General features: G+C 41.8%; 13 protein-coding genes across 20 annotated transcripts; 5 read left to right on the top strand and 8 right to left on the bottom strand.

The window, feature by feature from the left end:
* The first annotated feature begins 26,040 nt into the window (after positions 1 to 26,040).
* Positions 26,041 to 45,439, top strand: ptprc (protein tyrosine phosphatase receptor type C). 3 transcript variants are annotated; one of them, XM_041934856.1, is made up of 32 exons: positions 26,041 to 26,197; positions 26,302 to 26,422; positions 29,594 to 29,608; positions 31,139 to 31,351; positions 31,517 to 31,654; positions 31,878 to 31,904; positions 32,151 to 32,408; positions 32,519 to 32,743; positions 32,840 to 32,953; positions 33,263 to 33,391; positions 33,517 to 33,678; positions 34,135 to 34,284; positions 35,381 to 35,598; positions 35,700 to 35,760; positions 35,906 to 36,014; positions 36,218 to 36,255; positions 36,574 to 36,683; positions 36,915 to 37,005; positions 37,106 to 37,182; positions 37,401 to 37,437; positions 37,545 to 37,642; positions 38,043 to 38,168; positions 38,415 to 38,572; positions 38,692 to 38,827; positions 40,045 to 40,194; positions 40,548 to 40,638; positions 40,784 to 40,920; positions 41,194 to 41,328; positions 41,427 to 41,546; positions 41,676 to 41,836; positions 43,047 to 43,182; positions 44,651 to 45,439. In XM_041934856.1, exons 2-32 carry the CDS (start codon positions 26,359 to 26,361, stop codon positions 44,957 to 44,959), a joined length of 3,993 nt encoding a protein of 1,330 aa, XP_041790790.1. In that variant the 5' UTR covers positions 26,041 to 26,197; positions 26,302 to 26,358; the 3' UTR covers positions 44,960 to 45,439. The 3 variants fall into 3 exon arrangements, with proteins under 3 accessions (XP_041790790.1, XP_041790791.1, XP_041790792.1); XM_041934857.1 differs by lacking the exon at positions 31,139 to 31,351; XM_041934858.1 differs by lacking the exons at positions 31,139 to 31,351; positions 31,517 to 31,654.
* Positions 45,440 to 48,262: 2,823 nt separating this feature from the next.
* Positions 48,263 to 51,649, bottom strand: abhd8b (abhydrolase domain containing 8b). Its single transcript, XM_041935300.1, has 4 exons — positions 50,856 to 51,649; positions 50,106 to 50,276; positions 49,369 to 49,585; positions 48,263 to 48,547 (listed from the first exon to the last, which is right to left on the bottom strand). The coding sequence occupies exons 1-4, from the start codon at positions 51,647 to 51,649 to the stop codon at positions 48,263 to 48,265; spliced, it is 1,467 nt and encodes a 488-aa protein (XP_041791234.1).
* Positions 51,650 to 57,048: 5,399 nt separating this feature from the next.
* Positions 57,049 to 60,670, top strand: LOC121605657 (DET1- and DDB1-associated protein 1). 2 transcript variants are annotated; one of them, XM_041935661.1, is made up of 5 exons: positions 57,049 to 57,366; positions 58,006 to 58,086; positions 58,252 to 58,303; positions 58,517 to 58,578; positions 58,688 to 60,670. In XM_041935661.1, exons 1-5 carry the CDS (start codon positions 57,358 to 57,360, stop codon positions 58,790 to 58,792), a joined length of 309 nt encoding a protein of 102 aa, XP_041791595.1. In that variant the 5' UTR covers positions 57,049 to 57,357; the 3' UTR covers positions 58,793 to 60,670. The 2 variants fall into 2 exon arrangements, with proteins under 2 accessions (XP_041791595.1, XP_041791596.1); XM_041935662.1 differs by lacking the exon at positions 57,049 to 57,366 and adding an exon at positions 57,719 to 57,845.
* Positions 60,671 to 60,809: 139 nt separating this feature from the next.
* On the bottom strand, positions 60,810 to 97,815 carry ano8b (anoctamin 8b). The gene is made up of 19 exons (XM_041935111.1): positions 97,501 to 97,815; positions 79,568 to 79,678; positions 78,532 to 78,664; positions 73,765 to 73,903; positions 73,561 to 73,657; positions 73,176 to 73,292; positions 72,968 to 73,095; positions 72,694 to 72,855; positions 72,451 to 72,603; positions 72,238 to 72,364; positions 71,971 to 72,026; positions 71,789 to 71,863; positions 68,827 to 69,074; positions 68,247 to 68,406; positions 67,699 to 68,094; positions 66,558 to 66,749; positions 66,152 to 66,283; positions 65,281 to 65,391; positions 60,810 to 64,818 (listed from the first exon to the last, which is right to left on the bottom strand). The coding sequence occupies exons 1-19, from the start codon at positions 97,664 to 97,666 to the stop codon at positions 64,081 to 64,083; spliced, it is 3,441 nt and encodes a 1,146-aa protein (XP_041791045.1). The 5' UTR covers positions 97,667 to 97,815; the 3' UTR covers positions 60,810 to 64,080.
* Positions 97,816 to 100,591: 2,776 nt separating this feature from the next.
* On the top strand, positions 100,592 to 115,589 carry gtpbp3 (GTP binding protein 3, mitochondrial). Of its 2 annotated transcripts, none has more exons than XM_041935863.1 (11): positions 100,592 to 100,885; positions 101,494 to 101,765; positions 102,452 to 102,538; positions 103,364 to 103,446; positions 104,138 to 104,257; positions 108,071 to 108,143; positions 109,237 to 109,380; positions 111,334 to 111,499; positions 113,589 to 113,719; positions 114,002 to 114,176; positions 114,530 to 115,589. In XM_041935863.1, the coding sequence occupies exons 1-11, from the start codon at positions 100,827 to 100,829 to the stop codon at positions 114,759 to 114,761; spliced, it is 1,542 nt and encodes a 513-aa protein (XP_041791797.1). In that variant the 5' UTR covers positions 100,592 to 100,826; the 3' UTR covers positions 114,762 to 115,589. The 2 variants fall into 2 exon arrangements, with proteins under 2 accessions (XP_041791797.1, XP_041791796.1); XM_041935862.1 differs by having other exon boundaries at positions 113,990 to 114,176.
* A 2,426-nt stretch (positions 115,590 to 118,015) lies between these two features.
* Positions 118,016 to 124,881, bottom strand: plvapb (plasmalemma vesicle associated protein b). Its single transcript, XM_041935717.1, has 9 exons — positions 124,415 to 124,881; positions 123,940 to 124,116; positions 123,315 to 123,408; positions 122,421 to 122,622; positions 122,105 to 122,324; positions 120,180 to 120,329; positions 119,794 to 119,916; positions 119,197 to 119,298; positions 118,016 to 118,490 (listed from the first exon to the last, which is right to left on the bottom strand). The coding sequence occupies exons 1-9, from the start codon at positions 124,616 to 124,618 to the stop codon at positions 118,482 to 118,484; spliced, it is 1,281 nt and encodes a 426-aa protein (XP_041791651.1). The 5' UTR covers positions 124,619 to 124,881; the 3' UTR covers positions 118,016 to 118,481.
* Positions 124,882 to 127,017: 2,136 nt separating this feature from the next.
* On the bottom strand, positions 127,018 to 132,627 carry babam1 (BRISC and BRCA1 A complex member 1). 2 transcript variants are annotated; one of them, XM_041935614.1, is made up of 9 exons: positions 132,503 to 132,627; positions 131,398 to 131,846; positions 131,239 to 131,297; positions 131,032 to 131,152; positions 130,850 to 130,928; positions 130,712 to 130,736; positions 130,479 to 130,608; positions 130,252 to 130,335; positions 127,018 to 129,067 (listed from the first exon to the last, which is right to left on the bottom strand). In XM_041935614.1, the coding sequence occupies exons 1-9, from the start codon at positions 132,549 to 132,551 to the stop codon at positions 128,867 to 128,869; spliced, it is 1,197 nt and encodes a 398-aa protein (XP_041791548.1). In that variant the 5' UTR covers positions 132,552 to 132,627; the 3' UTR covers positions 127,018 to 128,866. The 2 variants fall into 2 exon arrangements, with proteins under 2 accessions (XP_041791548.1, XP_041791547.1); XM_041935613.1 differs by having other exon boundaries at positions 127,019 to 129,067; positions 130,252 to 130,338.
* A 652-nt stretch (positions 132,628 to 133,279) lies between these two features.
* ushbp1 (Usher syndrome 1C binding protein 1) lies at positions 133,280 to 146,839 on the top strand. 2 transcript variants are annotated; one of them, XR_006006793.1, is made up of 15 exons: positions 133,280 to 133,436; positions 134,319 to 134,542; positions 134,743 to 134,879; positions 135,100 to 135,263; positions 135,577 to 135,765; positions 135,939 to 136,186; positions 136,560 to 136,700; positions 136,884 to 136,972; positions 137,117 to 137,252; positions 137,544 to 137,778; positions 138,741 to 138,899; positions 139,891 to 139,982; positions 141,850 to 141,972; positions 142,123 to 144,979; positions 146,788 to 146,839. XR_006006793.1 is itself a non-coding variant. In XM_041935202.1 (14 exons), exons 1-14 carry the CDS (start codon positions 133,431 to 133,433, stop codon positions 142,286 to 142,288), a joined length of 2,109 nt encoding a protein of 702 aa, XP_041791136.1. In that variant the 5' UTR covers positions 133,280 to 133,430; the 3' UTR covers positions 142,289 to 145,947. The 2 variants fall into 2 exon arrangements, 1 of the variants encoding a protein (XP_041791136.1); XM_041935202.1 differs by lacking the exon at positions 146,788 to 146,839 and having other exon boundaries at positions 142,123 to 145,947.
* Positions 146,840 to 154,386: 7,547 nt separating this feature from the next.
* LOC121605553 (nuclear receptor subfamily 2 group F member 6-like) lies at positions 154,387 to 165,646 on the top strand. Its single transcript, XM_041935508.1, has 5 exons — positions 154,387 to 156,163; positions 157,174 to 157,268; positions 161,300 to 161,634; positions 162,400 to 162,646; positions 163,445 to 165,646. The coding sequence occupies exons 1-5, from the start codon at positions 155,895 to 155,897 to the stop codon at positions 163,717 to 163,719; spliced, it is 1,221 nt and encodes a 406-aa protein (XP_041791442.1). The 5' UTR covers positions 154,387 to 155,894; the 3' UTR covers positions 163,720 to 165,646.
* A 1,503-nt stretch (positions 165,647 to 167,149) lies between these two features.
* si:ch73-61d6.3 (occludin) lies at positions 167,150 to 185,085 on the bottom strand. Its single transcript, XM_041935634.1, has 9 exons — positions 184,918 to 185,085; positions 180,484 to 181,081; positions 178,613 to 178,804; positions 177,628 to 177,795; positions 172,695 to 172,858; positions 170,801 to 171,019; positions 169,932 to 170,103; positions 168,934 to 168,975; positions 167,150 to 168,600 (listed from the first exon to the last, which is right to left on the bottom strand). The coding sequence occupies exons 2-9, from the start codon at positions 181,060 to 181,062 to the stop codon at positions 168,499 to 168,501; spliced, it is 1,638 nt and encodes a 545-aa protein (XP_041791568.1). The 5' UTR covers positions 181,063 to 181,081; positions 184,918 to 185,085; the 3' UTR covers positions 167,150 to 168,498.
* A 1,916-nt stretch (positions 185,086 to 187,001) lies between these two features.
* Positions 187,002 to 194,041, bottom strand: mfsd12b (major facilitator superfamily domain containing 12b). Its single transcript, XM_041935703.1, has 9 exons — positions 193,771 to 194,041; positions 193,024 to 193,234; positions 191,853 to 191,985; positions 191,592 to 191,777; positions 190,997 to 191,089; positions 190,790 to 190,882; positions 190,466 to 190,639; positions 188,748 to 188,842; positions 187,002 to 187,871 (listed from the first exon to the last, which is right to left on the bottom strand). The coding sequence occupies exons 1-9, from the start codon at positions 194,039 to 194,041 to the stop codon at positions 187,736 to 187,738; spliced, it is 1,392 nt and encodes a 463-aa protein (XP_041791637.1). The 3' UTR covers positions 187,002 to 187,735.
* Positions 194,042 to 196,419: 2,378 nt separating this feature from the next.
* On the bottom strand, positions 196,420 to 232,033 carry csnk1g2b (casein kinase 1, gamma 2b). Of its 2 annotated transcripts, none has more exons than XM_041935027.1 (11): positions 231,900 to 232,033; positions 227,494 to 228,304; positions 213,795 to 213,864; positions 206,015 to 206,163; positions 205,488 to 205,722; positions 204,929 to 205,014; positions 202,990 to 203,074; positions 202,741 to 202,889; positions 202,390 to 202,473; positions 198,380 to 198,486; positions 196,420 to 197,559 (listed from the first exon to the last, which is right to left on the bottom strand). In XM_041935027.1, the coding sequence occupies exons 2-11, from the start codon at positions 227,719 to 227,721 to the stop codon at positions 197,505 to 197,507; spliced, it is 1,248 nt and encodes a 415-aa protein (XP_041790961.1). In that variant the 5' UTR covers positions 227,722 to 228,304; positions 231,900 to 232,033; the 3' UTR covers positions 196,420 to 197,504. The 2 variants fall into 2 exon arrangements, with proteins under 2 accessions (XP_041790961.1, XP_041790962.1); XM_041935028.1 differs by having other exon boundaries at positions 202,741 to 202,886.
* A 1,314-nt stretch (positions 232,034 to 233,347) lies between these two features.
* On the bottom strand, positions 233,348 to 235,649 carry zgc:101100 (uncharacterized protein LOC445169 homolog). Its single transcript, XM_041935299.1, has 3 exons — positions 235,484 to 235,649; positions 234,294 to 234,469; positions 233,348 to 233,851 (listed from the first exon to the last, which is right to left on the bottom strand). The coding sequence occupies exons 1-3, from the start codon at positions 235,647 to 235,649 to the stop codon at positions 233,348 to 233,350; spliced, it is 846 nt and encodes a 281-aa protein (XP_041791233.1).
* Between the last annotated feature and the right edge of the window lie 1,143 nt (positions 235,650 to 236,792).

Here is a 236,792-nt window from a genome sequence, read left to right as displayed (position 1 = left end):
GGCAGCAGCGAGCTGTGGGAGGTAACTCCGGTCAATCACTCAGCTTGTCTGGGTTCGGGTTTGGGTTTATTTCTGCTGGCAAACTGACTATTTTTGCTTGCTTCCTGGGATCATGTAGAGGAGTTTTTGTTGAGGTAAGAATTGTAGGTAGTTGAACTGTGGGTTTTGTTTTGAGCACAGACTGCCTCCCTGATGGAGGTCTGAAAGCATTTTCTAGTTGAGTATCTGGTTATTATAATGGATTTTATTATGGAGTCTGTTCACAGTGATCAATTCTAATAATAACATTCATTTTGTGAGAAAGTGAAACTATTAAGCAATAATAGACGAATAATGCCTAATTTATTTAAGTCCAGCACCCAGAGTACCTGCTTGTGGCCCTTGGACAAATGTCTTGAGGACCCCTGATCTGTGCCAAACGTTACCAAGCCTGGCCAGTATGATTCACTTGCAGAGCTGTAGCAACAGCAGTTTCCTTCCTGTGATTCTGCACCAGTTGTGTCATTTGTAAGGAAGGACTGAACTTCAGACACCAGAATGAGCCGGTCCTTCATCATACCTACAAGGTGTGAATATCAGTGGAAGAGGGGGAGTCCTTCCACGCGTATTCATAAATATGAGCTGGGACATTTCACTGTGATGCACATACAGGCAAATGATACTAGCTTAATGGTAAGTATATTCATGCGAATTCTGCAATGCTCTGTGACAAACAACACACCACAGACTGATACTAGAGTTTTTGTCTGGATGCTATTAGTCACATCCTGCAGTGACTTTTTCCTGGCCTAGATGTTCATGTGATACACAGGACCTTCCAGGGATAGAAGGCTATCTGAACACAACACCCACTAAAAGTGATGTCCTGTGATATTTTCTGACTTATGAAGTTCATGAGGTTGGCCTGAATGCACCATTTAGTAATAGACAATGCAATAGATTATGGGATGCAACTAGCAACGTGGGATAACCCAGACATCCTCCAGATCTCGGCAAAAGTAGGCTGCATTTCTCATCATGGAGGAAAACTAGAACAATTTTATAATTTAACTTTACACTTGGTTGTTATTGAAATCATTTCCCTGTCAAATAGTTGATTCTGAAACAGTATTTCTCTGGACAGTTAAAACTTGGGTTCACTTCACATGTTTTTTTTTTTTTTTAATGATTAAATCTAATGTTTGCAGTTTACAGCTAAATAGCATTCAGTTTTTAGTATTCAGTATCCAGCAGAGGCCAGTCTGATGCGATGTTTCATGTTTTATGCCATTATGATGGGTAATAATAGGTCAGACAAATATTAAAGGTAATACCTCAAAAACACACATCCAGAAAACAACCGCTGCAAAGAAGAACAACTAACCTCAAATACTTCAAACTCCATCCTGAACATTCATTGCCTGCAGGTGGTGGAAATATCAAAATTTCATCTTTCCTTGCCTGAAGGAGGAGAAATGTCTGCATCTGCAGTCAGCAGCTGCTGCTATCTCTTTCCTGTTCTCTAGGTGCTGTTGTTTGGCTCGTGTACAGCTGGTCAGACTGGTCATGAACTCAGAAACACAGAATACAAGTGGGCAATATGATGAAATGATCACAAGAATAACCGTTACAGCCATAACCCCAAACGCTTGCTCCACTGTTGACTTGACCATAGGTGATGAGAGATGGTTAAAGACTCTTTTATGGTTTCTCCTCTGCTTTGTAATGTAAAGTTGTTGTTGAGTTGTGTCACTGAAATTTTAATTCTGATGACATGAGATGATGAGACAGACAACAAAAAGTATTATCCAAGAAAGTTGCTTTAAAACTACAAGTTGTCACCATTTGCAGTAGTTATACTGTTGTGCTCCAATACAGAATTCAGCTAAAACGCCATTAAACATCACAATGATGAAGAGGATGGACGACAAGTGAGAGCTTGAGATTCATTGTCTGTGAAATGAGGCTTCTAACAGAAGAATATCAAATGTTTCAGATACAATGAATAGGAGGAGAGCTGAGTACTGTCTGTCGAAGCAGAACGTGTCAAACTGACTCTGAGTTGAGCAGTTTATGGTGTTAATTAAAGCAGCTCATACAGAGTGTCAGCATCTTCTATCTTGGGCTTGCGCACAAGTTTTCCAGTGAAAACAATCACCTGAATAGACGGCACATCCCTTTATGAGTAGTTATGGCGCTCGCTGAAACATGAGCAGTAAACTGCGTATATAACCATGACATCACCTCTTTGCACGCTGCAGGATATCAAAGATCTTTGAATTCAAAACCTTGCTTTCGGTGAGGTTAAAGGAAGAGTTCCCAGTTTCCTGATGTGAAGTTTGTCATCAAATCTGAGCAAATGTCATCGTAACCAGGTTTGATGCAGAAGGTTTTATTGTCACATGGCTCAGCGGGAATGTTCTTTACGGTTGATGGTGAAGAGCTGATGTCAAACAAACACTTCCAGGGATGCAGCTGCCATCTTTAATGTCATCTGTACCTGAAATACACAAGTGATGCACAAATGTCTTCCTGTCTTACGCGCAGTCTCATTTCTGACATTAAGAGAAAATAAGATGCGATTCAACAGTAGGAATTATTTTTACTCGCTCATTTCAGCTGCTCTAGTTCTACTCGCAGTGTTTCTTGTCGGCACAATCGATAAATGCCACGTCATGCTCATAGAAAGTACAACCAGCATGCTTAAATGTGAATCTAATTCACTTCACCGGCTCTGTATCCAGCTGTGAGTGCTGCCTTAATGCCTCTAGTCCACGCTAATACTGGGGCTGAACACATCCCAGTGACCCTGACTGAAGCTGCTGCTGTTCATCTGCTGCTTTTGCTATGCAGCCTGTATAGACAGGATGTAATCCCAAAACACTGCATTTATATGTGACGGACGCCTTCAGTGAGGCTGAAGGAAAAGTTCCACTGTTTCCCAAAGAGATGCTGGTAAGTCAGGTAAGGTTTGATGCTGTGGAGGAGTCAGAGCCCAGCTCTCCTGGTGGTGGGGCCTGTTGTATTCAGAGATGTACAGTAACCCACCATCCTCTGCACTGTCTCGGAGTCGTTCTGCTTCACTCCTGCAGATCTGAGCTTTGATTGATTGAGGAAATATCCGCTGTGGTCAGTGGTGATCTACTGCTGGTCTCACTGCGTTACCGCTGACACACAGTGTTTACAAGATGCATGTAAAGCACCTGGATTTCTAATCATCCAGTCATGCAGTCAATGTGACCTCAGCTGATGTGAATCATGTGAAAAATGATGCTCGTAATGAAGGTAGTGATGTTCCTATAGACACGCTGACTTACCGTCTGGTTGGTGGATTGTGGGAATGTTTCCTTGAATGTGCAGAGAATCTGTGGTCATTAGACTGACGGCCACATGATTTTCACTCAGCAAAAATTAGATGAGGATGGATGCTGCCTCTCCTCCTGCACATTAGTATTATTATTAAGCTGATAACTCAATGAGTCTAGTAACAAAGATACTGTCTCCAGGGATGCAGTTGTGCATAATGTTGCACAAGTGTTTCTCGTGTTTCTGAAATTACAAGAAGGAGTTTCTTCGGCAGCGCACGGCTCCAGGTGTGTGATTTCGTGTGAAGAAGTTTGAGCTGAGTGCTGAAAGATGTCATATTTGCCAGTTTCATGATGGCCTTCTTCATCAATCTCCATGGTGTGTTTAGCAGCAATGGAGATTGTGATGTGGAGCTGAAATTCAGAATTGCTCGCTGTAAGAACTGGTACGGAAAAAAAAAAGGAATCGTTTGTCTCTTGGTGACATCAGCCTTGATGCATGATGTGCACAATATCAGGTGAGCTGCCGGGAATCACCACAACACACTGTTTTTTTATGATTTAATGCAAGTGAAAGGTTACTGTTACTTAAAATAAACTCATGTCCTTATAGCATTCAGAATGATACACTACACTTACAGTGTTCAGGAATAAACATGGTAGAAATGCATTATTTTATCATGCAGTTCCTGTTAATACAAATATAATGTTTTGCATTTTTCTCACCTGTAATGAAACAAATAAGATTGTTGTTTGTGCCTTATTTATTTCTGATTCCCTAAAATGTTCTCTTTTAAATCATGGAGAGGAGGCCACTGACAGTTATTAATGGTGAGTAAAATAACTTATTTTTTCCTGCAGACTGGAGCTTTCATAGCTTTCATAGAGACATCGCATGTTGCCTTCAAAACGACGAAGTGTCACAATATGCAACAGCTGTGTTACATTATTTCTTATGCACCAAAAAATTAATTCGTTGAATAGGCCACTTCGAACCTAAACACTGTAAACAGACTGACATGACTTCACAAAAGAACTTTTCGTTTCTACAGTCCCTTTATTTAAAAAAAAAAAAAAAAGTTGAGTGTGGTTACTTACAGTCGGCCAAACCTTTGATTCCAGCGCGGAGCAGCAGGATGTTGAGACCACAGAGACCTGAGGTATTCTGCTGTTAGGGTGCATACTCACCCATCTTTAAAGGAGTTGAATTTCCTCTTCTTATCATTGATTAGAGTCTTAAGATGCAGCTTTGCCACAAATAATCATAAGTCAGTAAGTAAAGCTTTATTTATATAGCACTTTTTAAAACACTCAGATACAAAGTGCTTCACACACAAAAAAAGGAATATAAAAAGATGAATAATCAAATAAGGTAAAAATACATTCCACTAGAAAGCAGCACAACGAGAGACGGACCAGACGAAGACAGGGATGATCATCTATAACAAGGCTTGACTGGAAAGATGAGTTTTTAGAAGCAGTGCAAAGATTCAGTAAATGTGATGATCTGTTGGGGAAGATGACTGTAAAGCAGCAGGCGTGATCGGCTTTGGTTTTGCAGTTAGAGCAGGGGGAAGGCTGGGATTCGAGGGTCAGAGTGCTCGAGAAGTGGCCTCTCATATAAACCTCACATCTGATTTGTGTGTGAAAACCGTATAAATGAAGAGGAACGTGGCCTTTGAGAACCTCGCTGCTGGTCCCTTGTCTTCTAGACACGTGCTCAGTTCACTGCTGGTTTAAAAACTCTGTTGGATCTCAGATTAAGAGGAGAGCTTCAGGTTTGCTCATCTTTACACATGATAGTGAGCCTCTTGTATGTGAATTTTTGTTCTGAGATTGAACCAGACATGAAACATGGAGCGAGCACAGAGCAGATATTTTCTTGCTCTCCCTGTCTTTCACAGACTTCCTCCTGGCTTTAGGCTTACAGGCCAACAGTATTACAGCCTGGCCATGTTCTCAAAAACACACGAGGAACTGCCGAAAGATGCCGTCCCTTCTCCCAGCCTAAAACCATTTACTCCAGGAGCGAACGTCTTCTTTTGTGCCGTTCCATTAACGTCCTCTGTGTTGTTAGTGTGTTTGAGGTCATTAGCCGAGTGTTTACCGTCTCTTTCCTTCTTGCCTCCCTCGAGTACCCCCCTCCCGCCACACCCTCACTCTCCCCTGTAGGTTCCCTTCCACTCCACCCTCCAAACTAACCCATCCCTCTGGGTCCTCCAATTCCCTCTTGGCCAAGGAGCAGTGGGGGTGGGCACTGGCTCGCTCCCTGTAATGAACTCCACAGGGACTGCTGTTCAATTTCATCACAGCAAAAATTGCTCCCATGGAGCCCAGAACACAGTGAAAACAAACAAAAGTAAATATCTGGAATTAATACACGAGTTGTTGGGCTGTGGCCCCACCCTCATGGACTCCTCTGCCTATAGAGAGTATAGAGATATTTATACATTGCTAGAAATGGGCGCATTTTAGGCTTAATGATGAAAAACATTTTTTGAAAAAGTTAGTCAGCAAGCTGGGGTTTTTTTTTCCCTGTTTGCCATCTATCCCAAATCCATGCACTCCTAAGTCCATCTTGTGGCGAAAAGCCTTCACTGCAGTTTGCTTTAAAATAACAGAAATATGCGATGCAGCAGACAAGAGTCTTGTTAAATGTATACTCACGTTATTGACATTATTTAATGTTGTATCGAAATATATAAATATCCCACCTTTTTTTTAAATCCAAATTTATGTAATTAAGTATGAGATGCAGAAACTAAAGTATGAAAAAAAAGACAAAAAAAAAAAAAGCATCGTGTACAGATCATTTGGTTAAGTCCAACTGTGAAAGCGGATTCGGCTGCAGAAGGGGTCTGTGGACACTCAGGAAGGCCTGCACTGGGCTTGAGCTGACAGACTTCCTGATTTTAAGGCACTTTATTTAGCGTGGTGTATTTGTGTGTTTATGTGTAGATTAAATAAAGAGCGTGGAAGAAATGGCAAAATAATCTCTCAGCTCATCATTTGTCCCAAGTGATGTCTGAGTGTTCTGAGGCAGAAAAGTGGGGCCGTTCCAGAGGACATTGACTTGGATTTTTTTTTTTTTTTCCCCCTTTTGTTTGTTTTGTTTTTAGAAGCCTGGAATATCAATATTTTTTGCACATTTGAAATAGCTTGTGGCGCATGCTTGGCAATGGCAGCCTGAGCTTCAAACATATTAGTTTGCTGGGAGAGGAGAATCACCAGGGACGGTCTCCAAACACAAGCGGGAACAGCAGCACAGTCCTGTTCATCATTTGAAAGCTTCTATTGTTTGAACTTGAGTAACTTTAAACAGGTTAAACTCATATTTAGAATGAAACGGTTGTCTTGTAGGCCTGCTCGGTTTTTAGGTTAGAATATTTGTCAGCAGCTGCTCTCCAGGGAGGCTGTGGTGAGGTTCAGGTAAAGAAAGAGGGTCCCTGCAGTCATTTATCAGTTGGAAACTACACCCAGCAGGCCGCAACTGGCGTCACTCATCAGCACTGTTCCTGACGCACTAGCATATGTGAAGGCAGGCACACACACACACACACACAATAAACACCACACATAATAAGCATGTGTACGCTGGTGTAATGACTGACTCTTGCTCTGCATGTCCTTAATCTGCAACCACCAGGCCAGCACAGAGGGGGCACAGTGAAGTACAAGCAGCCTGCAGTGAGCTGAGCCAAAATAAAAAGCCAAGTGGCTCACTAAAGCCGTCAGGGGCTCTTAAAAGGCACGCACTGCTTCTCCCTCGTCTGTCCTGCAGCCTTACAGGAGGTTTATAAAACGCCGCCCTGCAAAACTAAACCGGGAAGCATCGGTCCAGCCTTCCGGAACGGCCGTTTTCACAAACTGTAAACTATTGGAAACAAATGCCGTCTTAAACCTGTTCAAAAGAAACCTGATCCTCAGAGACACTTTACAGGTGGCCGGGGGTGTGTCAGATGTAGACAGCCCAGCGCATGCACACACACACACACCACTGCTGGTTTTTGCTTCCTATGTGAGACTTTAGTCACCCCACTTCCTCCCCTCCATGTTGACCAGACTGCAGCCTGTAAATGTAAGGTCCGGTCTGTGTGTGTGTGTGTGTGTGTGCACAATTGTTAAACATCCTAATGTACAAATTTGATATTACAAACATGTATTAGAACATAAAGCTGATAAAAAGTTTAAGATGTTATGTGGCTCAATGTCAATAATGTGCTTTTGTGTCTCCATTAAAATATTACTTGGTAACAATTCTCAGCTCCTAGTAGCATCCATTAAATCCAAAAAAACCCATTTGCGTCTTTAAATTAAGTAGAAAAGTCCACTCTGTGGAGTGCGGACCTCCACCAGGTGTGTCTGGGGGAAAACTGAGGCCGTGGATCACCTGCAGCACCTACCGGCTGGTTCACAGGAGTGAGGAGTCAGCAGTCGATGGAGAAACAGAGCAGGCAGTAAAAAAGGACTTTTGTGAATCACTGCAACCACGAGCATACAGTCATAAATGTGCACAATAAATTAAGTTGAAGGGTCCAGTAGTATGAAGGATTAGCTGCACACACACACACCCAAACGCTCTGCCCGGCAGAGATAGTTGATTCTGTGCTCAAGGAGTTAATTTGCATGACGCAGATTTGAAACATTTAAGTGCGAATCAAATACTTGAATACTGCCAACAACAGGCTGAACTAAAAGCCTGCTTTGTTTTCAGGTGAACGCCGTTTCATTCAAACTTTATCGCCCTGCGTTCTTGGACAAAGCTCCCTGAGATCCTTTCGCTGATAAGCATTTGGGGTTTTACGTCCTCTTAAGTCTCCTGCATTTCAACCGTATGCCAGACTTCCGAAAGGATTTCCCTCACTGTCACAAGCACATGTGCTCGGCTCTAGTAAAATAAGCGCTGTGGCCATAAACTTGCCAATGAGCTGTCCCCAAATAACCACATCTGTCAGCTCGACTTAAACAGGCCCTAAAGAGCCACTTTTAAAGATGAAGGGACCTCGCCGGCTGCACGTAGACCCCGTCGGAGGAAGTTCTTTATCTGTGCCATGAAACGCGGAAAAGAAGCCATCGTGAGAAACGCTGCTCAAGCCTGGAACGCTGATTCTTCCAATATTGAAAACTAGAAGATAGATTTAAAAGAAAAACACCCCTGACCCCAGTGCTACTGAGCTCGTGGTGCTGTCCAAATCAATTCATCGTGTTTTAATTGTCAAACCGTGCACTCATGCAACATTATGTAATACTGCAGTTCCTCTCTAATTACCGTCGTACCAGAGCTGACTGTTTTTATCACCGGCCAAGTTAAATTTAAACCATCGCACACTTGCACACGACTCGAGCTCACAGGCAGCCCCGCATCTCACCTCGTAACAGTAAAGCCCGGGACAATAAACTGATGGCTGCTCTCAAATTTAGGCCACGCAGTCAGCGTCTCAGGAGCGATTCAAACGCAGCCGCCGTGGGACGAGCCGAGGGAGAGGAGCTTTGTGCGAGTGCGAAGGGGTGTTTTACCTGGCCGTGCTGTGTTCCCTTGTTCCCACGGTCCTCTCTGTGCTGCAGCCAACCCCTCCGCCCAGTACACCGACTGTACCGCCTCTGAAACTCTAAACAAAATGTCCTCCTAAAACGACGGTTTAAAGGTTGCCGAGGAGGGAGGAGAGGAAGGATGAAAGAGCACGCGGGGAGCTGGGCCTGCTGTCAGCACATCCGAGATACGCTTTGGACGTCGACTGTAAGAAGGAGCTTGAAAACGAGGCTGCAGACGAGGCATTGTCTGGTGAAATAACGGTGGTCTGTGTATTACTAGCTGCACCTGAAAGACAGGCGAGGAGCCAGACGCACTTTTTCATGGTTCAAAAAAAAAAAAAGAGGGAAAAAAAGAGGATAAAATAAAAACTTGGATCATCGTGAAATGCCGTCTGTTCTGGATATAATCAATAGCTAAAGAAGGATCCAGTTCAGGGCTGTCTCTCATATTTCAATCCCTGCTCTTGTGTGATCAATAAAAGTGAGCTGAAATCAAAGCGGGCCCTCTTTACTATTGTCTATTCAACGTTAGCAGACAAAGACTGAGGAGCCTTTGATCGCCCTGTCTGCAGGGCCCACAGCTAAACACAGACCCCATCCTCCCACTCCCACCCACCACCTCCAGGTGAGCTGTGTGTGTGTCTGTGTGTCTGTGTGTGCAGGCTAACCAAAATGTTTTTTGCACACACACACACACAAAGCAAAAGCACTTTTTATAGGAATCAGAGTGGGAAGCTCTGAGGTTGTGTTGTCAGCTGGCAGGTCATCACACAAGCTGCTGGCCACTGTGTTAGTGTGTGTTAGTGTGTGATCCTGCGTGTCACTGTGTGTTCCTGTGTGTTGCTGTGTGTGACAGTGTGTTTTGTTGTGCTAATCTGTTCTCCACACACACAGTAGTGTGTTGTGCGCTTCATGGCTGCACTGTTCTAATATTTGCTGCTAACTTTTGTCGCGCTGTATTCGGTGGACAGTTGCGGCCTCTCTGTCGTTTATTACGTTTATTTGTACGTTTCATACTGTGTGTCTCATCAGCGTTAAAGCGATGTAGTCCAGATTACTGGTACCTGCGTATGAGCTGGGCTTCTCATCAGGAGGATGGGATAGTGATGGTTTTTAGCCAAAACATGATCTGTTCCCAAATCTGACCAGACTACAGCTGAAAACTGAAATGTAAAGAATCATGAAGTGTGAAACTATCTGTGGTTTGTCCTCTGGATTGATCGTGTTACATTGTGTCCTCCTCTGTCACGTCCTCCTCTATTTTATTCCTTTTTGTCCCCTGTGCTTTGTCTTACTGATGGGAATCTCAGCTCTTTTTAGCGAGCCAGATCATTTGGCTCAGCTCAGAAACAAGAGCTGGCTCAGATCGTCATCTAGTGCCACTTCTGGCTTCTATAATCCAGACACATTTAGTGTTGTTTTGACCTGTGATTGCTTTGTGTGCACACATATCGCTTCAATCATTAAATGTAGTTACATTAGACCTTAGAATTTACATTACGTTTGGTGTAAAAACCTTACATTTTTACACTATAACTCTACATGTGTATTGAGCATTTTGTTTATAGTGAGTAAAGTGTATGTTACAGAAGTGTCACCACGCTTGGCTCTTGGTGTTTTTACCAAAGTGAGACGTTTCTGGACCGTATTTAACAAACAGGATCCTCATATTGTTCTGTATTAATTCACACACCAACAAAAGGCCTGAAACGACTCCCACTGTCCACAATACATCTCTAGTTTGTCTTCTTCTGTCTTCATCTTCTTCTGATTTGTCTAAATTTTGTTCTTCCCTGCTTTGATTTAACCTCTTCTTTCCTGTGCCGTCTTCCTCTGGTCTGTCTTCTTCTGTCCCGTTCCACACCATGTGTTCTCTTCTGTTGTGTCTTCTTCTGGTTTGTCTTCTGGTGTTTTCTGTCCTGTCTTCGTAGGATTTCTCTTTTTTCTGTCCCGTCCCTTTCTGTTTTGTTGCCATCTCTCCTGCTTACCTGAGATTTGTCTTTTTTTCTGTCCTGTCTCCTGATGTTTTGTCCACTCCTGACTTCCTCTCCCCTGTCTTTTTGTCACCTCGTTCCTGTCATGTTGTCCTCTGTTTTGACCCATTCTGTCATGTCCCCCACTGATTTGTCTGTCCTGTCTTGTTCCCTTGAGTTTTGTTCTCTTCATGTCCATTTTGTCTCCTTTTTGTTCTGTCCTGTCTTCTTTCCATTAGTTTTCTGTCTTTCTTTCCTCTTGTCTTTTAACTCATTCTCTCCTGTCCTCTTGGTTCTGTTGTCTTCTGTCCTCTCCTGTCTGTCCTCCTCTGTCCTGTCCTGCTGCCTCCTTCTACTCCTCTTGTCCGCTTCAGTTTTTGTTCCCATTCGTCCTTTTTCAGTCTGTCTTCTTTTGCCTCATCCTGTTCAGTTCTCTGTCATCTTTTTCTGGCCTGTCTGTCCTCTTCTTTATTACTCAGGAAATGAGTGATGGGCATTTTAAAGATCTGATATAGTATAGATCATTAACTGAGAGACTAATCTGCAGATGAATATGAACAGTGAATATAGGCATGTCCTTCTGCTCTGTCTCCTTACTTCTGTCCTGTCCTCTTCCATTCGTCCCCCTCTTTCCTGCTTCCTCCTGTTTTGTCCCTGTGTTCATGTCATTCCCCCATCTGTTTCCCTCTTTGTCCCTTCCTCTCCTGATGTGTCTTCTCATGCCTCGTGTTGGCCTCTTCCTTCTTTTCCAGTCTTGCCCTCATCTCGTCACCGCGGCACTGCTGTGTTGCATGTTCTCTGACAGCTCAGAGGAGACACCAAAGCAGCAGGACCCTTCGACTCTCGACATGCACCTTGTTTACGAGTCCTAAACGACAGGCGGCCCCGCCGGATCCTCCCGTGTCAGAGGAGGGGCGCGGAGGATCTACTCGGGTTCAACACTAACACGGTCCTCTGATGACAGCCCACATGAGCGCACTCGAGATGAGCTTATTATATCGGGCGCAGCAGCGCACGCACATGCAGATTAGAGCTGACGCCCTCTCCGTCTGGCCACATGGGCGCATCACCACAGAGTAAAGGCGCACCACATGTGTCGACACAAACACACAACCTGAGCGATTAAAAGCCCGCTGACTGTGTTCAGTTAGAGGTGAGGCACAGAGAAGGCTAGGAGTCCATGTATATGTGTGTTTCTGTCAGCGGTGGAACAAGTACTTCTACTCTTGTAGCAGTTTTAACTACTGTATGTACGGTTAGGTCTTTTTGTCCTGCGGATCTCCAACCTGGTGGCCAGGGAGCCACAAATGCACTACTTTGGTTTCACCTTAATCTTTTCTTTCTTGTGAAATATTAGGTAATCATCACGTCCTTGAGGCCTCAAATAGTAATTTAAATGAATGTAAGCAGTCTAAAAATCTATATTTGATGAAACTGCTCTGAATTCATAGACATCTTTGAGGGGCCCAACCACACACTGTTGCAAGGCCAAAAGATCAGGAACCGTTGGCTTGATCTTGAATAATATGTTGTATTTTATAAGCTTATCTATTTAAAGTCTTACTCTGAAAAGTGACTGGTAACTACAGCTGTAGTTAAAGTGCTACATCTCTGCAGTGTAGTGAAGTACCTCTACTCCACCACATTTAGCAGAACATGGAAATAGTATGCTACAATAAAAGTGCACTGCAGTAAAAGTACAGCCCTTTCATACATATACTCAGTCACTTTCCACCACAGCTTTTTTGTATCAATTTATGTTTACATGCGTGTGTACTGTTGCGCTCCAAACCACATGGCATGCATTTACCCAGACCTCTTAATTAACACCCTTATCTCTGCTCCGTCACTGTCACCAGACAAGGTAACTCTGCCACCTCTCTCACCAGAATTTTCTCACCAGTCTGCCTGCTTGTTTGCCACTTGTTCTCCAACTTGCTCGTCTGCCACGTTCCCGTGCGTGTGTTGGTGGGAACCCACAGTGCACGGTATCGCACGGTGTTTGCTCGTTCTGCATGCTTGTTAAACGCTCTGTCAGTGAGGAGTTGAGAACACAAATGGACAGAAAGCCAAATTAAAACTGTGCACATCTCTCGCAGCCTGCCACCAAAAAGGTGGAATCGAGTGACGTTTTTATTTTTGAAGAAAAGTTCTGAACAGGAATGTTTAGAAAGTCACGTCCACAACGTGAGGGGGGACTATTTTATTCATTATTTATGAAGGGTGCAGCCAGGCCCAATAAACACTGAGATGTTATTCAGATGCCTCAAAATTAATAGACGTCGTGAACTTTGTAACATTCCTCTGTCGCGTTCTTGTGTAAGTCAGGGTAGATGTTCGGCACGGAATGAGAATCATATGCATTTATGCAAGTGAACAAACATGAGGCTGGAAGTGTGTTTTGTGAATTTGCTTAAAGGCCAATATTAGCATACAGCGACAGACAGGAGTCTCCATTCAAAATCCCCGGTCCGCGCTGATTTCTCCAGTGCCAGTCAATCAGCCCACACCTCTGGAACTGAAGCCAGGCACACATGACGCGCACCTTTCAAACCAGGGTGAAAGGCTGCAACCTTTGAGCCAGTGGCTCCTCCTGCACTGTGGAGGCGGAGGGGCGCTGGTGAGCACAAAAGGGAAATAAGAGAATAAGAAAAGTTAGGAACTCTGAGGCAGAGCAAGTTTTCCTCTCTCTACACGCCTAACCTTTAAGCCGAGTGCCCCCCCGTGACTCCTGGATTCCTGATTAGTTTACAGTATACTCCCAAATCAGCATAATAAAGCGTGTGATGAGGCTGATGAGATCTAACAGCCTGCTCTTGTTTACCCCGCCGCAGCACCAGCTCCTTCTCGGCATGTGTGTGTGTGTCTGACCCCGAGGCACCGAGTCACTTGATGCGTCTTGCATCTCTCCCTAACACACATTTACGCGCCCGCACACACACACACATGCACGCACACACCCACACAACCCCCCCACTGGTAGAAATCCTAGTTGTGCTGCCGGATCTCAGCGGAGGCCGGGAATCCACATCCCCTTTAGGCTAGTCCTGGGGTGCATTTACTCCACACACACTCACACACACACACACACGCACAAAAATAAACACAAGCCCATAAATACATGCATGTGCACATACACAGACACAAGCTGTATCTTAATGAGAGAAGGAGACGGTACTATGAAGGCGACAGCAGAATGAAACCTACTCACCAAGGACTGACCTGTGGTTCAGGGGCGGCAGCAGCTCGGCGGGGAGCTCCTCTCCCAGCGCTGATCAGAGGGCTGCAACGCTGAGGCTGCTCACGCTGACGGCGCTGCAAAAACCAACTGATTAAACGCCACTGTCGCCTCAGCTCAGCTGCTATATGGAAAGAAAGCTTCCCCTCTTTTATATATTTTTTTTTCACTCGGTGTTTGTTTGTCAGTCTCCTTTGTTTTCTTTGTCCTCTGCCGAGACAGCGGTGCCGGTGGATTGGAGCTGTGAGCGTGAGGGATTTGTGCGTAATTAGCTGAAACGCTCACCCAAGCGAGCACAAAAAGTTAAATTTTCAACTTTTTGAACTATACTGTTTTTTTTTTTTTTTTAGCGGTATTTCACTGACACTCTGCTTCACTTCCAAGATCAAAACCTTGCTTCATGGTAGAAATATATTTTATTTGAGTCTTTGGAGTACGTGGACAGCAAAACAGCGCTGCCAACTTGCAAGTCCCATTAACAAGTTGTGCAAACTTAAAATTGTGCAAAGCCCGTGCATGAAAAAAGTCACGACTGTGAGAATATATGAATATATTGATGAAATGTAAACAGAGTGATGGACAGAATAATTGGATCCGCTGACCACTGTTGTAGAATTGTGTAATCCCAGCCTGGCCATTATTTATTATATTACTATATTACTGTTTGATTGTAGGTTTAATGGAGAAGCTCGGTGACTCCACTGAAACAAAATGTTCTAATCTGTGTCTGCATTTGTGAAGAGTTTGGGCCACATTAGGACTTCAGCAGTATTGTTTCACTTAGTTAGACTTCAAAAGCAAATTTGCAAAGCAATACTTTTTTAAAAAACAAATGCTGATATTACTTGAAAATGATTAAATTTGTTGGAGCTTCCAGCAGCTGACCAATAGAGCAAGCCAGTTTATAATTTAAAAAAAAGCTCAGGTAAAAGGGTCATCAGACACGAGAGGCGGTCCACAGGAGACATAGAAGACGATCGAGCTTTGGGTCAGAGGTTGAGGGCGGCCTGCCTACCGCACCTCTCCGTCAGTAGCCAATTCACAGTTCTCTGGACCACAGAATAGTGATTGTGAGTCTGTGTTTGACCATATAAGGTGTGAATGTGACATTGTTGAATGTGGAGACATTCTGGCACAAATGAAGGGTTAGAAGACTCTGCCCATTATCTGTGCCCTCTGGCCTAGTTGGGCGAGTCATCCAAGGATGGGCAGCGACTCTGCCAGCCCGGGGCCAGACTTCGCTGACTGCCAGCCCCCTCGTGCCACATGTACAATGTCAGCAAGCCTTTGTTGGTTGGTCTCAGCAAAGCTGTTGAAACAATTGAGCCTTTCTTGCGATAAAAACATCATATTTAAACACCATTATTAATTAATTAGGAAAAAAAAGTTTAAAAAGTATGAAATATTGAGGTGTGACTCGAGTGCAATGGTTTGCTGAGGCCAGTCTCAGTCAGCTGCCCTCCACTCTACTGTACCTCTCGCCCTTGACTGCCACAGTTTGGCCGGGGGCTTCTCTGGCCAGAGTCGACAGATCATGGAAGGGCTGGAAGAAAGACAGGACCGGGGCAAACAAAGGAGGAAGCTCACTGCCATGCCCTTGAATGAGAGCCGCTCTAACAGACAATAGCCACCTTGCAAATCCAGCCAAGTCAACTTTTCGCTTCTCGTCCCCAGTTTTGTCCGCCTTTTTTCTAAATTGAAAGTTAGCCGTTCTCGTTTCAAAGTCACTGTCCACCCTTTCCCCCCCGCTGTGACGTCCAGGAGAGCAGTGAATATCTCTAGGCAAGAGAGAAAGAGATCTGCGCCCACCGGCAGCAGAAGGAAGGAAGGGAAGAATAAGGAAGGGAAGAATAAGGAAGGTGAAGAAAAAAAAAACGAGCGGGCAGGGGCAAATTCGGCAGAGAAGGGAAGCAATGGCTGGCAGCACAAAGAATGGTTCTCCTTCTGTTTTTCTGCTCCATTAATATCTGAGCTCCAGCCTGCATATACTCTCATTCATTATTCATGAAGCGACCAGGAAAGAACGCAAGCGGGGAGGAAGGTGGGAAAGCAAAGGCCAGAGATAGTTCCAATCAGTCCTGGTTTAAATGACACTGAGTGACAGAGCCTGGGGTTTTATGGCTCGCTGTTCCAATGAGACACTGCACCGTGATAAAAGGTCCACATCGACCTGCCGTTAATGACCAGCAGGACATATTAGAAGGCGGCGCCACTCGTAAAGCTGGCCACCTCACTGGGTAGCAAATTTGCCCAAACTAACTTATCATGGTTCTACACAGCAGCACTGTGTGAACACGACCGCATGCTTTACTCACCTGAACATGACCTGAGCTAAAGAGCAACCGGATACACTTTGAAGGCCTGCAACAATGCAAACGGGTTTTTGATTTCTGCAGTTTTCTCTTATTAGACCGTTCAAGCTATTTGAAAATATTTGCATGCATTTTGTTTTTTTTACAACAAGCATACTGTACACGACACAACCGCACTTCATGTCACACTGTTGTAGTTAAAGAAGAAGTCTGATTACATCAAGACAATAAAAAAATGACCAAATTGACAATGAATTGATCCCACTAGCAGGTATTGTGTTCCCAAAGCTACACCTCTAGACCTCTATTGTTGTCCACAGACTATTAAAACCACATCAATGAGCCACACTGTTTGTCCATTACAATAGAACAGCTGATGCCACAAACACATCCTGCTCCCAGAAAGACTGACTAGAGTACCAAATGTGTGTTAGTCCCCAACAAATGCACTATTTACTGTGCATTTGTTGGTGTGTCCAACTGTGTCCAGCTGTTTTAGGAAATTGAATTAATTAATTACATTAATTTTGAATAAAATTGTGAAAGTACTAAGAAATGAATTTTGTTTGGTTTTGGTATTTTCATTGCATTCATTGACAATAACAAAAATGCATATCACAGGCCTTTAATATTCATGTTGGTCCTGAAGTCCCCAAACTACCCCTGAACTACATTATTAATATTACCATCAACCGTACAAACTGTTCTGTTCTTTGGGAAGAAAGGCTGATAAGTGAAACACTCCGTTGAGTTTCAGTATTCTGTATTAAACCTTCAATCTTTTGTGTGATTATGTATTTTCTGCACTTAATATTAATACAATTTCTTGTTGCCCTTGTGTGCTTAAACATTCTTGAATTGAACTGGATTTGATGCTTAGTCAGATCAGTGAAACCACTGTCCCTCAGGCACTGATGTCACTTTAAAAATGCCACACGCCTCCCATCATTGTTCAGAGATTAGTGAACAAAAATGAAAACAGGCCTTCAATGAATATGTTACAGTGAAAGGGAATTTTTAAGCAGAATGTATAGTAAGCATTTTGCAAAAGACTCAAAAATATTTTATCATCTCATGGGGCATCTGGTGAGTATGCCTTCACTGTCTGTGTGTGTGTGTGTGTGTGTGTGTGTGTGTGTGTGTGTGTGTGTTTTCCTGAAGTCTCAGAAATGGTAATGCCCTTAACCCCAATGCAGGGAAGACTTAACAGTTGGTATTGACTTTGTGAACATTTACCATTGAGGATTCAGACTATTCAATTCTATTTCAACTGAGGGCTGCAGACGGAGAGGGAGGAAGTCCCTAGGCTCCATGTTGCTCACACACAAACACACACACACACACACAGCTGCACACACACTCTGACTGCGTGTTGAATGTGTTATTCTCCAGTGATATCGACTCAATCGGATTTTAACCCCTCTCTGCTGGAGCCGCACAGAGACAAACGCTCTCAACATAACAAAGGCTGTGTGTGTGTGTGTGTGTGTGTGTGCGTGCGTGTGTGTGTGTGTGTGCGTGTGTGTGTGTGCACGTGCATGCATGCCAGCCTTTATGTGTGTACTTTCTGCATTGTTGTTTCAGATGTGTAGCCCTTTAAATAGCCGTCACACACGGGAGTACAAATGTGCCACTTGCGTCAATGTAAATCAAGATAAAACTATAATCTACATATTTGCACACTGAAATCCGCTTGTTCCTCAAAGGAATGGCTCAACATTTTTGAAGGATGTGTTTCATGAGGAGATTGATACCACTGTCACATTTGTCTGTTAAATACCTGTCTACAGCCAGCAGCGGGAGCGGCTGGAAACAGGTGAAACAGCCAGCCTGGGTCTGCTGGACAATTTCCCAGGCGGGAGAAGAAACTTCCTGGAGTTTTCTGCTGGCTGTCTTGCAACTGGTCTGGGCCAAGAAATAGTCTGGGACATAACTGAATGAATTTTTACACTTTAAGTGCTTCCTTAACCAATCTTTGTTTATTTTTTTGCTATTTTTTGGTTTTCTGTCCCCAACCATTTTTCAGTCTCTGGCCTGATCTTAAACACCACCCATGCTCTCTCTGAGGACTGACTCCACACAGCCACACATCCTACCAGGACACCCCCCTAAAACCACCCACCCACCCACATCATTTATATATGTGAGCATTAGGACTTGTCACAGCCTTTCAGTCAGGCCCTTTATCGGTCCAGGCCATAGATTCTCATTAAACGGGTGAATCCCCTGTCCCTGACACTTTGGCCATCACACGTCCACTCTGCCGTCTCTCCACCACTCACCATTTGTCCGATCCAACTGGACAGATAGCCGCGGAACGACCGTGCCATTGTTTGCCTCTCTCAGTGCTAGGTGACGTTTCTTCACTGCTGTATCATATAGTACTGGCAAGCGAGCACGCACTTTTAAGCTGCTGCACGCATACACAAAGAGATACCTCACATTCCGCAATGAGTCAAAAATCCCATCCGCAGCCAAAAAAAGTGGATTGCATGTGCGTCAGTGTATCTCTGCTTACTGTAACTTGACTGGATGATTGGCTAATCAGTTTAACCAGTGGTCAAACACGGTCAGGCGATAGCCAGCGCTGTGTGGTCACTAGATAAGAGGCGCTACTCCTTGAAGGCCAGGCTAGCTGCCTCGTTAGTGCTGGGTCAGTGAACTGCCGTCCAGATTTCTAAATGGCCACTCAAAGCCCAGGACTGGATTTGTGTGTCTGTGCGTGTGTGTGTGTGTGTGTGTGTGTGTGACTGGTGTTACTGTTGTCTCTCTGGACTTTCTCACTGAAGGCTCACTGTTTACTGCAGTTAACCAAGTCCCCTCAGCATGTCTTCACAGGGGGGAAGTGTTTAATAGGGACGTTTGTATACCTGTGCTGTTGCTGACTTGCGATTAGAGTCGAGCTGCAGTTTTTGGTTGTTTTTTTTTTCAGCTTCTGCTGGTGATGCTCACACACTCCTGATGGGCTTTGTTGTAATATTGAAGCAGGTAAATATCAGAGGCATACAGTATTTAGTAGGCCTGAATAAAGGACTCCTCACAATCTTCCAGACCCTTGACCCTGTGTCTCTCATTGCACACACACACACACACACACACACACACGCACACATATACATCTCCAGCCCCTGACCCCCACAACAGAGAGGCAGTGAGGTCTGTGCTGAGCTGCTGCTGGATTGACTGGCAGTTCATCTGTCCGGAGAGACAGAGCCAGAGTGTGTGTGTGTGCGTGTGTGTACGTGTGTGTGTGTGTGTGTGTGTGTGTGTGTGTGCGTGCGTGCGCGTGTGTACGTGTGTGTGTGCAGGCCCAGTCTGGCAGCAGAAAGCAGGATCTCCAGGGAGGGCCGGATGTTGGGTCAGGAAGAGAGGAAAACAAGAGCGGAGGAAGAGAAGAGGGGTTGGAGAGAGAGATATACATAGAGGACAAGACTTTGTCTAAATGTGCATGTGTGTGTGTGTGTGTGTGTACATGAAATGTAAAAAATGGATGCATCCTCCGCATCCACCACCTCCTGCTGCATCAGGTATTTGTTTGGCATATGGGAATGCCTCTCACAGTTACATACAACATATGTATGTGAGGTGAATTTGCAGTAGATTTTGATTTATATATTCATCTTTAGGCAGTAAATATATATATATATATACTGCACTGCTCCCGCCCTCCTGCTGCCATTAAATCTTGATGTATAACATCAAAAAAAGAATATATATATATATATATATATATATATATATATATATATATATATATATATAAATGTGTGTGTATATACTTTTTTTTATATATTATACATCAACATTTAATGGCAGCAGGAGGGCGGGAGCCACCACATTTTTTCACCTCTGTTTGAATGCACCAGATCTGTCACTACATGGGGGGTAGAGAGAATGTCATGGAGGAGGTATGTCTTTCTTCATCGTATCCATCCACATAGTATTTTAATTGGGTCCTCTCTCCTCCGCAGAAAAAAAGAGAGGGAACAGAGGTGAGAGGAGGAATGAATCATGAAGGGGTGGAGGGCGGAGTAACGTGCTGCTCTGGGTTTCCATCTTCACCTCCTCGGCTATGCCGTCTCACCATTGTGGCCCTCACAATGACTACACATCAACACACACACACGTGTGTACATGCACTCCGGCGGGCCCTGTGTTGTGTGGCGTTGTAATGTGTTTGTATTGAGCCTTACTGAACAATGGCGCAGCAGACATTCCTGCTGTGTTGGATGAGACTGCCTCATAGAAACATAATAATAATGCTAAACCCAAACCGTCTCCCAGTGACTGTCAAACAGTCCCTGAGCAATGGACAAACTGATAGGGCCTGGGAAATGGGACAGAGAATGTCTGCACAGAGAGACCGAGAGAGTGTTTGTGTGTTTGTGTGGATGATATGTGTGTGTGTAAATATGGGAGTGAGCGTGCATGTTTGTGAGAGCGTGTGTATGCGTGCGTGCGTTGTATGTTGATGGTTGATGTACAGGCCTGGAGGGCAAACGCTCTAGGCTTCTCTCGTTAAGAACCTGTCAGTCATCGGCAGAGAGGAACCAAAAGGAGTCCAAATCGCAACACTGAGCGCGCGTGTATGTGTGTGTACACGTGTTTGTGTGTGTATGAAATGCATTCAGCCACTTGGCTATTCCCAAAAAAAAAAACAAGGCGAGGAGAGAAGAAAGTGTGAGAAGGGGAACGGCTGCAGCTCAACGTGAAGCCACACTGCCCTCCAGTGGTTTTCAGTTGCTCCACCACCACAGAGGACGCACACGTGTTGTGAAGCTCTGGAGGCGGAGGCTGACCTTGCTGATTGAACATGAGGTCCTACTTGTTAACTGTGGAGATTTGAGAATTGGAATACATTTTTAATATTCATCCTAGACTTAACAGAAAGGCAGGGCTTCATGTAAACAGTCTAAAGAGGATGCACGCCGCCATGCACAGCGACGCTATGCACTAAAGAGTGCAGACAGGAAGGAAAAAGCGGAAGTGTAAAAGAGGTTGTTCTGACTCTAATCTTTAACTCTCTTGGCCGCCCTTCTGATGCATGCAAGCTGTATGTCTCCATTTAGTTCAACTGAAAATCTTGTATAGCAGAGGTCAAAGGCTTGTCTGTAGATTTTTCTGTTATACTGGAAGGTATTTATGATGTATTTCATCTTCTTTTGTTTAAGCGAGATCAGCATTTTCAGGCTGCACTTGTGCTGTGTATGTTTTAAGTCAATAAGATCAGCCGGATATTCTGTGATACCATCAGCATCATGTACAAGCTTTAACAAGACTCAAGTCAGAGCCTACCGGGTTTATATTTCCACATACATTTCAATATCTTTATCTTTCTATGGCTACATCTGCAACAGACACACAGCACTATAATACATATATCATATAGATATATCATCTTTGACCCAGCCTGAACTTTATCTAAAACAAACACAACAGAAAAGTGATGATTCAGTTATTGCAAAAGTTAAAAAAACAAGCTTTTTCATGTCTGTCTGCTAAAGCCTAAAGATTTGAACTCTCTTTTTCAAGTTTACTCAAAACTTGTTTTCTTTATTATGATAAAAGATTGTATTTTAAGTGAAACACAGCAGAAGGGCAATTGAATAATTTACTGTTAATGGTTTGCATACACTTGCGTCACAGCTGACATCTTTATAAATCCCCAAAAAAGCATCTTTAAACAGCATCTGAGGTGTTTCAAACATCTGTTGAGAAAACAACAGGCTCCTGCGAAAATATGTGAAACTCTTAACCCACATACAATGTGTAGGTGCACTGTGCAAAGAGTGGAGGAAAATCTGCATGCATCAGGGTGTAACGCGCGCGCACACACACACACACACACACACACACACGCATCGCTTGCAATCCATTTTTATCACACCTCCCTGTGGTCGCAGCTGTGACTGCACAGAGGAACTAGCAGCACTAAATTCAACTGGTTCAGTCTGCGGCCTCCCTCCTCCTCCTCTGTCCTCGCTGTCATTGGAGCTTCAGACATTTACAGCGGTGAGGAGAGAAGAGGAGAGGACGTGAGAGGAGAGGATACAAGAGGAGGAGGTAAGCGAGGAAGCGAGAAAAAACTTTTGAGCAACGACCAAAGACTGAAAAAAAAAAAGAAATTGGGGAAGCTGTGACATAGTTTCTCATCCAAACCACACCTCCTTCCTCAACCCCTACATAAACATCCAGAAATGAAAATAGAGGCCAGAGAAACTTTTACTTTTACCAACAATCATGTTCACTCTCATCAACCCAGCACCTGGAAATCAATGAAAACTGCCTGCCCTCACTTGTTTACTCTCTCTGCCTGTGACACTTGAGCTGATAATAAAAGAAGTTTCACAGTTATACTTTTGCACTGATACTTTTCACTTCTTTACACACTGCAGCATTGGGAATGTACCTCATCTCAGGTAAAATCAGTATTTCCCCTTCATTTCTTACCAAAGAAAGGAAGTTCTGTCATGTGGGAGGAAAGACATGTCTAGTTTCCCTTCACCTTCAGCTTCACAGGTTTCTCTCTGATGGATGTGAAACAGGGAGTTGCTACAAAAGAGCTCAGCGAGCCTAGCCCGGCTTAATGAAGGTTAAATACAAAATAACAGTGTGAATACAATACTAATGTAAGCTTAAGCTTAAGCTGTGATTCCTTTAGTGTACCACTACATGGGTTTTTACCATCTGCACACTGAACAGAAATACGCTGTATCATAGTTTCAGGACTGAAATAATGTGCGATTAATTACGGGGGATTCAATGCACAGTTTGTGCTGCAGGATCATTATTCGGTTGTGTGTGAAGACAAACAAAACATTTGCAATTATCAGATCAGTCGAACAGTTTTTTTTATTAACTTTCAAATAAAAAGTATTTGCATGTTCCCAGAATCTGGACTTTTCAAAGAAGGAGAACGAGAAGACGTCATTTTAAGAACTTTTAACTTGGTATTTAAACTTTTTTAGTGGGAAAACAATATCAGATACAAATTGTGATTCAGAGAGGAATATTATTTACATCTGAAAACGTCTCTGGAGGGGAAATTTGAATTACTTTTATCCGAACAGAGACTACTGGTCACCAAAGCTGGGAAATGTGTGTTCAAGCCATGCTGGGAGGAGGAACGTGATGGAAGGTCTTGGTCAGATTTAGGAAAAGATAGTTACATAAACACAAGTTTGCGCTGATCATGGGGGATTGTGGTTATTGTTGAATAATAAAAATGTCAAAAGTGACTAATAGCATGAGACAGAATTTAAACTGCAGCTACAAGTGTTGAAGCCAGTTGTTCAGACGCCCAAAGTGTAACACTGAACTTCATATTTGAACATCCCACCCCATCACATCCCACTGCCACTGAACACAGTTATTAAATTTAGATGTTTGCTCAGGCAGAATAACCGTATATGAATGTTATTTACAGAAAGCCTGTGGGAGGAAATAAGCTAAAAAATAACTTTGATGTTGTTGATAAAATGTGTTAACGCAATGCGAAGGAGTGGATACTGCTGACGTACAGGTTCCAACTAAAGCATATTTAACTCTTGCTCAAGCAAAATAATCCTAGAATTGATTTAAGCTCAGCCCAGTAATTATGACAGCGCTGCGGAGAGAAACAGCGGTTAGCTGACACTGTCCAGTGAGTCATTTGTCAGGCCATGTGACTTATGTTTTCAAGTGGTGGTTGGTTTGTGGAAAGACAGGGCGAAGCTCAAATGGGTGCAAAAAGTGTGTCATTTAATTGTGTGATTCAGACCAAAGAAAAAGTCTTTCATTCACTGTCAGCGAGTGTATGTTGAGGGAATAATACGGAAAAATATCAATCATACATCAGTGGAACTAAAACCTTGTTTTAGGGGATAAAAATCCAGAAAAAACAAAACAAAAAGAGATATCAGTGTGTCATGGGGTGATGACCAGTTTCTCCGTCTGTCAGTGGCACGTTTGTGTTCACTTCAGTTCCCTCCTGACACTGAATCCAGAACCACAGCTCTTCATTTTCTGGCAGGTCCCTTTTTGTCAGGATATTTAAGTTGGACTTACAAAACCAGCTTCCTACAGACTTAATCGACAATGTTTCAAAGAGACGGCCGCCATCGGAAGACATTTTTGGTTGCATCATACCACCACGAAGCACTTTTGTGCTTGTATTCTTCTCACTGCAATACATGCAGTCAAAGGCACAACCGCGCTGCGTCCTCCATTTCTAAATATACTGTAAAACACTACAGGTATAGCCGACTGTATTCTCTCTGCATTAAGGTGCTCCTCTCTTGGTTAAATGTCTGTGTGGTTCTTGAGGTTTCAGTGTAAGTCGTAACTTTTTGCAGCAAGGCACCACATCGGCAGTGCTGATCTATACTTATTACAGTGTCAGATCAGGCAACTTGACCATGCTAACAGACAGTTACATGGTTGCGTGACTTGCGCTGAGGGACTCACACACATCAGACAAAACCAAAAAAAAAAAAAGTTTCATTTTCATTGCATTACTCGGTGCTGCTTGCTTAAGAGCCACTTCCTGATTGCAAGAATCTATACTTTCAGAAGTGGAAATAGCCAAATACCATGTGTTTCATCGGTCTTGGAGGAAATCCATATTTAGATCTTCATACTAAAAATGTGAGCTTGTTGTAGGAAACACAGTACGTTCCTATTGGGTTTCAGGTTTAAACTTATTTCCACTTGAATATGTGATGACGTAGGGAGAAAGCAACCATTCCATTATCACTTTCTTCAGAATTAACCCAAATTAAAAGGTCACGACGCAGACTTAAAGCTTCATCCACCGTATAACTGCTGTCAGTGGAAGCCTCTCCCAGCTCAATTTCCTGCTGTCCAAACTCAGTAAATGCCTCTGCTTAGTTGCATGTACTATTTTCATATAACTGTGTGAAATAGCTGACTGTGTTTCATCCAGATTCACATCAGCTCACCACTCTGTGTGTGAGTCTCGCTCCCCAGAGAGTTTCTCTGCTCCTCTCCTTCCTCTTTTATCCCCTATTTTCTTGTGTATGTAAACAGAAGTAAAGCATTTTTGGGCTCCAAGGCAGAGCATGATGATCAAACACCACGCACGATCAATGACTTTGAAGAGATCTAACATCCCTTATAAATGTATTTCACACAGAAGGAACAGCAGAAATGAAGAAATTCACTTCTGGAGCCAATGGCCACATGTTTTCTCTCTTTAGACTGAGAGAAGAAAAAAAAACACTGAGAACAAAGTTGAGGAATAAGGAAAGATTTTCTTGCACATTGCAGCCCTGGCTCCTCGTGCGTTTTTGATTACATGGCCAAGCGACTGGAGGCCTGTAAGCTTAAGAGCAGGGAGGAGTCAGTGAAAGAGAAGAGGAGCTCTAAGAAGTTTCATTAGATTTTGTCTGATGGTGATTTGTCTGATTTCAAACAGTCTAGCAGAAGCCAATCAGACAGAAGACGACAACCTGTAAGCCTCAGTGTTTGTTAGCATCATTTCCTTAATTTCTGTCTCTGTTAATACAAAGTTAAACTATCAATTTGAAAACAGTGGTGTATTAAGCATGTGTCTAAAAGCCTAATATGTCAAAACATAAACTTTGAGTTGAAAAAAAAGGCTTCAAACTGAGGCTAAACTTCAGTCCTTCTTTCACAAGTCAGAGGGTTTTCACACTTGAGCAAAAGCAAGATCAGATGAGAAGACTTCCTGTTCTCGCTAGTGTCGCTGAAATAAAGCTTCCTGCCACCAAATGTTAAGGTAAAGGCAGGCTCTTTTGGTGTGACATCACTCCAACTTGCTTGACTTGAAACCAGAGGCGAGGTCTAGGGTTTGGGGAACAAGTCCAGGAAGCTGCGTCAACTGATAAGACAGACAACGTATGTAGCTTAAAATAAGACATCGTTTTAACTTGTCATTATTATTAGTTGATTTCAGAATTGGAAATACAGCTTCGATTTGGCTTGTGAATTTCTGCCCGTAGGTCCCCATCAGGACTATACTGTATGGTGTGTGTCGGTACACACCCTAACTCCTGGACATGGCAGGTCTTTGTGGTCTGAAGATTCTGCTGCTCTGGGCTGGAATCATCACTTTGGCCAACTGTAAGTAACCAACTCAGTCTTCTTACTGAGGGATTGTGGAAAGTAAATGAGTCCTGTGAAGCTGTGTGCTTGAGTCTGTCATCTGAAAGTTTTCTTCATCTGACAAAAAAATGTGCAAATGATGCAAAACATGAACGATAGCCAGCTGTAAGCGATGAGGTCTCCTATCCTACACTCCTAACTCGGCGGTGTCTGAAGTTGCAGCATATGGCTGCTGAGCATGTGATCGTGTTTGTGAGAAAAGGTGAAACACTTTCCATGCCTGAGATGAAGACATGAATCTGTCAGCGCGCTTGACAGTTAGCGTTCTCTCTAAAAACAAAATGGAAAACATCACCGCACAAAATGTAATCATTTAAAGTATAAACTGAGGGCAGGGATGACAAGCTACAGTATATCGTGTCTTTGAGTTGTGCCTCCGTTTGTGCTACTTCACGTTTCTTAAACTTTCCAAACCCAAGAACACAAGACAGTACAACACACACTTGTGATGTGCGGAGCTGAAGTAGTGACAGGTTTGTGAGCCCCTTTGGCAAAAGAATAAACAGTTATGTTCAATCAAAGACTGCTGTTAATAAGAAGACTCTCTTTAAAACGTGTTCTTTCATTTGGTACAAAGCTGTGGGAATTTTTGCAATCATGTTTCTGTTCTGCTTTGACATCGTGTGTATGATTGTGTGTGTGTGTGTGTGTGTGTGTGTGTGTGTGCGTGTGCGTGTGTGTGTGTGGGGGGGGTATGTCTGTCAGAGATGAGAGAATTTTTTCGGGGTGTGTCCCTGCAAAGTCTTCACTTCAACCCTAGTGACTGTGGGTGCATATGATACACATCTGAGTGTGTGTGTGTGTGTGTGTGTGTTTGTGTGTGTGTGCGTGCGTGCGTGCATGCATATGTTTGCGTGTTAAGTCAGACCCACCTTACTGCCTCTTGCATCACTCAGAGTTCTGCTGCTGTGCAGCGCATCAAATCATTTCTGCTATTTTCGGCTGAGACGTCTGTACACACGAGCTGAAATAAAGCCTTCACTCAGTTTATTTCACTCTGCTGTCTGTAATGTCTGTCAGGGTCAGTATTTGTCATTTTTTCTTTGGTACAGTTTGACTCAGCTAGAGTGGGAGGTGAGTCATCACGGTACACCGCATCGACAAACGTTTCTTATTTTATACGTCTTCACTTTTCCATTGATCGAGCATCGCTTTTCATAATATTAGCTGTTCCAAAAGTAGCAGAATTTCACAGTGTAATAACAATTAGGCTCTGTTTTAAGTGATGGAGTATCAATTTACTTTCTTAACATTAATAGTACACTTACTGTGCTCAAGTACTTCAGCACCATTCTGATGTACTTAAAGGTATTTCACACTTACCGAATACAAAGCATTGTGATACAGTAAAATAAACCACGTATAAAACTATAGGAATACATGTAAATGCCTCAGTAATAATGATCCAATAATGTAGTATATTATATAAATCTCTGACAGAGCTCCTTTTGCCTGAGAAGTTGGTACCTTTAACTTAAGCTAAATATTACACATGATACTTATACTGAAGTACAGTTTTGACTGTACTACTGTTAATTGTTAGGAAGCATTGTTGCTGAAGAATTAGATCAGAAATGTAAGGCCAGATCAAACCTAAAGGCCAAAAATCATGCAAGCACCAGTTTCATTCAGTAAAACCAACTGCGTGAGAGCAGCTGCACGCCACAACCTGCTAATTTCCAAGCTTTCTTTAGCCTTAGCTCTACAGAGTTGTGTGACCAAAAAGTTGACCACTTCCGTGTTCCATTCTGAGCTGCGTTCATTTCCTGCCAGAGCAGCGCAGCGCAGGCAGACAGACACAGAGCAAAAGTAATTGAGCTGAGAATTCATGAAACAAAAAAAAAAGGGGAAGCGCAGTGTCTGAAATGAAGAAGTGAGGTCAGAAATATGAAGAATGCTGCACGATTAGAGCCGTGCTGCAGGGAGGAGGGTGTTGAGATGGTGCTCCGTGCCGCATGCAAAATACCAGAAGAAAGAAGAGGCAGAGAAAAAAGGCTGATACATGAGAGATACACGAGAGACGCTGTATCAGTTTCTTTACTAAATGACAGACAAGTAAACAGATTCAGGAACAGGCGTCTGGGGGCATTTGAGCTCCGATTGTCACTAAACTATAACGGCTGTCAGCTTTGCCCAGTTGATATCTTCTCTGTGGTGGCCCTGTCTCCCTTCCTCTACCTCTGCCTTCCTCTTCTTCTGCTTCTTTTCTGTGACACGTGGGGAAAAAGCTTGTGACCTCAAACAGGTGTATATATGAATATCGCACCTTTAGTTTACACTCAGCACTGATAAAGAAAGTACCCAAAACAGCGAGGAGGCTTCACTTAAAACCAGTTGGCCCAATCTCAAAACAACTTAAAAACTCAACAAACTCACTGTTGATCAAAATTAGGGTTCGGATAAAGTTTTCTCATCAGAAAATATTAATAGAGCACAACATCACAGTTCGAATCAGTCACCACACAGCGTAAGGCGGTGAAATGTCAGTGCAGAGAGCATGCATCTCTGCTCGATGTAGTGAAACAAGAATGCACCCAACCACATCCTGAGACTCATTGTTTGACTGGCCCCCATCGCCTCAATGTTCATCGCTCATAGCTGTTATTATAAAGAACAAATGGGAAAGCGGCTAAGATGGGTTACAAGCCTCGTTTTGTGGCGAATTTCATAATACTAAGTTGGTAAAACTATTGCGATATCAGAGTTTGAAAAGGCAGAAAAGGAGGCATTTATGAAGATATAGGTGATTTTTTTGTTTACGCTGAGGGCATTTAAGGCATCTTAAGCATACGTACGATTAAAACAACATGTGGCCGCTTGTTTAGGTGATCAAGTAATCTGTACTAACGGAAGCTAATTCTGTAAGTATAGGGAGGCTCTAGCTTTCAGTGCAAAGCAGGAAATAGCGGTTATAGCTTGTGTGGCTCTTTGCAGCATTGTCATAGCAACCAGGTTGTACTGCGTCACCTCATGCGGAGCTTCAGGTGTAAACAGCCGTTTTTTCCCGCTTTTTTGGTTTTATCAGTCCAGAAGAAGTGGATGCTTTAATAAAGCCATACTGAACTGTTTTATGACAACAAAAAAAATACTGTAAAAATTCACACATTTTTTTCTCTTCTGTATTTCCAGGTAACAATGAAACAGGTGAGTGGCAATACACCAACTTACAAAACATTTAACTGTTATTGTAATGATATTAGCGCTTCATGGCCACGGCAGCACCAAAGCCAGCAGAATGATATGAGATGAGCATGCTCTGGAATGGAAATTAGAGTAGCAGAAGTATATTTTTACACTCTCTTGAAGCACTTTTGTCGATGCTGTCCTCCATTTTAGTTAGCTACATGATCAACGGGGGAAAATTCTTTGGTGAAGGAATGTGGGGCTCAGTTACCTGCAAACACTTATTTATGGACAAAACATTGCATTCCAGTTTGTGCTCATTTCAGTTGATTTCGCTTTGCTAAAGCAGAATGAAACACTTACGTTCATACAGTACGCAGTCTGCACTGGTGATGTTTAAATAGTGAGTGGAAGAGAAACGGTTGAACTTGGCTCGCAGGTTTCTCTTTCATTTCTGATTGGCTTGCTTTTAAGCTGAGCTGAGGCAAATTCACAATAGCTTGCTGCATAACATCTATACCATGATTTACATTTCTTAAACCATCAAGCTACATACTGTTTGGATCCACTGATTTTTCACACAATGAAATGTACGTTCCTGCTTCTTGTCTAATCTTAAGTGACAGCAAAGTGAGTGAAGTTAAGAACAAGCCAGGCTATTTGTCAAGTCATACTGTATCTGAGATCAGTTGTAATGATATTTAGATGTATTTCATCTCATTTCGGGTCTGGATAATGAACACAATGAGGGTTAGAATTAGAAAAGGGCAGCAGGTCTGTGTGAAGCATTGCTGCGACTTGGATGAGTCAAACTTTGTGACGGCTTAGCGTGGTACGGGCGCAACGCTTTCCCTCATAGGAAAAAAATAAGTCGCTGTTAATGCAGCCAGTGAAATTGAACATTTCCTGATAGCGGGTACTCTGCAATCATCAGTGACAGGGGAAAAAAATCTGTTTGAACCTGATACTGTCTACTGTCTGAGACTGTTTTCCATCTCAAGCACTGATCCAGGCCTTATAGAAGTAAACTGTGGGAGTTTATCCTACTTCTTCTTCACTGCATGAATGAATGAATTATATATTTATGTGTTTTTTCCTATTGTTTAGTCAATGATTAGCTTATATGTTGATTAACAAGCTAACAACAAGCTATCTGTGCAGCGTCCGGCCAGCACTGTGCCGCTGTTGACACAGTCCTGTTAAGTTTGCCGAACTGGAGGCACCATGTTTGTGTTTTGCCACAGGAAGACAACGTTAAATCCAAAAACAGGAAGTATTTGAACTCAGAGCTACCAGCAATGCTCAACCTCGTTCCATTTCCGCTATTTTAGCTGTGGAGTCCCACCAAACACATCCAGCTGAGCTCTGTCGGTCCTCCTATAAACAGTATAAATTTGCTTTTTCCTAATGCACCATTATTTTTTCTTACCGTCTCTGTTTTCTTGTTAAGTGAGTACTAGAATTAAATGAGGGGAAGCATTGACAAGGTGCAACAGCCGCTTTGTAATAAGGGGAAACAGCATCGTGATCCAGTGTTGACTTTTGTTTCAGCCCCCATGCTTCCACGCAACACCACAACAGAACAACTCACCACTCCAGCTTCAGTAACCAGCCAATCAGTCGTCTCCTCACCTGCACGCACCATGACAGCAGCGGCTGTCATGCCTTCAGACACTCCAGTAAACGGCCCCAAACCTACACTCACCTCGCCAGACCTCACCACAAACTCCTCAATCCAGGCACCCAGTTCAACTGCCGTGTCTGGTAACGTATTCAGCCTCAGTTTACGGTTTTGCTGGAAGCATTAGCGTCACGTTCAGCTTGAATGCATTCTCCTGAAATAGTGGCTAGGCCTTGTATCAGGTAAGACTGTTGGCAGTAAAGTATTCCTACCTGAGGGTGACCTCCAGCATGCTCTCCATCCTACAGTCACTACTACGCCTGCAAACACCCCACGCTCACCCACCTCAACCAGCAAGGAAACAGACTCTCAGTCACATTCCACTCAAACGCAGACCTCACCTCCAATCACCATGTCCACCATCACAGTGACTACCGCCACCAAAGGTTGGAATTTTCTCGTCTACAGCTGCACCCCATGTGTTCTTGTACAGGACTGTGATAACACTGTGTTATTCGTGGAAGTGTAGACAAGCACTGCTAAAGTTCATACAAGTTCATAAGATTCAGACACTTGCATCACTTGCAAGTTGCTTTGGAAGAGTATTTGTAATCATATATTAATATTTGTCTGTTTGCTTTTCTCATCTCATTTGAATGCATTCTGCAGCCACACAAGTCCCTCTGCCTCTAGAGTGTGAGTATCAGCATTGCTCTTCAAGATATAACACGTGACATGTTTACAGCGATCTGAACAGACGCATGTTCTGATTAAGTCAGTATGTCTCTCCAGTGGTCCTCTTGTACTTTGCAATGAATGCAGTTAAAGCAGATTTGTGTGTGCAGAGTTCATTTTGTTTCAGCTCAGGACCAAGACAAAAAATGCCATCAGGGGGTTTATGTTAACAAAGAGATTTCAGTATTCTGTTGATTTTGTATGCAGGTTCGTACACTGTCAAAGTCGACAAGTCTATGGTGGAGATTGCCATTACAAGATCTACCGCAGCAGACTGCACCATAGACATTAAAGAGGAGGGCAAACCTTGGACCGTAAGGAAATTCAGCTCCAGTGGAAACTCATCACTTAAAATCGACCACCTGAAGCCTTGTACTTACTATGAGCATAATGTGACATGTGATGCTTTTAACAAAAAAGCAAGCTGTAGCCACAATGGAAGTACAATTAGAACAGCTGAAATGAGTGAGTAAAAATAATTCCTGCTGTTGAATCGCATCTTACTTACTCTTAATGTCAGAAATGATACTGTGTGTAAAACAGGAAGACATTTGTGCATCACTTGTGTATTTCAGGTAAACATGACATTGAAAATGTTGACCGCGACCATGAATATGTTTGTTACCGGAGCGAATGGGACATCAGCTCTTCAATATCAACCATTCCCGTCAAGACACGTGCCAATAAAACCTTCTGTATCAAACCTAGTTACGATGACATTTGCTCAAATTTGACGACAACCTTCACCTCAGAAAACTGTAGGAACTCTTCCTTTAGCCTCACCAAAAGCATCGGCGTTGGTACGTCCTGTAGAGTCCTCCTGTATTTTGAATTGCATGTGGTGTGGACATGGCTTCCTCATGTTTAACGTATGTGCTGTTTCCTTTTTTCCACAGAATTCTTAAAGCCAGGTGAAATAGATCTGACATTTTCAGATAAACTTCCTACAGAAATAGTAGCACACTTACCAAGCAAATGTGTCAATCCCACCACCCATTACACCTGCACGGGTAAGTAAAGAGACTTTGTCTGCCGTCAACATTATGAATGGATTTGCACGGACATAGGGAGAGGCAGTGTGCACCATTAGACGCTCACACTGTCGTAAGACTCACAGAAATGACGATGAAAAACAGTTTGACTTGCAGCTGAATTGATGAATTGTGAATTATCTTTTGGTGTGAAAGGAAGTGGAGGGATTGCTTTGTGCACTCTGTGAATCAGTTCTGGGCAGAAGATTTGTGTATTGTGAATGTCTCAGGCACTGAGGTTTAAATAGCAGTCGTTGAAGAAGTGGTGTCATTCTTGTGTCTCCTCAGGAGAACACGGCGAGCACAAGAACTTGTCAGAGCTGGAGCCCTACACAGACTACACGTGTAAGGGTCATATCGAGTACAACAATACGGTCATACCAGATACCAAGAATGTCTTCGTCAGGGTTGACTGTGGTATGTTAATATTCACATTAACTCAGTGCAATGATGAGGACAAGAAGCTTGTATAGAGAGATATCTGTGGATAAAAGGACAACAACAAATACTCAGTGTTATTGACTTCTAATGTGTTCTAACAGATCTTAAAATAACAAACACAAACACGAGCCCAAGCGATACCTCCATGGTTCTGAGTTGGGACACGACCAGTCAGAAGTGTCAGAAACTTGAAGAACTGAAGAATCTTTCTTATGAATGCGAGTGTCATCTCGTGCCACCTCACTCAAAATGCAGAGCCCGTCGTAAGTAAAATTATTTAGATGAACTCTTTCGAGATTCTTTTACTGGTCATTTTGCCTAAATTGTGACATGTATTGTGGATATTTGAACCATCCATAGACCTGCTACACGCCGTGCTTCAGCATGCTGAGTGATAGTCGATGAAGAAGATGTGACGTGAGACAGAAATAACATTGAAAGAAATAATAATAATAATGCACAGCAAATGATGAGCTGCTTGTATTGGAAACAATTCCAGAACAACTCAAATGAGTTGTACACACACACACACACACACACACACACACACAAATAAGCTTAAAATTTCACATGTGGATACTGATTGATTGATTGATTGATTGATTGATAGTGATCCATTTGGTTGTCACTTCATAGGTAAATTGATCAGCAAAACAGTCTGCTGTTGTTCTTTGTTATTAATCAAACACAACAAACCAGCGAATGAAACTATGTTACAGATAATGTTAAAGGCCAAATAAAGGAAAGACGGTGTGAGGTTTCTGGACTGGCGCCACACACTTATTATACCTGCAAAGTCCATCCCACGTACAACAACAAGACAGTCAAGCAATCTTATGAATTCGACAAACAGGAAACTAAAAGTGGAGGTAAGTGTTCAAAAAAGTATATGTCGGAGAAGATTCAACTCCTGTATAATCCAAACTGACTATTTCTTTATCAAGGCAGTGTATTTCTCACATTGTTCAATATCCGGTTAATACTAACGACCATGCAGCAGTAAAAACGTTGCTGTGTGTGGGAGAAAATTGATATTGTGATGTGCTGTGACTCTTGAACCAGAAATGTGGTTACTAAATGCTAAATATTTGACTTGAATATTAACATAATATTTACTGCAATTAATTGATTAGTTAATATTTGAGCTAAATATAGTAATTATATTCTATTGTATTCTAATTCTAAATGCAAGTTACTCTAGTTGTTATAAAATGATTGAATTTATCTCATTCTTTATCCTGTCTGTCCTTTAAAAAGATTACATCATCAGCCTGATATTAATAATGAACATAACAATGTATCTCCAGTCATTCAATACGTACACAATATGTACCAGGAATACACAACAGTTCTAGGCTTTAAATTTCAACAGCGGCACTTATTTTCTGTGTTATTGTCCGTGACTCTACCAGCTTCAGTTACCGTCCATCTGTCTATTTATCACAGCTGTTTTGATGAAAGAGTCTGGAGTGTGGCAACATAAGATCATTATATCATAGTTTTTTTGTGTGTTAAATCGCAATCAATTAGTACAATGCTAATTAAAAAAAAAATCAATTGATTATTGAATTTGCGTTCACTATAAATGCTTAATCTAAAAAAAAAATCAAAGTAAATTTAAACAATTACAGAATATCAAATTGGCAATTTCTTCACGCATTATCTTTACGCAGTTACAATTTTTGACAATTTTATTTTTAAGTTTACTCTTCATTTAAAGACAAATAAGAATATTGAAAAATAACTTTGATATGTTTCTAATTTCCTGATCTTTTTGTGCCTTTCTCCTTTGAGTTAATAGTGAAATTTGCTGTGCACATTTTGTATCACTGCTGACAACCAGCACAACCAACAGAGCAACACGCTAACAAAGCTAAACCTCTGTCACAGGAAGTTCAAAGCTCACTTTAACCTACTATGCTGTGTCTAAAGGAAAAAACGTTGTTTGTCTTCTCTCTCTTACAGTACCAGAAGCTACTGAGGAAGTGACACTGACTCTTCCCGAGCACAATGTGATCAGTGTCACCTGTGCTGATGTAAAATGTTTTAATGGACCTCATCCGAAATACATTGCACGTATTTATGATGGCAACATTCTGAAGGGCGAAAAAGAAACAGCAAGTGGCAATAAATGCAGTTTTGAATTCAGGGATCTCAGTTATTCTACGACCTACAGGGTGGAGGTTTGTATTTGACTAATTTCTGGTGTCGCGAGATTATTCCAACTTTATTCCTCATATTTCTTCAAATGCCTCAGTTCCTGATGAACAGATTTTCTTTCCAGGTGACTGCTTCCAATGGTATTTTCAAGAGCAAGCCCATAGTCAAAGAGACTTCCACTCGCTGTATGTGCACTTTTAATTGATACCACAAATTGTCTCACCATGTTCAGTTTGAGCATTTGACACACAGTTCACACATCCACTTCTATGCGTTGTATCTTTAAGAGAAATGCCACCACTCTGATATTACTTTCCCATCACTTTCCAGATAATGACAGAGCACTGATTGGGTTTCTGGTTTTCCTCATCATCCTCACATCTGTGGCGCTGCTTTTCGTCGTCTACAAGATTTACATTCTGAAGCGCAGAAAGTCCAAGTAAGGATGTCTCTGCGCCGTATCTCCTGCATCAGTCTGACTGTCACATTGCGTAGTGCGTGCACAGGAATATTATTGAACTTGAATTGCACATTAGACAGCTACATCATTGCTGTTAAACGCCACGTGTAGGCCTTCTTTTTCCACTCCATGTCCCTCGTAATTTAAAGTCTTTGAAGCCAATCTTCACTATTTTCTTGCAGTGACTTGAATGAAAACATGATGCTTATTTCGACAGCAAGTGAGTAGTCTTTAGACTTCCTGTTTTCTTCCCCGGATCTTGTCTTGAACTTGATGATTATAGAAGAGCTTCAGTACATAATAAACAACGCTCATGTGCAGCAGCTACTGTTTTAAAACGATTTATGGTATCTGTTTTAATGAGGATACACAGATGTTTTCTTTGGTTCCTTGTTAGATAATGTAAAAGCATGTTTCAGGAGAAAAGAAAAATATTCAAATATTTAGTAGACTGTAGTTTGGGGTAATGGATAGTAATAAATTAGTATTATGACAGCACTATATTGTTTCTCATCTGCTGGCCTGTTTGCTGCTGTAGACGACGAGGAGAACCTGCTGCCCGTTGAGCCGATTTCATCCGAGGCCCTGCTGGAAGCCTACAAGAGGAAGCTCGCTGACGAGGGGAGACTTTTCCTGGCTGAGTTTCAGGTCAGCTTAATATCTGGTTTCTTTTTGGGGCATTATTTTTGGTATTTTGTCTTTATTATGTGGTTTACGGATGGAGTGGCAGAGACGGAGATCCCTGGGCTTGAACCAAGGAGGTTGGATGTGGATGCTTGTAGCCTTGGCTAATTACAGAGTAGAGAGAGTGTGAATGGCACTGTACAACTGCTGCTTGTTGATCTTTGGCAAATGACGTAATGTGTTTCTGCTTTTTAGAGCATCCCCAGAATTTTCTCAAGGTACAACGTGAAAGAGGCCAAAAAGCCCTGCAATGTCCCCAAGAACCGCTACGTGGACATCCTGCCATGTGAGTCAGTCTGTCCAACCACACATGACGCTTTTAAAAAATAAAAGCACTTACCTTACTTACCTGTGTGATATTTTTTCTTCTTGCTGTCTTGAACCAGATGATTATAACCGTGTGGAGCTGACCAGCGGTAACGGAGAGGCAGGATGTGACTACATCAATGCCAGCTTCATAGATGTATGAAATACACCCAGATCATACGACTACTGCTGTTGCTGCCACCGCTGCAGTCATAAGAATGATCAAACATTAGCAAACTGCATAAAAATAATGAGACATATCAAAGGGCTACATTTTGGCCAAACAGCAGATTTTTTTAAGGGCTAAACAGACACAAAGTTGAGTCTTTCTGGCAATACACACCTTATTGAACATAGTTTATTTTTGTGCTGCAGGGGTACAAGGAATCCAAAAAGTACATCGCAGCTCAAGGTAAAGTTCTCTTATTCTCACTCAGTCAGTGCACTTGCGTTACGTCCCGGTTGATACTGCGGTTGCATGCTTGCGTGCACACTGCTTATATTCTGTGTGTGTTGTAGGGCCGAAGGATGAGACTGTGAGCGACTTCTGGAGGATGGTCTGGGAGCAGCAGTCCTCTATCATTGTGATGGTGACACGCTGTGAAGAGGGAAACAGGGTAAGGACAGGAGTTTTAACTTCCTGTTTTTTCTGACTTTGATTATTACGTTACATTGTTCGCTGTATTTCTTTTAAAGTAGCAGTTAAACATTAACTTCTCTTTGAGACGACAAAAAGAGCTTCAATTACTGACTGACTTGAGTCTGTCATACTCACATCATAGCTGCTCTGCTACTGTATCAGCTGTGGACAAGCCCAAAATTCACACTCAAGCCGCACACTGTGGTCTTTGAGAGAGACTGTGGTCTTTTCTGGAGAACCTAATCTGCTTGTTTTATCTGCAGCACTCTGCTTTCAACACGCATCCACTGCATGTTTCACTTTTGGGTTAAAGTGCCCAATCAGCAGTGTTGCTGAGGTGTTACTGACCTGTAAAATGTTGTCACTCACTCCCGCAGCTCAAGTGTGCGCAGTACTGGCCGTCTCCTGACCGAGAGACGGAGATCTTTGCGGAGTTTATAGTGAGGCTGAGCTCAGAGAACCATTGTCCGGATTACACCATCCGCCATCTCAGCCTAATCAATGTGAGTCTGGCATATAGTGAAAGTGTTATTACTGTTATTACTTTAACTTGTGGGTGTATGCATGTGTGTCTGCATGTGAGTGAAGGCCAATGTCTCTGTCCGTCTTTATCACCATACTTGCTTATATAATCAGTCAGTTTATGTGCTACTATATATGTCTCAATATGCTGTATATATGATGATTGTATTTGTATAATCGTGTGTGTGTGTGTGTCTGTTTGTGTGTGTGTGTTTGTGTGTCCGCAGAAAAGGGAGAAGAACTCAGAGAGGGAGGTGACCCACATCCAGTTCATGAGTTGGCCAGACCACGGCGTCCCGGGGGACCCACATCTCCTCCTCAAACTGAGGCGGCGTGTCAATGCTTTCAAGAATTTCTTCAGTGGCCCCATCGTCGTTCACTGCAGGTGAGTCCACACTCAGCTGACAGTAACTCCGGCTTTTACTTGCCACTGATTGACATATATATGATCATGTATTTACACATTTTTTTATTTATACATTTATGTTATTATGCCATGTGTAGCGCGGGAGTCGGCAGGACAGGCACCTACATTGGGATCGATGCCATGATGGAGGGTCTGGAGGCGGAGGGCAGAGTGGACATCTACGGCTACGTGGTCAGACTCCGCAGACAGAGATGCCTAATGGTTCAAGTGGAGGTAGAATATCAATTTGGATCATTTTTCAGAGTGTGTGCGAGTGAGTGCGTGTTACCATGTATTCCTTACGTTGTGGGGACATAAATATGTTTACACAGTCACATTGTGGGGACTCGCCTTCCTTCTGGGGACAAAATGCAGGTCCCTGTTATGTAAATCAGTAAATTTTAGGAGGAAGACTTGGGTTAAGGTTAGCTTAGAGGTTAGGGTAAGACTCCAGGAAATTAATGTAAGTCTATGTAATGTCTTCAAAAATGATGGAAACGCGACTCTCTGTGTGTGTGTGTGTGTGTGTGTGTGTGTGTGTCTGTGTCTGTGTCTGTGTCTCTGTCTGTGTTTGTATGTCTGTGTCTGTGTGTGTGTCATGAGAGTTAAGTTTATTGGTGGGAGAAAACAATGATTGGGGTAGAGTGTGATTGGCAGACACACAAGTAAGAGGAATAATAATTAAAGTTTAAAGGCTTTCATTAATTATTTGATTCCAGTTTCGAATTCAGTTATGAATTCATCAGTTTGAAACAGAATATTGACACTGAATTACTCTGCAAACCCTTTTTACTCAGCGTTTATTGATGTATTGTTTGAAAGCAAAAGCAATTTGCTTTTGCGAAATTGTGAAATCATTTTAGTGACACATTTCAGGGTCCATCTAATCTTTATCTATCGTTAATGTGCAGCTATCACACAAAACATTTTTAATGTGTTACACTATGTTATAGTATGTGAGCATTGCGAGGTCATCTTACAGGAACTGAACTGAGACCTCAGAAGGTGGGTTTAAGTGCTCATGAGTGTGATGGTGTGTGGAGCTGTTCTTGTCAGTGGCTGTCTTGTTGCTCTTTAGCGCCCAGCAGAGGGCAGAAGCTGAAATAGGTTGTGCACAGAGTGTGTACGTGTGTGTGTGTGTGTGTGTGTGTGTGTGGGAGCTTGTGCAGTACATTCATGCGTTTTGAATATTTCCATTTGTTCGTACTTTGAGTGAACAACACTGGTAAAGTTAACAGCATGTATCCAGCATTTTGTGTATTAACTGTAAATCAGAGAGGAGCAGGCAGAGCCAACGAGTCCTGGATGAGTTAGATTTGGGATTTTTAACTTTGGAGAAATCTGAGATGTGGATTGTATAGTTCAACAACAGTTTGTCTTGTGCATATTTGTTCTATCCCCGAACTGTATGTCCCTTGTTTGTTAAGAGAAGTACATTGGTCCTCACACAGGCCCAGTACATCCTGATCCACCAGGCGCTGCTGGAGCACAATCAGTTCGGAGAGACTGAGATCACCCTGCCTGAGCTCCACAGCACGCTGAGCACGCTCAGACAGAGAAACTCCAGCAGTGAACTCACGTTACTGGAGGATGAGTTTGACGTATGGCATTTTACTGTTCTTCGAATTATTTATTAACTATTCATTTATCTGAAAAGCACTGCATTATGGGAGAGCTGAAGGAGCCACTTTCCTATGAATTTGACTCTGTTTTATGAAACTTGAGCTGAAGTTTTGCACCTCTGACTGCATGGCAACATGTGTGAAGTCAGTGGTGTACGAGGAACAGACAATAATGTAACCTTAACAGCACTAAACATCTTTCATGATTGTTAAAAAAATATGCTTCCGATCACTTTAAAACGTATCCATTTCCCTTTGTTTCCCCTTCCTGCCTCTTATTAATATCACTATGAATGACCTAATAATTAATGCGTCTTTGTCTTGCAATTTAGAGACTCCCCACCTACAAGAACTGGAGGACATTCAACACTGGGCTCACAGATGACAACAAGAAGAAGAACCGCTCTTCATCCGTCATCCCATGTGAGTATCACCTCAGCACAGGGACGAGGTCCATCTAACACTGCAGAAAAACAGCTATTTTGTATCAGTGCACATGCATTCATATACCAGAGTAAATACGTCCAGTTTCACTGGTGTCCGAACATTTCAATCCTGCCGCCCGCAGATGACTACAACCGAGTGCTGCTGAAGCTTGATGAGGGACACAGTCGAGAAAGTGACCACGATGAGGATGAAGAGGACGACTCATCAGACGAGGAGGATGAGGAGTCCACAAAGTACATCAATGCCTCCCACATAGACGTACGTTTCTTCACTGACACTTCCAGCGTATTCACTGAGCACAAAACTGACGTAAACCCGGATGCCAGGACAGAAACGACGCTGGCTCGTTTAATTGACGACAAACTGCCTTCCTGTTACTGTTGTAGCAGGTGTTCTCTCATTAACTCTGAACGCATTCCCAGCTTTCGTGCAGCCACTTGAATTTTAAAAACAAGCCTAATTAAATTCATCACATCTTATTTGCTTGGACTGTGTACAACAATAGAGGGATTTGTTTTCTTGCCCACGCAGGGTTACTGGGGCCCGCACACCTTCATCACAGCACAGACTCCGCTGCCAGACACCATGGCTGACTTCTGGTGCATGGTTTACCAGAAGAAAGCATCTACTATTGTCATGCTTTCAGACTGCAGTGAGGGAGATAAGGTACCTTAAATATCAGGCACGTATATGATGCTGTGTGTAAAATACACTCTCCATGCTCTTGGTATATTGTAAATACCCTGTGTGGTTCTCATTCACAGGCTGACTGTGTCTACTGGGATAAAGACCAGAAAACATTTGAGGACTTTGAGGTGGAGGTGGTGAGCACAGACACCTCCCCGACCTTCATCACCCGCAACATGCTGCTCCGTCATGTCAAGGTAATGCAACCACAACCGACTCTGTAGTTGTAGCAAAGTTTGATCTGTTTCCATAGTTATCAGTATCAGGGTGCGAGCTGATTGGTCATTTCAGTGTCACAAGTCGTTTTACCTCACTTGTGTCGACAGAGGAAAGACGGTCGGCCGGTAAAACACTTCCAGTTCCTGAAGTGGGCGAGCGGAGAGGTGCCGGAGAAACCTCAAGATCTGACAGACATGATCAAGGACATCAAGCACAGCTGTGGCAGCAGAAAATCACAGAGGGGCACGCCCATCGTGGTCCACTGCAAGTAAGACGGCCTCACAGAGCATGTCCTCTGGATCCTTACAGAGGCTGCGTGTCTGTGATCATGACGTATTCAGCTTCTGTCATCACTCTCAGAGCTTCCAAAACTCAGTTTCAGGCCTGTAATCTCTTTTGAAAGCAAAAAGCCTCCCCACCTGATTGAGGTTTTGGGTAAACCCAAGTTGTGATTCCTGTGAGGTCATCTTACAGCGATACAGGTCACAGATCGTTTGACACCACTGCAAGCTATACAGAGGCGTATGCTTTTGAAATTAAAGCATGAATAGACATATACTGAGATTTTAATCATAGCAAAACAAATCATCGATCATTTAACAATAATTTTCTACATAAATTAATTATTAATTATTATTATTAATTAAATTAAGTAATGTACTAAAAATATGTTCAATCAGAGTAATGCTCAGTGGTTTGTAGCGTCGCCTCATTACAAGGAAGAAAAGGATGACATGTATATGAGTCACTTGTTTGTGGAGTTGTTTCTTTCTCTCTTTCTCTTTTGTAGTTACCAGAGACTAAATAATCCATAGATTTTAACATGGGCCCATATTTCTCAAACGTCCAAGAATTACACTTAAGAAAGCTCTAAAGAGCCAGTTTAGGAGTAAGAAATGTCTTGGCGCCATGTGAGCAATGAGACACAGAAATGGTACATGACAGCATTTTATACAGCACTTCTATCCAAAGAACTTCACAATATGCCTCTCATTCATTTATTCACACACACACGCACACACACACACACACACACTGATGGCAGCAAGCTACCATACAAGGTGCTGGCCTGACCGTATGCAGCATATTGGTAGTTGAGTGTCTTGCAAAATGTGGACAGGAGGAGCAGGAGATAAAGCTGCCAGGGTGAACCACAGCCGTCCCCAAGAGACATTTATCAAGCTACTCACACCGTAGCGTAAGAGGAACATTTATGAGCAGCTCTGCAGTGATCACATGATTAATCACATGGATGAACAGAGCAGAAAAGCCAAAAAACATATCGATCAGCGTTATGTTAGCAACAGCAGTTATAATGAAACTGATGAAACAGAAACAATATATTTAAATCCTATATGCTATACATGCTTGGATGTTCTGTGGCTCACTATGACCTGGAAAAGGTGTAGTTCAAGGGATGCACTGAATGAAATTGAACAAAAATGACTGTGTGTGATATGTGTGCTCCGTCTCCTCAGTGATGGCTCCACCCGTTCAGGGATTTTCTGCGCTCTGTGGAACTTGCTTGACTGCGCTGAGACTGAGAAGCTGGTGGATGCTTTCCAGGTGGCCAAAACCCTGCGCAAAGAGAGACAGGGCATGCTCTCCAGCCTGGTAAGAAAGACAACCCCAATATCTGTCAGCAGCTCACAGTTTCACAGCTTGAACTTCCTGTAGTGCTCAGAGTGAAAAGTATTGTAGCACTTGGCCAGTCAGTGACTGTCAGTAATGGGCAGATGTTATGTTTTTATGCTCTTCTAGTATCAGTGTGTAGGTCTCCTGTGGCAGTTTTCGCCAAGAGATAAAGGTTAACCATATTCTTTATGTGTTGTTAATGTATTTCACATCACCAAAAATGGCATTTAGCCTTGATCGAGCTCTGTGTGGGTGTTCGGATCATAAAAATCATTCACCTTCCCTTCAGTGTCTTGTTTATAATCCAAAAAGTCAAAAACTAGTATACTTCAGTGCTTGATTTAAAGTATGTTTGACATATACTTCTAAAAAGTGGACTTCTGAAAAGATGCCAATAGGTTCTGCTTAAATGTATTAAAAGTAACATACTAACTCTGCAGTATTTAAAGTTGTATTTCAAATTACTTTAAGAAAGTGTACTCTATCGTAAGTATATTATAAATGGTACTTTAGAGTTCCTAAGTGTATGAGTGTACTAAATTGCAAATACTTTAATACTGGTGAATTGTACCTATGAAAAGTAAACTTATTTTAAAGTTCTTTGTCTTTATTTCCAACACATTGGTCATATAATACAATGTACCACAAGTGTGTTTTGAATTCTCATGAATCATGATTTTCATTGGTGGAGATTGTAAAGAAATTGTCAGCCAATTTAGCTATTAAACTAACTATTGTGTAAATTAACTATTTACACTTCGCATGATTACACTTCAGTACACTTGAAGGTGACAAAATAGCAAAAAGTGTAATTTAAGTATGATGTTTTTCACTGGCGATCTTGTTTTTTAAGACTTAAAGGATCAGACTGATGATATTCATCATGAATTCATATTCATATTCTATTTCTGTTATTGTCAGCAAATCCCATGAATAGTCCAAAACCAAAAAAGCACTAGTTCATTGTCATCACTGCTCAATAATAATAATGAATCAGCTCAGACTTTGGTCATACAGGCCTAAATAGAGCATGTTTTCAGGCCGATTTTCAGCTGTGTGCTTAGCAAGCATTTACAGCAGCAGGATGTGTTCATCTTAATGAATAAACACGTCACCCAGAGAAAAAGTGTGGCTCATTAATGTGTTTTTAATATTTTTGGACAACAATACAAGTCTAAGGCACAGAGAAATCAACTATTGTATCTCAGCCTTTTCCAACACAGACAATAGTTGCTATCTGGATAAATTCTGTGTTGGTTTTGGTACTGTCATGGAATTTGTTGCCAATGATAAAAATAAAGTATATCATCAGATGCGTCATTTAAAGCTGTTTTCTGGAGCTTTTTATTGTGTTGTGTTGTATTTAGAAATGTTTACTCTACAAGTAACCTCCAGCACAGCACCATATCTTTGTGTTTCCGCTCAAATCCACCTGTGTCTCTTACAGGAGCAGTACCAGTTCTTGTACAAAGCACTGGAGATGTTCTTCCCTGTCCAGAACGGGGAAGTGAAAGCCTCTGCAGCCGTCCAAATTGTCAATGAAACCAAAGCGGCCGAGCAGCCAGCTGAGGAAAGGGCGGAGGAGCCTGCTAGCACTACCAGTATCGGCCAGCAGGGGGCCGAGGGTGCTCCTACTGTGGCTGATGGAGAGAAAGAAGAAAAAAAAGAGAAGCCTGAAAAAGTGTCCGGCACCCCCACAGAGACAACACCACTGGAGGACACCAGCAACGGTCCCGGTGTCACTGTGGAGGTCTGAGGGGGCTGGCCGGGCCTTTCGCTTTTGGAAATAAGTGCTTCAACTCAATGCTTTGTTTTAATATACTTCCTGAATGTATAAACATTGTAAAGGTTTAACACAGTGTGGTTTTGGTTGAGATTTGTTAAAGAATTTGATGAAATGTTTTAATGTTTCAATTTCACAAAATACAATTTAAACTAAGTTATAAATATTTTAGCAAGAAAAACACAAAGTTTACTAGATGCTGTCATCAAACTAGCATTTACTGTATAGTTGGAGACATCTAACTACATTTTAAATATACAGTACATAAGATGTTGTTTTATACCCCTTTATATTTGAGTTAGTTTATGTATTCACTTTCTTGCTAAATAAATGGAAGCTATAGTCTACACTTATATATATATATATCTGGTAGAGGTGAACAATTTAGTCCATAAGTTCAAAATTTGTTATGTGACACTGTGACATTTCATTAAAGACTTACAGAGAGAAGGACTTATACAGAGTACTTGCTTATTGACACTGACATCATAGACTACCTTTATTAGGCTGGGTTTACCAAGTCCATAAAGGCCCCAGAAACCCACTTTGTGTACCAGCCACTTAGTATGAGAGATGATAACATTTTCTGCCGTAGTTAGAAGAGATTTGATTATTCTACATATGAGATTTCAGTGCTCTCCTCGCTGGTGAGAGGTGGGTGGGGCTCTGTTGGAAAAACTGTCACATATTTCCATTCACCACTCTGGATTGAGCAATATTTGGAACAAAATCTGAGATGTCGTTAACCAAGTGTCATTCTAGTGCTAATCAAAGATGTGACAGGTGGAGAAACAGTGCCCTGAAGTTTAAAAAGGAGGGTGAGGGTTGCCAGTTTGGTTCCCCGAATACCCAGAAAACTGGGACTTAAGACTCCCAAATACCCACCACTGGAGTGCCCTTGAGCAAAGGATTTAGCCCCAGTCTGCCTACTAGGGGTTTGATTGGGTAGCTCCCTGGTGTGTTTGTGTGCAACAGTGTGAATGTCAAGGAAGCTGTAAGCAAACCAATTCTGGCAGAATAAAGGTTAAAACAAAAAGGCACAAAAGTCACTGAAAAGGTATACAAGTTAAAACATAACAGAATAAAACAGAAACACAGAGGCCAAAACCACAATCATTCACTTTTTGAACATTTTTAAATCAGCAGTTTGTGTAATTATTGTCAAAGGCAGTTACAAACAGTTACAAAATTTAAGACACACAAGATACAACATGGACAGTTTCCTGAAATTCAGGACAATCGTATAAGCAAAGCATCCGTGAGCTCGAGTCTCCGTCGCGGCTCTGAGTAGAGCTGCATCTTCAGTTGATTCAGTGAATTCCTTGCTACAGTTTCTTTTAAATCTCTAAATATCCATCACAAATAAAAGTACAATGTATAAAAAGAATTATCTACGTATAAAAAACATAAAATACTTTGAATCCGAGAGAAGGTTTGTGCTTCACTCACACCGTATGCAAATCGTACGTCTGATCCTTCTGTGTTAGAGGCTCAGTGAAGATTTGTGAACGTTATAAATACCTGAACCACTGCAGCACTGACAACGTGTCAGCTAATGTAAAGACATACACACATTATTGTAGTGGTCAAAAAAACAGTCAGACTACATGATGGAGCGGAGTCACAGGCTCACAACAAACTGTCAAAGAGTTCAGCAGAGTTACAGTGCACTGATGCAGTCAGTGAGGACATTTAACTGTTGGCTCAACAACACTTTGATTGTATTAACATATTAGAGTTTGACTTCACTTTTCCAGGTAAACAACAACAACATTGCAGAGCAGCGTAGTTTCAGTGACAAATAAATCCCTAATATTCATTGAGCAATGAATTAATTTATGCAAACCTTCTAGCACAGATGGGCTTTTGTCCTAAAAAACAAAAACAGGTGTACAAAAAAAGGAAAATACATTCATCAGCTGCATACACATTGCTTTTTGCAGAAAACAGAGGAGCCATTACAACAAATGCTTTCTAATATGTATGGAAGTTGATAATGCAGTATGCAAAAATTAATTATTATTATTAAATATAGTTCGGTGTTTATTTTTATTGCTCTTCACTGATGTATCTCAGTACAAGCTGTTATTGAATTGATTAATTTATTATTGAGTTAACAGCTCATCATGTACATATGATTTGTGCAAAAACTTTGGCCCATTCACACAAGGTTATGAATCATGCTGAGCCTCAACTATTGCTAGATTAATGACCAAAGACGCATTTCCCTGAATTCTAGGAAGCAGCAAATTTACTTTTACTTGTGTCCTCGCCAGCACCTAATCATTCTTCCATTGTTCAGCTTTACATGTCACATCTCACATCCTCAAACCGCAGCAGACAGCAGAAGCAGCTACTGGGCGAGCAGTCAATAAGGCTCCTTCTAAGCTTGTGAACTTCTCATTCATTGTGTAAAAATAATATTCTGGTTTACCTCTTAGAGGTGTCGAAGACGAGGAAATGGCCAAAAAAATACTGATTGTGCATCTTTAATCAAGACATGCCTTCCCACCTCACCTCTACAAGAGGTCTACAATTTTTCATTGCGTGTGATACATAACGTTCCCCCAACATGCACACAGAGAGACATTTGACAAAACTGTGTCAAGATTTGATATTAAACCTCAACTAGGCTAACACATTAGGCTAATTTACCACCTCGCTGGTTTCCATGAGGTTCAGACTCTGCTGCTGCTTTATGTGGGGCAGCAGACAGTCGACCAGGAGCATGTTTCATTTGTTTTGCTTCTCCACATGTTAGGGATGGCAAAAGTCAGACCAGGCAATCAAGTGTTACCCTTTCTAAAAATGGAACTGTCAGTATGGCAGGTGACACTTTCTGATTTGTCCACAAAAGTCAAACGTTATGTCTTCTTCACCCTCATGGCTGTATGTCACAGTCTCCATCTCTTGTTCCACCTTAAATGACATCATCACCACCCTCCACTTCAAGGCACAGCTATATCTTCCCTGCTGTATGTTGATGAGAGGGAGCTGTAAGCTGAAGAACGGACCTCCAGCTTCCAGCATTAGAGCTCTTTGTCCTCTGTCCTTCAGCTCAGCAGCTGGCATAACTGGAAAACCTGAATTCCCTGCATCACGTCACACCTTCACTCGTCCCACCTTTAGCTGGACTGTTTCAGATAAACTGGCTCTTCTGTCTCAGCGTCGGGTCAAACAGCCAAAAACCCAGCTCAGATTATCAGGACCCACAAAGTGCATGGCCAGCCTCGATATGTTGTGACAACCAGGGGAAGCTTCAGCTTTGACCTTCAGTCACTTCTTGTCCTTGCTGCCTGCCTGTTTCTCTGTGCCGCCGTTGGACGAAGCCTGCCTCGCTGTTGCAGGTCGGACCTTGGAAGGGTCAGATGTAGCCTTGGTGTTGTCAGAAAGGGCTTTGGCAGTCTCTGGACGTGTTTTGGACTCTTTCTTCGGTGGTGGAAGGGTGGCCGGCTCCCAGAGGAAGAACTCATGCAGGAGAGTGTTGACAGCCTCGGGACACTCCATCATGATCATGTGACTGCCGTCCTCCAGGACCTTCAGGAAGGCCATTAGAAGGATCTGACAGCGAGTTAAAAGAAAAATAAGAGAAGTTAGATTTTGTAATCACAAACAAAACACTTCCACTTCCACATCTTTTTCATTGACCAGTTTTGGTGGGTGCTGAAAGGAATAGTTAAGCCTTCTAATTTAGTTTTGTGTCTTTTTTCCAAGGGTGATCCTACACATCAGTCCCTAAAGCTCAGGTAGTTGTAGGTAGTTGTAATGTTTAAACTACGATTTCCATATACTTCACACGAATGTTGACCATTGTTGACCTAAGCATACTCACTTTGTGGCGGAAGACAAGCGTTTATTAAGAGTCGTGTTTCTGACCACCTGGTGTCCAACTGGTCTCCTTTTAGCTCAGTTTTGGTCTCCACCAACCCCTGAGGGAAATATCTGGCTCTTTAGCAACTAAATGCTCCTACGTGTGTTCACCAGCTAGTCGCTAAAGTTGTCTGTCTGCTGTTTGGTGCTGGGCAGCTCGCGCTCACTGGGTTTATCACAGCATGTTTGCTGAAAACAGCTGCCGGCTACATCTGGATACAACACTGATGAGAGAGGTGACAGTGATCCAGAATGGGCCATAAAACCAAAAAACTGATCCAACAGATGCTAAAATGCTCCATAAAGCTGAGAGGAACTGCAGAGTAAGGTGATATTTTTTCTGTGGGTTTTCAGTTCAGGTCCCCTGTTTCACATTACATGTAGTTTTGTGATGCATTGCATTAATTTGATTATGGGATGAAATTATGACACTCAGCAGTGTGACAGCAGTGTCTTAGAGGGTCAGCTTCCCTATTTGACTCCTGGGCTGGGGGCTGAAGAGGCCCACTCACCTCCGCCATGCGCTGGTCCTCTTCAACAGGGACAAACTTGTCATGCATGCCGTGAACCAGCAGGATGGGCACGGTGAGTTCAGCGTGGTAGACCTCGTCCCCCTCAGGCCAGTACTGCCCGCTCATCATGGCGCGCAGCACAAAGGACGACACGTTGAAGGCGTTGTTGTCTTTCAGCAGCTGCTTTTCCTTGGCACCCTGCTGAGCAAAGCCAGCCCTGTAGGGGGCAGAGCAGAGGAGATTTACCTTAAATACAAACGGCTTAAAAAGGAAAGGATTCTGATGACATTCACCTGTGGCTGAAATGAACACACACAGTGTCACATGAGGGCAGAATTAGCATAAATATCACACTTTCTAGTAAAACAAATGTGTGGGTTTCTGGTTGAGATGCTTCCTGATAGTTTGATGTGCTGCTATGTAAGTTAAAGATCAGATGTTTGGACTGATGGACAGGACACAGTCATGTTGTCAGACCCCTCCTCATTAGATGGGCACATATTATACTTTCACATATTAAACTTTGACTTGAGAAGAATAGAGAAGAGGGATGCCACTGTCCTCTGGCATGTTCATCATGCTAAATACATGTTGATCAATGAAAAACTGTGCAAAATGCATCACAATTATTTGGCCTGGTGAAATTGCCTGTAGCAACTGTAGCCTTTTTTGTTCACTAACTGTAGACCGATCAACCAAAAGCAAAATTTTCGTCTCTGTCACTGCTGCTGTCTTACTTGAGAAAGCTCCAGGCTAGCAGCGGGGAGAGGCAGTGAAGCACGCAGGTGGGCAGGTTGAAGATGGAGCAGAGGCTGGGCTCCAGAGCTGTGGGACCACCGCCGTTGATCATCACCATCTTGTGGATCTGTTCCGGATACTCGTGGGCCAGGAAGGTGCAGAAGGAGACACTAGGCAAGCGGAACAGAAGGCCCGTCACAAGGCAGGCTAGAAGAATCGGGGCCGTTTGTTTGTTTCGGTTTTAGTAAGAATGTAGACATCTGGAATTCTGTCATTCAAAACAGTTGCACAGCAATATGCAAAGTTTGCTAACACAAGCTAGCATTAGCCACCACAGTAGAATACCAGATCAAGTTTAGCTGTAAAAGCAAAAACATTGAATGTACTGAATTGGGAAAAGTTGCTTTTTAGGGCTTGTGATTTCATTTGTAAAAGGGAGATTGTGTCATTTCTTCTTTTAAACCTTACATACTCTCACTTTAAGACAATACACACACACTCATATAAAACTGACCAAGCAGCAAACGCAGGAGCACTTGAAAAGCTGGAGACAGCGAATGTTTGGCCTTTTTGCTTATTAAACGAATTAAATGACAATGATCAAACCCACTGTAGCTCCATATAATGATTATTTCAACACTATCACACTATGTTGATAATGCTGTACTTGATGTAATTGGGCTTCTCATACTTCATGATATTATGGGCAAGAACAAAAATGTGTGTAACTCGAGTGTTTTTTAATTTACCCATAAGAATGTCCTATGAGAATATTCCTCTTGCGGGCATATCTCTTGAAGATAAGTCTCATATCCTCAGCCAAGGCATAGAAAGTGTATGCAGCAGCTATCTGTGGTGCTGAGCTGGCTCCATGACCTGCCAGGTCCATGGCGATCACCTCATAGCCCAGCCTGGAAAAGAAGTCCAGCTGGCTACCCCAGATGTCCAGCGAGCCTCCCACTCCATGGATGAAGAACAGAGCCACGTCTTGATGTGTCCCTTTGCAGGCCGATATCTTCCTCTCGCAGTCGATCACCACGGTGCGCTTGGGCTTCCGCCTGCGCTTCCTGGGCTGCTGCGACTGGTCGGCCTGTGCGGCAGCAGGTGCCTCTCCTCCTGCTCCTGTTTCAGACGTCCCGTCTTTGACGGCTGTGATGGACTCAGACCTGACCTCAGGGATGTTGACAGGCGCTGATGAGTTACAGTCTGTCAGTTCAACCTCCACAGTGCTGTTTGGCTCTGTATCTCCATTCTGGCAGTTTTTCAGCTCTGCACTCGCTCTGTCACCCAGGTTCTCGATGTATAGCTGTCCATTACGATATACTGTGATCTTTCGTTTGCAGCTGACACTCCCACCCTGCCCAGCAGGTTCCTCCACCACCGGCCGGTCAGGAATGATGTGTCGAACCCGCAGGACGCGGCCTGGTTTCACCTCCACAAACTCGTAGCCATCAGCTGCTTCTGAAGTCTCTACAGGTGCCACAACATTGCCCGACTTTGAGTTCAGGCAGCAGAGAAGACCCTCCATAAAGCTGGTCAGCATGGCTGCCAGTCTGTAGGGGATATTTCATATAAAAACACACGAAGATCAGCACACACATGCAAGCGTGAGTGAAAACCAAAGGTACATAAATTGTAAAAGGAACCAAGTACTCTATTTAACTTAAAGGTACAATATGTAAGAATTGGCCTTCTGTGAAAGGACTCCAAACAAATAGGGGGCAGCATAGCACCAGAGTAACCGCTAACTGCTGCTCACTATACTCTGTGCTGTAGCTATCTACTAGCTGCCGTTAGCTAATTAGCTGCAGGTGTGATAGGAGCGAGAGTAAGGTCTATGTAATATTTGTGATGTTCGTGTGTATTATATCAAACACACACTCTGTATGCCATAAAAAATTAAAGTGTAGTTCAAAAAACATCAGAAAGACATAGCATTATTTTGTGTGTGTTGATTAATTTGCAAAACAATGACTAGATGATGGAATCTGACAATAACATTTTACATTTATATTGTTCATATTGTAATTCTTTGATTTAATCTGGATCTCTACCTCAGATCTGAAACATGTGTATTACATGCACTTATTTTAAGAAAAAGACTTATATTGTTATTAGAATTTTCCCAATATCTGTATAAACATCTGCCCAAGAATTGCTCTACTCTGTTGCTGTACTGCATTATGCCATTTTTAAGAACCATGTCATTATTCTCATTTATCTTCAGGACAACTTTAAATCTCTAAATCAAACAAACTTGTGGGAACCTTAAATGCACCATTCAAACAGGTAAACAAGTTCTTGTGCCCTTACAATCTGGAATCTAAGTACAACTCAAACCCTCGAGACGTGAGCAGCATCTTCCCTCAGCGCAGACTTTGGGGTATTAATAGACGTGGACAGTAATAGCTCCCTGGGTTAAAGCTGTCCACCATGTGATCACTCTGCGCCAGCACACGCTGCCATACTGCCAGTCACAACCACAAAACAACATACATTAATTAATGCTATTTTTTTGACGTATGGCCCAGTACGCTTCTTGAGGCATAATTAACAATAGAGCAGAGTTACATTATTATGTTGGCGTGCTCATATAGAGAACACATGCAGAGTAGCACACTCACACACACACAGACACATATTCAAATGATCTTAGTCATGGCAGTCCTCATGTTATGATAATGTGAAGATATTATTAATGTGCACATCAAAAGGTAAGGATTTTAGTAATTACTCCATATTCCAACCACCTACAACAACAAACTGGCTTCTTTGTGAGCTCCAAACTGCTCATTTTAAAAAAGTGGGAACAATTTGCCATCAGAGAAGTAAATATCCAAAGAATGGATGACGCTATATGTAATGCATGTCTCATACACACTACAGGTACAGTATATACTGCTGCTGGTGGTATTAACCTACCATCCTGCTGCTCCCCTCCCTGCTAGAGGGGATTATAGTCTCTGTGTCTCTGTCTAAGTCCACACAAACACAATCTGTCCGTCTCCTCTCTAGATGAAAACAGTGACACTGTTTGGTAACAATCTTACCCCTCTGAGTGATTTGTTGAATCTTTTTCTCTGCTGGCAACCCACCAGCTACTGCTTTTCATCTGAGGATTATGGACACAATAAAACCAGCATTCCTGCTTTGCTGGCTATCCTCGTGCCCTTTCTGCTTATACTTGCACATCCTTTATCCAAACAGCAGTGTTGTACAGTGCTGCGTGTGAACTGACCGGAGGAGGCTGAGCAAGCCATTTTGATATCACTCAGGGAGACATTCACCTCTAATATTATTCTCACATCAAAAGACATCCATTATCCAGACACAACGTGCGACCTGTGATGTATGCAATTGTTTTTTTTTTTTTTGTTGTTTTTTTTTCGGAAACCTCTTTTGGTGACAAGAAGGTTCTTATTGTCATTAGACATTGACACTTGAATGGATGCATCTTTTACTACTATGCCCTAAACAAATCCAATAAACTTTTCAACCTTTACAGACAAAAAAAAATCTGTTCCTCCACCATGGCCCTCTTTTAAACTGCCTGATTCCCCTCATCCACCTCATATATTAGAATCAACTTTAAAATGCACCGTTGCTTTGTGCCAGTAACCGATACGGACGTGGTGTTGCGTGGGAAAATCCTGCCATAGGCCTCTTTTTCATTGCAGTCTCCCCTTGTCATAGTCCACATATATAATTAATTGGGGCAGAGCACAGATGGTGTTTTTAATAAGGAAAGAACATTAGAAGAAGTATTAGAGGGGAAAACATCAGAGACAATAACTGAGAGTTCTCGCTACTATTACATATCATACTTCATTCAGATTGGTGCAAAACACAGATAGTCTTTAAGACATACCTGTGATGGTAGCAATAAGGCATCATGATTCCAAACCAGACCACATCTGGTACAGCAGTGGGGACTCCATACAGGAGGACACAGCCCCTGTGCTCTTTTTATATATCACTTTGCAAAGTGGCACAAAATCACACCTGGGTGTACACCTGACCAATACTAGCAGTGTTTTTTCAGTTGGCCACTGGAGCAGTCAGGTGTTAACAGCCTTGTTAAAGGGCAATTCATGATTGTAATTAGGTAAGATTGTAAGGGCAGCAATTTCACTTTTACACCAAAATTATCAATGAAAACGTCCCAGTCACGATTCCGCCTCCCTCACCGATTGCTTGGAGAGAAATCACTGTCCTCCTCAATAAAATCCTACTGGTGTGTTTCATAACTGTTTGCCTCACTTTGCTTGGCGTCTTCTATTTGGACTCTAATAGTCATTCCTGTACATGGCTTCTGTTGTCAGCGGCTGCAGGAGGCTGTTATATAACGATTCACGCAGGTCAGACACACTCACAGTGTGGACTGGTGCCAAGAGAAGAGCAGAGACCGTCACGGAGATTAAAAACAACCACAGAGGGTTCATTGCTGATAGACAACAGCTTGTTAGGTGATGTGCCACCAACACTGAATCCTGACCCTTGCACTTGCTTGCTGCTGTCTGCCACAATGTATAGTGCTATCCTGGCCTGAAACATTATCATTTTTGTCTTTATTGGGGACTTCTGCAAAGAAAAATGAAAGGAGCTGCATTGTAGTGCTGTATATTACACACCTTGAGCCAAATGTGCCATCACTGTCTACATGAAAACGCAACTGATGAGAAACTCAATAACTTTGAATGCATGAAAGAAATCAATCAAACAGCATTGACCCACATGTTGGTTAGAAACACTCCGTCCTTGTAAGTGATTAGAGCCACTACTCAGCAGAGAGAAATCTATTCAAAAGTGAACACGTTTGGGGTCATTTGTGCGCCAAATCCAGTTCTTCTGGACCATTATTGTGGCCATTCATCAGAAACACCCAGCTCGCAGGTTCACATCACAAACCAGTGTAACAGTTTGAGCAATAAGAAAAACAACCACTCAAACAGGAACGAATGGTAGCGCTCCGCTACGTACTGAAGTCGCTTTGTTGCTGTCAGTAGAAAACAGCGTGTTTTACCTGGCGCCCTGCGTGAAGCTAATGGTCCCATCTATACACTAATAACAACAAAGCGAGATGACTGGGCCACTCACAGCCGTCTGATGCAGGCAGGTGCCAGAATGTTTCCTGTGCTCTCCTCTATTGCGAAATACAGTTTAATTTTCATAGTTTTATAAACACTCAGTAACCTGTTTGTCTTGGTCAGCTGCAACGCAACTTTATGTGCAGCGGCCTGCCTCTTGGCTGTTGCCAATAATCTGCAGCATAAACCATAACAAATGAATATGAAGTAAACACAGCAATAGGCGGCAGGAAAGGAGAATACTCACCTTTATATTTCCGAAAAGTCGATGTGAAATATGATCAGATTGATGCGTTTTTCTTATGAACCATCGAGGAAGTAGGAGAGCTATAATCTGTTGCAGTCAATCCAATAATCTAATTTATCTGGCTTCTGTTGTCGTGTAGGTAGCCTCCACATGGCGGACAGTGTCAGCCTACTCACAGCGTATCTTTCTGTGGCTCAGAAGTGGATCCAAATGTCTGCGTGCTCCAGCTCTGCGGGTCCGTGCCGGCATGTTGGTGACGGTGCGCTTGGAGACGCGCCGGTGAGCTCAGGATGGTGGCTGTCAGGGTGGTTTTAACCCATCAGCCGTGGATGCGATGCGTCCCGGTTCGGTTTGCGGATGTGAGGAGCTGCCCCCTGCTGCTATGTGACGCGAGACAAGCAGTGGATGTATTCTTAAAGACAAAAAAAGACTTCTGTATTCAGTATAAAAAAAAAAAAAAAAAAAAAAAAAAAAAAAAAAAACACATTCATATAGACATTTTATTACCAGTGGTGAAAAAGTAGCCTCATTCAACTTTGACCTAGGAGCTGTCTTTGAAAACGTAAAATAAAATGAAATAAAATAAAATAAAACAAAATAAAATAATAATCCAGCAACAAACGTAAAAGCAGCTGGTGAGTTATTGTTCTGGCCTCCTTAAAGGCCACGACTAACATGAGGAGGTCAAGTTTTTCGCATAAGTCTGAAGCATTTTCCAAACTATTTTTAATTTCTAAATCTAAATCTAAAATACACAAATAACACAAGTTATACAAATCCCCTCAAGTTACAATGCAAACATATTCCACATTAGCAAAGAATATTCCCTTCATGTTATCAGCATCCCCTCTCCAGCATCTTAAGGAGGTGGTGATGCAGCAGTTGCCATGGCTGTCGTTGCTAGGTAACTATTTGCAAGGAGTCCAGGAGGTAGGTGCCAGTGAGGCGAGAGAAGACCACAGACATCAGGACCCAGCAAACACACCCACTGAGCCAACTGCAATTCAGCCTCCCTCGAAATTAAAATGTTTTCAAAGTTTATCTTAATATGCTGTGATGGTACAATAATATTGTGTTGTTGAATGAGATAGCTGGAAAGAGCACATACCTGGGTATCAGAAAGCATCAAATGAGAGTGTGTGTTGCAGCTTTAAACCAAAAGCTTAAAACTTTTTTCAAGTGATTCTACTATTGTATGTTTTAAATATCAGTGGGTCTTTAGGGAATACCACGCTTTTAACTCTTATTGTCTCTTCATTCATTGACTGCAATGCTCCCTCACAAGATGTCTCACACCCATTTAAAGAACAAAACATGACTTAATGTGGTCAGCTCACCAGATCACTAAACAGAAATAACATGCACTTAAGTCATAGTTGTATAAGTGAGAGCTAAAGACTATTCAAACTGTTGGGTCAGTAGTTAGTGATGTTTCTTATAATGAAGCTCATCGTGTGGGACAGCCAGATAGATGTTTTAGGGAGGAGTTGAGAGTTTTTCTGTTTACTGATTGGCTCCCAGGGCAAGATACTACCACGTGAGAGCAAGGGAAAGCCAATTAGGCACTCTCGTAGGCGTGGCTAAGGAAGCGTCGCTACCATCCAGCCATGCTAGCTGAAGAAGTCCTGTGTAACTAGCTTTGCTAACTCATGCAATGACAACTTGGGTTACTTTTTTTGAGTACAGCTTCGTTTTTTCATAGACACCGGGATCTAGAATGGAAACAAGAATTCGTGTGTGAAGGTCGTTGTTTTCTATACCAAGAGGACGCGATAGGACAGCTATCTCGGTGAACTAGCCAGTGAGCTAGCGCGGCTAACCGTTACATACTCACACTGCCTGCCATCACCACCAGCAGAACAGACACCAACCCAAGTCCAAGTCGGCGTTTTGACGTTGGAAATATCTAGCATTATCATGGAGAAGGTAATTATTCCACATGCACCAGACTGGCAACGTTAGCCTAAGCTGTACTATGGTTGTCAGAGGCAATATGGTAATATTTAGCCAGCTAACTATGGGTAACAGATAGCTGCTAGCCACACCTGCTTCTCCTGTTGGCATTCACCAAGGCCAAACCGGCATCGTTTTGTGCTCTGAGCTGCTCAGCTCCGACCGGCTCATTTGAAAGCACTTGGTGTGCGCACTGCTGTGCACGATCTGATATCTTCACCTTGTTGGGAGGTTACTGGGGACGTTACCGGGAGAGTAGCGGGCCCAGTAGCGTGTATGGGTTATTAAGATGAGGGAACGCCCAGCACCGACTCCGTGACTGGTATCCTGCATCTACAGTCATTTGGACGGACCACTCATCGGTGATTTTTCTAACATCCGTATTAGAAAACTGTTTTCACCTGCACTGTTGTCAACCGATAAATCTGGACTCTTCCTATGAAATGCCACAGGTGAACTAGTTTGTTTGCTAAAAGTAAGATATTTGTGGAAGTCAGATAGGCAGGTGTCTGGGGGCTTGTAGTGTTTAAATTCAGATTAAATGCGAGATGAAAAAAGACTCACTAAATCAGAGCTACAGGGTATAATCATAACTTAAATGTCTTCCCACAGGCGGATTTCTTGAAAGGACTTCCTGTCTACAATAAGAGCAACTTCAGCAGGTTCCATGCAGACTCTGTTTGTAAAGCATCTGTAAGTACCCTACGATGAAATTAATCTTCTCGGACTGTCATTAATCCTCGTGAATATTTGTTATAGAGGATATGGTCACAAATCATGTAGAAATAAAAATGTTGTTATTGTTCCTGAACTGCAGAAGAATGTACATCTGTGATTTGTAATTTGTCCTGTTTACAGAATCGGAGGCCCTCTGTGTACCTTCCAACACGTGAATACCCCTCTGAACAGAGTAAGTAACCCAACTCACAGCTAAGAGCTCAAGGTCAGAACTTGTGGAGAAAAGTCTTACACGTAAACACTTCTTAAACAGTAAATGTCCTATAAATAAATATCCTTAAATGTTCACCAATGATCAACTGGTATCATTTTGTGGAGACTGTGCTCTAAACTGATGAGCTGTTAACATAATTTGTCATTAATATGCTGACTGTTTGCTCTACAGTTATTGTAACAGAGAAAACCAACATCCTCCTGCGTTACCTCCATCAGCAGTGGGACAAAAAGGTGAGCATATGCAGTTCAGTCTGGCTTCACTTCTTGACAACAATTACCTGAGTCTTACCTGAGAAACTGTGTGACTTAACTCACTGCTGTATAATCTTATGTCACACAGAATGCAGCAAAGAAAAGGGAACAGGAGCAAGGTGAGGGTGACAGCCCCGCACCCCCAAGGAAGATCGCCAGGACAGATAGCCAAGAGATGAATGAGGACTCATAATTGTTTGTGTGTGTGTGTGTGTGTGTGTGTGTGTGCGAATGTGTGCGGGTATAGCCAATATAAACTAACAAAGGCAAAGGATAATCCCACCTGAATAAACACTTCTGGCCATTCTGCTCTCTGGCAGGACAGGATGCCTGTCCTGGCATGAAATTAAGAGTCACCCATAGGGAAGTAGGGAAATTCCTGTCAATAAAGCAGCCATTTATGGTGTTAAAGATCGTGTGTGTGAAAATCATGAAACCAGAAAAGATCTCAGAGTCGCTGTTAGTCACTTACACTGTCCGAACTGAGCCGTTGATGGGGAGGGGACTTTATACCCGTGTTTCTTTTATTTATGTTGGCTATTCCCTGTGTGGGTTAGTAAACGCGTATATGTTTGTATGCATGCTGAGCCGTGAGTGAGTGTTGTGTGTTGTGCTGTGCTGTATGTGTGAGGTGAGTGAAGAGTTGAAAAGTGTCAGAGTAGATCAGAGGTGGTCTTGACAGATGAAGTCAGACACTACCCTTAAAAACAGTCTCATAACTGATACATGACTTGTAGCCTTCTGTCACCTGGAGAGACTGCCCTGATTTGTGCAAAGAAATTGTTTTGTTACTGTTTTAATTTTATTATATCTGTTGTTGTTCATGTATGGCAATGAGCTTCCTGCCAGCCACAGTGCCCACCCTCTCAGTTTCACTGCCCACTCTGCAGCCACATGGGGGCACTGCGACATTTCTCCACACTGTTTTAATCAACAGAACCAAGAATGCACTGTGAAGAACAGCACAAAGTAGAAGCAACTCTTCCAGAATCCCCTTAGATGTGTGTTTATGGTGAATATACATATCTTCATTCTATTCTGGGACTTGTGCTTGTCGGATAAATATTGTGTTGGTGTTTCTGAGAAATATTTTTACACCTAGCACCACCTTCTGGCTAATCGAGGCTAGTAAAAATGGCATTTCATCTGAGTTTTAGCTGTTCTTTCATCAAAGGACGTCGAAGTAAAAGAAGGAAAACGTGATGTAAAATGTGATGCTGGATTTCAGTTGCACAACAAGGTAACAGCACAGATAGTGAAGTAAAATATGTATAGTAATATCTGGAAAAGGGAAAAAGAATACATGATGATGTGTGTAAATATTTGCCAGTACCACAATAAGTTTATCCAATGTATCTTTGTGTCTGCCTTTTTGTAAAACAATACATGGATGCGATAGGAAATGACCCATGTAAGTAAAGAGCCCCTGTGCCCAGTGGATGTTACCTTGCCTTGCATGTTGATGGCTGGGTATTATATTCCTGGAGCAGTAATAAAACCTGAGGGATGCTGGAGTCGTGGTGTTATCGTGTGTGACTGTGGAAGGTATTAGCCTATAGGCCTTACAAAATGTCATCATATTAGGACCCTTGTGCTCCCCCAGCTCAGGGCCTGGGGTAGCTGTGCTGTCTGCCCTGTGCTGATGACAGCCCTGGATGGTTTTGGTGTGAGAGCTGGCGTAGGTGAACATGGGGGGCTTAAAGGGGTGTTACATTTTCAGCCATAGAATGCACAATAAGCATGCACAGCAAAGTGCAGTTGCCATCCTGCCTTGTTCCTGGGATTCAGTTTGTATTGGTGTCCTATGCTGTACAACACTGAATAAAGCTTCTTTTTTTTTCTCAATGTTTGTATCACTGCCCAGCAGTCACATCGCAGCCTCCTGTCCTTTTTTTTAATCGATGCTGCAATGTGGGTTGACAGTGTGGTCAGTTATCTCCCTACCTACAGTGTAAATACCGTCTGTTTCTGAGGCGTAAAATCACATTATGCTTCTGCTCAGATAGACTGTTCTACATCACCCTAAGCCTTGCCCCATTTCGTGTGTTAGGTCGGACATGTTCTTTATAGCTTTGCTGAAATAAAACTGGATTGAAGCTGGGTATTTGTCTTGTGGTACTTTAAATAGATAATTTCAAGTCCTTGATTTAAGAACGAGAGAAAAATGTACATTCGTGATTTTGCAGGAACAAGTTGGTCACAACACAAAATGCATTTGAAATAGTTTTATTAACTATTTTTCAGGTCTTACAAAAATATGACAAAATAAATTAAAAGAAATAAATAATCCCATTTCCCAGTATTTCTCTTTAAAAGATCTTTTTTTTTGTACAGTGGTACATTGGAAGAGCATATGATGTTCAGTAAGTGAGGCTTCCATGAAGATGTCATACCCTAAACTCTGAGGTTAGAGTCAGGTTTTAATGTAGCTGTGGTGAGAATCTCACCTTTTCAAATCCACTCTTAAAATCCAGAACAAATCAGTACATTTACTAAATTCAGTCCTTCCTGACTGGTTTCACATTAGACTGATGGTGCTTGTAAAGAGTCTAGATAAGCCCAAACCCTTAAAAAGAACCCCTGTTGCTGTGAGAGTGAATTACAGACCGCTGATGGGTCTCAGCCGTCTGAGCTGCTGTCCTCGTGCGAGGGACGCCTGTGCTTGGCCCGAGAAGACAGTGATGGTGCCGCCTCTGGCATGGGATGCCTCCTGATGAAGCTTTCAGTGATCTGTTCATTTACTTCACCTCCATATTAACCATGTGCAGAATTAGTTGCTGCTGCCAAGAGTGCAAGGATGAAAGAAGTGATACGCTTGTTAATGTTATTGATTTCGATTATATGAAGTTGTACTGTAAGTTTTCCCTGAATAAGGAGGAACTACAAATATGGAGGCATGACCTAAACTCCACTGGGCTGCTCCAGTATCAGCAAATGCCCTTCTCACGTTAGTCACCTCAGCTTTGAAAGCGGTTCCTCATTTTCTGTACAAACTGCCACAGACTTTCAAATGACGATTTATGGACTCTATTGCATCATGGTGTCACTCATCCCTGAACTCCACATGCTGCAGGAATAAAGGTTTTGATGAGACAACGCTCAGTTACGCTCACCATCCTGATCTCTACCCTGTGACTAATACATATATTCGGTTTCTCTCAACCTTGCACTTCACATTTATAATGAACAATGATTTCCAAGTGTAAAAAAAAGAACAACAATAAAATGATAATGTGACCACACAAATTGATGCCCTATTTCCTTATTGCATTTCACGTCAGTAAGATCTTTTTGTCTGTCTGTGGAAGTACGTTTTTGTATTCTCTTTAGTCTTGTGACTGAAAAGTGGATTACACTTAATTGTAAAGTTGTTACCGACACATGAAAGCAGCCACAACATACACAGACGTGTCTGAAGCTCATTGCCATCATCACCCCGACAGTGGACAGATTCTGTAAACACAAAGCAGGCGATGAATGAGATTATTGTTATTATTTTAATTGTGAGTCAGGGGGTATCCGTCGCAGTAGAGATGAGACAGGAGGGAGGTGGGAGAGCCGACAATGAAAACTGAAGGGACACAAAGGAAGGATGCATAGAGTCTGGCTTGGGATAATGTAAGTAGGGTGGGTGCTGTGGGTCAGGTTAGTCTAGACTCTAGTATTACATGTAAGTCTCCAACAACTCAGCGTTATTGCCAAAATCCTTGCCAGAGGTGGTGGTGTGGAAATGCATAGTTAATGTTTCTGTCCCTCAACCTCCAGTGTGATTGCCTCTGAAACTTTTCTCACTGTGTGCTTGTGTATCTATACTGTCACCGTTATGCATTTTTCCTCTCAGACTGCAGCCTGACACTCTAATTTCGCTGCCCCTACTGCATGCTGACGACGAGACACTGATGTTATGGGCGACAAGTCCATAGTAAATCAGAACAAGCGGTTCAGCAACACGTTTAGCTATGCAAATGAAATCTGGCACCACCTTCTGGAGACCTCACAGAAGTGAAATACCGTTTAATGGTAGATGATGGCCTGTCTTACTCAAGTAACACAATGTACGCCATAAACAGCGTTGATGTACATGATTAACAAAACATACATACATCTTGGGTTAACAGCATAATCCGAAAAATACCGCTTTGGTTAAAAAGGAAATTTCCATCATCGGCACTGCGACAAAGCAGTGCAGTAAATGGTGTGTATAAAAAAATCTATGGAGCTCAACATAAATAAGAGCAATTACTGTAAAAAAAAATTGAAACATTTAGGAAATCCCATAGTTGCTGGGAGCAGGAGCAGGTGAGTAGATAGCATGTGCTGCGTGAAAGGAGGAAATCGAAACAATCCAGCTTTTGCATAATGTTATGAGGCAGGCTGGTGTCGGTCCGCTCTCCTGCAGAGGGAGAGACGGTTCTATGCAGGGCGTAGGGGTTTAGTGCAAATGTTACTTCTTTAACTCAATGCCAAGTCTGGTTAGAGTGTGTGGAATGGAGCGCCATCTGTGTTTACAAGGCGCTCTACGGGCTTGGATGGAGAACAGCACGCAACAGGCCTCCATGCTCCATTTTCTCCAAATCGCCTTCATCTACTTCTGCTGTTTACATTTTTTTTTTTTTGCTTTTCTTGTAATTCTCTTCCACTTGCTCTCTTGGGAAAAGTACTGGTATGTGACAGCTCGACTTACTGAAGTCTTTACTTCCTTTTTGAACAGATCTGCTTCTGTCACAGGATGGGAAGAAGTGCGCAAACTCAGATATCACCTCTGCTTTGAAAATAAAGCTGGTGACATCTCGGGGATGTTTATTAAGGGAGGGTTTTGGTGTGATGATTGGGAAGAGTAATTAAAACACTGATCAATATTGCTTCCATTTTCCACTTCAATATAAAAGTGAAGGGCCCAAGAATTCCTCACAGTTAAAAATGAGACAATATCTAATGATCACTTGGGTTGTGACGGCTAAAAACACTCGCAGTAGTAATTTGATGTACAATCTGTGATCCTTTCATACCACTTTATATGTTTTTTAATCTTTTCCCTCCACAACAGGCTGCTGTGTCCGAGTGGGAGGCCAGCGCGATGCTTACAATTTATGACTAGAAGGAATCAAGAAACACAGCTCTCTGCTTTAAAGGCTTAAAAATATTAGAAACGCAGCTCATGCATTTCTTTATGTATTGCAGACAAGGAAGGATTTGTACGTTTGCGTGTGCAAGGGAGTGTGTGTGTTTTTGTGTGTGTTTTTATTCGTCATGACAGGAGGGCTTACGTCTTTCTTATAAAGCCTGTTTTTTTTGTCTCTCAGCAAAAAAGCAAACCAAAAGTCATCTCTCATCAGTTTCGTCTTTTCCTCTCTCTGCTTCAAGTACCTCTACACATAGCCTGTGACAGCACAGAAGGTAGGTCAGGCCTTTCCTCACCGTAAGCACACCACTTCTTCAGCTGAGATGTAACCAACGACAACTTTGATCTCTATGGAGCTACTAGACTTTAGAGCCGGCCGGGTCCAAGTCCGTTGAATGTCCGTTCTCTGACCCTTCCCCTCCAGGCGAGGGGATCTCGTCTGGAACGCCATTCAAGTCAGACCTGGACGGCTGTCTTTCTGACGTCTGCGATGATGATCCTTCCGTGGATCTGGGCGGCGCGGCCCCGTTCACACACGCCCCCCCCTCAGATTTCCCAAAGTTAAACAGTTTCCCAGGGTTGAAGGCTTTGCTGGGTGACTGAGAACGCTCCTGAGAGCTGCTACCTGATGATGAAGATGATGATGCTGTCGCCGTGACATTAGTGGCCGTGGTGGCAGCCGCAGAAGCCGCAGCACCTTCCTTCTTATTCTCAGGTGACTTGAGGAATTTAAAGCTCAGGAACCCGGGCAGCTTTGGCTCACTTCCAGTGGGTGACTGAGGTGAGCGGGCGCCACCCGAGGAGAACTTGCTCTGCAGTGGGATGATCTGTTTCAGCTTCATCACGTTATTGTTGGCCAACAGAGAGCTGGGCCTCTTGGGTTTGTCCGACCCACTGCCCCCTCCGCCTCCACCCCCGGGGCGTGATTTGCCGCTGTGACTTTTGTCGTGGTGGTGATCCCCGGAGGAGTCGCCCTTGCTGTCGTCCCGTTCCCTCTCCCTGCGGGCCATATGCTCCGCCTGCCTCTGCCTCTCCTCCTCCTCCCTCTTCCTCCTCTGCAGCTGCTGGTAATGCTGCTGCGCCTGCCGCTCATGCTTCTGCACAGGTAGGGAAACAGTCCCACAATGTATTTACTAGAATCAGCACTAACCCAGCTAACCATTACAATACTGCAGTGCTACCCATCGAGCAAATGCCTTACTAAGAGTACCGCATTAGTACTGCAGGGACCGCTACAGCCTCATCTCTTTGCTATGTTCTGCAAATTGTGTTTCTCAAAAGCATCATTGCTAAAACATCACCAGAGGTTTAAAACAAGCAAATTATCTCCAAAAAGAAAGCTGCAGTGCAGCAGTACAGCATGCTTGCAGCAGAGTTTGGCAACTCTTATGGCTACTGCTATGGATTTGTATTATATTACAAAACTTTGCACATAATGAGTCTTTTGAGGGCTTGTTCAAACTGCCTAAATAATTCTCGAGCATGAACTCTATCAATCTCTTGCAACTTTGCCACAATAAATAAAAATATTCTTGTTCTCATGCTGCAACATCACTTACCTTAAAGGCCTCCCTGCGCTGATAATCCAGTTTAGCCATCTCCTCCCGGACCCACGTAGGAATGTCAGGGATGGCCACGTGGATGACGTACTTCAGGAGGATGGCAAAGTGCTGCAGATAGACAAGAAATAAATGAAAGCACAAACCCACTCAGATGTAGGGCACAATGCTTCCGAGTACTCTTTAAAGGGTATGTTAGTTGAACTAATTCTTGCGCAACATCATTTGGGCCGTGAAATGCTGCTCCTGATAGGCCTGACTTCATTATCAGGCCAAGACAGAGCTGCAGGCTGTTTACCTTTTTCCAAATATAGGCAGGCACAGAGTGCAGAGCTAAGCATCTAAATATGTTCCAAGTAAGAGGAAAAGGATGAAGAGAGAGTCAATTTATCTGGTCAGGGTTTTCATAAAGACTGGCTCGTTGGAAACCCGGGGACAGCATTTAAGTTGTGCTTCTGTCAGTCACTAGTGTGGAATAAGAGATAACTGTTGCGAGACACCTCTTGGTTTGGGTGTCTGGTCAGACACACAACACAATGTTATGTAAGACATATGTGTATATCGTAGAATTTCCATATATACCACCATATATACATTTACACTATCTATTTTACATCTTTAACTATCAGAGAGGAATTTGTGACACGTTTCTGTGTCGCGTTTGATACGGTGATATATACTGCCGCACATCTCTCTGCAGGTAGACGCATTCACACAGCAGTGAACCTGTCTGCAGCATAAATACCTGGCACACTTTCTGATTACAATACGTTTTGTTGTGCCGGGTCACAAAATGCTGGTGCCCAGGGAAAAGGTGGAGAAGGCACGGCTCTAAGCCTTTCAGACAGACTGGCAGACTGACTGGTGGTACCTCGAGGATGACGATGGAGATGATGGCCATTTCAGGGCTGAGCCACGGGAAGAGACGCTGTAGCTGACCACACTGACCAATCAGGTAACAATTCACGATGATGGCAATCAGGCCCATGGCTTCCATCGCAGTCTGTGAAGGAAAAAATATATACTTTGCTGCTTCTTAACACTGATGCTGGAACTTTGTGCTACACTCTGCACATATGAACCATTTTAGTTTAGCCCATTTTAGTTCTGTTCAGTTATTCTAGCTGACTATTGGTAATTGATCAATCTAATACGATTGCTACACAGTTACATTTACATGACCGTCAACTTCCGAAATAGATTATTACAACATTACTATAATTGTTCAAACTGTCTCTTTGGGTGACAGCAAACCTTTCAAAGAGTGTATTTCTGACCTGCCACTGGCCGATGCTCTCCACTCTGATTCCAAAGGGCCTCTGCAGGCCGGTGCAGAGCTTAAAGGCATCACTGCGGATCTCAATGATGTTGTTGATGAGAGCACACATGGCAGCCAGGGGGAAGGCTGAGGAGAAGAGCACCACGTAGCCAAACTGGACAAACATCTCTTGGTAATCCTGGAAGGTGTCCTGAGAGGGACAAAGTGGACCATTAAACCACAGCGCTAGTGCAGTGAATGCTACTATTTGGTGACTAGAAGGCTCCATTTCTGTAGACCAAATGAGGTTGTTAGCTGTCATATAGTCATGCATGGCCTTTCACAACCCAGTGTTATTCACATCACACTCAGGACACTTCACTGTCATGTAACTGAGAGGGGTGTCCATTGGATTCATGTTGCAGTGCTTCATGTGGGAAACCTGATCTAAGCAAGAGGAGGATGACAGCCAAGTGCTGTTTACCTAATATTATACATCTTTTCTAAATGAAACTAAACCATTTCCAACTGTAAATCATGAGGTTATGTTTTGGCAGATTCTGCGGAGAAACTCATCACATCTTGGGTTCTTAGTTTCATGGAAACCCTTACAAAGAAATCCGTCACCCTGGGTGTTACTCTCATGTTTTAATATATCATGACTAGGGGTAATGATAAAATTCTGCTTGTCCATTGTAGAGATCCGGGAAAACAAAATTCCACCAACAACTGCATCAATGCAAGGAGCACGAGTCACCTACAGCTTTCTAAGGACTTAAATTTATCAGAAATCATGTCAAATTAATGAAAATGAATTTTTGAATCTCAAATGTGGCTAAGATGGCACGGCACATGCAGTTCGTTCCCTGCCACTACACAGGTGGAGGCTGCAGGTGGATGGTAATGGTAAACAATAGTAAAGGATGTGTTTTTTGGAAAGCTGTAGTAACCTCTTTGCCCCAGTCAACGTAATTCTTGCCTGAGTTTGTGCTTGCCAAATCTCTACAGCAGAGGTGTAGAGTGAAGTAGTCCTAATATGAGAATAATAACACCCATGTTGACAAATTCTGGAAATTATCTTACTCAAAGGATGCAAATTGCCATCCTTTAAAAGCCTGCGTAGAGTTTACAGAAATCGTTTAGTACACAGTCCTTCTTACAGAATAAGTCTGCATGCAGCTCTCCATCTCAGCCTGAGTGAGCGTGTTGCTCTCCCTCTCTTCAGGGGGGTCCATCCACGATTCCCTTTTCGTCTTGGGCTCGGGTCTCTCTACGCTCCTGCCCCTTCTTCTCTGTCGCAGCGACGTGCTGCTCTCAGACCCAGAAGGCAGCGGGGCGGCGCTGGCAGCAGCACCGGCAGCAGAACTAATTCCCTCAGCCACACCGGTCCCTCCCCCACCTGACTCCTTCACATCATGGATGCCATTATCATCGTCGTCATCACACATTTCAAACACAGACGCAGGGTCCATTCCTTTTTCCACCATAGTGGGGCTCCCCTCCTCCAGGAAACTGTTGTCCATGGGGGGTCCACTGCAGGCTGGCCTTCTGTCCACCTTAACAACAGCAACAATGCAGTTTACTACTATTACCACTAATAAAAACTGCTGTTACTATAGTTGCACAGACCTTTTTTAATATATGATCAAAGCACTACAGTATAAGCATATTAACACCCCATAAATTTATATTATCACACAGCTGATACCTTCTCTATGAAGCTGACTTTCCTCAGCTTCAAACCGCAGTCGATCACACTCTCCTCCTCCGTCTCCCCTTCACTGAACCTCCCGCTGTCAGCCTCGTCCCTCTCACCTCCCTCCTCCTCATCAGGCACCCCGCATCCTCCGTTCAAACACTTCTTTTCCCTGATAGAGGTTGAGCAGACGGGTAGACGTCAGACAAAATGTGTGGCGTTCACCAGTCACAGTGGCGTTCTGTCTATTTCCTCAGTGTCCGACTGGCATGAATCATAACCGCATGCAGACAGGCAGTGGCAAGTGCGGAGAAACTGGCTTTTTATTTGAACCCAAGTGAGTCTGTTTGTAGTGACTAATAGTTTGAGCGTTGGTGTGAATGACAACTGGTAACACATACATGTCACTGTTCATCACACTGATCTGATGGGAAACCGTCAGTTTCTTTTATTGCCTGTGTCAAATTGCACTGGTGAAGGATTCAGTTCCAATCTTTTTGACATCCCGTGTCAATACTTGAAAAGCTAAAACTGAAATGCACATTTACGAATTTTTTTATAAACTGAATAAGAGTTGAATAGTGAGTTTAACCTTCTTTCTGATGGCCCCAACCCGGGCCTGGTGCCCCTCAGTCCAGGTCCTGGCATGGCCTGGTCAGTAGGAGAGGCCTGGGCTTTTCCAGCTGCCAGCCGGGCGTATTTTAGGAGCACTGAGAGCAGCAGGTCCCACACAGCTCGCAGTGTGAGCTCACCCAGCTTGTGGCGCTCATACAGGTAAGGCTGCAGCACCTCCTTCACATTTTGAAGGAACTGGCGTATGATGAGCAGAGTGGCCAGCATCTGACCAGGACAGAGGGAAACAGTCATAAATCACTAGCTGCCACACTGAGTGAAGATACAGGGAATATACTGTCCAACTAATTAGAGCATTTAAAAGACATGCAGACAGCTTAGGATGCATGAGGTTAGAAATGGCAGGATGGAGAGATAGAAGACCAGCAGGACAGACGAGAGGACATAATAGGCTGAGAAAGCAGTAGGATACACCCTGATGGAACAAATGCAAAAAATCAATCAAAGCACAATTATCTTTATCCACAAGCAAGTCACAATCCGCTGAACGGTTCCCCATACATTAAATATTTCATCTGTTAGTGATTGGAGTGTGTCCGGAGGTGCAACAAAAAGGGGCAGTGCAGCTGCAGTTGTCTGGGCACCGTGATTCACTGTGGATGTGCCCTGTCAATCAATCAATCAATCAATCAAACTTTATTTCTATAGCGCCTTCCAACATCCAAAAGGAGCACAAGGCGCTTAACAAAGAAAATAAAAACAACAAATAAATTAAATAAATTAAAACAAGTAAAAAGAACGAGACAACTGAAACAACACTGAGGCCAGTGGCTGATGAACATGGGCATTCAAGGCCTTTCAGTAATACTCATACCTTGCTGAACAAATGCAAATCACACACAGCAAGCTCAGATCAGAACTAACTAAGTCTCACAGCAACACTTACAAAATAACTGACCAAGGTGGCGGCAGACCAGCAGGCAAAATTACTGATTTTGTCAAAGGAGTCTGGTGGCTTTGAAAAAAACCCTTTAACTTGAAAGATAATTTAAGTTTGTTACAACTTCACTCCATTTCGTGGGGATACGCTTCACTACTATTTGTAATAAGAGTGCACTCAACAAATTGAATAGAGAGATATGAGATCACAGAGAAGTCTGACAGAGCAAGTAGCATATGCATCATGCTCTGCTGCAGTAATGTTGCTTTGATTCCACATCTCAGCAGTTACCCTGGCAAGGAACATACTGTCAAAACTGTTGTAAGTTGTAAGAAACCAGAATCATCCTTCAGCACTCAAAACTCAGCGGTGAATATGTCTTCAGCCCATTAATATACACCCAGAGGGTACACACGTACACACACACACACACACACACACACACACACACACACACACACACACACACACACACACACATACAAAGAACTGCAGCATCACAGCGCTTACTATCCGTTATTGGCTTTAATCTGAAAGAAATTGTTTCCAAGTCAAATAATGCTGACGCACAATATACTATGGCTGCTCGCTGCAGCATGTAATGCAAAGAGGAAACCACAATAAAGTCCTGACAAACACGCAGACAGAATGTTATTTTCAGTGTCAGTGATGGGAAACCTCGGACATGGAGAAGAGGAGATACTGTTTTCCCACTGCTCGCTACAGGGCCGATCAGCACAGATACGTCAGAGTCAGACACTGGCAGAACCAGACAGACAACACCAGATGGTTTTCACTTCAGACGCTGAATGGACGACGCCAGAGTTTCTGCATGTTTTATCCAGGTTTTTCTTACCTTGGAGCAGCTATTGTCGTCTATTAATTTCACTGCAGTGTGAAAAATAACTGAGAAGAATCATGTCTGCCTGTGTTTTTGTTATTTTGCTCTTGCGTTGCAATGCAGTTGTAAGTGGAAAAAAATTAAATATACTGTGACAAATATTTGTAGGACCTGGTTTATAATCAGACTTGGGAAAACTATGAAGCCAGGTGATGTTAACAGACTGTGACAAGCCCAATGAGGTGGCACTCTGGCTGAGAGTGTAACAGAGACTGACAGACAGAGTGAGAAATTGAGGTACGAGTGGTGAGAGTCGTATGAGGAAAACAATTCACGCAAACTGCACGAAAGGAAAAGGCCAATAAAAGGCCAACAAAAACCAGTGTCAGTGTTTCCCTGTGTCAAAGAGGAAAAATGGCAAAACCACTCAACTACTCTAACTAACATGATGCTCACACTGTATGCAGGTGAGGTGGAAGCAAGCTGGAGGGATGAGACGTGAGGTTTCCATCAGTCAGAAATAAAAGCACCAATCATTTAAACAATCAGACATCATCTTTTGACGGCTACAATTTGAATCCTCTGCCACAACAAAACCGCCCATCACTCATGTTGTCTGGAGAAAGCCACGTGTCTACAAAATCAGTTTTTAAGAAGCAAGAAAATCAGGATTATATTTGACATGAAGATATTTTTAAATTACAAACTGGGATGACTGAATCTGTAGTGAGTAAACATGAATAAAACAAAGAAAATGGTTTTGAAGTTGAAGAAAAAGTTTGAAGTTTCAGGGTTTCAGGGTTTTCACCAGACAAGTGCAATGAGAACTACATCACTTTATACAAAGCAGGTTGGTAGTTCAAGTTCACGTCCTGATCGGCACAGAGCATGCACGTTCAACAAGGTCAAAAATGGACCTTTGACCTCTCGCCCAGACAGCGGATGCACAGTGATCATACTTTGGACTTGAGTAAAGCCCTGAAGAACCAGGGAACAGACACCACAAGCATCTGGATCTTGAAGAAGAGGAAAGGCAGCAGATTGACCCGGACCTGCCGCGTCAGACTCCTTAACAGAGACAACACCAGCAGCATCTTCCACAGACGGACAAATGGGTGGATGAGGGGACAGACGGTAATGGAAATCAATGCATGTAAGCAGAGAGAGCAAAGTACGACACGTGACAGAGACGTTTCTCACCTCTTTCAGCCGCTCCATGTCTTTGAGGTAGAATCCAATGTAAAAAAGGCTGAGATAAGAATTTACAAACTGAAACTGCAAGGGAAAGAAAAAGCAGGTGTCATTCAGAAGAAGTCAACGTTTTTAAAAATAAGATTCTTCATCACATGGGCAGTTTAAATACTCGTTAATAAAACACTCACAAGAACCATTTTGATGATGAGATTTTTCTCATAGGCACTCTGGAGTCTATAGTTTTCTGTGGAAAAACAATATAAATCATCTCTCATTGTACCGACTGAACCACCTATAAACAATTTAATTTAGTGTAAAATTAAAGCTTATTCCTAATTAGACTTCACAACAGATTACTGTGGATCCATGAAGAGCAATTTTATGAAGATTATCCTCTATAAGAGATGCTCTGCTCTGAATGCAGATTTGGATGGATCTGGAAGCTGGACTCTCACCCATGTCATTGAGCCAGCAGGCGATTTTCCTGTACACCTCGTCACATGCAGTCACAGTGATAGCTAGCATGATTTTGGGGATGAAGCGAGCTAGCCGAGGCATTTCCTTGATCCCCATCACAAACTCCTGCAGAGACACAATCGAGAGAACATCATCGAGGCTGTGCGAGCAGCTGTGTTCAGCCTTGGACCAACATTTGACAACTGACTGACCTGCAGCTCGAAGCAGATGAGCATGACCAGGAAGACAAAGCAGAGGCAGAGGATACAGATGGGCAGGCTGACCAACCACCTGAACACACGCCTCCGCCACGGAGGATAGTAGAATTCCTCGCATCCTGTTATGGGACTGCAGCGCTTGACTCCCTGCAGAAAGAGAGCGAGTGTGAAAGAGCCTGAAAGAGGAAAGGAGGAGGACGGAAAGATGGAACGAGTCGGAGTTTCAGTGTCTCTCACCCGGAACTGAGGCCGCGGTTCCTCCAGGGATTCAGCAGGCGTGTCCAGCGTTCCCCACTTGTACGCCAGCTCGGCCCCCCTCCTCTTCCACCGCTCCAGAAACAGAGTGGCCCACACCACGTTGAACAGTGCGAACACCACACAGCAGATGTCACGGCTCGTCTGAAACAGCCCGGGCACAAACAGGCAGGCGCTCTTAGACTGCGATAGGTTGATCGGCATTTTTCGGTTGGTGATTTAAGCTGTTTCAGGCTATGATAGCTTCTCTCCTCACCTGATCTGACTCGGTGAGCATCCACAGCACAAAGCCAATCACAGCAGGATATAACATGGAAGTGGTGTAAAATCCCAGCCAGGCAAAATACATGGCAATCTTCACCCCGAAGTAGTCACAGATGTCATCTGTAAAGAGAAAAAAATTCGAAATTGTACTTTTGTGTGCATTAATTTGCATCTGTGCGTGAGTATCTTGATCTTCTGACCTAAGGGCTGTTTCTCACACACAGCCTGGACCCAAGACTTCATCAGCTGACCGAGGATCCTCTGCTCATGGAGAGGAAAAACCTGCTGGATCACACCTCGCGCACTCAGCTCCGGGACTGCAGAGAACGCAAGTTGAGATTACTGTTCACTGAATTTGTTAGCGAGAGAAGCACAGATAGAAGAGTCAATACTGCTAATGAAGATAAAACTAAAACTATCGACAGCCAGTGAACCATCAACTCCATCTCAATTGGCTTCTTATGATTTTAAGCCCAAACCAAGTGAGGGTTTATTTCCAAAGCCTGCCAACGAGCTGCCTTCTGTTTTATAAAGACAAATACCACAGTGTTTCACGACGCTGTGCTGATAAAGGATGCAACTTACTGATTGGCTGGCCCTCCAGGAAGTTGATATTATGAAGCACCTCTCCATGTTTGGCACGTAGATTGTCCATCCAGTATTTAATGATGCTCTGCCTCTCCTGCAGCAAACGAGGAGAAGGAGGAGGGGGTGAATTCAGGTAATGCCTTGACAGCATATTTACTTGCGTGTGCGTGTGTGTGTGTGTGCGAGCGCGCTGACACTGACCTGTGACGTGAAGAAGCACAGCTCGCTCTCGATGTTCTCGTAGATGTAGTCCTCCTCACAGGAGAAGCTTCGTGTTCCTCCGCCAAACTCGGGCTTCACAGCTTTCCTCAGTCCCATCTCCTCAGCACCTCGCAACAAACTGCAGGACAACAAAGAGAGGCCTTAAACCAGAAATCCACCCACTGGCAGGGCTACAGAGCTGTGTGGGCCTCGGTGGCATTGGGATTATTCTCAGTATGACTGTTCAGCGTAAATGGTTATTTTTTACTGTAACCTTTTACGCTGATAGTACCTAAAACCGCACATTTCCTGTTTAATGTTAATATTAATCAGGAACAATATTGATAATTGATTAATCTTTTAACTAACATATTAAGTGAAAAAGCAGAACATACTCTAGTTCCAACTCCTTTCTCTGTTTTAAAACATGAACATAGAAATATAATGATTTTGGCCTTTGGCCTGCTGGCTGGGTGGTTGGTTCTGTAGACTTTAGCTCAAAATTGACTCAAAATAAAGGCGTCCTGGCATCCATAAGGACTTCTTCATTGCAAACAATTCCACTGTATAAAGCTGGGATCTGTACAGCTGGCAGATGCTGACCAAAGCTACTGCTGCTGCGCACATCACTCTCTCAATTTAAAGACAGACACTTGTAATTTCAGCTGCAGTGCAGTGATGCAGGTGTTTAATACACTGTAAGGAAAGAAAGAACGTGACACACAGCCAGCTGTGTAAGACGAATGCAACAACAGTAATGATGTTACTGTGAAATCCAGGATACATTCAGTGACACCTGACAGACATCATTGTAAGATTGAGACATTAATTTAACACGTTTTAGACCTGCCTGTGTCACATTAATACCTGGACATTTAAGTAGATTATATTATTGATGCACCTCTGCTGACTAAAGCCACACAAACTGAGGCTTCTGTGCTTCCTGCAGTTTTTATTAGGACCAACCTCTGTGCTGAAAGGTGGAGAAAATCACTCGAGACAACTCCACTTACTGTAAAAATAGCTTTACTGATCTTATGATAGCTACATTGGCCCTTCCTCTGACGCTCCATGTTAAGTTCCACTCTGTTTTACTAAAACGCCAGCCCTGAGGATCAGAGAAATTTGGGGCTACGCTCAAAACATTCAGGGCTGAGGCAGCACGCTCACGGCGGCCGTGTTCACAGGAGGTTTTTTGTGAATGATGCACACTTTTTGGGGGAATCTGATGTTGTGTCAATTACAAATACTGAGGCAGTCAATTTTCCATGTTTCAAACACCTCATTTCGTTGAACAATACAAGCAATTTGAAGATGCCACTCTGTGCTCATTGTGATGGGAATTGTTTGGACAAAAAATTCGTGAATTTGTCAAAAAAATCATCAAAAATGAAACAATTCTTAGTTGTAGTCATTTTGTGGATAGAAGAACCAATTCTGACAAAACTCTTCAGCTGCGTAGAAACATTTCACAGTAAATTACCACAGTGTGCTTGGCCAGTGTTTCACAGGATTAAGAAAACCAACAGCAATCAACACAATGACCAGAGATGGATTGTCCTTCATCGTGTTAAAGCCATCTGAACTCTCCTCTGATGCCTTAACCTCATCATGCTCTCTCATCTTCTCATTTCCCATCCGCCCCTCCTCTGCATCTCCTCCTTCCTCCAGCCTCTCTGACTCCTTTCCCACTCTTCATCCTTTTATCTCCCAGAGTCCTCTCGTTTGTCTCCTTCTCCCCCCTCCTCCTTCATCCCATCATCCCTTTCTCCTCTCCTTCTGCCCTTCCCAGCGGCTTTGTGCTAAAATGAACAGTAATAATGCAGCACCACACCCTCTGTTACCTCCAGGCTGACAGCTCACCTCGCTCTCTCTCACATGTACATATATATATATAGTTTACACACACACACACACACACACACACAGGAGCACAGCCTAGGTGGCCGGTAACATCCATCCATCATGTGGCTCCAGGCACTTGGAGGAGCAGCACAGAGAGGTTTGTCCAGCACCATGATGGATTACAGCAGAAATGTGAGATGTAAGCTTCTGTATCACCGCTGAATACTGCTTAGCGCGCAGCACCATCACAATAAAGGTCCTTGCCTGAGAAAAGAAAAGCTGTATCTGTTTAAACCAATTGTTTCGTAATGCAGCCAATAACTGCAAGGCCTTTCAGAGGTGTGCGGCTCCTGCTGCTGCCAGGAATCTTAATGAGATTCCCCCTTTCTTATTTAATCAAAAACTTTATTGCCTTTTACACTTTCTATCCCCAAATACAAGGAGTCTTAATTTGGGGACACACTCCATGGGAATGTGTGGACAAAGCTAACCTTGTGAAAGAGTAGAATACTGCTGAGGGAGAGCAGTGCACGTAAGGTTTATGCTAATGTAGCAAATATCCATCAGATGTAATGTAGAAACTCAGCAGAACAGGAAGGCATACTGTAAACTGCCCAGTCAGAGCCGAGGAACGAGCGATGGATGGTACAGTACGCCAGCTATCATGAGAGCAGCACTTTCCTGTGCGTCATGCTGAGTATTTAATTGCCAAAATTGTACTTTCTGTTGTTTTTGGAGGAAATAAAGGGAGCATTCCTGAAAACAGCACAACACAACAGCGCTGAGGCTGTGAGCCCCAGCTGTTTTGAGGTTGATCTCATATTCGCTTTTAAAACAAACATGTAGGAGAAAGAGCAATGTCATTTTTGGTTGACAGGCCAATATGAAACAATATATATGTTAGCAAACACACCCGGAGTCCTCAGCTGGTGCTGTCACAAAGCTGAGGGAAGGATTGAAAGGAAAACTCTCTGCGGTTCAGCCTGCAAAGAGAACGGCTATTCAAGGTGAGTTCTTTCTGGGTTATCTGTTCTATCACGTGAAATGTAGGTCAACCTACGTAGAAGCAGGTGTGTGTGTGTAAGTGTGTGCGTAGAGAGAGAGGAGAGCGTGCTTCGTGTCACACAGCAATCATTTTCCTGGAGCGTTTCATCTAAAACCCACTAGCGCCCTTTCAGAAAGCACTCTCTCAATCCTCCGACCACATCAGCCTCCCTGTTCTTTTCTCTTTCTGCCTCCCTCCTTCTCTCTTGCCTCTATCAGTCTCTCTTTCTCCGCTCCTTCCGGCCATCTGTCCATTCCCATTCCATTTGTGGGTAAAAGGTTTGGTTGAGTTTGGTTGGGTTTGTTTGCTTCTTTTCCCAGAGAGCCGCTGTTCAATGCACAGTCAGCAGAGAGAGCTCAACGGTTTATCAAGAGGTGAAATGCAGTATGGAACAGCGGGTGCCATCCTCGTCCCTTGGATTGTATTTCTCAGTATTTATACACCAAAGTCAACGCTGGGATTAAAATGACCCTGGGCTCATCCTCAATTCCCCCGGGGGCTTTTTTCAAAACAGGAGACTGTGTCTGGGCCGCGTAATCAGAGCAAATACATACCATACTGTTTCGCCTGGCTCTTAACCTTCTGCAGAACTTTAAATAACCTGCAGCAGAGCAGTGGGGCCGATACACTCGGCATCATGGCTGCTTCACTAAAGATTCACTGTGCGTGAGCTAAACTCTGCTGTCTGCTATAGCTGCAGCTAAATATAATATAATAAACAAAGGCACAATTTTACACCGGCACAAAATAGCAGGGATATTTTTGTCTTTAACGTCCCAGCTCCAGTAGTAGCATTTAAAAATAACTAAATCTCAAACTACAAGAGGAGGCAGCGATACAAACTGTATTATTCATCTGGAAGATCGCTCATTTTCAAGTTACTGCTGCAGCATGCCTGCATTTTGTCCAGGGTGATAACATCACACAGCTACACCTACGACAGCAAAGCAGACATCACACAGCGGCTTGTCTTCTGGTGGGATGGTCAGCATGGAAGGAATATTTTTCAAAACAAATAACAAAAAAAATAAGCCAAAATAAAGAAATTGGCTTAATCAATAAAAAGGAATTTCATTATGAATGAATTTCTTGCCGAGAGTTAGATGAGAGGACTTATACCACTCTAATATCGGCACACAGGCAAGAGAGGGTTATCTTAGCTTAGCATAAAGCATAGCTCAACTGGAATTTTTTGGATAGATTAAACAAACGAGATATAACATGCTAACTAGTAGGCAGAGCCAGGCCAGCCATTTCCCTCTGTTTCCAGTCTTTATAGGAAGCTAAGCTAACCGTCTACTGGCTGCAGCTCCATATTTACCCTACAGACATGAGAGCAGTATTGATTTACTCATCTGTCACAGCCACGACCATTCCTCGTGTTATTGCCCTTGTATTTCCTCTGTTTACCTCTCCCGTTTTCCTGTCTGTCTGTGGTGGCACGCCACAGCTCTGTCCTGATTGCGGCTCGTTCACTTCACCTGCCCAGCCTGCACATCTGCCTTCCATCGACAGAGTATCTTCTCCAGTTCTCCATCCACTCATCGCCGGATCACTGTTTCAGCCACTGCAGGATCACTCATCTGTCTGCTCGCCAGTCTGCAACCGACCTCCTACCTCCAGCCAGCTCACGCAATGCTCCCCCATTCATCCACCCTGCCCAGCTGGCCCTGCCATACCTCATTGCCCTCACGCCCTCTGTCTCACCCAGCTATTCCCCCTCTCATTCCACCTCCATTTCCTTAATGTAACAGGAGAATAACAGATTGATCAGTAATCAAAATAAATGCTAGTTGCAGCCATAGGGTCAAGAACGAGCATGTAAGAAACAAGCGACTAATGTGTTGCTAACTATGGACGACCTCTGCAGTCCTTACTTTTCATACGTAGCGGTGACGAAGAATGCGTAGACTCGTGTGTGCTTATGATGTCGGATTTGGATGATGAGCTCTGGGATTCCCAGCCGGATGTGGTTCAGTAGCCATAGCAACGTGTGGTCATCTGTAGTGTCTGTGGAAGGAAATGAAAAATAAAAACCATCAACCGTACCCACGCAGCACCGTACGCGAGAGTCTCGCACAGTCTTGTACTATTTATTGCTGAGCAGCAGCTGGAGGTTAAACGTTGTACTAACAAACACTTGAGAATGACTCATGACTTCTTTTCTGCTTTCTTAGGTTCAGGCTATGGCTACGAAAGTTAAGTGAGGTAGTATCACCAACATCATAGTCATAGCCCTCATCTTTATTATCAGCTGTATATAACTGTAGTCATATCTGCTGCTGCAGCTAAGAAACACTCTCTGCTGCTCAGCGGCAGGTTGGGCTCTTTCAGCTCGGTGAGATATATGTAATGATCTAAAATGAATGTAAATGGGAGAAATTAAAGAAATGAAAGAGTATTACTTTCTTTCTTGCCGGGGCATGGCAAATTTGGAATGAAATTATAGAAAAGGAGCACATTTTTGTGGGGCTGCAGCATTAAAATGAAAGAGTGTTTCATAATGGAACTTTTGTGTAAACTTGCATAATGCAAATGTATCTGAATGTGTGCGCTTTTGTACTTCTATACATGTGCAGACCAATATTTACACCTTAAGAGTGGAGTCGAATGAATTTACAGATTAGACAGAACATTATCTGTCAACTTTTTTCATTCAACTGATGAATTGTGAAAATAAAAGTCACTTTTCAAGCAAAACTGCCATTTGCTGGTTCCAGATCTGGACTTTTTTCAACAATTTTAATCAACTAGCAGATTAAGAGATCACCAAAATAATCGAGGGTAAGGGTTGACCATTAGGTTAGGGGTGCATTATGTCAGCGAGGGTTCCTCCATAGAAACACAAGCATGTGTGTGTGTGTGTGTGTGTGTGTGTGTGTGTGTGTGTGTGTGTGTGTGTGAGTGCCTGACCTGCAAATGTCATGAGGACATCACAGTTCTCTGTGGGCACCGTTTTCATCCAAGACTTATGAGACATGATGTGTCTCCCAGCCTGCAGCAGCCGCTTTCCAAACAACTTATCTGAGAGGGAGAGACAGACAGACAGACAGGCAGACAGAGGGGAGGAGAGACAGGCATGTGGAGAGAAAGAGACCAAGAGTCACCTTTTCAAAGTGAAACATTGTAAGGAGCAATGACATTTTGGCAACCTCCCTCTCCAAAAGTCTTACCCCTGCTGTCCCATCACACACAGACAGACACACACAGAATCATCCTTCTCGATTGGACAGATTTAAATGTCACGCCGCTTTGACAAAGAACACGAGATTGACAGAGCTAATCCTGCCCTGCCAAGACCAGAGGCCACACATTGTCCACACCCTCTGCACTGTCACACACCCACACAGACACTCGGCTCAATCAGCCCAACACATGTAAGTGCAGCTGTTTCTCTGTGTTTTGATGTGTGCTGAGTCTCAGGAAGACCCACAAAAAAAAAGCCTTGAATAATAAAAGAACACTCCTCAAGGTCCGCAGCATTGGGAAATTTCAACTATTCTGAATGTACAGCCAGTGTGAATTCAGCTCCTGTGTAGAATTACCTTGTCTCTATTCCAGAAGTCAACAGCGCACCAAAAATAGCTCTACTGTAGCCACACAGTAATGTCACATCATAACACGGTCGCCCTTATTGCAGCAGTCCGAGGGAAAATGCACAGCACATATTTCTTCTCGGGTGAATACTGCTACGTCATGGAAATATTTGCATTTTTAAAACAGCGGCAGTTTTTGTGTCCAGGCTCAGATGAACTTATCTTCGCTGTGGCACCTCATTCATCAGTCACCGATCCTCCGGGGTCTCACATTCCCACCCATATGTACTCGGACAGGCAGCAGTGCCAGTAGTTTAAACAGGAATAAGTGATCCCGTAACCAGTGTAACCTCAGACCCTGCTCAGCTGTCAGAGGACAGTTTGTGAAAACCATTTCCTGGGTCATGAATAATAATGACAGCAGCCTGGAGAGAATGCCCGCCCCACTGCAGCCTTGTGACCACTGAGGCATGCAGTGTCAGAGGAGCCGGAAAGTGGGGCACTTTCCAGGGATCATGCACTGGCATGTTTGGTATCACAATATTCAATCAAGACTATAGTATTTATTTATTTTTATGTCTCTTAAAACAGTAGAACTGTTTACGTCCTGCTTCCATGGTAACAAAGGTCAAGGCCAACGCAGGCTGTAAATTTAACCATGATATCACCACTACAAGCAGGACACTGTAAATCACACAGAATCTCTGTTCTGTGGATCCAATAAACACCTGTCACATAAAAGCATCATTGCGCTACTGCTGGATGCTGCTCTACTTCCTGGAACAGAGCGGTGACAGAGAGGGACACACAGTAGGGCTTCCCAGGAACAAGCCTGATGGCCCTTTCCTAAGAAAATATTTGTTTAGCTTCCACGTTCACAGTACTGCATATATACACATAACGTGCCACATGCAACACAAAGCTGCTGCACAAACCAAGTCACTGTGCTATTTTCAACATCTGCTGGTAAACGTTTCACTGGCTTATTTTCAGAAAAATTTGGTCTGGTGGCAGAGCCACCAATCAATATTTTTACATAACCAATGAAGGAAATTACTGAGTGTAATTGAAAGGGGTCACAAGAAGACCAAACATAAAATTATCACCCTCCTTCAGCCCTGCTGAGCTTTTTCATCTATTTTGGATGAATGTTTTGGTTTTCTGGCCCGTAATCTCCACTCTCATCCTCATTTCCAGCCACAGCAGGCAGCTGCTTTCAGCTAAAACGCTATAATAAACTCCCTGTGCACTACCTGCCTAGCACCAAGCAGCCGACAGACAAAGTTTAGCGACTCATACAGTGGAGCGTTTAGCAGCTTAAGAGCCAGATATTTTCCTCAGGAGTTTGTGGGGACCAAAAACAGAGCTACAGTGAATGTTGGCAAGACAGACATCTCCAATTACTGTCAGTGTCATTTTATACATCTGCTAAATAGTTTGCTTTTGCTCTGACCTCCAAACTTAATCATAATATTCTAGCATTGTGAAAATATCGTTCTACTACTTCTGTATCTATATCATTTAATAGTCTCTATTATAATCACAATAATATTGCAGGTTTTATCCCCTTGTCTTGTTGCTCTTTTCGCTTCCTTCCTCCTCTCTGGGAAGCACCAATTCTAACCTAAAAAGTTCTATGTACATAAATTGAAGTTTCACCCAGTAAATCCATGGATTCGTCTACCTTTTCTTAAAGTTCATCTTAGTGTATTTGGCTGGAGATGATATTTTACATCAAGATAAATCAAAGTTATAGTGATTATATAAGTGAGTTATAAAGTTGTACCTGCAAACAGAACTTGACTTTGAGGTAGCGTTACCATTTGAAGGATCCATCTTCAGTACTTACAAAGAGGTTGCGACAACTTAATCTGGTTCCACACTGCTCTTCCCCTCTGAAGAACATTTTCAAACATCGCAACAGGCCGAACAGGAAACAGAGCGAGGTATTTTGACTTTTTAATCTTGAGTGGTGCTCCTAGATACTGAAGTCTGACTGGCTGTGCCACTGTGCTTCAGACGAAATGCTGCAGGCAGAGCTGCGACATGACAGCAATTCTAATGAGTCCTGTATTCATCACTGAGGGCAACAGACACACACACAGACACACAGACACACACTCCTGGAACAGTCAGCAGATTGGCTACCACAATGCTTCAATTTATGAACCCCAATACTGAGCATGTGTTCAGATGGCTTGCATGCATTTATGTGTTTGATACTTGGTTGAACATGAACAGTGACTCATACATCGCCCATCAGGGCATCACTGCAGGGACGAGGCCTGTCTGACAGGGTTGTGTGTGGAATGGTGTGTTTTTGCACTACGCAAACAAACCACCTCTCAGCCTTCATGGGAAACGGCACATCTTAGACCATGGCCAGCTGAGCTGAACAAAGGCTGTTTCGCTGCAGGATCATCAGCTCTTTTCAGGGTCACCATTAACTAAAGCATCGACAATCAATAACATGATCAGATTTAAGAAGTAGAATGCGGGATAGTTACAGAACCTCTTGAAGACTGCTTATTGATATGAAGTAAGGAAATTGTTGCATGTGAATTACTACCTTAATAACCCAACTCTAACCATTAATAACCCTATCCCCCAAAATAAGGCACTAATACGTGCTTTATAATGACTAATAAAGAGTGAATATGTACTAATATGCATGCTAATAAGCAACTAGTTCATGATAAATATGTGTACCTGAATGTACAGTGTCACCAAAGTTTAAATGCTTAAAAATTGCATCCAGTTTTCTGAATATTTTTAGAATTTCCCAGTTAGGTGATCTCTGTATACAATATACTAGCAATTACATAGAAAAGTTTATGTTGGCACAATAAGTGAATTTCTGAGCTTGACAGCCCCTTTTGGCCCTGTAACAGAAACCAGGTCGGTGTTGAGCAGGTTGGCCCAGGACTAGCAGTGATACACATGAAGCCTGTATTACTCATGGCCTTCACAGCGAGACGACTGTTCCAGGGCTAATGCTTATCAGACAGCAGCCAGGCAGGCGTAACAAGCAGGGTGTCTCTCTGTGATCTGAGTTGCTCTCTGAAGCATTTCTGTGGGGTGTTTATGTGCGTGTGTGTGAGTGTGTGTACGTCCGCACAGGTATTTGTTTATGTGCCCGTGTGCGAGCATGAGATACAAAATGCCAGATTAATAGGGTGTAAATCAGTTATGAAACTCAGGCGAAGCACTAAAATGAAGGTCACAGACACTTGAGGAAAGACTTGATGATGCATTCGCTGTCTTTGCTGGCTGTTTGATAACTCTCTGGTCTTTACGCTTGGCTGGTGTAGCTTTGGGTCAACTTAGAAGATTTTACGTAGTCTAGTAGGAGTTAATTAAAGTTTCGGGCTCCGCCTTTAAGCAGCTGGAGAAATAGTTTGGATTAGCTTGAAAGAATATGTAAACTGTGTATTTCTAGTTGAAGAAAGTAGACAGTCTGACTTGATATTATTGAAAGCAGACCAAGGAACACAGACAAACAACGACGGTTTATACAGATTTTGTCCCCTTATGTCCACTTAAATTAAATGCTGAACTCATTCATGTATGCAGGATTGAGTCTGAGACCAGTTGTGTCAGCGGTTAACTTGATTATCAAGTGTTTAAAAAGATGGCTTTATTTTGCATTTTCTTTATTATGTTAAAAATAACCATACACGTAGATAATGCTTCGACGGTTTGGAAAGGGGCAGCAGAAGTATAGAAAACCTTAATGACCTTTCTTAGCAAGTTGATAAAAAACTGTAACTAAATACAGCACTTTGCACTAGAACATATAAAACTATTGTCTATTTTTAAGTTCACGTCACATTTCTGAAGATACTGTATGGATAAAGCCGTGGCAACACAAGTAGCCTGTGCAGTATGGTTCTCTACAGAAAGACACTGTGTCAGGTACAGTGATAACCTGCAAGATTCTTGTTTTTCTGGCAGTTACTTAGCAGTAATTGCTTTAGGGTTTTGCATAGGGGCCACTCAATGACACTCACCACAGCTTCATACTGTACATTTCATCCGCCTTATTCTGCTTCAGTAGATATAAAACACATCACTTTCAAAAGAATAGAGGATTTTTTCCAGACAAGATCTTGAACAACACATGTTATTAGCAGTAATATTAAATATTAATAAGATACTAGAGTGTATTATATGTATCTAGTTCTTTATTAAATATTATATGTGTATTGTATGGGAGAAGCCCGTTTGTATAACCAAGTCTCCAGTCATAGGGCAGCGACATGTTTGCTGAGTCACCACCATTGGTCTCTAATTACAGAGGGGCAATCAGGTGATCACTTCACCTGATGAAAACCGTCCTTGTCATTGTATGGACAGCATTAAAGTGAAACAGAAAAGGATTCACACTTAAGAACACAAAAGCAGCATGAGGGCAGAGCAGCAAATGTGGAACTGATTTGTGCTTCAGCTTGGGTTCATATCAGGCGAAAATAAACATATTACTAAAATCCTTTGCTGTGAGTGGTGGGGCAGCTGTTAACAGTGGCACATTAATGCCGACATACAGTTGCCATCATTAGGAGACAAACTGTTCCCCTTTCTGACTGTCTGAGGCCTGCAGTGCAGATTTACTGCACTGATACGATGCTGAGGATTTGCACATTAAAATGCACCTCTAGAAAAAGATGCCTCTCTAAAACATGCCTGGAAACAGGGTGTATTTCCTGGGAGGCTGGAGACTAGAGTAGGATTTATATCTTCTCAGTAGCGAGTCATTTTGAAGCTCTGCTCTTAGAGAGGCAGAGACAGACACAAACACAGATATAATGCAATAAAGGTACAGACTGACAGAACTCCCAGCAGACAGCGAGAGAGCAGAGCTAACAATAAGACAGGCAGAAAGCACTTCCACTGTCACATCTACTGAGTGTGTGAATGAAACAAATGACCCTATTAGAACGATTATGTCAGTAAGTGGGACAGAGAACCTAATCAGGTTCACACACCCAACAATTTCCTTAATTAGAATCATCTCCTTCTCTGACTCTCTACGTCGCCATCCTGCACAGACACGTCCACACCCAGCCATGACGGACCATAAGGCAACACTGCTGACAGACAGTGCTCTTTCAAACCTGTTCTCAACCCCCTAAACACACACAACGCACAGAGGGGCAAATACAGACACACACACAGTAAAACAAACACACACACATGCAGACAGAAACAAGAAATATCACATCACTGCATGCAGACATACAGTATATAGAGGTGTAGCAACAACGTCCATACTGAGTCATCAAATCATACAGCTGAAACGTCTGACATAAACACCAAATCAGGCTGTTCCACCTGTGAAGATTATGTGAATCAAGCTGTGGATTCTGCAACTGCAGCCTACATGTCTTGAGGGGAAAAAAACGCGAGCCTTAACCCACCTCTCCTCTTATCGGCCCCTCTCTTTCTCCCACCTCTCCCTCCCTCCTGCTTTCTGCAACTCCAGGACACCGACTGGCTTTATTGCTTGTCGCAACAGCCACCTCACTGCACCCTCCCAATGCAAAAGGTACACAGTCTGCATACATTTTGGCACCAAATCCACAAACACTCCCCATTCCACATTGCATGTTTCTTTTTAACTGGCAGCTGCACACACAGATGTGCTCTGGATGATATGAAAGCCCCCTCTTCCTGCTGCAGCAGAGCACTCCTCCTGTCTCTTTTCACTTTCTTTCACCTCCAGTCGGCCCCTCTCTTCCACACCATGGACCTCCCTCTGTATATCTTTCTCTTACAACCACCCTTGCCTCTCTCTCTCATCCAAATCCCCTTTCTTAGCCCCCCTGGGCTGAATCTCTCAGTCCCTCCTTCTCTCTATGCTCTCTTTTTATCTCTTTCTCTCTCTGAGCTCTCCTGCCTTCCCTCTCACTCTGTCTCAAGAGGTATTTGTCATCATCGTGTATATGGAGCTTCTATGGATGATGCCTTCAAACTAGGCAGAGGGGGAATGCTTGATACTGACACAAATAAACCTGGGTTAAAAAAGTGCAGACGCTTCACTGGCCAGGCACTAACACAATGCTGTCTTTTGCAGCTATTGGCTGTTGCATTACCAAAAATATCTCTCATCACTCAGTAAATTGAAAGCCAGGGAAAGGACAGAAGATACATAAAGACGATCATGCTGCAAATTTCCACTCAAAGAGAAGTGACAGTACAGATTTTGGAAAAAGCATCAAAACTGGTTTCCTGTAGGTTTCAAAGCTGTAGTGCTATCAGCCTGCAATCAGCCTCTTCTGTTAATTAACAAACTTGTTTCTCCAGCCATTAACATATACTGCTGACATCGTCTTAACATCGCAGGTAACCCAATTATAACAGACACAGGACAGCTTTGGTGTAGTGAAGGAAACAAAACACTATTTTAAAGATAGAACAGTAAAAGAAAGAGAAATCAGCCACGTTAGCAGCTCTGTAAGGTTGTACTTAGGGATGGTGGTGCTTTGAGCTATATGCTAACATCTGCATACAAACACGACCGCAGTGAGAGAACCAAGGACAAGCTGATACGATGGAGGTTAGACTAGACAAAATGCTAATGTAAACAAGGTCCTAATGGTTGGTTCGGTTTAGGAAAAGATCATGTGTTGAAATAAGTACATTACTGTTACATACGTGATGTAATGGAAGTACATTATGTAACTTGAAATGGGGCTACACTGACTTTCAGTTGCACAAAAAGTCTTGTGACAGTCCTGTGTTTGCACCTCATGTTTATCCAAATGCAGATTTTCTTGCTCTTTATGTCACATCACCTGACTTCCTCCGTTGCTCCTATAATAATTACTACAGCCACCAGAGGCCACCGCCTAACAATAGACGTAAACATGTTTTTTTTTTCTGGCGAGGACAGGCTCTGTTTATCATCTTACTTTAGCGTGTCAGCATCCAAACATTCATTAATTAGCAATATTGGCATGACAATAAGAACAGGAAGACGTTCTAATTCGCAGGCATTCATGTATCATTCCAATAGTGGCTGTCTCCACTGCTAGCCTTATAGTCACACCAGGTGAATCTCCTAAATTAGCTTCTTTTGCTGTGTTGCTTGCAGTACTTTGTTACCAAATGAAGCCAGGTACAAAACAGTCTTTAGCTATTTTTAAATTAGCTGAATTATTCTAGTAGATTTGAATGAGATATAAGGGCAGTGGCAGCGATTCTGCAGCCATGTTGCCAGCGGTTTGTCGAAGCATCTGAAGTTAATTTCACCAAGTTTTTCCCACTGAGGCTGATGGGAATGTCATTTGCTTTTGCTCGGTGGCAAAAAGACCAAAGTCAGCAGGTGCCAATGAACGGCAATCCATCAGTATTTGAGATTATTTCAGTCTGGACCATATTGAGACGTGCTGCTAGAGTGGCTAGAAACATGACTAGAAAGACCTATTCTGAGATAAAAGTACCTGTGATGTGGTTGAGATTAGGGCTGTCTCTCTTCAGGAGGGAGATAGGAGATGTCTGTTGATGTCAGAACTCTGGTTTCCTCATTAACAGGCTCAGGTAGTTTAATAGGGCCTCGTCCTTGGCTTCAAAATAACAATGATTACATGTGACACTGGAGCTGGCCGTGGCTGCGGGCCAAGAGAAGGACGAGGCAAGACCATGCAGGAAGAAAAGCTGCTCGCACAGCAGAATAGTTGAGGTATCACTTTTCCCCATCCCATCTTCTTTCTCTCCTTTCCATCACGTTTTGTCTCCGCTCCTCACTTCGTCTCACCAAATACGCCCCCTTCATTTCCCACTCTCTCTTTTTCTGCCAAGTAGGCTAATCAGTGGATCGTTCGAGGTTAGCTGGTTAATTTGGGCGAGCTGCCTCTGTGAAGAAGCAAAGATGCACAGACTGGGCTGTCATATCTGTTATACAGCTGGGGTTAAATGAGGAAAAATGATGCAGTCTACTATTCAGTCAGGTAACAATCATGAACTGAAGCCAGTGCTGAATCCCTTTCATGCCCTGTCGATGCAGACTACTCCTTCAGACAACCACAGACTGGTTATCTAACTGGCTGAATAGAGCATTGTCAAGGGGGAGATTACAAATTATGAATAAGCGAGTGGTGATGATGAATATAGTGGAGTGAATAGCAGCCTTTGTGGAGCAAACAGACCTCGTTGTTGAGTAGTGGGCAACTGCCAAAGTGGAGGAAGGGTTTTCTGATTAACAGAACAAAAGGATTACACACAGCAACAATGCAAACGCTCACAAGTTGTCCTTCCTGTGTTGAGTGGAGCAGTTTTAAGAGTTTAACTGCAGCACCATTTGGCATATTTTTATTTGGATACAACAAGGCCAAAAACCTTGAAATGTTTATTATTATTTTTTTTTAATTAATAATTGATAACATAGACTTAAAGAAATATACTTCCTGTTTTTTTGTCGCTGAGCGTTAGATAAGATTGAAATTTAATAGATTCAAGGCATGCTAGTTGTTACCCCCGTTTCCAGTTTTTATGCTAAGCTAAGCTAACCAGCTGCTGGTTGTAGCTTTATTCTGAACACACCTGCATGGGAGTCGTATCAGTCTTTTCATATAACTCTTGGCAACAAAGCAAATACACAACATCCCAAAATACGCAACTCTTTCTCGAACTTGAAAGTTTTACCTAAAGGCAGGGAGGAGGCCTGATGCACTGCAATGCAAATTTAATCACTACACAAAAGTTTTTCTAATTCAGAGCACACACAGGGTCAAACGTGGGACCAAACAACTCAGGCGTTCAGAGAAAACAGACTCATACATTTTTAAGGAGCTTTAACAGAGGGCATTAGTGTCTAATGTAGGCCTGTTACTGTACAAATGACTGACTGTACCAGACTCTAATCCAGCAACCTCAACCTTTTGTCTGGGAAAGTTGTAGTCGCAGCTGCTGTGTTTAGTGTTTAGTGGAGGTTAATTGGATTAAGGGAAGAAATACAGACATAAGATTGCTTTCATCAAAATGAAGGTGATTCAGCTTGTGCCAGTGCGTCACGAGGTCATTTCTAATTAGAATCATTAAAGGTCTAATCATTAGGGAGTCAGGGACTATAGTATCATGGGACATTCCAGTAAACTTCAGGTCACCTGCGTACTTCTATTCACGTCAGAAATTGCGCTGGGCTCTATGACAATAGAAGAAGAAAAGACAACAGAGGAGTGAATTTAAACTTTAGCAGTGAGTCTGATGGCTGATCAATCTGTTTAATGGTACAATATTCTATTCTTGGGCAGGAAAGATGGGAGGGAGTCAGATCAATACAAGAGCAACCAGTGATTAATGTACATTGCTACACCATTCCTCCCATTTTCCTGCTCGATGACAAGCAGAGGAAGACATCTTTGTTGGTGCCTATCCAGCATTTCATCCTGATTTTTTAGCACAAATCGTACTGTAGAAGCATCAAAAGAATCTGAATACGGTCGTTTTATTAAACCGTATAATAACCTGTTAATCTGAACCAAGGCTATAAGTCAATTCAACCCGACTGGAGCAAATGGTTTACCAGCTGTTCAAAGTCAATTTGGTGAGGCCTCCTCAGTTTCAGAAAAGACCGTCACACAAACAACACGCTGTTGACTCGTACGCCTCAATAAACACAGATCAGGAGCAAAGTGAAAAACCGGCGATATTTCACTCTCAAATGCAAACACGGATGTTACAGCAGTGGCAATGCAGTTTATCTTCCTTGACAGTCGATTTCTTCAGGCATCATCAGAAACGCTGCACAAATGCAGCTTTCTCATAGTACGTTGCTACAGGAAACGACAGGAGTAAAAGCAGCAGCGAGCATAACACAGAGCAACAGAATCACGATTCTCTGAGCGTATGAAAAACGCGTCTACATGTGTGGCCAACAAAAGCATGCTCCTGCACATGACACAGTGCTCTTTCATTGGTGACAGTGTGGATTGAGTGGTAAACAAAAAGGCAAGAAGAAGAGAGAATATAGAGGAGTAAGGCAGAGGAAATATATGAAAAGGAAGCTCAAGTCAACACGCGTACTTTACTGCTGTAGGCTTTCATTAGTCAATATTGACAATGTGCAAATATATGAGCTTGAACAGAATGTCCCCCCTTAGCTGCAGAAAGACTTTCACCACGTTCAATTTCTTATTAAAGCTGGTGGCCAGAATCTGACTGGGCCTTTTGGACAAGGAACAGGCGATGCAGACCAAAACAAAAAGGAGCGTAGTGAAAACGACCTCAGTGCTAATTACACACTCCAATCTCTTTGACCCCTCTGACCACTCAGAAGACGAGTCGGTACAAACTCAGGCTGAGCAGCGAAGCTTTGTTTAAACTAACAAAGCTTTATTTAAAATTCTAGTGGCGATCCCAAAGCTCCCAAAGACACCACAGATGTCAGGCTGAATTACGGGAAACTGTGCATAAAAGGATACACAGGACACTAAGAATATTTCCGTTTGATGGAATGGTGCAGGCATAAAAACATGGAGCCTTGGGTTAAATGAGGCGTTGGAACAAGCTGATACAGAATATATGTGTGAAACTGTTTGAGTGAAATTAGATATTTTTTCCGACCTGACAGCTACTTTAGGGTAAATAGAAAACAGACGTTTTCAGTGAAAAAGCTCTAAAAACTCACTCTTCACTACCTGCTCACCACCAAAACAAGAAGACACAGTTAAGAAGTTTACCATATCAACTTTAAAGTTGATGATATATCACAAATAATGTTGACACTGACATTTCTCAATAACAAATAAATCTGAGGGTACTTTAATAACAGAATATATAACTATAATAATAATATCCATATGATGCTTGGTCCTTGACTCCACAGCTGTTTGTGGAAAGTATGGTTCTGGTATCACAGAATATTTTATAGATATATAAAATAAAAATAAGGCAGTGCCTTGGTGACAGATGTTGCTTCTGGCAAGCATAAAAATGAACATTGAACTTCAACATCAACCAAGAAAACAGATTAAAAAGGAAGGCCAGAAAAGGGAAAACGTGAGATTTAGTGAGGTGAAGTCTCAGGGGGAGACCCTCTGCCAAGCTCTTATCTGTCATCTACAGCTGTGGGCTCTATGCTAATGTATAAAAAGACAGTGTTGTTTTCCATTACAGAGCTGCGCATAAGTTACTGTCTAAACTCTTCAGTCAGAGATAAAGGGGGGAGGCTGATGAGCACCGATTCTGTAATGCACTAAACAGGCCCCCTCCCTGCCCTACACCATTACTAACCGAGATGAAGACACAGAGCCATGCAGGAAAAACAGATGAGCTGAGTTGTGAGGTCTTCAAACGCTGCAGCATTTTTGAGCATCCATTATTTTGAACAAACTGATTTTGCTGCTTTCTGCTAGGGTTTAACTTTGACAATCTGCCTGCTGCACAGGGTGATGAGGAGAAGATGATGAGGATTGAATGCACCTCTCTACCTACCAAACACACGTAAGAGTGCTCTGCAGTGGCTAAACAAAGCAAGTGACTGGCAAACAAGACAAGAGAAGAAACAAGAATGATAGAGGACAAAGAAGACCTACATTATAGTCTTATTGTGCTTCAAAAGTCCCTTGTTTCTCATTGAATGGCTCAAACACTGACATGGATAATATGTCTATTTATTAGCTGCAGGAGAGAGAGCTTTTCTCCCCCATGTGCTGTACGTTACACTTTCATAGCCCTTTAGCCTTCTCTGGGGGCTGCAGAGTGGCTAATGTGGAGCAATTCCCCACAACTGAGGCTAAAAACAGCATTCTTCACCATGGTCATTGTATTTCTCCCGGCTTTGCTTAGCAACTACCAAAAAAAAAAAGAGAGAGAAAGAAATCAAACGCAGGCCGAGTCAGTACAGTCACAGAGGATGAAGGACAAGGTGACCGAATGCACTTCAATCCTACTTTTCCTTCAGGAATGCAATATCAGTTACACACAGGAAGAGACTGGTAATTGACTCTGCTTTGAGCACGGAGAATGAAGCCTAAACTCACCAATATGGTTTCTGTGACATGTCGATGCGTCTACACAAGGCAGGAGACAGGCAACGCCAGCGGCACTCTCTCTATGCTTGCAACGCATTAAGCTCTGGAGTGTGCGTGATCATTTTCTGCTTACGGTTTGATAATCTTCATGGCTTTAAATGGGAAAGTGTACATTTCCACAGAGCATGAATGGGGATTTAGAAGTTGGTTGGCTAGAAGCAAAGAGGCATTATGGGTGATATGATTAAGCCATTAGAAACTTGAGAATCTAGGGCAAGTGAATCACCACTGGCAAGGAAGATGGTTTATCACAACTCAGGGAAAGTGTTTGTAACTTCCTAAATCGTATCCGCATCTAATGGCTCTGGATATAAGCATCTACAGAGCAGTTAGAGAGGATAAATACCATCCCCTAAATGTGCCTGACAGTATGGGGAGACATGTATGGGATCATCTCTACATTTGGAAAACCAAGCCAACAAGACTCAGGTAGCAAAAAGGCGCACCGAGCTGCTGGCTGGAGGGCGCGGCCACACTGATCCGTCACTAAACGGATATAAATTCAACAGAGCGTCCTGTCCTCTTTTTGTTGAAGAATTTATTCGATGTAAAAAAAACATCCTCGAATCTGCTGATTTAACAAATGATGGCAGAAACAAACCAAACATCTCCCTGAAAATGGTCACAAATCTGGCAACTAAGGAAGCATCGTCAGCCCTGTGCAACAGAGCTTCCTCAGAGAAAAACACAAATTAAACAGGCAGAGAAAACAGATCGGCATGGCCGCACCATTTCAGTATCAACCAAGGTCATCTAGCGTTTTTCTGGAAATAAAAATCCACTTTTTTTTCCTCACATCTGTTCCAATGCCACGACTCAGGGTACCTGCAGAGATGCTGTCTTTTACTGAACACCAGACAGAGTGGAACTCATTGGACTCATTTTTAGGGAAGGTGAAATGAGGCCAGGGACTGCTGTGACACTAAAAACTGATTCAATGACCCACTGTGACTGAATGACTGTAACTGACAGCAGAAAAACTGAATTCTGACATTGATGAAACTTTATTTAATGTGGATCTGTCACATCATGATTTGCTTAATAAGGTCAGTATTGGCGTCGATATCAATCCAGCGTACCCGGCCGGTTCATCCCTAATGCTCACAGGAACGTGACGGGATGAATCTGACGTTTCTTGCAGCAGAAAGATGAGTTTGGGCAGCACTAACTGCAGTGTTTACATTCAGCTGACCAGCATCTACTTCAGTGTAATGATCTCGATTTTAAGGCAAGCTGCTCACAGTAAATATGAAGTGTTGCCACAGGAAAGGGCTGTAAAATGTTAAGAGTTAGCCTGATGGTCTGATTAATTCCACCGTGAAATGTCGTCCCCCATCAAGGGGCCGTTCACCAAAGTGATCCGTCACTCGTGTGTGTGACCGATCGTGTAAGGTTAATAAAGCTCCAGCATTACCAGCAGCAAGGTCACCCCACATGGAGACGATTTCCCTCGATTGCTAATTCAGCTAATGTGCAGCTCAGCACTTACTCTCGAAGGGGAGAGAGGGACAGGAAATATATCTCTGTGCAACATGCAATGAATAAGAGTGAGATACGCGAAGAGATGCACAGAGAGACATTTAGATCGGAGTCATTAGGCACAACACGCTGCTGTCATCATATCATGCTGCATTACATTCATCAGCCCCTTCATTTCTGAAGCTGTGGGAGGGCACGAAACCAACGGCTCAGTCAGTCTGCTGCTGGGAAAAACAGCTCTTCTTTTTGGTGTCATGCTTCTTCCTCTCAATACTGCCCTGCCTCGCACTGCTGTATTTAAAGCAACCTGTGTGACACTGAACCTGACTGCTGTCAAAGCTGAGGTATTCTACTTGCTTAAGAAGCAGTGAGAGCGAGAGAGCAGAGCCCTGGCCAAAAGTCTATGGATGAGTGCAGATCCCTGCTTAATACATTTTTCTCATGCATTTTGCAGACTGTGAAGTGAGTGTATTAATGCCAGGCACCAAGGATGGAGTTAAATAAGTTTACATAGCTGGAAATGGACTCTTCAGATCTCGCCACTGCCTCAGAAAAGACCTTCGCCATCAGATCACAACACGGTTGAAAAAAGAGGTTTCAAACTATTGTTTTAGATGGAATTTAGATGGAATTTTCCATATTTTATGAAGTGAAACCCAATATATAGTGTAGCAATTAAGAGCTACTGTAGTGTAATACCTGATGTGAAGGGACATGACTACAATACATTAATTACTGAAGTATTTTGGGCAGCGTCCTGAAAAACTATTCAGTTGTCATTTCCACACCGTCTCATTAAGGCCCGAGTTTTATGTGTTCACAGCAAAAAACACTCACAAAACACTTCAACCTGAAGATAAAATAGAGAATTAAAGTAAAAAGCTCATTCGTGGATTTTAAGGAAAGCGTGCAGAGACTCAAAATTTTGTATCTTTTTCCAAATGAGAATGATTCTCATCTCATCCTGACAAACGTCCTGAACCACTGCGCTGGCTGATTGGGCGACCACAAATTACATGACCTGATTTCCACAACACAGAATCTTATCAGCAGTGGCCTCAGAGGGAAGACAAACTAATTGGTGAGACTTTCACGTCGCTTTTTCTAATGATGGGCGCTTAATTAATCTTTGAAACGCTGGCTTGTGAGTGTTGGAGCTACAAAGGAAGATGGCTGAGAGGATCAAAGTCATTCCAGTCTACTGTGGAGGGATTAGGAAAATGTGGTGGAGGCACGGAGACAATCGAGCATCCGAGCCTCCAGTGAGGAAAATCCTTCCAGCCTGCAACCAAAATCTCAACCGGAGAAATCACCCTGACTCGCTGCTGCGTAGCTGACTGACACTGACACGTGTGAGGGCGGTTATGTGATATCATGCTAATCCCATTGATGTCCCCAAACCCAATCCGTCTCTCTCATGACCCATGCAAGGAAAGCACAGGCAAGTGAGGGCAAGAGGTTTCAGGAGGGCAGGACAGTCACCGATCTTAACATGCCTGATTCACGTCCCACCTTTGATACTTACAACAACAAGCTGTGATGTAGTTTTTTTATTGTCTGCGATGCGTTTAAACATGCCACCATCCCTAAAGCTGTGGTTTATGCGCTCCCTGTCAGTGACAATATTCTCAAATAAACGAATAAATAAATAAAACAGGAAGGAGGCGCCACTTGCATTTGACAGCAATTTAACACAAAGCAGGCGGTCCTGATGTACGTGTTGGCAAATTCTGCCCACAAAACCTGATTCCCCAAGAGAAGCACAGTGGTGAGTTTATTATGAGTTGTCTGTATTTCGGGTGGGGGTTCTTTTAGATGTATAAGTCATGTGCTGTTTCAAGAAAACCTACATGAATATAAGTGTTCATTCGCATTATCTGTGACATGTCATTCATGGGATGAGCACAGGTGCAAAGAGAGTTTATATTACTGTGATTGGTTGACCCTGTAGTCAGTGTGTTTTGGTCTTGTTTGTAATCATGTAGCCACGACAGAAAAGGCTTTTAACAAAGCACTGTGCCTTGACTATTTGTTTCCTTCCCTCTGTTGTGGACATAATATCCCCTAACTCAGTGCTGGGCTAAAACACATTCTCTGAAATGTGTTCATGCCAAAGAAACCCAAGAAGAAACATTTATGTAGGTGCTAGGTGACTATAGCTGCAACAATACCTGAGCTTTCAGCACTGATAGCCAAACCATACCTTATCGATACCTGACATAAAGAAATATAAATGTGCTTTTTCCACACACCCTTACTAACTTTAACAAAAGAAGCCAAATCCTGTTTTCAATGGCTAACACACGCAGCCATACAAGAAATTTCTGATTTGGAAACAAGAGTCTGTGACATTTGATGCCAGCTCACAGGATTTGACTGTTTTAGATGCTTGATGCTACAGATACATTTCAGTCAGCGAAGGAAAACTCCACTCCACACATTTTAATGCTGACCCAGTTTATTAAGGGTTTCAGTAAACTTTTATGTGGATGTGGATGTTTACTATCTGCCTCTACCCTCACAGGTTTACACTCCCAGTCCTTCTCTTTACATCCAGCACAGCTTCCAGCTCATTAAGTAACTGCAAAATTGAACTAATCTTCATTTTACTGAATCGTCCTGTAACCCATTCAAGGGCCCGAGCTGCCACGCTCTCGACAGGATGACATCAGGCTGCTCTTCCAGTCAGCAGCAACCGGCTCAGGTTACCTCGACCAAGTGTGGAAAGGCGCGCTCATCCGCTGACAGCCAGGTGCTCCACTGCATCACTCTGCAGCAGTGCTCACAGGGAGCACAGAGGCTGTGTCTGCACCCCTCACACAGCAAAACAACCCTGGCTCGGCAGCTGAGACTCTCTACCCAGGCTAATATTGTGGTCTGCTCCAAAAATAGCCTTGTTTGCAATTCTTGCAAGGAGACACGGCCTATTCAAATCCGCTATCAGTGCCATGGAGAGTAAACAGAAAGCGTGTTTGTTCTGCTTACCCTGTTCAAAATAGGTAAAATAATACTATGAATGCACACAGCACTGGCATGTAAAACACATGACACGCATACAGTTATAAATAGTGGGAATATGGTTGTGAGAGGTGCAGCCTTTATGGCTTTACCCTCAGTGAAGTGACAAAACACGCACCTGCCCTATCCAATAGCATGGCAACTCAAACTGAGGCAATAACATGGAAACAGACAACAGCAGTCTAGTCAGGCTATAATAGTTTAGAAATGCCTGAATGACATCACAAAGTTAAACATTTGGTTACCTGGAGGACAGAGAGGCAGCTCTCATGGATAACACAGAACTGAGCAGAAACAACATTAATGAAAACAACTAGCAGCCAATCATAGTCTACTAGCTGCCTACAAGGATGCTGTGGGGAAAAAAAAACACTAGCAATTATTACAAGTACCCACGGACTATATGTAGGAACACTGTGGAAATAGGCTTGTCATGACAGGAGGTAGGCTGATATACAATATCGGCCACTAGGATGAGGCAAAATGCAGCCATTTTCCTAATGAGAGGATATCACCTAATATCAATAGGCTAATTTACAAAAAGCCTCTGATAAGCGAACACGCGGTGAGTCAAAGTCATCCCCGTCATCTACAGGCCTGTAGTCTGATCATTTGGTATTTTTGGGACGCCCTCGTGCAGACAATAGAGCGGTGCCGCGAGGTGTGTGGTGATGGTGCGGTGCTCGTCTCGTCTGCCAACATCACGTTCACCTGTCCTCTGTTCCTCCTTACGCGTCCTAAACCGCATCGTCCGAAGCCAAAGAGGAAACACTCGACTCACCCAGCACACCGGAGGAGGCTTGTGGCGGGGCAGCGGCCGGCTCCGGCCTCTCCGCGTCTCCCTGCTGCGCTCGGTGGCGGTGCCGGGAGCTCTCGGTGCCGTCGCCGGCGGTGGTCGCACCGCTGGCGGCCGCCGCGACTGCAGCGCCTGTCCCCGTGTCGGGCATGCTCTCTATCAGCGAGGAGCGACGGAAGATGAAGATATTCTCCGGGAAACCGTGCACTGGTATCGCATCTCAGGGGGAGGGCAAAGCATGGGTGTAGCGCGGCGGTCGGCGGGGGTCCGAGCGAGGGGTTAAATGAGTGTGAAAGTGAAGTGAAGGTTGTCGGTGGCGGTGCAGCGGCAGATCATCCTGGTGCATCTCTGGAGCAGGATGCGCGGATAGATGGAGAGAGCTCCTCCGACGACTACAGAGGAGGGACAAAGAGAGGGAGGGCGGGGGGAGGGGGGGCTGGGTGACACGCACGGACACGAGAGCGCGCGCACACACTCACACACACACACCTTACAACAATTCACTTTAGCAGCCTGATTATTTAGCAGTCCAGATGATTTTATGAGTATTTTTTCCAGATGGTTTCAGCCAGGATTTCATTCATCAGAATTTAAACTGTGAAGTCAGTTTAGGAAGCTGTTATTACAAAGTCACCTCACACAGAGACTGTAAAACCCCACAGACATACTTTAAGAACATAGCAGTGATTCGTCATGTATGCATGTCTGCACGGTCTCGCCATCTTCCAGGAGAAATGTATATTTATCGCCCTACAGTGACCTCTGCCAGCAGTCTGGCTTCAAATTGGTGCCAGAAATAGAATCCACTTGGCTACATTAAGGCAACAAACAAAATGTGTGGCTTACATTACTAACCTGGTCACCAAAATGTTCTTGTGCTCTTTTAGAGATATGGAGACCCTTTCAGCAGCAGGTTCCCAGGCAGGTGCTTTCTGCAGTCCAGCAGGTATTTCTCCTCTGTGAGTCTGACTGCACTACCTTGACCCGGAGGATTAAATAGACTATATGATTTATTTATTAATGCAAAAATATCCTCATAGATTAAATTTTAAGCGACATTCAGGTCCAGGGACAAGTAGGCCTCTTCACTTCAGTCCACCAGACACTCTTACACACTGTGTATTCAGCAGCTGTATAAAATTCATTTTTATTGCATGAAATTCTGCTTTGCCAGTTCATCACTGTATCATCCACATCAACAAACTATACGCATGAAGGCCTTCTTTGCAGACCAAACTGTGTTTTAAAATGGGCAAACAACCAAGTCAAACAAGGCAACCTGTGCCAAAGCGAGCCTACACCCAAACACATCCTTCAAAACAAACACTAGTTTTGCAACTGACCATGCAGTTTATCTTCTACTGGTATTGTGTTATAAAAAAAACAAACATTATGCAGTGTTACAGCCAGTGGAGGAGGTAAACTATGTGTGAGGTGTGCGTGTGTCAGATGGATGGAGGTAATCTGTCAAATCTAACAAAGAGAATTTCATCATCTTTTTTCAGATCCATGATCTGATTAAAGGTCTTTTGGTCCGACAAAGAGGTTTGTATATTGATGTGCTCAACAGCTGTGAGGTGGCAGCTGTCATGCTTTGTGGACACACAAGAGCAGCCAATAAATTATTGAGATCCCAGGTTAAAGATTGCTCCCCGGGACTCAGGCCATGCCTCTTTGACATATACACAATCCATCTCCTTGGCGAGGCCTCCTGGATGCCGTGTTTCACAGTACAGCCATGCAGGCAGGCGGCCCTCCCCCTCGTATCACTGGCAGCTCAGAAGCACCTCGTCTTCAAGCAGAATTCTGCTTACTCACCACCCTCTGGGATGACAGCTACAAGGAGGTGCAATGGAGCAAGCACGCGCATGCACACACACACACACACCAGTGCATATGTAGCCCTTACTCTGTGTTTGTACTATGCATGTAATATGTATGTAAGTATGTAAGCCATGAAGAACTACAGACCACACTACCAGCAAGTATAAGACACAAAAACTCACAACACCACACACACACCAAAACGCTAAGTAATATTTTAACTGTGAAAATTAACACAGTGACAGAGTTCATACTTTACACATAGACTGGCAGTTTATTAGATATACCTAGCCAAAACTTGTGCAACCTATTACACACTTGAAACTTGAAACAGCCCAGCAATAAATCCTACCTTCATGAAGGTTATAATGTTCAGTTGTGTTGAAACTGTTTTAGAGGGAGCTGGTTCAACTCCGTGGTCGTTTTAGGGACTGTGGTGCTGTTAAATTGTTAAACTGAGAGGTGTTTTCTAATATCAAGTCGACTTTTACTGGGATTGTCGAAATGTCAGAAACACCATTGAGTGTTTACTGATCAAAATAAGACTAAAACATAACAACCTTATCAAAATAAACACCTTTTAAACAGATGTTTGTTTTGGGAGAAGCACAATTTGTCATTGTTGTGCCTTTTTTGTTAAAAAATGCTTATTCTTTCATCTACTTTCATTGCAGTTTTCCCAGAGATTCCTTTTCCATGATCTGTCAGAAGGTTTTTTCTCAAATCCCTTTTTTTTGGTAACAATTTGATAATAAAATGAACAGATGTACTATTATGTCAAGGAAGAAACAAGTTGATTATATTGTATTTCACAGTACAGCCAAGGTAAATCAATAAATAACAATTACATAAAAAGCAATGATTGTAAAAACTGAAGTGCCTAACAATAGCGTTAAAAAATGCATTTGTTTGAATACAAAACAAGATAAAAACGTAAACAAAAAATGTTCAGGGGACTCATCAAACAACTCTGGCTTTTAAAAAAAAATCTTATCTTAGATCTTAGATAGATAGATAGATAGATAGATAGATAGTGTCGGTCAGCGATAACGAGTAATGGTAGCTACACGGACTGAATTTAATGGCGCACAGTAGGCGGGACTTAATACAGATTGACAAGTCCTTAACAAATGGCACTGAAGAAGCTGCCGCTGTAGTGGAAAACGCAGACCAATCACAATCAACACAGAGAGCAACACTGTCATCGTGGTAAATGTAAACGGTAGAAGGGTACCGGTGGCGGTAGGACTTTGTTAAAGAAGCTTTTCTAGCAAAAACGAACGGTTATAGATGATGAACAGTCTCCATTTACCAGCTAGTGTTACGTTCACCGGTTACTCCGACACTACCGACAGTGGAGTGGGGGAAATGTAATGATTTTGTCAAGGACAGAGCACGTTTTGCAATGCCAGTTTCTAAAATCATCCACACGAGAAACAGCAAGTACATGAGCCGTTTGGTAACGTTGTTAGATCCTTCTGATAATTATGCTGTCATCCATTTATCATGGGATATGGAGAGCTGCTGTCCACACACTTAGGACAAGGTTTGTTTCCAAATATCGATCTCCCTTTCTATTTTCTGGCCACTAATTCAGAAACTGTCCCGTTTATGTCTTTGCCTCAATAGATAATCTCACAAGACTAAAATCTTGCCATTTAAATTGTTTGAAAAATGATTTCATTTTTGTTGCTGTAGGAGCCCCAAAACCGTCAAATCACTAAAAGAAATCAGAAAGTCAAAAAGTGTAACTGAATACATCAATAATGATACTAGTAGTTGAATGATTCAATTGGAATGTGAAAAGAAATATAAAGCTTTCTGCTCTTCCTTTCATCTTCAATCAGTCGATTAAAAAAAGAGCTTTTTTCAGTTGGTTAAATACATTAAACCTTCATTTATTTTACTTTCTTGCCACACATTTAATCATTAAATCTTCCTTATTTTCTCCATGTACGTATAAAGTAGACCTATATATTTCTTTGTACACTCCCTTTCAGTTATTTAACTAACTATATTTTATTGGCATTTTCAGGATTTTTTTTACTTTTCTGAAAATCTTTAATGAACCTTTTTTCAGTTTTGGTGCTCCAGAATATATATAGCATTTCTGTGTGAGACTTAGTTCCAGTGTTTCTTACCATTTGTCTCCAGCAGAGGAACTCCATCCTGCAGATTCCTCTCCACCTGCGATGAACACCCAGTTGGACTGGCTGATGCTGACACCATCTTTGCATTATCATCAGGCCATGGCAGGTGTGGGGTGGCTGTGGTACGAGCCAGCGGTCCAGCTTCAGTTACAGCTCTGAGGTGTATGGCCGGGCTCACCCGCAGTCTGCCTCCTCCACGTACCGCCCTGTTACGCAGCATCACAGACCCCCAGTCTAAAGAAGTGCTGGACCGCGGACTTGTCCTCTGGTTTCCAGGTCTGTTTTCTTTGACTTCACACACACCACACATTTCATTTCTGTAATTTCTGTGACTTGTAATGTGGATGTTGTCTTTTTTTACACACAGTGGACTGCTTCCTATCTCCTTCTAAGTTTTTATCAATAAATGACAATACAGTCCAGTGTAAGACAATGCTAATGCAGAGGATTCTTTGTGTCATATTAGAATTTGCCTTGGATCAGATATTTAGATGTTAATGTTAAACATTACCTGTCTCAAGCAAGGTTCAAGTGTCTGTGAATTGATTTTTTATGGCTCTCTGAATGTAACAGTAATATAAAGAATGCTTGATTAGGAGTAAATCAGATAAAACAGCAAGAGAGGGAATGAATTCCCCTGCAATCCGTGGTACTGTCAGAGCAAAATACAAACCATCCCAAGAACACGAGCACCTGGCTGCATGTGTGTAAAGTGATCAGAAACCCGCTTGGTTGCTAAATATTAATCATAAGTCCCATCTTTCACGTTCAAAATGTTCAAAATGTACAAGCTAGAGCTGCTCTGTTTATATCTCCACACAGTATTAAGTCTTGTGGGTCTCTTGGTATCACTCAGCTCTAGCAACCCACATGTAATGAAGGTATTCCTAAACATTTTTCTCCTTTAATCACTAAAGGATATTCAGACTGTGGCGTTGTCTCTCCTGTGTTCATGTCATCAGCTCCTCACAGTTTCACCGGAGAGGACAGTGTGGAGTTCCACATCCACGGCGGTCCTGCGGTCATTACTGCCGTCTTACACGCTCTTGGTAACATTTTGAGTATGATACAATGTCTTACAACCTGATATTATGCAGTTCAGAACACAAACATACAGTGCCACTTTCTCAGGGTGTTTATGGTATGTGGGTCTTCATAGTCTTCCCAGGCAGTAATATAAGCCCGCATAAGAAATCTAAACACAGCAGCTGGTGAAATCATGTGGCTGCCCATCACTGTGACTTAAAAGGGAAACCTGACACATGCATTCCTATTTCTAAGGTACTTATGATATGTGTCTTGGCAAGCGTGACAATCCTACTGTGACTGACAAGTAATGTTGTCCTGCAGTTTTCCCATTGGCCTCCCAGAGGGCAGTATTGCATTGTATAAATCAGAAATGCTAATAAACGCTTCATACCTGTTAATGAAAGATTATGACCAGTCTGGAATTGTTAGATAGGAAAAGCGTTACACTTGTGTTCAAGACACTGCTGACTACTTCTTTTTCTAACTAATGAAAAGTAGTGAAAATGTTGGTAAGATGACAACCAGGCAGTGGAATGAGGATGCAGGATATTTTGCTCCAGTTCACAGATCATGACCCCCATTTGCCAAATGGTTTTGCGCTCACTATTGTCTCCTCCTGATGAGACTTGAAAAACGGTTGTGAAAACAAAGAAAATGTCACCTTTTCTTAACCTGCACAGTTGTGCCTGTTTTCATTCCAAGTGAACCCTGAGTGACACATTGACCCTGCGTTTGATCCGCCTCTGCTCGTGTGTGTGTTGTGTGCATGATGCTAACCCACCTCGTGCCTCATACATTTCTTCATGCCTGTATGCTGTGTGTGTCTTTGTGTGTGTGTTTCTCAGGAAGCGTGCCTGGCATGAGGCCCGCTGAAGCCGGAGAGTTCACGCGGAGAGCCTTCCAAGCAGGGAAACTGGGTTTAACAGAGGTAGGTCAAGAGGAGCATAGACAAATGCACAGAGACAGGTCTGCGCACATTTGCATATCAAGAGCTTTTCAGAGTAATTTTGCAGCATAAATGTGGAATAAACAGGGTCAGGAATGAACAGGGATTTCAAGTTCACGAAATGTCAACAGTGAACAATTTCTCTTTTACATATTTTGCCCTTTGAACAATTCTTTCATTGGGTTGTCAAACATGTATGCATGAATAAAGCTAGTGGGCCTCTGCAGATGGGATGGTAAAAGTTTTCATAAAGCAGCCAAATATGCAGCCGTAAGCATTAATAAGAAGCATAGAGTTAGCTAAAAGCTGTATGTATTCATCAACAGACAACGCAAATGTGGTTCACAATTTCTCCTGGAAGTGTTCAAAATGCCTTTTAAAGTTCAATCAAGGGAGCAAAAATATCTTACCCTAGTAATCAATGTGAAAGATATGCTTTAATTGTCCCTGAAAAGATCATAGCTGCATCATAGCTGCAGCAGTAACAATGTAAATGCTGTCTCTACAGTAGCAAGGTACAGAGGCAGCATCATATGCTTCTAAAAGCATATAACCTGTCATCATCAGTCACATCATAGGGTAAAAACGTTTAGTCATAGATTTAGTCAGAATGAAAGCATTTGTGCAAGAAATAGAAATAAAATGTAGACTGCTTGTAAAATGCTTCTTGCAGGTGGAGGGGCTCGGGGATCTGATCCATGCCGAGACAGAGGCTCAGAGGAGACAGGCTCTCAGGCAGATGTCAGGAGAGCTGGGACGCCTTTACCAGAACTGGAGCCACAGACTGAAACAGGTGGGTCAACCAGTGGCACTGGTTTCATGTCTACTATATATGATATAGAAATGTGTATTTTATTGATGTTTGGAGTACCTTTTCCTTAGCACTATATACATTTATTGAATTCAGCGGTACTGTAGAAACCTGTGTGTGTGTGTGTGTGTGTGTGTGTGTGTGTGTGTGTGTGTGTGTGTGTGTGTGTGTGTGTGTGTGTGTGTGTGTGTGGGCATACATCTTTGTTTCTCACATGCTGCGTTTGCTGAAATCAGACTTGTTTTGCTTTGGTCTTCAGCATGACTTGACCTCAACCACGTTTGGACCTCATAGTGACTCAAACCCAACCTGGTCTTTGACCTGACAGGTGCACAGGGGGGCCTTTAGAAATTCCTTCTTTTATATAATTCTGAGTTAGAAATTAACCGAACTCCTGAAGTTCTCCCCAGAGAGACATTGTCCATATTCATGTCTGACATTTCCCAGAAAACAGTGTTTTGGAAAGAACCCGTCTGTACTGTGCTGTAGGTCAGGCCTCAGTCGTTTCACACCCAAACAATGCTTTCTTTTTTTTTTTTCCTTTTTTTTTTGTGACAGCTGCTTTCGCAACACACCATCGATGGATTCATTTATGGGAAGGCTTCCTGTTTTCATGTTGCTGTGGTACGTGCAGTGCACGTGTTTCTGTTGAGAATCAAAATACTAATCTGTATGGCACATGTCGATATTTATCTTACACTGATTGCAGCCAGGATTGGGAAAAAAAGCGGAAACTTATTGTGAAGTTCAGATAACACGTTACTAAATCGTTGACATGTATTTTGCAGGTATATCAATTGATGATATTTATAAAAAGTATTGAACATAAAAACATTTAAAGACTAAAATATAATTTTTGTGACTCTATTATACTCTATTCAACCAAAGTAATAGTAACTAAAGTAATTGATCATTTATTTAGTAAGAGTGTCTGATTCACAGAACTACTGATCTGCTGCAGGATCACATTTCTTAATTTGTGAAAACATGCTGTAATTGCTATTATGTGATCAGGTTGGTGACCACAACGTTTCCTCTGGTCCGCACTGTGACTCTGTGTTCTGTGTACCCCTGCACTGTTTTGGCTCCAGAACAGAGTCGATGCTGCTGAGAGACATCACTGAACTGTTAATGTGGACTTTCCTGTGGAAAGCTGCTAAGAGGCATTTTGGATTTTTGACTTTCTAAGAACAAGAAGTTTTTGGAAAAAAGGACCTTGTTTGTGCTGCTGGTCCATCTTTGCTCCAGTGGATTTCATGTTATTTCCATCTCAGAACATCTGGCTTTGTTTTGTTTTGGATGGATTAACGATGAATTGCACCGAGCACAGCAGCTGTATGTCTGTCCCTTAAGACAGTCGCACAATAAAGACAGTGATATATTCTGTGCAGTAGTATTGTTTGTCTTATCTGTACAGTGTCCTGTGCTGTACACTGTATATATGAATAGGGGTCAGGAAGTGGAGTCAGTCTTGAAGTTAAGATAAATTAGAGTGGAGCGAGAAAGGAACACAGTACGTACTGAACTGCTGAATTGCAAGATTTTTTTGTGTTAGTGTGGCTTTGTTGGTTTAATTTGATAGCAGACATCAAAGATGCAGACAGGAGGGACGGGTATAACATGCAAGAAAGGTTGTTTTTATGTGGAATCCACCTTAACCGTTTGGCTGTAAGTACATCCTGCACTGAAGTGATTAATGTGAACGGTAATGCGACTTTGCTTAAGCAAATTACATAGTCAGTGAATCTTTGTACTGATGAGCATGAAAAGTTTAGCAGATCAGCAGAGTGATTCATCATTTCCACCTCTGCACTGTGTTGTCCTGCACCACTTGATACTTAAGCCACCTCTTCCAAAAGTTTGGAAACTCCATGCAGTTGAAAAATAGCAACGTTTTCACTTTGCTGTCCAGCCCAACGCCAGAATAAATGTTGGCATTGTATGTTTCTGCAAACCACAGATATGTTGAAACTTTCTGTTTTCCACCTTTAAATCTTTAATTTGATTAACTTAATCAATGCTGTGGTTAACGTCAGCTTAGCTTAAGCACAAAAACCACTTGGTTCAGATGCGGAAAAGATCGTGTTTTGGCTTGAAATACCCATCTTAGTCACCAAAAAACTGGAAAGCTGAAGCTGTAAAATGTCCCAATGTCTCGCTAAAAATACCCAGAAACATCGTTATATGAAACATACAAATTTTAATGTATCCACCGCTACAATGTTGTGGTTTAAGGTCCATAAATAAGACTTACAGCTAAACTTAATGCTTCTTACCCTGATATGGTGCCACAAGTGTTCTTACATCTTTTTATACATCTAATCCTGACCGAGGCCGAGTTTTCCTGTCGCTCCTTGTTGAGGCGCTTCAGAGCAGCCGGTCACTGACCGCTGATGACCACTTCAACTTAATGGATGCAAGCCAACCCCTCCTCTGCTGCGAACTGTTTTGAGAATATGGACCAATGATCTGAAAACACTCTGGCACCAGACCTGACCAACCGGTCCAGGTGATCTCCCCTGAGAAACCGTCAAGCAGCTTGCCTACAGCTTTCTGAAGACAATTCCTAGAATCAATTCCAACGGGCCATTATCTCGGACTCCGATTTCTGGGAATCCAGTTAATCAGAAGTATACCATCTGTATGATGTTAGGGGTCAAACTGTCATTTGACACCCAAACAATGCAGTTTTTTTTAATGCTGGCTTCCCACTTTTGTGAATGGATTAAAGTATGGGGATCTGACGCTTCCTGTTTTTGTGCGGCTATACTACTATTGTGTTTATGTTCCGCAGTGTCAATCAAGATACTGATCGGTGCTGTGCTGGAAATACTGAGGTTTTTCCACTGTTTTCTACATTTAGATGGATCCCAAAAATGTGACTCGAAATAACAACAACAATGTAATTTACTGCACCTCATTTAAGAATAGTCCTGGAATGTTGATTATGAACTGATTTTAACCTGTTTATTGTTTTCATTGAGCATTGCTTTAACTTTTTTGTTTTGTTTTGTTTAACTTTTTAACTTTGTAGCACTTTGAGATCCTGCCGATGAAAAGTGCACTAGAAAGTGCACTAGAAATTAAAATTATTATTAGAAATTATTATTATTATTATTAAAAGTTAGTGGGCAGAAAACAATTCAGCACTTTTTGTAATTAAGAAATCATTTGAGCTTTTCTTCAAGGATAAATAGCAGATATTTGCTTTGCTTTTTAAATGGGAGGATCATCTTAAACTGAAAATCTTTGCATTATGTGCTGTTGGACGTCACCTTAAGTGGCATTTTTTACTACTTTTTGACAGATGAGATGATTAAGCAATTAATCTAAATATGTGCTATAAGGGAAATAAAGAATATTACCGAAGCCATTTTAAAAGAAGTTTCAAATGTGAGGACCTTTTTATTATCTTCTGACTAAAAGTGAGGGTGTAGTGTATTTTACTTGTCTGTTAAGTGTTGTAAGAACACTAAAGACACACCTTTGTATACTGTAAATACAGGTATAACAGGTAAAATATGCATGTTAGTAGCAGCAAAAGCAACTAGATATACTGTGCTACCTGTTCACCATCACTTGTGCTTTCTGTGCTGGCTGCTCATATTTCAACATTTCAACATGCAAATAAAAGTTTACAGTATAAATAGAAAACAGTTGTCTTATATTTTCAGACCCCACAACTGTGGATTTTGATATTTTCAGGGGGACAAAGGTGCTAATTAAGTGGTCTAAAGCCGTATTTCACACACTGATTTCTTCCTGTCTCTCCTCTCTGCTTTGTGTGCCGCACAGTGTCTGGCTCATGTTGAGGCCTTCATAGACTTCAGTGAGGATGAGCTCATTGAGGATGGGGTCTTAAGCCAAGGTACGTATACACTTTGTCCTCTGCGCTGGAGAAAAATAACAAACAGTCATTTTAGTCAGTCTAACAGTCATCCCTCAGGCGTTCGGAGGGAGGTGAAGCCGAGGCGTGAGAGGGCTCTGTTTCTCTCTGAGGAGAGAGGAATCCGGCTGCCTTTCCTGTTTGGATCTTCAGCTGTCCATCGTGTGTGTTTGCTGCACCGCAGGGAGAAACTATAGACATCAAACTGCTCAAAAGACAATTTCCTCGAGGAAGTGTGGAGAGAAGGCCAGGGGGACAGTAGAGGCATTCGTCTTACCTTCAAAGCCAACCTGCCACGTCAAAGCCAACCTGCCACGTCGCTCACAGAAATAGTGCAGTCAGCAGCACATACAGTCCAACTGTTCTCTCTGTGCCCAGGTTTCCCATGGCCACAGTGTGTGTGTGTGTGTGTGTGTGTGTGTGTGTGTGTGTGTGTGTGTGTGTGTGTGTGTGTGTGTGTGTGTGTGTGTGTGAGTGTGTGAGTGAGAGAGAGAGAGGGATGTCCCCCCTGAGTCTGTCGCCTGCTGTCTGGCACTGGCAGAGCTCTTCAGAAGCCTCAGATGTTATGAAGTTTCGACACAATAAAGCCTGGGAACTGCTGTTTGTTTTAGTAGCCCGGAATGCGGGCTCACGCCTCAGAGTGGCAAATAATAATAGACTCGCTTCCAAAAATAGAAAACCTGGCATACATACTTTCCATTGCCACCTGCAGACACACAGCAAATGACATGTTTTATGTCGTAACTGAAGTTTTGCCTTAAGTCATTCTAGGTTGGATGAATCAATTTGAGTCAATCAAGATTCTCAAGAAGTTGAAATTTGAAGAAAAATGATGTATTGTTGTTGCACTGTATCGTCAAAAGCATCCTCCGCTTTAGTCACATGCGGAAAGACACAAGTCCCTGACCCATTTTTCAGCCAGACAAAGTGTGCCAGACACTGGAGGACAGGCTGTTTTCCTCCAAAGGACAGAAATTCCTTTTACGAGGCCATGAAAGTGAAGCTGAGCGTGAAACCTTCTCACGTCACATTCTGTTCCCTCCTCTGTCTGTTTATCTCCCTCTCGCACCCGCAGTGGACAGACGGGTGTGTGATCTGCAAGCGGAGATGGAGCGACACCTAAAGGATGAGAGGAGAGGTGAGAGGCTACGCAGCGGAGTCCAGGTGGTCATCGCAGGAGCCACCAATGCAGGGAAAAGCAGCCTGCTGAACACACTGTGTAAGAGAACCACGTAAACCAGCACACACACACACACACACACACACACGGAGGGATTAAGATTAGAATATTATAAAATAAATAAAAAACTTCTGAAAACCTTACTGTTGAATCATACCGCTGTCAGCCAGATTAGGGAGGGGAAGATGGCAACATCTGTCTCAGAATAAGCAGCATGGATTTTTGTGAAATGTGTATTATTCATTAAAATGCAAATGCTGTCGTCCTCCTGCACAGAAAGTGAGGGAAATGTGTTTCCTTTACAAGACAGGATTTTTATCTAGATAACAAGCAGCAGTCTGACAATAAGGCAGCATGAAAGTAGATGTCGGGGTCGAGGTTATATAAAGTGAGCTCCAGCTCCAACATCCAGGGTTCACTTTCACGGAGTCGCAGATGATCAAAGCTCCACTTTTCTTCGCACTCTTTGTTTTGCAGGAATGAAAACTCCTGCTGCTAAGCTAGTTTTTTCAGCTGCTGTTTACGAGATGTTTTATTTTCCTGTTACCGTTAGAGGAGTCAGCTTTTTCATGTGAACGACAGGAAGGTCAAAGAAATCTATCCTACTTGTGTTATAACTCTCTCCTGATGTGCAGGAATGTAATCTAATAGTCACCATAACACACACTGTGAACAGTAGGCCCTGCTCTTGGCACACATGAATTAATTAATTTGTCAATTTTCTGACTGATATAGATTTCATTACTTCTGATTTTGATTCTGGTCGTTCTCCAGACAACACTGGAGTCACAATCTGCAATAAATGCGACTGATTGTGTATCAATAGAGAAAAATGACTAAGAATACAGAAGTAAACACTTGGTTCACTTCAGTTCTCTCATTCTGAATCAGTTCTTCAGTTTTGTGTCCACGTTTGATGTCAACCTACACTTTTGTTGTTTATGGTGAATGGTTGTCTGTTTGTTTAGGTTGTTGTGTCCTTAAATCATTTAGAATCACTTTATATAAATTACCCTGAGAGGGGGCTTGGCAGGGTCTCCTCACAGCTTCCTATCAGAATAATAGGTAATATATCAACCTTCAGATAAGATCCTGTTATGGTTTCCTGGTCTGATTAGTCTTCCCTTTAGCCCGGGCTCACACCCAGCCAACGCACATGAGTAGTAATGAGCTGTCATCGGTGTATGTATGATGCAGGATACACGGGGATGGTCAGACCACCAAGTTCCTGAATGAGGTTTCGAAATGAGACTGATAAGTGCGACTGATATGCCAAAGTGTCAGATGGTTGATATTATTGAACAATATATGTTTACACACGTAGAAATATTTCTGGCACATATGTCACTTAATGTGCATTAAACTGCATGAAAGCGTATCACACTGCACTCAGTAAAGAATAAACCAAATGACTATTTTAGACGATTAATTCCACCATCAGTACCCCACAGCTACTAGAACTGTCATTTTGTAATGAGTCTTGTGATATACTTAATTTATTCCTATTGTCAGCAATTTCCATGAGACCACCAGAACAAACTATGAGTTTACCCGACTGACAGGCACTGTCTGATAGTTTGTTCCTCTGTGCAATAGACCTCAATTGTTGTTCAAACTCTGCTAAATGCCCATCAGCAAGCCACACTGTTCGACTGGGTGACACGTTCCTTCATTACTAGTAACGCAGCTACTCTAGTTTATTTCGAGTTGATCCCAAACACACCATCCTGCTGTCCTAAATATTCACCAGAGCACTACATGTGTATTAATCCGTGCCTGAAAATAGTCCCTACCATCAAACTGTTTACTCCTGTTTTAGTGATGTTTGCAAAGAGTGGCAGTGCCCAGTTGCCTGTATAAATTGTTCATCACAAACAGAGTGGGGAAGTCAGACAGAGTCAGAAAAACACACTGTTGATTTTTGTCTTTTTGTGGGATTTCTTCACAATAAATAAAATAAAGAATATTTCCTTTCAACGTTTTTACATCCAGGCCAGAGACCTGCAGCCATTGTGTCTCCCATTGCTGGCACCACCAGGGACGTAGTCGAGACGGCACTGGACATCGGTGGATTCCCTGTCCTCTTGAGTGACACAGCCGGCCTCAGAGACAGCCCGGACCTGGTGGAGAGAGAGGGGGTCCGCCGCGCTCGGGAAAGGTAGGCGGATGAAGCCCTTTTTATTTGAAATATTCAATAAAGCTGCTTTAGCTCAGTTTCCCTGCTTTTCAGATTTTTGATGAGGCAGGCCAAGAATCCTGAGAAACTGACACTGGTCTCTGTTTAGCTTCAGTCTCAAGATAGTAGCACATGTAGAGAACATGTGTGGAAGCACATGTCAGGTTGCAGCGTCAGCAACTGTTCACATGTGTATAATAACACAGAGCAAATTAGCCGAGGGACCAGTAGAATATGTGCTTGAAAACAAAGAAGGGAAGAAATAAGTCATTGCTTTTCCCCTGGACAACATACTGTATATTTGTGATGTCTACGTAACCTCCAGAGTTTATATTATTGCTGAGCCATAGTTATAAATACACGAGACAAACACTCCCAGGAGGTTGCGTAATGAAGAGCCCCCTTTCCTCATTGGAGAGTATTTACCATTAGAAGACATTATCCATTTGTGGTGTTGAGGATGGACACGCTGTATTCTGTATGGCCATTTATTGACAGCTGCTTCCACTGTTTACAGCAGGGAAGAATAGCAGCACTTATAGCACTCAACATGACTGCTTTATCATATGCAAACAGGCAAACAGACAACCAGAAGAATGGACGCACACACATACACATAATATTAATGAGTTTTTATACACATGTGTAGTGACACGAGTTTGGTGTTAGAGTACAGGAGGAAAAATGATGGGCTAACAACACACCCTCACAATAATTAGTAATTGATTTATAGGTGAAAGTACAGTTTCCAGTCTTTGTACTTAAAGTAAAGACTTCAGTCTACAGAATTTAAGACTTCAGTTAATATTCAGTATAAAATATGACAATTTTCATGCCAGAAAAGACAAATGTTAATTGTTTCCCCAAGTACTTGTGTTCTTGACAGGGGGATAAAGCATCTAACGCAGCGATTGGCTGTTGAATCACTGCTTGTATATTAAGACCTGTTAAAATGAAATTTGGGAAGATTTAAAGGAACTCACTTTCGTAAATTCTTCATTAAATAAATGTGTTCAAAAAGTCTGCTTGATGGAAAACATCAATGAAAATCTAGATTTGACACCAAAAATCCCATTTCCAGTGCAAACATTCTGCAATTCTTTTACTGTTTGTTTAAGTTATTTGGGCGACCTGGCGGCTCTATAGGAAGGGTGGGCAGCTTGTGTTCAATGGGGGACTTTCTGTGCAGGGAGCAGGTCTAAAGCTCGTGACCTGGGTCACTACAGGAAGGACGTGGTGAGTACAAGCATCCGCTGCTGCCGCTGCCTCACTGTGGGACCAAGGTGTGGGAGTGCACAGAGTATTTAAAGTGAATACCATTAAGATAATAGTATAAAAAATGGCACTGCCATTATTCTGACTTACAGGTGTGGAGCTGCTGCACGTGATGGAAAAGACATTTTGTAGAGTAACACGGTACTTCCTAGAAAACCTCTTTTCCTGGTTTACAGCTGTGCTAGCAGCCCTGTTAGGTACAGCAGTGCTTTGAGCTAAATGCTAATGTCAGCATGCCAACATGTAGATGTATAGCAGGTATAATGTGTACCTTGTTTGCCCATCTTACTTTAACATGTTAGCATGCTAACATCTGCTAATTAGCACTTAACACAAAGTACATCTGAAGCCAACAGATTGTGGTTTAGTCATAAGCCAAAGTACTGGACAAATTAGAATTTTAACCTGACCTTGGGTTTAGATGAAAAGTCATGTGATCACCACAGTAACAACATTTCACCATGAGGGAGGCATGAATGTGTGTAGTAAAATTAATCCATGCAACAGTTGTTAGGATATTTACATTAAGATTATTAATGTGGCCAAGAAGTATTTATGCTACCTAGGATAGGTGAACGAGTTTAGACAACTGTCACTTTACTACATTGCAGCCTTTTGGGATGACAGGTGTGTCATAATATAACAATAAGAAGAGTTTAAGGTATCTAGTCAAATATCAGGACATCTGTTCACTAATCTCCTGTGTTTAGATTGGTGTCATTTGGTCTGCAAAAATAGGATTGATCATATGAGTAATTCCAGGTCAAAAGTTGAGGCTGCTTTCTTTTTTTCCCAGAGTGGAGCAGGCAGATCTGACTTTGGTGGTCGTGGACTGTTCTCACCTCCCATCTGATGCACAGCAAGCTGCGGCCTTCCTTCAGAGGCGCCTCAGCAGCGTCCTGCCCAGCCAGGAGCAGCCCGAGACAGGTATGACATCCAGGCCACATCTGCCCCTGCTTCACCTGGGTAGTATCTAGGTCACATTTTTCCATCAAACAGCTTAGTATTACATAAGCCTTGAAATAAAAATGCTGCATAACGTGTGGGAGAAATTAAGCAAATATCAAGAGTGTACAGGCTGGAAAGAGAGTTTTAAGTCACCAAGAATAACCAAATAGAGAATCTCTGTGACTGAGGGAGTCATAGTTGAGTCATTGGTATTGATGCACATTTTTCTTCCTTCCTTTCTAACCACAGTATGTCCTGCAGACAGGTCTCTCCTGGTGCTGAATAAAATTGACCTGTTGCCTCAGGAGCAGAGGCTGAAGCTGGATAGAGAGCTGAGTCGGGTCTCTGGACTCCCTCCTGTTTGTCTGATCTCTTGCCACACTAATGAAGGACTGCAGGACTTCCTCACAGTGCTGCACAGTAGTGTCAAGACGCTGTGAGTTTCTACTGGTTCTATTGTTTTGTTGAGTCAGAGCTAAGGCTACATGTCTCACTTAATGTTGTATTAGAAAGACTGACCTGCGCTGTATTTATAGGAACCAAAATTGATGATCAGTTACCAAAGTCAGAAATTTTCTAAATTGACTTTCAGAGCCCTGAATTAATAAATGAAACAAAAAGGCTGGATGTTTGTGCTGGAAATGATTTTTAAAATCTGATTTGCACCCTTATGTTTCCTTTTTTTCTGAGCCTGCTTCTCACCCTTTCCAAGCCAAAAATTCAAGTTAAAGTAAAAAATAATAACTGTGGATTGCTCTAGTTCATTTTGTTCCCTAACTTCCTCTCTAGGTGTGGCGACCCTCTGTCTGGTGCCCCCACCCTGACCCAGGCCCGCCACAGGGCCCACCTGCAGCAGTGTTTGGCGGCCCTGGCTCAGTACCAGCGGTACCGCAACATCGACCTGGCTCTGGCAGCCGAGGGTGTCCGTTTGGGTCTCACCAACCTGGGCCGAATCACTGGACGTGTCGGGGTAGAGGAGATCCTGGATATCATCTTCAAAGACTTCTGCATTGGAAAATAATAGATGAGCAGCAGCGAAAACATGAAATACATGTAATATTGGCCAGCTCAGAGAGGAAAGCTGCCTTGTTGTTTGGTCCCAGAGTATCAGCAAAGCCACAGCCTCGGCGCCGTGCCAGGCTTCAAGACACAGCAAGAGAAAAAAGAATGAAATTCATGTTCCTGGCTGCAGGATCACTCTGCTCCCAAGGCACAGAAATGTTTGTTTTCTGTTGATGCTTTTTAACAGACTAAAATAGTTTTAGTGTGATGACAGGTGCCTCAGAGGCCCCATATGCTGGACAAGTGTTTGGCAATTCTTGAGTCGTCATTTAAAAATAGGTTTTGAAAGCCTTTGATAGGTGAAGATTGTGCTCTTGGGCCGCAACATAACAGCCAAGTTCGATTAAAATAAAGCCAGCTGCAGACCTCTGCAAGGTCATAGACTCAACATTTGGATGTTTACTCGTACTGCAGGACAATGAAGAATACATTTTCCCCCACATTAACACCTGAAAGTAAGCCAAAGATAACTCAAAGTAGTTGCATAAGTTTGGTGAGAAATTTCATTTTTTTTATTGTTATTTGTTGTGTTATATATGATGATGTGTGCTTTTGTAACAGATCAAATTTATCTCATGAATCAAACAGACGGATCACAGAACAAATCTTAGAAATACCTAAAAACAAAACATTTACATGTTATCATCCTGTAGTTATGTCAAGTGTTTCTCTACCAACTCCGGGAGGAAATATCTGGCTCTTAGGCTGCTGAATGTGCCGCTGCTGAATGTTCGCCAGCTGGTCAGTAACTTTTTCTGTCCACTGTTGGTGCTGTGCAAGCAGCACAGAGAGGAATTAAAAAGCACAGTAAGTGCAATGAAACATTAACGTATATGAAGCCAAAACAAGGAGCTGAAAGACGATAAAATGCTCAGTAGAGCGGCGGAGTCGCTGTAAGTTCTTCTTACTGTAATCATGATGTTTTAAGGCTCATTAAGCATTTGATTGCATGCGCTCTCATGGTGTCATGTTTTTTTCCCCTCACATAAAATATTACCTGTTCTTACAAAGATTGAGTCGGTGAGTTCTAGCTCCTTAATGCACGGGAGCTGTCGTCACATTTAGTTCAAGTCCTCACCATAAAGCACAACATGGTAGACATACAGTATGTAAAGAAGGACAGCGAGAGCCGGCTCACCTCTCTGCTCTGTGGGAAAGAGGCGACGCTCTCTCTGCCCTTTGTTCCCCTGTCAATCTGGCTTCGATCAAATATTTATGTTTCCCTGTTGAACTCCTCACCCTTCTTCCCCAGTTGGTTTCTCCTCTCCCAGTCTCTGACGACAGTTACCCTGCTGTACACCAGCATGCCTGTCTCTCTCTCTGTCTCTCTGGCTTTTTGTCTGTCTCCACAGCGTCTCTGCTACCTGACCTTTCCTCTTTCCGTGCGGCTCTGTCAGCCTTTTTGTCCTCTTTCATGTTCTCCCTGATTAATTGCAACATGGGGGATGTTTAAGCTAAAAGTGGGACTGCCATACAAATTAGAGGCAGTAAATTTTGCAGCCTGATTGCTCTTTGAAGCGGTGCCTGTGTATGATGTTTCCTTTTTTGGGTACCTTACTCTGAGAAAAATAAACATGTTTTGACTGTCAGTCCACCACTTTGGTCCAGACTCAACAATATTTTAAGGATTGTCTTGACATTTTATACAGGCAGTCGTGTTCCCCAGAGGAAGAATCCTAATGACTGGTGATCCTCTGACATATCCTCTAGCGCCACCAGCAGGTCAAACTTTTCACTTATCCATATTTTTTATCTGCATCTACTGGATGGACTGGTGCCACATTTTGTGCGGTCATGGTTTCAAGAGGATTAATTCTAATGTGATCGCCTGACTTTTCCTCTAACGCCACCATGAGGTTCACATTTGTGATTTTGAATGAAATCCATTAACTTTTATTTAAGCGCCATCATCAGGTCAATATTTTGAACAGGACTACAACATGAATGACATTCCCTTCATTTCCATTGTGCTTTGTGTTAATTAGCAAATTATAGCATGCCAACATGCTAATTTTAAATGGATAACATATGAGCTAAATATAAGGATTGATCCTGCTAAAAATCAGCATGTTACTGTTGTCACTGTGAACATGTTAGCACGCTGTTTAACTCAAGACAGCCTCACGGAGCTGCTAGCATGGCTGTATGCTCCTGGTTTTAGTTAACAGGAGCCAAAAGTTCTCAAATGTGAAATGTCTGACCACAAGCAGCAACAGCAGACTTTTTTTAAAAGTTAATATGGAACACAAAGATGTAAAGTGCAGGAATAAGAAGAAAATCAAATGGAACATAACACTTAAAGGATGCATCCTCTGGGCACTGAGGATATCTGTACCAAACACGGCAATGCAACAGTGGTCAAAACCTTTCCCTAAAAATCACAAATGTTGACCTCATGGTGGCATTGAAGGAAAAGCCAGCCTCATTAAAGCGGGAAGGTTTCATCCTCTGCAGAGGTTGGCAGTCCATTTCATAGCTGTTATTTCAGTCTGGACCAAAGTAGTGAACAGACGGCAGAGTTTACCGTCCATGAAGCCATTTTGTGCCATGATGTAGTTCACCGCTGACTAATGAGCAGTACTTTAAGCTTTCTGTCAGTTTCCTGTGCATTTGACTGATGGCGGTAATGAGATGTGAGGTTGACATAACCAGGTCCAGTACAGTCGGTTCCACCCTCTGCCCATTTGACTCATAGTCAGGGCGTGAGTGGTTGAGTGTGTTCAGGTCTATACACAGGACCCAAAACACTTGGTTAGTTAAACAAAGGATTTCCTGAGGACAGGAGGCAGACTCGCACACCTGTCTGACTCACATCCATCAGTTTACTGAGCCTGGGAATTTATCGTCATGGGTTTTCTTATGCAACATGGAAGGAATCTCAAATATTTGTTCTTTCTGACTGACGGTGTGATTTTTCCACGTCCGCCCAGGCTCCTCGCAAAGACCGAACTCAAGAGTTCTCAAGAATTATCAGTCATATGAGTCAGAAAATACAGCATCATTCTAAGCTTGTGTATGTATGCTAGAATGAAGTTTTAGAAACAGAAACGACTATAAGAGATACATTTACTCGCCTTGTGGGTAAAGAGTAATCACGAGTAGTAATTTGTATGTGTAAATATGTTCAATAAAGAGGAAATTAGGAAAATATGACCAATCATTTTATTTAAAAACTCATTCCATTTGCTAAATGCTGGAAAAGTCCAGATGACATATAAGATTACCCATTAAACCCTTAATATCTGCGTACTCAACATAGACTGTCTGAGTTGTGATTTTAATGCCAGGGAGACAATAGAGACTGAGGAGAGCGCAGTGAAGGAGTGAGTCATCTTTTGGTTAATTTAATTTTAATTTCCACTGTAAAGAAAAGCTAACAACACAATCCACAGTGAGTGACACTCAATAGAAAATATTTACACAAGTGTCATTGCATTTTTTACATTTACCTGGTTAAATACGGAAGCTTTTCACAGCAAATGTTTAAACTCAAACACAAGTCAAGCGCACATGAATCCTCGATTCCCAGAAGAGCTAAACAAAGCATGCCGACAGTAAATACAACATTAATCTGCACTCAGGTTATTTACAGGATGAAGTGTGATGTATCAGAGTATATAAATGTCCGTAGAAAAGGCAAAATGTTGATGGCTCTCAGTCATTCCTCTGCCAGTTCACTTCATCTCACCTGGAAGACAAAACATAGATGATTAGAATTAAACAGAAATGAGATCATTGTCAAAAAATCTGATTGCTGGTTTCAGTTTACAGAATGAAACAAAGAAGAGACAAAGAGAACCGTTTGGAGGAGGAACATAAAGACGCACAATATGAAGTGCAAGCATTTAGGAAGTGAGCTTAAGTTTGTCTTTTCTGTGCTGTTTTTAGCCAGGCTAGCTTCAGAGTGGCTCTAGGGATGGCGATGTCTGTCGCTCCGCCGCTGTGGTCCAGACCCAAATACCTCAACAACTACAGGATGCATTTCCTCAGAGGGTGAGTCCCCCAGCGCCACCAGGAGCTTCACATTTGCAGTTTTTAGTGAAATTAAATATGCATCCTGTGTTTAATCGGACTAAATGTGGGAGTCGTTGCCATGAAATTTGGTGCAGATGATCACACCCCCCTCAGGATGAACCGTAAACACTTTGGTGAATGCTTCACTTTTCACAGAGCTGTCTTCAGCTCAAACATCACCAAACGCCTGCCCATCAGTCTCAGCTCTACTTTGTGTTTGGTGCTAATTAGCAAATGCTAGCATGCTACAATGCTAATCTAAGATAGAGATCATGGTAAACATGATACCCACTGAACATTAGTATTTAGCTCAAAGCACCACTGTGCCTAAAACTTCACATACAGTGGCCACACAGAAAATATGACCCTTTCAAGTTTACCGTTTTCTTGAAGTCAGGTGCTCCAACAGAGAGCCACCCAGCCGCAGTCCGCCTGTCTTGCTGGGGGGCCGCCTGTAGGCCGGCAGCTTTAGGAACACCAGACTGGAAAACACACGAGATTATTTCAGTATTATTAAACATTACAAACAGATACCACATTTGGCACACGCAATGTCCACTAATGGCAGAAGAGTTTGAAATGGGTCATTTTGTGAACTTCTGGCACCAAAAAAATGGTTTTCCTTTGTTATCTGTCCTGTCCATCCTTCCTGCTGCCCTAAAACTGCTTTTTTTCTGCTGAGTCCACACTGAACACCGTACCTCTGCACTGCTGTCAATACGCTCAGAAAGCCAAATACAATACATTTAGCCAGATGGTATTTTGAGGACAGCAATGATGTGAAGGTTAAACAAGAGGACTTTTTAACCAGTTGTTTGTCAGTTTGAATCCCCTGAATGGCATGGAGAATCTGGAGCAGCCTAAACTGATGAGCACAAAAACGAACATCTGTCCCGAGTGAATGACATTTTGAAACCATTTGTGGGCACTGCCTTCCTCAGTGCTTTCATACGTCTGGTCCTCTGTGTTTGTGTTACCTTGGCCTGAGCAGGGAGCAGCCGCTGGAGGCTCTGAAGCTCTTTCTCTCTCAGGGCTAAAGTGTCTTCCTGCAGCTTCTTCTGGTCTCTCAGCCGGTTCTGCTCAATCAGTAATTTCTCCATCTGAACAACATATGTTTGTGTTATTTTAAATGGAAAACAATGTAAAAAACATTCCTTTTTTTCCTCATCTCTCTTATGCTACTGTATGATTTAGGTTCTTGTTAAAACAGATAAAACAGGAGTAGATGATCATAAATGTACATTTTACAGGGGCAGTCATAGTCTTATGACTGAAGAAGAAAACTTGTTCCATGGATCTCTCCCTTTGGTTCCCATTTCCCACCCACACACTTACATCTACAGTATGAACAAGTATAATCTACCTGGTCGTCATGAGTCTTTTGCTTGAGCTGTAGCTGCTTGGCAGCCTCTGCAGCCGCCTCGCTGCGAGTGCTTTCACACTGCTGCAGATCAGAGTTCAAATGTGAGTTTTGCACCTCCAGACGACTGGACAGGGCTTGGATCTCTGCCACCTGGAAGAAGAAAATTCATTTTTTTTAATAAAAGTGACACATTTCTCACCGGATGCCATGTTTTTCCTTTCAGATATTATGTAATTGTTGTTTTTCTAGACTTGTGCGTGATGGCAGAGGAAGGTAGAGGGTCCCTCAGAGATAACGCACGGTGGTTGAAGAGTGTGTCACACTCTGGACTGTACCAAACATGTTTCCAGATGGTGCCTTTACATAATTGCACCTTTTTTTGTTTACCATGTGTCTATTTCTATCTGTCAGTGTGAGTATTTGTGTGTACATTTTTTTCAATGTCACAATGGAGTGCATGCTGCACAGATGATGTTTGGCTTTAAATCTATGCTGAATGTCTGCCTGAGGGACACAACTCATAGATTAATGTACATATATGTAGCTGAATCAGTTGAATGCAGCCACGCAATGAAAAAAGATCAGCTAAAGTAAAATATCTCAGCCTTAAGTTAGATTCCAACCTGAAATAGGACAAATATGTTGCACTTTTGTCATAAAGATCATGATCTTATGTTTGAACTTTAAATACGTGGCAGAGTGACTGTATTGGATTGCATTAGATTGTATAGGTGTACCTAATAAAATGGTCACAAGTGTATAATTGTGCAATTAAAATTAGGGAAAATAACATTGGTAAAATATGCAAAATATGTGTTTGCTGCTTTTTTAAATCGGATATCTTTAGGTTTTGGACTGTTGGTCAGACAAAACAAGCAGTTTGCAGACGTCACCAAGCACTCTGGGTAAATGTGACGCACATATCTCACTATTTTCTGACCTTTTAAAGACAATAATTTAATCAGTAGGTTGAGGAAATAATTGAGTTGGGTTGAGTTTTATGGTCACTTATTTTATTTTATTCCATGTATTTGTGCTGTTTTGTATGTTTTCTTGAGTACTGTCTATAGGAAAGTTGCAGTTGAAATGATGCCTTCGTGATAATAACAGAAACAAAACAAAAGTGAACACCTGCAGTGAATATACATGCCAATGCAAATGATGATTTTTTGACCCCTGTTGGAGTGACATATGTGTAATAAAAGAGATATCTGCTGCTGAGGCTGTGCTTCTGCAGTCCTGCACAATGCTGCTGTGTCAGCAGAGCCTCACACTTCACCTCTGCTATGACCTGAGTTTGCCTCAGAGGACGTCTGTCTCTTTAGCTAGAATTATCGTGAATGATGCAGCGGATAGACTTCCTCCCTCGAGATACTGGTTTCCCATCCAGTTTTGTTCTTTGGAATATTCCATCAGCTTCATGGAAAGTTTAAAGGAGGGTGGCGAAAAGTACACGTAAAATGAAGTACGTGAGTGAAGTACTGTGCTTTACTACTTTATACTTTTACTCCACTACATTCACAATGGAAATATTGAACTTTTTTCTCCATGACACTTATTTTGCAGCTTAAGTTACTTTTCAGAGATTAAGAGTTTACATAAAAACACATACGATAAGCTTATAAAATATCATGTATTGTTCACAATAAATCGGTGGTTCCCAAACGTTCTGGATTGTGACCTCTTACAAAAAAGCAGTATGTAGTTTGGCCCCTTGTCTCACTGTAGATGTGTATGAGTTGTTAGCAGTTCTACCAAAGAGAGATTTGCCCTTGAAACTGATCAGATAGTTTCATTTAATTCACTTTCTGAAGGATTTTGAATGCAGGACTTTTACTTGTAGAGAATCTGAGTACTTCTTCCATCCATCTGTCATTGTAAATAATAACATCAAATCAAAGATTCACAAAATCTGTTGCACTCACCTTGTTGCCCACTTTGTCTAAATATAGCTGGAACTTATTCTCCACGTCTCTGGACAGGTTCGTGCAGCTGTTTCTGATCTTCTCCATCTGCTCCTGCTGGCTGTCACAGGTGAGGTGAAAGGTCAGCTGGTGTGGAAACAGGTTGTTGATCCGGTTCAGGAAATCCTTGGTCACCGTTTTGATGCCGTCCAAAGAGTGAGCGAAATCCTCTTTGCACTTCCTGGTTAAAGGACAAAAGTCAAAGACAAATTTTAACGTGTTTAATGGTAATATTTGTCGGTCACACACGCGGAGCAGACTGACATGCAGATGGTACCTGGTGTAGGTGGTGAGCTGCTCCTTCAGCATGGTGTTCTCCCTGCGCAGGGTGATGGCGTCCTGGTGGTGCGTGTCTCGGTCTTTGAGGGCGCTGTCTCTCTCGTGGCTCAGGTACTGAACCGTCTGGGTGAAGTTTGCCTCAATGAGATTTATCAAAGCTTTTTGCTGGGCGTTTAGGCTCTGCAGAGTCTTCAGTTCACCTGGACCATCACAGGACAGCGGACACGGACACCTTTATTAACTGTGCCATTGTCAGTGTTTATTAATATTCTGGTGCCACTTTCTAGCAACGTTTGGTAAATCATTTAGGAATGCTGTGCAGATCAGTCATTAGACATGAAGAAGAACTGTTGTGTTGCCAGATCGTGAAAAATCTGTTTAGCTGGTGAATCACTAATAGTGGGATCATTAATCAATGCTCATGAGCTTCTCACTTTCTAATTAGCCATCAAGTCTACTGTTCTAAGGTTATTTAATAAAGAGAAACAAACTATCAACCAAACCATCAATTGGATATCAGCAGGAGATATATAACTGATCTATAAAGCATTAGTAAATGATTTATTATCCATTAATAAAACCATAAATTACAACTTATAAACCTTAATAAAGTGTTATTAGGATGTTTACAGTTGTTGTTGTATTAGGAAGTGGTGCCAATATTCCTTGTACTTTACTGTATTTAAAAACTCTTCACTTTACTTGCAACCATCTTGTCTTATCTGAACCACAAAGAGTTTTAATTTTACTGGTCATATAATATTTTATTATTTTACACTTGTATTACATCACATTTCCTATCTGATGCAGTGGATGTCTATCGACAGAGTGATTTTTGTTTTTTGAGTGATGCTTATACAGCGTTAGAGCAGTAGAGAAGTAGAGTGCTTACTGGTAGGAGTGACCATGACAGGGGGCTGGATGGGAATGGAGGGACGCCGCGCCATCATGCTGAGTGTCGTCGCACTCATTCTCTCACATGTGGCCTATAAATGAAGAAATAAATAAATAGAAAAAAAAAATACATACATGACACAGACAGATAGCAGTTTCTAAAATATGATGGTTTTCTACAGATGAAAAGTGTCCAAAGCTGAAACAATAAGTGGATTAATTGATACGTTGATTAAGATCAGTTGAGGAATTATTTTGAACCTCCAACCAACTACAACAGCAAAATTACTCTTTAATGCTAATAATATAAATAATCAAAAAATATAGAAAATCTAATAATATAAATGCATTGGAGTACTTTTACACAGTGGTATTAGTATTTTTACTTAAGAGATGAGTTGCTCCACCACTGGTGACCAATAGGAAAACTACAACAATGCCTCAGGAAGCAATCATGTTGTATACTTTGCACGTTGTAAAACCCTCTCTTTTAACCCGGACTTGCTCGTGTTGTAAAGGGAATTTTTTCAAAGATGATTAAGAGCTGTTAAAAACGACTAAACAGCTGCACAAAATGACCTTCTTCTCAGAACATCTTAGGAAAACATTAATCATCCACTTACTAATTTTAATTTTAGCCCATGCTCCGTGGCGTTGGCATCAGTCTTCAGCTTCTCCATCTCTTTCTCCAGGGCGGCTTTCTCAGCTGTGCGAGCTCCCAGCTGAGCTCCCAGCTCGCCCTTCTCCTTCCTCAGCAGGATGTTGTTCTCGCTCAGCCTGTTGAAGTTCAGCTCCAGCTCCTTCAGAGCAACAGATCACTCAGCATCATCATCATCATCGCCGGATTTCACAGCTCCCAACATGATAATAGTGATGTGCCAATAAAACATCCATAGTCATATTACATGTTGTGTTAGAAACATAACATGGTGGTGATGATTCCACTAAAAAGCCTTGCTAACTGTTTCTTCACTTGGAAGTAGAAGTCATTTATTTTTGTAAATTCAAAGCCGAATATTTGTACATGTCTTTAAATGTGTCTGGAGGGGGCTAATAATCTAATAAGATAAACTAAGGTTATTACACTAAATCACTGACCTTGACCCTCTTCTCCTCTGCAGACTTCTCTGGCTGTCCATAGATGAGGAAGAGCACCAGGCTGATGATGATCAGGGACTGGATCAGAGAGGAAAAGAAGAAGACGATCCTCATGTAGTAGCCGCAGCTCTTCCCTCTGGACTTGTGCAGGGGCTCCCTTGCCTCCAGGCCAAACTTGGCCCGGGAGTAGCTGGAGCTGTACATGGCTGTCGGAGGTGAAATGGCTGCAGCTGGCTTTGGAAGATCTAATCAGGAATTGTTTTGTTGAAATCCACGAGGTTTCCCCGGTCTGATGTGAGACTCTCTGCAGAACAGGTGCTGAGGCTTCAAGGTGAACGCTGTCACAGAGAAACAGAAGAAAAAAAGCAGTGGGGAGAGGTTTCTTTTCACCGTCGCTCTGGCTCACGTCCGGTCAGAAATGACATGTATGGATGGATGTAAACAATGACCCTAAGGTGAGTAAAGGGGCCATGTTTATAACTGCTGCTGGGGGCACACTTCCAGTCCATCCTGGCCCTGCCCTCCCCTCTCCTCCCTCATCGACCTCTGTCACAGTTACAGCCTCCAGCTGCCCAAATAATCACACCTAGTGGCTGGAATAAAAGCAGATTGCTGTGACAGGAAGACTGAATACAGTTTAAAGATGCTCTCCATGTTTCTGTTATGGAAAATTACTATTTCACTTATGCTCTGATAGTTTATCATAATGTGCCTTTCTGTACTTTTTGTTTTAATGCACTTTCACGTACTACAGCAAGTTTCAATCATGCACTTCTGATGGTACAAACAACTCTGTATATGGTCATATAGTTTTTCTTATCATACCTAGCTGTACTCCAGACACCTTTTGCTTGGTTCCTCTGTCTGATCACATATGGCACTCACATTTGGTAAAAAAAAATATCCTGTTTCTTGTTGCTCTTTGTCAGTCAGTTTGAACACTGCTCTGATCCATACTCAAGTGTGACTCCGTATTTGCTCTCAAAATCTTTCATCAAATATTCTCAAAGACATATTTTTGTCATCATTATTATTTCTCTCACTTCAGATGTTAATTTCCACCACAGGTTCAAGACTTATCAACATACTCTGCATGGAATAAGAATTTATTTCAGATATGCTTTTAAAAAGTCTTACAATGACATCCCTCTCCCTCATTTAAAAATACAGACTTTTATTATGAATTGTCTTATGTTTTGCTGACAGAGCAGAGATGTCTCCCACTTCACTGAAAAGTCCGTAGACTGTTCCTCAAAGCTCTAACACTGACACCCAAAAATGTTATAATCTCATGTTAGATCATGTTCATAGATCCCTTCATACCACGCTTCTACTGTGAGTGGAAAAATCCACAGTCCTCGTTCTGTGCAGAAATATGTTCAAAACTTTATATGAAGCCAGTATGAGTCTATTCTATTCTAGCATGAAAGGTCCTCTTTGTGTCCAAAGTATTAATTATGCATATTGAATCACTAATGTTGCATTAACATCTGGATGGATCTTGAAAGTGCTCAAAACAGATCTTATTTTAACTACTTAATACTGCTATTGCATGAGGCTGGATTACCAACCAACTGCCTCAGGGCACCAGACCCCCAGTGGACCCAGGTCAACAGGATGTATATCATTTGATTAACTGCAATTATTTTTAAGAATCTGCAAAACAAGGAAACAATATCAACTTAGGCAAGTCAAGTAGCACCCTGGCATATTGGATGGTCTCTGTTTGGCATTTTGATCTGTAGTAATGTATCATATCTTTTTATAAAATCATGTGCTTTACATGTAAAATCTTGACCTGAAAAGCAACTAGTAACTACTTACTATAGCCACAGTGGAGTAAAAATTACAAAATTAGTAAAATACAGTACAAGCATCTCTAAATTTACTTAAGTACCGTACCTGAGTAATTGTGTTTGGTCATTTTCCATGACTGTCTGCATGTGATATAAAAGAAACCAGGAAAATTAGTAATCAGTGCCACATTTAAATATAGCCACTGCAGACTGTCACATAATTCAGGTCATATTCCCCTGGTGGTGTATGAACAATGTAAACCAAGTAAGGAGTAAAAGCAGAAAATACCAAACAAAAAACAAAAAAAATCCATCATATCCTGTTCCAAGCGAGCACGGAAAGGAGTCATGGCAGTGGAGGAGTGAAAGAATGAAAACAATAGGGACCTGTCATTCTTCTGGGATGAGGGAATAACAAATTCTCCCTGCAGTACAGACACACTGGATCCCCCCTGCGCTGTTATCTGCCATGATGACGTGAGGAGCAGTCGGCTCTTCTGGGGAAGTGTGTGTGAAAGAGGAAAGGTCCTCTGAGCCCGGGGTTTTCCTGCTCCCCATTGTCTCCCTGACAACCTGTCCTCAGCGGAAAAAAAAAAAAATTTATGAAGGTATGTTAGAGTGACTTAAAATGAAAGACTATCAGGAGTCAGGGCAGATGTTGGATCAACTTCTGAACAAAAACAGGAAACCAAATGCTTGAAGACTGAGATAAAAACACCTCTTAAGATAACTGACCAGACACTGTTAGTGTGAGAGGAAAATATATCTTTACAACTGAACTAATATTCATGCCGTAGGTGGATAACAGATAAGGTAGCAACAACAACAACCGCTTAATCATGCTATTATACAGGCCTGCAGAGTCAAAAACTAGAGTGACACGGATTATGAAGCTTGGCTCTGAAGCTGTGTGGAGATTTAAGTAGAAACTTTTAGCTCAACAGACATCTGATCAAAGCATAAAACATCTATTAAAAACGACACTTTTGAACTGAGGATGTGGTACCAATAAAAGAAACTACACTATTCTCTACCCTCATGTGCCACAGTCGCGTTTTGCCATTGAATTCAGTTCTTTCTGGAGGGGATTTGCTGCCATCTCCTGACAAAAACATGGAACGCACATACGCGACATAAGATTAAACATGCCTTTTTTTAATATCCATAAACGGCTTCAAAAAGCCCATCTGTACAATGTGTTTCAAGTGCAGCTAGACTGGCAGTACGAGGGGCCTTTTTCACAATCAATCCATCAGTGCCACAGAGGCCGCTGTCCAAAGAGGGGCCACATCTACATTATTGTACATTCTCTCATTGTGCTGTGTAACATACAAGAGTGACAAAAAAAACTTAAACAACCCCTTGTAAAATGAAAAACAATACATTAAAGGTATAATATGCAGGATTTTCCTTAAAAAAACACGTATAGACTCATATAAAAATAATCTGCAAGCATCTTATGACCCACTAGGTGTGTGTGTTGGTGTATTTATCTGCAGAGGCTCTTTCTGCCCTCTCACTGTATTTTCTTCTTATTTTGCTGTGTTTGGGACATTTCTGGGTGTCAACCTTTGGGTAGTGGGCGTGTAGCTCCCAGCCAATAACAGTGCAGGTGTGAGGTCAAGAGTCTATAATGTGGTGACTCGGCTACATCTCTGTCTGTCAAAGATATATACAGTATAAAGAACTGCAGGTCTGTGTGTGTTTGACCGAGGCTGAGCCACCCACCCACCCACACACAGCCACACACAGCCACACACAGCCACACACACAGCCACACACAGCCACACACACACACACTCCGAAAATATCCTCACTTCCAAGGTCTAAAACTCAAATTGGTTGCGGCAAAATCTGGCAAGGCAGCACTTCCCACAGGGTAGCGTGGAGGAACTACTTTGAAATAATCAGAAAATAAAGTTTGATTTTTCTGATTCACTGCTTTGTTGTCACTAATGCTGCTCCCTTACTTTAGTCACTCTCCAGCTGGCTCGACCACCGCCGCTCTCTCTCTCGTTGAGCCGGGCAGGAGGGGCCAACTTTGAATGCCGTCTTTACACAAAGCAACCAAAAAATCCTGCATACTATACCTTTGAAAACAGGCAACAAAAGGTGACAATTATCAACAAAAAGGAAAGGCAATGTTACAGAACATTTGACATCATATAACAGTTAATTACTTCAAAGTCTAAAAGGCCAGCAATGAAAGACTTACAGATAAATTAGTGTGGTCTAAGATTTGAGATAAGATTGATTAGGGAATTAATTTAACAAAGCCTGATGCTTTAACCATTGGGTCTGGCCTTTTTTATCTTTTCCTTCTATGTCCTGCTCCTGGACCCTCTCACATTCGCTTCATCATTTCGTCCACAGGGCCTCCAGCAGTTTCACAGCTAACAACCAGATCATTTTATTACTTCCCCAACTTAGAAAAATCAATGTCTCATTCATTCTTTTATGGAAATACAATGATTGAGTTAATAGTAACCAGCTGAAACACTAATGCTTCTTTTTAACTATGTCTGGTTTTCCCACGTATTCTTAAGAAATATTGCTGTACAGCAGTTAAGGGAGAAACCCTCAGTAATGAGGTGTACTTGGAAACCCCACAGTGTGATTTTCACAGAGAAACGGAGCTTCATGAGTGCGTGACGTTTTAGACCGTTGCCTCAATGTCCTGGGGGTCTTCCCCCTCCAGAAGGCTGTAGGACGCATGGCTCTGGAAAGGTCTTTGTAAAGGGTGAGCCAGAAGTTTGGCCATGCAGTTGTGCAGCTCGATGGCAGGTCCACTCAGGGACACCTCAAAGCGGTAGCACATGCCCTTTGAGTCCAGGTTGCAGAAAGAGGTGTAGTTGTCCTGTAGACAGAAAACAGACGATATAGTAGAAATGCTGCACCTTGGGGAATAGCCAGATTATGTCATCATGTGAAAAGCTGTTTGTTTAACTTGTTTTTCACAACATCCCTAAACACTTTAGAGGTTTAAGTTTAATGAATGCTTTTATTTGGTCTAGTCCAAACACTGTGAGTAACTGAGAGAAATGGAAAAAGTGTTGCAACCATTCTCAGTCTCCCCTACTTTTATGTTTCCTCGCAGTATTTTTGTATAATAATTCACTGCCAGTTTAGGGAAACGCTCTGCAGATAGTCCAGAAAGGAGAGATGATGTGACACCTTACATTATGTAATGAATCTTCATTAGTCCGCTCAAGAAGCCGAGCTCTGACAGTATTCAGCCACTGGCTGTGAGCACAGCTGCAGCTGCTCCAGCTGTGCTGGTTGCAATTGTGTCTCTCTATGAAGTCATGTTAAAAAAACAGCTACATTTGTGGTTGAGTCTATGATGCTATGGATATGGCTACAGTCACTATTACTGTGACTGACTTTAACCGCTCCTATGAACATCAATTCACTACACACAACCACTGCATGTAGTTAGTGTTACACTCGTTATAAACTGTGTCACAGATGTAATCAGAGCAACCGAAGCACAGCCAAGAGCCAAAGCTGTCATCACATGACTGTTGTCATAATCACAGCGACAGTCTGTCTCAATCAGCCTGAGCAGCAGTCGCCGAGAGGGCACAGTTAATTAGCTCAACTAATTATCGATCTAGCTGAAATGAAACAGACTTGTGCCTGAGCAGCCACAGCTGAGGGCGCGCCCACTCAAGCTGTGGTCACAAACAGCAGCGGTCTGCTACATAATGGATGATGCTGTATCATAACGTAGCCCAGCATTTCTCTATGGTTTAAAGGGTGTACAAAGCACCGGTAGTGCAAAACATTGTGAGGTAACGTAAAAGGATTTCAAAAAAAAAAAAAAAAAAAAAAAAAAAAAAAATCCCACTGTGACCTTTCAAGGGCTTCATGGGAAGGTCTCTCAAAAAGGCAAGACAGTTAATACCATGCAACTGAAGTTCTGCTGTACTACTGAAATACACAAACAATACACTACACCGAACTACAGCATATGTCCTGCAATACTGCTGATACTTTATTACCATTTATTATTGTCACTTCATCAGCTTATTCACTCACCCTCCAGCTCGTCTCATCCCCCTGCTCCTCCACCCCGTTGTGTAGGTAGACAACATCAAAGAAAAAATATGGAGACTGCAGCATCTTCTGTCCCAGGACACAAGAACAAGAACCTTCTCTTTAATCATAAATTAGTGCACTGATCAAAGCAGCCAACAAGGAACCAAGAAATCAAATTCACATTAGAAAGAGTGGAGGAGGGATATCTCAGCAGTTCTCATACTTACACTAACAGCTTCAGAAGGGTTGAACTGAAGCTGCCCTGCATGACGACTGTAGATGAGCACAGTCCGCACCACATATGGAGGAGGGACAGTCTGAACATTGTCCATCAACGGGAGCTCGATCTTCTGGCGACTATGAAGACAGCAGCAGAGGGAATGACCCTCAGTAAACACTTCTGTGTGGCATTTCATGAATTTTAAGAGACCAAGAAGAATTATAGTCACACAGTACTTACATCACATTAAGAAGATCTTCCAAGTCTACAGAGGACAGTTAAGGCTAAAATTTAACAAGTAGAATTTAATATCCTATGTATCACTTCATAGTAGGAAATTTATTTTTGTTTAAGAGTTAGCTTTGAATAAAAGGATACTGAAGGACTCGCACACATTGGTCTCAAGGTCATACAAACAGCTGCAGAGCTCCCTGGGGTCAGAGGTGAAGCCTGACAACTGAGACACATACACACACACATAAGAGGAGGAAAAATAATAGACATGTTTCATCGGCACTGCACAAAACATTTGGAGCAGATTTAAACATTTCTGCACTCACCCACAGAGCGTCATCATTGACTACTACCAAAGCAAACTCATGGCGTTTGTCAATCTTGTGTTTAGTTCTGACAAACATCTCAATCATCTTCTGGCATATGTTCAGGGCATTTGTTTTAGATCTGAAGGGAAAGGCAGTCAAATTAGGCAGTGATGACAAATGAAATACCAGCACTGAGGAATAAAGCTTTACTTTCCTCTAGCTTACCCATTAAAAGACTCCAGCTTTGGCAAAGACATCTCTTCGGAAAGGTCTAAGCAAATGATCTGCCATGAGGAAGACAACACCAGATATTGAAAGCCTTATGGAGAAAGGAAGTCTTAATTTTCATGTGAAACATATTACAGAACTGTAATGTGGACCTACCACTTTCTCTGGACAGTTTACACGGGGAACTCTAAACTGGTACTCTGCGGGTGGAGGCACGGGGGCGGTCAATGTGGGCTGCTGCTGCGTGGGCTTCGGCCTCTCTTTGGCTGCAACAGCAGCAGTGGATAGTGGCACTGTGGCACTGGCTGCAGCTGCTGCTGTTACCACTGCAGCAGGGGCTGCGGTCTGAGCAGCAGCAGCTGAGACAGTTGTGGTGGTGGAACTTGGAGGACTATCGCTGGTGGAAGCCTCGCCTTCGCCCTCAACACGACTTCCCACGGCGGGCTGAGATATGTTGGGGTTACTGTTTCCTCCGAGGCTGCCCGTGCTGCTGCGACGGTCCTCAGCACCTTCTGGGTTGGAACGAGTTCGAGGTCGCAGCTCCACCAGACGCTCCTCTCCATCTGCTGGGCCCGGCTCTGGCGTCTCCATGGATACACAGGTTGCTAAGGAAGTGGAAATGGTGAGTCTGGCTGGGTGGCAGTTAGTTTAGCCATGAAGAATGAGTATTAACACAATTTTAAACAGAATTTCCTTCACATTTCCCTGTGGTTTGCTGATACAATAAATAAAATTAAAATACACCAAGTGGATTTTCAACCTCTCAAGTCTCTCATCCTCTCAAATATACCAGCAGGACAACTGTCTATAAATCCTAAAAAAATCTAAATCTAAAGCTACTTAAGCATTTCAATACAGAGCCTACAAGAAAGCTGCATGATGCTCAGATTCCCCCAGCCCACCCCCACAGTTTATACTTCATATCATGTCCGAACACAATAAACAAAGGAACGTTAGACAATTAAGATGCAATGCTGTTCGTACGAAGGAAAAGCGCACCTTGTAGCTAAAGACAAAACAAAAGCTGGGTTTTTTAACTTAACAGAATGGATGGTTTAGTTAGAAGCGCATCTATAAGGAGAAAACACCAGAAAACTACATAGTGAGTCCATGACGATCACAGTGAGGCTGCTAGAGCCAGGTGAAGTTTGATGGCAGCCTAGCAGCAAAGTGAGCTGTTAGCATTAGCTTTAACAGATATTACAGCAAAGCAGAGACTACTCGAAACGTGTGAAATGTTTTATGTTAAAAGTAGACTTACGTGATAAGCAACTGGGATACTTCTGGGATTCAAATAAAGTGAAACTCATTCAAAGTCGCAAAATCTGTCAGCGACGAGCTAACATTTGTTTTGGTCGGACAACTTCCTTACCGGAAATGATCAAATCCGGAACCGCGAAGAATTATGGGTAATGAAGTTTAATATGAAAGTAACGTTTTCCGCCACAATTTTGTTGTAGTGGTAATTGTAGTCTTAGAAACAGTAGTAGTAGCAGTAACAAATTGAATAAATATAGAATGAATAACTAAAGTCCTCCATCAATCCTTTTTGTGAATTAGTCTTAGCACTTTCTCTGGACAGAAGTGATTCATTTACACATCTTTTGGTAGTAAATATTGCTTCCTGTTACATCTTCCACTGTATTGCTCAGAGACCCTCACCTAGCTGAAAAATAATGCTCGAAATACTGGATTACAAACACATGCCTACAGTAAAAGGAGACTTTGCACAATCTAATGTCTGGTGCAGCCTCATTTCTTAAATCTGTCAGTGACACACACACACACATTTTAACATTTCTAGTAAGGCAGTGTAATTTCAAGCATTTGTCTTATTACATAGCATCTTAGTACATACTTGCAGAACAGCTATAGTATATCCAGAGTTTGCTCATAGTCTACAATTAAAAAGGCATGGACGCTAACTGTGGACAAAACAGGAAAGAGCACAAAGTGACGGAGAATGGGTGGGGATGACTTTCTGAGTGTTTTCCACTTACTTCATTCATCACACTAAACACTGTTTGGCAGACACACAGAGAGCAGACTGCAGTGGTGACTGACTAACCATTGGAAAATATAACAACACAAAACAACAGGACTGAACAAAACATTCTCTCATTTTCTCAAATGTCTGACTGGAGGCAGTGAACAGCCACAACAGGGTAAATCACTGCTGCAGAGGAAGCATGGAGGTAAGTTATGATGAAGGGTTTCAGTGTTTGTGTCAAAAATACGTCATTCGACACATTGGATTTTGCATACTTGGAGCGTCACATATTTACTGGGTAAATTTGACAAGTCTCTGTGTATTATACATGTACATTAAGCAAGTTGTGTCCTTCTTACATTCAGACATTCAGTTCAGTTTTGTTATTTGCCATACAATGTAAATGTGAGTTTGCTTTTTTCCATTGCTTGCCCAGTGCATGCTTGGATAACCTTTCTCTGACTCTGAATAGGAATAGGGGGCTGTGGTGGATGTTTTACTGGCTGGAGAAATTTAGAGTGTGTCGCCAACCACTGTTTGCATGATCTGTTAGAACTCACAAAATCAAAAGATACGCACTGCAAATTGTGCACATTTATAGGGATCATGTGTACTGTACAGCAGAATAAAACACAATACAAATAAATAAGAAACTTTGTTCTAATTTCATGTTTTAGGCATTTAGCCAACATTCTTTGTGCACAACAAAAGATGGCTTGGTCCACAAATATTTGCTAGGCAGGAAGCTGGATATCAGGATGTTTTAGTTTCCTCCTTTTCCGTTGCTTAAGACAATAGCAGCTAAATAGTGTAGCAGCAATATCTGGTTCAAGAGCAGATTTTTAATGTGGATATACACTGAGGGATTATTTTGCTCATTTTGATTTTAAGCCACTCTTCAGTTGATGATGATTATTCACAAACAACAAGAACATACATATTATGTGTTTTGTATTAGTACATATATCAGAGTATAACTGAAGGGCAAGATTTGCTTTACTTTATAGTAAAAAGCTTAAATAATGACTTAAATAAGGCCAACCAAGGTTTTTCCTTACAAACCAAATATGACGTCGTGTTTCCACAGGATTTCAGCCTGGTCAGATGTGACAGCCTGGATGCTGGGTCAGGCTGTGACAGGGAGGTGATGACACCGATCGACCACATGACCCTTGACCCTGAGGGCTCTGACCCCACAGCAAACCTCGAGCCTTCGCCAGCAGAACTGGCTCAGTGTGAGGCTGAAGTGGGCACGCTGCTCAGCATCATCGCTGAGCTGAACAAGAAGATGGGGTCATTAAAGGCACCAAGGTAACGTCAGAGGAATTATATGTGGATTTACACTGATATGAGCCATAAAGGTGATATGAATTAATGTATTTGGTTTCACTCCAAAAAAATATTTTTGTGGAACCATGTTTGTTGCTTGTTCCTCCCATGAATAAATGATTTATTGGTCTGCTTATAGCTCGTGTCAAAAGCTAAACATTAATACTGCTGGTATTCTGCAGTGAACCAGGGGACCTGAGACCACCAGGACCATCCAGGCCTCTGGTTCCAGATCTCCTGTCCCACAGACTGGCAAGAAGCAGCCCAGAGAGGAAAACTGCCTCTGCTTCAACATCCAAACCTCCACTGACTGCCCGAGGTTGTTACTGACTCACCATAACTTTGTTTTTATTCAGCAGAACGCGTCTTTGCTCTGTATGTAGGTGATCTTTCCTCCAGCCAAGCCGAGACAAGAACATTTCTGATGTATTATCTCAAATATTTACTCTGGTCTGTAAAAGACAGCAGGTTATCTTGTGGAAAAAGCGAGAAACAGCATGTTTTTTTGAAAATTTATACATCTACCTTTAATCCACTAGGGGGCAGCGGTGTTGTCTGGACTAAACTCCAGCAGGTTTTATCATCATTGGAGGACTCCATCAGCTGTAAAAGGTCCTGGGCTGCCCCCATCACAGCCTCTGACCAGGACAAGCACAAAGAGCACCTGAGAGCAGCCCAGGAGAGCTGGGTTAAGGCCACTCAGGTATTAAAACTGTAACAAATTCCTGTGATTATTTCATGTATTTTATTTTTTGTTGCTGTTGTGGCTGCAAATTCTATTGAAAACTAATATTAGGTCAAACTTACTTACAAATTTCACAAAGTCAACTTGGTCTACACAATCCTTAGTTTCAGATCCTGATAAAAAAAAAATATATATAAATTCCAAAAATGTCATAAAGAGGTCAAGCATTGCTGTGTCTGTCTGAGTTTTAATGAAATCAATTTAGGATAAAAATATGTCATTGTTCAGGCTATCTTTAGACTCCCATTAGTAATTTTAGCTCACTTGGCAGATATTGGAGGACATGGAAAGAGAGTTTGGGATTTCATGCCCATCAGGCCTGGTGAAGGACCAGTACCAGGAGGAAATCCTGGACCTGGAAAAGCGGGACTCTCCTCTCAGAAGCACCTTGCAGTGTTACCAGGAGGAGCTGGAGAGATCACAAAGCACCATCAGCCAGATGGAAGACGAGAAGAACAAGGTGGGAGGTGCTCTGTTATCAGTTTTGTTTGTGACGGAGGGAAGGTGAAGCGTAAAATCGCCAAAAACATTTTATTTTTTTATTTATAAGACAAAATGCTACACTGATGTGATAATTCAACACACTTCGTGAGTTCAAAAAAGGAACGTAGTTCCACTTCTCTTGTCTTTCAGCTGGCTGGTCTCCACAAGGCCTGGAGGTCAGGCAGTCGTTCTCCTTCCTACCGACCCCCCTCTGGGGCTCTCAGTCCGGACTGGGCCTCTCCTCCCTTCCCTGGTTCACCTTTACTCCACAGAAGAACAGCCAGAGCTGTAGCCCCTCTGTCTGTGGGTGGGGATGGCTCTCCACTGAGCTCTGTTAACTCATGCAGTCCTTGTCCCAGCCCCATCAGCCTGGAGTGTGAGACAGAGCGACTGAACAGGTGAGTCCGAGGAGCAGCTCAGGATGTTTCACTAGCTGCCCACATGTTTATTACATTTATTGAATAGCTATGTTTTGGCTTAGAAACCTTTGTCAGGCATTACAATTTTATTTTTTTAGTTTTATTTAATTATATATAAGTAAAAATGAATGACAGTGTTTCTTTGTTACTGACTCATCATTCATCACTATATACAGGTGTGCCAAGATCATATTCCTTGCAAAGGCTGGGGTACATGGACTGATTTTATTCCATTTATACCAAGATAACGACAAAAACGCAGACTAGACACTCAAACATATCCTGATTAAACAAAGGTGTTCCCTCCAGTATTTGCTCTTAACCCTCCTCATCCCCTCCTCCATTATCTCAGGTGCATTGAGAGGCTGAAGGCCAGAAATGAACGGCTGACTGCAGCTCTGGAGCGAAGGAAGGGAGAGTCTGAACTGATCAGTATCACACTAAACAGACTTGAGACTGACTGCTCTGCCCTGCAGATGGCTCTCAGATACTGGTACACACATAAAACACACACGTATAAAGGCCTGTCCGCACACATATGCATATTGTTTGTCAGTAACGGCCTTTGGCGTGTGTCAAAATAACGACTGTGCCCAGGTCAGCAGTCCTGCGGTATTAATTTAGGTTCTTCTCGTCTTGTGAGGTCGTATTTTGTCTTTGTGGTTGTGATTGACAGTGAGGAGTGTGAAGAGGCCTACAGCGAGCTGCTGTCACTTCATGACGCCAAGAAGCAGCAAAGCATTCCTCTGCAGACAGACCCAGCAGGTGTTTGAATACCATGTTTTAATACTGCTCACAACTCAGTGCACGCATTCACTTACATATACAGAAGGTATGCATGCCTCACACACACACACACACACACACAAACACACACACTGTCAGGCTCACAGTTTTTTCTCTCATCAGAGGCAGTCGGTGACAGGCAGCAGCCCGACAGTCCATCAGCCCAACTCAGGAAAATGGGAACTGAGGAGCTGTCCACCTCCTTCTCAACAGCAGGGGTCACAGAGGAGAGGGAAGCACAGAGTCACACAGGGCAGAGGTGATCATTTAAAGCACTGTTTGTACATCCAACACAGTGAAAGGAATGAATAGAATGGAAAAAGTGTCAGTGACGTCTGTAGATCAGACTGACAGACTGTAATTGCAAATAGAAAAAATAGACGTGTATAAAGAACACACATATATTTCTGCCCCACCACCGAAGATCTAAATGCCATTGTTTAAATATTTCAGAAGCTATCAGGGATGACTCAGTGAACTGTGAAAATAATAAAGTACTTCTGACAGAAGCAAGTTTCTGTCAGGCCACTCACTACCCGTAACCCCACAGGACACCTGAGCTGGTGGAGCGAGAGGCTGTTCTCCGTCAGCTAATTGAGCGCCTGAAGAGGGACCGCGCAGCCATTTGTCTACCGAAGCCAAGGCCAGGAGCTGAGGGCAAAATGAGCCCTGAAACTGGTCACCCGGCTGGATCAAGAGGTGGACATGTGACCAAAGATAACGCCAAACCTCCGGATACCAAGAAAGAGAAATCTTCCCTCTTCTATGAACTCATCTCTGTCAGGGTATGAGCTGTGGGCCTTAAACGATAAAAAAAAGATGCTAGAAGACACCAAAGACAACTGATGAAATGCAGCCCAAAACGTCCACGCAAAGAGACGATGAGATAAAAGTGATCTTTTGTCCAAATGTCATAGCTGTTTGTAAGGCAAAATCTTTATTTCACTACACAATACTACACTAAGCTCACTATGCCAAAACACAGTGTTTGGAGTGTAAATACAGTCAGTGTACAAGACGCTGCTGGCACGCCTCCATCACCTGAAACTGGTTAAGAAGAGTTTTGAACATGAATACCAGAAACATGGGAAAACAGCTAGTCCGGCTCTGTCTCAAGCAACAAAATCCACCTCTAAAGATCCCTAATTAATATGTCATAGCTTGTTAGTTTAAACAGAATTGTGAAGGCACATATAACATAATCCCAACGTCCACTATTTGATCACATCTGGGGACATCTGTTGCATGTCATAACCTCTCTGTCTCCCTGTGTTTCCTGTCTGACTCCATACTGTCCCAATGAGTGTGACAATTAGCCCAAAATAATCCGATTTCCTTGCTGTCGTCGAGAGGTTGGCAGTCAGGCAGCAGGACTCCAGGACTCTTGCACTGGATAGAAATAGTCTTGCGCAAACCTCCTTGTAAAACCACAACTTGCTTCTGATGAAACAAACTAGATATACCGTGTATTACTTGTGTATTACGTGTGTATTACTTAGGGTTCTGCTAGTTGCAAATTGTTCCCTTTAGACAGAACAATTTTGTTGTTTCCTCCTTTTTCCAGTCTTACAAGTCAAAAATCATATAACAGTTCTACACATAAGGGCTTGAATGACCCACAGCAGTTCTAAAGGTGGAGGTAAAACCTGCTGGATGTGATATGAAGTCCTCCACCACAGCCTTACTTCCCGTATTTGCTTTCAGCTTTTTGTACGCCATGATTTATGGTTTAACTCTTTATGTTCAGGAGGAGATGTCAGATCTGCGAACTCTGATCCGCCTCAAAGAGAAAGAGCTGAGGTGTCTGGAGTGGAGTCTAATGGCCCAGAAGGCCCAGGAAGCGGCGGGAGCTTTCGTTCCAGAGAGCCTCAGAGAGGAGCTGGAGGATCGCAAGACCGGACAACAGGTATGAAACACTCCTTCAGCGGCAACAGAGACATTTTTTTTTCTTCTAATTTTCAAATAATTCAAAGTCAAGGTGAAATGAGCAAGAGGGAGCAGGACGTTGGTCTATTGTGGCAGACCCGATTCAAATCTGGGTGTCCCACATGGGAAATCACACATCTACCAAAGCAGAATCCCTCCAGGCCACGAAGGATATTTTGGTTCTACAAGGTCTTCTGCTGGGCTGTCCTGTCGCCGCAGCACAGATTCATACGCCACCGCACACCTCTGTCCTTGTCAAATGAGAAAGAACTGAACAGCTACTTTAGCTTAACATGTCAGCTATTAGTGTAGACACAGGGCATCAGGATTTTGTGCCTGAAGGGTTGACATGTCCGCCTAAAACCAGTTTCTTTTCTTCAGTATTTCTTTTAAATGTTTTAAAGGAACAAAGATGTTATCTAGATGCATGAGTTCAGATCAAGATCCATGACTGATTTTGCAGAGTGTTTCCTCTTTATTGTATTCACCAAAACCACATCGGCTATTAATTGCAGTTTAAGAAATGTTGCTCTGCTCTGCGCTGTCCTCTTCCAACCATTAGATCAGTGGTTCCCAACCTAGCCAAGTCCTCACAAAGATGGATAAATATGAGGAGTCACAAAGTGATTAACGGGATGGGAAATACGGAGAAAAAAAACATTTCTGCTCAACAAATGAAGACTTTTTCTACTTTTCTCTAATCTTTGTGCTTTTTTTTATTGTGCTATAATGGATGCTATTACCCCTTCAGTCATCTAAACCCATTTAAAGAAAAATTTGTGAGTGTAATCTGTGGTTGAACTGCTCACAAAACTGTAACAAAGGGTCGTGAGGAACACTGCTTTGCTGTAGATGGTCACAAGTTGAAAAGGTTGGGAGCCGCTGCTTTAGATTAATGAGTACCATGTTCATTATTGGACAATTGAATGGGGGGCACAATTGAATTAATCCTATTCAATGTCATGTTTCAGAGGCTCTGTGAAAATGCTGCTAACCTGGGTAGTGATGAAGACATCGCCCGAGCCAGACCCATTCTCAAAGAGCTGCAGGCCGTCCTGCAAAGGTCAGACATTATCAGTTCTGTGCATACTGTAGCTCCAAGTACAAAGCATGACACCCTCACTACATAAAAAAACATGCCATTTTACTATAAAATACTATCAATAACAGTGTAGTGTAGTGCAGCAGAGTACACTCTCTAAACTGTTTAACAGGCGTGGAGGAAGTCTGTCCGACAGCGCATCTCCTCTTCTCTGAATTTCACATTTTGCCTTCTGGCTCTCGGTTCTCTGTATTCCCTCCTGCTAAGAGTACCAGGTAGAAGCGCTTCGCCAACCCAACACCCATTTCTCTTGTGATGATATGATGATGTGGGTCGCAATGATGATGTTGATGAACACAATGATGTCTATGCCGTTGATGATGGCGATTGTGTCATGATGGCGGAAATATTGATCACACCTTCATCACCTGAAAATATGATCTGTTGTGTTTTCGTTACCTTAGAATGAACCCTTTATATCTGCTGAGGGAATAGGTCAAGTCTTACTGTGGCGAAGGGATGACCTGCATGACCCTACTCTGCCACTGATTGGCTAGTGCTCAGTACCTTCATTGGTTGGTTTGGTTAGGTTTAGGCATGAGGAGGGATGATGGTGATGTCACCACTTCACCAGGATATCTAAACTCGTAAGCGAGACCTTTTCTATGGAGTTGTTTTCTACAGTAGCCCAGAACGGACAACCCAAGCACTGACCCTTTAGAGGGACCAGTACAGGGCAGGGTGAGACGAGGGCTATTCTCACAGCTATATGCTAATAAATCTTGCACACTGGTCCTTTAATTGAAATTCAAATACAGCCTTTGACAAGTGTCTTAACAAGGAAACCTGGTAAATTAATGAATGTGCTGTCACCTGGAGAAATCTGGGTTTTGACAGACATAAAGGGTACCTGTGCAGAAAATAAATCATTCAGACATCTGTTGCCTGGTTTTCTCGGTTGCTTAGGAACACTATCAGCAGAAACGCAGACTTTGGACATTAAGGGCTTCTAGTTCTTTTCATCAGGTGCTTTAGAGACCATCCTTTGTCTCCTGACCTTGTGGAGTGAATGCCTCTAAGTAAAGCACAGCCACTCACAATTTACATCACATTCGCTCTGAATTCATGAAGACATTTATGATTCTTCACATAGATTTTATACGATTTCTGAGAGGAAACATCTTCAGTGCCATAAGCAGAATGAACAGACATGATGTTCTCTCTTCTGTTTCATTGCTGGTAGAAAATCACCATTGACTTTTCTACCCTACATTTAATTTATCTGACAGCTTTAGTTACTAGTTACTTTATGAAGCAAGAGCTTATAAAATATGATGCTTTGTTAGAAATTCGACAGTCAATACATGTACAGCTGAAACGATTAGTAGTTGATTAACATTAACATTATCATAATAGTTTGTGATAATAATCAATAATCATCATTTTTAATGGTTCCAGCTTCACACATGAGGATTTGCTGCTTTTCTTTTTAATGATTTTAATGATTTTAACGGGCATTGTGAAGCTGTCACTTTTAGCCATAATCAATTAAGAGTTGTAGTCTGATAACAATTAGCTCCATCTAAACCGACTTCAACAGTTAATCCTGCCTTTACATTAATGCATGAAAAATAATAATGTAATAATATATTGTATAATACTATAATAATCATAGCAGTATTTTTTCTGCATTGAGTGTTTTTACTTGTGATACTTTAAGTACGATTTCCTGATTATACTTACATACCTTCACATGGGTAAGATTTTCAATGCAGGACTACTTGGAACAGAGTATTTTGACAGTGTGGTATTAGTACTTTTTCTTAAGTAATGTTTCTGAACACTTCCTCCACCTCTGTGTTTGTTCTGGTCCTGCTTTTGTTTTCAGGGAACAAGCCCTGAAGAAGAGACTGGCTTTAGTGCAGGACTCACTGAACACAGCTGTGTCAGACAACACCTCCCATAGGAGGGACAATGGAGAGCAGATAGCCCGGCTCACGCAAGCTCACAGGTAAGTATCACAGGAAAGGTGTTTAACACACTGCGTGTTTGTTCAGCATCTTACTGCATCTACAACCAAAGCTGAAAACCAGCCGTTCTGTGGTGTCATTCTTAAAGTGAGTGTAGTCAATTTGGTCGTGGTGGGTTTCTTTCATTCCAGCAAAGCCTTGAGTTCGTACCGGCAGATTCGCAGGAAGTATCGAGAGCAGGTGTGGAGGCTGGAGCAAAAAGTGGCAGCCATGACGGAGAGTCAGCACCACCAGAGTGGAGCAGCGAAAGCAGCAGGGGAGGCATCGGAGTGGAGAAGGGAAGAGACTGTTCTGTGATTCGTCAGTCAGTCAATCAGCCTTTCTAATAGTCACATTTATCCACATCAGCTGCAATCCTGCTGAATTCAAGTCGCTCATGTGCAGTCTTACCCTGTGTGACGTTTTGCAGGTAGAAGCCTCGTCACTGCAAAGTGAGGTTCTTTAGCCATGCTAGCAGCCTGGTTATAAGGATGTCAGGTGGTTCAGTCCAAAATAGCTGAAATGAAATAGCTCAACAACTATTGAATGGATTGCCATGAATTTATTACAGATATCCATCCAGAGGAGGAATCCTATGACTTTGGTTATCCCCGGACTTTTTATCTATCTACAACTATTAGATGCACTGCCATGAAATTTGTTACATATATACACGGGATTAATTATAAGAATCTTTTGTGGGCCTTTCACTTTTCATTTAGTGGTCAAAATTTCATTTTGTCCACTTTGGTTTGTGACCAAATTCCTAGTAAACTAATGATATTCCCATCAGCCTCAGCTGTACTCTGTGTTTAGTGCTAATTAACAGATGCTAATGTGCTAAAATATAAAATTAAGATGGTGAACATTATAAACACTATACCTGCTTAATAACATCATGTTAGCATTGTTGCTATGAGCATGTTAGCCGGCATTAGCGTGTAACTGAATACGATCAAAGCCTCACAGTCAATAGCATGGCTGTAGACTCTTGTTAATGAGATATATTAAGACGTAAGTTGTCCATCCGTGTGAGGAGACATGTGCCTATTCAGCTATTTGTACTGTCATCTATTTATCTATCAACCCATTAATGACATCTACAGCCGTCCATCCAGGCATTCACTGGTGAGTACTGTATGTAGGGCAGTAGAACATGGACAGCACTGTCCGTTCTGCCTTTTCAACCCTTGTGAGAGTTACCAATAAACTAAAAAGGATTCCAAGGCTTAACTTGTCTAACAGGAGTCACACATCACAAGACACATGCCTTATTTCAGAGAAACAGCTGTCACGCAGTCATGAATGCGTAAGTCTGACTCAAAGACTGACCCCGCAGAGGACCTCAGGACTGACCTCGAGAGCGCACATGTCCTTTTTCCCGTACAAGCCAAGTGTACGAAGCCGCTGCCGGCCAGCCGTGCTGTTGTAACAAAGCTTAGAGAAGGGGGATGGGGGCCGGGACAATGCACACATGATGTGGACGCAAAATGTACGGCCAGCCCTTTTGTCTTCTTAGCACTTTCATAGTTCTCTCCATCTTGATCTCTCTGCCTTTCAGTATTTCCACTTTTCTTAAACAAACATGCTAAATAGGTGCTTTTAGTTGAGTGCTAGAACCCACATTATCCTGCTGGTTCAAAATACTATTTAAAAAATGAAACTGCCTGTTTGTAAAGATTTAGGACTTCAGTAGGAATGAACGGGCTTGGGGCTGACAGTCCCAGACAGGGTAGGGAAGTCAGACAGTATTAAGATGACAGTTAACCAGCCAGCAGACATGGTGGAGACTCTGCAGCAAACCTGCAGACAAATTCAACCATGAAGACATGATGGGATTTGCCATTCCAAACAACACAGCTGTGATGTACTGAGGCAACGGTGACCTGACAAACATGCCGCTCATGTCTGGCAAAAAACAAGAAACTGATGGAACAGATCAGTGTCTTGGTATTTGAGAGCAGTACTCCATTAGTTGTTAACTGCTGGCATATAGCATTGCTGGGCTCACAGCAGGGGGTTAAAATAGTGAGATATAAATCGACGCAGCAGAATCACAGATATTGTCTTTTTTATTCAAAGCATTCTTCTTCCTTGTCAAAGTGTACTGCCTACATTACCCACAATGCTTAACTCAATTGTTAACGTCTTCAGGCAGAGGTGGGGAGCAGCTACACAGGTCTGGTAAAGTCACGTCTTCCGAAGTGTATCAATCATATGACACAATATTAACTATAAATTCAAATACAGTATTATTAATCAGCTGTTAGTATATATAATAATAAGAATGTACATATATGTTCGAGCTCTCCTTGACAGCCTTTTGCTCTGTATCATGCTGTATAAGCCAATCAGAATTTAAGGATTTAAAAGTAAAGTATTCAGACATTAACACTTGTTTGGTTTTGGTCCATTTCATTTCAAAATCAAAAATAATGTCAGCCTTATCTTTTAGATGCTCTGGGCACCACAATTAAAAAATGATTTCACCTTGATAGCACTGGTGTGGAGACAGAATGCCAAAGACAGATAAATATAAAACAAAACTATCTGTATAGACAGATATGATGGAAGGTCATTGAGAAAGTTTTTTTGGGATTTGGGCATATCAACCCTTTAAAAGCCCAGTTTACTCTCACCTTACCTTCATACAGATCCTTCAATATTCACTTCTCACTCATACCTCCATTTCCTCTCCCTCCATCTTCTCTCCTCACTCATCTCTCAATCATCTCTATCCCTTCTCCCCCCTCCAGCCGACCCCGTGCCCTGACCCGAGCTGGTCAGCTGCAGCTGTGACCGGCGGTCAGGAGGTTAAGGCAAAGGTTGAGTGTCACACCCACAGGGTCACAGCGATGCCTCGCTGTTGTGTTAGCCTGTGAATGGAGAGTTCAGAGTGCCAGACGAGGTGGCGAGCCCCTGACGCCCTGACTCTTGCCTGAGCTTGCCCTTTCCCGAGCAGAGGTCACCGCAGAGGGCCTGTCCTCGCCGCTCCTCCCGTTCCTCCAGGTCACCATCACTATTGTTGTAATAGCTGCCATTAGAGCAGATGATACAATTATCATTCCATTTTGTGTTCGCTCTCTCTAAGATCTATGTTAAGCTTCTGACTCCATCAAAGGTTTTTTAGGCAACATGATCATTGTAACCTCTGGGTGACTCTTGTATCAAAGAGTCCACATGACGCCAAAATGTCCCACAAAAAGATTCATGGCTCAATATATTTGCATCTATGCAGTTAATGGAAGATGAATTCACATTCAAAAGTCCAGCATTCAAAATCTACTTCTAAAGTACATCGGTATTACCACAAAAGTGTACTTAAATTATTAAAGCAAAAACACTACTTCTGGAGAGAAATGCTCCAGGTTAGTGATCCATAATTATATATATTATTATATACAACAATATAAGCTTGTTAATTAATACTTATGCATTAGTGTTTAACTAGTATTTAGCTGTTGCTGGTTGAGTTAATTCTAACCACTTTATATAGAGATAGTATTTGATTTCTTAATGAAAAACCCTATTATGTAAAGTAACTAGAAATTATAGGTGTCAAATAAATAGAAACTGTAGTAGAGTAGAAGTACAAAATAGTAAAACACGGAAACAGTCATGTAAAGTACAAGTACCTCAAAGTAGTACTTTATTGTACTAAATTGTATTTTGAACATATTGTTTTTATTGCTTTCACAAACACAGAACAAACAAAACAAAAGCACTCCTGAACATGTAATAAAGTGATAGAATTACCCTCAGAGGTTGACAAAATTCAGTCAATCCCGCAACTATAAAGTGCACGTTAAAAAGGCAGCCTTATGACCACAGCATCAGTTACCTTTACTCTTGCTATTATGACGTAACAATTCATCATAATGTTTTTTATAGGCTTGTTATAAAATGAAACATTTTTATAAGCTTGTTATAATATGTTTTTAATGCTAAATCTTGATTTGTGGAGTAAATAGTGAATATTTTCCTCTGAAATGTAGCTGGTTATTAGTATAAAGCATCATATGAAAATACTGAAGCAAAGCATTTAAAAGCTGTACTTCAGTGTATGTACTTCTATTAGTGCCCAGTGGAACTCACTGAACTCCTCGGGCTGTTCATAGCTTGCAAATAAAAGTTGTTCCAGCATACTTATAAATGTCTATGTTGAATTAATAAAACCTTGTTCTAACCTTGATCCAACACGAAAGTGTGAAAGGTCTTATCTAATCGTGCTCTTGATAAAAGTATTTTGTGTTTACGTGTGCGTAATATGCATTGAAGTAGAAGTGCACTTTTAAATAATGAACAAGTGAGATAAGAAAGTCAAACAAAGCACATGAGAACAGACTGATTTTGGCATTTGAATAGTCATTTTGTGGACGGTATATAGAGGCTGTAACACTCTCATCTGGTAACATTTAGGCTCCACATTTCTGGACACATTTCTACCCCCGCATGTAACAGCCAGCACCCGAGCCTGTGGATAGGGGAGTGTTTGAGTGCCTGGGAAAAACGCTCAAACCATTATTAGACAACGACACAGGCTGTCAATCAGTGTGGGGGTGGACGCAATCACACACACACACATCCACAAGAAGGGGGGCAGTGACCTCGAGGTTTTAGGTCAACTCATTTACTCTCTGCATCCGTTCCTCATTTTAATAAGTTGTCTCTCTGTAAGCTGCATAAAGAGATCACAGCCTGCGCCTTCATGCTCGTGCCCTTTCTTTCTCAAAGCCATTAGCTCACCTGTCACAACCACTCCATATCCCCTCTCATCCCCTCCTCCTCCTCCCTGTATCTCTCTATTCTCTGCTCAGCGCTCTGGGACGTCGCCAGGCTGACCTGACACCTCTCTCCTGAGCTTTCGGACGGCAGCCAGCCCGTGGAGAGGTCAGGGAGACGGCGTGCCACTGGCATGGAGGAGCACGAAAGAGATTTGACCTCAATCAAACGGCCGATCACATCCGCTTTGTGCTCTCACCTACTCAGTTAATGACGGCAAACGGCTCAGACCAACAAGCCCTCTCGCCGTCACAACCACCAGATAAAGAGTGAAGCCTTGCTGCTGGTGAAACTGAGCCCAATTATGGGGATTTTCATGTTCAGCCTCCAATCAAAGGATGGCATGTCTGTTTGCCTAAAGGTTGACAAATTTGTTTGATGCCTGAAATTTATTCCGGATCCTTGGATCGACTCAATGACCATCCATCTATGAGCATATTTTTTGTAGCAGCTGAATAATGAACATTTTAAGGGTTGATGCTTATCAAGCTTACTGCAGAATATGTGGCTGGATTATGTAGGAGGAATTTGTTTCATTTTGTCCTTCATATCATGATGTAAGACATTATTCAGTAAAACTAAAGCCGCGAAAATAAAGATCAGACTTTTTATTAGGAATAAGCACCATCACAGTGAAGTGACAGCGGATAAGGATGTCCTTCCACAAGCTGGAACTAATGCTTTGAAGAAAACTGTTCTGTGCAGGCCGTGGAATAATTTATCAGAAAATTCTTCACTAAGATTACTTTATAAGAAAGTTTAAGGCATTCTTGATGGGCCATGATACAGGGTGTATGTAGTTTTTTTAAGAATCTAGTGGGGGCGCATTATTTTTTTGACTCAAAGCACTCAACCAAAGACGAATGCCGCCACAGGTTTGCTTTCTGCTGATTACGCTGTGGCATGACAATAAACTTGCAGGGACTTAACACTTACCTGGAGAGGGGCGATCCAAATTTAGTTTTATTAATAGTTGCCAACGCTGTGTTCTTGTTATATGGTTCTGCAGATGCAGTTGCAGGTGCAGATTGTGTTGGACAACTGCCAAAAGCTGACAGAAATTAAAGCAGGCGGGATGTTCACTGTGAAATACACCCAGCTGACAGTTTATTGGCTACACCAAGATCAAACTAATGCAATACAACAAACCTGCAATAAATCTTCATGATTATAATGTTGAAACTGTTTTAGAGAGGTGTTTATTCCACTGTCCGATCACTTTGGAGGATGTAGTTTGTGGTGCTGGCAGGTGATTGATTATTGATATAAATGGGGTGAACAAAAAAACCTTCATATAATCAACTTAAAAATGGTTTGCAGCAGAAAATCAGTAATTCCTTAATGCGAAGTTAATGTGAATAACAGTAAATGAACTAAAACATGCAAAAACGTGGGTTTACTCTGCTAAACTTGACTGCCAGAATGCACACCTGAATGAAGTGAGACCCTTGAGAGACCTGTCTTGCATCATAAAGCCGCCCTGTTAGGTAAGGGCAGTCACTGGATGTCTGGATGTTCGGCAGTGCGTCCTGAACACACCACACAGCAGCGTCCAGACTGACAGCAGAGCAGATGAGTTAAAAAGGTCAGCTTGTTCGTCAGCTTGTAAGCGGCAGATTACAGCAATGAGGTGTTTAGAGGTGAAAGATGGCAAGGGGAGTGGCCTCGTCCTAATCCTGTTAAAGCATTTAAGTCGTCTTCACTGAGCTGATTAGGTTAATTTTCTGTCATCCTAAGCACCTCAGCTGACCTATAGCAGAGTCTGGCTGATAGCAGAGGGCACAATCATGGAGCAACAGATTGGACACGGATTTGCAAAAGACTGAGGATGTGATTGGGAACATGATCAGATGTGTTGTGGTTGCAGAGAGCGTTAGGTTAATGCCCTGTCTGAAGGTTCATCTTACCAATGGGCCGTCTGCTGACGACATATTGGCAGCCTGTCAGTGGTAATAACTTTACATCTGAAGCAAAACATGTAGCTTAATAGCTTTTAAGTAATGCTGGTTGAAACACATCAGCCTCTTCACATTGCCCTACAATCAGGATCCACTGTATTCTAAATGCAAGGCGAGATCACAGGGAATATGCAGACAGCATGAGGGTCAGGGGTGGAATTATTATGATGTTTTGTTCCATTATGACAACAAACCAAAGCATAAAAGCACTTACAAGTATAAAGGCGCTCCATACAAATCAAAGAAAATGTCTATACAATGTACACAAGTGACCTCAAATGTTTTGCTTGATGTGCTCGAGGCGCAGCCATGAAAGCTCTGCATTTAAATATTCAAAACTTTATTTGACAAGCTGGAACCATAGCACCACAGCTGACGGAGGATCGGTATTTGCAACTACAGTCTGTTGAACTTTGAATGACGTTAGCAAGTAAACAAGGATGCGCTGCCTGGCGATGGTTCATTACTTCAACTGTCGGAGTCAACTACAATGCTGGTAAAATTAAAGCAGCTCCATTTTCGTGCTAACAGTCAGTCAAAGTGAGTGTTTCAGCGACTTTCAGCTCGTTGTTTTAGTTTTACCACCTGCACCTACACTGTCCCAGCTCTCTCAAGGCCTTCAGCCTTGTTTGGGGCTAATACACTACCTGCACAGCACCAAACATTAGACAGACGCTGTCCAACTGTTCAACACAGTCAAGCATTTAACAGCTGAAGAGCCAGATTTTCCTCTAAAGAGTCTAGGAATAGGAGACTGAATATTTGACCTCAGCCCATCAGGTTTCCTTCTGAACTCCAGCCAGGTGAAGTGTCTTCTTGAGTTTTGAGATACAATCTGTTAATTAGTGAGTTTTAGAGGTACTCAAAGTCTTGTCCCTTTTCTTTTCTTTTTTTCATCTTTGAACAGAGGCAGGCTAGCCGTTTCCCCCTGCTTCCAGTCTTAATGATAAGCTAAGCTAATTGCCTCCTGGCTCTAGCATAACAAGCATGAGAGTGGTTTCAATCTTCTCATCTAACTCTTGGCAAGAAAGCAGGTCAGACAGAATCAAATACAGGTCATACACGACAAATAAACATCAGAGTTCTGGTGATCGAGCCAATTGTTAAATGGCAAAGCCAAGGCTTATTTTCCACCTCCAGCAACATTCAATGATGTGTCTTATCTTTACAGCGGACACATGGATAAAAAGCCTCAGTGTCGTTACAGTAAACACCTCTATTGACTCCTCTGCAAACAATGGCTTATACCTTGTTCGCCGCGAACACAAGATAGCCCATTTGAATGACAACAAAGCAACACCAAATGGGAAGTTTCCCACCATCTCCAGCAGGTCCTGGGCGAGGCGGAGGGCAAATATTGATTGAAAACCGTGTGTTGCTCTGCAGTCACCCCAGCAGATGTTTTTCCTCGGCAGGTTCCACTGCCCTGTGTATTTTAAATTGCTCCGTCATTCGCTGGAGGTCAAAGGCCCGAGGATGGAGAGAGTGTTGTGAGTGAGTGAGGGGGAGAGGAGGAGACGATTCTTCCTCTGGCCTGTGGGCCAAAGGGCAGAGGGGCTAATGAGGAAGGAGCAGGGAGTCATGTGCTATCGCTTGTTCACCCAGAGTTACTCCTCAGAGTTAAAGTTTAACCCCAGTTTTTGAATTCCTCTGCACTTCAGCTAATGCAGTTAACACACTGCCCTGACTAATACTGAGGCCAGCATTTTGCAGCAGTTTCAGTTTCAGGGGGAGATGAGTTATTATTTATACACCGTGTGGTTTAAATATCATCTTCTGAAACACTGACACAAGCCTGTAGAAGCAGAAATGTGAATCTTTGCTGAACAGGTGATCACAGCATCTAACGGCATGAGAGACAGAAGTAGTAATGTTAACACACCTGTTAAGCAATTTAACTGTTCATATGTGGAATATTGTAACTGTAAAGGTGATATTTGGGGAAATATTCCAGTCATACGCAGCCATGTTTGAATATCTAGTGTAAACATCATGTACGCTGGCTCCAGTGCAGCACCGGAGCAAGCACAAACAAAATATTATATGAGAATGAGTTTTAATAAACTGAAGGAGAGATTTAATGGAAATGTTTGGATTACTTTATATAACATATGCTTTATGATTACGTAGCCATAGTTTATTTCCCACTTGCTCTGGCAATGTAAACATCTGTTTCCCATGCAGCTGAAGCCTCTTTGAACTGAAATGAAAAAAAAAAAAAAAAAGCCGAATTGATTACAGTAGAGGTGTGTTTTCATGTCACTGTGCCTGTCTCTGTGTGTGTGCCAGTGTGTGTGTGTGTGTGTGCAGTGTTCAGGTGAATGCACTGAAGGTTTGTCTGCTTCACTCTGATGCCTCTGGACTCCTGGCTGTGTGGAGAATGCACAGACTCAACCACAGTCGACTTCACGCTGAGAGCAGCTGCATTCCTGACCTGCAGTTCAAAGAGCAAAGAAAACACACACACACCCACACACACACACACACACACACACACACCTACACACAAACACACCCCTAACCAGATATGTAAGGTACATACAGTATGTACGTGCATGCTCTCCCTCAGACATACAAAACACACATTTCAATGCACAGTGACACATGCACACTCACACTCAAACACACGTACATGTCTGCTTCCTCAGCAGCTGCAAACATGGACACCTCAGTTTTAACCTCACACACCAAAGCTGCAGAGACTCGAGGTAATAAAAACATGTGAAGTCAGAAAGTTCAATGGTCCAACCTCCCTCATCCACACTGCACCCATCGCTGCGATTTGGAAAAACTGTTAATACAATATTATTTTACAGACGTGACCATGGTGATTATCTGCAGTCTTGCTTTTTTAACGTTTTTATTGTGCTTTTCTGCAACCAAATCACATAAATTATCATTTATTCTACACATATCAAAGCTCCAGAAGCCAGAGAGTCTTGTTTTCACTTTCGCTGTTCTTGTTAACAGGATTCAAAGATTAGATGAACTTTGGAGCACATGCACGATGACAAGGCCAGCCTTTCACAAAACCTTGGCTCATTTGTTAAAAATCGGCATTCCACAAAAAGAACAAACTCATGTTACATTTCTGTGGATATTTCTGCTACATTTTCTACTTTCAGTGGCCATAAGGCTCAAACCAAAACAATATAAACTATTTAATTTTATTCTAGAGCTTAATTCCAGTCAGTCACAGTGACGTCAGCATGGAACAAACTTGCACAGAGTAGGTCTGGACATCACACAAAATAAATTCAACATGTCCCTGTAAAGGCTTGTATTCCTCCTCTCAGAAAGGTGTTTCTCATTCACAAAAACTCGACACGACTGTTTAAAAAATAGACAGTCGGACTCCATGTTCTGCAGCCCATGTCTTTTCATATCTAAAGTTTTATAGGTTGCCATTATATGACCAAATATCAAAAACCTTGTCCCACAAGGTCCAACCTCTGCTGATACACATACACAGAGGCTTAAAGGAAAGGACTAATTCAACGTACAGCAGCTTAGCTTGGCCCCTGATAACCTCTTACCCAAACAAAAGGCCTATCCATGCACAATGAGTCTTGCTGTGACGGATGTGGGTTAAAGTTACCTTATGCTCACATCTAAAAGGCTGAATTAAACTCACTGACAAAAATTGGCTGAGAGAAGCCCTACGCCTTCCAGCCGGCATTTTTATCAACTTTTACCTCTTTGTTCCTTTGACATTCACACATCTTCCGAGAGACAAAATGTTCTTTTGAAGATCAAAATGTTTTGTCATTCTGGCGGAATTCCTGTAAAACCATGTGATGAGCAAACACATTTTGGTACATAAAGGTTCTTTTAACCAGGCGCGCAACAGTGAATACCTCCTCTGTGGGTTTTTTTTTTCCTGCGTTTGGAGGCTGTTATTGGAAACCTAGGTTGCAGGCTCTGATTGTTTATTTTTGCCTCCCTTTTTAGGTGGAGACCTCCATGTGACAATGCTGTAGGTATGACAGACAAAGCAAGCCAGGAATTCCACAGGAGCTCTGCCAACCACCAAGACGATGGGTAAGATACACAGCAAATTACAAAATAGGTTTGTTAAACACAAGCATGTAACAATGCTTTTGTTTGTATCATTAATAATTTACAGTCTAACTTCAAGGGACAATCCACTGATTTTACATATGAAGACCTGTTTACTACAAGCCCTGTGTCTTGAAGAATGCATCTATGTCCTGCTAATCTGCAACAGTAAATACAGAATAATTGAGGGAAATATAATGTCCAATTGTCCAACAAAACCAGACACTATTAAGGAGACATCATTTTCTAGCTGTTGTATCTCGGTATCTTAAGCCAAAACATGATCTTTAATCTAGTGGTTTTTGAGCCTAAACATTAACAGATCCTTAGACCACATAAAGTTTAAACATATCAGTCGTTTGCATAAACGCACAATGCCAACATTTATCCTGGCGATGCACTCATTAAGGTGTGGGAGGAGGGAGATCGGACCTGTCCAACCAACCGACAAGCACTTCTGAAGTGCTGTACTGGCTCTTTAACCTCAAGGAGACAGGGTTGGAAACAGCTGTATAATGTCTTTTGTGGCGCTGGAAGAGTTTTCTCAAGTCTGAAGAAATAATCCTGATGATGTCTTGGCTTGGGTTTGAGACTTTTTTACCAGAAAGCCTGCATTACATTAACTGCTGGCACAGCTGTGATCAGGCAAAGACCATGTTTGTATATGACCTTTATTATGGCGCATAAAATATGGTTTAAGTATGACTAGCCAACTGAAACACTTGGTTAAGGTTAGTGAAAGAGCACAATTGTTGATTGCCAGTTTGTGGTGGGAGGTGAACTCTGGTCTCCTGCATGAAGGTTGGGCGTGCTACATGCCCATCCACCCACGCACCCTGACCTCCATAACCTTACTTTTCCACCTCACTGCATATAGGGCGCACTGCTATACTTCATGAGTGGGCACTGGATGCTGGTTGTAAGACATGGACTAAAAGTCAGAATATCTCAATTTTTCCTCCATCGATTCAGACATTTCTCTCTCACAGGTCCAACAACTTCATGGAGATGTGCACAAGAACGCAACCATCCAGGATCCAGCAGTTTATCCTTCACACAAACCTGTGAGTGTGTGCAGCAGGTGTGAAAAGGAGACGGTGGCGTATCATATAACCTTTTGACAAGTTGCTCGACAACAACAGGCCCTCCCTGTTATTGTTGGGTCAACAAAGTCAGAGGAATTCTTTAGGATTACAGCGGAGTGGCGAACACGAGTGCGAGAGCCGTGCGCTGGCTGTGTGTCGACCTGAGGCCCCCCTCTTTGTCTTAGTGTTGGGGTTAACTCCCCCCCTTGCTCCCAGGCTGGCCCGGGGTCAGGGGGGAAACAGGCAGCCAGTCAGGCAGCCAGGCATTCTTTCTGTGTGTGTGTGTGTGTGTGTGGCTGCAGCCCACTCTGTGCTCTTTGACTCTGCCGGCCTTATAAGGCATCCAGCGCCATGGCAACGGCAGGGCTTGAATAGCAGTGTCAAATCCCTCAGCACACAGACACACGCTCACTCTCCCTAAAGGAGGGAGCGAGGCAGAGACACAGAGAGGGGATTGAGAGGAGCAGGAGAGGAGGCTATCTCTGGGCTTCTCTCCACTGCGGCGTCTGGCTTTCGCTAAAAGGTCCATGACCGTGTTTTTCCTGCGCTTGTTTGCCTAATTTATTCCTGCAGGGGCCAGCAGAAAGAGAGGCGGAAAAGAAAGAAAAAAAAGGACGGGCAGAATAGTAAAGAGTGCAACAGGACACCCGGACTTGCTGACAGGGAATGCAGAGAGGTTCTGGCCTCTGGTTGTTACTGCTGGATGGACAAGCACTGACAAAACAAGAGAAGGAGGAGAGAGGCAACACTTTGTAGAGCCTTGAGAGAGGAGGCGGAACTGCATCTACGGAGATTTCTCAACTCTGCTTTTGTTTTGGCCCGTTGTTTTTCTGTGACATTTGAGCCTCTGACACCACACACTCTGAAGAGTTGGAGGAGCCACAAGAAAACATCATTTCACCACAGACACAGAAGGGGAGGACTTATTTGATGAACTTCGTTGCTACAGAGACCACAGAGACTTTATTCTAGGACTGAAAGGAGTGTTTTATCTTTCTCAGCACCTCTTATTTTAATCACAAGTGTGGAATCAGCTTCAACCGGATCTTTTTTGGCTGTCCATACGGCACAGAGGTGCTCCTGGGCCAAAAACCTTATTACATATAAAAGCTGAAGTGGCACTGTGCTCACACCTCTCAGAATACCAAGAAACAAAATCCAATTTCCCAAACCCCTCATCAGCGTTGGTTTTGGGAGGGGAGGAAATACGAGCATTACCAGAGCAAAATTATTTTTCCTCCTCATCACCATCACCTCTGCTTCTGTAACAGCCCCGACAAGTCAAGAGTGAGTCTGGACTAGACCTGGCTCAGATCGGCAGATAACACCACTGCACGGCAGGAACTGGTTGGACTAGTTTATAAGTTGGAGCAGAGGGCAGGGCAGTTTAACCCTGCTTGTAGGAGAGCTGTGTTTTATTTTCCTCCCACTTGCCTGTCCTTTCAGGAGAAAGTCTGAGACAGGACTAGAGCTTGTTTTTCGACTCCGGTTTGTCCCTGGTCACCATGCTTAGGGATAGGTGAGGTGCTGTTTCTTTTTAACTTCTTCCAGGGGGGGAGAGAGAAAGTGAGAGGGAGGGAGAAGGAGAGAAGGAGTCAAAGTGTAATTTATTGTTTCCTGTGAAAAGAGCAAGGCTGCACCCTTTTCTCCTGCCTGAACTCTGAACCACTCAATGCGCGTCTGAAGTTTTCTCAGACCTCAGGAGTCATTGATCGGAGGTCAGGGCAGTGAGCACAGGGGTGAAAGACAAGAACAGAGAGAGCAGAGAGATTAAAGAAGAGAGAGAAAACAGCAGTGGGAAGGACCTCGAGGTCATTACAACCAGACGGCAAAGGGGAGAGAGGTCAACACAAGAGAGTCCTTTTATCGACTTTTTATCCCACTTTAAGATCGTCTTGGAAAAAACCTGATTTAATACAAATCTGGAGCCGCTGTTTCCTTGTTCTGGAATCAGTTTTTAGACTTTGAGGGTAGCTGGAAGCTGGGGGACAGGGCGGGTCTGTGTATGATCCACTCTCAGCGCTGCGTGTCTCAGAGAATATGGCCATGGTGAGCGGGGGATGGGGCAACCCCAACGGGGACACTAATGGACTGGGGGAGAAGGCTTACCTGAGGAGGGAGGAAGAGGAGGGCTCGCCTCAGGCCGGGAGCAGCGATGTGGACATCGGGGACGAGGACAAGGCGTGCGTGGTGGACTGCGTGGTGTGTGGGGACAAATCCAGCGGGAAGCACTACGGCGTGTTCACCTGTGAGGGCTGCAAGAGCTTCTTTAAGAGGAGCATCAGACGAAACCTCAACTACTCCTGCAGGTAAGGGCTGCTGGGAGATCCAGACTGGTGGCTTATTTTGCTTCTGGTTTGAACGGTAGATGGAGTTAAAGAACACACATTTCATTTATTTTGCTCACTCTTCTTCTTGGGCTACATTGTGTTTTTGGAGACACTTCACTTTAAATTTTACCTTAATAGATGGTTTATAACACACTATGAGCAGGTATTAGTGTTTCTTCTGTGAGCACCCATTTGTTGAGGAGATAATGAATGATGATATATCAAAATACAGTTGTAATAGTATAAGATCTGCCTTTGTAGTAGAAATTGACATTAATGATCACTTAAAATGGCCTCATATCTGCTTGAAACTACATTATAACATACATTATAGAGTGTTATAAAGCATTTTTTTTTTACATGTTCATATAGTTGCTTAGAAATGCTAAATGTTGGGGGGGTGGGTTAAAGTTAAGTGTTACCATCTGTTCTCAAAAGCCATTATATAGTCATTCACATTCATGAAGGAGAGAGCAGATTAGTCCATTTCTCACTCCAGAATTACATGTTCCAACCTTGGATACGTCTCACAAACAGCCCGAAGAAAAACAGAAAAGAAATGAAAGCCCTGAAGGTCAGTCATGTGAGGATGGATTGCCTCAGAAGGTCAACATTCCCATTATTCTTCACCACAGGAACACAATGTTACAACTCAATTCACTGCTCTTACTAAGACTACTCTCAACCTCTGAATATAGTTATTTCTTCCACATAATAATGCACTAACTCTGAATGGAAGGTGTCTTTATAGCGAGCTTGTCATGTCCAGGGCTGCAAAGGGCTCTCTGTGAAACATTGGCAGACCTCATCCTGCTGTAAAAGGCAACATGAGGGCGTGTAGAGCCGATGATTTACAAAGGTCACAGCCTTGATAGCTTTTCAGCCACGCCAGCTCGCACAGTTCACTCATCACAGGGGTCAGTGAGAGAGACTAAGAGAGAGAGTTTCCTTCCTGGAAACTCACCTTATCTCTTGTTGCCTTTGTGCAGATCAAATCGAGAATGCCAAATCGACCAGCATCACCGCAACCAGTGCCAATACTGTCGTCTGAAGAAGTGTTTCCGCGTCGGAATGCGCAAAGAAGGTATCAAAGCTCTGTCATCTGTGTGCACAGCAGGTTAAACATGTTTTTTGGGGGGGATAAATAGACACATGAATGAGCTCCTCAGCTCTACGCACCATTTTAGCATCTTTCAACTCAATGTTTTGGTTTTACGGCCCACAGCTCTCCTGTTTTGGTTCGCTCTCACTAGCCTTGTTTCCAGAAGCAACATGCAGCTGGTTTGAACAGAAAATAGCTCTCATAGATCCCCTGTACACGATCTGCTCAGCACCCAACAGCAGACAGACACACTGAGAAACTAACCTGTGAACACAGTTGAGCATTTAACATCTAAAAAGCCAGATAGTCCCCTCAGGAGTGGATGGAGACCAGAACAAAGCAAAAAAAAAAAAAAAAAGAGTATTGTAAGAAAGTCCAAACGAACATTGGACTTACATTCATCAGGTGGCCAGAAATATGACCCCAAATACATGTTGCTCTGTAACTGCTGGATGTGTAAATGAGCAACTGCTTGCTAACACATTTGCCATATCAGTAATAATACTGTATGCAAATGCTATGTTTCTAACTTGTTGTGCTGCCCCCAAGTGGCCAAATAAATAAAAAAATGTTTTAGGTCGTAGTAGAAGAAGTAGAAACTTTGTAAACACTTCTAACTTTGTTAAAAAGTACAGTAGCAAAGAAGTAAGTTCTGCATTAAAAAGTATGCTTCAGGAGACCGCAGAAGTGTTTGCATTAAAAGTCTTAAAGTATTTGCTTTTAGAATGGCTGTTTCATTGTTATTATTATTACAACATTTTAATACTGTATTTGGTGTTTTATATACTGTTGGATACATAAGATCTAATGTAATCGTATTTTTTAAATATAATATCTTGATTTCCAACATACCTTCAGCTGTCAAATGGATGGAGTGCAAAAAGTTACCACATTTCTGTGTGAAATGTAGCAGAGCAGAAGACTAAATTAGCATAAACTAGAAGTCAGGTAAAGTCCCGCTACCCCAAAGCTCTACTTAACCTACTTGAGTGAATGTACTGTCACTTTCCAGCACTGAGTTTTAAACCAATCATACCCTCTCCTTTACATAGGCGCCCAACAAATGCCCTTATTCATGTACACACGTCTTTAAGCAAAGCAAAGCACAAATACCCAGAAACACATACAAATAAATAAATATCAGAAATGGGTCATTCACAAAGAAAGTGCTTACTCCAACAGAAACAGCCACTGACATTTGCCAGTGATCCAAGCACAATATTTATACTCTCAACCAAAGCCTGTTTTCACCCCGGTGCTCGATGCTCTGCAGCTGCTGGGCTTCAGGGACGGGGGGCAAGCTGACGAGTTCACTCTGCTCCATCTTCAGTCCAAGCAAACTGAAATGTCTGTGTCTCGACTGAAAACTGCTTTTAATTACAGTTATGATTTGCTTAATTTCTGCAAGGCTGATTAGTAGTGAGTTGGGATGATTATTTTTCATTTCATCTCCTCATTATCGTGCCACAAACCATTTCAAACCGATGTGTAGTTGTATTCTAGTCGCCCATAACCTATCCGTATTGTATTTCAGCCTGTGTCAGTGGATACCACAAGCTGTCCCACACATAATGTGCGCTGTGGTGACAGTATGCCAGGGGTTATATTGGGACTGGTTATTAATGAACCGTGCTGACTGTGGCTGTGACGCAGGTCGAACTGTTTCCACATTACCTGGAAATGTCTTCGTCACCTTTAACCCCGACAGGGAGGCACTGCTTTAAGTGAGAATTTGACATGTAACTAGGGTAGATTCACTTTACTTTTAAACAGCCAATATTGTTCAATAAAGTTGGCTGTAGGCTGGGCAGTTGTGCATTAACCTCAAAGGGAGCAGTTGCATTACAGTACTGGCATTAGATTGTAATCACTAAGGGCTACAATGAAGTAAAGCAGTCTCAGTGTAAAACCAGTCTAACTCATGATTATATTGTTAAAAGGGTGGTGACGAAAGCAACACATTTCAAACTATTACTCGCTATCACTAGGCTTGATGCTGTCAAATGCTACCTCAGAGATCCATTTGAAACCTCTTCATTTTGGATATTACATGTCGTAATGTTGACCATTTTAGCACCTTTCAGCTCAGTGTTTTGGTTTTACAGCCCTCGGCTTTACTGTTTTGGTTCACTCTCATTAGCCAGGAGCAACAGGCAGGTGTTTTGAATGAAAAAAAGCTCTGATAAACCCGTTGCACCCTGCCTGGCGAACACCAAACAGCAGACAGACACAGTTAGTCACTAACTGGTGAACATAGTGGAGCATTTAGCAGCTAAAAAGACAGATATTTCGCTCAAGAGTTCAAAAAACAGAACTAAAAAAAACCACTGAATTTTGGACTATTTTGTTATGTCATTACGAAAAGAAAACCATGTATCTAAAAGTTTGATGGGTTTTTTTCTTTCTGAAAAAACGTTCCTTTATTGGGTGAGAAAAAATTTCCTATTTCTTAAGATAAATGTATCATTTAAAAACCTTTGGATTATTTTAAAGAATGGATTTGTCAGAGAGCAAGCATAGACTGTGACCATAAAAAAACCTCTCTGTTATGTTACTTTAGAAATGTAAATCGGTTTTCCACAACCTTCAACTCACTATTCAGACTAAAACCTGACATTTACTGACAGGCTGAATTGAAAGAAAACCACAAAACACTCCAAGCAGATGAGGACTTTTCGTTGCACTGGTAGAGGCCTATCAAGGCCACGCAATCCAGTAAATGTCATATTTCTCTCTATAATAAAAGGTGTTAAAGACACTTATTGTGAAGTAGCTTGTGGTAGACAGTCTTGAGATACACATGTTATTCATGTGCATGAGATAATAGTGAAAATTTGAAAAAAAATGTCTGGAGGGGAAACGGGAAAAGTTTTTTGTAAAAGTGGACGAGGGTATAGAGCACCATCAGACCCTGACTGGCCATAGGTTGCAGGCCTACCAGGGGAATTACCGGTGGCTTGGCAAGCTGATTGGTACGGAGTATCAGGCCAGTGTAAAAACTGCTAAATGAACAACAACAACGCGGGGCAGCTACAGTCCCACTGAGATAAGATAAAGATGGACGGCACAGGAGAAAGAGCGAGCAAGAGAAAGAGTAAGGAGAGAGTGCATTAAAAGGAGAAAAGCGCAGCAGGAAAACACCCCTGAATACTGCGAAATCACAGATATCTGCACAAACGAGGGTCATGGTTGGTGTTAAAAAAAGAATAAACATACCAGAAGCAGGGCTGACCTTAGCTAACAGCTCTGCTAGCTGACTTTAGCTATCATTAGCTGGGATAGCTGACATTAGCTAACCTTAGCTATGAAAGCTGATATTCGCTAACCATAGCTCTGTTTGCTGACATTAGCTATCATTAGCTGGGATAGCTGACATTAGCCAACCTAGGCTATGATAGCTGATATTCGTTAATCTTAGTTCTGTTAGCTGACATTATCTATCATGGCTGCCATTATCTAATTTTAGCTCTAATAGCTGACATTAGCTAACATTAGCTATGACAGCTGGCATTATGAATGGAAGTGCAGACTGTAGACTAAATCTTCAAACAGAAGAAATTTGCTTGTTTTTAAACATAGTGGATGTTTTTTTAAAAAACTGAACTAAATGACATCGTACAAACAAAGAAAAACCTCCTTGGTGGAGGTAATAATTTAAAAGTGTGTTTTCATATGAATTTATTACTATAAATGCGTGTGGTGAGGTCACACTGTTTCAAACAAGGATGGAAGAAGGATGGCCAGGTGTACCTGTACCTGTAATCCAGCAGCTGTTTTCCATATTTAATCTATTCATTTACACTGGAAACAAATCAGCGAAGAACACACTGAACTATGTTGTCCTCTCAGCTATCATAAAGCACTAGTGTTTCTTTTTCTTCTGCTTTTACTTGAGTAGAACATTGTAGGATATTTCTTCAAAACCTTTTGCTATACATTAAGAAACACCTAACATCTTTCGTTCACCATGTCTAACTCTCATTCTCTTGCCTCTCTTCGCCGTCTCTCTGCAGCAGTCCAGCGGGGCCGAATCCCTCCATCTCACCCGGGTATCAGTCCAAACTCCCTGGCAGGTGGGGTTGGAGGTGCAGTTCCGGGTCACATTGGGGCAGACTACTTCAATGGGCAGCCGGTGTCAGAGCTCATCTCCCAGCTCCTGCGGGCTGAGCCGTACCCCAACAGCCGCTACGGGACCCCGTATGGTCAGGCACAGATGCAGGCGTCTGCGAGCGGCGCCTCCGTCATGGGCATTGACAGCATCTGTGAGCTGGCCGCCAGGCTCCTCTTCAGCACCATCGAGTGGGCCAGAAACATCCCATACTTCCCGGAACTGCCAGTTTCAGAGCAGGTCAGCGAAGACATACATGGCCTCTTCTTTTCTTTTGCTTTCTTTACTAAAAAAAAACAGATTTCACTTTCGGTACAGAGAGACATGTTTCAATCAGGTTCATTAATTCCTTTCAGCCACAAACAGCTGTAATGTCATACCCACAGCCCCAAAGATTTGTCTATTTACCCTGACATGAGGTATCAGCAATATACAAAAAGAATTCCTGAAGAGCAGCTTACCGACATGACATCCTTTGCCTTCTTCGCTATTTTGTTTACACTTAAAGTACACCTCAACTATTGCCGTTGGTAGACATGACTAAAGGCAAACAATTACCTCAGAATTCAAAGTTGACTTGTGTACAGAGGCTTTAAAAAAAAGAAAAGTCTTACCCATTGAATGTCACAGAGTTTTAAAGCACGCAAAGATGCTCATTTACTCTAAATTCAGTGGGTCCTTGTCATCAACACTTGTGACCCCTAAAAATTAAGCAATAACTACACAGGTTATGGTCTCAGCGTGAACTCAATTACACCAGAGATTTTTCTGTTTTGCATTGTTTCATGTGAAGGATTTTAAGAGGCCTGACGAGGTGAAATATTCATTGTTTGAAAAAAGAACTTTTTGTGTCCTGTATCCTTTTAATCATTTTGTGACCCCTTAGACTTACTCTGGCCATCCTGACCTCCAGAGACGTCTTTTTGAAAGACGGCATTATTGACATGTCACAGTGGGAAAAGCACAGGTGTAAATAATAAAATATGATGGCAATCGACCCTACAGGTGGCGCTGCTGAGGCTGAGCTGGAGCGAGCTGTTCATCTTGAATGCGGCCCAGTCTGCTTTGCCTATACATATGGCTCCGCTGCTGGCAGCTGCTGGGTTTCATTCATCGCCCATGTCTGCTGAGCGCGTGGTGTCCTTCATGGACCAGGTCAGGGTTTTCCAGGACCAGGTGGACAAGCTGAACAGACTGCAGGTGGACACGGCCGAGTACAGCTGCCTCAAAGCCATTGCACTCTTTTCACCTGGTAAGTTGGATTTTTACAACAGGCCTGAGTGGTGATTGCTGCTGTAACTGGATCGCTTCACCCGAAACTGATCCCGAGTGTCTTTATGGAAAACAAACAGAACTGTGTGCGTGAGGTACTAGACAGGGTTCAGGTTTCTGAGCCAGTAAGACATCAAATCCCTACCAGCTCCAGGGATCCTCTGACCTCACAGTAGGGAGAAATACCACTTCTACAGCCATTAAATCTGAAGCAACAGCTAGGAGATGGTTAGCTTAGCATAAAGACGGGAAATGGGTTAACAGCTAGCCTGGCCCTGTTCAAAGATAACAACATCCACCCAAGAGCACCTCTAAAGCTCACTAACTCTTCTTTGTTTAACCCACAAGTCCAGGTCTAATCTAAAGTCTAAGACAGACAAGATATGGTTGTAGAAAGGAGTTCTGTGACTATTTTTTTGGCTGGGTGCAGTGACTGTTTTAGAGGTGCTGGTAGGCAGATTTTGCTACCCTCGGACACAGCCAGGCCAGCTGTTTCCCTCTGTTCTCAGTCTTTATACTAAGCTAAGCTAACCGGCTGCCAGCTGCAGCTTCATGTTTATCTGACAGATATAAAACTTTCATCTCGCCCTCAGCAAGAAAACCAAAGCATATTTTCCCACAATCTCAAAGTATTCCATAAAGGGACCAAAATGTATGTAAAGCATGAATTTCCTACTTAAATTTGCATAGGAGTGAAGAAGCGAAGTGTAAAACAGAAAAACATGCAGAAACAGAAAAATCAAAAAGATAATCCTATGGGGTTTTTTTTCCTCTACAGATGCATGTGGTCTAACTGACCCGGCCCACGTGGAGTCCCTGCAGGAGAAGGCTCAGGTCGCCCTAACAGAGTATGAGAGGTTGCAGTATCCCAACCAGCCTCAGCGCTTTGGCCGCTTACTGCTGCGCCTCCCAGCTCTGCGCGCCGTGCCAGCCAACCTCATCTCCCAGCTCTTCTTCATGAGGCTGGTGGGCAAGACACCCATCGAGACGCTGATCCGAGACATGCAGCTATCAGGGAGCTCCATCAGCTGGCCCTACGCCGCGGGACAGTGAACCCCGCAGACTCCAGAGTGAGATGGACCGAGATCAGATTGAGAGGAATCAGAGCTCACGGAGATCACATACAAATACAACTGTTATAAATACAAACTGGGATCTCAGAAGTTTAAGGTCCTGTTTGTGACCGTAGAGGTCAGCTTTTCTCACATTAGCTCTGTAAAGCTTGGTGGAAGTCACACCAAAGCTGCTTTCAGGGAAACAACAATGTGTAATTGTCTTTATATAGTATGTTTGCAGCACTTGTCAGTTTTGCTCTGACCTCTGTCTGATCTCTCTCCGTCTCATTCTGGACAAAAAACATGGCTTTAATTAAATCGCAGACTCTGACATGAGGCCATGTGCCTGTACTACCTCCTCCCAGATCACCCCTAATGTGACTCAGTTTGAAGCCAGGCTCTGTGTTTTCCCTCCGCTTTGTTTTTTTTTGTCAAAATGAAGCCATAGCAGTGCCACTTTTGCAGGCAGAGTGTCGTCACAAGTGCAGATCATACCTACGTCATGTCATGTTTGATATGTGCAACAAAATATCAGACCTCGTTACCAAATGTATTAATGAAGACTGCAAAGTATCACCCTGTATAGCATTAAAACAAAGAAGAGGCACAGGCATTGTGTTGTATATTGTACTATGTGAAGAACTGTATAGATGAGGAGATCAATTCCACTTACATGTCTGCACAGTAAATATGAAGCTAAAGCCTGTTAGCTTATCTTAGCATAAAGACTGGAAATGGGGGGAACAGTTAGCCTGTCTCTGTCGGTAACAAAATCTGCCCAGCAACACCTCTTAAGCTCACTCATTAACGTGTTATATATGTGCCAGGTTACTCCCTGGCTGGTGCTGGTAGGAGGATTCTGTTACCTTTTCTGTTACCCAGAGCCTGGCTATGTCCATGCTAAGCTAAGCTAACCTAACCAGCTGCTGGTTCCACCTTTGTATTTACTGTGATCTGCACGCAAGTAAGTGAACTCTGTATTTCTCAAATTGTTGACCGATTCCTCTAATATAGTATATTATACAATAATGTTTGTGCAGTGGTAATTGACAGCAAGTGGAGGTGAATGTACCCAAACACACCCTGGCTCCTCAGACAGTCACATCCCTGTTCAACATTATTACCTCATGTTTTATACATCCAAGACAAAGATTGTGTATTCATGTGCTAAAGATAAAAATAAAGGGATCAAGGTATCTTTGTCACAGAAACAATAAATAGTAATATTCCCCTTCTGACCCGTCTGTCCACCGGACTTTGGCCAAAATGCATTTGAGAATGTTTTGAAATGTAACGCTTGCTGTAAGAGGACACCCAAGTTTGAGCCTTTCAAACTGAAGACTGTTTCCTCTGCTTTTATAAAGGTAGAGGTAGTTCATTTTGTTATTTTTTGTTTGTTTTTACATTTGTGGTCCCCTTTTAAAAGCAGTGTGTTAAAGCATCGCCCAATGGACAGAGGTCACTTTCAGATAATTATTATGCTTATGCAAGGTACTCCAAGTGTTGTAACTGTTGTAAAGGTTATGGTGTCTGTTGGTTCTGAGATAAAAGGGTACGAAGTGGTCACATTCATGAGTGTTATTGCCATTAACTGTGGCTCAATGTGACAAAGTTTTTCTTGCCAAATTAACTGACTGAAAGAAAAGACTATGCGGGAGTTTTTGTATCACCTGTTATTATATCATAAAAAAGGCAGTCATGGCCTCGGTCCCTGATGCTGTTCAACAACTTCATCAACAGCTCATCATGCTGTCCTTGAATCACTTTGTGTTATTTGTTGGAATATAAACTATAGTGAACTGACTGTAGCTTCATGTTTGTAAAGAAGCATGTTTCTATGATCATGCCAAACTTAAAAATGCAAGAGAAGTTTAAATGGCTAACTGGTTATTTTTGCATTACTAGAAATAAAGGTATGCACATTCCTTCTGTGGATGACTGGAGTATCTGAGATATTGAGACACACATCTGTACACATCTGCAAAAATCAGAAACACTTCCAGCTATTTCAATGTCAAATTTCCTGATTAGAACTGAAATAATGAGTCAGTTAATCACTTGGTTAATTAACAGACACTTCGTTTAATCAAGCAAAAAAAAGGCCAAATATTTGCTGGCTCTAGTTTCACAATGTGAGGATTTTTGTTTCTCTGTGTTTAATTAAGATGTTTTTAGTTAGTTAGTTTTAGTTTTAGAGTTTTTATTTTTAGATGGTTTATCAGATAAAACCAGACATTTGAAGACGTCTCCTCAGAGCTTGTGACAGGCCTTTTTCACTGACATTCTTTAGACAAAATCAACCAATTAATCACAAAAACAAACAATACATTAACGGATTATGAAAATAATGGGTAGTTGCAGCTCTATTCCACGTACTTGACATACACATTTGTATTAAACATAAAAGGTTACAGGAAGTCACACTACTTCTGAATTTTTTTCTTTAAATTTTCTTCCCAAACTGCCATTAAAGCATCTGTTCCTTCATATTTACTATCTACTTAGCTACTTACTTGTCCTCCAAATACTGACACTGTATGACATCATACTGTTATTATTGTTTAAACTTGACATTAGCAGAGGCAGCTTTTATTAGTTATATATCAAATCCATGTTTCCCAAATTGGCAGAGGCACTTCAGTTTATTTCATCAGGTCTCATGAAATGAGGCAGGAACTCCAGAAAAAGGCAGGTTTTAACACAGTAACAGAGAATGACATGACAGCAAAAGTGACAACAAGGGCAAAACCAGTGCAGTCTAAGTGGGTGGTGATATTCAGTTAAAATAATAATTTAGCTCCAAGAGCTGTGCCCCAATTCCAAACTACATATGAATCTGAATCAGGTTATGAGCATGTGCCATGTTCACAATGAAAGGTGTTGGTACGCATACTAAAAACATTTGTTTTTGAGTGTGCTGTTGGTGTACATTATTACCAATTATTACACAAAGACAACAGAAAATGAAAATAAATTGCAGTCCGTGGCAAAACAGAAGGATCTGACTGTGATTGATGTGTTGTATAATTTCCTGTTAAGTATAAAATGATTAAATTGTTGATTTTTTTCAACACTAACTGCAAAAACAGTATACAATGACAATTTAAAGCACATGCCGTATACAGCTAGTGTATATGGAAATGGGACAAAGCAAACGGTTAACAGCCCCAGCAAAAGATCTTCAGAGCAGTTTACCAGACGAGGGCAGCAACAGCTTACACTGAGCTTAGTGAGACTGGATCAACAGTGTCCCCTGGCAAAGACAAGGCTTCCTGCACTCTCTGCTGGAGGCTCACTGCAGATGCACAGGGCGGCAGATATCCCCACACCAGGAGGGTCAGCAAACCATAAAGTAAGTGAAAAATAAATAAATGAATAAGAAATGGGAATTAGAAAGATTAGAGAATTAGAAATGTTTATTACTTACTGAATTCAATACTTTTTAGACATCATACCTTATGGAAGTATACAGTTACAAAAAATGGTCTTATCATAGCATCAAAGAAAATAAATTCATACAAAAATAAACGGCTCGCAAATGGTTTGTAAAATGACAACAATGTTCTTCATAAAAATACAAATGCATGACAAATCATAAGTGTGTCTAAACAATTTTATAACATACACTTTGCACATTGAGCGGATTAATACAAACATCACCACACATGGAATCAGCAGATGATCACTTTCACTGGTGAAGAATCAAATGAAAAGGATGAGTGCAGCTTATATACCATGACAGACAGTGTTTTCCAGTTTGTTGAGGAGCATGCATGATAAAAAATAGAAAAATAGTCTGGATGTTTTTACTGATTTGCATAGCTTAAGCACATTTGGAATGACCACTGATTAAAAAAGACAAGCCACTATGGGTCTTTAGTATGCACAAATAACAGATAATGTTATCACAGATGCTACGATATGTGCAGAATCTAACAGACAGATACAGACTGTAAATTTGTTCAGGATGAGTAGTATGAACGGGTTTCATTAAAAGTATATACACAATACAACAATGCCACACATGTATGTCATTGGCCAGTTGTCCCCTTTTTGGTCTTACTGCATCAATGATAATCTGTATGAAAATCTTAGTTTAGACAAGAAGCAACGCATGAGAAAAATACACATGATCCCAGCAGAGGGCAGTTCACTTTACTGACGATGAAGTTGATGCCGAAGATGAAAAAAGCACACCCAAAGCTAATCCGTCACAAAGATAACGCTATGCCAAGGGTTAAAAGAAACTGCATATTTGCCAGCAAACAATCCCAGCAACCCTCAGCCATCACTGCGTTCTCTACAATACTGTTCCACCTCTTATCTGTGGAGGTAAAACAAAGGAAAAGTTGCCAATCTGGAGAGCAAACAGAGCCACAGCGCAGTGTTATCACAGGTGACTTTCAAACCACCTCTCTCTCCTACCACGCCCACTGATCCACACGAGGCTAAAAACTGCAAACAAAGCTGAATCTTTTAGAAAAAAAGGCAGTGCTTGCTGTAGAAGGGGCAACAGCTGAGGGTCCTGCTTCCATTTCCTTCCAAAAAAACTTAGTTACTTATACATAAATGATCAGTGGAAAACAGGAAAACACAAGCTGATTATTATTAACATACACTATGTTCCCTATCTGCGTGTGTGTGTGTTGGTTCTGTACAGGTAACTTTGGTCTCAGGATGTCAAAGAGTCTTTGTCGTATTCTGGAGTGTATCTTGGCCTGCGTCTGCGAGTGTTTGCTGTGTAGACCACAGAGCTGCGCGTCAGGACTCAGTGCATTCATGAGTGGTTCTTGTCGTAGTCCTTCACCATGCGTTTGATGTGGAACAGTTTGTGCCTCAGCCTGCGACACTGTTTCTTCCTCAACTGGTAGTCTGACGTCTACAGAGCAGAGAGAGCAAAGATGAGTCATCTAATGCTGCAAAACAGCGAATGCATGCATATTCATGGTCCAGAGTGAACTGACTTGTTAATAAGACTAGACAGTGAAAAAAAATTTAAAAAATAAATAAAAGCAATCAAACAGGGTCTAGATTAGAGAGCACACAAAGAACCCAAATTACATATGATTTATGAGCAAATTAGTTCTATGAAAAATAAACAAGGTGATATTGTGGCAGGATGTTGCGAACAAAATCTGTAGTATTTCCACAAATAACTGCAATATGTCTTTATGGAGTTTAGTATATAAAATGCATCATCGTGTTTCCTCACCTGCTTGAGATCCTTCAACTGGTTATATTCCTCTGCTACAGCCTGTGGAAACATGAGGAAAAAAACATGTGTGATGATCGCATGTCCCTCACATACAAACCGAGCATTGAAGGAATCTTGTCTTTTCCTGTTTTATGTCTGTTCCTGTGCACTCAGGACCTTGGCGATCAGCCTTTGCGTGTCCATCTGAGTATTTGATGTGTATTTGCATCCATTCACTGACATAAAGAATTGTGCAGGTAGCAGAATATAGAGGACTGACTTATTCCAACAACATCCGAAGAGACTCCAGGTGAAAGAGGGCACATTTTACTTGAGGCAAACGTGTTGGATATGTGATCTGGCTGAACTGGTCAGTGCAGTGACTCAGTAACTGAGAATCAAACTGTGCATATGCTGCAAGCTGTGGGTGCACATTAAACTGTTATTTTAATGGTTTCTATTGTTCCTTCTGTGTACCATATCGTCACGATTAACCCTTTAACAATTCTCACAACTCCTGCACGTTCAGTACATTACATAAATTTTTTTATGTGAACTGCAGCTGTGGAAGTGCGAGTGAATTTGCCTTCAGACTGGACGGCACTGCAAAGTTTACGTTTTTATTGCTCAGCAATTACAATCCCTTTTGTCTTGATTATTAATGCAGAGTTCTTGCTCGGAAAGTTCAGAACACTGAAAGGTGGTCAAGGAAACATAACAAATGAAGTGTGGGGAGAAAGAAGGAGTCAGCATATCCACACGAGTGATTCTGGGAGTAGAATATGAGTGTGGCACAAATGTAACAACTTCAGCATACTGTAGCTGTAAACTGTGAACTCCAAATCTAAATCTAGGCAATCGTAGTGGGAGAAGCAAAGGAAAGAATCTTTTTGAGGCAAGATCAGCGTTTGTTGGGAAATCTCTGCACATGCAAGCAGTGCTGTTTCAGTCTATCATTTGGATTTGCATTAGCAGGATGTTTGATGCCTTTATGGTGAGTACAGTGTATATCTGACCTGGTATTTGGCAGAGGTGTCATCCAGTGTGTCCAGCTGCCGGCTGAGTTTGTTCAAATGATCATTGATGTCGTCCATCTCTGCACACAGGCGCTTGTATTCTCTAAGGTCGGTGTCAAACTCTCTCTTGTAGTCATGACGCTCAGCATCAGATGTTATCTCTGGGTATGCGCTGGAGGAGGAGAAGGAGGGGCAAAAGGTCAGAATCAGAGAGAAGTCTGCATAGTCACAAGGAGGACTTAAAACACTTTCACTGTTCCTGCTCAAGAACACCACACCTTCTTCAATGAAGTTATCAGGTGCACTACTGAGTCACAAGAACACCGTGCACAGGTCAAGGAGGCATACTGTAAGTGCTGGTTTCAATAATGGTGTGCTATCTCTCTCAGAGATGATACTTAAAAGTCTGGGCAGACCAAACCACAGCCAAATATAACTATTTTCTCATACACTACAGTGACCGCCATGTTTTGTACCTTTGGCCCAATTCTCTCATTATGTCTGGGTACAACCCATTTGAAGTGGCATGCCTCAGAGGATTAACAAGACTCCTGGACAGAGTGAAGCACTGTAGCCTTTTGCTGTTTAAGCATCTGTTTATCCAATATTCTATACTTGCATGTTTCTATCCAAAAGATATTATGGCTGAATTTTCCTAAAAATCATGTCAGTCTCATGTGAGCTTGATTTTCTGAGCTTACCGTTACTCATTCAAATCAAAGAATTTAGGTCTGGTCCTGAGGGGGCGACAGTATTTAACTGCAATCTACATTCAGTGCTCTTAGATGATGACATTTCCATCTTTAATCCAGACAGTGCATGAGCTGCACGCAGATACAACAGTGCATTTATGGAGGCTTAACTCTCACCTCTCCCATTCTTCTCCGTCGAGTTCATTGCCTGTTTCTCCGCCTGTGGTGTACTCTGTCTCATACTGAGACTCATCCAGCTCGGGGTTGCGTCTGCGTCTCTTGCCCCTGTTGGCGGACGGTTTGCGGACCCCGCCGGTCTCCTCTGAAGGGCTGGAGCTGGTTCCTCCACCATGGGAGAAGACTTCTGATGGTCGGCTGGTTGTCCTCTCTGAGTACCTGCAGAACAGCAACAAAAACAAGGGGGAGATAATAATCAGAGAGTCTTGTTAAAGTGCATTAGCATAATAACATTAGGACCACAATTCTGTTGGAGATATTACTCAAAATAACACATGAAAGGGGTTGAAGACCTGAATGAAAACAGAATATGTAGTTGTCTTTTTTGTCTTCCACTGTTGCCTTGCCTCTTCTGTCTTCCTCTCAGGCTGCCTACAGCCCCAACGAAAATGTAGACAGCCTGTATGCAGCCTGAGAGGCAAAACCCAGGGCAATAAAAAAAAAAAAAAAAAGACATTTCAAGTCATTCTCAGTAATGCTCATAAAACTTATTGCTGTGATGACAGTCTAATGCCAGACTGAGTAAATCAAACTCTAAGTTAAGCAAGTGAAGCAAAAAGTTAGATTCCATAAATACCATCATGACCCAAATAACACCAGGAACTTGGACCAGGATTGGTCTAATATGAGACCGTGTCTAAGGAAAACAAATATTCACTGATATGGCCCAGACAGACACCATATGAAGGAAGGTAAACACCTTGAGCCACTAATGATTATTGCTCACACTCTGCTGTTTGACTCTGTGCCATGTGGAAGGTCCTCAGTGACCAGGAAGCAGATACAGCTCTTTAACAACAGAAAGGAGGAATCATGCTCAACTTTATACATTTGTGGGGATTTGTAAAGGAATCCAAATCCAGCAGTGCAGATATTACAAGTTCTTACAAAAAAGGCTGCATTATTAAAACAAAGCCCACTGCAGGTCTTCAGGCTAGCATTCTTCTGCTGATGAAAAATGCCAGCTATGTTTACTTTGTGCAGGAGGAAATGATCAAAATAATAATCTGTACTTTAAACCGAATCAAAAACATTTCAGTTGTCAACACAAAATGTGATTATTTTGTCCGAGTGTCTGTGAACATTAATAGCCAAGTCCTCGCCCAACAGGTCATTCAGAGCATATTTTTGGCACAAGCTGGGCTTGAGTTTTTCAAAGGTACTGAGATGTTAGGAAACTGTGAGGAGAAATGTACTTCCAGTGACACAAACTAGTCTTGGACATTAATGCAAACAAAAACAAGGTGCTTGAGTAATCACTTCTTGCTTTGAAGAAAAGCAAATACATATTCGTTCACAAACATCCCGCCTTCTCCCTCCCTCAGAGATTTCAATGAACATGAGAAAAAAACAAGGGAAAGTTAATCCAACAAGGGCTCAAAGGTCACACACAGAGCTCTTTTTGTGGGTAGGGCAATATGTTTTCAGGAGCTTTACAACAGAGCCGTGATTAGATATTGCTTGTGTGAGTCACATGTTTGGAGGTTCATTGTTTGCGTGGAATCTTTGCTTTACAGTGTACAGACTGAAATGTTGCTGCTACTTTTTTAATAGGAATAAAAAAATATCTTATTCTCCTTTTGGACTTTTCCTGCACATCTGTCTGATTGGAAAGGCTGAAGTATTTCTTAGACACAGTGAAATACAGCATCCTTGTGTCACTTTGTCACTTATCTAATCAAATACGCAGTATACCAAAGAATAATGTTTTCATTTTATAATGCGTCTCTTTCCTCTCCATGTAAAACATTCAAATATTTTGGATGATTCATTTTGCCCTTTGTATCCAATCAAATGTGATTTGGGGGCAACTGAGAGAGAAAGGGTCACCCACTCATTGTTGTCGTAGTCATCCTCATTATAGGAGCTGCTGTCCACCTTGGCTGGGGGGTAGGAGATGACACTGTTGGCTGAGGCGTTGAGCAGGCCGGCTCCCTTCTCTGACACCAGCAGGGTAGGGGCGTCTTGAACACTGCGGCTTTCCTCCACATTGTTCACCTACAGCAGGCCGGAAAAAACAGAAGGAACCGACTCAGCAAACACAAACAAACAACCACAGCACTCACAAAGAGCAGACCACGTTACAGGCTCATTTTCTGACTGATATCCTGTTCAAGAAGCCATTAGTTTTCTCCTCTTTTCCTTAGGTCTCAATTTGAGGGGAAAAGAAAAAAGCCGTCTCTACACCAGAGACAAACGTATGGTAATTAGTGCTTAAAGTTTGACAGAGCGGTCAGGCATGTAATTGGACAGCACAGCCCAACTCCTCAGTGAAATGAGGGTTATCTGTTTGGTTCACCATGCTTGAAAAGGTCAAGGCAACGAAAACAAAGGATGGGTAAAGGCTAATTGTAAGATAAATCCAACACTAACAACAAATAAACCAAAACCCTTGAGATTGTAAGGTAACACAGCTGATGGTCTGTTTACAGCTTTTGATTAAGTTTTCACATATTTTGTTTCTGATAACAACTTATGATGTAATAAGGTTAGGCATAAGGATACAATATATGTACACAGACACTATCTGGCAATAATTCTAGCTTTGCTTTCACCTCTTTTTATTGTCAGATGTCTCTTTGACCACCTGGAACGGATGTGCCCCCCATTTCTTTCTTCAAACAAAAGGAAACCGTGTCTGTCATGGAAATAAATTTGTCTTAATCTGTATTTACAAGTCCTTCCTCTGAGCTCAGAGGGCCTGCATGAGGGAATTCCTCACAATGAAGGCCTCAGGGGTGGTCACTGCTTCTTCCACTGGGTCCAGTAAATTCAACAATGATTAGATTTAGTTTTACTTTCCTTTTTACAAGCTTATTTGACAGGGACCATGTAGAAACATACATTTACAATACTTGAAATCAAATGCATTACACAGACGCCTTTTACACAACCTCTACACAAAACGGTCTAAACTTTAAACAGGTGTTTCTGCTTCTCTGCTACCTGGAAGTCTGAAAAGTGTAATCATGGCCTTTTGTTGTTCTTAAAACATAGCAACACAAAGAGGACATGAGGCCACTAAAAACAAAATTAAAAAGGAGACTAAAACAAAAACATACCAAATATCTGCCTTGGTATACGAAACAGCACTAAAAATGGATGGAATAATGCTATTTTTAACAACAAACATTTCTGGAAAAACTCAGAAAAACAGAGCAACATGCAAGATTATGTTCCTCTGAAACAAGACATCTGACATCTAATGCACCTGCTCAAGAGGGCATCAATATTTGCTGTACTTATCTATACTGTATCTCAGCACCAGTCCTTGGCCACTTGGCACTGGTTAGAGGTGAGATTTCCACTATTATAAAACCCTTAGAAAACATCCATCCTCCTGCTTTCTTACTGAGCAAACTCCTAAATTCCTCTCAGTACAGGGGCAGAGCCTATCATCAGCCTAGCCCCCAAAAAACAATAATCATGGCGGGTGGAGTGCCTGGGTGGGGGAGAGTTGCCCTCCTGCAGCTGCAGGAGAATCCCATTTCAAGACTGCACTTCATGTAAGAATCCCAACAATTCACCGTCAGTGTGAGGCACAGCGGCTTCTGGGCTGTGAGCAGAGTATGGACGCACAGTAAAAATGTCTGAGAGTCCTGGACCTGGTGAAGAGAAGCATGAAGGGAAAGACGGAGAAAGACAGACACAGGCAGGGAGACAGAGCAGTGGATGTTGATGGGGGAAGAAGGAGCAAATGGAAGCAGACAGGCAGAAAAGGCAAAGTGAGGGAGAGGTGCATATGTGACAAAAGAAAAGGAAAAGAAGAGAGCCATGATGGGAAAGAGTAGAAATTAGGGGGTGGTGTGCGAGAGGACAGATTTGGCATAGTTAGAGTAAAAAAAGGCAAGGCTTTATGTAAGCTGTAAAATGCCTACTTCAGTACCAAAAACCACGCTTAATTGCAGGCATGCGCTTCTCCAAAGACGATGACACTGGTGCTTTGCAAAACTAGTAAAAACACTTCAACAGCACGTTCTATTGAGCAGCAGTGATCGACATATTCAAAAGAGAAAATACAACGAAAGCTGCAATTTCCAAATCACGAGCTCCACGCCGACCCTGGATCTATAAAGACAACTGTAGCCACCATATTAAGTCCGCTGTAGCTAAGCAGGTTACTGGGTTAAGTTTATCTATACGTTATCTTATAAGTTTGAAAAAAACAGAACTCTGGAGCTCCTCAATGACAAGCAATGTATGATGTTATCAGTTCTTTTAGAAATAGTTAATGTGTTTATTTATTAATATAAACAACCAAACAAGCCAGAATTTATTTTGGAAAGAAAAATTATATCTATTGGACTACTGGTCTGACTGATAATAGATATTTTCCCAAAGTCGTTCATCCTCGCTATACCACTACACTATCCCTCCTCGAAGAGATGTCAGTAACACAAAACATTTTAAAGCAGCCAGTCAAGTCAGAAACCCAAACAGTCAGACCAACATGGAAGCAACATGTTTCTTTATACAATATAATTCTAACTTGTTTCATGTCTAGACAGTATTATTCTATATATAATGATGTTATACTATAACCTCAAACCACATTCACTCTAAATTTTGATGTTTTATCTATTAAACCTGCACAGGATGCTTGCACTCTACATCTGTGCAGCACTTCAGCCCGCCTTCATGCATGACCTCATGCAGCAGACACAATGCTCTGGGTGAGCAGAATGCAGTCAGTGTGTGAGGTCATCAGAGTATGCCAGGCCTCCCCAAGCTCAGCAACAGAGATGGGTCCACTCTCAAACCAACCACAGCCTTAGACTGTCTCTGGCCTCTGTTTAAAGGAGCCAAACAAGCCTGATGACTCATTTTGTGGCACAGATACAGTATGCAGGCAGCATAGCAACTAATACAAAATATATAACTACAGTGTGGATCATTAGGAAATATGAGGATAATTAGGACAAGGGGGCAATAATACCACATTTAACAGCCCCTATTTATTGAGGCTGTTACAGATACTATATGTACAATATATATGTGGCAATAGGCAATTAGTGGCACACCGTGGCTGACCTGCTTTTGTACAGAATAAAGTCTTCAGGAAGCAAAGTCAAATACGTTTCCCAACACACATACAGCAAATGTTTCAACCCTTGAGACTGACTGGCTTCAATAAATATTAATGAAAGTCATCAAATACTCTAAGAACTCTTTGCCCTTTCCCCAACCTTTATAATCCAAAACTTATCTCTTATTCTTTTTTTTAAAGCAGTATTTACATCGAACATGGCACAACACAATAGCAGTGTACACTCCATTACTGTACCTACAATAAGGGCAATGACATCAGTGAGTGTGGCTCCATTATCAGACACTAGTGTTAGTCATTGGGTTCACTCTGGACTTGTCTTGTCTACTGTGCTCTGCCTGTACACCTCCATGTACATGATGCCATGTTCAAGGCAATGACAACCACTCTCAAAAACAAGCAGCTCTATATAGTCCAATATAACAGCATGTCTGTTCCTTCTGGTATTTTCTAGTCAGTTCAAGAGGAAAAGTGTAACTCACAGCACTTTGTGCATCCTTCATTGGCTTATTTGATCAAATGACACAACTTAGCTTCTGAGTCCTAAGTGTACAGATATGTATGCTTATGCATGACAAGGGGAGGGTAGCTTGGCCTTCCAACCCCTTACTAAAACAAAACAATGGGCGATTAAGGAGACAAGGTCATCAAGCAATATTTGTAATCGTTTTCATGCATAATTCAAGGGATTTAGTTGTTTTTTTTCTATTTTATTTGTATTTCTTTCACTTGCAGTTGACAATTGCAATCAGACTGTACTGTATTGTATACGTGTGTCTGCATGTACTGACTTCTTGACACTCCCCTGCACAACATCTGGACAAACATTATACAGGTATCATTTGAAAAGTGGCAGGTCAAGTCAATTATCAATCTATGTCTCAGGTAACGGTCTCATTTGAGTAGCGTGATGCTGAGAGTTAAAAACCACAGGGCAGGCTCTCTATAGAAACCACCTGCCTGCTTACTATCTTCTCAGCTGGTTAATGATTAGTCAGAGTGAAACCAGGTAGTAGACCATGAGCAAACAATCGCTCACTGCGATCAGCCCTGACCCAGAACAAAGTGACTCAGTCACAGGAAACACTGTTACGGTAGTGTGACTGTTTCCCTGCTGGGTCCTATAAAACTGATAAGGATCTATATATGATGCTACTTTTGGACTTTCAACTCATAAAGACAATCAATGAAAACATCTGAGAGATTTAAACTGGTGAACAACATTGCAAAGTCTTTCTGGTAAATATGGTGCAGCCATGTCAAAAATAGCATAACAAGTGACAAACCAACCTCAAGAATGTGCAAGTCTCAGCTTGGCTATTTACTGCATCTGCATCACCACATTCACCCAACCTATCTTTATTACTGATGACTACCTGAGCAGGATGACTGCTTCACTGATGACCTACCTACTTACCTACTTTGCATTGTAAAAACAGGTGGAAACTAATTTGCACATTTAAGTGATGGTAGCTGAAGCTTCTATGCAGAAAAACACTGTAGTCGATCATTTCATCATCTAATCAAATCCATTGTCGAACATTGCGTTCCATCAACTTTCCTTAGGCTGGATTAAAACTCTCTGTGACCTTGTTTATTTGACTGCAAGCTGTGCATGCACAAACTCAGGGTCAGTTAAGGACAAAATATGATTTTTCTTTGTAAATCCTGTGTAAACCCAGTCTTATTAAACTGTGACTACCATCCTGTTGTCTCTTACCCATTCCTCTACATCTCTGCCTTCTGAGGCCTTCCCGCCAACAAGAGGCTCTTCCCAGTAGATGTTTGGTTTCCCGTAGCGCCAGATCTTCCCTCTTGTTTTGTGTGCAAAGAAAGCTGCAACGCCAAAGGCAATCACAACCAGGAATCCACACACCATGGCAACTCCCTAGAAAAGCAAGAACATTGGAAAAAAGTTGATAAGCTGTAAGATAAAGCTGGTTTATCCTGGTACAAAAAGTACACAAATAGACATGTGTGTCATGGGGGAGAAATACATGTCACAATTTGTGGCTCCATCTACCCAAAAATGCAATACATGCTTCATGATAACAGAAACCATTACAAAACAGCACAGGACTGATAATTTGAGAGGCTATAATATGCTTTGTGTGTGCTCATTTATCTCACTTTTCCCACATTTCTTACAGCTTTACACACAAGTTTCACAAAAACAGATGATGCACAGTATGATACACATGTAAACCCAAAGCATTACATTAGTTTTAGTGCTGATATGTACACTAACTGACTCGTCTACGTACACAAAACTAATCATCAACACTTTTGACAATGACCATTTAATCATTATCCTTTAATGACAAAAAAGACACTGGCTCCTGCACCTAAAATGTGAGGATTTGCTGATTTCTTTGTTTTATGTTATTGTACAGTAAATATATTTGTTTTTTTGTTCTAACAAAATAAACAAAAACAACTTAAAGGCATCACCTAAAGCTTAGGCTCAATGAAATTTTGATGGGCATTTTCAAAAGTTTCAGACAATTTATGCAGTAAACAGTTAACATACAATACAACAAACAAAAAACAGATAAATTGATTACTTCGGGCCATAACTTCCTTGTTTTAATAACTTCCTTATTATTTCAATCTGAACAGTGTCCAGGGGCAATCCCTACTGTGTCACATCAAACGCTGACTCGACCCTTGATATCTGCAAAATATCTACAGAAAAAGATACAAACCTCCTGCGGGTCCACAAAGCAGTAATGGTAGAGATACTGGTTGTACATAGGGAAGCCTCCTACTCCTCCCATCTGTGAGTAGCTGGTCTGGTAGAGGTTCTGGCACATCATAAGCATGGGATTGTACATCATGCTGGAGGAACCCTGGGCCATGGGGTTCACCCCGACAATGTAGACAATGCTTATTATGCCCTGGAAAAAACATGGAGTTAGTATATTGACAGTCACATTGATATTTACAGTTAAAAAATAAGTTTCTCACTGAGAAAGACTTAAAGTGCAATAGTACTTATTAGTAGTACTTGTCACTATTCATTCAGACATGACAAATATGCCTGAAATCTGACAGTATCAGATCAGGACCCACATTCAGCTGCAATCACATCATCGCAGTAACTTGGTGACCATCCTGAAGAGTACAGTACAACCTGGAGTTTTATTGTGGACAAACAAACCTCTGATGATTCTCTAGTGTTCCAGTTCTAGTCTGTCTGTAACAATACTTTGTTGGAGCTTAATCAGCTGCATCCACATTGTCATGGATGCCTGGTATGACACCTAAACCTACACTGAATTTGATAACATGCTGAGCACAAATAAACTGGATCACCCTTACAGGTTTAAGAAAATCATTCAATCACTTGGATCAGAACGAGCACGAGTTGTTAAAAAAAAAGCCGAACAGCCAGTTTATATAAATTTACTTTAACTAAAGACCCTCTTCCCATATTAAAAAAATCTATACTCTAATCCTAACCCGAACACCAGCAGTTTTGAATAAAATTAACAGATTGTATCTCAAAAACACCAATGTCTTTTCAATTTTGGGTGTATAGTAATGTTACATACATACATACTAAGCAGCATGAACATCTTGATGTGCTTGATGTGTTTTAACTGACTCAGTGAGTAGAAAACAGGACTGAGTTAAACTGTGTACACACAGTGCTGCTTCTGATTATACTTCTGGTATGCAGGGTTTTGAAAACACGCATATTTAAATACCATTCATAACAGAGCAAGGCGTTTACAACGGTTTTCACAGCTGCTACGTGCCATGGGAACCTCCAAATACTATACATTAGTGTGAGACACTTGAGCATGGAGAAGGGTACAAATAAAATTTCTTAAATATCATTTTAAAACACCTACAATGTCAAACCATATATATTGTAAGGCAGCAGAATCTAAACATTGAAAATTAACTCCAGTTTAAGCTTTACTGTTTCTTACAGTAATTAAATCTTAGTTTCTTTCAGCTGATGAGGACAAAACACATGTTTTAGCGAGGGAGTGGGGTTAATTTCAGCATATTTGCCGCAGATCCTATAAGAGGAGACAAAATATTTTGTCCAGAATGTGAGGTTAGTGTAGCAACTAAAATGTTTTTGTCCTTTATACAAATTTTAGCACATTCTGAGCTTCTGTGGGCTGGGCCCTCACAAAGGGTACAGACTTCCATTACATGAAAAAATCTATGAGAAATGAAGTCCTTAGAAAACACTGTGCTTAGCTTTGGATATTACTGGATAAGGAAAGGCAGCTAAAGCAAAACTGCATTATCTATGAATGTAGTCAAGAGTCGAGAACTCTCACACCAGACACATTTTGAAGAAGTGAGCCTTCGGTCAGAATTAAAAGATATTTATGTACGTTCTACTTACAGACCATGGCGATTTCTACAATATTTTGCTCTCTTGTTCCTCTATATAGAAGTCTCATCTCATCTGATGAATTAATCACCCATTACCACTGTCATATTTTATATGTCATATTTGTTTCCTCCATACAAGGTGATTGTAGACTCTCTAAACAACAGAGAAGTGGAACAGCATATACATATGGAAAGCACACATGTTAATGAATCTTACCTGGAGGACAGCCATGATGATGCTGCTTATCAGGAGGGCCAGAAAGAACTTCCTGCTGCGGACAGTGTTGGATTTAGAGAAGCTGGTGATGAAGAAGGCCAGTGCCCCAATGAAGTTAATGGCAGCCATGGCAATCATGGCGGTTTTGGCCGAGTAAGGTGAGATGTAGGAACCATAGCTGTTGCCGTAGCCTCCGTAGCCTCCATAACCTCCATAACCACCATAACCACTGTATCCGGAACCGTAGCTGCCGATGCCATATCCGCTGCCATAGCCCATTCCCATTCCCATTCCATACTGCATTTCCCACATGAGAGTGGAGGCTACGCAGGCAAATATCGCCACACACAGCACGATTACCGTAGCCATCATGGCCTTGATGATCCCCGGAGGCGACAGCCATTTGTAGAAGTGCTGAGGTTTGTCCTCGATGTAGTAAGATCCTGGTGGAGGTGGGTATGCGTTGTAATCACTCTGAGGAGCATGGAAGCTGCCTGGAGGGCCAAAACCGTTGTTGGATGGCGAGGAGAAAGGAGGGCTGTACACAGGTGGGCTGTCATAGCGTTGCTTGTCAAACATGGTTCAAAAATGTCCAGACCTGTAAACAAAAACAACAAAACAAAAAGATGCTATTGACAATCAAGACAGCAAAGTCTACAGTGTAAGTGTAAGTGTAAGTCCAGCTCTGTTTGTCAGCAGCACTGATATGAGTAACGCTACGTGGAGATATGGGAAAGTTAGGCGTGACTGTCTTTGGTTATGAGGCTTAGTAACCGAACAGTGTAAATGTTTTACTATTTTCAAGGGAGTGTGATTTATGAGGGCAGACGTTAGGCTTGTTCATGCAATTTTCTCTTTCTGTCACGTTGAGTATATTAGGTTTTACAGAGAGCAGAACATTTATCAAATATTATCTCATAAACTAGATCAGACCTGCTTTCCTACATTAACAGAAAATAGAATTATTAGAAGAATGACCTTTGCTTTGAGGTCTCTGAACCAGAAAAGTCAGAGTGAGAGTAGAGATGTCGGCACCAGGACGGGGAGCGCAGCCAAACAACAATACTTTCCTTTTTGCCTCTTCACAGGCTGTAGGAGTCTCTCTCCAGCCCCCACAACGTCCAGCCAGACTTTGAACATTTCAACACATCTCCACCCTCCTGCTAAAATTTTTGTTTTCTTTCGGCTGCAAATCTTAGAGAGACATCCAAGGCCACAATGTATACGACTTAACAATGACCATTCTTCTGCAGGGAGCTCTACAAGGAGTGGGCTGGAGTGAAAAGGCATGTAAACAGCAGGGCAAAGTTACTGCAGGGGACAAAAAAATGAGAACATGAATTCCTCTTTTTTCGCAATGTGCTTGTAACATGTGATAATACACTACATAACAATAAGGGAAATAATTCATTAATCCATGGGGTGCAACTTTTACTTTTGTAATCGACTCATTTATTATACTTTTTTTTTTTTCATTCGTTGTTTAGTTGATGAAATGTCATAAAATACTGAAAAATTCCCAGCACATGTTCCAAGAACCTAAGGTCAAGTCTTAAAATAACAGTCCAAAATGCAAAGATAAGGAGTTTCCAAGATATAAAACAGAAAAGGAGCAAATTCTCACTTTTGAGAAGCTGGATGCTGGAGAATGTTTCTGATTTTTACTTGACAAGTGACTTGTTGTTGATTAATTTTGACAATTGATTAAACACTGATTAATTTTTCCAACAAATATGACAAATATTCTCTGGTTCCACCTCGTCAAATGTGAAGATTGGATCTTTTGTGATGTTTGTTAGTAAACTGAATATATTATAGCTCTGGACTGTTGAACAAGACAAGTAATTTGAAAATGTCACTCATTATCATTGTGACAGGCATTTTACAGGCATTTTATAGGCAAAACTATTTATTGAGAAAACAAACAACAACTTAATTGTTAATGAAAATCATTAGCTTCAACCCTTATTGATTTTTTTCTTGGCCTACATTAATCACGATTGAGGGATAATTGTGCTCTGCCTTACTGAACTCGGCACCACAGCACTGATTTTAACAACAAAAAAATCTCTCTCATCTACACATTTCTCCTGCTCAGGCACCTTGGTGGGATTGTGAGGGAGTTACGGCCATTCAGAGTCTTAGACATACGAACTGACAGACGGACAGAAAGACGGTCCCTGGCACTGCCCACAGTCGACAGTCCAGGGTGATAACTCTCCTCTCTTTATGGGACTCTGGCACACACAGCAGAAGAGGTCTCGCCTCAGAGCCTCCATCCCAGACACCTTCCCATTATTCCCTTCTTCATTCCTCCATATCCTTCATCCCCCTCACAATTCCCTTGTCCCCCCAATCCTCCTCCCCCCTTCTCTCCCTCCCTCCATAACTTCTTGCCTTTGTTGGTGGAGCAGGAGGGGCAAAAGTCAAGGCTGCTCGTCACGGGAACAGAGTTGCCATGGATTCAGGTTAAAAAAAAAAGAAAAAAAGAAAATTGGGGCACTGTCCAGGGAGGATCAGACAAGGGCTCCTCTGTGCTGCTCCTGAGTGGACTGAGGCAGGAGAAATAGACAGAAAGACCAGGGGACAGGTGGATGAGTGGTGTCAGGTGTCCTTAATTGTTGATCAACAGGCTGTCCTGTGAACCAGTGGGCCTTAGTTTATTTTCTACAGCAGTGTTTGATTATACCCATATTTGACAGGAAATAACATGAGCCTCAAGCCCTTTCTGAGTGAATAATAATCAGTTGCAGTTGTAGACTCAACACCTGGTCAAGAAAGATGTGACTGTGTCTTGCATCCTGACTGTTGAGGTCCACAAAACCAGAATGACTTCGGGAAGCATTTTGAGATTTAACAACAAATTCCCTGAAAACAGTGTTGTGCGTTTTCACTCAAATCATTTACTGTAGGAGCAGCAGCAGCAATAGCAATAATAGTTGTTGTAGTCGTAGTAGTAGTTGTAGTACAAGTAGTAGTAGTTGTACGGTGGTGTTTGTCTAAAACCGACTCACAAATCTCATTGTTAAGCTGGGCAGAAAGCACAGCATTTGGGCCACAGTCACAGGTCAGGTCAGACACCCACCAGCAGCAGCCTGAGCTCCACTACAACACAAAGACTCTATCATCTGCTGCTGGTGATGGAATTCCAGTCATACAGTCACATGTCTCACATCTGTCAAAAACAATTAGGCCCCTGCCCAATGTAGGCTGCTTGGGACCCACAGCCATACACACAAGAGTCAGCCAAGACTTCCTGCCCAAAAGCACCCCACTGAAAAATCTCCTGGGCCATAAAAACCCATGGAAAAAAACTGGCTGATCTGCATTCAGTTGCAAATGTTTTATGTACACCTATCTACAACTAATGCAGAAGAATAAACAACACACAATCTGTTTTGGAGAAGTGCCAATTCGACTTGTCAGTTTGGACACTGTGGTGTTGCTGAAGAGTATTACGTTATACTGTACTATTTTATATCAACGAGGGTAGACTAAATGTTGTTGTATTAAACCAAATCCTAAATAAACATTTCCTCTGCCATGTTTTATTCTTTGTGCTGTATATTACGCATATTTCTGTACTAATAAACTTGTTTTATACTTCACTGGTGTTCAGTTGCCATCTTTGTTTTAGGACTCTGTGTTGGCTGTTCTTGACTTGTGCTGGTAAACTAAAGACAAATTTCCATTCTGAGAGACTGGCATATGTGGGTAATTAATAACTCATTAGCTAGTACTCAAATCCCACATAACCTTTTAATACCACTGTAACTATTTCTTCTAACATATGAATCACAGTTCCTGGAGTAGTTAGTGACATCTTATGGAATCAAATGTATGAATCAAGCATGGTGAAGCATTTTATATGTCTCCACTGCTTTAGTCCTGTGTTTACAATATATTGTGATGTAAAGACACCTTCATCATCATCACCAGAAAACATCAGACTGAAAAGATGAGCCTGCTTTGATTCTTGGCAGCGGGGTTACTTTATTGTTTGTTATTGATTAGCCAGTATTTGGCTAATGTGTATGTTTCAAGGCACAATTATCTTAAATCAAAAAGTCATCAGATTATATATACGAGCTAATACAGGCCATCGTTACCGTCCTGAAGATGTGTTTTCCTTTGTTTTGGCCCAGTAGATTTTTGGCCCAGTTAGTTAAACCGACTCCTTTCCGGCCAATAACAACCTGTAACCTTACCTTCACTGAATGACGCTGTTAGCTAACTAGCGCTAACTGACTGGAAACAACATGAGGGGTCCCACCTGTCGACGGGACTTGTCTACCGTTACTTAAGCTCCGCTCACTCAAATACTTCAGGCTGCAACGGCAGCAACTTTAACCAGCTTTATAATAACACATTCATGCAGGCTTAATCTGAATACTGCTATCTAAATAACCTTAAACCACTTTCATGCCGTCCTACCTGAGGGTCGCTGAAGGGGAATAAAAACTGAAACACGGCCAGTCCCTGTTTCCGGTCAAAACTCCGCTTCTTCTGGAAGTTTGGAACAGTTGAGAAGACAATAGCGTGTCCGTCAGATAATTAGCCTGTTTCTGGTTTAATATTAAGGTGTATATGAGGCTAACTTATAAAGTCGAGACTCCGCTTCAAGCTGCTGTCCTCGGCGGAGACAACGGCTCCTTCACAGACAGCAGCCTCTCAGCAAGTGCTTGGTCCCGCCTGTCCGCGGTGATGGGGTCCACCGCACAACACCGCCACACCGCCGAGGATCAACCGCCAGAGGTCGGCCTTTCTGGGGTTTACAGCTGCCATATGGGACGCAAACACCATCGGACAAAAACGTTCTAATTGCAATCAATCAATGATAAATTATCGTTAAGAAATAATAAAGTAATATTATTAAGTAGTAATTAATGACCACCATCTTCATCATAGGCTTCCGCCAGATAATATAGTTCTTAAACATCTGTCAAGTAATTTCTAAAAACAAGACAAACTTTTTAAGTGGAAAAATGTGAAAGTGAGAACAGTTTTCTAAAGGTTCGGGGGTCAAAATTCATGTTAAAATGCTCTGTTGATAAAAGATAAAAAAAAAAAAAAAGGAAAAAAAACATTCATTAAAATCTGTCAATGTCAACAAGACTAATTATGCAAAGTGGAGCTGATGCTTAATGCTTCACTGAAGTTCACTGATCCACGACTCAAGCCTGAAAATAAATCTTATTTCGTCAAATGCTGCCCAATGTTTCCTTTTTTTTAAATTATGACACATAAGACTGTAAGCTGAGTAATATTCACCTTATAAAGTTAATCTTTAAAAAGCTGTAAAGTCAGACTGAATGAACTTCTTTATCATGGAGTCTGTGGTCACTTTTGCTAAATTTCTTCTTTACCCATATAATCCATCACACTTTTAATAATTAAAAAATAATAATGTTACAATTAACTTACACAGATAAATGATGACCAGTGTTAAAGTAAGTTTACTTTTCAGTGCTTATCTGTAATTTAGTATAAATCCCTGGCCTTTTCTTTTCTCCTTACTGGTCTGAAGTCCTACTTTTTGTTTCTCAAACTCCTCTCTTACTTTGTATCTATTCGGTGATCTCTGTATTTCCCTCTGTTTGGTTCAGTGTATAAATTCTGTTGCATTCCTTCATAAGGGTGTACATCCTTCTTTCTGAAACACGGCTGGGTTCTGATTTCCTCTCTAGATGTTCAAAGATCATTTTGTAAAAATTTATTTGTCTAAATTTGAAAAAAATGCACAGAAAAAGTGAACCATTAAAACAAAATAAGACCCTGAAATTGACAAAACTAATATCAGAGTAATTGAGGTTCTTAACAAAAAGATAGCGACAAATCAAAGCTTATGAATGAAACACAACTTTGTGCTTTAAAAAATAAAACAGGACTCACAAATGATGATTGAACTAAGCACAGATTTTTAAAAAATTTCATTAAAAGAAGAATTGAAATCACAGAAGTGTGTAGCTTTCTGATTTATGGTTGTTGAAGTCCTTGAAGTTTTTTCTCATTACTCCTGAGGAACAGCTATGATCAGTTGATTTTTAAATTTTGACATACTGTATGTTTACTAAGCCATTGAACATTTACACATTCAACATGGAGGACTGCAAACACACCACTAGAACAGACAAAATAAAGAACAAACATAAAAATGCAGTGTGTGTGAAAATTATTATGTGATTTTAAATAAAAAAATGCAGCATTATAAAGGACTTAATACAATTATCAAACGAAACTCAGTTTTGCTCTGGTGTCGATCAGTCAGTCAGAACAGATACAGTACATTTGTATTTTCAGGTTTACTTTCCCACCAATCGATGTGTGGTTAGTTCTCTCCCACAGCACATATGATCAAAGACAGTGGTCGAAATAATTATCGTCACGAAGGTATTGGTTCTCACAGATTCTCTCTCTCTCTCTCTCTCTCTGTCTCTCTCTCTCTCACACACACACACACACACACACACGTGCACACACACACACACACACACACACACACACACATGCGCACACACACACACACACACACACACACACAGAGGAACCAAGTTCAACCAGTTCAGTTCCTTGGACCAGCGCCACAATTGCTGCCAGGTCAATGAAAACATTGGCTACATTCACAGTAGAAAACCAAGGCAGGGGTTACTTCACATTCTATTACAAACATGTGTGTCATGTGTGTGAAGACCCTGAGTCATCCAGGTCGTGCATATCTGGAAGTCCTCAGTCAAGGATGACAACTTGTAAAGCAATTGCCCTTGACTTCTAGATGTCTATATGAAGTATAATATTTTGTATTTATGAGTTTGTGTGATAGTGATCATTTTCTACATTTCCTCTATTCCTCTGAATCCATTTAAAGGCATTTAATATAATTCCCAGTTTTAAAAGCCCTCAAGCTCACCTAGGAAAAGCAGTGTAGTTAGAAATTCATACACTAGGTGGCAGCATGGCTTTATCCACTGCACCATTTCCCTTGTCCTACATTAAATGCAAAATATTTAGAAAATTATGTCCGAATATCTTGAAAGATTAGTGAGTAGAGCTTGATCCTTGAACTAAAATATGAGTGTGCTCAGTATCCATCTGAAATAGTAACTGTGGATTTTAACAAAAACAAACAAAAAGAGTGAAGTCTAAAGAAAACACAAAACAAGTGGTCGTTTTCCTTTGTGTGTGTGTGTGTGTGTGTGTGTGTGTGCAGAGGTAGGACACAATGACTACCAATGTGTAGTGTAGATTTTGAACCCTAATTTTTCCGAATCCTGATTGGCCAGATTAGGATTGTGAACAGGCAAAGTGCTGCGGCCAAAGCCACGCCCCCGGTTACTGTCACCATGACGTCACGATAAAACCACACACATGCTGGGCAGCAGGCCTCTGTGCTGTTGAAGAGCAAAGAAAAGAAAAAGGGAACATCTTTTGTTAAACTGTGGTCTCTGAGAAGTTAAAGGTCAGCAGGTCATCACATCTCTCACAGAGAGACGCTGGCTGTGGCACTAAGCCCCAAGTCTATCTGCTCCTACTTAAATTGCACATCTTTAAAAACAAGTTCCCAAATTCCAATGTGTATTGTTTAACTTTTTTGCAGTGTTGGTGGTCTCTTCAACAGCTCAGCACTGTAGTTCTCTGAAAACAGGAGTAAACAGTGCATTTGTGGGGGACTATTTTCAGATGTAGATTAATATAAATTTGGAGCTGTAGTGAGAGTTGCAGGCAGCAGGATGGTGTATGTGGAACTAAAAATAAACTACAGTGCCCATGTTCATTGTACTGAAGAAATGTGTCACACAATACAATAATGTGGCTCATTGATGTGTTTTTGACTATTTACCAGTGGAGGTCTGTGGCGCAGAGGAATAAACTAGTAGTAGTGATCTGATGAAATAAGAAATAACCTATATTCTGCTGCACAAAAATATGTTTATTTTTCAGAAATTTCTCCAACCTCTGGCCTCTTTTTGTCTAATACTGTACAGTTTTACATATGTAGGCCTCTAATAATTATCCAAATGACCTGCTCAATACTTGCAACCTGTGCTGATTGGGTCAGAAGGAGATACTGCTTCATATTAATGGGTCACAGACTAAAAAAGGTGGGTAATACTGGGCAGGAAAAAAGCTCAGATTAACCACAAAACACTGTCTGTTGTCACTTCTCCATCTGTAGGACATGCCTACATCTTTTTTAACAGCTTCCTCCACACTTTTCATTTTAACGTGGCCGTCTGAAGGACTGAGAAAGTCAAAGAGAGACTCACCTGCATGGTCGGGCACTCTGGATGAGGATGACCCCCACGCCATTCGCCACCTTGTCTGTGAAGCTCATTGATCCATAAACAAAGGCTCCACTTTGCTGCCAAACAAGACGGAGATCAGGGATTGTTACATTCACTACAACAAAGCACAACACAATGATGTCGTTGTGAAACGCCTACACAATTCTTCACAGTGTTTTTCCCTGTGAGTAAAACCCACAATCTGTGAGTGTGTATCCAGTGTTTCCATTCATCTCTTTTCAGTGTGAGTGAAGAAAGACAGCCACGAGAAGAGATGTGGCAGTGGTAAGATATGCTGTGATACAAACACACCACTACAAACCCTCACCCTTGATTTTACAGCTGAGAGTTTTCCCGAAGCATCTTCTAGCACAACTGTGGTCCAGTGGCAGGAGAACAAACTGACAGGTTTAATGGTCTTCACATTACAACGCGCATTAATACATTTATCATACTGTAGATCTTCAGTTAACTCTCCTGTGACTGGACGGCTGATTCTGATGTGGCATTTAAAACAAAAAGGTTGCTGTTCATTTCTGCCTTGTGATGAAGTTTCTCTTGACATCATTTGCCTTGAACATTAACCACAAAGTGAAACTTTTTTTTATAAAAAAAAATTGAACCAGCATCTGCATATTATTCTGCACTTGCAAATGCCATTTTGAAGCAGCATGTGATTTTTAGTGTTTGTTCTCTGATAGGTTGTATTTTTAGTTTTTCACAAAGGACTTTCTGGAAGACTAGAAAACTACTGCGTTGCAACTGTCAATGCAGAAATTGCGCTTGACACCAACAACATCTTAGTCTGTCTCTTAGCACTTTTCCATTTCCCGACCCTGTCTTTGGTTCTCTGTCACATGCTAAAACTTCAATTAAAAAAATAAAAGTGTTACTCAATGAGAACTAAACTGTTTACTTATTGGGTATCACTTCCAGCCGTGGTGTGCACAAGGTTGGGCTAAAGTTGCCCTAGCAACAGCTAATTTGACTTTTGTGGCTGAGCTGCCCCTCTGAAGAGAGAATGTTGGTTTATTTTTGCTGTTGTGGCTGCATAAATATGAGTAGCACATTGCAAGTTAGCCAGTGTTATTGTGTCCTGGCTCTGGGTCCCCCTTTCCCTGCATGTTTTAATGCTAAACATTTCCCTGCTCCAATACACCTATTTAAACCTAATTCCAAGCTTTGATAGGCAAACCCCTGCAGGACCCAGAGATGGGGCAGTCCAGAGGCATTGAAAAAAAAAAAAACATGACGCAAAGTGATGCCCCATGCTCGTGTCATGTGACACTGTAGTATCCAAACTTAGTATTGTTGCCCTTGTGCCGTGTGAAGTGGTGGAGATGGCATACTGTGTGAATAAAAATCTTCACATATGCTTCAGCTCGTCATGTTTGCATCAAGTCGCACAATATTGCCTTATACAGCAGTATGCTAACACATGAATCTTAGTTAGCTAGGTAAGGTTAAAACGACAGCCCATCAAAATGTATGTGCATGTCCCTGGTAGCCAACACTGGGGATCTATGGCACACAAATCAGGATTTCATACACAGACAATACTTGTTGCTAAGGATTTTTCATGGTATTTGTCGATAACAAGAAAAATACAGAATATGGCAAGCCTCATCCTTTTAATTCCTCCATGCAACGACTCTCCTGCAAAGCGGTGAACTCTCATAGGTTAGTTTCCCTCCACCTACCGTCTGCTCCCCGATGAGTGTGGCTGTCATGGACAGAGACATGACCAGGACCGTAGCTGAACCAGCTCCCAGCAGCACGGCGGCTCCATAGATACTCTCAGCTCCCATGTTCTCATCCACAAACACCCAGGTGGCAAAGCCAAACACCAGCAACAGGCCGATCAAATAGGTAATCTGATGATGGACAAAAACATTTCATTCCAATATAACTTTTCTTTCAAATCACAAAGTTATTCATCATTTATTATAACACAATGGAGTGTTGCTGCCGAAATGGCGTCAGAGTTGGTAAAAATGTAAGTATCTTGTTAGGTAGCGACTCACATTGATTCCTATGAGCTTGCTGAGTGGTTTCATGGCCAATGAGCAAACAAAGCCACTGACGTACATCACCAGAGGTATGATGGCAATGAAGTTCTGAGGAGGGAGAAGGGGAATAAGTATTTAAATTGCAACACAGACATTTCACAAACAGAGGCTACATAAGGAGTTACGCAAGTCCCTGTATGAATAAACACTGTGTGGCCTTACCTTTGGTAACATCAGCGAGTTGGTGAGGTAAACAGAGATGTAGGTCTGAGATAAGTTGACCATTAGTCTGGTGCACATGTACAGGAAAGCCATCTGGTATAAAATCAAAGAAAGGACACAAAATTGAGGATTTTACAAATAATACAGTGTATATAAATATACGCACCACAGTTTTATAATTTTGGATGTATTTGTATTTTTTCCAAGTTCCTAGCCACTGGCATCCACTTATTTCTATGCAATATGAACACAACTAGCATTCATACGAAACTTGCTCGAGTTGCGTAAGGCATCACAGTTAGGGCTGGTTATCACTTTTTGTCGGTGTCAGGACTGATACCAAAATGATGCTTATTTCTCTATGCTTCATACTGAGGAATATAAAGTCGTTGTACTTTAGACCCCTTAAATAAAGCAAACAAACCATTATGGAAATTAATGGAAGCAAACAGTCGTCGTGTTCAACAGGAAAAAAAAATCTAATTTATAAAAGACAACAAGTTGGCTTTCATGTACAGTACATGTGATTTAACTTAAAAACTAAACTATATCCAGAGTTACAACGCCATTCCCTGAGAGGAAAAGGACGAGTCACCTGGTAGAAGGAGGGCTCCTTCAGCCAGTGCTTCCACTGAAACACAGGACGAGGCAAATCTTCCTGTGAGGCGGAAGCCGTGATCAGCCGATCACCTGTCCCTGGCGCCGGCACGTCCTCTTTAGTGCCCACGTGAAATATCAAGGAGAATAAAGCTCCAGTGCCCAGCATAATGAGGGCCAGCGTCTATGGACAGAGAGCTCAGATGAAAACAGTGATTTTACAGGAGTGTATACATCTCTCAGACATCTTGTTTCTTACCCTGAACAGAGGAATGTCCACCTGGCCCAGGTTGTCTGTGATGGAGGGGTCCACGTTGTGCTGAGCCTGGAAGTGAAAGAGCAGCCAGGCCACAGCGTACACTGTGATGTTGGCCACCACAGTGAATGCATACCTACACAAGGAAGAATATAATTGAAATAATCAGAGGGTAACTTGGGTGTTACAACTTTAAAAGAATCATAACAGATACAGAGGAATGTTGTTCTTCTGAAATGACAGAGAGTTGCCTCTCTTTTGTTTTCACTAGGAATTTGGCTGCTATTTATTGTCTCATTGTTTTACTTCCACTGGCATAATAGACGTAACACATGAATCTGATGTCGCAACTAGTTTTGTCAGTTCTGCTCTTATGGTTTGAAAAGTGGAAGTAGAAGAGGAAGAAGGAATTAGAGGAAGCCATGACAACTTTTAAAAGATGAGAATGAGGTAATGGAGCGGAAAAAGGAGAGACTGGGAATGATGGATGGATGAAGAGAAGAAAAACAATGGAAGAACTGACGCCATCATTCATGTTTTCAGATTCAGACAACGTAAAATATCCTAGTCTGAAAGTTAGAATCAGATATGACGACTTTGACAAATGGTAATCTTGCTCATTTACTCCTGATACTGTTCCACTGCTGTCTCAGAATATAATGATAGCAAGTTTAACTTTATTTCACTGTACTGATCAAAGATTCATTTAAAAAAGTTTTTGGAAAACAGTGCAGTCACACTGGCTTTGCTTCCTGAAACGCGACCGCGTGTACAGAAATCCTGCATTTCCTCACAAAGGAGAGCATGTTGGTGTCGCTGAGCGGCGTCTTGTCAACATGCAGAGTTCAGAAAAGACATTTTTTAACACTGTGAGATGTTTCTGCAAGCACAGCAAACACTGAGTGGCTTCATGGCAGAGTCAGAGATCTATATTTAAGGAATAAACTAGATTAGATTTGATAAATGTAATTTATCAAATCAAATTGTGAACCTCAGCTAAATTTAACATATTTAATAAACAGCACAGGCACATCTCATATCTCAACATTGCAACAGTAAATTCATATTTTACTTAAGATATGTTTTTTCGAGTATAACCCTCCTTTAAAATAAATTTGAGTGGCAGGTTTAATACACTTTCAAACACGGTGCTCCCGTCCTGACGTCACCTCACCTATACGCCGTGAGCTCCACCTTGTCGCTCTCGCGGGACACCAGCTCCGGGATGAGGGACAGGTGTGAGATCTGAGTGGCTGCCCAGCCGAACTGGAAGATGATGATGAAGGGGGTGAAGTATACAAGCTGAGCCCACGGAGGGGTGTTGTTGTCACAGGCCAGGCAGGGGTTGAAAATGAAGGGGAAGCACACAAGAACACAAACAGTTCCTGGACAGGAGAGAAGGATTTCTTTTAAATCTAATTAATGTAGTGTTTTGAGCCTTGTATACTCTGTATAGGAAGGACCAAGATGGTTTAAAACACTTTTACTAAATCACCTACCATACTTAAGTGTCACTGTACGTAGTGTGTAGTGTGTGTGTGTGTATGTATGTGTATATATATGCATGTGTGCATATAAAATTGTACTTTATGGTAGGTAGTAAAAAGAGCTTTCAATTACTGTATGTATGTATAGAAATTAACATGAATGGCTCCTGTCAAGGTCCCATATGTATGACTGGATTATTATTGATTATTGAATCTAATGCTACTGGTTAGTGGAGCTAATTCTTATTATACTTTAAATACTGTCAATTATATAGCCTATACAATCAAATATATCATTCGAGCACATAATTGTTAAAGAGTTTTAAGTCATGTTATTTCCCCTGAGATATATATGGAGTATGAAGGAAGAATGCATACATATATTCATATTATATATACATATATGAATACATTTTTCCCTCTCAATCACTTACCCAGTAGATGCCAGCTTTTTCTTTTGCCGTAGATTCCTGTTGTTCTGTCGGATTCATATCCAACCAATGGCGTGCAGACTCCGTCCGCTATTTGACCAATCAGCAGCATCACACCTGCATAGGTGCTCTGGAAGCCGAGCACGGAGTGGAGGTAGACCAGCAGGTAAGTGAACCACATCGAGGCGCACAGGTCGTTCAGAAAATGGCCCGCTGCGTAACATACCCGCCTGCAGACCGTTAAAGACCGATCAGCAGGCACAAACTGCTCCATGATTGATTTGACTCCTGTGATAAAACTTCCTTTATTCACAATTAGAGATCTGTCGTTGTCATATTTACAAAATACATAATGCAAATAATTACACTAACAGACGTTGGGCAAAAACACAGTTGGTCTGAGCATCGCCAAAAATCCCCCCATAATAAATCTTATACTAAACGCAATGTTGTAGATTATGCCAAGCCGGGTCCCCACGGTGGTCAGCTGAACCGGTTTAGCTTTCAGCGGAATAATTAAATGCTCTAACAAAAGCTTTTCTGGCCAATCAGCGGCACATTGGATACACCGACGACTTCACGCGTAAGAGCGCGCTGGTGCACCCTGCGACATCCTCGGAACATCTGGAGATCTGGTCTGTATTTCTTGTTATGAAGCAGCTCTGCAGTGCACACGCCTCCGATGAAATCTAAATTAGGTTTCAAACCAAGTGGTTATGAGTGCCTTTGAAAACTCGTGAGTTACAACACTGTTAACAAACACAGTCAGTTCCTCTTCCTGCTCTTCACATGGCGAGCGATTTAAGCAGGGAAACACTTTAGTCCTCTAAATCATGCTTGTACAAACACTTACTCATCTCTAACATAAATTAGGTTTGAGGACACGTGAGAAGCCAAAATGTTAATTTTGTAAAACACTGACCAGATCAGATGCAAGCAAAAGGTCTTTGACTTCATGTATTACCTGAGTTTTTTTTTTTCATTGTAGTTGTGTTAAGATTTTGAACGGCTTAGGTCTGAAATTTAGCACCTCAGCTAGTCTCTGATGTCAAGTATTTGTTTTCAATCCATTAATAGGGATTTATTCATTTGCAGGATTGCCTTTTGTAAACATCAAGTGGAAAACAACCTTAACTTCCCCTCACCACTTCATGACACATACATGTATGCTGTTGTCGTCATGGTCATCCCTCGCATCACACAGTGGTGACAATCTGGCCTGTCAGTCTTGCGCAATCTAAAATCTAAAGTTAAACTTGAATTAATCATAAGAATGAGGCTCAAGTGGGTCTTTAAAGGGAGGCTCCACTTATCTGACCCCGTGAAGTTCAGTTTACCCATCAACAGGAGTACTGAGGCTCTGGGGCGAGTGCTCCAAAGTCTAAATAAAGTAACCTTCATTATGATGGTTTAAATGAGGGGGCATTGAGGAGGCAGGAAAAGTCCAATAAAAGATACTGTCCAGTTGCATTATGGGAGACAGAGGGACAGAGAGACAGTGTTTTTGAAATTTGACCCACTGGGGTATCGTGGCTGCTGCTGCTTCGATTATTCTTTCTTTGATCTTTCAATAATTAAACCGCTGGAGTACTCCTTTAAATAACCCAAGGTCATAAAACTCCAAATCTCTGATGACCTACAAACTTTAAGAGAGATTTTAACATCTTGAATGCAGTCAGAGGACAAAGCCAGACATACATCTTATTCTGACTGGGAAACAATAGGAACAAAAATCAAATCAATGATCGAAGAGATACATGAAGTTAGCAAAGTCCATTAATCGATCAAACAACAGAAAACGAATCAGCTACTACTCTGATAACTGATTACGCATGTAAGTCATTCTTTAAGCAAAAATGTCAAACATGTGATCACTCACTACTTTTCCTGGTCTTACATAAAAATAACTGAGTATTTTTGGTTCTGGACTGCGAGTCAGACATTTGATGACATCATCATGTGTCTAGAGTAATATTGTGGCCTTTTGTCACAGTCTGCTGATGATTTACAGTCTAAATGATTCTAAATGATTAATCGAGAAAATAGTAAGCATGTTAATCAATGAAAATAATCATTATTTTCATTGATTAACATGCCCCCCCCCCCCCCCCCAAAAAAAAAGGCAAATTGTTTTGGGTTTTTTTTGTTTTTTTCTCGAATCCAGCACACTTTGAATTTGGGAAGGTTCTTTCCAGGCTCAGAAACAGCAGCCCATTAACTTCAGAGACACAATGTACCTAATAAACAAGTAAAGCTCAGTGAGCTGCATGTTTGTCTATGACCTCCAGACAAAATAAAACAATGGTTCAAACAGATTTGGGTTGCTGTCTGCTAGACCTCTTTGAGCTGGCACCACGCACACATATACGTCACACACACACATGCACGCACACACACACACACAGAGTCCTGATCTCTCTCCAAAGCAAACAACACCACCGTACAGATGTGTTGATTGTCACAGCAGAGGATGAAGGGGTACACTGCTTATAAATGAGAGCAAGGGATGTGCACACAGTCATTAAACACATTCACTGACAAAAACCTCCAGATTTACACACAGAGACAGACACACACAGACAGACAGACAGTCACAGTAATCCAGTGAGCATTTGGGACAGATTAGATAAAATGTCATTGCGGGACACTCACTTGAGCTTTAAACATTTTACTTAGAAAGGCACAAACTATGATTTCCTGGTAAATTATTTTGATGTAAGAAATAAAAATCGAAAGACATGTCTTTTTTTTTCATGTAAATCGACAACATTTTTCGGCCATAACTCAGATATAAGCGTTGTGAAGGACTCTTCCTAGATCAGTCTTTATTAAGTTGTTTTCTTAATTGTTAATTTCAAACCTAAAGTTTTCCACTGTAATCGTTTTCTTTTTTTTCTCAAAAGTGCAATAATAATAAGAGAGCTTAATATCTGTTTCTCTCCATCTTCCACAGTACCTGAGGCCAGTGACTGTGCTACAAAGTCCACGTTGACAGACAAAAAGAAAGCCAGAGTGAGGAAAAGAATTGAACTCCAGAACACTACAACATAAAAATAAGTTTTCAATGCAGGGATTTGACTTCAAAAAGTGAGGATTCAATTACAAAAAAGAAGAAAAAAAAAAAACATAAAAATCCTCCAAATTCTGTTTTATAGATGAAATGCTTCCTGTGTCTCTCAGATTTAACATCAGCATAGTTCACCTTTTCCTCTTTACCTTGATCCCAAAACACACACCAAAGGAAGAAAAGAAAGAAAAAACAATTTTCTAATGAGCAGATTTCTTTCACTCGAACGGTTCCCCCTGATCAACAGCTGACTGTTGGAACAATACGTGTTCTTTATGGAATCTAGAATACAACAACTGTTTCAAACAGTATTTTTTCATATTCACGCCACGGTATTCGAGTTTCATTGTTACAGCTTTTTTTACTTTTTCTCAAGCCCCCCGTTGTAATGCAGGTACGTTTATTTTTCGTCGATAAAGGAATCAAGAGTCTGTTGTGGAGTCAGTAGGACTGCAACATTCCTTTAACTCGCCAGTAGCCGGGTAGCACTGACAACGAGAAAGAGAGAGCGCGAGGGTGGAGGTACAGAGTGACAGGGGAAATAAGGTGAGAGGGACAAAGAGGTGAGGGGGAAGCTGGAAAGAGATAAGGGACAGGGGGTCTGTGTAGTTGCTTCCATTTAAAACTTGACAGTGACCACAATGTTTCAAGTTCTCTCTGTTCTCTTCTTTCACTTGTGCCTCTGGAGGGCTTTCCTCTTTCTCCTTTTGAAGAAACAACAGCACCTGCAGGACAACAAAGCAACACTTACACAGAGGAAAAAGGACATTCCAGACACACATCTATACAGTCGACATATTGGCATATCAAGACATCATGCTACTTGTTACGGTTGGGTTTCAATGGCTGGTGTCATTTTAGATCTGGTTCTCAGGCAGCATGTTCAAATTTGTTAAACCCTGATAAAACTTTGCTTCTTTAGGAGCACAGAGTGATGCAGAAAACATTCAGTGTGTGCCCTTGCTGGTTGTCCTAATTGAGGTTGACCCTGTAAACAGCTGACCAGGCTTAACCAGGCATTTTACAAGAACGCATGTGCATAACAAAGACTACAAAGGCGAGATAATAGTGATGTGTTCTCATATTCAAAATGATTCTCTCCAAAGTCAGACTAAAATGAAAACCAACACAAAGTAGCCTCTCCCAGTCTAAATAGGCTGGCTGTTAACACTGAACTGCTACAGTTCAAATAAGTAAGCAATGATTGCAACATAAGGTCATGTCTGTTTGTATATATTTAGAGTAACCACGTTGGCACAGTGTATGTAAAAGTGTTCTCCAATTACCTGCATAACCTGGGTTCTGTGAATAACCTGATTTTTTGGAGTACATGCCAACGGCAAAGGTCACAGGCTAATCATTTCTAGCTGCCATTTAGTTGTCACTTTCACTGGATGAAACCACTTGAGTTGTGCTAGCAAATAAGAAAAATTAATATGAAATGCAAAAGGTTTCAGATTTGCTTCTGAATTATAACTGGATTTGCCCTCAATAAAATGCTACTAAACACCAATCCTCGTATGCATCTGCACAGCTGTTCCGTACTTGGTTTCGTCAGCCACTTCAACCTCGGTGGGAGCGGTGATGGGAGCGTTAGAGTGTCCGGCTGTGGGATCATCAGTGTTCAGCTCGCCATTTGTTGAGCTCATCACCTGCACAAATACAAAAAGACACCAGACTGCTCACACAAACATACACATCGAGCCACTGTTTGCATGGTGGAGATGAACGCTGACATAAAAATATGTAACCTTGATTCTCTCTATTTATCTGGCCTCGCAGATAAGGAGAGCAGTTCAGCATGTGACCTGGAATGCTCCTTAAAGGAACAGGTTTGCATTTTTTCATATCTGTCTTGAAACAAAAGTCATAGTCAAGTCAAGTTTCCCATTTATACTGGATTGACTTCATCTTAAATAAAATAAAAAGGTTCCAGCAATTCGAGTTACGCACATCGCACTTAGGCACAAGTGAGTATCTTTCAGAGATTGAAGATTGCCTTTATTGTCATTGAGCATAACATGTCAATGAAATTTGCATTGCAAACCAATGTTAGAAACAAGATAATAAGAAAGATAATAAAATAAAATAAAGATAATAGAATAGAATAACCTGACATGCAGTAAAAATGTGCGTAAATGCAATAAAAATATACCAGAAATAAAAATATACTAAGACAATAAAAATATACTAAAACAAGGGCTGCAACTAATGATTGTTTTCATAATCAATTAATCTGCTGATTATTTTCATCACGATTAATAATATAGTCTATGAAATGTCAAAAATTGGGAAAAATGCTCATCACAGTTTCCTAGAGTAATATATATATATATATATTTTTTTTTTTTGTCCAACCAACAGTCCAAAACCCAAAGAACCCTCATTTACTATCATAAATGACAAAGTGAAGCAGCAAATCCTTACATTTGAAAAGCTGGAACCAGCAATTGAATGACATCTTTGCTTGAAAAATGTTTTGGGAAAAAAAATAATAATAATAATTGTACAAAATCCAGTTGTTGCGTTACTATCCCACCACTGCTGCTCAGCATTACATGGAATTTCATACTACAAAGAATTTGGGAGATACACATTTGATTTAACTAACTTAGACTGCTGAAGCAACACAATAGCCTCACATGAACTTCACTACTTGAAGTAGGAACATGAATATTGTTTTAAGACAGAGTTGCATGAAAAACGTGAACCTATCCTTTAAAAGCTGCAATTCTATTAGCAAACACTAGGTGGCACATTTGTGCCACATTTACTATAAAGGCCTTTGATTTCCAATGACATAACTGATTTTTTCACATAATGACTATAAATAAATATATAATCTTTTTGAAAATATCAAAAAGATTTTAATGTATACTTTTGATTGACTTACTGTATTTATATGATTGAGGAAACAAAAGAAAAATCTACTGTGCTGCTTTTGGACTATCTATTTGTTGTGTTTTTCTCTCGATTCAAAAATCTTTGTTTAATGAGGTTTGGAGGACAGTTGCTGTAAGCTGTCATCTTTGCACGGCCCCTCCAGTGGGCAGCCTACAGCAGATGAGGCAAATGAAGCGGTGAGAGCAAACGGAACAGGCAAAGCACTGACACACAGGGATTCAAACAGTCTGATGCAGACACACAGAGAGAAAGTTAAGAGACAGAGCACCTGACAGGCAGGCAGCGTGGAGTCAGTGTGAGAGGGCTCAGACACATACAAATCTATGTGGCTTCATGCATTAGCCATCAGAGCAGCAGCAGTAGCAGCAGCAGCAGTACCTGAACAGAGCCCCCCAGCCGCTCAGCTGTGAGGTGCGACCCCAGAGTCTCCTTATTGGTCACTGGAGTGGGCTGAGACTCACTTCCTTTGGGCTCAGGCGACTTGACGCAAAGAGCAAAAAGGGTTGAGGCAGGTGGTTGTGACGTGGTGAGAAGGAGGAGGAGGGGGGGTTGTGGGCGGAGGGTGAGGCAATGTGGTGGGTGGGGGTGGGAGTAGAGGGGGGGGGGGGGGGGGCAAGGAGGAGGGGAGTGAATGAAAAAAAAAGAAACAAAAACAAAAAAAATTACAGAAGACATCTCCCAAGCAGAAGCAGGCTTGTTAAGACAAACTATGTTAATAGAGGAGTAGAGGGAAGCAAAAATTTATGCGAAGCACAGATCAACACACTAATAAAGTCATGCAAGAGTAAAAGAAAACAGCCTTGGTCACCTCAACTAGCACTGCATATTTAATACAACACAGCAATTATCTATGTTCTTGGGCATTTGGGTAATAACATTAAACTTTTAACTTCAACTGGAGACTCAAGTTTAGAGTAAAAATCTTTGCTTTTTTTTTGGTTGTTTAAATATTGCGCTTTCATTTGCAGAACTAAAAATTAAACTTTTCTCTTCCCACCATCAAATAGAACCTGTAACTACAGAGACAGACAGCAGATATTTTTCTTTATTGCCGCTGACCATTTTAAACAGGATGTTACAGGTTTTTACAGTCATGGGCATGGTGCGTGGTACTTTGTGGGCTTCCAAAGGTGGCAAGTTGTTATCAAAGCAATCATATCAAATGCAGAGCAGTAAAAAGAGGCTAGAGTCCACTGTAATAAGTCAGTCATAAAATCTAATACGCACCCTGAATGGCTTTACGGGAAAAGAGTCAGCCATGTCAAGTACAACAACATGATTTAAACCATGACTTGCGTCTCTCAGAAGGACTTCATGGGCATTTTCTACTAAAACTCTTGAATTATTACCCCTGTACTATATCAAACAAACAAGGCTCGGATAGCATGCCAATAAAAAGGAATAAAAAAATAACACTCAAGTCCACACTTTGTCACACACTAAGCATAAAGCTTGTCATTACTGGTATGAACAATGCAATTTGCATTTTCAACTCATGCATGCAATGACTGGAGCTTAGAGTGGCAAGGTGTGAAGAATAAATTGAAGCCGAAAACAGTGCTTTGTTTCACAGCTGGAGCAGCGGAACAGCGGAGGCTGCCTCATGATCGTGCATGTCGTTTACTTTACTAGTAATGCATCAATTTTGCGCGTCTTATAGTCTGACAAAGACTGAGGAAAGATGATGTCACTCCCCAGCAGCCAGGCTATAGACAGGAACAGGAATGAAAGAAGTGGAGCTCCACGGAAGCCATATTCTCAAGGAAGTTGATTATCGTTGGAAGGTCGTATCTAGATGGTAACCCTGGATTTGCAAAACTTGCATGTGCACTTGATTTAGCATTATAGTGCCCAGAACGTACAAACCAAACACTGGCTCTGATGAGCACCTCTCACGTTTTGAGTGGCCACAGTGGGGGAGGTGAGGCGAGAGGTGGGGTATTCAGTTGGTTGCAACCTCACCACTAGATTCCACTAAATCCCACACATCAGTCCTTCAAAGAGCGACAAATAGTTTGAAAAAAACTGCAAGTTTCACAGATATTCAACATTAATGGCTAGCTAGCTAGTTTAGCGAACAGTTGCAGCCTTTGAAACGAGGAGTACAAACTACTCTGTTAGCATCATAGTTAAGTACCATGTTTTAGCTGTCAGCTAAAGGCAGGCTAATGGCTACAAAATGAGAACATTTACAAAAACAGAAATCAGTGCACTTGAAGTGCTTCCTCTTGCTTTCCCCTTGGCCTAAATGTCAGATAAATGGAAAGCGCAAGAAGCAGAAACCCGCCGTTAAACACATTTGCAGGTCTTTGTCTGAAAGTAAATAATGCTGTTGTAGGCTACTTGGCTATTTGTTTACAGTATTTGTTGTTGTTTAAATACACAGTGATCCTAAATCTACACTGCAGAACAGTCAATTTTGATGGTTTTGATTACGAAGAATGCACACAATGAAGAAACAACACATACAAATCTCTCGAGTTTGACAGATCTAGGGTTATCATCTAGACACGACAAACCGGTCGGACACAACTGTGACCCGGCAGAGGAATTTGAATTACAAGCTTTGCTGGTTGGCTGGTTGTTCGGTCAGTGGGTCGGGAGATTGAAGGGTGGGTGTGTTTGTTGTGCTTTAATGCTGATGACCTCACCTGGTTTTTGGTCTGCTGTTGTGCTTTGTCTCTGCTGGTCGGTTGCAGGGGCGTGTCACTGGGTATGGGGCCTATTGGTGTGGGCTGCAAGAAACACAAGAAAAGATGAAATGAAATGAAGACAATTTAAAAAATTAATAAAAAGGGCAGAAAAACTAGTGTTGAATTTAGCGAAAGCTAAAAATATTTAGCACCCACAATGTAATGTTTGACAAAAGAATTCAGTTACAATCTGGTGAGAACTTATTGCAGTGACAGCAGTACCAACTGCAGCAGTGATACGCGATGATCCGATCAAAGGATTTCAGAGGGAAAGCAGAAGGTGGAGGATGAGTAGTAAGAGGCACTCACAAGTGATTTTCCGACCCAGTCATATTCATAGTCAAAGACATAGCCGTTCCTGTCGAACAGATCAGTGAAGAGCTTCCTCAAGTAGTCATAATCAGGCTTTTCAAAGAAGTCCAGCCTCCTCACATAGCGCAGGTAGGTGGCCATCTCTTCTGTAGCAAAAGAGAAGATATTGGTAAACTTGAAATCAGGTTGAATGATAAAGAAATTAAGTAACACAGCAAACAAAGGAAACTGCCTGGTTCTACTGACCTGGGAAGCTTTCACAAAGCACTTCAATGGGTGTCGCCCGTTTGGTGTCCCCAATTTTCTGATACCTCTCCTTTAAAGTGTCCGCCTAGAAGGGAGACAGGTAAAATACACATTACACAGAAAATTTGATCAAATACGTAGCTGCAGGCAGTGTAAATGAATAGGTGCAATATTCAAATGTGTTATATTTTTGGCACTTGATGAAGTCAGATGCAATCCTCTCGTTAGTCATTCTGAATGCTTCAGTCATTACACAGATATGTACAGCACTGTGAGCTTGTGTTGGTTAATTGTGATTAGTCTTGCATTCAGTCACCAAAAAAATGGGTACCCCTGTTCAGTACAATTCTGGACCACTTTTGCCACAAGTGACTCAAAACTGGATCTGTAGCAGACCCACTTTATACCAGTTGAATGCTTCAAAATAGTCACCCACTGGCCCATACATTTTCAACTATGCATGATAGGTTCAGGCAACACACTCAATCTACCATTGTCTACCAACAGGGATTCATCAGACCAGAAAAATATCTTCCACTCATCAGCAATATATAATGATAATTCTTAACCTGCTGCTCTACACTTACCAAGAGTTACTGTATACTGTTACACTCCATGAAGATGTGAGTACAACACGTTGTGAGTTCCGTAACCGGTCAATATACTTCATCATTGTATTTTAATGCACTGTCATGTTGTGTGTTGGTGAGAACTTGTTTTGGCCTGGGCCCCCTAACATCCCCCACATTCATACATCCCTCACATTCATCTACCACAAGCTTCCTCCCACATAGCAAATGTTTGGATGAGGTGTCTTGTCTTCTAGTCTGTTCTATGTGCACCTTTGATACTGACGCCTGCAGAAAAGCCCAGCAAGTCTACACAGCTTTAACCCGCCCTCCTGGCACCTGTGGGTATGCCTGATTGTGAGCACCTATGGTGAATCCTGGTGTGTGGCCGTAGTGCACACACAAATTGATGGCAAATTACTTTATAAAAAGGAAGACAATATTAGATATCGGGACACTGTGGCCACTGAGAATTCTTGATTCTGACTGCCCGACAAAGCTACTTGAGGCAGAACTGCTGGAATAATAAATACTATTCTTTGTTGTTATACTCTGGGTTTGTTTATGATGCCGGAGCAGATGATCAGTCAAGTTTCTCTTTACCGTAGATAATGTAATAAAAGCTAGTTTAAAATAGTTTACAAAGAGCTTAAGCCTCAGGTCTTTGGGTTTGGTTGATTGGTGGGATCAGCTGCACCCTCTGCTGCCATCAGCTGTTTTAAGACAAGCAGCATGACTTTAAGGTAAATACTATATTTCATGACCTTCAACAAACAAGTAAAATCATACAAACACTGCAAATAAATGCATTTGATGCATGTCAGTTTGTTGGTAAGTGGCTATGGTATAAACAGAATAACACCAACACTCACCAAAGATAATCGGTACGAAAGTCAGATAATAAGAAAAAAAAAAATTTTTTCAAGTGACCACAGAAAACAATGATGGACTCCAAGGTGTCCTGATGAAGACAACAAAAGACTTGGCACAGGGAACAGAACATTGCTTCATATCAATTCCACCCTGTTAATATCCAAGCACCTCATCCTTGTGCTTTATCATCACATATATTAACTTTGTATTAAGCAAATTGAACAAGCAAAAAGGTCTCAATAGCTTCTGTGAGTGACACCAAGGGTGTCTCAGTCTTTCATGTTCAACAGATAATTCAGATACATTAGTGGGGAGACCCTGAGATGTAAGCAGTGAGAGAAGATGGCGTTGTAAACACCAGGCTGAGATCATGTGACAGGCATGAAAACAATTTCCAGCAGGAAAAGGTATATCTCTATGCTGAGCATTAAGAGGATTACAGAAATCTGATGTAACTCAGTATGTGTCAATATTAGGATGACAACACACTACAGTACCTTTAGGCCCTGCCACGGGAGGCTACCTCGGAGGAAGTACATGAACATGTGACCCAGTGCCTCCAAATCATCCCTTCTGCTTTGCTCTGGAACAGACAGAATAAGGCAAAAATTAGGTTACCTGTGAGAAACAAATTTATTTCATATGCAGCTGGCAAGGTTAACAGGCAACTGGGGCAGCACGATTGCACAGTTATCCTGAGTTATAATTATGACACATGGTTGGCCATGTGCGCCATAGAGGAAAAACAGCAGAGTGAATAAATAGGAGATGCTTCAAAAAAGCCAAGAAATGAGAAATCTCACTTTATGAAAGACAGATGAAAAATAAGGATAAATCGAAAGTGACACAACTGATCTCAAGAAACATCTTATGTACGGTAATTTCCAATGGTTAACAAAAAGGTATTTGTTTCCAATGCTGCGTAGATGTAGATAATGTATTTGTACATAATACAGTTTGGAAATCTCCATTAACCTGAATGTAAAGGTGAGCAAAGCATGCCTATGAAAATTTAAAGGGTTAATCAAACGCAGTCTGTTCCTGAGACTTTCTTACCCTTTCCCAAGTGTGTGTTAATGCTCATGTAGCGTGCCGTCCCAGTCAGACTCTTGTGCTCCCGGTAGGGGATGTGTTTTTTGGTCTCGGGGTCTATGTACTCTTTGGCCAGACCAAAGTCAATGATGTGGATGGTGTGCTGCCTCTTGCTTCCTGGCCGCCCAACCAGGAAGTTTTCTGGCTTCACATCTCTGTATATCAGACTCTTGGTGTGGACGTACTCCATCCGTGTTATCTTGAAACAGAGGTAAATGGAACAAGATTAGTATTTGTACTTTGATTCACTAAACACTCTGAGCAGTTTTCAAACATCACGATTCTGATGACAAGAATGAAAACTAAGATTACACAGTCAGTTTTGATGATAATATTACATGACTATTTTTAGCTATCTCCCAAGTTAAAATGTTCACTGAAAAGCAAGGTATTTCACACAAGACTGTAAAGTAATGATCGTAATCAGGCTGTGGGGAGCATATATCTCTTTTTTACATATTCGCCTGCTGTGCTCCTCTTCCAGGCCTTACCAGCTGTATGGCTATCATGAGGACGGTCTTGAGGGAGAAGGTGCGGTCACAGAGGTCAAACAGGTCCTCTAGACTGGGCCCAAGCAGCTCCAGCACCATGGCGTTGTATTTCCCACAAGGGCCAAAGTAGTACACCTGAGGGATTCCCTCTGTGAACACACACACACACAAATAAAGTTTGTGGACATCTGTAAAATACTGCCCTACCAATGAAATCATCGCAATACATTTGTTGTGTCTAACAGAATAAAAAAAACTCTCTTTCGTTGATACTTTTATTTTTTAAGTGTGGGAGGAGACACTTCAATGACTCTACAGTAGCTATGACGAACTAAACTTTAGCTTGCTTCCCTCAACAGGTTTTTCAGAAACGGGCGTGTCTTACAGTTTCTTTTCCCCCTGAGCTAGGATTAAAGGGAAAGGTGTCTGAAAGAAATGCCAGTGATGGTGAGCAGCACAGTGACGGCAACTGTAAATAGCCTCTGCTACTAGGAACCACCACACCCATTTAGTGGTAATATGTATGACTTCTGAAGAATGTGGATGGATCAACCCGGCAGTACGTAGTATCTTTATGTCAATCACTGTTTTGACAGAAGGAAAACTGGGTTGTGGCACTACATTCTGTAGTATTTATAGCAAGGTACACAATTATTTACATATGATAAAATAGTTCTGATTCTGCTAAAAATCATATTTATATTTGAAAATCATCAGGACACGCTCCAATTTCTTAATTTGGTACCACATTTGGTATCAAAAATAAGAAAAAACAAGCAGCCTCGCAGTGTGCTAATGCTACTGCTTCCTATAGAATTAACAGCTTTGTTGTAACAACATTAACTGCAGATGCCTGTGGAGGAGCTAGCATCATATTTCACAAACAGTCTAGAATGACATGCAACAGCTCACTGGAGAAAAGGTAAGTAACACTATGTAGACATAAATACAGACTCATTTTTGTTAGTCTTCCCCCAGTTAAATTTCAGATGCAACTGTCATTTTTGCTTGAGCATCCACTGACTTCTGATCCAGAAAAGTTGTAGCCAAACACAATCTCTCATGATCAAAACCACCAGTCTCCAGGTTTGCTGCCCTTGCTACCAGGTTAGTCCATGTCAAATTGATTCTGTCATCAGGCAGCCATCCAGGCCAAAGCCAGAGTATCTAAATACCAACTACCTCGCTGAAAGCTCACTAACCACGAGATACCACATCCATGCTGCTACAACAGCAGGCATAGCTGCACTGAGAGAGAAAGACAGCGACACAGACAGATAAAGACTACCAGTGAGATTAGGATACAGATTAAACCGGGAATGGACAAGCACATTTGTACTGTATTTGTCTGTGACAAAAATACAAATGTGTGATAAAGATAAATGAGAGTTGAGACTGGGCAGTGGGCACAGCACTGTATGCAAAACTATTCAGTTTGGATTGTTTGTGTGTGTGTTTGTGTGTGAATCAGCTGCTTGCCCTGGGGCGGAGAGTTTAGAGTCAGCTTTACCTGATCACCCCTCAACATCAGTTCAACTAGGAAACAAGAAACGCTTCACATGCACGGATGCAAACTTACACATGTACATATGCACACACAAACACACACACCTGTCTGCCCTTTAGTTTCTAGGATTTTCCAGGTAATTATGCCCATGACAGATGAGGCAGTGACAAGAGATCACTGGGAGGCTGACTCATCAAAGCTTGGCCCAAATCTAGAGGGCATTCAAAGCACAGTCATCACAAGAGGAAAGCACACAGTGTATTATAATCTTCTGTTGGTGAATGTGAGCAAGGACTGGTGCTTACAGCAGCTGTAAGCACCAGTCTAGAAATGGCTGGTGGAAAAAGCCCAGAGCACATTTTTGGGGTGAGGGTATGCTTGATGTGTATTGTTACGGTTGATGCCGACTATAATAACAGAACAAACAAAATTAAAATGAAATCACACTCCAATGGAACAATTTCTCTGTTACAGGAAACAGTGAATACTTCAAAAGCAACAGAATGACTAAATATGACTGTCAAGCATCATCTTGATCTGACAACATTTTTACTTTTAGCCAAACAAAAATTTCAGCAGTTCAATTACACATAAGCAAACCGAATCACTTCTGTGATGACAAATGTCTGGAATTCTAATTATTACATGAAGTCATATCAAAAAATACATAAAACTGTGCTCAGCATTATGGGATATGCTCTGTCTTTCACTGCAAGCCAACATCAGTGGTGCTCTGACCCTTGCTGTCTTGACAATTTGAGACAATCCAACCTATTGTATGTGCAGGCAGGCCTCTCAGGCGACACAGTAATAGGGAAGACTGCATCATGGCAGCTGAAGGCAATGTTGCCCTACAATAAAATGTCAGAGTTAAGGGCCAAAGAGGAGACGGCTGCAGAAGAGTGGAGAGGAGACGGCCAGAGCGGAGGAGAGGGCAGGGAATGCATATTAAAGATTGAGATTGTGGAGTGGAGTGTGCTGAGAGAGGAGGAGGAGAAGAAGTGACTTCCATTAGGTCCAGTGCTCTGGAGATGTTCTCACAAAGCTGAAATATAATCAGCACTTGGGCTTGCATCGACTGAGCCTGGAGCTACAAATGCAACATAGAAACAATCCCCCAAGACACCACAGGGCTGAACACTAGTGGGGGAAAAAATAAAACAGCAATACTTGTTTTTAACTAAGTTAATAATTAATTCTAGCAGATATTTGCAGCTTTTAAGATCTGTGGCTTCACAAGAATTCAGTGAAGCCATGATTTGCCTGATTGAAGAAAAAATAGGGCAGTTGTTCCACTTTCTCTGACTCAACACAGCACTCTCATTTATTGCATGCAATATAGTATCAAGTAGGTTATATCAATTTATTTATCAGACGGATTAGACTGCTTGTCTTAAAGATTAGTCATTATTGTTGCTGTCATTCTTTATCAAGCAGTAAGATGGTCAGGTTATATAATGTTCCACAGTATGGCCTAATTTGCTTTGTTATATTCCATCTTTTGCACTATGGCTGCTGGACATAATGCACATACATTGAGATGTAGATGCTGAAATGATTCATCATCCAGCCTGACTAACAAAGACTGAAAATGTAGTTAAGCCACCATTAAAAAACGCATTACTGTAAAACAATAACACTATGTCAGAGCATAATCAACTAATTTCAAAAATTGTACAATCTTGCCTTTGTCAAATGTGACAGTTTCCAGTGTGCTAGTTTCAGAAATCTCGGGCAAAAATTTAATTAATTAAAAAGTAAATGTTATTATAATAAACCTATTATTTGTTGCTATGGTGCATCTATTTCTATGGGGTGGCTTCGAGGGTTGGGTACTCAAACTACCAGCTTGTTCAAGTTGCAGTGAGTCAGGGCAATGGCGAGCCGAAAGATCTTTCAAGTGTGGTTACACTTCTCTCTACAATTCAACGCACACAACACTTGTTGTGATACGTGTAATGCAAAAGGCATAGCTGGCAAAAGCACCACGTCTAACCTGAAAACACCTCATCAAATACAAAATACATCTCAAAGCTGAGGAGTTTACCACATTTGAAAAAGCCAAGTACCCCACAGAAGCTGCAGCTGACCTTAGCAGGCCTGCAGCCAAAGCCAATGATGTTGAACCATCCATGAACAAAAAAACAGACATAGTCAACTTCATTGACTTCTTCAAATGTGAACGGTACCCAACCATTCTGAGGTGCCATCAGAAGCTACTAACTTCTGATGACACCTAAGTTTTACCCCTGAGTTGATCAAATAATCTTATCCATCTGATCTAGGATAATCCTGCTACAGCAGTACACACAAGCTGATATTTCCATGACTTGCACGAGTCCATGATTTGCATGAAATAATATGATCAACATAGACCCTTTGTCACAGCATATTAGGAGCTCATTCATATTAACAGGCATGCTGATTCCCATCACTGACTAACATAAAGAGGAAACCTCCTTAGATATGACACTAATGTACCCAGGATTGCATGATCTTAGTCAGTCTGTGGAATACAGTTAAATGACAGTTGGTCCATAAAAACAAACTCTCAGGCTGACTAGTACAAGACTTGCTTTACTATTACCAGCACATTTTAGTTAACTATATGACAATCAGTAGTTCTGCTATTACAACCAAGAGCAACTGCAATGCCAGGTCTATTGTGAATTGCTTGGAGGCAGGATTCCCTACAGCTGGGTTCTGTTCAGGGCAGGAGAGAATTAACAGTGTGCAGATAATCTCCTCCTGGGCGTTAAGCACTGAGCAGTCTACGCTGTGACATATTTGAGGCTCTTGGGTTGTGCAGGACTATCAGGGTCACATGTGCCAATTAGCCAACTTGACAACATAAGGAGATTTAATCTATCGCCTTGACTCCTCCCATGGTAGACGGTCAAGTGAGTCTTCTTGTCATATCATCATGGAGTAGCCAGTCATCAGCTGGAGACAGGGCCTCTCGGCTCAATTGTGTGGTAATACTGTAGCTCCATTTTTAGATAGGTTAAATTACTGAAAGTGTATCCAGCTCTGGCACAGCCAATGGACAATGTCTACCTTAAACACAGCATAAATATATTACAAATCAGAATGTAGCTGAATTCACTGTCGACTGATCTTTTGTGTTTTGATTTAAAGTGCTGCTTGGCAACTTGATTGTCTGACTTTGGTTCAAAGGATCATGTGAGTAGTGAAAGGCTGATACATGGTGGGAAGGAAATTAACATTCATCATTAAATGTGCCCATGGACTTCCACCCCCCCACTGCCTGCCAGTCACTTTGACAGCAATGTTTGACATGTCAGACCACCTGTTGACTTATGTCAAAAAGCAGCAAGATCTCACCAGCTGTTTCAGACAAAATATAAATAATAATGTTGGCTTGCATGTCCATCGGTAATAGGTGTGCAGCAGCAATCATAACTGAAATCATTTAAATAATAGTGTTATAATGTGGAAATGTGGAATATGGAAAGAAATTGGAAACAGTTTAATGGCTTATCATTGGCTTACTTGTGCACATTACCTGTCTCTAGTTATGTGTAAGGGTAAGAAACATTTTAACATGTTGTTCAACCGCAGACCTCAGTCAATAAGGCTGAAGGCCAGCAGTGGTCTCAATAGAGGAAAGGATGGTCATGATGTGTTTAATCCACCAGAGGAAACAACCAAAGCCACAGAGAGACAAGCCTGGACTAGTGGAATCCTTTGCTATAATCATGGGAAATGGCACAGGGGATGACAATTACAGTTACTGCTGAGTTTGTATATGTGTGGTCATGCACTGTGTAAGATTTGCTCACGGATCAAAATGACGAGAACAGCCATGAAGAAAAAATAGGCCACACCCTGCTAGCAATGCATGTTAGAGAGTTTCCCTGCAATCTGCAGGCAGCCCACAGTCAATCAGGGAGGCAGAGGATACTGTGGCTAGGGAAGCTATCCAAGTAGACACACCAGAAAGGCCTGACTGCTTGTAGAGGGCCATCTATAAATAGTCAAGGACTGCCCTAATGCCCCACCTCCTTATCAACAGTGGAGGGCTGTTGCTCTGGCATAAGGAGCCAGGAAGCTGGCACGTGTCACTAAATTAGACCATGACACACACACAAACACACACTTGTCGGATGGGGGAGGATCACAGCAACAAGAGGGCCAGGCCACTTGCCCAAGTCTTAGACAGACAAACACACATTTATGTGAGCATTCTTATATGTATAAGATGAGTTTTCAAATCTATATGTTATATAGTGATCACCACTGTTACACTGATGATCCAAAAACACCTTTCATCATGGGGCCACTGACAAAGCCACAACACAGACACCCACATGGAAACTCTCTCCAAGGGTCACAAACGCACTTCTAAAGCTCCACCAGAATCCCAGTCTTTCCAGCTGAGAAAGAGCTGAACAGTGGCTTCACATGACTGATTAGCTCTGACTACCGGCTCTACGTCACTTTCCATGCGACACTAAGCAGTGGTCAGTCAGTCTTCCCCGTGTCCCGTGACCCTCCGCGTCACACACTCTGTGGCCACAGGGTCACAGCAGTTCCAGTTTCACCGTTTTTCAAATATTATGGGAAGGAGGGTTCTAGCAGAATTTGATGGTATAGTTATCCTTTAATAGACTACGTAAGCCTACTTAAGCCTAAATTATGTAAGAAAATGTCAATTGGCACCTGCATTTACTCAATTACAGGACTTGGTCTGAGAGAAGGGACAAGAAAAAGAACAGATGGGACATACAGGTGTGGGTAGTTGCAGTGCAAAAAGCAAAAGGAGTGGGACACTGAACAGACTTTTTGTCTGTACCTTCTGCTCTTGTCAGTTTGGCTAAGTAGTGGTGACATGTTTGCATATGGTATTTTGAATTAAACACTGAGCATGAGTGTTGTGAGCCAGTCAAATCAATACATGCATCTACACAAACTTAGACAAACATGACAGGTGAGCCTTTCCAAAAACAGCCAGCCAGCCAGGCAGTGTTGTGAAACAAATCAAGTCCCAATCCCCCCTAACCATCTGACTCCGCCTTCTCTCTCAGCCTCTGTAACTAGTTGACCAGCCGGACCAGATCAAAGAGCTGCTGCCCTGAAGCCACAGCTATGCATCATAGCACATTAACATGTTCTGGGCCGTGCTGTTGGAGAGGAAGAGACTCTGGGCACTGTAGAGGTGGGATTAGAGACGAGTTAGCAGGCTTTCATAGCATCCATTGGCTGTCACAGATGTGGGAATATAAACAAACTCACTGTGAAATTTAGCCTCAAGTAGAATGGAAGCTGCTGGACTTGTGTTCATGTGCCTGTTTCCCTGATGTTAAATGTCCACACTAATGCTATATACTTTTGGAAATGCATCCTTTCCTCACCATATTTGCCTTGCATCCACACTATGCTGACAATTTTCACATTCAAAAACAGAATAAACACAGTGCAGAGAGGAAAAGTAAGATTTTTTTTTTAATGAACACAATCTGTGCTATGTGGATGACTACAGAGGAAGTTAAATCATATTGTATGTATGAATACAACATGAAGACCTGATTGAACAATAGCTGTACCAGAACAAAATGCAGACCTGGCATATATAGGTTAAATTAAGCAGTCACTTAAGTTCTGTCACTTGTAAAAATATGACATATATTAATAGGATATGATCAAATCTGTTGCAAAACAGTATATAATACTGTAAACAAAACGTCTCACATAAACATAAATACCAGAGGCATATCATTAAAAAAAAATGACCAAAAAAAAAATCTACTTAGCAAACTCCAGTGTCAACATTTTAGGGATTATATCTTTGTCCTCCCTGTCTCTCATTTGTCCACCTGTTCTCTTAAAAGGCATGCATTTCAATGCGCCATTATTCCTGATTACCAACTCCGATACTAATGCAAGTGATCCTGTCACACTGATGAGACCAGACAAGACTAATGCAACCCGCCCTGTCTTCTGTAAGCCCTGCATTAGATTTAACACCAGCCAATTCTTTTTTTTATTATTAAATTATTGAGATATTACAGAAGGCAATATAATTATTATCACAAACAAAAAAGTGACCTGAAAACATGCCAGTGTAAGTCATTTTCACATATAAACAGTTTTATAACATTTATCCCACCCTTGGGTGCACACGATTGTCTATGTGCCTGTTTCTACATGTAAAGGATGAGTGTTCTCTTCCTGCCAACCTAGTGCGAAAAGACCCGTTCACATTTAACTCGTCATTATTGTGCTGGTTATCAGAGACTAAGAATCTCTTACCTGAATTTCCCAACTGTTTGTAAAATCTATACTCCAAATGGAGCTGTGGTGCCCTGGACTTTATAGGTTCCTGAAAGAGAAGAGAGGAAAAAGAAAAGAGTGTAAAATATTACATACAGTAGCTCACAAACCAGTTAATACAAAATGTCAATATTCTTTATCAACAGTGACTTGGTTGTTTGGCTCAGTTAACAGTGGCAGAACATTATTACTAATGGAGAAATAGAACATTGTGCATTTGTAAAGGAAAACAAAAGCTCACTGAAGTAACTTCGAAACATCAATGCTTGCATGGCTTTCACACAATGAAGGGAAATTATAGACTCACAACACCACAAAAGCAGAAATGACTGTGTTAAGAGCTTTATCAAAAGAGAAGAAAGTAGTTTGTGACTTAAACCCTTGCATACAAAACATGGAATTAACTTAAATACCTATAGTACAATGTTGTCCTTATTTTAATGTCTAACAGAAATAAAATTTACTGTCAGGTCAAACCGGTGGGATGTGAGAGGATAAAGACCAGTTGCAGCTGGTGAACAGCAGGCTTTTGTGATGACATGGCTGATAATCAACCCACTAGGACATATTGTTCATTATATCGCTAGCTCCAGCTTTACAACCTAAAATGTAATCTGATTAACCCCACTCTCATGATGACAAGGGCATTATAGACAAACGTGAAGAGGATAGAACAAACCCAACTTAATTCCTTTCCTTAATCTTCAATAGCTGTACCACAGCCTGTGTTAAAGCCCCTGACCACAATAGCAATATGCAGGGCCCTTTTCACACACTGCCAGCCAATACTGGCTTTGCATGGGTCCACAGATGTACATTATCGTGTTTGTCAAATTGATAAAATAAGCTCTGATGTGCCTAACATGAAACAGCAAAGTATAAGATTTACCTCTATTATAAGTCAGTAAAACGTAAAAGGTGGTGATGTTTGCATTTAAGTACACAGTGCAACAATTAGTTATGAAACATACAGGGAAGCTCTCTCTCTCAGTGTATTAAGCTTGCTACTCTACATACAAATTTCTGAAATGTTTATTAAGCTTGGCAACTTCTCAAGAAGTGCTTGAAGTGAGATTTAATCTTAAAAGTTATTTCCCATGTGCATCTAATTCCAAAGCACTTCTATCTTAAATTATATAAACTGAAAGCTGTTAAGCTCCCCATCAGGAGCATCATCTCTTCTGGTGCCCTGCTAGCACATAGGAGAGCGTACACAAAGTAAGGGCTGTGTTTAACACAATAAGGGACTTCCTATGTTTTCATGATGACCGTTCTCAGTCCTATGGGATTTGTTCTGTGGTTTCGCTTCAAGGTTCAATCAAGAGATAGTTTAACAGAGGTGGTAAAAAGGAACTATCCAAACTTGCTTTACAGTGTGGCAAAATCAGCAGTCCTAGTTATGGAAAAATTTTAAAAAAATCAAAGCGCTCAATTCAGTCTCTATCTTCCTAATGTCAAACAATAATATCTGACTGATTGACTAAAACTGTTGGTAAAATAAAGAACTAAAGACATCTCTAAAAACATAAATAAATTGTATAGCCAGCTGTTACGTATATTCTGACAGCATAATCCGATCTGGATTCTGTCCAGACATGTTTTGATGTTTTGCTTTTTGTTTCGTTTTTTGGGGGTGAGAGATTAACATACCAACATATCATATTTAATCATACCTGATTAAACTGACACAGACCCACCCACTTAAACCAAGTGCCTGAATGGCTAATGATAATGACCAGTTTTGTATGCTTGCGTGTCTTCTTAGGGCGTGAGCAGCATTTGCGAGATGAAGCATGTAAAGAGTAGTAAGAGACAGGTCATTTTTGTTTTTGTTTTTAAATTCTTCAAGAAATGAAATCCTCAGAAAACAAACATCTAAACGAAGATTTTTCACTGCAGGGAGCCTTTTTAATAACATTTAATCCAAAATATATCCTTGTGCCCAACAGTTAAACAGCCCCAGGCTTAATGCATCTTGAGTGTCTCTGTGGTTGTCCCACCACACTTTTTCTGTCATTCTGTTCTTTGCTGTGATGTCTTAATATCTTATCTCGACACTTCACAATAAATACATTTTAGTGTTAATATGGTAGTCAGCCTTTACTGAGAAGCCGCTTGGGGAACAGTATCAGCAAGGTTTAGTTACATTACCAAAAGTTGTCTCAATTAAGTGTAATAAGATTTACCCATTTTTAGCACTTTTTGCCATGTAGTCACTTTGAAACACTTTGATAAAAGGGAAACAATGAATGATAAAAGAGAGATGATCATAAACCAACATCAATAAACCTCTGGCAAACACTGCAGGACCTTTGTGGTTTAGCAGTTTAGTTTTGGTTTAAAAGCAAATAGAAGAAATAGCAGCCACACACAGGTCAAGAGATTAGATGAGCAGGTGTATGAGCAGAATAATTTGAGCAAGAACCTCAAGCACATAATGAAGATGATTGATGAGACTACACGCATACTTTTCTAAAGTTGAAGGGAGAACAGATGGATTCTTATGTGGGACTTCAATACATCCCAACAAAAACCTATGGTGGTCTCAAAGACACTACACGCAGTACATGTTTTTCTTTTGTATTTGGAAAAAAGATTTCAGCATCCTGATCCGAAAATTATGCTAACAGAGAAGAGCGTCAGAGAAGTAAGAGGCCGCTGTTCATGCAAGGGGCTAGAAAGTGAAAGTGGAAAAAGGCAATACAGAGGAGTGGAGGCCTGTAGGAGGAAGACACGTGACTAGTTGGGGAGGCGAAGCGGGGAACTGCTGTAGCGTCATCCACCTCCTACATGAACATGGACACCGAGCACGTCTTGCACAAGTCAGGCCATGCCAGGGAGGAGAGGGGAAAGAAAATATAAAATATATAAATAATGAGTCAAAACAGATGGCACCAAACCACAGGACCCTTTAAAACAGCTTACAATAGGAAACAGAGGCTTATGGCAGCTTTACGTACTTAACAGTCATCTCTATTCCCAGCAGATGGGATAAGCTATAGCTGTGTAAATGACCAGGGCCAAGCGGCAAATGTCTGATGTAACATCTTTGCATATGACGAGGATTTTTCACAGCTCCTGCCCATATCAAATCATTTTTGATCTGCTCCCTGTGCTGACATGCTCCCCTGGTATGGCAGGGCTACACAAACAGAAGCAATTCTGTGAAGGGAACTGTACTGAGGGTTTAAGGCTCCTGATCATATATTCAAAAACTGAAGTCAGCAACACCCTTTACCTCATCCCCTTTGGTATCTGCATCATAAAAACCTGTAAAGTCCTACGTAAATTTAATGACGCAACATTTGTGGGGCAAAATAAAAACTTTTACATAAAAAAAAATAAAATAAAATGTTTTCTGATAACAGAAAGACATACTTTAACTTCATGTCAGTAATCTTTCACTGGAGTGAAAGCTTTGGTCACCCTGTTTGATGCCATACAGAGACTCGCTATTTGCCAAGTATGCAGGTCTGTGTCCAGGACAGCTGACCTGCAGTCCAGAAGGGCCCTTCCCTGTCTGACCTGCTGCTACAGCAACCTCTCCACCTCAGCTGTTCCACACTGCAGTCCTGCGTGTTTCTGAGCATCTGGGTTCAATGTATCTGAAACCACATTATCTATAGTAGATCTCTGCATGAGCGCAGGAGCAAGACATGTTTTCAAGGAAAATTTGAATTCCATGAGAACTAATTTTCAAGATCACAATAATGCACCCCAACAAAAAAACACAGCTTCTGTATCCTAGTGGAATGAAACAATTTCTCTAGCTTCTTCAATTTAGGGACTTGAGTGAACCTTTGTCATGACAGTAACCACAAGTGATGGAACAGACAAACAGTTCAGTAATATATCCTGATATACTCTCTTGTGTCTGCCACCAACAATGTGATATTTTGTTGTAATTATGTGGTCTATGGATATCCTTACTTTGAACTCAGGATCTGTTCTGATTTGTGGTTTATGTCTGACATTTGAATGACAAAACATGTAATTTTACTATTTGTGTTTTTAAAAAAGCTCTGACTGTCTGTTCCACAACACTATATCTAACTAAAATGATGTTAAACTATATTTTGAGACCATTAGCACAGTAACTATTGACTATTTTCTTTATTGATTGATCTATGGATTATTTTTCCCATTAATTTATTAATCGTTTAGGAAATAAAGTGTTGGAATACAGTAATAAAATCCCCATTACAAGTTGCCATAGTTTAAGGTGAAAAAAATCAGTTTACGGTTACAAAAATGAGAAAAGCAGGAGATCAGATTATATCTTGTTTTATCATATCATATGCACAGTATGACATTAATGTTAAAATTGTGCAGATCTGACGAATGTTCTTTGGCATGTATACTGAGAGTCACGGTTATGTAATGAGTTGAATACCCATTATCTTATCTTGTGTAGCTGCATATTAATAGTTTTAGTTACACTGTTGATCTCAAACTACTCATATACAACTTTGCCAGTGACAGTTTTAATAGGTTTTTTTTTTACTTTTAATTACTATTCAAATGAACATCAAGTTTAGAAAACTTGATGTTCAAACATACGTGCAGCCAGAACTGTAGTTTCTGGCATTTTCATCTCATACTCACATGCTTGTGCCAGAAAACAGATGACTTCACATGCAACTATGTAGAAACAGCCAATCAGATACCACCATTCCCACAGCCATCATGATTGGCTGACTTCTCAGTCAAACTACGATGACAACAGCAGGGGCAATGGACGAGACAGACATATAAATAGTGGTAACTGACTTATACTAGCTGCTGCTCACAGCTAAAAAGCTTACAGATTTGTCGATATTAGCGCTACCAGCAAATACTGCCCTACTCGGATCAAATCCGCATTCTATTTCAAGGATCCCTCTAAGAGTAAAACACTTGAAGCTTGTACAAATATATGATTATGTCATCACGGATTATGTGGTGGTTTCTGTATTTTAACCTGTGGTAGCCTCCATAGACTTGTGTGGATCGAGCAAGCCATCAGCACCACACAAAGTCCTCTTCCTGGGATTAACCAACTCTGCATATGATGTCATCTAGGCTAAATCTGATCTCTGATCTCCAACACAGCTGAGAAAGATCAGAATCAACCTCAGTGACTGGATGGAGTAATGACCACCAAATGAAGAGGAAAAAGAAAACTATAAATGACAGACCCAATCTGAATATTAAAGGGTAAACAGTAAACCGCAGTTAGAGCCTAAATCCCATGCTGCATATCTAGTATCTGGGCAAAACTTTAAACATGCATTCAAAATGAAAAAGACGACACACATATTTCAACAAATATTACATAGCTGACCAAAAAGAAGAAAAAGATTTTCCAGCCATTTTTGCATGTGCAAACACAACAACCACAATTCTTGTCTTATATATTCTCATAGAAACATTTACACTAAGTCTGTAGATCACTGCAATCACAATTATTCATCTTGTGAAGAGAGAAAGACATTTATTTTGCTGCAGTTTTCAACATAGATAAAATAATTAGTCAATCACCAGAAAATAAATCAAGCCCCATTTTGATAAAAGTTAAATAACTTGAAGCAAAAACTAGAATAATTCTCTGGTTCTAGCTTTGAAAATGAAAATATTTGCTGGTTTTCCTTAATCTGCTCTAGTGAACTCAATACCACTATTTTGGACTGTTGGTTGGACAAAATTTCAATGTTGTGTGTGTGTTCGTATGTTTTTCCATTTTATAGACTTATAAATAATTAATCAACTGATCAAGGAAAAGAAAAATATCAGCACATTGTTCGATAAACCAAATATTTGTTATTTGCAGCCCTACAGTATAACGTCCACTGAACTGTTTGTAATTTTTAATATTACCACTGGTAATTTTGCAATATACTAATATTCTAAAAATACTGATTTTATGCACTTGAAACATACATGATGCTGTGTTGTGGTACAGTACAAAAAGAGACAACCCTTTGACCCCATAAACAATATCTAGTATTTTAAAAAAGCATGGTACAGTAAAACAGACAGCTGGGATGATGCAATGTAAAACATAAACATCTGTGTTGTTTATCATCTGGAGAGCCAGTGTGACATTCAACGGGCGCATATGTACGCCTATGAGTGCAATGTCCAGGGGAACAGATCCAACATTATGCATAAAGCCTAGAATAGACCCTGACCTTTGCCTGACACCCAGTAAACCATTTCACAATATGCAACTGGCAATATGACAGGTCTCATCTTAGACAGAGCAACTCAAATGTCAACATAGTGTATCTCGACTCAGCAGCATTTATAGGGGTATTAATGACGCTAAACGCCAACTGTAAGGTTAAAACAAACTGAAGTTTGAAGTGTGTGTGGTGCATGTGTTTCCCTCTTCCTGCAGTCTGCAGGATCAGAGGTGTCTATGGTTGGGAGGTAGTGTTAAGGATTGAGTGGTGTCAGAGAGCAACAGCTGGCCGGTGTCCAGCACTTCTCCTGTTTCAGCTCAGATTTAACACACGCAGATGGAGCCATCAGCTGCGTCCCAAAACCCAGTGTGATAATCCGACACTGCTTGAAATCAGACCGAATTAGACATCAATTGTATGTTCTAGAGATTTTTTGTACCTCAGTGGGGTGGGGTTTGACCTAGGTTTGTAATTTGTAATTCAGAATTATTGTCATGATTAATGATTTCTGAGTAATAACAACAGCAATTTGTTGAAAATTTTCCTACTTAGGAGGGGAAGTTGTGGTACAGCTAAATAATGTTGTCACAGCATCAGTACAATTAATGGTGTTTCATGTTATGTCACTGTCAACACTAGCTAGCTAGGTCTAACTCACAGAAATTAGCAGGTAGAGTTGGGCTGGCTACAGTAAGAGCAAGTCAAACACAACACACAATGTTGCCAGTTATCAACAAAGTCATGACAGAGGCAAGTCTCCTTTGTCATTTAACAGAGGAGCTAGGCATGGCATAAGTACAATGGATTGTACTGTGTACTCCCTCATTTGTTTAACTTAAATGTTTATATCGGGTCCTGACATAGCTAGGAGTAATATAACACATTGTAGGACTGAGAATTACTTCTGTTGTTCTGGATCTTTTTTTTTTCCAATGTACAGTCCTGTAAAGCAAACATTGTGTATTGGGCTCTAAATTAAACAGTGGCTGAGTCTAAAAGTGTTTCCAGCATTAAGGGTGTTCACATTAAAATTCAAAGAGCAATGGATGAATAGCAAGTGTCTGCTAGTATCTCCTAATCACAGATTTCAGAGTCACTATGTGCATTCTCAACCATGTTTTAAATTAATCCAAAACATGCTGCTCCCCTATAATCGGGGTATTATGTGTAGTGAGGGCAGCAATTTCTTATGTTTATCTGATGTGGATGTAACACCCACAAATGAAATTAGAATTTCAGAGTAGTTTTCATGGCTGAAATTTGACATGTCATAGCAGAAAAAGCACAAGTGTAATTTAACACCATTAATGATGACTTTGTTCCTAAAAAGTGTGTCAGTAAGCCATGTCAGACAGGCAGCATACAAAATATTAGGGCCTAGGATAGAACCCTTGTTTATATTATTAATTGCATATGTGGTTTTCCTTGTATGACGTGTCAACATTTCTACTGTGAAAAAAGCCTATTGTTTGATTTCAAATCTAATATACAAAAGTACAGACTCAACGTGTCACTGTCTTATTCCTATGGTCTGCACTAGATATCCTGTCAAACTCAGGCCTAGAGCAACATAATTTAATTCCTTACATAGTATCAAGCAGCTTTAATTCTAACCTCAAACCTTGCCATTTTGTCTTGCAAAGCAAACTCTCAAAAATAGACCTGAGGTCAATTTGGCTTCAGCTCTTTTGAAATTACCATAATCTGATTCTGGTTTGGTTATTTTGGCTTTAGTTTACAACTTCAATTATGATGCTGTAAAAAAAAAGTTAAGACAGGACAGTGCAGTGTAAATTCATGGCAGTAACCAAGATCACAATAACGAAATTATGAGAAACTGGTGAACGATTGCTATAGCCTTGAACATTACATATAATTTAGAAAATACAAGACTACAGTGTCAGAATAACTCCTTAAAACTCTTAAATGAAAAGTAAGATATTGTTTTACCATGAACCAAGATGTACACTTACTAGGTACAAATTACACAGCACTCAGTGCTGTACAGGCACACACCCTACACTTGCACTTATGTACGTCTAGATAAAACACTGACACTGTTCTTCCTGCTACTCTGAAGTCACAAACATTTAGACTCCAATGTGCAGGTTTTATGACCGCTACTAAATCATCCTCAAAGCAACGATGTGTGTCTGTGTGAACGGACTGTGTTGCTGCTTGCTACTGATTCATTAGGAGGATTAGCTAGTTGACTGAAGGTAGGCTTTTACATGCTGTTGACATCCCGGGATTTATTTATTTAGCTTGCCCAGCATGATCTCTGGAGAATCCAAGCAGGGTAGGAAAGAACTTAAATTGTCAAAATGTCACTTTATTTCCAGCCAAACATGCTGACAGAGCTTTTATGCCTTCACAGCTCTTCGACAGCTACCTCATGAAGAGCTGGTGCAAGCTACTGAGGTAGACTGGAACAAGATCTGCTTATCATGCTTCAGTGGGTGGCAGACTGGAGACATCAGTACAGCACCTCAGATTTCCTACAGATCATCACGACTGACCAGCACCACGAGAGGCTCAACTCATAGAAGCCACCTTACTCTTATGCCTCTGCATCAGTGACTAAGCCAAAGAAAAACAATAGTCTGCCAGAGACATTCCACTCTTCTCCATACAGTTCAATTACATACCACACCTTCGGAAGCAATAGTTTTTCATGGAATATATAAAAGCATAATTAATCTTTTTTTTTGGCTACTTAGGAGCAGAACTCCAAAACAAGCTGAACATTACAAACACATCTGACCTATCATTGCCTTAAAAAGTTGTTATTCATGTGGAGTTGGGTAACTGGCAACCTGACAAACATACCCCAAGCCCAATATTCACTCCCCTTTAAGCACTGTTTTGGTCTTCACGATCTCCTGAGAAATACAGTACATTGGTGCTAACCTTGATAGCATGCCTTTGGGTGATGCAGAGATAGTATACAAAAGTAAAGTTTATCATGGGTGTTTCTGGAAAACAGCTACCTGCCGCAGCTGGAAACAGCACTGATGAGAGCGGTAAGACTGAACCAGACTCAAAAACCAAAACAATGAGCTGAAAGACAATAAAACGCTCTCCAGAGCTGAGGGGAACTGCAGAGTTGGGTGAGAATTGTCTGTGGGTTCATCAATATAAGTGAGACCTACCATATTATACATTGTCATTTGACCTAATTCTCATATTTAAATATGAATAAGTTCATCTTACATCATCAGATTACAGTTACTTTTTATTAACCACTAGTTATCGTTCACACTTCACTATAACCCGAGTAAGCTAATTCTGTTGTTTCAGAGATCATTTCCCAAGATAACAACACGCCCCCTTGGGTCTTTTTTTCAAAAGCAAAATGACAGTCTAATATCTTTTTGAATACCAAAATGACAGAGTGGTGTTTCTGTATCTACAGTATGTGAACATCTTTGCTCAAGTATAAATGGTACAGACACCAACAGAGCATGTTTAACAGTCGGACAACAGTTGTGTGTTTAATTTTGTGGTTTGGCCTGTTCACCGAATTAACCTTGAATAGCTTCAGGTGATAAAGCCTGCCACCAACACTTGTTATTTCAGACGGAGCAACTGAGGTCACAGCCTAAAAACAAAAAGCCTGGACTACCATTGCATTTTCTGGTGGCAAAAGGCAATTTCATTTTACAGTCTGAAATCCATTCGAGTTTTGAACAAGCACCGCCAACATACACAGGGTAAAAGCATGTATACCTACATGGCTGGCACACAATGCACAGTAGGTCTCTGTGTTTACTGTGTTTGTCTCCCTAGATGATCACTCCAATATCAGCCCCATCTCCCTGAGCTATGGGAGGCACTGTGCTGTACAATAAGTCCCAACACTACAACATTCACTTATTAGCTTCTTCTCGTGTTGGGCAGATATTACAGCCACTTGTCATTGTCAAAGGTGTTTGTCCCCACAAAGAGGCCTCCAACTGGTTTAATACAGTACATATTACTGATAATACCAGCTTTGCAGGCGGCATGTCTCACAGGCACCTCCTATCTGTCAATGAATGACCAACTACATGAAACGACGCTATAATGAAATACATGCTTGTAAAGTTTGTAACTCCAACTGTTTGCAGAGTGGACCAGTGGAAATGGCAGTGAAAACCGATTCCATTGAATTTCTGAGCACCAACAATGGATCAGATGGGTGTGTGCTAGTAGCCTGCACCCATTGCCAACACATTGATGGGGTTGACAGGGGGCTGATGACCTTGCTAAGACAGGACCCTGAAGACAGTAGCAGAAAGTAAGAGAGAGAAAGCACTATACCAAGGTAGCACGAGTCTTCCCAAAAAAAAAAAAAAAAAACAGTATGGCACAGTGATGTGCAAAACATTTTTGGGGAAAAAAAAGAGGATTAGATGGTCATTTTCTCCGTGCACAGTTATGTCACCATGCCAGGGGATTGTATTGGTGAAGATGGTGGTAGTGTCATTTTACCCTTTAACTGAGCCTGGCGGGTGCCAGTTTCTACAGTAAGACTTGACAGAAAGCAGACACTAAGTGCTGCTGTTTCTTTAAGACACTGGGATCCCCCCCCTGGGAGTAGAGCCTGCAGTGTACTTACAGCAGTGGCTATATGGTCCTGCCTCCATCACACAGGCGTTTGTCAGTGTGAGAACGCATCCAGCTGAACCAAAGACTGAACCACTGTGTGTCGACAAGGCCTGTTAACAAAGGCAACCTTTCAGCACTCAGCAGTTTCCCCCTTCTCTCTTGCCTTTTGCAGCAACATTCACAGCAGTTCCAGATCCACTGACAGAGGATCTTGTGCACTGCCCTGCCATACATCTTTATCTCTGCTATCACGTTGTGGAGCAGGGTGACACTGGCATTCACCTTTGTCCCAGGTGCAGGCAGGCACCACCCACATGCCTAACTCTGCAAGCTGGTACACAAGACACTTAGCACAGAAAGGAACCACTCTGAACACTGTGTAATCAGTATGTGCTGTCCTTCAGAGGCTGGCATCTACAATTCATGAAGTTTCAAGCAAGGAGAGATTAAACTAGTTTTAACTAGCCAGATAACAAAATTACACTTCTTATCATAACAAAGCTGCCTTATTGGTTCCCAGTTGCTCAGACCAACGGTTGATCAGTTAAGAAATCATACGGGCCCTGTTTGATTTTAAAAAGGGGAATAGCAGTCTGTATCAAAGTCTGAAATGATTAGTTGTTCAATTGTTTAGTTAGTCAACAAAAAAATAATTACCAATGATTATGATAATCTATGCATAATTTTATTCATAAATCAAGGGAAACATTATTTGGCTCCAGCTTCTCAAATGTAAGCATTTGCTGCTTTTCGCTTTATAATAAAATTTTGGATTTGGATTGATTGGTCAGGCACAACAAGCAATATGAAAACATAATCTTGTATTGTGGGAAACTTTGATGGCCATTTTTCACAATTTTCTGACATTTGTAGACTAACCAATTAGTCAATTAATTGAGAAAAAAAATTATGTTCAAAATAATGCAGCCATAATATACTACTTCCTTTGACAGAAAATAAGATTCATACAGTTTAACATATCAATATTTTCTTCATTCTTATAAAAATCAAAATTGGACTCAAACTGTCTATCAAACTGTACAACACACTTTAGAAACATAATCAACACAAAGCATTTTGCTAGTCTTACACTTTGACAACAATTATTTTAGATTCTATCGACAAGTGAGCAGTTACCACTGAAGTGACTGACAGATAATGGAGGAGAACCTACTCATGTCAAGCATGTGTTAGCAGGTGGCTGTAGATAACAGGACTGTTATTTGTGTTAGTCCATAAGGAAGAGCTCAGTAACAGCCTCTGACAAAACAGAGGCCTAGCTGGACAGGCAGTGACATTCACTGGGTTACCCCGGGGAGCTGTGACATCAGGGACAGACAGAAACATGTGGACAGACAACTGTGCCCGAGTCTGGGTTAGCCTGAGAGTTGACGAGGGAGAAGACCACTCCATGTCAGGCGTAGCAACACCAGTGTGCAGGCCAAAAATTACTTAAACAATGAGAGTCCAATTTGTATAGGTCATCTTAAAAACATAAGCGTAAAAGACATTAGAATTCTTATGACAATATAATTAAACATGAATCACCATCTGAAGTTGGTCCTTATAATGAAAACCTAAATAAAACTGAGTCCTCACAATCATGCCCTACTATTAGCCAGGCCTTGTCGAGCTCTGGTGACACCATTAGCACACTTCCTCCTCTCACTGTTATACATTCAGATAAACGCTGGGTCCAGTGGGCCACAAGATCCATGGAGCAGTGTCATGGCCATAATGCCAGATCCAGATATAGCTGGACACCATGGGGATAAAAATACCCAAACAGATGGGAGGGTTCACAGGCAAGGGGGAGAGGCAGCAAGCACAACTAAAGATTTCAGAGGAGAGGAGAACTGCAATTATAGCTGTTTGCTAACCTCTGCCTTCTATGTGGTTAGCAAAGCCTTCAGTGGATGCCCGTTCAGAGATAATGACCTCGCTGGGAGATACAAATGTAAGGATAATCATATACAGACCAGTGAAGATGTGGTGGAGATGACGCCTAGCCTACATGACCTTCAGTATGACTACTTGAGTAGAGTTTGAGTTAGGCCTTGCTTACATTAAGCCATTGTCAGAGGAAAAAAATAGCTGCCATTGATCAAAGCGCTACAAGTGGCAACACATTTGTAACAGAGAAATGACATGCAGAGGAAATGGTTGAGCAGCCACTGGCTGTCCTAGAATCTAAAAAAAAAAAAAACAAAGAGGCCTTGACATTTCATGTGGTTTCACTGTGTTTAAATGTTACTGAACTAGTGGTTCTGTGTTCATGCTGACACAAAACAAAAAGAAGTAAATTATTAATCGTTCATAAGGTCTGGTGTGAGCTTATTAAAAGGGAGAGCTTCCACAAGAACTGACATTAACTCCACTGAGTGTGGCATAGGTAGGCAGATTTGAAAATTTAGCTTCTTACAAAGAATGCCATTTTGGAATGTGTGTCTGAATTCATAAAATCTTCAAGTAATGGATTGCACCCCAGAGGACAGCAAGTAGGCCTTACCACTTGTTTAGAATCACTTTGAGGAACTAAACAATGCTACAGCTGAAAAATGCAAGGTTTACTTTCAGTTTGCCCTCTCTTTGAAATTATGTAAAAGGAAAATAAGGGGCTGTTCGTCTATGAAAAGAAAAAAACACACCAGTCAAGATGTGGTTTGAGATATTATACAGTTCACTTACCCTTCTTCAGCTCTATGATAAACTCAAGCAAAGCGTGGTTGATTCATTAACAGTATCTCAAAAAATACATTTTTAACATAATTTATCTGCTACAAAAGCAGAATAAACATCCAGTAAGCAGGGTTCTTCATATAGGATGCAGATTGATATTGGAAATATAACAGAACAGTGGTGTGGTACATAGAAGAAATTATGAGTTCATATTGGTTCTTCACCAACCCAGAGGATGAACTTACCAATTTGATGGCCACATATTCGTTAGTATAGAGGTTTTTTCCCAACCGCAGCTCTCCAAAGTTCCCGCAGCCGATTTTTTTGCCCACACGGAAGTTTGGGCCAACCATAAGAACTCCAGAATTGGTCCCTGAACTCCGGCCCCCATGTCCAGTCCTGCTGCCTGCCGTCTTAGACATCTTTTTCCCTTCCTCTGTCTCTCCCTTGCCCCCTCTCTTGTCAAAATCCATAAGCTTATGATACCCTGGCCTCTCCACGGTTATTCTCCAGCCATGCAAACCATAGAAACTCCAATAACAACGACAGAGGAGGCTTTAGGGGTGAGGGGGGAGACAAATCTCACAGGACAGAGGGAAGGTGTTGCTGTTAAAATGTGCAATGGTTCAGAAGACACTTGAATGAGTTCAGACTACAACTGAAGTACCCCGTGTGTCTATCAGACAGCTCTTTTGCTGAGTGCTTCCCTTTTTTCTTCGTGTTCCTTGTTTACCAGAATGACTCCTTTCTTGTGTGTTTCTCCAGCTCCAGTCTCAGAGTAGCATGTCCCTGCCTGAGGAGTAGGCAGGTTGTGCTAGAATGTGCCCACAGACACACATGTAATACTAGTCATAAAAAAGCACTCCGAAACCCAGCTAATGCACCCACAAGGCCACTTGGGAACATCTCCTGGAGTGCCTCATTCCTTCTGGTCAGCCTTCAGTGACACAGTGGAGACTCTCCATGTTGCACGGCCACAGCAGATGAGGCAACCCAGAGTTCGAGAAAACAGCAACAAGGAAGACAGGATCGGATGGGTTGATGTCAGCAGGAGATCTGCAAAATCAAAAACAGATAGAAATCAGACATCAGACATTTTCTGTATGGCTTGTAACAACTATGATCATCTGTCACAAATAAAGGCCATTATTACTTATTCTAACAAATCTTTTGGCCAGTTTAAAGATTTAAAAAGTGAAGAAACAGATGCTGACTATGTTTACTAACTACAGATGAGATACCCGCTTCAGTAGCTATCCAACTCTACACCTAGAAATGAAACATACTGCCAAGCTCAATAGTTGGGAGGTAATCTATGAAGCAATCAATATAAGACAAAATATTGGAAAACTTAAGAAATCAATCTTTATCTGTTCCGATAACAATTCATGGCTATAAAGAGATTAAAATTTTCTGAAAAAAAAAACAAAACAAAAACCTTTTACTTGAAGATCAAATTATGTCTACTGTGGCTGTTCCTTACTACAGCTGAAATAAGATCTTGCCCCAGACCGGCGTGAGGCAAATTCAATAAAGCAATCAATATGAGCGGAAATATTCCACAGACATGAGAAAAAAAGATCTCTTTTACAATTAAACCTTTTTTCTCAAAGTCCAAAACACAGTGTGTTACAGGGATTTTGTTGATTACAAAGTTGCATTTTACAAATGAGACTAATGCACAGTATGCAATGTTCTGAAACACTATTCAGCTAAGTTTCATGCAACTGAACACTTGACAGCTGATAATGTGTTTAAAAACACATCCAAAAGACTTGAATAAAGTGACAAGGGATCAGACTCAGCCATACAATTTTACAGTAGCAATGCCAGGAACGAATAACATCAATCACACCATATTTTCAGTTTTCATTGGCAGTGTAACTTGACCATCTCTGTGCAGCTTTTTGCTAACAATCACATGCAGACGTGTCTGTGCAAAGCAGCTCTCCTAACTCCCCTATGTCCATGATCTAAGATGCTGCTGGTGCTGAAGAGAGCAGGTAATGCAGGCACTAGCGATGGGCAGCTACTCTTTCCTATGGAAAGGCACTTACACGGATCAATGATTGCTGTAATGCCTCATCTCATCATAACATTTGCATCATTGGGAAGCATATTATTGGAAGGATTTGGATACAGTGTATTTTACAGCCAGCTCAGCTGTATCTGACAGACAAATAACTAATATAACCACCACAGGACTAAAATACAGTATTATCAAACATAAGTGAGCTGATGAGTGTGTCTTGCTTTGAAGAAAATTTTACTTTCACTTTTTTACATTTACACATATGACACCTTTGTGATTTTTTTTATTATCGATCAATCTGCTGATTACTGTCATGAGTGATCAATTAGTCTATAAAAATATTTTAGTCTATAGATGAAAACAAAAAATGTTTTGCATTCCAGAGCCCAAAGTAACATCTTCAGATTGATTCTTTTGTTCAACCAACAGTCAAAAACCCAAAGACACTTAATTTATTATCGTAAGTGACAAAGAAAAGCAGCAAATCATTTCATTTAAGAAGGTAGAACCAGCAAATGTTTAACATTGTTTCTTGAAAAATGACTGAAATAATGAAAACAATTTTTCTACAATAGTTGTAGATGAAAATTCTTTTCATTGACTAATCGTCACAGCTCTTGATTGTAATACCTTCTAGACAAAGTATATTGCACAAACAACTGAGATGGGCCTTTCTTGAGAAGGCAACGCTATATTAAAACTACACTTGGTTCTGTAGCCTGAAACTTTTCAAGATGCATGTGTGAGTATTTAAACCTTGATACAACCCATAAGAATCCATTGGAAAACTTGCACATTTCTGTATTCTTTCATTAGTGCATTCAGCATACCTGAGACAAGAGAACACATTTATGGGCTAGGTATGCAGTCAATCATTACAGTCATGTCTTCCTTGTAGACGCATGGCAATACTTAGTGTAGGAAATGATACTAGTCTACCTTGTCACAAGATGGGAAGTACAATTAACAAGGTGGCTAAAATCTAAAACTCTCAAATGATCACAATAATTACTCTAATGGAAAAGTGCAAGCACTATATTGGCCAAGGTGACCCAAAAAAGGTCCATACGGTTGAAACAAAAGCATGTTCATTATGAGAATTATGAGTGAGAATAGAGATGCCCCAGAACACAACAAAGATCTAAGTAGCTTACTCTCTTGGGTAACTTTCTGGCCATCTTGGCCCATATGTCTAGACTGTCTCATTTCAGGAAGTTGTGTATTGCTTTTTTATGTCAGCTGTTTGGTATAGCTACCAAAATGATAAAAACATAGCGAGGAAGTAGTTATTTATTTCAAGTTTTGAGGTGACACTTAAAAAATACGGAAAGCAACAAAAAAACAACAAAAAACAACGATGAATGATATCTCGCCAAACTGAAATCTTAGGGTAGACTGTGGCTCTAACGTCGGGTTGCTACAATTAACATTGTAGTCAATGCAGTTAGCTAGTAATAACACGACGCAAGACGACTTGAAATGTTAAAAATATGAACCTAACTACCAACAGAAATCCTCAAATTGACAACAATTCGCATTAGCCGGACCAGATTGACCAGTTTCCCTTGTCATGGCACAAAATATCTGCCTGCTTGATTTTTAAGTTAATGCTAGCTACTAGCTTACTGGCTACCAAATATTGTTTGGCCGCTGTCATTTAGCGTTAGTTTCGGATGATTCAAGTTGCTGCTATATCTGAAGCTTGTTTCCCGATGTAACACGAGAACAAGAAAATAAGATGTTACAAGAACCCGGTCCGTACGTGTCTTCAGGAAATATAGGGTTATCATTACAGACTGTATTAGCTGGTTCGGCGAACAAGGCCAGATACTCTTGGCTATCTCGGCGTTACTTAGCAAACTCAAGTTAGCTTGACATCGTTCAATCGTAGCCAATTTGTTTATGATGAGCCGTTGTCCTGCACCGTATAAATTCAGCATTAACGCTAAATTAATACTGAGTACAAGTGTAGCTTCGTGATGCAGCTACATCGAAATGCCACTTAGCCATATTCAGCTAACCTAGCTAGCACCTACCAAAAACACCGTTCCTCTTGGCCCAACGGTCTGATAAAAAGCAGCTAACGATGTCACGTTAGCTAATCTGTTAACAACACTGTACCGTAAGAACACATGACAGCTACCTGTTAGCGAACTAACGTTAATGCAAATTTACTAAGTCGAAGCTGGACAGAACATAAAATATTCATTGATTGACAATCCCTATGTTACATTAACCTGGTTAGTTAGTGAATGCTTAATAACTGAGAAATAAGAATGTCCGAGCGACGTTGTAACTTGTTAATGTCATCGAATAGAGTACCATTGTGATCAGAATTGATCGCTGTTTCATCTGAGTATCGTTTATGACTTCACATTCGAGCTAAAGCCATTATCCTGACCACTGCCGGGCAACTCCTTAATCCTAAACAACCGACTGCACACCAACGACAGCCTGGGATCTCTTACCGCTTAGCTCACTAGCTAGCCATTTAGCAAGCTACCATACGAAACATTAGCAAGATCGTTAATTTAGCGTTACGTTACGGCGAGGCTGTGTCTTGTGTCTAAAAAACACCAGTTAGGAATACATATCTTTAACCAAATGAAAGCACATTACCTTTAGCTATCGAAACGTAGTCCAAGTCATGGTTCTTCGTTCGAGGGTATCTTTCTCATTTCGCTTCTCTTGCCCTCAAGTTGCTATGATTTTGCTGTTGTCGCTTTAAGCCTCCCTCAACTGCTGATACCCAGGCACAGCGTCACGCTGGCTCACAGCACTATACTACGCTGAAAAAAACGAACGTAACTGCTTTGGGGAATAAGGGAAAACATCAGGCGTGCGTAGCTCAACGAGTAGCTGCTCCAAACTGGTCTATTCGGTTGACAATTTGCACTCTTGGTAGAACTGAAGTGAAGGTGGTGTGAAGGCATCCCACAATCTGCAACTTGCTAAACGTGTGCAAGTCAATTTTATTCTTTAGTTCACGAATTTAACAGAAATGGGGGCATTATTCTTAGGTATGATCACATCAAACATGATTTTTTTTAATGCCACAGGTGTGTACAGAGTACGTACACAGTCATTATTTTGAGTGAATACTTCATTTCTATTACCTGCAGTGACAGCTTCATCTTAAATCAAAAGCTGCCACTGGGACAAATTTTGACAAATCAAGCTTCTTTGTGCCATTGGACCCACAGCTGAAATCCTGATGTGGAATTTAGATCAGATAGGCAACTATATTCAACAACTATAACTTTAGTTTTTCAGTTCAACAAACTGAAGATTTCAATTAGTTATATATATATGCAATAATCAGATATAAAATAATCATACTGACCATAATCATGGCCATAATCAAAATAATCATACTGACCAAAATGATAACATGCTATGATTTGAATACAGTTTCAGTGTCGATGAACGATCAACCTGAAACCCTACACAGCCTCACACTGTTAGTCTGCATCTTTTTCTTGAATCAGATTTCTGAATGAGTGCCAATAATGCATTTCAAGTGAGTCAAACCATCCTACTAGCAGCACTAATAAGGCTCACAAAAAACAAAAGAAAAAACAGAGAATTCAGATGCAAATAATTTTATTTCACAGTTCTATGTTGCAGTGCCTAGTTACAATAAGGAACTTATCTCACACGCTTTTACCATAATAGTTATTGCTGGGCAGCTGCTTGGCAGTGTAGCTAAATAATGCTGAAGGAAACAACAGTATCTTTGAATGTTGTGTTTACACTGCTTGGTGTCTGGAACCAAAATGTGATGGATTAAACAACAACAATCTCCTTTAAACAAACTCTGTTGGCAAACTAAAACCAAACCATGGTCTATCAAAAAGAAAAAAATCCTGAAGGTGTTTGACTGTACAGCTTTGCATCCATTCAATAAAGCTCACTAAATAAAAATTCATACTGTGTGCACTCTGTGCAACAGGAACAAGGCAGTAAGTGCTTCTCTACCTTGTTACCCTGTCTTTTCCTAGACAGGGTTGCTTCAGGTGTACCTGAGTCCACAAGGAGCAGAGATATCAGGCTGTAGGTGTTAAAGTCTACAGTTGCAGCCCCAGGTGAGGGTGAGGCACAGTTTTATTTGGACATGCAGTCTGAAGTGAGAGGCTACAGTTTTTAGTAACCAACGATGGATGAACCCCGAGGGCGGAGCTGTGCTCCTGTATGATGGGCCAGAACACCGGGGGGAGGGTGAGCTCAGCGGACAGCACTCCTACAACCGGCTGATGAGGTGGATGACTGTAACGCTCCCCTGTCATGAAGGGGAAAAGTGGAGGAGAGTGAAGCCGGAGGGGGCACTGTGAAACGTCAGAGTCTGAAGGAGCGAGAGGGGGGCAAGCATCCCTCATTTTATGCAAATGAGGAGGAGGAGGAGGGATGCTGCTGTCAATGTGTGACGCGGTGATGTCCTGTATGTCTTCAGTCCTGACTTCCTCCGGTCCAGCCTTGCTGCGATGCGGCGCGTCCTCCAGACTGTGGTCCCTGGAGAGCGGGGAGCACCTCTGACCTTTACGAAACTTTGCCCTCCTGTTCTTGAACCACACCTGGAAGAGTAAACAACACTGGTGAATTTATGATTCGCTGATAAACATAACATTGGAAGGCATAATGCAGCATCACTGCAGCCAAATCACACATAGGAATCACAAAACAAATGTCACTCAAAGAGGGAGTTAAGAACAAAGTAATACAGTTAGAAACCTAAAAAACTCAGGTCTTTTGGAAAAACTGAGCTGAAACTACATATAAGTTTATTTACAGCAAATCTCTATATACACAGGTGTGTATTAGTACTGTATGTATAGATATGAAGTGTTTGTGTTCCTTAAGTTCATATCATCCACTTTTTCCTCCCAATTAAGGTGCATGTCTGAGAAGGTATACAGATATCAGAAGGTAAATTTGGACCATCCATTACCAACTACTAACATGCAGCTGTGGTTTCAGCAGGTTCACAGCCAGGTGGTGGGTGGAGTGTGCTGTCACCTGTATGCGAGCTTCAGGCAGGTTGATGCAGACGGCCAGCCTCTCTCTCATGCCGACATCTGGGTACTGTGTCTGTTGGAAGGCTTTCTCTAGAGCCTGCAGCTGCGACACTGTGAACGCCGTGCGGCTGCGCCGCTGCTTCTGCTGGTTGCCATACCGAGCCTCCAGAATAAGCTCTGGCAGGCCAGAGAGAAACAAAATGTCATCACCAAAATAACCTGTGAGTCAGCAGCAAGTCTGCTCCAACTTCATGTAATAAGGAGCATGATTGGAAGTCATTTGCTATTTCCTTCCACATTTCCGCTTTGTTTTTCTGTGTTATCTGGGATGCAGCAGAGGCTTGAACCAGATAGACTCAGTTTGGACTGATTTTATACTTAAAAAGTCAGCTCCTTTCTTAGGCTGACATAAATATGTGAAATATAGATTACAGCAGGCTTTGCATGAGTGGATGCTGTCTTCACTTAAGTCAAGCTAGCAAAACTGCATTTTGCAAGTCTTGCATTCATAATTGTCTGCAGTAATACGCAAGTATTATAGATTAATGCCACAAAATGCATTAATTCATACTAATTTATACACTGCTGGACAATTAAATCTTTCTTTTAAAAGTACATTTTATATATAAAGTCTTTATTTACAAAGTAATCAGTGGTGGAAGAAGCACTCAGATCTTTCTCTTTTGTAAAAGTAACAAAACCACAGTGTTCAAATGTTTACTCAACTAAACATTAGCATCAAAATATACTTAAAACACCGAAAGTGACATTACTCATTAAGAATGGCCCATGTCAGAATAATGCATTGTGTCATATTACTGTACTAGAATTATTGATTTAAACACCAATGTGTGCTTCACTTTAATGTTGCAGCTGGTAAAGTTGGAGCTAATGTTACTTATTTTAAATATCCCCCGCCTTGAAAATATCCCTACAGGGACCATAAAGTCTTATCTTAATCTGTTATAATATAATTTACGTGTTGATTATATTATGTGTTTTAATCTGAATCTGCATAGTAACTCAACTGGCCTCATGTAGCCATCTTTGTATTTATAGCAGTATAATAATTAGCTCCATTTTTACATTTTCACAGCAGCATGATCCTGGATGTGATGTGCTGTCTGACTGATTGGCAGCTCAGTAGCTCTGGTGTTTGGGTGTATGTGGGACCGGCACGGCGTGCCGTACCTGCCAGTCTCTCGGCCACAGACAGGGTGTGCGCGGTGGGACTGGCTGCAGAGTAAACGCGGTACTGCTCCGCCATCTGGTGGTGCAGGTCGAACAGCATGGAGTTCACGCCGCGGAGGGGGTACACTCCAGCGCCGGACGGCCCGCAGAAACTCAACGAGTTCATATCTGCGGAATCTGCAGACACACAAAGACTTGTTTTAGCGAGTGAAGGGTCTAATCCAAAACCTCCTGAGCACACTGTTCACACCTAAATGTGTGAGAGTTCATTAAAGCTGATATTTTCTGTTCATTTGATCAGTTGTTAGAATGAGAAGCTGCGACAGAGCAATATTATTATCATTAGAGGGACATTATTTCTCAAAGCTCCCTGTACTTAATCATCATTATTATCCTCTTTTCCTCTTTATTGCAAACGTTTTAGTCACTATTAAGATTGTGACCTCTGTATTTTTGAAGTTAATTAATGTGTGTATAAAGTGAAAAAAAATGTTGAGAAATTCAAAATATCCCCCCCAGCACCCACTTTTACACCTGTTTTGCATCTTACAGCCATAAAAGCAGCGCTTTGAACTAAAAAAAAAAAAAAACGGATTTCAGTCATATCATATTAAGAGACTCAAATTGTCTCCTCATTCAGCCTTTTACCCCAAATGAAAACAGTGTTAAAACCTTTTCTGTGGCCTTGCCTGTTTACCTGAGAGCCAGAGCACGAGCAGGAGCGTGAGATCCAGGTGCGCTTTTACGCACAGAGGTCGACCTCGGTGAGCTGTAGTCCGGTATTCCCTCGTCCAGTTTGGGCCTTATATCCTCGCACACCAGCGCTCTTTGTCGCGGCACAGATCCGATTCTGCGAAACCATTCTCACCCACGACTATTTAAGAAGCATTTACCCAGGCTCCCCTCAGCCATTAGCCAATAGAAAGAAGGGTATTAACCGGGATTAGGTGGGATGAGGGAAGAGAGGGGGGTTGCAAGGGGCTCAAGTTTTTGAAACTATTGAACTTGAGAGATTTATGCCAAGGATCCCCGTATAAGCGAGCGTTTCATTCCCTCCCGTTAAAACAATTAAAACAATGTGGTGGGCTAATCTCCGAGGCAGGCCAGATTAAAATAACAGCCTTTGATTGTGCTCTCCTTCTCGCTCCTCTTTCTCCCATACCGCAGCCTCTGACAGGAGGGGGGGGCTCCGAGGGTTTGTTTTGCTAACAGGGACCATATTTTGCCCGTGAACTGTCACCATGTGAAGTTAATCTGAGCGCTGCTCAATGGGAACAATTTCTTCACATCCAGCTCCGCTCAGTTACAA

This window comes from Chelmon rostratus, chromosome 4 (genome assembly GCF_017976325.1).
Source record: "Chelmon rostratus isolate fCheRos1 chromosome 4, fCheRos1.pri, whole genome shotgun sequence".
NCBI classification, from domain to species: Eukaryota; Metazoa; Chordata; class Actinopteri; order Chaetodontiformes; family Chaetodontidae; genus Chelmon; species Chelmon rostratus.
This window is presented reverse-complemented; position numbering and strand designations above follow the sequence as displayed.

What these genes read in the sequence shown, in the direction of transcription:
- ptprc (XM_041934856.1), top strand. Translation starts at nt 26,359, where the DNA reads ATGGCAGGTCTTTGTGGTCTGAAGATTCTGCTGCTCTGGGCTGGAATC. An exon ending in AAAGTACATCGCAGCTCAAG is followed by an intron (nt 37,438 to 37,544) that starts GTAAAGTTCTCT and finishes TGTGTGTTGTAG; the next exon opens with GGCCGAAGGATGAGACTGTG. An exon ending in ACTGCAGTGAGGGAGATAAG is followed by an intron (nt 41,329 to 41,426) that starts GTACCTTAAATA and finishes TCTCATTCACAG; the next exon opens with GCTGACTGTGTCTACTGGGA.
- si:ch73-61d6.3 (XM_041935634.1), bottom strand. Translation starts at nt 181,062, where the DNA reads ATGTTTGACAAGCAACGCTATGACAGCCCACCTGTGTACAGCCCTCCT. An exon ending in TCATCATGGCTGTCCTCCAG is followed by an intron (nt 178,805 to 180,483) that starts GTAAGATTCATT and finishes TGTTTTTTCCAG; the next exon opens with GGCATAATAAGCATTGTCTA. An exon ending in GACGGAGAAGAATGGGAGAG is followed by an intron (nt 170,104 to 170,800) that starts GTGAGAGTTAAG and finishes CTCCTCCTCCAG; the next exon opens with CGCATACCCAGAGATAACAT.
- babam1 (XM_041935613.1), bottom strand. Translation starts at nt 132,551, where the DNA reads ATGAGTTTCACTTTATTTGAATCCCAGAAGTATCCCAGTTGCTTATCA. An exon ending in TAAACTGTCCAGAGAAAGTG is followed by an intron (nt 131,298 to 131,397) that starts GTAGGTCCACAT and finishes TCCTCATGGCAG; the next exon opens with ATCATTTGCTTAGACCTTTC. An exon ending in CAATGTGTGCGAGTCCTTCA is followed by an intron (nt 130,737 to 130,849) that starts GTATCCTTTTAT and finishes TGTCCTCTGTAG; the next exon opens with ACTTGGAAGATCTTCTTAAT.
- LOC121605657 (XM_041935661.1), top strand. An exon ending in TGAATACCCCTCTGAACAGA is followed by an intron (nt 58,304 to 58,516) that starts GTAAGTAACCCA and finishes TTTGCTCTACAG; the next exon opens with TTATTGTAACAGAGAAAACC. An exon ending in ATCAGCAGTGGGACAAAAAG is followed by an intron (nt 58,579 to 58,687) that starts GTGAGCATATGC and finishes TATGTCACACAG; the next exon opens with AATGCAGCAAAGAAAAGGGA.
- csnk1g2b (XM_041935027.1), bottom strand. Translation starts at nt 227,721, where the DNA reads ATGGATTTTGACAAGAGAGGGGGCAAGGGAGAGACAGAGGAAGGGAAA. An exon ending in TCATGATAGCCATACAGCTG is followed by an intron (nt 205,723 to 206,014) that starts GTAAGGCCTGGA and finishes CTCTGTTTCAAG; the next exon opens with ATAACACGGATGGAGTACGT. An exon ending in TCCCGTGGCAGGGCCTAAAG is followed by an intron (nt 203,075 to 204,928) that starts GTACTGTAGTGT and finishes TCTCCCTTCTAG; the next exon opens with GCGGACACTTTAAAGGAGAG.
- ano8b (XM_041935111.1), bottom strand. Translation starts at nt 97,666, where the DNA reads ATGCCCGACACGGGGACAGGCGCTGCAGTCGCGGCGGCCGCCAGCGGT. An exon ending in TGTGCTTCTTCACGTCACAG is followed by an intron (nt 73,658 to 73,764) that starts GTCAGTGTCAGC and finishes CGTTTGCTGCAG; the next exon opens with GAGAGGCAGAGCATCATTAA. An exon ending in AAGTCAGCTTCATAGAGAAG is followed by an intron (nt 68,095 to 68,246) that starts GTATCAGCTGTG and finishes GCTGTTGTTAAG; the next exon opens with GTGGACAGAAGGCCAGCCTG.
- gtpbp3 (XM_041935862.1), top strand. Translation starts at nt 100,827, where the DNA reads ATGCTGTCATCCATTTATCATGGGATATGGAGAGCTGCTGTCCACACA. An exon ending in ACTTGTCCTCTGGTTTCCAG is followed by an intron (nt 101,766 to 102,451) that starts GTCTGTTTTCTT and finishes TCATGTCATCAG; the next exon opens with CTCCTCACAGTTTCACCGGA. An exon ending in GGAAACTGGGTTTAACAGAG is followed by an intron (nt 103,447 to 104,137) that starts GTAGGTCAAGAG and finishes TGCTTCTTGCAG; the next exon opens with GTGGAGGGGCTCGGGGATCT.
- abhd8b (XM_041935300.1), bottom strand. Translation starts at nt 51,649, where the DNA reads ATGCTGACCAGCTTTATGGAGGGTCTTCTCTGCTGCCTGAACTCAAAG. An exon ending in CTAGCCTGGAGCTTTCTCAA is followed by an intron (nt 49,586 to 50,105) that starts GTAAGACAGCAG and finishes TGCCCCCTACAG; the next exon opens with GGCTGGCTTTGCTCAGCAGG. An exon ending in AGGACCAGCGCATGGCGGAG is followed by an intron (nt 48,548 to 49,368) that starts GTGAGTGGGCCT and finishes ACTCGCTGTCAG; the next exon opens with ATCCTTCTAATGGCCTTCCT.
- LOC121605553 (XM_041935508.1), top strand. Translation starts at nt 155,895, where the DNA reads ATGGCCATGGTGAGCGGGGGATGGGGCAACCCCAACGGGGACACTAAT. An exon ending in AACCTCAACTACTCCTGCAG is followed by an intron (nt 156,164 to 157,173) that starts GTAAGGGCTGCT and finishes GCCTTTGTGCAG; the next exon opens with ATCAAATCGAGAATGCCAAA. An exon ending in AACTGCCAGTTTCAGAGCAG is followed by an intron (nt 161,635 to 162,399) that starts GTCAGCGAAGAC and finishes TCGACCCTACAG; the next exon opens with GTGGCGCTGCTGAGGCTGAG.
- zgc:101100 (XM_041935299.1), bottom strand. Translation starts at nt 235,649, where the DNA reads ATGAACTCGTTGAGTTTCTGCGGGCCGTCCGGCGCTGGAGTGTACCCC. An exon ending in TGTGGCCGAGAGACTGGCAG is followed by an intron (nt 234,470 to 235,483) that starts GTACGGCACGCC and finishes CTGGCCTGCCAG; the next exon opens with AGCTTATTCTGGAGGCTCGG. An exon ending in TGCCTGAAGCTCGCATACAG is followed by an intron (nt 233,852 to 234,293) that starts GTGACAGCACAC and finishes TTACTCTTCCAG; the next exon opens with GTGTGGTTCAAGAACAGGAG.
- ushbp1 (XM_041935202.1), top strand. An exon ending in CAGATGGCTCTCAGATACTG is followed by an intron (nt 136,701 to 136,883) that starts GTACACACATAA and finishes TGTGATTGACAG; the next exon opens with TGAGGAGTGTGAAGAGGCCT. An exon ending in CGGCTCACGCAAGCTCACAG is followed by an intron (nt 141,973 to 142,122) that starts GTAAGTATCACA and finishes CTTTCATTCCAG; the next exon opens with CAAAGCCTTGAGTTCGTACC.
- mfsd12b (XM_041935703.1), bottom strand. Translation starts at nt 194,041, where the DNA reads ATGGAGCAGTTTGTGCCTGCTGATCGGTCTTTAACGGTCTGCAGGCGG. An exon ending in GTGGAGCTCACGGCGTATAG is followed by an intron (nt 191,986 to 193,023) that starts GTGAGGTGACGT and finishes TTCCTTGTGTAG; the next exon opens with GTATGCATTCACTGTGGTGG. An exon ending in ACTCGCTGATGTTACCAAAG is followed by an intron (nt 190,883 to 190,996) that starts GTAAGGCCACAC and finishes CTCCCTCCTCAG; the next exon opens with AACTTCATTGCCATCATACC.
- plvapb (XM_041935717.1), bottom strand. Translation starts at nt 124,618, where the DNA reads ATGTACAGCTCCAGCTACTCCCGGGCCAAGTTTGGCCTGGAGGCAAGG. An exon ending in TGTCATGGTCACTCCTACCA is followed by an intron (nt 122,623 to 123,314) that starts GTAAGCACTCTA and finishes GTGATGGTCCAG; the next exon opens with GTGAACTGAAGACTCTGCAG. An exon ending in TGCTCCCTGCTCAGGCCAAG is followed by an intron (nt 119,299 to 119,793) that starts GTAACACAAACA and finishes TGTGTTTTCCAG; the next exon opens with TCTGGTGTTCCTAAAGCTGC.